General features: G+C 45.2%; 1 protein-coding gene across 1 annotated transcript; it reads right to left on the bottom strand.

Moving 5' to 3' along the window:
• Window positions 1-11,642: 11,642 nt before the first annotated feature.
• LOC139689335 (transcription cofactor vestigial-like protein 2) lies at window positions 11,643-241,389 on the bottom strand. The gene is made up of 5 exons (XM_071586418.1): window positions 241,147-241,389; window positions 171,381-171,759; window positions 61,217-61,639; window positions 54,289-54,624; window positions 11,643-11,764 (listed from the first exon to the last, which is right to left on the bottom strand). The coding sequence occupies exons 1-5, from the start codon at window positions 241,387-241,389 to the stop codon at window positions 11,715-11,717; spliced, it is 1,431 nt and encodes a 476-aa protein (XP_071442519.1). The 3' UTR covers window positions 11,643-11,714.
• Between the last annotated feature and the right edge of the window lie 46,969 nt (window positions 241,390-288,358).

Genomic DNA, 288,358 nt, shown 5'->3' on the forward strand with positions numbered 1-288,358 from the left:
GACTGTCCTTCTTAAATTACTCTGAATTTCTCGCTCCATTAATTCCCCCTTATCTTTCCATTTCATCTCGCTCAGGCCTTAGCATTCCATTTTCCCTCTTTCCATGGCACGCTTGACGCGGTATAACGTCTCCCATCATCGTCCTTACGTCCCAAGTCCCTGTCTAAATAGTCGGTCCTTTTCTCTGTTCGGGATCCACGCAGCCTGCTGTGTGGATATGCAAGGATTTCGTGTGATGACGACGGCGGAGGCTTCCGCTCTCGGCCGCTACGCCCACGCCAATGGGCTGGCTTCCCCTTGCCAGCGGTCATCATCATGTTTGGTTTCCATCATAATTGTAGAGAATAATTAGTGGAGGTGATTTCTCTCTTTTTTTTAATGTTGTCACTTAAATCACCAGTCGCTGCCACGTCGGAAGCTCTTAAGGGGTCAGACGCTGCGGGAACTACCCACCGTGGCTCCTGGCCTTCGACCAGCCCGAGTCCACATCTACTCCCGCCCTCGCGAGGGCGTATGACTGGATACCAGCCATTCGCGCAGAAATGTTAGTTCTTACACGCATTTGAATATATAGCAACATTATTTCTCTGTAGATCATTGTGTCGCTTGAAAATAATCTAAGATTATTTCTAACGTCGGATGTGAGGTCGTTAAAGTGTGAAGAAGAGTAGGGGCCCTATAAATCTTCCCTGTGGCACTCCTGAAGTTACTTCAGTCTCTGATCAACTCAACCCATCGACGATTGCTTTTGGTTCATTGATAGATAAAAAGTCCCTCATCCGTGTGGTTTCATTTCTCGTCGATACCATAACATCTTAGCTTGTGTATCAATTTCTCATGAAGGACCTCGTCGATGGATTTCTTACCTCTCTGTTGCGGGGTGACCCGAGCTGAGACAGTTATTACTGTCCCTGCTCGTGTGGAACTCGACGGGGCAGCGGAATGCACGATCCCTTTCGCCACGCTTGGGTCGCGGTCCATGGGAAGGAGGAAAAGTGAGTGTCGATCAGACCTCGATAAATGGAATTGATAAGTTAGGAGGGAAAGCATTCTCGTTGCGAATACGGGCTCCCCTGTGGAAAGAGCTTTACTCTTAGTTCAAGTAATCGTTTCGCCATCACGTTAGTACACCGTTAGTGTAATAAATCTCCGGTAAATAGTCAATAGTATCCAAAATCTGAAAGGAAAAAATATCCCCATTTGCTCCTCAGATTATAGGCCAGTGAATAAGATATAGAAAGGGATTATGATGCCGATAAGGACGGCTTATGATCAGGCGCGCTTAATTGCTCGGAAGAAAATGCATTAGATTAGATAAGGCCATAGAGATGGAGAAATTCCCGAGGGAGTACTTAAAGGTTTGGGAAAACCTGGAAGAAGAGTTTTTTGGGCTCACAATCATGAGGGAAGAATTTTGCTGGAAAACTTAGATAGATCGGTATTGGTACCCGTCCCAAAAAGATAAAAGAAGCAGTATGTAAAGAAAATAGAGCTGTAAGATTGAGGTCGCACGCGGCAAGAGTAGTACTTAGAACTATCAAGAAAAAAGTAAGGGAAAGCAAATGATTACTTAGGATATTATGATTTTGGGTTTAGAAACGAGATGGGTATGCGTGATGACGTAGTACATAATGGGGTTGGCAGTAGAAAGGAATATGGAGTAAAACCAGAAAGCATTTCTATGCTAAAAGACATTCCAGGGCTCAAATGGAGCAAGATTAAGAGAGGTTGGCAGAGGTTAAGAATTAGCTTCCGGTTAAAAAGTGTTCCGGAAAGAAAAGTTAAAATGTAAAATGGACCAAAAGGGAGACAAGTGAGGAAGTGATAAGTAGGGTGGGGGAGGGGAGGAGATTGCTGGGAGACATCATAAGGAGGGAGGAAGATTGGATGAAAGGCGTGTTGATTGGCAGTGGGATGTCGAAGACTTGAATTATGGAGGGGATAATGTTAGGCGACTGAGGAAAGGGCAGGAAAGGGATAGGGATGAAGGCATGAGGAGTCGAAGAAGTGTTTATTGACTTATGGGACCGTTTCTGTCTCGGGAAAGTCTGCAGGCGCGTCCTGCCATCTAGAGCCTGTCTTAAACAGTAGTCTCTTAAATACTAATAGTTTTATTTTTCATATTTGCCATAGTAAAAACGCAATGGCGGAGTCCCTGTTTTTTATACCATTAGAGTTTGAAATAAACTTGGCGAGTTCTCGTGTAAATACCGTGTTTTCGAATGACTCATCGCCATATCTCACGTCCTCGTTCTCCGATGGCCATTTTGAAGTGAGGGCACTTGATCGCACCGAGCGTCGCCACAGGACGTCGACAAATTGTTGTCCCGGAGGATAGATTTTTCAGAAGAAGGGCTGGTCACAAATAAGCCATGTTTCATTCGATAATTTGTTGGGTGTTGTTGTTTGCCAGATTTCACCGTCTCGCGAACAAGAATTCGATTTAAAAATGAGGGTAATTCAATGGATGTGTACGTATGTGCAGCGTAAGCGGCAGGCAGAGAGGGGGACGGCGGCATTCTTCAAGCCCGCCTCCGTCGCTTTATTTTCGGATACTCGTGAATTACACGGCACACTTAACTTCCCATTACGTGGATTTATGGGTCTCACCGCTCCCGCCACCACCCCCCTGCACCTTTGCTCCGCCACCCCTTCGAAATTAAGATGGAAAGCGAAAAGGGGTTCATCCGAAGAGGCGGGGATGAGGGAGCGGAAGACGAGGGAGGCGTGTGTACGCGAATGAGTGTGCGTGTTTATTTGTGGTCCGCGTGGCGCGGATGGAAATGAAAACACGAGGGAATGAGAGTGAGGGGGGAAAGGGGGGGGTAACGGAGGGAGGGGGGTTGCGTGTGGAAGCGATGGGCCGTGGGGACGATTATGACGTCTCGCTAATTTGAGCGCTTCTCGACCGAGGGCGCGGCGATGGTCGCTGCCTCCGCGTGTGGTCGCGAACCGCGGCCGACGCAGCTCCGGGGCAATGAATGGATGCGGATGGAGGTGGAGTGGATGGATGAATATAGCCCCTGTGGGGCGCTGCGTCGAAAGGGGGCGTGGGTTGGAAGCTGGATTTCATCTCGCGCCGCCAGGGGGGCCACGCGAACATTTCCCTTTGGTGGAGTGGAGCCTCGGTGGTTGGCCTTCTTCACTTCGTGCGACTGTCTTATTAAAAAGGACAAACCTCGAAAACAGTCGATAGCTTTATATTGAAGGTTTATGTTCAATACACCGTGGACGATCCCATCATTAATCTTTCTGATTCCCAGTAAATGCAAAGGCATCCAAGCTTTGATTCATTTTCGAGATTTCGATGCGAGATGATGTAGGGCGGGAGAGGAGGTGAAGGCTGCCGGGGTCGCTAGCATGATGTGCGACCCGAGTGGTGGTGAGGGGGTCACCGAGACATCCGTCGGCAGGACGTGCTCGATGTTCTTGTCCCCACACGACGTGGGTCCGCAGCAGGAAGTGACGCATGTCGTCAAACGCCTACGGGCATTTAGAAAATCATTGAGGACACTTTTAGCCGGCATTTATTCATTCGTCCTAGCAGCAATTGGGGCTCCTTGTGTACTCGCACAAGTGGGCTCGAGGAGATTCCCTGAGCTTTAAGATGCTCTCCGTCGATGATCTGCCAGCTGCCGCCTTTCTCACACCCCGCTATTCGGGCCTCCGGAGGCGGAACGCCCACGGAGGGCCCAATTTATGGGCCCATATTTGCACGAGTGGCATCCCGTGCCGTGTGATTCCAATCCCTCGGACCATCATCGTTTGAACTTTCCTCCGAGCCATTAGCTTGGGATAATGTCATGCATTTAATATTAATTATGTGCATCGATTTTCAGGAAATTCTTTCAAAATTATCAAGTTTACGAAAAATGACACCTATTTCGGAAATACTTCATGTCAGCATCGTTCCCAGTATTCACTGAGCGATAATAAGTGTTTTTTCATTCATTGTCTTGAGTTTTACAGTTAATTCTTGGACAATTAGTATTCCATCTCGGCATCAAAATACTAACTCATAAATGTCCTGCAATTGAATATCGGCGTATACTAGTACTGGTGCCATGAAAGGGGCGTTAGATGACTGGTTGACTGAGTATCTGTTGCCCGAGTTCTGGGGTGGCAAGTGGCATTCATTAGGATAGACTCGCTGGCACTCGCCATCCTTGCTTTCGTAATCGTAGTCCTTTGAAATGGAAGAGTTTTCCAAACTTTTTAAGGAATCATGCGTTTCCAATGTCACCTGCCACTTAATGGCTTCGCTATATTTCCTTTGCCCAACGCGCAGTCATCCGTTCTTTTGATTATCGGCGTTCAGAACACTCGAACGCCTTGCAAAATTATGTACGCTGAAGTACATAATATGCCGAGTCAAAGAGTTCACTAATTGAGCGAAATTTCACACTTAGGATGACGATGAAGGAGTTCAGCTTAAATAATCTGGAATATTTTACTCTGCCGGTGAGAAAGGCGGAAGATGGCTGCCAAATCATGGCATACAGGGTTCGTCCGGAAAATAAGTGTACTGAGCTCAGGAAAAAAAATTTATTACACTTTTACATATCTTAAGCTAATATTCCTCAAAATAGGACCCTTGTGAGTCGATACACTTGTTCCAGCGGCGTTCCCATTCCTGGAACGCTCCCGCGAAGGCATCATCGGGAACCTCTCGAAGACTCGTCGTCGACCTCTTCTCTGCCCTCCACGAACATCTTGTGCCACCGAAAGATCATGTTTCTGGACATGGCTGACTCCCCGTAAGCCAGGCTAATCATACCGACAGTTTCGGTAGACGATTTCCCAAGCTTTCCCGCAAATTTGATGGAATAACGCTGCTCCAAAAACTTCGGCATCGCGTTCCGTGACGTGGGTCGAAGCGTGGAGGTTCGCGTTAACAGAGCTCCTCACTACACCACAGCTCAGAGCCGACTGCCTTTTTCAGCGTCGCTTGCCAACATACCCCCCTCCAATCGCAGCCCGTCAGAGCGGTGCTGGGCGCGCCTGGAGCGGCGAGCCCAGCCCAGGAGTCAGTACACTTATTTTCCGGACGAACCCTGTATTCTCTTGTATATTTAAAGGCCTCCGCATGAATTATTGCGCGCCCATAAAATTCAATGAAGTTTATCGGTCGCTCCCACTCTTCACTGAGTGACTTCTACGAGTTGTTTAATTATTCTTTAGTTTCACAGTCAATTCTGAGACAATCTTACATGTCAGCGTAAAAAACTGCGTTCAGCATCCTCTCTTTATTCCAGACCTAGCCTTTTGTCACTCCATTACGATTATGAGATCAATGATTATATTACCACATATACATAAAAAACTAAGCTAACAAAATTAATTTTTTACTAAATGAATCATGTAAATTAAAACTTTATTATCTCTCACAATTGAATAAAGGACAACATATAACTCCATTATTTGGCGTCTTTAGAGCAATCAATTGAAATACCGCGGCTTCAGCCGCTTCTGTAGCAATTAAGGCAAGTAATTAATTTCACTGCATGAAAATGGTGTGATAAAAAAAGACAGGACTGATTTTATTACTTGTTTATTTCGACGGTTAAAGCTTAATCGAACTTGTCGCCCTCAAAGTACGATGCATGCTTTGGCTGACGACACACCTTGGCCGACGTTCCTTCCAGCTCTCGAGCCCTGCCTCGCAATCCTCTTCAGGTCCGCCGTACAATTAGTTTTTATGTCCGCAATAGAGTCGAATCGGCGTCCTTTCAAGGTTGATTTTAACTATGGAAACAAAAAAAGTCTGATGGAGCCACGTCTGGGAAGAAGGGTGGCTGCGGGATCACGGAAGTTCCGGTTCTGGAGAAAAACTCCGTCACGATCAGCGCCGTGTGAGCCGGCGCGCTATCGTGGTGGAAACACGCCATGCCTTGTTTCTTGTACTTATATAGATGCATACATACCATTCGTTTGATTTCCGTTCAAGTTTGACTTAGGAAGGTAAAATGGATGAATTTGGATTATTTTAGTATAATCAATCTTTTTTTATTTGTTCCATGCTGCCACCTACTAGGATACTTCTTTCTTCCCTGTCTCACGTAAACATTTTTTCATAAAGGTAATTATTTTCGTGAGATTTTTGATATTCCTGGGGATCAAGATGGTGCAGTGGCAATCGTACTGGCTTCCCACCCAGAGGGCCCGGGTTCAAATCCCAGCGGTGTTGAATATTTTCAGAGGTATCTCGATCCCTACTTGAGGTGCTTTGTGGAGGGCACTTTGAGTGAGTACGCCGTCCGTCGTATGGGATGTTAAGCTGCGGAGCCCTTGGCCCCTTTCGTTAAGAGTAGGCTAATGCCGACGCCGGGTTTCTCTCCACCCTTCATCCTTTCCTGTCCATCCCCTATGGCGCAAATGACCTCAGCTGCCGGTCGCCTCCCCTAAATACGACCACTACTTGATATTCCTTGTGTTGAGAGCATCTTTCTCTTCATTACCCCGTGACGACGTTCTCGGTCGAACCTTTCCTCTCCAAGCCCACACTCCCTCCTCTCGTATCTTTTCGGTCGTTCGACTATCATCCATTCTCTCCGGATGACAGCGAAGCACACTCACTTCCACCTCACACCCGTGCAGCGAGAGCAGTGCTCATCTTCACGCTTTCAAATCACTCTCAGTGAACTCCGCTAAAGTTTTGCCAGGATAAATGATAGGCTGGGCTACGAAACAGACGTAGATAGTGAAGAACAGTTTGAGCAGAAGAACTTTGCTAGTAGTGATGATACAAGGTAATCCCAGAAGTATCCGACCCAACAAAGGAAACACAAAAAATTCGGAAAAAATTGTAATTATTTTTCAGCATAATCTCCTTTCAGCTCTACACACTTTTCCCAGCGATGTTCAATGAGTTCGATACCCTTGTTATAGTATGAACTGTCTTGCTCCGCAAAAAAAGCCATTATCTGCCAACGTCACTTCTTCACGGTTGGAAAATATTTGACCATCGAGTCATTTTTTCAAGTTTGCGAACAGAAAATAATCCGCGGGGGCTAAATCTGGCGAAATGGGTACATGAGGTAGCAATTCAAACTTTAATCCATAAATTTTGGCCATTGCAATAACAGTTTTGTGAGCTGGTGCATTGTCTTGATGAAACGACACTTCCTTCTCAGCCAAATGCGGCGGCCGCTTTTGTTTGATTTCTTCGCTCAGACGTTGCAATAAGTTCGCATAACACTCGCCGCTGATAACTTTTCCTTTTTCATGATAGTCAGTGAAAAGTATCCCACGTGCATCCCAAAAAACCGACGCCATTACCTTGCCTGCAGATGAAACGGTCTTCGCCTTCTTTGGAGGCGGTTCTCCCTTTTGAATCCATTGTCTCGAGTGTGAAATAATTCATCCATGGTTATGAAATAGCGCAAAAATTCTTTGTTGCTGTTAAACTTTGCTAAACTATCAATTGAAACATCTTCAAGACACTGGCTTTGCTCGAGTGTGAGGAAACCCGGCACCCATTTTGCACAAAGCTTTCTTATGCCCAAATTTTCCGATAATATGCGATTTACCGCACTTTTTGAAATACCTTCTATGTCTGTTAGCTCGCGCTTTTTCAGTCGACGATCATCCAGTATCACTTAGTGGATTCTCTTCACCGTTTCTGGAGTCGTCACCTCATTTGGTCGACCAATGCGATGCTCGTCTTGACAGCTCGCCCGGCCTCGTTTAAAACTCTGCTACCCAATATTTTAGTGTTGTAAACGAAGAAGCAGACTCACCCAGAGTAGAATCCAGTTAAGATTTTCTATAATGTTGGGCTGAGGCCTTTCAAATAAAAGTATTGTATCATATAATGATGACCAATATTCTCCATTTTCACAAATTCAATGAAAACGTTCACTATTGATGGCTACCAAACAAATATGCCAAATAGATTGAATACTTTCTAATACAGTGATATTTTTCAAACAACTACCCCCATCTCTAGGTCAGGCCGGGTACTTATGGGCCCCCCATGTAAAAAGAAGTAGATAGAAAGAAAAGAATGTAGAAATTTTTCAAAACATAACACTCGGGCTGACATTAACTTTATTAAAAGGTTACATTATAACTTTATTAAATATTTTAACTCTTGATTTTCATTTTTCCCTGTTTGTTTGTTCAGTATGTTGAGATTGTATTAAGTACTCGTATATATGCCTAGACCTTATCCATTGACCCTCGGATTTCATGGATATCATGTGTCATATCTCCTTCAGATAATTATTTCATCAAAGCAGTGAAGTACTACTGCTAATACGCTTTCCTTTCACATATTTGCCCGGTGTCGGTTCACGTTATCCAAGTTAATTCTTTAAAAATATTTTCATCATATTGCTCATGGTACCGGAAAAAAATATTAGAAAGGTAGAAAGAGGCCGTGAATTTACTCAGCATAAGAGTCATTCGCCTGGACCGGGTTACGCCCACCGAAAGCTTCTTTTATAATATTATAGGACCTTACCACGTTGGTCGCTCTTGTGTCCTGCTTAATTTATTCCTCGATAGCATTTTTGATCCTTCTGATGCACGTGTAACGTCCTTGGTAGGATTAAGTTGGCATAGCAAAATCAAGCAACACAACATAACTCACTCAGAGGAGCGTCTTTTCTTAATTTATTCATTTTCAAGGTTTCCCAAACCGTTTATTTAAATGGAGAAATAATGCTAATCGCGAAGTCGAAATTTTAAATTGATATTCGTTTAGAACTTTGAGAAATTTCGTCGTCAGGAGGGTGTTGTGTTGTTCTATAAACGTTCTCACAACAGCAGTAACTTATTTGTGCCTGCGAATCGACTCTACACTTGTTTAACTTTTGAAATTGGGCCCCAAGCGGTCGCGTGTGCACCTGCGCATTGCGCGCCGTCGAGGGTGATGCTCTGAACGGGCGGGTTCGAACTTAGTGCGGAGAAAAGAATGGCCTCTCAATTCAGTGGTCACTCATGCCAAGGGCGAAATGTACCTCTGCATAAAATTTTAAGGTGGAAATTGGAGGTGGACGGAAACCATGTTTCATTTCTTGGTTAGATTTTTATTCATTTAAGAAAGTTAAAAAAATGGCAGTTGTTTTTTTATCGACGAAAAGATATGAAATATTTAAACGAAATCATTCCCCCATGAAAACTCAAAATCCGAAGATGAAGTTTTCCTTGTTTTCCCGCGAGAATTCCTTCTTCTCTTCTATTCTTTGACTTATATTACGAGTAAGTACTTTTGACGCGTGAGAAACTAGGCTCGATTTCCTGTGTTCTTCGCATTAATCTGCGTTCGGTGTCTTTAGAATCGAATCGACTCACTCTTCTCCGGTAGTTATCCGCTGCCCTAGCCACCGGTGATTACTTCGAAGAGGGCCTCCTTCCTTTTGACTCCGAGTTCCTTCATTATTTCTCCCTTTACTCCGCTCATCAACTCCTGGGGCATTGCAGTTCTTCGCGTCGTTCATGCCTCTGTCGAATTCGATTCTCAGCTTCTTTCAGGGCCCGGTTCATCTTCTTCTTCTATCAAGATTTCTCCCTTAATTCAGTCACCCCCGAGTAGTTTTGGCCCTTGGTGGGTTCCTTCCTTCCTTCCTTGAAGGCCTCTCATTTCTTCCAAATGTCTTCATCTTCTTTTAGTATACTTACATTGACATAACGGACGTGGTGGGATTTTGTTTACCTTCCTCCAAATCGTCTCTTTACAAGGTCATAAGTCGTTTCTCTGTTTCCCTTCTTCTATTTTGTGATTGATTTCCTTCCAGTGACACTTCCTTGTCCGTGTTGCACTCTCGAATGACTTGGTTCCGGAACTTCTTGTAAGGGTTTCCTCATTTTTATTTCTTAGATCCCTGCATTTTCTTATTGACACGATATGCTGTTGTCCATGGCCACTTGGATTTCGCCCTGCCTTAATTACGAGTTGCTCTGGTTATTATATTCTTCATTTCCTTCCATAGTCATTCTATGCCAGTCTCGATCATTCCTTCTGTTTTACTCTCGATGGCCGACGTGAACTTTTCTCTTGCTTGCTTCCCTGCAGTGTCTCCGTGTTCCCTCTGGCCTCCCGCGTCACTTTCTTCATCTTCTTCTATCGCCTGCGGCTGTACGTGACCACCGATGCGGTGATCGCGATATATATCCGCACCGCGGCAGCTCTTAAATTGTCACTCTCAATTTCTGTATTTCGTTCTTACTAGGGCGTAGTCAATTTGATATCTTCATCAAGATAATATTATGTATTACGAAAATGAATGCTCCTATCATAAAAAAATACTATTTAACCCATTATTTTATTGTTTTTTTTCTTCGTTTTATGAATAAATACGCGCCTTCCCACGATACTTCGGGAGATTTAAGCGCAAGATTGTCCCAACAGTTTCGAATTTCTCGCCGGGAAGGGAAGAAATATGGGGGCTCGGCTCGAATCCTTATGGAAATAGTTGAGTCGCAACCGAGGTTAATATTAAAACGACCTGTTGCTCACATTTCAATGACCCAAGAAGATTATGCGTTCTTCATAAATGAAGAAGGTGAAAGGGACAAGTTTGAGAGCAAACTTTCAATGTGTTCGAATTAGTGTAAGATAGAGTTGGCATCGAGCTGTACCAACGTTGAATATGCTTCCTTCATCCTTTTCGATAACGGCGAGTGAGTTTTCACAATAGGCATGGCAAATTGCCTGTGAGGGATATTGGTGATATTATTTGATCGGTGTCATTTGAACCACTCGTAGCGATGGCAAGTCAATTTTGATTTGACCCCGACGGGAAGAGTGTTGATATCCATCCGCAGAGCCTCGTGCTTTCGTTTCCCCGCGCCGCCCATTCCCTTTTGTGATGGGGTCGGCGAGAGAGGAGGCCTCGCCGCCGGAGTGGAACGTGCATACGCTGGAGGACGTGGGAGAGGGGTCGAGGGTAATTAATCGCGTAGCCTCAAACAATTGAATAGCAAAACCAACTTTTATTTATTATTTTAATTCACATATTTATTTACACAAACAAGAGTTTCGTGAACCGTCGCTTATCCTGTTGAACTCAGTCGTTGACTAGTTGAATATTACACTTATTCAGGACAAGCTCGTCAAATGAGTTTTTGGGATCCATCTGTTCATTTCTCGTAGACTGTTATATAATATATAATACAACGAACAACTTTCATATCCTTATGTAACATTAACTATTTTGAATTATATTAATGTATTATATATAGTACATGGGTATATCTTTCTTTCTACAAGCGCCGCTAGCATGCGAAATCAACATGTCTTTGACTAATCTATTGGTGAACACTTAATATATGTATGCCTTAATGAACAAACACTCTTTGTCTTTCGTATTTGCGCAGATCCGCAGGGCAGGTGTCGGAGGACGGGCGGGAGGTCCCTCTCCCGTCCGCCGCCTCACTCGGAGCGCTCTTTGCCGCACCACGTCTTTCATCACGTGCTCTTATATAATGTTCATATCGACTTAAATTCAATAACAATGTGCTGTAATGGTGGAACACACTATTCCTAAAAAGGGAACGGAACTTCTTAAGAGAAAGAGCGAATTCAGCTGGGAATCTTCAGTGGTTGGTAGGAGGGGTTCGGGAGGACAGAGTGTGTGTCTGGGGGGGGGGGGGAGCGGGGTTTGGTTCGCGGTGCGGGTGCTCTATCGCCTCCGGCAACTTCCTCCCCTCCCGCGCCCCTCCCCTCTGGGGTCCTCTTCGTCCTTCGAGGTGACCTCCTCCCAGCGGCCTCAGAACCAATAGAGTTCTTTCCCGGCCTCCTGCATGCTCGACTCGATGCCTGCGGGAGAGAAAGAGAGAGAGAGAGAGAGATATTAGCGGGTTCAAGGGGAGCCTCTCCGCCGCTTACTATGACTATTGATGTCTCATTCGTGACATTTTGGCCTCTGGGATTCAGCATGCTACATCATAATAAGCATTATAAACAATGATAACACGAACAAATAAAACCATTGCACTGCGACTGTAAAGACAGTTCAACTCTATGCATTTTTGTCACTCTCTATTTTCGGATTATTCAGGCTAGGGCAATCGTATGGACATTAAAATGAAAACTCAGTGGATCAATGAAAGTTGGCATTCGGTTTCGAATGTGATCCTCTCCTGACTATTTCGACCAGATTTCAATATTTGCTTAATATCGACCGAAATTATGATTACCTTAAATTAACAAAGTTTTACACTGTTGCATTTAGTGTACTATTGTCGTAATTTGGAATCTATCATTTTGTGCCTCTAATGAAAATTCTGTCTAGAAACTCTTCCTTTTGTTTTATGATTGATGCAGATAGGTTTAAAAGGACACGCATATAAATGGGACTCTAGATTCCCTCCCCAACTCCTGAGCGGGCACAGTTTCTTTGCTAGGGCAAGTAAAACGGATCCACCTGACTGTGATTCTGTTTGACCGATAACGCCACGACGGACACTTAGGTTATTGAAACTCTGGCTCAAATTCTTTGGCGTAACCCGAGATGTTTGGAACAATAAATATAGCGCTGCAAAGAGCCACCAGATTAATCAATATTGAACTATGTACGTGTATATACTAACTAACGACTATGTCCAGCTTCGCCGGACCAATCTATTCGCGCGGCTGTCCCTGGATATAATTCGTATTTTCGGCCTTTTATTAACCAGTGAGCAGTTTCTTCGCGACGGTGTGAGCACGCGATTTTACAGATGCTTTGGGAAAAATGCGATTCAACTTTGCCAGGCATGAAGGAAGTTCTAAGCTCTAAAAAATGAACTGATGCACTTGAAAAGTTAACTGTTCAGGAAATATTCCGAGATTATCGAATTATGCGGCAGGTGTTTAAAATGTCGGAAGGGCGTCTGCTTAGTTATCGCCGAAAATCATAATATACACTTGTCAATTATGATACATTAGCTGGATAAAAAAATACACGGATTCATTGTCGCTTCTCATTGAATGAATGAATTGAATTGCAAACTTCATCCCGAATGAAACAAATATTTTCATTTGTGTGCAAACAAAACTTTTTTCCAAATAATCAATTTTTTGAATCTAAATAATTTCCCGTGAAGTATATCCAATTTGGACCTAACCTATGTCGCCATCTTGCTCGTGACATTATCTTGAATTCTCTCCGCACAACGGTGATTCTTGCAAGAGCTTGTACACCCTTGCTGTACAAATTCTCGTGTCGGTGAGAGTGAAGGCGTAAAGAGCAGCAGCGGGTGTGCATTGAATTCTGTTTTAATCTCGGGAAAAGTGAAACTTGTGCAATGATTCAAGAGGTGTTCGGCATTGAATCTATGAGTCGGGAACGGTGTTTTCGTTGGCGCAACCGCTTCCAGTCTGGACAAACCTCGACCGATGAAGAACCGAGAAATGAACGACAAACGGCGCCCACGTCAACAATGAGAATAATTTAGAGCGCGCAGACCGTAGTTCAACTGTCAGGGAGATTGCCAATGAAGTCGACATTTTAGTTGGATCGTCTTTCACCTACTTGAAGAGCTGAAGGCTATTCCCAAAGAAGCGATCTAGGCGGAATTCAAAAGCTGAAAAACGTTGGGAGCGTGGTATTAGCAGCCAAGGGATGTATTTTGAAGGCGATAAGCATAATTAAAAGGACAATTAATTAAATCATGTATTTATTCAAACAGTCTCATCTTTTTTGAACAGACATTGTATCCGTCGACTTCGAACAAATTTCGACGTGGAAGACGCGGAAAGACGAAAACGGGTGTCCTCAGGAGAGCGGTGAACTGTGAATGTCGAAGGCGGTGCGGCATGGTGAGGTACGTCAATGCGGAATGAGAACAGGTGCGATCGATACTGCAGTCATAGTATCATTTTGTTACTTGTCATAGCAATCGTTTGGTAATTGTGGCAAAACCCGTAGCCATTGGGGAAATACTGATGCTTCTGGATTTAGTCTTCTTCGTATAATAAAGGCGAAATCGCTCGGGCGCAGTATTGCATTTTTGAGCTGAATATTCGTAACCGAAAGGCTATGAAACTTTATTTATAATTTTCAAAACGGTGGTTATCTAGAAAACTTATTGGTACGTGGATTAATAAACTGAAGTGATAAAATGGAGAAAAACGCGGCGCAACTCCTGAACATTCACAATTTCACAAGTCTGTTATTCTTGGAATCCTAGATGGTGGCGGCCATGAGTAGTCTCCGGTCTGAATGGCCGCTTGGGTAATTCCCGCTGGGGCGAATAAATAGTTTCGCGGAAAGAGCGAGCGAGGGCGCCGGGGCAACTCGGGAATGGGGCCGCACCGACAATGGCGTCGCACCCTGGCGGGGTCCTCGCGCATTGGTGCCCGCCACAATGGAGCACGGTGGGACTCATGCATTCATCCCCCCATTAATCTCCGCCCCCGCAACCTCCCCCTGCGCCCGCCCCCACAAAAGTGATAATGGAGAGAGAGGGGGATTACGTGGACGGGAACGGAATTCGGAGAATTCGGAGAGGAGGGCATCACGCATGGGGAGAGGGGGGCCGCGATGGGGTCCCTCCTCTTCCTTCCCCCGTCCGCCGCTACCCTTCGTTATCATATCCCCTTTCGTCATGCGAATTTATGATTCCCCACCCTCGATTCACTCGCCTCCCCCACCCGCCTCGCGGGGCCTTTGGGGAGTCTCCAGTCACGAATCACTCGGCGAGGAGATCGCATGTTGTCCTGGGGAGGAATGTTCCCGGGGCGAGGGCACGGGCGTCCTTCCGTGGGCGGGCGAGGAGAGTTTGACGGCGGCGAGTGCATCATCCCGGGCATGGGTGGATCGCCTCCATCGAGGGGGTGGGGGTAGAGGGGGCGGCTTCTCCTCGACATTTCATCAAGGTGGCTGGGACCAACGAATTTTCATTTTCATTAATCTTTTAAAAAAACAAGGTTTTGATCTATATGCGCGTACTTCGAACGTTATATATATAATCCATTATACCGTTTTATAATATTTATACATACATATATATTATGGTATATACCTATATGTATAAAAAAACCATAAAAAAAGTAATCGACCCGAAGGTCGGTTTGGTAGGTGATAGTAGAGTTCACCCAGTAATATATATATATATATATACAATGATGAGGACAGGGAACTCAGAGGTTTATGTATTATGTTTAAGGCATTGTGTAACTGCCATTATATTATCATTTTATTTTGTTATCATTGAATGTAAAAAAAAAAAAAAGTCTCTTTTGAAAAGAAAAGTAAAAAGGGAAAAAAAAGGATAAAAAGAAAAAAAAAATATAAATCCAATGGATAAAAGAAAACAATAAAAAAAAAAACAGAACAAAAGAGAAAAAAATATATATCCTGTATAACCAAAAATTAGACCAGAATCGTAAGTTAATTTTAAGTTTTTAGACTAGTAAATGTTTTTCCGTCCTGTTGACGAGTTTTTGGGCAAAATGTCTCGGCCCTTAGAATTAAGCTAATTTTAGTTCTTCCTTTAAGTTAAGGCCAATTGCCAACCCACTAGAGGTCTTTCTTTCAACTTCTCCTTCACTAACACTGGAAAGGTACACGTTCGCCATTTACACATTCGATCGCCATTGTTTCCCCTGTGCGAATTGCACAAACACTACCGCTGAAGGGGTGGACGTTGTCTCACCGAAGCAGCGATAAAAATGAGGGCAATAGCCCAGTCAATAGGGGGTCTGGTCTGGTCTCTGGTCAGGGAACTCAGAGATGAAAAGGGACCTGATGTAGAGTGGGACGTTGTGTTTTGCTGGGGGTCACAAATTGTTGAATTAGTAATTTTTTCCAACCAAAAACCTACTTTAACCGGTAGATTACCTAATAATAATAATGTTATATATACTGGGTCGCACCAAAAAGTGGTAGGACTGATTTTCTCTGGCGCGAGGGGGGAGATAAGGCGGACGCAGAAAAATAACGTAGAAAAGGAACATAACGTAGAGAAAGGTAGCTTAGGTCCAGGCATACTAGACGATGAGATAGAAAATCCACTAAGGGAGATGAGGTTAAATAAGGCCGTGGGGGTGGACAAACAGATATATTTATAAATTTATGTATTTATTCAATCATTTATTTTTATTTATTTATACAGGTATATGCACTAGATAATAGTTTGATAAAAAATGTCACTGTAAATATTTCAAATGCATTACCATTCGTAAAGTCGCGAATAAATGAGAGACTTAGAGACTAATACAAGTGTCATTAGACTAAGGAGTCCCCGTCATCTAAATTAGAGCACGTAAATATTAAATGTGCATTTCAATCATTGTTAGGGGTTGAAAACGTTTATCGAACAAGCTTGATTGGACTTTTTTGTTTTAGCGATCACTGTGGCTCGCTCTCCCAGGGGAAAACAAAGAATACTTTTTTAAAAATAGAGGCATTTGTGATGCAAAGTGAATTCAACAAAAAATTAATATGTATAGAACGATAGTGAGATAAGGTTTAATAGAATAATATAATAGAGATAGTGATAGAAGGGAAGACCATCTTGGAAAAAAGTAGGAGAAGGAGAGAAGCAAGTCGCGGAGAATCTGAATTCGAGGGGGGCCAGCCGGCTGAGGGGCCGCTCGCTCTAAGCAACCGAGGAGTTACAGTCCACCACGCGTGCGCCCTCTTCGACGGCGCTCTACGAAAGGAGGTAGTGTCTCGCCGCAGCGTGCAGCCGATAAATTTAACGATAAGCTGATTCGACAATCGACGGCACTTCCTTTAGACATTGAAATGGCACTGCAAATAACATGAAAACGACCAGTCCAAGCAAGAGCCTTGATCGCATCGCCCTCCAGTGCCCCCGCTTCAAGCGCGGGTTCCTCCTCCTATTGGTCCTCGAACGGAAAAAAAGACGACGGAAATCCCCTCTCCCGCCGCGGATACCGATGGGTTCCAGAAGAAGTGTTCGCGGGCATGGGGTGGTCGTAGAGTGGGGGGGCAGGTGGCCCCCTGGGGTGCGGAGAGAGCAATATTAATAAGGACAATAACAGGGCAAATAATAATGTCCCCCGGCGTCCCTACGACAATAATAGCATGGAATGCACGCACGTGGGTCCGGGAGGAAGGGGCAGGGAGGATATTCAGAGTGCCCCCCCCCCCCCCGAAACTCATCGGTGTTAAATCACATCACCCCTTCCCCCCCCCCCCCTACGCGTCCGTCCGTCCGATTGGATCCTCGGGCGGGCTCATTGTGGACTGGAATGGGCGTCAAATGGTCCCCTCCACTTCCGCTCGGGTGGGGCCGCGGATGGGGGACGAGATCACACAGTACAAGGGGTTAACCCCCCCCCTCCGCCCGCCCCACCATCCATCAAACGTGCTGGCAATTAAGCGGAGCGGGGGTGGAGGGCCCCCGCCGCCTCTCCTCTCTCTCTCCCGGCGAAAGGGGACGAAAGCGGCGTGCGGAACCCCCCCCCCCATGGCCTTCCCTCGAACCACTGCCGACTTCGGGACGCCCTCATCATTGGTCCCCGCCTCTCGCAACACCCTCCTCGTTCAAGGGAGTAGTGACATTAATGTCCCTCCCACCCACGACCCGTGTCCGCCAACGTTTTCATAAATCCCTCCAAGCTCCATTGCGGAAAGTTTAATGCGAACCGTAATGCTGTCCATTGCTACGAATGTTTCCATTACCTATACATCCCGGGCCCCAAAATTCATTTCGCACATGCGCAACAAAGCGCGGCACACCAGGCACGGAGAGATGCTTTTATTTCAATGAGTGGTTTATTGTAAAGAACATATATTCAGAAAAAAACCCAACATAGGATCCTACAATAATAATAATAATAACGACAACAACAATAGGGAAAGCGGCAGGCATGTCAAGTGCCCGTCAACATTACGGGCCTCGTCCTGTCACTCACTAGACGTAATCCATTAAACATCACCGAATTCAAGAAATGCAGCTATCTGAAAATAGAACTTCCACTTGTTGAGCCTGGTCTTTCTTATTTCACCAATAATGCTGAATTCGCGCGATTCGATTGAATTTAACAATTTAAACAAATAAGCAGCGTGTATTATGAGGGTGAACAGAAACTTTGCACTTCCACGATAAAGATTTAATATTTCACGACAGTGGTTTCGATGCTGCGAAGCATCATCACCTGATGATAATGAATCGATACCATGAAATGTCGTCTTATAAATAGTGGAAATGGTCATGAAATATTAAATCTTTTTTGTGGAAGTGTAGCGTTTCTTTTTAACCCTCATCAAGAAGGATTTCCACAAAGTCAATCCTGAAACTGTTATGATTAAGCAGCCTGTAGTCATATAATAAGATAACAAACTTTCAAAACCGTATGAACTTGGTTTTTTTGCAGGATGAATAGAGCGCATCATTTATCATAGGAAAAGATTGTTTGATGAGGTGGGGGACTACGGTTTAGGAACGAGGAATGACCGCGGGGAGAGAGCAATTGAGTTCTGCAGGAGACAGGGGTTAGTCATCACCAACATTTGGTTTAGACACCACAATAGACGCAGGTATACATGGAAAATGCCAGGTGACTCGGGAAGATATCAGCTAGATTATATCCTGATTATACACAGGTTTAGGTACAGTGTGATAAATTCGCACAGCTTCCCGGGAGCGGATGCGGACTCTGACCACAATTTAGTTGTTATGAAATGTAGCCTCCGTTTCAAAAAGATAAGGCAGGGGCGGCGAGTTAGAAATGGAATGTAGAAGCATTAAATTGTTTGAAAAGGAGGGAATACAAACAGGCGGTAGAGGAGGTCATGGAGGATGGGAAAGAGCTAAGTACTATCGAAGAAAAATGAAGAAGTATAAAGAAAGGGTTGTCTAAAGCCGCAAAAGACACTATTGGAACCGTTAACGCTAAAAGGACTAGAAAACCATGGATCACGGGTGACATGATTACAAAGATGGATGAGCGGCGATAATGGAAGAATGTAAATACAGAGTTAGGCAAAATGAAATACAAAGAATTGAAAAAAAAATTGAGGCGGGCAACAAATAAAACAAAAGAAGCATGGTGGAAGACGCAGTGCGAGGATATGGAAAGTTTGCAGAGGAAGGGTGAAATCGGTTCGCTGTACAGCAAAGTTAAGTTGTTATCGGGAAGTAAGAAAGGAAGATCTATGCTAACAGTTAGAGATAATGCGGGTAAGGTAATAGTTGACGCAGGAAAGATCCAAGGGAGATCGAAGTAATATATAGAAGAACTGTATAGTAATAACTTAGACCAACAAAGTTAGGCATAGAAAAGGAACATGACGTAGAGGAAGACAGCTTAGGTCGAGGCATACTAGACAATGAGATAGAAAGGGCATTAAGGGAGATGAAACTGAATAAGGCCGCAGGGGTGGATAACATTCCCGCGGAACTTTTGAAATATTTAGGAAAATGTGGGAGGAAGAGGCTATATGGGCTAATTCGTAGTACCTATGAGGAAGGAAACTGGCCGGAAGACTTCGTGAGATCAGTTTTAGTTCATATTCCGAAAAAGGTAAAGGCTACATCATGTGAGGACTAAAGGGCAATAAGTTTGATATTCCACGAAGGTAATGTTATTCTCAGGGTCATAAACAAAAAGATAAAGAATAGGGAAAATGATTACTCAGGGGATGATCAGTTTGGGTTTAGGAAGGGTAGAAATACGCGTGATGCCATTACAGTAATGAGATTATTAATCGAGAGGAATATAGAACTCAACCAGGAGGTACTTGCCTGTTTCGTAGATTTCGAAAAAGCGTTTGATGGAGTCAATTGGGAAAAACTAATGAGTATATTACAGAAAATAGGAATAGGTTGGAGGGAAAGGAGGCTAATCCACAACCTGTACATGTCTCAGACGGCACAGTTACGAGTGGGGAACGGGGAGTCCGGTTGGGCAGTGGTAGAAAGAGGTGTAAGGCAGAGTTGCCCATTATCACCGTTGCTGTTCAACCAGTATGTAGAGGAAATGATTAAAGAGGCATGGGAAAAACTGGAGGTAGGAATGAAAGCGGGCGGGGAATTCGTAAAATCATTTAGGTTCGCTGATGATCAAGCTTTAGTTTTTCAGTCAGCCAAGGGGTTGCAAGCATTGCTGAGTGAATTGGAAATTCAGTGCGACAGGTATGGGATGACAATCAATATTAATAAAACAAAGGTTATGCGATTTTCTTGAAAGAAAAAGGGTAAGCTAAACATTAAAATAGGAGGACAAAAACTAGAGCAAGTAGAACAGTTTACGTATCTCGGCAGTGTTTTGGACCGACGCCGTCAAAGTAGTAGGGATGTAAGGGGAAGAATTGCGCTAGGCAAAGAGGCTTTCACAAGGAGGGAGTTGATGACAGGGACGTTGAGTAAGGATGTTAAGAAAAGACTCGTAAAAACTGTAATTTGGAGCGTAGCTATGTACGGCGCGGAAACGTGGTCATTGAAGCAGGAGGATAGACGTAGACTGGAGGCTTTTGAAATGTGGGTGTGGAGAAGAATGGAGAAGGTGAAATGGACAGAGAAGAAAACAAACGAGGAAGTACTTGGTATGGTGGGTGAAGAGAGGGGTTTGTTGGGAGAAATCCTATGGAGGCAGACAAAGTGGATGAAGGGGGTATTGTCGGGCAGTGGAATGCTCAAATCATATTGATTGGCAATGGGAGGTTGAAGACTTTAATTGAGGGGAGAATGTTAGGCAAACGAGGAAAGGGAAGGAACAGGATAGGGATGTTGGACGGGATGAAGGGAGGAAGAAAGTACTCAGAGATGAAGAGGGACCTGATGTAGAGTAGGATGTTGTGTTTATCTAGGGGTCACAAATTATTTAATGAGTAATTATGTCCATCCAAAAACCTACCTTAACCGGTAGATCACCTAATAATAATAATAATATATATATACACGCACACATGTACACTCGAGGGCGATTCGAAATATAAGATCTCCTATTTTTTGTATAAAAAATCAAATTTATTCTTAACTTTGCCTCCATCTTTGGAAAGGTTGAGTATTTAGCTATAATTCTACATAGTCGCCTTGACGATCAATCACTTTATGCATCCTTTGCATGCTGCTGGAGGGGGAGGTATAATAGTAGCTCCACGCATTGGTTATGGGTAGAAGGTAGACGTATTATAACCCGAAAATAGTGATTTTTTTGTGTGAAAAACGTCGAGATTGTTAGTCATTTTTATCGTTTACTGGGGGGAAACTTTCTTTTTCTAAATGAAATGTGAATGGACATTGTAAATTTATTGTCAGGATTTCCGCCAAATATATTAAATCATAAAAATCTAATTGATAAAATTTCATTTTGAATAGACTAAATGATAAATGAAAAAGAAACACTTTGTTCCAATCCACCACTTTATTACAGGTACGACTAGTTTCGACGCTACGGCGTCATCCTCAGGTACCTCATTTTCATTTATTAAAATGAACTTCCACTAAGTTGAGGCTGAAACTATTGAACTAAGACTAAATGATTATGAATAGCCAAATTGATGCATCAGAGAGGTGACATTTTTATATGCACCGTGAACAATTAATTCTTTTATTTACTGTGATTTGGACTTTAATTCATTTTTCTATTTCTGAGCCAGAAGCGTGAAACTGTTTTATTTGCTCTGCGTTCTTTAGTTTTCATTTTACTGTAATAATTTACGGCAACCGCAGGCCATATCAAGGCAAAGGTTTCGCAAGTTACATTATAGCCTAATGCATAACAACCCATTTGGGCAGGGAAGCACTTTGACGATGCGGAGCGTCGGTTCGTTGCCTTTCGCAGTCGTATGGTGGATTTGGGGAACGGTGAATGCGTAAAGCCGGCCCAGATGCCCATCACTACCAAACTTATTTTAACCCGGAGGATCATACTTATATGAGATATTGAGGAATATTTCAGTACATGATATCGATGCAACAATTTCAGAGTGTAAAAATCATTCGCCTTGACCGGGACGAATGATTTCTACACTCTGAATTTGTTGCATTGAAATGTATATTAACGGATGAATCCGTTAAAAGTCAGTGTCGCGGCATCTCCCGCAGTTTCTTTGGAATTTTACGTGCTATTGATTAAGGAAGACCAAAAGTCGAAATAATAAATATTGGCCGAGGTGGTAGTTGGATGAAATGACCAACAAATGCCGGCAGAGAGCATTGTTTGTGGCTTCAAAAATCGTCTCCATGGCTGCGGAAGGAAACATGCGACCAGCATTTGTGTTCTCAAACCAATTGGCTACCCCATTCTTTCTGCCGACCCCCCCTCTTTCAACCTTTGAAAGCCCTGGAGAAGGGCGGTCGCTTGGAAGGGCCGGGGCTGAGTGTCATTCGATTTTGCCGCGCGGCGTCGCGAGAAGGAAGCCAAACGGGGCACAGGGGAGTGGCTCCGTGCTCCCGACCGCCGTGCCCCCAACGCTCGGGGGTGGGTGCATTCGTGGAGAGACACTAGGAATCGCCTCTCGGGTCTTTCTTTGTAATCCTCAGATCAATCGCATTCTCTTTTAAAAATCGCTAACACGGTGGTTAGGAAATGGAGTGTAGAAACGTTAAATGGATTGACAAGGAAGGAGTGCCTGCAGGCTGCAGAGGAAATCATGGAGGACGGTAAAGAGCTAAGTACTATCGAAGAAAAATGGGAAAGTATCAAGAAAGGGTTGTCTAAAGCAGCAAAAGACACTATTGGAACAGTTAACGTGAAAAGGACTAGGAAACCATGGATCACGGATAAGATGATTGCAAAGATGGATGAGAGGAGAAAATGGAGAATGTAAACACAGAGTTAGGCAAAATTAGGTACAAAGAGTTAAATAATAAATTGAGACGGGTAACAAATAAAGCAAAAGAAGCATGGCGGAAGACGCAGTGCGAGGACATGGAAAGTCTGCAGAGGAAGAAGGACATTGGTTTGCAGTACAGGAAAGTTAAATCTTTATCGGGAAGTAAGAAAGGAAGATCTATGCTAACATTTAGAGATAAGACGGGTAAGATAATAGTTGACACAGGAATGTTCAAAGAGAGATGGAAAGAATATATAGAAGAACCGTATGGTAAAGAACTTAGATCAAAAAAGTTAGACGTAGAAAAGGAACATGACGTAGAGAAAGATAGCTTAGGTTCAGGCATACTCGACGATAAGATAGAAAGGGCATTAAGGGAGATGAAACTAATCAAGGCCGTGGGGGTGGATTACATTCCCGCTGAACTATTAAAATTTTGGGAAAATGCTGGAGGAAGAGGCTATATGGGCTGATTCGTAGTATCTATTAGGAAGGAATCTGGCCGGAAGACTTTGTGAGGCCAGTGTTAGTTACTATTCCGGAAAAGGTGAAGGCTTCATCATGTGAGAACTACAGGACAATAAGTTTGATATCCCTAGCAGCTTAAGTTAATCTCAGGATCATCAACAAAAAGATAGAGTAGGGCTTGAGATCAGTTTGGGTTTAGAAAGGGGGGAGGAACACGTGATGCCAGTGCAGTAATGAGGTCCTTAATCGCGACGAATATAGAGTACAACCAAGAAGTATTTGCCTACTTCGTAGATTTCGAAAAAGCGTTTGATAGAGTGAATTGGGTAAAACTAATGAGTATACTGCAGAAAATAGGAATAGGTTGGAGGGAACGGAGGCTAATCCACAACCTGTACATGTCTCAGACTGCTCAGGTTCGGGTGGGGAACGGGGAGTCCGGATGGGCAGTGGTAGAAAGAGGTGTAAGGCAGAGTTGCCCATTATCACCGTTGCTGTTCATCCCGTATGTAGAGGAAATGATTAAAGAGGCATAGGAAGAACTGGAGGTAGGAATGAAAGTGGGCGGGGAATTCGTAAAATCAGTTAGGTTTGCTGATGATCAAGCTTTAGTTTGTCAGTCAGCCAAGGGGTTGCAAGCATTGCTGAGTGAATTGGAAATTCAGGGCGACAGGTATGGGATGAGAATCAATATTAATAAAACAAAGGTTATGCGATTTTCTAGAAAGAAAAAGGGTAAGCTAAACATTAAAATAGGAGGGCAAAAACTAGAGCAGTTAGAACAGTTTACGTATCTGGGAAGTTTTTTGGACCAACACGGTCAAAGTAGTAGGGATGTAAGGGGAAGAATTGCGCTAGGCAAAGAGGCTTTCACAAGGAGGAGGGAGTTAATGACAGGGACGTTGAGTAAGGATGTTAAGGAAAGACTCGTAATAACTTTAATATGGAGCGTAGCTATGTACGGCGCGGAAACGTGGTCAGTGAAGCAGGAGGATATATGTAGATTGGAGGCTTTTGAAATGTGGGTGTGGAGAAGAATGGAGAAGGTGAAATGGACAGAGAAGAAAACAAATCAGGAAGTACTTGATATGGTGGGCGAGGACGGGGCTTTGTTGGGAGAAATCCTATGGAGGCAGACAAAGTGGATGAAGGGGGTATTGTCGGGCAGTGGAATGCTCAAATCATATTGATTGGCAATGGGAGGTTGAAGACTTTAATTGAGGGGAGAATGTTAGGCAAACGAGGAAAGGGAAGGAACAGGATAGGGATGTTGGACGGGATGAAGTGAGGTAGAAAGTACTCAGAGATGAAGAGGGATCTGATGTAGAATAGTATTTATTTGGTAGTTGTGTCCATCCAAAAACCTACCTTAACCGGTAGATTACTTTATAATAATATTTTAATAGGTGAACCTGGCAGTATTTTTACCCAAACGGCAAAAATAACCCTTTCATCTAACTTCGACTCTGGTAAACTTCTCCTCTCCTGGAGTCAAATGGCGAATGGAATCTGCTCCCTCTCCTTGGGGCCGATCATTAGACGGGCCCTTGGCGGGGAAGGGAGGGAGAAGGCAGAGACAAAGCGGAATGAGGACGTGAGCTTCGAAATTTCATCGCTTACTTGAATGGAACGGTGGAGTTGGCAATGAAGTCCGACCGAATCTCGGCTTATTTAGGCGATTCAAAGCGTAATTCATGCCATTCGCGAGAGTTTCCCCCTATACTCTTAACCCCCCCCCCTCCCCCACTAAAACTCTCTAGCTCTCTTCGCACCCGACCTTCGCCGACCCCCACGCGACGCGTGGAGGAACTGTGGAGCTCATCGGAGCCGAGAGGGAACCCGCGAATTGGGATGGAGGTGAATGAATGTCTGTGGGAATGACTCGGTCGAGTGATTTGTAGGCGATCGGATTCGATCTTTAAATGGCCCAATAGATTTGTTTTGAACCGAATGTTTTAGTCATTTGCCTCCTCCCCTTCTCCCCGTCAATGGCGCAGGACGAGAGCAGACAATTGAAAGCGTGACTCGGTGGGCTCCTAGGGCGGAGTCGTCCTCCCGGTGGCGCCACCAATCGCCCCGGAAGAAAGCGAGACCGCATCTACTATCGGCGCGAAATACTCGCGGGGAATATTTTGCCTTTGTATTGACATGCCATTTCCGAGCGTCCCATCGTCAATTTCAAATTAAATTCATGTCTTCTGTTCAATGTCCTTGCTTATGTATTTCATAATGTCGGCGCTAAGTGACGGTCCTAGATCAAATTGTGCATTGAGTAGGATTTTCCGTAAAATGCCTTATGAGAAGGGCACCGCAAGTTTCCCTGCCAACCCTTCGCACGCCGTTCGATAAGCGCGCGAGGGAACATTGCATCGGAGCGTTGTCTGACACGGCAGTCTCCTTCTTTCTCCTCTTTTCCCAGCAATGTTTCGTTGACTGGATCACATCTCTGGAGCTCATCCAGGCTGTCAACTTTGGAACGCCGTTCGTTCCCGTGGATTAGCTTTCGGGGGGGCGAGTGTCCGTCCAAAGGAAGCTGAGCAGTTACTAGTAGTCGCCGAGAAGTAGCGGTGGAGAGTTTACTGATTTATTCTATAATGTATCTGTTTTCACAATTTTCTTCCCTAAAACTCATGGCTGCCTGGCCAGGTTATAAGATAAGCGCAGCCGAAAGTCTGATCTGAGAAAATAAGTGGTTTGGGCTAGGAAATACTTTAGTAACTCACCTGGAGTGCTACGGTTTCCAAGAACGTTAAATAAATTGTATCTAACTTTTATTAGATCCAATGAGATTTAAGAATCATATCCTTTAAGACGACAACTTTCTTCGGTGAAAGTTGAGGCACGCCAGAAATCTGAAGAACCAAAAACTCCTGAAATCTCCCGGCGCTCATGGGAGAGTTGGCAGCCCTGAGTCGCATTTTAACGCTAGGTGTCGCCGCAGGGGGTTAAATTCACGGTCGGTGTCGACCGGTCTCGTCAATGGGCAGTATTTCTCCATCGAGAATAAAGGAAAAGATGACCACGCCCAGTATTTTGAGTCTCCAGCCATAGAAGTGGCGGTTGTGGTGTGGGAACTTAAAAACTCTGAAAGCGACGTCTCTCGCCGTCCAATCGGCCGTCTGCCTCGACGCGCAACGGGGGACACTCTCTCGCGGGCGAGGCGAGGCGTCGTGCTTGGCGGTCGGCGGACGCCCTTCGCTCGGGTTTTGGTTTGTCGAGTGATATGCACGCGAAGAGCCCCGTCACGCGCACGTGGCATTTAATAGTGTAACTTACTCGTGTTCGGATCGTCATAATTTTAGAGCGAAGAAGATACACTCGAAAGGGCGCAATCACTTGGTCGTCGCCCTATCGCAATCGACATGGAGGGGCCGAGGTGCTGACTTAATTGCAGACGGGCGCACCTGTGCATGAGTCACGCCGGGAGGGAGGGCCGTTCCTTCGCACCCTTCAATCCGGTGCGCGATTCCGAAGCGCGGATTCCGACGCCCCCCCCCCCCACAATGGCGGTGCGCGCCCACCCCTCCCCACGGTTCCCTCCCTCTCAGGGGGACGATTCGCTGAATGCGCGGAGGGACGCAGAACGTGCTACGCTGCTTTCTTTCCGTTTCCTGCGTCACCCCTGACCCCGTGCCGTGTCTCTTGGGGATGTGATGCCTTCGCTGCTGGTCGCGGGAGGTTCTCAACCACGTCTTTTTCGGACACCAGCAGCAGGCAGATCGTGGGCCTCTATCTCTCTCTCCACCCCTTTGGGGCTTGGTGCTCAGGAGGTCAAAGAGCGTTGCCCTCTTGAGCACCACGAGGACGGAGGCCTCGAGTTCGATGTCGCGTGCCACCCCTGGGCACCCCTCATATTCAGAAAATTTGCGGTTTTTCGGATCAGCACCAGATCTTTCTGGGAAACTGCTGACCCCCCTCATTGATATCCTGCCATAATTTGTCAATTTCACGCGCAGTGTGGGAGTGGCACGGCACCTCTGACCTATGCACGCGGAGCCTCCGGGTCGAATGTCGTGACTGGCAGCACCGCAGCGCACAATTATTGGGATCGCGGGTCTTGCCGCGGTCCAGATCCCCTGGTTCGCGATGGCGACACCGGGAATTGCGTCCTTTAGAACCCACACCGCGAAGTTTAAATGACGGAGACGTGAGAGCGTCCACAGTCCGTCATGAGTCTCTAAACTTCTTGGGAGACGTGAAGTGGGAGGAACCGGCTCGGGCTCTCTGGCCGAGCGAATTTGGCACCGCTTGGCACGGGAAAGTTATGGACCGGTTCGAAGACTTTTGATTGCTTTACTGGCGAGATACGTGCACATGTGTCCGATTTAAACGACCTCCAACATACCCGATTAATGGAACGGCTAAGGTTTGCTACCTTTACTCTTTCATCGAACCAAAGTGTGCCCCGTCTCCTTTTGAAGAAGTGTGTGTGGTGTCATTTCGGGGTTTACGGCTGGACCTCGGTGCTTGGAGTCACGAAGATGAGCGCCGTTCGAACTGCTGCTGCGGTTCCGTAATGGAGCCTCACTGGATACTCGCTCTGAGGAGCTTCCGCGGGCGAACGATTGGAACACTACGCTCTGGCCCCAAGGAGTGTTCCATTTGCATTGCAATCGAATTCAGATATTTGGGATACGAAGACACTGGAATGAAATTGTCAACGAAAAACGTATTTGTGTATTGTCGCTATTAGTGCCGGCACATCGCATTTAACCAAAATGGCTTTCTATTCCCTCACTCCATCTTGCTTCACGTGCGTCATCGACAATGTTGCTGCCTACGTGGCGAAACATTCCCACTTGAAGCACAGCGACTCATGCTGGATGTGTTCCGTAATAACCTCCACCAAAATAGGAAAATTGTTGGCAGGAGGAATTCATCGGATCTAAAAGAAACTATTCCATCCATCCAATCCCGAAGGTATGGTCAAGGCCTACCTTGTTTCAAATGTAAATTAGTCATTTTTACTCTGATTTACTCGGATAACCGGTCTAAATCCATTTATCAGACGGCCTCACCGAAGACGTTGATAATCGTCTCTCATTCCTAATATAATTTTCAATTATGCTTTCATGAAGTTCATTCGAATATCATCTTTGTTCTTTCATCGGTCGTTTTAGTGTGAGCAATATATCGCCCATGTATCGCCGTGATGATGCGAAACGCCCCGCGGTGAGACCCCGCACCAGCCACGCGCCCTGGAGTCATGCTAGCTGTTGCGAGCCAACCGCACTTTTTGTCACGGGAAAATGGATTCCAGAATCATTTGAACGTAAATATAACAGGAGCAGACAATGAATCGGGATGAAAGGGATTGACTGGGTTATGGGACTGGATTATCCATCCCTCCCTCCGATAGATCGGGGGGAGAGATGGATAGAGAGGAATAGATATGCAGAGGAGGGAAACCTGGCGATGGTTGGCCGCACTCGATGTCGCAGCCGTGGGCAGGTATGGGGTTGAGCGGCGCATCGCAAAGTGAACCGTCCAGCAGTATCGTGAGTCCCGTATTTGCGTCTTTCGTGCATCTGTTTGTGAAAAGGTGTTTTGTTCATCGGTCATTTAAAAATTCATTTAAAAAATCAACTGTGCTTTAATTAACTTTGGGTGGACAAATTTGGACTCACTCGGTATAAAAGATGCCGCGGCGATGAATAACTATAATGCACGTGCCGATACCTACGTACATATTGGTACAATTCCCTACGTAAATATTTCATAATTCTTATTCGCAGAATGTCAAAGAAATCGGTATTGAGATTTAAGTCGCATTAACGTCGTGATTGGTTTAGGAATAGCCGAGGGGCCGCGTGACCCATTGGCTGGTCCCTGGTGGTGTTCACGTCGTCATCGCTTCAGGAATGATTTCCTGAAATGCTCTTCGCGCGTCGCGGGATTTGCTCACGGCCGTAAATTGAGCGTGGCGTCGCGTCGAGCGCCCCCAGGGGCCCAGGATCCGCTCAATGCAGACACACCACGCGTGTTTGTTTTTTGTCGATGAGGCCGAAGCGAGACGAAGCGAATGCTGGCTGGCAAAATGTTCGGATGGGATTTGTGGACCTCAGTCTACAGCCACTTCCGAGGCATACAAAACCACCCCCCCCCCCCGTTGTTTGGGTGACCACTCCGCTTAGCAACGGCCCTCCCCCGCACCCCTCTCGAGGGCCACCGACCCCCAGCCCCGCATCAAAGGAAAACACTCAAAAAGAGGAGGGCGCCGACCCCCCCGCCCCCCTTCCGCCACGCACCCCGACCCCTCGTCTCTCCGCCCCCCCAAACTGAGACCCCCCCGAACGCCTCCCTCAAACCCTTGCGCGCCCCTCCCAACCCGGAATGACACCACATAATAGCTTCTCTCAAGCGTTTGATGCGAAATATATTAGGTTCTCGCTCCCCATGCCGGCGGTCGGCGCAACGGGGGGGGGGCGGGGGCGGGACGTGAAAAGGAGGGGGAGGGAGGGAATGGGGGAGGGGATGATGGAAGGGCCGTCCCGCGCGACGGGAGTGGCCGCGGGAGCTTGGTGCGCGCGTTGGCATGGATTAGTGCGCCATACTGCGCATGCGACTCCTCCGGTGATGACCGCCGCGGAGGACATTTCCGAGTTCCTCCGCCTCTCCCGTCACCCTTCCAGGGGGTTCGATGCCTCCTCCGCCCTCAAGACTTTCGGCTCGGGGATATTTCGATATTGCTTGCTGTGCATGCGAGTGGAAATTTCTGTGAGTTTCGCTGCTGTGCATTCGTTCATTCGAACTGGTGTCGTGCGTCCCCTATTTCAGGGGTTTCTCTCGAACACTGGCCTCTCGGGAAAAACGGGGGTCACGGATGAAGTTGCCAATAAACGCAGCAATGTCCTTGGATATTGTAGTTACTAGTGTGTTCACGGTGTGGTTGGCCACGCTCTTTTTTTGAGCTCAATGTAACTCACAAACTATCAAGGCCCATGACTGTGAATGCTGTACATCGTATTAATGACGGCTTTCAATAAAGAGGGACATTAAATTGTCATTTGCATTATTTTACGCAATTTATTATGCGTAGAAATTTTGTCTGATGCGTTATTGTAAGCCTGTCATGTAATGCATAGGTTTCGTTGATATGACCCCGGTATTGTGACAGCGGTCTCCGTTGCCCTTTGAAACATCTTCAGATTGCCTACGACTGCATCTGGTGGGGAAAACGCTTTTGACGGAATTCCTTCACATTGAGGAACGGGCAAAAGTCTCGCAGGACAAGGGCTGCAATATGGAAATCATGAGGAACACACTTCTTCACTTATTCGGATCACTTTTATTCCTGCTTTACACTGACGACATGGACTCCGCAGTCACTTGTAATATACGTTTGTTTGCCGACGTTGCAGTGATTTACCGTGAAATCCGTAATCCTGAGAACGCAGCAGCATTTTCAGTTGGCCTTAATGTTGTAAAATGATGATGCAACTCTTGCCAATTAGAATTAAACTTTATAAAGTGCGTAGTGATGAATTTTTGGAAAAAGAGCAATTCTCTCCAGAACGCCTTCTGTATCGGGAACACCGAAATGGAATGCGTAGACTCAATTAAATACCTAGGCGTTACCCTCACTCACGACCTCTCCTGGGTGAAACTCAATATGTGCTCAATATGTGAACAAGCTAATCAAAAACTAGGATTTATTAGAAGAGTGCTGGGTAAATGTGACTAATTGATGAAAGAGAAATATTATCATTCGCTCGTTAGGCCTCATTTAGAATATGCTGCAAGTATCCTCACGAATTTGGATTGATTGTCGACTTGGATCGCGTGCAGCGTAGGGAAGCTAGATTTGTAAAACATTGTTATGCTAAACTTGGAAGCGTATCCAAAATATTAGAGAAGCTAGTTTGGGAATCACTCATGGACGCCAATTTTGGTGAAATTATTAATTGTATTTCTTGCATAAATTATCAGGATATCTCGTTAACATTAATGCTAAAAACGCATAATTACCACCATCGTACTACGGTAGGAGAGGTCATGTTAATAAAATTAGACGGATGAAGTGCAAAACAGATAGATTGAAGATGCCATTTTTTCCACGAACAATAAGGGATACGAATGACCGCTGTAGGTGGGAAAGTGCATCCGGTGAGAGTTAGTTTGGTGTGTATTCACCACCTGCCATACATTTTAGCTATGGCTTGAAGGGTATATAAAACAAACGAATAATAAATTAAGTAAAAATCTATCCTCGCGAGATAGTCAGCAGCAACAATGCGACATGTGGTCGTGTCATGGTTCAGCATCCAGCCTTTTTGATTTGAAATACCTCCTTTTGCGACTTTGATGACCTAGGAGAATTTCCGGCACATCCCTAGAGTATTCTTCATTTACAGTTGCGTTTGCTGGGAATAAATGCTAATCCTTTACTCCCTATATGCTATGAAGTAGGTAGCGGTAGTCCAGGGGGTAGAGTGTTGGACTACTGACCCGGGTTCGATTCCCAGGCAAGGCACTCTGGGCACCTGCAGCTCCACCCAAGCTAAAGTGATTTTTCGGATACTAGGTCTTCCTGGGAAAACCATAACCGGCACGGGGAAAGGAACTGGCCCCCCTTCCCTGATGTGGGAATTTCACACGCCGTATAGGGCTTAGTACTGGGTGAACTCTACCATCACCTACTAAACCGATCTTCGGGTTGATTAATGTGCTTATGGTTTATATATACATATATATATATATATATATATATATATATATATATATATATAACATTAAATGCCCTCCCCGGACTACAACATTGACGTGGTGGAAGGGCTTGTGCGTTCCGATGACCCCTAGAGCTGTGCTGGCGGGAGTAATAATATTTGCTCCTGGTTGGGTCACCCATGCCAGATAGGTCGAAGGTTAGGAGCCAGACGAAAGGTAATCCACGCAGCGTCTGTTCCTCAGTGAGGCGACTGCAATGGCGTCGGACCCCAGTGGGGCGGCCAGTAAGTGATGGTGTCACGTTAAAAACACTGTTGAAGAAGGCAACGGGAAACCACCTCAATTATCATTCCGAAGATAAAATTGATGATCACTAAAGAGATTTTGAGTCCTGGAAACTACGGGGGAGGCTCGGACCAATCGGCCGTGTGTCGTGCCCGGCAGCGGGGGAGGCAAGGCTTCTGCGGTTGTCATCCCACGAAACCCTTGTAAGAGAAAACCAGCTGCATCAGAACGTGGAATGTTAGGACAATGATGAGGACAGGGAAATTGGAGAATGTTAAGCGAGAGATAGAAAGGGGAAAAATTGATATTTTAGGTCTATGCGAGGGAGATGGAAAGATAGCGGGGATTACTGGACTGATAGAATAATATACAGCAGCGGGGACGAGAGCCCACGAGGGGTTGACATAGTATTAAATGAAGAGGTAGGAAAAAGCCTAGTCAACATAGAACTGGTAACGGATAGTTTATTACTTGTAGAGATAAAAGCAGAACCGACGAACTTGGTTAAATTTCAGGTATACATACCACCAAGCAACCATAAGGAAGAAGACGTCGATAGGATATACGATCAATTAGAGGACATAATCGCGTGTGTTCCCGCAAGGAAATATTTGATAGTGATGGGGGACTGGAATGGGACAGTAGGCGAAGGAAGAGATGGCGATGAGGAGGGGGACCACAGTTTAGGCACGAGGAATGACCGCGGGCAGAAAGCAGTTGAGTTCTGCAGGAGACAGGGGTTAGTCATCACCAACACTTGGTTTAGACATTAAAAAAGACGCAGGTATAAATGAAAAATTCCAGGTGACTCTGAAAGGTATCAGCTAGATTATATCCTGGTTAGACACAGGTTTAGAAACTGTGATAAATTCGCACAGCTTCCCGGGAGCGGATGGAGACTCTGACCACTATATAGTTGTCATGAAATGTAGCGTCCGTTCCATAAAGATTAGGCAGGGGCGGCGAGTTAGAAATGGAATGTAGAAGCATTAAATGGTTTGAAAAGGAAGGAGTACAAACAGGCGGTAGAGGAGGTCATGGAGGATGGGAAAGAGCTAAGTACTATCGAAGAAAAATGGGAAAGGATCAAGAGAGGGTTATCGAAAGCCGCAAGAGACACTATTGGAACTGTTACCGCTACAAGGACTAGGAAACCATGGATCACGGATGAGATGATTACAAAGATGGATGAGCGGAGAAAATGGAAGAATGTAAATACAGAGTTAGGCAAAATGAAATACAAAGAATTGAAAAAAAAATTGAGGCGGGCAACAAATAAAGCAAAAGGAGCATGGTGGAAGACGCAGTGCGAGGATATGTACAGCAAAGTTAAATCTTTATCAGGAAGTAAGAAAGGAAGATAAATGATAGCAGTTAGAGATAAGGCGGGTAAGATAATACTTGACGCAGGAAAGATCCAAGAAAGATGGAAGGAATGGACCAACATAGTTAGAATGGACCAACATAGATAAAATAAATAAATAGATAAAATTGACCAACATAGTTAGACATAGAAAAGGAACATGACGTAGAGGAAGATAGCTTGCGTCCAGCCATACTCGACGATGAGATAGAAAGGGCATTAAGGAAGATGAAAATGAATAAGGCCGTGGGGGTGGATATCATTCCCGCGGAAGTATTGAAATGTTCAGGAAAATGTGGGAGGGAAAGGCTATATGGGCTGATTCGTAGTATCTATGAGGAAGGAATCTAGCCGGAAGATTTTGTGAGATCAGTTCTAGTTCCTATTCCGAAAAAGCTAAAGGCTACATCATATGAGGACTACAGGACAATAAGTTTGATATCCCACGCAGCTTAATTTGTTCTCAGGATGGTAAACAAAAGGATAGAGAGTAGGGCAAATGATTACTTAGGGGGTGATTATTTAGCTTTAGGAAGGGAAGAGGTACGTGTGATGCCATTGCAGTAATGAGATTATTAATCGAGAGGAATATAGAATACAACCAGGAGGTATTTGCCTGTTTCGTGGGTTTCGAAAAAGCGTTCGATAGAGTGAACTGGGAAAAACTAGTGAGTATATTGACGAAAATAGGAATAGATTGGAGGGAGAGGACGTCAATCCGCAACCTGTACATGTCTCAGACAGCTCAGGTGCGGGTGGGAAACGGGAAGTCGGGATGGGCAGGTTTAGGAAGAAGTGCAAGGCCGGGTTGCCCATTATCACCGTTGCTGTCCAACCTGTATGCAGAGGAAATGATAAAAGAGGCATGGGAAGAACTCGAGGTAGGAATGAAAGTGGGCGGGGAATTCGTAAAATGAATTAGGTTTGCTGATGACCAAGCTCTAGTTTGTCAGTCAGCCAAGGGGTTGCAAGCATTGCTGTGTGAATTGTAAATTCAGTGCGACAGGTATGAGATGAGAATCAATATTAATAAAACAAAGGTTATGCGATTTTCTTGAAAGAAAAAGGGTAAGCTAAACATTAAAATAGGATGGCAAAAACTAGAGCAGGTAGAACAGTTTACGTATCTCGGCAGTGTTTTGGACCGACGCCGTCAAAGTAGTAGGGATGTAAGGAGGAGAATTGCGCTAGGCAAAGAGGCTTTCACAAGGAGGAGGGAGTTGATGACAGGGACGTTGAGTAAGGATGTTAAGAACGGACTCGTAAAAACTGTAATTTGGAGCGTAGCTATGTACGGTGCGGATACGTGGTCATTGAAGCAGGAGGATAGACGCAGATTGATGACTTTTGAAATTTGGATGTGGAGAAGGTGAAATGGACCGAAAGGAACGCAAATGAGGAAGTACTTGGTATGGTGGGTGAAGAGAGGGGTTTGTTGGGAGAAATCCTATGGAGGCAGGAAAATTGGATGAAGGGGTTGTTGACCGGCAGTGGGATGTTGAAGTCTGTAATAGAGGGGAGAATGTTAGGCAAACGAGGAAAGGGAGGGAACAGGATAGGGATGTTGGACGGGATGAAGGGAGGAAGGAAGTACGCGGAGATGAAGAGGGACCTGATGTAGAGTAGGATGATGGATATAGAGTTTTTTCAGGAGCTACTAAATATTTATTTAGTAGCTGTGTCCATCCAAAAACCGACCTTAACCGGTAGATAAGCTGATGATAATAATGGTATGTATATATATCGTCAGACATATGTACAGTTAGAAAATGAGATTATTGACAAGTAAACCCTGAGACACTGCGGTGCTCATATTTCACCGATCTCACGGCAAATCACGAAACTTCGTGGGAGGAACGCATGGTGTGTGTGGGCGACGTTTACCTCCACCCTCGCCTCTTACTTTACAGAGAATACGTAGAAATTAGTTTTTTTAATTCAGTTACCTGTGAGCCACCGTTACGGTGTGTGGCATCGGGGGAATACAGACCAGACTACCCTTGACCCAAAACACCTTTCCTTCCAATCGTGGTCGGAATACGTTATTCTCATACCTTATTGTTGGTAGAAAAAATGGTATCTTAAATCCATCTGCTCTAGGCTTCATCCCTCTAATTTCATTTGCATGGTCTCACCTACCGAAATACTAATGGGCTAATAACACCTTTTCAGCATCATTGCTAAAGAGACATCTTCCAATTTATGCAAGAAATGTAATCTTTGATTTCACCTTGATTTACCTCCGTCAGTGATTCCCAAAGGAGCTCCTCTAATATTTTTGGTACGTTTCCAAGTTTATCATAACAATGTTTCACAAATCTAGCTCCTCTACGCTGCACGCGATCCATTTTCGGCAATCTATCCAACTCATAATAAGCATATTATAAACGAGGCATAACCAGCAAAATATAACTTTACTCTTTGACGTTTTCATCACATTTACCTATTACTAATCTAATAAATCCTAATTTTTATTACCTTACCCACATATCTTCCGTATGCGTTTCACCCAGGAGAAATCGTGAGTGAGGGTAACGCCTAAGTATTTAATTGAGTCTACACATTCCGTTTCGGTGTTCCCAATGTAGTAGGCGTTCGGATGGGAATTACTCTTTTTCCAAAAATTCATCAATACGCATATTTTTAAGTTTAATTCTAATCGTCAAGTCTCGCACCAGAGTTGTGCAGCAAGAAGGTCATCCCCCAAATCTGCTTCATCCTCATAACTACACGTAACTCTGTAAACCACCGCTGATTAAACTTATCTTAGCATTGACCCAGGAGTTAATGTCGTGAAGCAAAAGAGGGAATAAAAGGGGTCCGATAACAGTTCCCTGGGGAACAGCTGATGTGACTTCTACTGCATTTGAGCTTACGCCATCTACGACTGCCCTCTGTATGCGACTTATCAAAAGGTCTTTAATCCTGTCCATGATATTTTCATCTATCCAATTATGGAAATTAAGCAGCTATAGGAACAATTATAAGGTTGTGGTGATGGCAGTAATTTACAGTATTTCGGTAAGGGAAAGGAATAAACGTTCGTTTTTGATGCATAAATAGCCAAATGGGAGTAAGAAGATGTAGAGAAGAATTGAATTTGAATCGAATTAATGTTAGCTGGCGCGCATTGCACTGTTGAAAGTACCACTGCAAACTGAATTCAGGTGATAGGGAGTAATGGGCCACGGAAACATAGAGAGAGGGCAGGAACAGGATGTGTTTGACCCGGGGCGGGTTTCCCACCCCGGGTGACCGCGATCACGCCCCGCCCTGCCCGCCCGCGCCCTTATCGCCTCCTTCCCTCACTCCATCGCGTTGTGTGCGCCTTCCTTCTCCAGTCCGCTTTCATTGCACACTAGATACGCTTATTTTCCGCTCGCGTGGCGATCGTGCCGTCGGGCGAGAAATTGCTCCCACTCGCCTGGAAAACGAGTCCCCGGATTGCTGCGGCCCGCGCCGACTGGCGGCGGTCGCTCCGCGGAGCGATGATGGCCGCCGCGCGCATTCGACGAAGACCTTAATCAGTGGGGAAGCGACTCTCTTGAAGGGACGCCGCCCCGAATGGAAGCGCCGACCAAATCCGCGACGAGGAAGATGGGGCAAGGAGGGAGGGTGGCAACAATAATAAGGGCAATGGGGGGAATGCAACTCGAGGGCGTGAAGAGCCCGAGAGAGGGAGGGTTTAGGGTCGAGAGGGAGCCGTTTCCCTGCGACCCCCCCCCTCCCCCGGAACCATTATCCCCCCTCTCACTCCGAGCTCTCGAGCGAGAGAGTCACACGAGGGGAGGGGCCCGGGGTGGAGGGGCCACGGGGGGAGAGGGCGAAATTGAAACGCCGGAAAGCACCATAATTCTTCCCCTCCCCCCCACAAGCAGATGCGCCCCGTCTCTCTCCAACCCCCAGCAACAGCCACGGAGAATCGCATTTCAGAAGGGAAGGGTGACCGAACGGAAGGGAGCGGCGGGTGGGGTCAGTCGGGACCAGCCGCACCGACGAGCATTCATCGCCGCTCCCGTGAAATCTTTGCGCATTATCGCAAGACCGAGATGGTTGCGAGAGTCAACGCCTGCGCACCCGCCATGACTCCCAAACAGCCCCCAACCCCGTCTTCCCCCACGGCCTAATACCTCGCTCCTCCTCCAGTATATCAATCACGGGGCTCGAATGGCACACAGCGATAAATACGGTTCTCAGGAACAATAACTTCGGCAAAAATGACGTCCTTGTTTTATATTTGATTTGTTCCTACCGGGCTGTGTCATGCAAAGCACTAGCAAATACAGAGATTATAAAAAAAAGGAGACCCCATCGATACTTTCACTTGGCTTTGCCCGCCAAGTGCAAAGGTGACAGTGGACATCTCTAAGGATGGAAAGCATGATTTCATTCTCTCTTTTGTGCACTGATTGCGATGATAATTAGGAATTAATGAAAGCTCTTGAGAAGAACTGTGGTAAAAAAGAATGCAATAAAAAAGCTATGAACTTAAAGACGTAGAACATATATGAAGGCTCTCCACGTATAGGGGCAATAACATAACACCCAGAAAGTCTCCACAATACAAGCAAGCAATGAGAGAACATTACCGTACCACTACGCGACGGAAAGTTGACACGGGGATTCAACAGCATATGACGGCTGTTTTTAAGTCCAGATACTTTTAGAACTAAAAAGAATTTGGAAAACCACAAGTGTAATGCATAGCCTTTATGGGATATTTTGTGCATACCGAGAGAGATGGAGGCTGCAGAAGGCCCGGGGGCAGGTATGAAGAAATGTCAGCCGTATGACTCAAACTTCCTCCTACTCTCCGCGCCACTGCACTGACGGAGGCACAAAGATTTTCAAAGAGCTACGAGAACGTTTCGTTCTCTAGACGGGTGACCACCTGGTCCACCTAGGACCCGCATCGGCAGAGACGCACGATTCGCTCTGGTTTTCAAGATCAACGCCATGTGCTCAATTCAGCTTAGCAACATAGTGGACGGACAGGTTGGAAGGAGATCTCTTTGGTAGTGATGTTGAAAATGTGTTATTACCTCCAACCTACCACGGCAGGAGAGACTATAACATTAAAATTAGCGACATTAAGTGTAGAACAGATAGATTTCAGATGCCATTTTTTCCACGAACGATAAGGGATCAGAATAACGCTGTCCGACCGCTGCTTGGGTCATCTTCGGGTTAGGATTAGTCTGGTGTGTCTTTTCTCCCCCTGCCACACACCCTAGCGGTGGCTTGCAGGGTACTGAAATAAATGAATAAATATTATTTATCCGCAACAAGAAATATCCAAAATGTATCCACCTCTTTATGGCCAGCCTTAATACCCGGTCATCCACAGAAGGAGTGGCGTTCGGATTACCTCTCCTATATGCACATGTAGTGCTCCGCTTCTCATTCACTGTTTCTCGGTGTGCGTGCCTTCGTGAAGGTATGTTTCTTGAGGCGAGTGGCGGGCAAAATGTGCCCGCATCGCCGGGTTCATGAGGGATGGATTAAGCTTCGATTTGACCTTCTTCGCCCACCCCCCGATACTCGGGAAGGGAAATCATCACACATCTGGTCACTAAACGCTACTCACCACGATCTTTTCAATGACACTCCACGTTCTGTCCGTACGAAAGCCGGCCGAACGAAGGGTTCGCGGAGAGGGATAACTCGGCTCAGGGCGGGTATCAAATCGAATTTCATATATATGTTTGCTTTCTCTACAGGATTAACTAAGTACGTGAGTTTTCAAGTGCATTGCACATTGGAAAGTGCATCAGAATTGGATCACACCCTTGGCATGCGACAAAAAAGAAACTAAATGAAAGGGAGTTATTGTGCCCACAAATCGTTGACTTCGTCGGCTGAGTGGAATCGACCCCTCTTCCCGACATCGCTTCCGCCCGACCAAGCGCGAGGAGCGGCCCTGTGCTCGAGCGTTTGGTCGAATGCGTGTCACGCTGAACCCACCCGAACAGAGGGTGAATTTGGTATGCCCGACCTGCCTGGCATTACGGCTCGCGTGGCACGGCGTTCAAACGCCCAAAGATCACGAGGACCATAACTAGAAATTGAAATCTCTGGCGTTACTAAGACCAATAAATATCAAAGTGGTGGCTTCTACTGGGGTCATTTAATGTTTTTTTAATTTATTAGGTAATCTGTCAGTAAAGGCAGTTTTTTGGATGGACATAATTACTAATTAAATAATTTGTGACCCCTAGCAAAACACAACATCCTACTCTACATCTGGTCCCTCTTCAGCTCTGAGTACTTTCTTCCCCCCTTCATCCCGTCCAACATCCCTATCCTGCTCCTTCCCTTTCCTCGTTTGCCTAACATTCTCCCCTCAATCACAGTCTTCAACCTCCCATCGCCAATCAATATGATTTGAACATTCCACTGCCCGTCAATACCCCCTTCATCCACTTTTCCTGCCTCCATAGGATTTCTCCCAACAAACCCCTCTCTTCGCCCAATATACCAAGAACTCCCTCATTTGTTTTCTTCTCTGTCCATTTCACCTTCTCCATTCTTCTCCACACCCACATTTCAAAAGCCTCCAGTCTACGTCTATCCTCTTGCTTCAATGACCACGTTTCCGCGCCGTACATAGCTACTACGCTCAATATCAAAGTTTTTACGAGTCTTTTCTTAATATCCTTACTCAACATCCCTGTCATCAACTCCCTCCTCCTTGTGAAAGCCTCTTAGCCTAGCGCAATTCTTCTCCTTACATCCCTAATACTTTGACGGCGTCGGTCCAAAACACTGCCGAGATACGTAAACTGTTCTACCTGCTCTAGTTTTTGCCCTCCTATTTTAATGTTTAGCTTACCCTTTTTCTTTCAAGAAAATCGCATAACCTTTGTTTTATTAATATTGATTCTCATCCCATACCTGTCGCACTGAATTTCCAATTCACTCAGCAATGCTTGCAACACCTTGGCTGACTGACAAACTACAGCTTGGTCAACAGCAAACCTAATTGATTTTACGAATTCCCCGCCTACTTTCATTCCTACCTCCAGTTCTTCCCATGCCTCTTTAATCATTTCCTCTACATACATGTTGAACAGCAACGGTGATATTGGGCAACCCTGCCTTACACCTCTTCCTAACACTGCCCATCCAGACTCCCCGTTCCCCACCCGCACCTGAGCAGTCTGAGACATGTACAGATTGCGGATTAGCCTCCTTTCCCTCCAATCTATTCCTATTTTCGTCAATATACTCATTAGTTTTTCCCAATTCATTCTATCAAACGCTTTTTCGAAATCTACGAAACAGGCAAATACCTCCTGGTTGTGTTCTTTATTCCTCTCGATTTATAATCTCATTACTGCAATGGCATCACGCGTACCTCTCCCCTTCCTAAACCCAAACTGATTATCCCCTAAGTAATCATTTGCCCTCCTCTCTATCCTTTTTTTTATGATCCTGAGAACAACTTTAGCTGCGTGGGATATCAAACTAATTGTCCTGTAGTCCTCACTACATGCAGCCTTTACCTTTTTCGGAATAGGAACTAAAACTAATCTCACGAAGTCTTCCGGCCAGATTCCTTCCTCATAGGTACTACGAATTAGCCCATATACCCTCTTCCTCCCACATTTTCCTAAACATTTCAATAGTTCCACGGGAATGTTGTCCACCCCCACGGCCTTTTTTAACCTCATCTCCCTTAATGCCCTTTCTATCTCATCGTCTAGTATGCCTGGGCCTAAGCTACCTTTCTCTACGTCAAGTTCCTTTTCTACGTCTAACTTTGTTGGCCTAAGTTATTTACTATACAGTTCTTCTATATATTTCTTCCACCTCTTTTGAAACCTTTCCTATTTCAACTATTACCTTGCCCGCCTTATCTCAAACTCTTAGCATAGATCTTTCTTTCCTACATCCCCATAGGGATTAACCTTTGCTGTACAGCGCACCAATTTCACCCTTCCTCTGCAAACTTTCCATATCGTCACACTGCGTCTTCCACCATGCTTCTTTTGCTTTATTTGTTGCCTGCCTCAATTTATTGTTTAATTCTTTGTACTTTATTTTGCCTAACTCTGTATTTACATTTTTCCATTTTCTCCGCTCATCCATCTTTGTAATCATCTCATCCGTGATCCATTGTTTCCTAGTCCTTTTAGCGTTAACGGTTCCAATAGTGTCTTTTGCGGCTTTAGACAACCCTTTCTTGATACTTTCCCATTTTTCTTCGATAGTACTTAGTTCTTTACCCTCCTCCATGATTTCCTCTACCGCCTTTTTGTACTCCTTCCTTTTCAAACCATTTAATGCTTCTACATTCCATTTTTTTAACCCGCCGCCCTTGCCTTTTCTTTTTGAAACGGACGCCACATTTCATAACAACTAAATTGTGGTCAGAGTCCGCATCCGCTCCCGGGAAGCTGTGCGAAATCATCACATTGGTCCAAAACCTGTGTCTAACCAGGATATAATCTAGCTGATACCTTTCTGAGTCACCTGGCATTTTCCATGTATGCCTGCGTGTTTTGTGGTGTCTAAACCAAGTGTTGGTGATGACTAACCCCTGTCTCCTGCAGAACTCAACTGCTTTCTCCCCGCGGTCATTCCTCGTGCCTAAACCGTAGTCCCCGACCTCGTCAACATCTCTTCCTTTGCCTACCGTCGTATTCCAATCCTCCATTACTATCAAATGTTTCCCTGCAGGAACACACGCGATTATGTCCTCTAACTTATCGTATATCCTATCGACCTCTTCTTCCTTATGGTTGCTGGGTGGCATGTATACCTGAATAATTGATTGAATATTTAATTTACCCAACGAAGTAGTCGAGTGTAAAATTTAGCCTTTACGTATTTATGCGTTCCTTTAATGCCATTTAATAGCTCCTTACTTTTTTAAAATTTTTGTCGTTTAAAATACCGAAGAGCTGTGCATGCAGTGGACTCCCAATGCGCCAGGAATGGGCCTCCTCCTCCTCCTCGAGTTGCACGGCTTCCAGTCACCGCTACGCTCCAGCAGAGTTCATTTCAAAACGAATGGATGTATTTTATAAATCTTCTCTGCGTTTGTGTGAAAACAATGGGTTATGTTTGTTGAAATATGTTATCCGTGTTGTATTTCACCGATCCCTCATGGAAAGGTTCAGACAGACTTTAAGAACCTTAAAATGCATTTCATCCCGAGGATTTCCAGTGGCAGTAAGCAAATTGGCAGATTGCTCTAATTGGCGCGGAGGCGGTGTCACGATCATAGTCCTGCGCGCTGCGCCGTGGTCCAGCACCACTCTCGAGTCAGCACGCCACGCCAAGAATTATCACTGCGTATAAAACGCATTTTTTCCCGATTTGCTGCGGAGCTGATGATCGGTGGTGAGATATAGATCTGGACGTTTTCTTTAAATGAATGATTTCTTAGGAGTTCGTGGTAGGTGGAGTGGTGTGTGGATGCCGAGGCATGATGGAGCATTTTGTGCTCAATCAATCAATCAGCATGTCAAATGACTATAATTCAGTGAGAAGGGGATTCCGAGTCATTTCTAATGAGTGAGCGAAGGAAGTAGCGAGTTTATTTGGTGGAGATTAAGATTAGGAACGTTTAAAGCTGATTGCTATATGAATTTCGGGCCAACCACGGTGCCTGGACAATTGTACGTGGAGCTATGTTTTGCAATGTAATGAGTTTCCGCGTGTGAGTGGCAGCTACGGATAGGAGAGGATTGGTCTGATCATGGCTTTCTACGGAAGAACTTTGATGATTAATCGCAGGGGACGTGCGGATTTAATTAGCGGATAAATTGAGTTGAGTGCGGCGTCAGCTTTGTTGCGCGTATGCTCGGGTTTGTCCGTTATATTTGCTATTCCGATATTTTATATGAATCTTGAAATTTCAATATCGGTTTACGTAGAAATTCTAGCGTAGCGCCCGATTGGTCCAAAATGCGCGTGCTAATCGTCCGTGTCTCCGAGCCGGGGCGCATCCCGGCCAGTCTCTCGTCGCCGGCGACGGGTCCACGCGACACCCGGCCGCACCCCGGGTGGCCCGCCCGGCAGGCGCCCGCCACCGCCTCCCCGCCGCGAAGCCCTTCGATGGCGGCCGTCTCTGGAGGGACTCCGCACCGGGAATGGGGGCATTCCAGTCGAGGACGTCCCGGGGGACAAGGGAAGGAGGATGTGTAAATGGGGAAGCGAGTGTGGATGAGAAATCCAATGGGAGAACCACTGGCGCAATGGGACAAGGGAAGGAGGGCGTCTCCAACTCCTATTCTTCCCAGATGCATGGAGGGTGCCGACTCTCTACCCCACGGAACTGGTCCCGAAATATTTTCTTCCAAGGCGCCTCGACATCGCAAGAAGTCAAGCGGAGGTGTCTTTGTGGGCGACGACGGGCGGACCAAGTCCCTGCCGAAGACACGTGCTGCGGTCATTCTCTCTCTGTAAATGGCCGATTGTGCCCGAGCTCTGGTACTGCGAAGGAAGACGGACCGCGAGATGAAAGCCGTAGGCGTGTCGTCCCACGCAGGAGACCCCGGTCAGAGGTGCCCCCGTTAAGTATACGATGCCATTTCGATCATTGCGTGTGCGAATTCAGTGGGAAGCACAAAATACTCTTAATTCTAAATGACTGCGTCAGGGTCTGCTTTGTGGAAGTTAAATGTATCCGAAAATAATGGGTATTATGATATTCAATAGTGATTCATTGCGTGCGAAGTGCTTCGGCGCCAAGGCATTCCCCATCATTCCCGAACCCGATGGTGATGCAATGGCGTGTTGCCCGCAATGAATGGCCGTGGAAAATGACACTCTTGGGCGAAATTGTCGTTTCAATGGCAGGGCACTACCCTCCTCCGCCCGGGGGGCACGGTTGAGGGGTCGGCTGTCCCCTTGCGACCCCCTCCCCTCCCCCGCACACCCCACTCCACTCAGGGGGAAGATTCAACTGACGAGGGTTCTCCGCTTTAATAGTACACCAATAATGCTTCGCCAGGGGAAGTAAGGTTAAATAATGGTGCGGGATTCCGCAAAAAAGTCGGGCTATCTTTCAAGAGCTACATACGGTACTAAAATAAAGTAAAAATGAAGCTTATTACTCAATTTTTGAAATAAAATACCTGTGTGTAGTTCACTTAGTTAGTTAAATTAACGGAACGGGGTTCCGGCATTTCGCGGATCATCGCCATGGTGTGGGTGGGTGGGGGGGGAGGGGGAGGGCTTTCTGTGTGTGGTAGGCGGGTGAAGTTTTTCCTTCAAACTGTGGCGAAGTGGGCGAAAGGGAGTGAAGGGGGAGGGAAGGGAAGGGAGAGGCGACACGGTAAATAATTGGGGGAGTGCCCTGAAAGGTGGCGGGGCTGTGCAATCCCAGAGAAAAGACGCGCAGGGTGAAGCCGTGCTGTGCCTGTGGGTTTACCGATAACTGCTCCCAAACGGTCATCTACTGCATGACACACGCGTGGCCCTCCTCCAAGAGTGAAGATAGAGACTCTGGCTGACCTCGTTCTACCCTTGGTCATCATGAGTTTCCTTAAGTTAGGAAGCGCTACTTAAAAAATTCCAATTTATAAATGTTGGATAATTAAGTGATGAAATAATTTAGAACGCTCAGTTTCACAGAAAATTTTTAATATTCCTACCCAAAAAAATGTTTGATGACATATGAAACTGTTTTATAAAATAATATCTCCTACTCGGAGCTGGAAGTGTGGCGACGGGAAGGCGGGCGAAGCTCATGTTCCCCGCCGGGGATTCCTTCCTTCGCCGCCCCTTCCCGCGAACGCTTTCTTGGCCCTGAACCCCAAAGCAGAGGCAGTCCGTCGAGGAATGGTGATGTATTCTCGGTGAGCCCAGTAGTACACGGAATGGCCAATCAACTTTGCACTCGCAGTCAAAGTAATGGCGACATAATGAGACGAAGAATTACGACAGGCAAAGAAGCTTCCACGAGGAGGAGGGAATTGATGACAGGGACGTTGAGTAAGGATGTAAAAAAGGGGTCGTTAAAACTTTGATATCGAGCGATGTTATGTACTGCGAGGAAATATTGTCACTAGAGCAGGATGATAGGAGGCGTAGTTTGGAGGCTTTTGAAATGTGGTTTTGAGGAGAAGGATGGAGGAGGCAAGGTGGACCGAATGGAAAACAAATGAGGAAGTGGTGGGTGAGGGAGAAATAGCAAAAAGGTGGGAAAGATGGACGCAAATCATATTGATTGGCGATGGGAGGTTGAAGACTATAATGGAGGGGAGAACGTTAGGCAAACGAGGAAGGGGCAGAAACAGGATAGGGATGTTGGACGGGATGAAGGGAGGAAGAAAGTACTCAGAGATGAAGAGGGACGTGCTATAGAGTAGGATGATGGATTTTGTGTTTTGTTAGGAGCAATAAAATATTTATTTGGTTGTTATTTCCATCCAAAAATTGTCCTTAATCGGTAAATTATCTAATAATAGTAATAACAACATACTAGGATCGTTTCACGTGACCTGTATTAGAATGCGAAAGCACCGAGGAATCAGACTCTTTGACTATCTGTATCGTGACAACCTAAACGTCTAGCCTTTCGCGAAACAGAGACTACCAACCTCAAAGGGGAAGAATTTTTAGACCCATTAATTAAAACGTGGTAAAATCCCGAGAGAGAGCCAACCCCTTATTAAATAAATTATGATTGAATGGATTATACGAATAAATGAAGATGTAGTCTCTTTCGGGAGGTACTTGATCAACAGTAACTTCCCGAGTAAGGGGGAGGAGGATATAATTTCTGTATTCTCAACTAAGAAGGAAATTACATGTCTAGCGAAGATGGTGAAAGGATGTTTATCGTAGGAATGGGAATACTAGAGAAAAAAGAAGGAAATAGAGTATTTCCTTCTTTTTTCAATGAAACAAATTTAGGAAATATGTCTGGATGCAGGAAAGAGACATTTCCAAAGTTATATAGGGATTTAAATAAAATTGTGAAACTTTTGTATAGCAATAAACCGAGATAATCAACCCGAAGGCCGGTTTGGTGCGTGATGATAGAGTTCACGCAATACCAAGTCCAGCGGCGTGTGCCATTCGTCCATCGTGGTATGATGGGGCGCCAATTTCCCTCCCTGTTGCTTCACAGGAAATTCTGGTACCCGAAAATTCACACAGATTGGGTGAAACTGAGGGGGCCCAGAAGTGTCCCCAAGGAATCGAACCCAGGTCCTGCGATCAATCGCTCAGGATTCTACCCGTTTTATACCGTTCATTTATTTGGCAATAGTACTATTTCGTGACTCCCTTAACCAATAGAATTTCAGAGAGTGAAACACATCACCCTATTAAGCAACTTTTTTAAAATCCCCAGGGAGTCAATTACCACTGTTATGCTATTTACTAGGTCAAAACGACTAAGGATGAGTAAAAAATGAGTTTTATTTATACATTGTCAATGCAATAAGTTTGAGATAAAACAATGGTGCATGCGTGCGTGTGTGTATATACATATGTATGTATACTACCTTGAACAAAAAGTTCCCGGAATAACCACCGTGTGGCGCTCCCATCGTTCCGATTTGAGTTCTGTTGTTTTTGTTAAATTGGTACATCTGTTGTTGATATTCCCTTTAAATCTTAGTGTCATAACTTGACATTTGCAAAAGTTACGTAGCCAAGAGTACATCTATCTCTGTGTGTGTTGGCGATTTTTTACAATTTCAGAAATGGATTTAAATTTGCAACAACGAACTTGTATTAAATTTTGCGTAAAAAACGGATTTAGTGGCGCACGGACGTTGGAAATGTTGGAAAAGTGTTTCGGCAACGATTCTCTAAAAAAAACGGTCGTTTACCAGTGGCACGAGCGGTTCAGAAGTGGTCGTGAGTCAATCGAAGATGATGAACGCAGTGGCAGACCATCGACATCGAAAGTCGGTGAAAAAATTGATAAAGTAAAAGAAATGTTGGTCAATAACCGCAAATTAACCATCAGAGAAATAGCGGAGGACTTGAACATTGCCTATGGATCCGCCCAAGACATTGTGGTTAATGATTTGGGTTTCCGTCGTGTAGCATGCCAAAAGACCTCAATTTCATGCAAAAAAGAGACCGTGTTGACGTCGCAAAAGACATGATTTGCGAGGCTGAATCCGATCCCACATTCATCAAAAGGATCATTACTGGAGACGAGACGTGGGTTTATGAGTACGACACGCAATCCAGACATCAGGCAAGTGAATGGCGTTCACCGAATGAGCCGAGACCAAAAAAACCACGTCGTTTTCAGTCAAAAAAGAAGGCAATGCTGACGGTTTTCATGGATTACAACGGTGTAGTGCATCATGAATTTTTGCCAGAAGGCCAGACAGTAAACAAAGAGTATTATTTGGGCGTTATGAGACGTTTGCGTGAAGCAATTCGCCGAAAGAGACCAGAAATGTGGGCAGAAAACTCGTGGATTTTGCACCATGATAACGCACCGTCGCACAGTGCTATCATTATTCGTAATTTTTTGACGAAAAATGCAACAAATACCATCCAACAGCCACCGAATTCACCTGATTTGGCTCCCTGTGACTTCTTTCTGTTCAATCGAGTTAAAAATCCATTACGGGGAAAGCGTTTTAGCAGCCGAGAGGAAGTAATGGAAAAATCGCAGGAAGCACTGATGGACATACCGAAAACCGACCGTAACTTTTGCAAATGTCAAGTTATGACACTAAGATTTAAAGGGAATATCAACAACAGATGTACCAATTTAACAAAAAAAACAGAACTCAAATCGGAACGATGGGAGCGCCCCACGGTGGTTATTCCGGGAACTTTTTGATCAAGGTAGTATATATATATATATATATATATATATATATATATATATATATATATATATATATATATATATATATATATATATAAGTATATATATCCCTCCCCGGACTACAACCGTGACGTAGCGGAAGGGCTTGTGCGTTCCGATGACCCCTAGAGCTGTGCTGGCTGCAGTAATAACAATTGCTCCTGACAGGGTCACCCATGCCAGATAGGTCAAAGGTTAGGAGCCAGACTAAAGGTAGTCCACGCAGCGTCTGTTCCTAAGTGACGCGGCTGTAAAAGCGTCTGACCCCAGTGTGGCGACCAGTAAGTGATGGTGTCACGTTAAAAACACTATAGAGGAAGGCGACGGGAAACCACCTCAATTATCATTCCCCAGATAAAAATGATGGTCACTAAAGAGATTTTGAGTCCTGGAAACTACGGGGCTCGGCCTAATCGGCCGTGTGTCGTGCCCGGCAGCGGGGGAGATAAGGCTTCCGCGGTCGTCATCCGACGAAACCCTTGCGAGGGAAAACCGGCAGCAGCAGGAAAAAAGACGCAAGAGAAGAAGACCAAGTTAGTTAGCATAGGAACGTGGAATGTTAGGACAATGATGAGGACAAGGAAATTGGAGAATGTTAAGCGAGAGATAGAAAGGGGAAAATTTGATATTTTAGGTCTATGCGAGGTGAGATGGAAGGATAGCGGGGATTAATGGAGTGATAAGTATAGAATAATATACAGTAGCGGGGACGGGAGCCCACGAGCGGTTGCCATAGTATTAAATGAAGAGATAGGAAGAAGCGTAGGCAACATAAAGCAGGCAATGGACGGATTATTACTAATAGAGATAACAGCAGAACCGACGAACTTGGTTAATATTCAGGTATACATGCCACCGAGCAACACATCGGTGGAATAGGTCGACAGGATATACGATTAGTTAGAGGAAATGTGCGTGTGTTCCTGCAGGGAAAAATTAGATAGTGATGGGGGATTGGAATGCGACGGTAGGCGAAGGAAGAGATGGTGACGATGTGGGGGACTACGGTTTAGGTACGAGGAATGACCGCGGGGAGAAAACAGTTGAGTTCTGCAGGAGACACCGGTTGGTCATCTCCTACACTTGGTTAAGACACCATAAAAGACGCAGGTATTAGCGGAAAATGCCAGGGGACTCAGAAATGTATCAGCTAGATTATATTTTGTTAGACAAGGGTTTGGGAACAGCGTGATAAATTCGCACAGCTTCCCGGTAGCGGATGGAGACTCTGACCACAATTTAGTTGTTATGAAATGGAGCGTCCGTTTCAAAAAGATAAGTCAGGGGCGGCGGGTTACAAATGGAATGTAGAAGCATTAAATGGATTGCAGAGAAAGGAGTACCAACCGGCTGTAGAGGAAATCATGGAGGATGGTAAAGGGCTAAGCACTATCGAAGAAGAATGGGAAAGGATCAAGAAAGGGTTGTCTAAAGCCGCAAAATACACTATTGGAACTGTTAAAGGACTACAAAACCATGGCTCACGGATGAGATGATTACAAAAATGGATGAGAGGAGAAAATCGAAGATTGTAAACACACAGTTAGGCAAATTAAGTACAAAGAGTTAAACAATAAATTGAGGCGGGCAACAAATAAAGCAAAAGAAGCATGGTGGAAAACGCAGTGTGAGAATATGGAACGTTTGCAGCGGAAGGGTGAAATGTTTGCGCTGTACAGCAAAGTTATATCTTTATCGGGAAGTTAGAAAGGAAGATCTATGCTAACAGTTAGAAATGATGCGGGCAAGGTAATAGTAGACACAGGAAATATCGAAGACAGATGGAAGGAATATAATGAAGAACTATGTAGTTCAGATCTTAGACCAACAAAGTTAGACATAGAAAAGGAACATGACGTGGAGGAAGATAGCTTAGGTCCAGGCATACTGGACGATGATATAGAAAGGGCATTAAGGGAAATGATGCTAAATAAGGCTTTGCCTCCATACCCTTTATTTTATTTATTTATTTTATTTATTCAGCATTAGTCCGAAAACAGCACACATTTTGGCCTTTACATCGAACTATTAACAACGATAACAATGGTCACATTTACAAACACCTAAGCCCTAGGTGAAGGAAAACTCACCCAAGCGGGAATCGAACCCACGACCCTTGGAATGGCAGACGAGGACGTTACCCTGCCGCCACCGGGGTCGGCAGGATACCCTCTGTCCATTTCACCTTCTCAATTCTTCTCCACACCCACATTTCAAAAGTCTCCAGTCTACGTCTATTCCCGTGCTTCAATGACCACGTTTCCGCGCCGTACATAGCTACGCTCAATATCAAAGTTTTTACGAGTCTTTTCTTAATATCCTTACTCAACGTCCCTGTCATCAGCTCCCTCCTCCTTGTGAAAGCCTCTTTGCCTAGCGCAATTCTTCTCCTTACGTCCCTACTACTTTGACCGTGTTGGTCCAAAACACTTCCGAGATGCGTAAGCTGTTCTACCTGCTCTAGTTTGCCCCCCTTTTTTTAATGTTTAGCTTAGGCTTTTTCTTTTTTTCCTGTTCTTATTTCTGAGTGAATTGGAAATTCAGTGCGACTGGTATGGGATGAGAATCAATATTAATAAAACAAATGTTATGCGATTTTCTCGAAAGCAAGAGAAGTAAGGATATTAAGAAAAGACTCGTAAAAACTTTGATATTGAGCGTAGTAGCTATATACGGCGCGGAAACGTGGTCATTGAAGCAGAGGGACAGACTTAGACTGGAGTCTTTTGAAATGTTGGTGAGGAGAAGAATGGAGAAGGTGAAATGGACAGAGAAAAAAACAAATGAGGAAGTTCTGGGTATTGTGGGCGAAGAGTGGGGTTTGTTGAGAGAAATCCTATGGAGGCAGGAAAAGTGGATGAAGGGGGTATTGATCGGCAGAGGGATATTGAAGACGGTAATAGAGGGGAGAATGTATGGCAAACGAGGAAAGGGAAGGAACAGAATAGGGATGTTGGAGGTGATGAAGGGGGGAAGAAGGTACTCAGAGATGAAGAGGGAGCTGGTGTAGAGTAGGATTTTGTGTTTTACTAGGAGTCACAAATTATTGAATTTGTAGCTATGTCCATCCAAAAACCTACCTTAACCGGTGGACTATCTAATTATCTATATATATATATACATATATATATATATATATATATATATATATATATATATATATATATATATATATATATATATATATATGAACACGGTCATCAACACGAAGGTCGGTTTGGTAGTTGGTGGTATAATGCACTTAGTACTAAGCCCTACGGCGTGTGAAATTCACACATCAGGGTAGGGGTCCAGTTCCTTTCCCTGTGCCGGTTATGGTTTCTCGGGTAAATTTGGTACCCGAAAAATATCATAGCTTGGCTGGAGCTGCAGATGCCCAGAGTGTCTTTCCCGGGAATTGAACCCGGGCACCCCACGGTCAGTAGTCCAATGCTCTACCCCCTGGACTACCGCTACCCGCATATGTGTACATATATATATATATATATATATATATATATATATATATATATATATATATATATGTATATATATATATACATGCACTCAAAACGGTTTGGGCCTTGTTGTTAAACATGAAGTAGTACTGGTAGCAAGTTTGAAGGGCAGATAGCATGGCATTCTTCAGTGGACCTTCGACTGGACGTGCATCAGGAATATCTCCGTCTGTGTTTCACATGCCCGGAACTCATTGAATTCAACCCCCTTGGGAATGGTTCCTCGCTTTCACCCCCTCGCCCGCCTTCTCTCAGAATGGGGCGACGCTCGAACTGACGTGGCTCGGCGGACGGATTGTGATGAATTTGAAAAGCAAAAGTAGTCGTTAAGTAGTCGGGGCCGAGGGAGGGAGAGTTTTGATTTGATTTCCGCTCTACGTTTCGTCGCACCATTAGGGAGGAAACTTCAGAATTAGAGACATTTTGAAACTGCTTTTGAAGTCGATGAGGGTTTTCGATTCTTAGACTTGGGATTTAATTCTTTCATTTGCAACTCTCACCCTCGGATATGCGGTAAAAGGCGAGCAACCCTTGAGCGGCCCTCCCCCCAACGGTGCCCTCCCCCGGCCGATTGAGGGGGGGGAGGGCGGCGGGCGCTTTCATTATTATTTGACCCTCGAGAGGGGGGTTGAGGGATCGGAATGAAGGGATGCTGTGTGGAGCGCGGCAAAGGGTTCTCTCCGCCCCTGCACCCCGCCGAGCAGCGCTCTTCTCGCCCCCTCTTTCACGTCTACGCCCCCATCATCTCTTTCCTTCACCCTTTCTCATCTTTTTCATCAAAAGATTAAGAACCGTCGAGTCTAATTATTTTATTTGTCCGAACATTGAGATTGCAAAACAGGTAGGATCGATGGGGAGAGGCTGTTGACGAGCATCCATGGTAGCGATTCTGTTCAAGGTGGGAGAAGTGCTTCGGAGTCCACGCTCACGGCCAGCCAAGCCATTTGACGAGACTTTCTTGTTGAGGATCATTTATCCTCACGATATTGAATTGAAATATACAGCTTTTCCGAAAAGTATTAAAGGAGAACGCTTTTAAAGCAGGTTCAATGCGACGATTAGTTATACTTTTCTCGTGAACCAAGAATACCAACCGACACTGATTCGAGTGGTATTCCTGGCATCACCAAATGTCATCCTCTGTTAATGAGGAAAGGGGGACGGGGGAGTACAAGGGGGTACAAGGGGGAAGGGGGGGTGTGGCAGGGGTACAAACCACACACACCCGTGCATGCACTGCAATGTTTGTTTACTTTCGACGGTTCAATTTTTTGAAACTCTTCCCGTACTACCGACAACTTCGTGTTAAATTTCTCCCACCATTTTATCCCTTTGCCAGTTCTGCAATCTTTCACAATTAGTATTCCCCCAGGGCTGCTTGAAATCATTCAAAGGTTAATTCCAAATTTAAAAACCTAAAAGATAAATAAAAGGAGTCTTAGCGTAGGGAGATTTAGGGTAGTGTAAATGCGCCGGACTGTAGTTGTGGTGGTCCAGCAATTTCGCCTAACTTCGATCGTTATTTGAAATCGGTAATACCAATAACAACACAGCACTGTAATGCAGAGCAAAGTGATGAATGGGATGCGCAGTTTTACTTTTGTTTCTGAATTCACTATTGAACAATTTTTACACACATTTTTCCTCCTAATTTGTACCCTTCATATGAAATTCCCTAATGTGAACTTTATAACTTTCCAAGTATGGAGAAGTGATTTTAAAGCAATTTGCGACGAAAATTAGTTCGCATGACCTTTCCGCCGCGACGCTTTTAAGGTACGATATATCTTGCTATTTATTCATTTTTATTTATTCAACCACTTTATTTGGATGAGATGAATATTGCTTGTCCATAGTCCCCTCTTTTACCCAAACCCCTAAACATAAAATTGAAGGCAATTACGAACCCCCATGCCCTAGATGAAACACAACCCACCCAGGCGGGAATCGAACCTGCGGCTTTTGAGTCGACAGCGCTACCCCGCCACCGCCGGGGCCGACCATTCAATAACAGAATGGCAGAACTTCGGGTCTCCTTTGAATCCGACTCCCTGGAAGTGTGCGCCAAGTGTCGAACATTCTCCTTCGAAAAGCAGATGGCATCGTCTCCCAATCACGAGGGAGAGGGATCTTCCATTGATTGGAATGTACCGTAAAGGCGTCATTGGATGTGAAGGCTCCCCTGCGGCCGTGCTCTGCCGGCTGTTCTGTAACAGGTCATTACTTGCCGCGAATCTCCGAAATAATAGGCATTTCAAAGCGCAGCACTAAAAAATGAGCAAATTTTATGATGAACGAGCCTTCACAATGGAGATTTTTAGGAGAAAAGAGTAATGAATAAAGTAGTCGACGAATACGAATAACACGAAAGAATAACGCGTGGGAAGAATGGAAGGAATCGTGAAGTAAAGGAGACGGCAAGGGATATTAGCCTCTCCCCGTCTCGATACTTGGGGGCGTACCCTTCCGGCGGCGCCCGCCACCGGGGGGGTTGGAGTTGGGGCTGGGGGGGGCCTGGAAACTCACCGCTCATATTCCCGTAGGCAAAATTGCCGTCCGCCGAGAGTTCCGGGTGGTGGGCGGGCGGGTTGGCACTCCCGCCGGCGGCCGCCTGCGCCGCCGCCGCCTGCGCCGCCTGCAGCAGGAAGGAGCCGTACTGGTGGTGGGGGGCGAAACGGCCCCCGCTTGCCGCCCCGCCCGTGCCCCCGCCTCCCATTACCGACCCCGGGGGTGAGGCCCCGCCGTGGGCCGCCGAGGGACCGCCGTGGGCCGCCGCGGGGGAGGACCCCGCCGCGGCCCCCCCGTGGGCCGCCTGTGGGTGCAGGTGCGGGTGGTGATAGCCGGCGGTCGCCATCCCTAGCCCTGGATAGGGCGGGTGAAGAAAAGAGAGATTGGTGCATTTTGTGTATATTATATGTGCTTGTTTGATGACGACGGCCGTGCCGTCGAAACGTCAAAACTGCATATAGTATGTGAGTGTCCTTCCTTTGTGTTTCTATGGTTTAGAAATCTACATCTGTGTTAATATATATATATATACACGCTCATAGACATTTATGAAAATCCACCTAGCAATGACAATGTATCCCGAAAGAGTGAAAAAGAATTTTTTAGAAATAACAACAGGCAAAATATATGTACATATGTATCTATGTATGTGTATATATATATATGTATATATATGTATGTATATATATATTAATATATATATATATATATATATATATATATATATATATATATATATATATATATATAATGAATACCACTTAGCACTAGTGGACACAGACAAAAACACAGAAGCACACAAAAAAGAGACTCACTATTTTTCGAATTTTCGGTGGTCGTTGCCACCTTTATCAAGGAAGAGAGGGACAGAACTGAAGGGAATACGATGGCTGGAGCGATGGATGGAAGGGGTAGGTGGGGAGAGAATTCCGAAGGGACGGGTTTGGAGGGGCAGCGTTAGAAGGGTGGGGAAAATGTAGAAGGTGATGGGGGTGGAAGGGGGATGAAAATATAATTGGAGCAGGGCAATTAGTGCCTGATATTGATTCCTGGCCAGTTCCAGGACTCCAAGAGCCAGATGAAGGATTGCTCTAATGTCTTGAGTTTCAGTGGAGGATCAGAGGGTGGGAGGGATGCTATGATGGATACACTATAGCATTTATCAAAGGGAGTGTTGTGTTCGGAGGCGTGTTTGGGGATAGGGAGCATGTCAATTAAGGAAGAGTTTTTGCATGAGGTTCGGTGGTTGTTGATTCTGATATTGAGGGGTGTGGTGCACTGCCCAATAAAATAGGCAGGGCAAAGTTTGCACTTCAAGAAGGTACACTACATTGCTAGATGTGCAAGTAGAGGAGGGAATTGGTGGGAGAGAGTTAAAAAGCGGGTGCGAGAGGGATGGGATTTTGGTTTTGAAAATAGGGCATGTTTTGCATCTGGGTTTATTGCATGGCGTTGGAGTGGTTTTGGGACGGGTTGGGGATTTAAGGAGTGGATTGGTAGATTTGAGGAGATCGGATAGTTTGGCGGGGCGTTTAAAAGTAACTGAGGGACATTTGGGAAAAAGGTTGGTGGTGGCATGATTTTTTAGGATAAATTTTTTTTCCGACCTCAATGCTTCGTCCTCTGTCTCCTTCAGTTCTACAGTTTCCTCCTCCCAAATCACCTTCCTTGATGTAAATGTAACATTGAGAAACCAAACATTTCACACCTCTATACATATTAAACCCACAAACAAACAGCAATACTTACACTACAATAGTTGCCACCCATATCACACAAAATGCTCCATTCCTTACTCTCTGTCCATAAGAGGACACAGAATTTGCAATGACCCTGATTCCCTTGATAATTTCCTTTCACGTCTACACTGTTCCCTCCTCAAACGAGGTTATCCCCAATCCTTCCTCAACAAAAGAATCCGAAAACATGCGTACACTCCCAAACCTTCCTCCACCGCGGAACCCCACCCTCTTTCAATTTGCACCACATACTTCCCAGGCTTAGAATCTCTACGATCAATCCTAGAAGACCTCTACCCTATCCTAATTAAACAATAAATTGAGGCGGGCAACAAATAAAGCAAAAGAAGCATGGTGGAGGACGAAGTGCGAGGATATGGAAAGTCTGCAGAGGAAGGGTGAAATCGGTGCGCTGTACAGCAAAGTTAAATCTTTATCGGGAAGTATGAAAGGGAGATCAACGATAGCAGTTAAAGATAAGGCGGGTAAGGTAATAGTTGACGCAGGGAAGATCCAAGAGAGATGGAAGAAATATATAGAAGAGCTGAATAGTAAAGAGCTTAGGCCAACAAAGTTAGGCATAGAAAAGGAACATGACGTAGAGGAAGATAGCTTAGGTCCAGGCGTACTAGACGATGAGTTGGAAAGGGCTTTAAGGGAGATGAAACTAAATAAGGCCGTGGGGTGGATAAGGAATCTGGCCTGAAGACTTTGTGAGATCAGTTTTAGTTCCTATTCCGAAAAAGGTAAAGGCTACATTATGTGAGGACTACAGGCCGATAAGTTTGATATCCAACGCAGCTAAAGTTGTTCTCAAGATCATAAACTAAAGGATAAAGAGCAGAGCAAATGATTACTTAGGGGATGATCAGTTTGGGTTTAGGAAGGGAGAGGTACGCGTGATGCCATTGCAGTAATGAGATTATTAATCGAGAGGAATAAAGAACACAACCAGGAGGTATTTGCCTGTTTCGTAGATTTCGAAAAAGCGTTTGATAGAATGAATTGGGAAAACTAATGAGTATATTGACGAAAATAGGAATAGATTGGAGGGAAAGGAGGCTAATCCGCAATCTGTACATGTCTCAGACTGCTCAGGTGCGGGTGGGGAACGGGGAGTCTGGATGGGCAGTGTTAGGAAGAGGTGTAAGGCAGGGTTGCCCATTATCACCGTTGCTGTTCAACCTGTATGCAGAGGAAATGATTTAAGAGGCATGGGAAGAACTCGAGGTAGGAATGAAGGTGGGCGGGGAATTCGTAAAATCAGTTAGGTTTGCTGATGACCAAGCATTAGTTTGTCAGTCAGCTAAGGGGTTGCAAGCATTGATGGGTGCATTGGAAAATCAGTGCGACAGGTATGGGATGAGAATCAATATTAATAAAACAAAGGTTATGCGATTTTCTCGAAAGCAAGAGAAGTAAGGATATTAAGATAAGACTCGTAAAAACTTGGATATGGAGCGTAGTTATGTGCGGCGCGGAAACGTGGTCATTGAAGCAGGAGGATAGACGTAGATTGGAGGCTTTTGAAATGTGGGTTTGGAGAAGAATGGAGAAGGTGAAATGGACAGAGAAGAAAACTAATGAGGAAGTACTTGGTATGGTGGGCAAAGAGAGGGGTTATTTGGGAGCAATCCTATGGAGGCAGGAAAAGTGGCTGAAGGGGGTAGTGACCGTCAGCGGGATGTTGAAGTCTGTAATTGAGGGGAGAATGTTAGGAAAACGAGGAAAGGGTAGGAACAGGATAGGGATGTTGGATAGGATGAAGGGAGGAAGAAAGTACTCACAGCTGAAGAGGGACCTGATGTAGAGGAGGATGTTGTGTTTTGCTAGGGGCCACAAATTATTTAATTAGTAATTACGTCCATGCAAAAAACTAACTTAACCGGTTGATTACCTAATAAAAATAATATTCACACACACACACACACACACACACACACATATATATATATATATATATATATATATATATATATATATATATATATATATATTGTTTAAAAAATATCACTTTATTAGAAAGTATGCAATCTATAAGGTATATTTTTTAAATTTGAAGACGCCATGTTGTTTAGTATTTGTTTGGCAAGCATCAATAATGAACATTTTCAGTGAATTTGTGAAATTGGAGAAAATTGGTCATTGTACTTTTATTTGAAAAACGTCACCACAACCAATATAAAAGCTGAACTGGACTTTTTAGTCCACTTAGTCCATTAATTCACACCCGAGACAAAAGAACAATAAAATCAATGGATTCAAAAGGGAGAACCGCTTCCAAAGAAGGCGAAGACCGTTTCATCTGCAGGCAAAGTAATGGCGTCGGTTTTTTGGGATGCACGTGGGATAATTTTCATTGACTATCATGAAAAAGAAAAAATATCAGCGGTGAGTATTATGTGAACTTATTGCTATGTTCCAGCGAAGAAATAAAGCAAAAGCGGCCGAATTTGGCTGAGAAGGAAGTGTTGTTTCATCAAGACAATGCACCAGCTCACAAAACTGTTATTGCAATGGCCAAAATTTATGGATTAAAGTTTGAATTGCTACCTCATGCACTCTATTTGCCAGATTTAGCCCCTCGGGTTATTTTCTGTTCGCAAACTTGAAAAAATAGCTCGGTGGTCAAAGATTTTCCAACCTTGAAGAAGTGATGTCGGCAGTTAATGGCTACGTATTTTGGGGAGCAAGACAGTTCTTATTATAATAAAAAATGGTATCGAACTCATTGTACATCGCCGGGAAAAGTGTAGAGAGCTGAAAGGAGATTATGTTGAAAAATGAATACATTTTTTCCCCATTTTTTGTTTTCTTTGTTGGATCGGGTACTTCTGGGACCACCCTCGTACCTCACCCGCCGAAAGAGAGCGGGGAAGTGAAGGAAAGAGCGCCCCCTGCCCTGAGACGAATTATGACTATCATATCGTTGGCATGTTACAGAATTGCAGTGTAATAACACAACTACCGTTCGTGTCTCATCAGAAGTCCTTAAATATGAAAACCATAGCAAATAAGGGCTTTGAATATTAATGCCGTACATCATGCGCAGCATATCAGCACAAACCAATGATTAAAGTGAGGATACTCTCCCTCGAGAAGACGAGTGTGAAACGCGCGTGTGTGCGCTCGTGAAGATCGTTTACTATGTTTGATTATGGGATGTACGCGTCAGCATTATGCGTCAGTATGATTGTGATGCTCTAGCGTCATAATTGTTATCGGCAGGGCATTCGCGGAGTCCCGCGCGCCGCCCCGCCTGCAGGTCCCCGGGAGTAGCGGTCGCCTGCACCGTGCGAGGATTGCCGGCCCACTCGGCCTCGGGCGACCGCTTCAACCGAGCGGGACGAGCTCTCCGAGGAGCCTCGTCGATTTCGTCGAAAAGATGATTGGCGAAACTGCTAGATGGATGAATTCATCACCCATGATGGTACTAGGGAATGAATCCAAATGACGAAACGTTTTAGAAGTTTTCCCTCTGCGGAATTGAGACTAAACGTGTGAGTGTTGAGTGTGAGTAAACGTGTGATATATGTTATGATATGAGAGTATCCACATAGGACGCCCGAGACCGACCAAGGGCGAGTGGAATGGGAATCTGATATCTATTTTATGTTTGGGTTCAATAGTGCAAGAGGGAAAAGCGGTTCTTTCGGTCAATATGTTGGGCATTATTTCTCTCTGAATTATTCTCTTGTTTTCCCACCTACAGATGCAGTGAAGGGACTCAGATAACATTGCCTATAAGTAGCAGGGTAAAAATGGATACGATCCCGTCCTCTGAAATGATTATTAATCTTGCCACATTAAGCCTCGGAGTCAATCCAAGACCTCCCCAAACGAGAGATGTTGCGTTTGTTTATGTCGAGTCGTTACGCAGCAGCAGCGGTACGTGTCTTAACCTGTCCGTCGCCGCGTGCAACGGCAGCAGCAATGAAGGAGCTAGGGGAACAGCGTGTGTGCGTGAAATTTGTTTCCAACTTGGCAAAAGTGCTACGGAGACATTTGGAATGATTCAGCAAGCCTTTGTTAATGAAGTTGTGAGTCGAAGCTAGTGTTTTGAGTGGCACAGTCGTTTTAAATCGGGCAGAACGTTGATAGATGAAGATTCGCAAACGGGGCGGCCTTCAACTTCGTCAGACCCCAACCATGTCAAATTGGTGAACGATTTGGTGCAGGCAAATCGCCGTTTAACTGTTAGGGAGATAGCCGAGGAAGTGAACATTAGTTTTGGAACCTGCCAGACGGTTTTGACAGACATTTTGGGCATGACGCATCAAAATTCGTCCCGTGAGTGCTGACTGATGAACAGAGACAAAAAGGTGTGGACATTCGTCAGGAACTCCTGGATCGAGCCAATGCCGACCCAGAGTTTCTTAAAACCATCGTAACCGGTGACGAAACCTGGGGTTGCGGTTATGATGTTGAGACAAAGGCCCAGTCTTCTCAGTGGAAAGGTCCTCATTATCCGCGGACAAAGAAAGCTCGCATGTCCGGGTCCAATGTAAATAAGACAGAAGAATAAATTTACCGAAACTCAACAGTGATGAACGACCTTTAAGGATTCATACCCAGCTCTGAACATTTAACGAGGCTGATCCCATAACCTTCGTCTTTTATGGCTGGAGACAATATAAAGATTAGAGAAAACAAAATTTTTCACTTCCATTTGTGCATGGTACCCTGCAAGCCACTTCTGGGGCGTATGGCAGTAAGCGTTTCAAAGGCAGACACACTGCATTGGAAATCAAGTTCTTCTGTTTTTAGCGACAATTTACGTGAAAAATTCTTGCATTGAATCAGTATTCCGAGTCGCCGATTATAGCATGTTTTGTTTACCCTTATGCACATATTTATTTCAATGTTTGCTGCTCTTGCAATCATCGATTGCTATAATTTCCTCATGTGGCGTATCTTAAATTTGTTCCCACCTGATTTTTTGTATCCCTAGTGGATTTTTAACATGCTTTGAATTTCATTCCGTCTCTGCAATCCGCCACATTGAAATTTCGTAATCACTTGAGGCACTCTAAGGGCCACGGACGCTATCGCAAATATTACAGTTAAGTGTCTCGAGGGTAACTTCGCCGCACTCTCCGAGTCTGAAAGGAAGACGACCGCCCAGGGGCGCCCGCCCTTGCATGGGCGGTCCCTCAGGGGTCGAGAGGGCGTCTGCCTGCCAGGGGCGGTCAGAGATGGTGACTCACCTGCGTGGTGGTGGGCGTGGTGGTAGTATGAGGCGGCGGCGTAGTGGTGCCAGGGGTCGGGAGGCGGCGGTGGCGGGTGGTGGTGGTGGTGGTGGTGCGGAGGGGGCGGACCGGCCGACGTGGATGGTTGAGCCTGGAGGCAGGCCAGGTAGGCCGGGTCCATGAGGGCCGAGGGCGAGGAGGCGGCGGGCGCGGATGAGGAGGCCGCGGCGGCGGCGTGGTGGTGGTGGTGGTGGTGGGGGTGGTGGTAGAGGTCGAGGGAGGGGGGCGCAGAGGGCGTGGCGGAGCCGCCGCCCGCCGGGGAGTACCTGGAGTGGGGCGGCGGGGGAAGGAGGGGGTGGTGGGGGTGGGCGGGCGGCGGCTGGTAGTGACTGTTCCAGAACGAGGGCGGGAAGCTCCGGGCCGACATGGGCGACGCCGCTCCTGCAACGGGGAGAAGTTCAGATTAATTTTATTATTATTAATAGCGGCGGCGAAGGGGCCGAGGAAGCCAGCCGGGCTCTACCGTCTGCCAAGCATCCACAAAAACGCAAATTCATCTTTTATGCACTATCACGGGTTTTGGGGTAAACATTAGTGCAAACCTTGTTCTTCTCCACAGGGGTGTATTTACTGGATGACATCAACAAACTGTATTCAACCAATTCGAAACTTTGGGATTGTCTGTTTCGAGGTTGATATTTCCAAGATACCTTATGTTTGGCTTATAACTTGTTCCTTCCATAAGAGGATAATGGCAAAAAAATGACGCTTTCAAGTAATGGTAACTTTTCTTATTAAGCAAACATGGGGGTTGCCGTGGTTAATACCGGTTATCTATAAATACTAAAAAAACATAAATACAGTAATCAACCTGAAGGTCGATTTAGTAGCTAATGGGAGAGTTACTAGCCCGACGGCGTGTGAAATTCACACATCAGGGTGGGGATGAGGGCAGTTCCTTTCCCTATTATGGTTTCCCAGGAATATCTGGTACCCGAAAAATCACATAGCTTGGGTGGAGCTGCAGGTGCCCAGAGTGCCTTGCCCGGCTATCGAACCCGGGATCCTCCAACGCTCAATCCCCTAGACTACCGCGACCCATACACGTGTGTGTGTGTATATATATATATATATATATATATACATATATTTATATATATATATATATATATATATATATATATATATATATATATACATAAGTGTGTGTGTGCGTGTGTGTATGTATGTTTAGCGAAAGTCCCCGGAATACAACCTTGACGTGGTGGAAGGCCTTGTGCGTTCCGATGACCCCTAGAGCTGTGCTGGCGGGAGTAATAACAATTACTCATGTTAGGGTCACCCATGCCAGATTGGTCAAAGGTTAGGAGCCAGACGAAAAGTAGTCCACGCAGCATCTGTTCCTCAGTGAGGCGGCTGCAATGGCGTCTGACCCCAGTGGGGCGGCCAGGAAGTCATGGTGTCACGTTAAAAACACTATTGAGGAAGGCAACGGGAAACCACCTAAATTATCATTCCCAAGATAAATGTGATAGTCACTACAAAGATTTTGGGACCTGGCAACTACGGCCCTCGGCCCAATCGACCATGTGTCGTACCCGGCAGCGGGGGAGGCAAGGCTTCCGCGGTCGTCATCCCACGAAATCCTTGCAAGGGAAACCCGGCAGCAGCAGGACAGAAGACGCAGGAGAAGAAGACCAAATTAGTTAGAATAGGAACGTGGAATGTTTGGACAATTATGAAGACAGGGAAACTGGAGAATGTTAAGCGAGAGATGGAAAAGGGGAAATAGATATATTAAGTCTACGCGAGGTGAGGTGGAAGGATAGCGGGGATTACTGGAGTGATAATTATATAATCATATACAGCGGTGGGGACGATAGTCAACGAGGGGTTGCCATAGTATTAAATAAAGAGGTAGGAAGAAGCGTAGTCAACATAGAGCAGGTAACGGATAGAATACTACTAGTAGAGATAAAAGCAGAACCGACGAACTTGGTTATTATTCAGGTATACATGCCACCGAGCAACCATAAGGAAGAAGAGGTCGATAGGATATACGATCAGTTAGAGGACATAATCGCGTGTGTTCCTACAGGGAAACATTTGATAGTGATGGGGGATTGGAATGCGACGGTAGGCGAAGGAAGAGATGGTGATGGGGTGGGAGACTACGGTTTAGGCACCAGGAATGACCATGGGGAGAAAACAGTTGGGTTCCACAGGAGACAGGGGTTACTCATCTCCAATACTTGGTTTAGACACCACAAAAGACGCAAGTATATATGGAAAATGCCAGGTGACTCAGAAAGGTATCAGCTAGATTATATCCTGGTTAGACACAGGTTTAGGAACAGTGTGATAAATACGCACAGCTTCCCGGGAGCGGATGCGGACTCTGACCACAACTTAGTTGTTATGAAATGTAGAGTCCGTTTCAAAAAGATAAGGCAGGGGCGGCGGGTTAGAAATTGGATTTTAGAAGAATTAAATGGATTGAAAAGGAAGGAGTACCAACAGGCTGTAGAGGAAATCATGGGGGATGGTAAAGAGCTAAGTTCTATCGGAGAAAAATAGGAAAGTATCAAGAAAGGGTTGTCTAAAGCCGCAAAAGACACTATTGGAACCGTTAATCCGAAAAGGACTAGGAAACCATGGATCACGGATGAGATGATTAAAAAGACGAATGAGAGGAAAAAATGGAGAATGTAAATACAGAGTTAGGTAAAATGAAGTACAAAGAATTGAAAAAAAAATTCAGGCGGGCAACAAATAAAGCGAAAGAAGTCCTACCTAATATGGACAACACCACTGCTACTCGAATGGGTAAAAATGATAGATTCATATAATAATTTTAACATGTCCGAAGGGAAAACATTTTTATGAAACGAAATTTACACTATGCACAGCAGCGGTCTTAAACCAAGGTTTCAGAATCGAAGAATATAAGCGGGAGTGTGGTTTCTCCTCATTTTCCGCCGATTTTCTTTGGAGATGGATCTCTCTTATCCTGAGAGTATATATACGTGTATTGGTGAAGTATGCTGATATTTATCTTGGTTTTTCTCTCTCTCGGCCCTTAAATGTAGTGACATTTGTTCACGCGTGACTCAACGTCAATACATTTAAGTCAGGGTCCCACACTCTCGATTAGAGAGGCTTTTTTATCGTAGACCACGCAATGCCAAGGCCAATCTGTGCCGGTCCATCCCTCAATCCGATCACAGAGGGGTTCATGTGCAGTCACGGGCGCATCGCGAAATCTCACGAAATTGGTGATGAATATTGTATCGTTAAGACTTTACATTTTTTCGTGTTTTACTAGTTTTTTGGGAGATTAATGATTTCTTCTCTTATGTTAAGTGCCATTCGATAAAGAAGCGTTCCGGGCGTCCTTCTCCCTCTTCCCTAATTGACGAAATGGCGGCAATTCTCAAATGGTGCATTCCCCCTTCTCTGAGCGCCCATTTTTGGCCTTGAACGGTCTTCAGAATCACCTCGCAATTTTCAGTGAAGTAGCTTGCATTCTTTTCCGCAATTTTGAAAAAAAAAATCATAATGGAAGTTAAAATTTTAAAGACATTTGTACTACATTAACTTCTTCTAAATGCACAAAACTAGGAAAACTTCAGTCAAATTTTTCATTTAACTTTTTAAAGGTAATAATTAATGTTTCGGCAACGGGTACTTATCACCAACGTATAACAAAGGAACACAAATCTCAATTCAAATTCGTCTACTTTTTTATGGGCCATTCATACGGATAATAATTTAAATGCTGCTGACACTGTTCGATGAGCTTCTGTTATATGTAAATGCTAATTTAATATTTTCCTTTGATCGAGTGCGCAAAATATGGGACTGCCGCGTAGGGTGATGTGGTCATACTGGAGAAAATGCATTTCCCAACAGATGTAAGATTATGGTGTGTATCTACTAGCGCAAGCTCTTAGCTAATGGATTTTTGCCACTTCGTAATTTAACCACTTGATCGAATTTCCATTGAAAACGTAGGCGAACACTTTTAAACCGCGCAATCGTGAAGGAATGGGTGGTGATGTCACGCAAAACAAAGGATTGGAGATAGCACGCTAAGTGCCATTAATTCTGATTATGTGCTCACTGCGCGGCCACATTTCGTTTAAGACGGGGAGCTCTTAAATCTTAAAATGGTGGTTGAAGGCATCCGATTAATGCCACCTCCAAAATGATCCAAGATTTACAGCAGGCATAAAGGCTAATCAAATATTTGCCAAGTGGAACTCGGAATCGACTTCAAATGAGACCACCAGTTTGAAATTCCATCAATGAAGTCGAATTGCCAAATAGGTCTAAAAGCGGAGGGCTTCACCCTTGATTGTGAGTCGATGATAAAAAGATTCGAGCGTTGCCCCTTAATGTGGCGAGACATTAATGAGGGCGGCTCTAATCAAATAAGTCTAACGTATGGACGTAATGCGAGTGGTTCCCGTGAGGTAAGCCTCATCTTCATTTTTTCGAATTTCCTCTAGCGATGCGCTTTTGTTCGACTTGGTTGCAATGGCGGCGGATGCGCCCGTCGCCGTTGGTCAGTCGGGGGAGAGGGGAATGCATCGAATGGCGCATTAAACAGAAGACACTCGCTACCGAAGGTGCCCCCTTGTCTGCATCAGATATGCCAAGGGCGGCACCCTAGGGGCGCCGGGCACGCGATGACCCCACCCCACCGCAGTGGGAAAGGACGTCGGCACGGATGGGGGGGCCTCCCCCTCTCCCGCCGCCCCCCTCCTTCCGCCCCAACCGAGACGCTCCATCGATTTTCGGAGCGACGAATGGGGCGGCCACCGCGGAGGCGGCTCATTTCGTTCGAGGCGGGGCTGCTCCGAGGGAATTAAAAAAAAATATTCGGGGGCTCATGAATATTTTGGTTCCTTTTGACGTCGGAGTGCGTTTTCGCAAAGCATTATTTACTTCGCTACATTTGACGAAAAAGGTGTCAAAGTTCAAATTTTAGCTAAAATTATGGTCTCGTCAAACTGCAATGATCAGCATGGAGTAGTTTCTTTAATAATACTTCTTATATCGTATAATTTTTGGACGTTCTTAAGTCTCCGAAAACTCACATATTGGTATTGATATGTCCTATATGACCCGGAAAAGTGAGCATTTCTAATAATATTGATGGTGGGCATCGACCATTTTTGGGTGTTAGAACGTCTCTTTTGGTTTGATGGGAGATGATAGGAATTCACTGCAATAATCCTTACGTCTTCGTTTTGACAAATAATTATATGGGCATATATCATTGTAAGTTATCTCTAGCCCGTAGAAATAATGAATTAATAAAGAGGGCGTGGAAATAGTAATTCTTTTTGGCTCCTTAATTAATTTAATAATTTTAGGAATTCTTATGTTTTTTGAGCGGGAGAAAACTATTAATGTAGGTCTCGGATTTTGGTAGACCCATTAAAAGAAAATGTCAGAATTGACTTAATGAATCGTTTTTTGTAATATAAGTAATGTTTCGTTCATTAAAAGTCATTTTCCTGTTCAGGATTGCAGCAATATTTAAAGGAACAAGTTATGAAAATATAAATATTAATCAAATTGCCTTCTACATCTACACTTTGCCAATACCAATGAAGAATCTGTGAACAATGGAGACTGGTCAACTGCATGACTAGCTGAATGCTTGAAGACCTTTTACTAATGGATATCAATTTTTAATTGAATCTTTGTTCGCATTAATTTATACTGTTCAATTTATAGTCAGGACGTACTCCCTGCATTTGGCGAGTTTCCACTGTCCCTTTTCATTGAGTCGCTAATTTTACGATCGCAATATTCCCTCGACAATTATTTTAGAACAATCCAAAATGATTAAATGGCACGTCGTTCGGTCGCCTATTCATGCATGTGTCGCTTTTGAGAACACTTCTGGATGTACGAACTACGGGATAAAACAAAGAAAGCCGTCTTCTTCGCGACGGCCATTTTGTCGAAATAAGGTGTCAGCGCACCAAAGGAAGTGGACGGGGACCCTCTCCATTTTAAATTGGCCCTGCATTGAAGTGGCATCACACTGGACGTGCCTTTTTCAATTTCAAGGTTTATTCGAAGGTACTATTTGCTGGTTATTATAGACAAGACAAACAATTGGCCATGGATGAAATATCGTTGTCTGTTTTCTGAAAATAACTGATTATATTTCAAAGATTTAGCTAAAACTAATTCGGTAAAGAAAACAAAGTAAAACATCGCTCAAATTTGCTTCTATGTCGATCCTTATTCCCATAAGATTCGCGTCCATTATTGATGTAGATAATATTGACTTTTAATTTCACTCATTAATGCTAGAGGCTATGCCCCATACTATTTTGGCGCGAGATGGGATAATAGACTAGGTATTTCGGATGGCCCGGAAGTGCTGGAAACATGAAGGGTGCACGTGCACCGGTTGTTAAGTGAAGAAGATGAATTTTCTGAAAGGATTCATTTCCACGAGCAGACGAGTGTGCTCGTCCCAGGAAGGAAAAGCGTGGAGGAAGTGCGAGTGGCAATCAAAGAGGCGGCAAGAAGGGAAGGGGAGACGGCGCGAGGACTGTATCACGAAAGACTGGAGGCAAGGAAGTAGGCTCACGAATACGCAAGCTAATTCCACAAGTCTGGAAAAAAGGATAACAGCCGAACAGGACCCGAATAAACATCGAGGAATTGCTCTGTTGAATTCGACGCGTTAAATTCTCCCAAAAATAGCACAAAAAAGGCCAGAAGCCTGTGCGGAGGTAATTGAGTTCGAGCTGACGATTAGCTTTGGTCATAAGATCACGTGGTGACGGTGACCTCAGTTCGCCAGAATCTGAAATGCAGAAAGGTAACGAACGCCTCGAACGGAAAAAATGAGCTATTGCTTCAGTTACCTCTTTTGCGAGTAATAGCGTTCGACGAAATGGAGTTGCATGAGTTGGGAGCAATTGGGAGAGGTTTATCTTGCAAGTAAGTTAGCGATCGATCACGTTGGAAATCGCCCCTTTGTGGATCTCAGCTGGCTGCCTAATTGTTCTCTAATTAATACATAATTCCCCAAGAGTTCTTTTAAACTGGCTGGCAGTAAACATCTCACTTGATAAGATACTACTAGATTACTAATCTCATCTTGCTTAATTCTAAAATAAATTGTTATTAAAAGCTTTATAATGTTTAAGTTTTCTTATCACCGAATATTAGCGAAGAAGTAGCACAATGATATTCTCCGCTATCAGTTTTATCTTAATGGACAAATGCGAAACTTGTTATTACCATTACGGGTTATCTACCGATTAATGTTTGGTGTTGGATGAAAACAGATTACGCAACGGCAAACCGATAATTTCCCCTCCCCAAAGACACAACCCAAAGCCACGACCCTCTTCAACTCTGCGACTCCGTCCCTTCCCTCGCACCACCCTCCATCTCCCCTTTCCTCCCCCAGCCAGAGTTCCGCGGTCCAAGATAATGCATTTTCCACGCTGAAAAGTCAGGAGAAAAATATGCCATTCGAAAAACTTAATTGGCGTTAAACGCGCCATTGCCCAAGGCCGTAGGAAATCCGAAATTCAAGAGAAAGAAAACCTTGGAAGCGCGCTCCTGGAGGAAAGAAATCTTTTCTAGTCATGTCATGAACAACGGCGGGAGCAGCGAAGGAAGGGAAGGGCATCAAAAAAAAAAGAGAAAAGCCGAAAGAGAGGCACAAAAAGAGGAGGGAGAGAGAGTCATTTGGTTGCGGCGCTTAGGCAAAGGGGAGAGAGGATGAAGACGCTCTCATTTGCCACGACACGAGTCGCGCAATCCAATCCACTCTCGGCCTCTGTTTAACGATGGACGTCTTCCTCATTATCGAGGCATCGACTCGCCATTCGAGGGATTCCGAGGAGGGACTCTCCCTTTCCGACATTCCCGACGGGAGGGGGCGCAGTTATCCGGGGGTGCTATCTCCACCCCTGTCCGCCCACCCTGGAGGCGCGTGGGGGTGGTCCGCCCCCGGAGCGAGAGAGCCCCCTCCAGGGGCGCGGGCACGTGCTGTGGACGCGCGCCGAATGGCTAACGAGGCCAGGGGCGACAGTCGGAAGTTTAAGGAAGACATTTGCATGCGTCGCTTAAGAGGCGTGCGGTCGGGGTCGTAGCGGCAGGAGGCTCTCGTGTCGGCGGGCGGTCGTGTCTCTCCCTCTCGCCTGTCGCCCACTCCTCAGTCACTCGTGGGCGGCCGACGCCCTTCCCCGGGAGGCGTCTTCCCCCCCCCCCCCGACTCGCTCCGTATCGAGGACGCCCGGAGTGTAATGGCAAAACGCCCTGGCGCATTCGACGGAAGTCTACGGACATTCTGAGGACTTGGACCACTGAGCCAGCCACTCGGGCCGTGCAAACCTAAGCCTGGAATGCGAATTTTATGCCTGCGGTCAAGTTAGCGCACCTTCGGCACTCCGAATTCAGATAAAATCAGTTGCATAGAAATTTTCCGCATGGCTCCCGCGACATGTCCGAGGACTACCGATGCGACAATTAACTTCGTGAAGAGCAGAAAGGAAAACAGATGAGGAGATGCTGAGTATGGTGGACGAGGAGAGGGGACTGTTGGAAGAAATCATAATGAGGTCGTGGAAATGGATGAGGGGCTTATTGACTGGCATTGGGATGTTGAAGACTGTAATAGAGGATTTGATGTTATGCACACGGGAGGGGCAGGAATAGGAGATAGGGATGTTGGAAGGAAGGAAGTATTTGGAATTGAAGAGGGGCTTGTTGTGGAGCTGGAAGTTAGGTTGTGTTTTGTAAGGATTTGTCGTTGTACCATATAGTCTTGTGTCCATCCAAAAACTACATGCATTGTGCGGTAGAATACCAATAGTAAAAATAATTCCGCGGATCAAGATGTAAACCTAAGCCATAATGATTTCACCAAATAGCGCACCCTCCCTGGTCCTTTTCTTCCCCTCCTCCTTGTCACTGAGTGCCCTGCGTGTCACGTGGTCTCTCCTTTCTGAATCCGTGGTGGATATACGGTTGAAAGTGTGGTGGAAAGCCATTGCAATGCCATTGCAAAGATATGTTCTAGGATTTAACCGGAGAGGGAGGTTTGAGAAAATGGTCGGTAATTACTGGGGTCTTATTCATTTCCACTTTTAAAGATGGGCATGGCGTTAGCCGTTTTCCAATCCAGATGACTGTTAATAGACGGGCCTCCGAAAATAGTGTGTTAAATGCGTGTTTCTATTCTAAGAACATTTCCAGTAGTTCCAGCGTGGCATATCCTGGAATTATTCCGGATTATCTTCCTTTCTTCGACTGCAGACCAATTCCTTGGTGCTATTATTTTTCATCCTCCGTTTGCGCTTTCTGATTCCCTTCTCCATGCGTGCATTCCTCGTGTTTCTTTCATACAAGCATAGATATGTTTCCCGAACTTCCCAACGGGCTGTATCCATGCATTCCTACCCCACGTTTCTTTCATATTCTGATATATTTAGTATAAATCTTTCCGATTTCATTTGGATGTAGAATCTTATGACATTCCAAGTTATGAAATGCTCTCTTCAGGCCCACGAATACAATAAAGGTCGGTTTATACTCCCCTCTTATTTGGGATGAGTCTGAAAGAAGAAAGGCCTCTCCTTTTTCCAGCATTCAAATGGGTTTTCGCTTGTCATTCCTTCACTTTATACCCTTTCGCTTCACTTCCCTTAAAGGCCTGCAATAATCCCTCTCTCGCCATCTTTCTTGTAGTGATCCTGTTTTGCAACTTTTTTAAAACTCCTCCTCTTCACCATTGGAATGCCATCAATGACTCAGTTTTTTTTCTTTCCACGTTCCTTTGATGTTTCAATGTTTTCCTTAGCTTCTTGAATTTGAGAAGGAACTTCATCGATGCATCCTTGATTGTGGTCTCTGTGTTTCCGCTCCCGATAGCTTTTTGTTTCTTTATTTTATTTCCGATTTCCTCCTTTGCAAAGATGCAGTTGATTCGTTTCCTTCGGATCGCAGGTCCCTAGGCGCCTTTCACGCATTTCTCCCACGTGGTTGCTTTTGAAATGGAGAGTTTGCATCATTTGATTGCACTCTTCACAGAAATCCAAAGTTCTTAATAGTGCCTTATTTTCCCACTTATCCTGCATTATTGGCCTTATCTGGTAACTGCATTGCAGTCTCCTAGGGTAACTAGGTTGAATCCCCCCCCCTCGTTAATCGATTCAGTGTCATCAATGTGCACTCTCTCCACTCCACCATTATCACCCAAGTCCGTCGTCGGCGCATTAAACTTGCTCATCTATCGCATGCTTGTAATTTGTTGATGACTTCACCAGAGCACTTCTTGCATAAATTTGGAAATTATTCACCGTCATTGCACTACTCATGCCAGACGGCATCATCCCCATATCCGCATTTGCGGAGCATGAATGAATTATCCTGTAATCACTGCTCAAAAATTCCTCTTCTTCGGATATTTTCCCTTCCATTCACGATGTCTAATTCCGTGTCCTGGGGTGCGCGGATGGGTGCGGGTTGAGGGTGACCTCACGCCCCCCGCTGCACACCTTTGCGGTGTGTTGTGTATGCGTATTCTACTATTTTCCAGTTCTCTAGCCTCCAGCACGCCCGGAAATGACGTTTAAAGGCCCAGGACTGAGTGACTGCTGATCGAGTGTGAGGTCAACAGCATTCAGCCTCCGCCAGGAGATCCGAATGACCGACGCGTGTGCCTCTGTGCGTGTTCCCCTTGCTCCGTCGCGAATGCTCTTCGGCGTTAGGTGCCGAGTCCCTGGACTGGTGCTCCTCGGGTTAGCGGAGCGATGGTTTCACTTTGCTGTCCCACTTGCAAGTGATGCAGCCATTTAAGCAGTGATGTCTGTGTCTCTGTGCAGACGGCGGTCGTCTCCGCCTTCGCCCTCACGAAGGCCCCTGCTCCTTCCTCTGGGTGATATGTGGACGGCAGCCTAACGGCCAATCACGGCAGGTGCCGTTTATATACTCACTTCAAGTGTCTAGTCTTCTCCCAAGGAGACATATATTGGAAGCAGGTCTCTATGGAGGGTTCATTTTGTAAATTAGCCCCATCGTACTTGGGTAAGTTTTCTTATTCTCATCTAACCTTACTTATTGTCCTTTATTATCGTTAACGGCTCCTTTCGTGTGCTTAGATAAGCAGATTTAAATTCGATACTTTAGTGCATGTCCCCAAAAATTCATCACTACGCATTTTTTAAAGTTAAATTCTTATTGACAAGTGCCACGCCAACGTTGAATAGCATTTAAGTCATCTGATAAAGCTACTTTATTCTCAGGACTACGCAAACAGCTGATTTGTCAGAAAATAAACGTGTCTTACTAATTAATACAGAGTTAATGTCGTTAAGTACGGAATGAGAAAGGTTCGATAGCACTTCACTGGGCAACACCTGAAGGGACTGCTTTGATTTAACTCCATCTATACTCATTGTACCCACCCATTCAAAAATTGTTTTACTTGGTCTGGGATACTTTTTATGCTATATGCTACAAGCTTTGTTTGTAGAATACTATGACGTACTTTGTCGAAGGGTTTTTTAAAATCTAGAAGAGTCGCGTCTACTGGAACATTATTTCTCTTGAACCAAGGATACGATGGACAAAATGCGCCAGTTGTATCTCACTGGTAGATGTAATCCGACTTTACATCAGGTCCCTCTTCATCTCTGAGTACTTCCCCCCCTCCCTTCATTCCATCCAATATCCCAATGCTGTTCCTTCCCTTTCCTCGTTTGCCTAACATTCTACCCTCTATTGCAGTCTTCAACTTCCCACTGCCGGTCAATACCCCCTTCATCCACTTTTCCTGCCTCCATATGATTTCTCTCAACAAACCCCTCTCTTCGCCCACCATACCAAGTACTTCCTCGTTTGTTTTCTCCTCTGTCCATTTCACCTTCTCCATTCTTCTCCACACCCACATTTCAAAAGCCTCCAGTCTACGTCTATCCTCCTGCTTCAATGACCACGTTTCCGCACCGTTCATAGCTACGCTCCGTATCAAAGTTTTTACAAGTCTTTTCTTAATATCCTTACTCAACGTCCCTGTCATCAACTCCCTCCTCCTTGTGAAAGCCTCATTGCCTAGCGCAATTCTTCTCCTTACGTCCCTACTGATTTGACCGTGTTGGCCCAAAACACTACCGAGATACGTAAACTGTTCTTGCCCTCCTATTTTAATGTTTAGCTTAGCCTTTTTCTCTCTGGAAAATCGCATAACCTTTGTTTTATCAATATTGATTCTCATCCCATACCTGAAGCACTGAAATTTCAATTCACTCAGCAATCCTTGCAACCCCTTGACTGACTGACAAAGTAAAGTTTTATTAAATGTTTAAATATTAACTAAAGCTTCGTCATCAGCAATCCTAACTGAATTTAAGAATTCCCCGCCCACTTTCAATCCTACCTCCAGTTCTTCCCGTGCCTCTTTAATCATTTCCTCTGCATACAGGTTGAACAGCAATGGTGATAGTGAGCAACCCTGCCTTACACCTCTTCCTAACACTGCCCAACCGGACCCCCGTTCTCCACCCGCACCTGAGTAGTCTGAGACATATACAGGTCGCGGATTAGCCTCCTATCCCTCCAATCTATTCCTATATTATGCAATATACTCATTAGTTTTCCCCCGATCACTCAAGCAAACGCCTTCTCGAAATCTACGAAGTAGGCAAATACTTCTTGGTTGTACTCTATATTCGTCGCGATTAAGGACCTCATTACTGCACTGGCATCACGTGTTCCTCCCCCCTTTCTAAACCCAAACTGATCTCAAGCCCTACTCTATCTTTTTGTTGATGATCCTGAGATTAACTTAAGCTGCTAGGGATATCAAACTTATTGTCCTGTAGTTCTCACATGATGAAGCCTTTACCTTTTCCGGAATAGTAACTAACACTGACCTCACAAAGTCTTCCGGCCAGATTCCTTCCAAATAGATACTACGACTCAGCCCATATAGCCTCTTCCTCCAGCATTTTCCCAAAATATTAATAGTTCAGCGGGAATGTAATCCACCCCCACGGCCTTGTTTAGTTTCATCTCCCTTAATGCCCTTTCTATCTTCTCGTCGAGTATGCCTGAACCTAAGCTATCTTTCTCTACGTCATGTTCCTTTTCTATGTCTAACTTTTTTGATCTAAGTTCTTTACCATACGGTTCTTCTATATATTCTTTCCATCTCTCTTTGAACATTCCTGTGTCAACTATTATCTTACCCGTCTTATCTCTAAATGCTAGCATAGATCTTCCTTTCTTACTTCCCGATAAATATTTCACATTGCTGTACAGCGCACCAATTTCACCCTTTCTCTGCAAACTTTCCATATCCTCACACTGCGTCTTCCACCATGCTTCCTTTGCTTTATTTGTTGCTCGCCTCAATTTATTGTTTAAGCTGTGCGAACTTATCACGCTGTTTCCAAACCCTTGTCTAACAAAAATATAATCTAGCTGATACATTTCTGAGTACCCTGGCATTTTCCATTAATACCTGCGTCTTTTATGGTGTCTTAACCAAGTGTAGGATTAGACCAACCGCTGTCTCCTGCGGAACTCAACTGTTTTCTCCCCGCGGTCATTCCTCGTGCCTAAACCGTAGTCCCCCACCTCGTCACCATCTCTTCCTTCGCCTACTGTCGCATTCCAATCACCCATCACTATCAAATGTTTCCCTGCAGGAACACATGCGATTATTTCCTCTAACTGATCGTATATCCTGTCGACCTATTCCACCGATTGGTTGTTCGGTTGCATGTCTACCTGAATAATAACCTTGTTCCTCCGTTCCTGTATTATTTCTACTAGTAATATTCCATCCGTTGCCTGTTCTATGTTGACTACGCTTCTTCCTACCTCTTCATTTAATACTATGGCAACCCCTCGTTGGCTCTCGTCCCCGCCGCTGTATATTTTTCTATACTTATCACTCCATTAATCCCCGCTATCCTTCCATCTCACCTCGCATAGACCTAAAATATTTATTATTCCCCTTTCTATCTCTCGCTTAATATTTTTCACTTTCCCTGTCCTCATCATTGTCCTAACATGCCACGTTCCAATTCTAAATAATGTGGTCTGCTTCTCCGGCGTCTGCTGTCCTGTTTCTTCCGGTTTTCACTTTTAAGGGTTTCTTGGGATGACAACCGCGGAAGCCTTGCTTCCCCCGCAGCCGGGCACGACACACGGCCGATTGGGCTGAGCCCCGTAGTTGCCAGGACTCAAATATCTGTAGTGACCATCATATTTTTAGGTGGTTTCCCGTTCCCTTCCTCAATAGTGTTTTTAACGTGACACCATGACTTCCTGGCCGCCCCACTGGGGTCAGGCGCTGTTGCAGCCGCCTTACTGACGAACAGACGCTACGTGGACTACATTTCGTCTGGCTCCTAACCTTCGACCTATCTGGCATGGGTGACCCTACCAGGAGCAATTATAATTACTCCCGCCAGCACAGCTCTAGTGTCATCGGAACGCACATGCCCTTTCACCACGTCAAGGTTGTATTCCGGGGACTTTCGCTAAACATACATACACACACGCACACACACACTTATGTATATATATATATATATATGTATATATATATATATACATATATACATTCAATCACGAAATCCCGCCAAACGGCGAACAAATACTCATTTAAATAGAAACAGATATAAGGAAAAGAGATAGGAACACACACAAAGGACGAACACAGGAGAGGTGGTTTGTGTTTCTATGGTTTAAAAATCTACATCTGTGCTTATTTATATGTATATATATATATATATATATATATATATATATATACACGCACATAGGCATTCATGAAAATACTCCTAGCAATGACAATGTATCCCGAAAGAGTGAAAAGAATTTTTTAGAAATAACAACAGGCAAAATATATGTACATATGTTTGTATGTATGTATATATGTGTATACATATATATATATATATATATATATATATATATATATATATATATATATATATATATATATATATATGTGTATACATATATATATATATACTTGATGCCATCATCGGGAAAAAATTGGTTTATTTGGAGGTCAATTTACCGGCGGTGTATCAACACCCTGAACTGCATTACAGAAGTGCACATATCTGATGGTTTACTCATTGGCGTTTAGACGTGCATTGTAAATATTTTAATGACGTAGTGAACCGTGCGAATCGTGATAATAAATTGGCAGGCTGCGGCATTCCAACTTGTGTTATCTGCATAATAGTCGTTCGAATGCCCTTCAATAAATGTCGACCTGCTCCTCCCGTCGGACTTAAGTCGACCTTCAGGATGTTTGTGTGTGCAGAATTGAACTTGGCTCTCGGCAGCCTGTAGGCCTCAGGTGTCCTCGGCGATCGGTCGGTTCCTCCTTCGGCAATTGGTTCTCGAAGCGTGGCTTCCGAGTGTCGGGGCTGAGGAGAGAGGGGATTCTGAAACTACCGTCAAGGGGGCGCGTCTTTGTGGTGGGGAGGGGTTCCCGCCCCTCCGTCAGCTGCCTCCTCGCGCAGGTGGGGGCGGGAGGTAACGTCTGGATTTCGCGCTGGCCGCCTCCACGCCGCAACCCCCCCTTTCGCCGCCGAGGGACGGGAGGCGCGGGAAATGAATTCGCCCCGCGGACGGACGTCTCTCTCTCTCCGCCGACGAGATGGCCGCTCCGATAAGTTGACTTACGAGCGAATGCTTTTGGGGAAGTTTACATTTCTTTAACTGGCGGAGGAAGAGCTTCCCTCACTCGCAAAAAAATTTATGCAAAAAGATTTCGAGAAAGGGAAATGTTCGTTGGGCCTGCCCCAATTTCGTGACGTTTCCCCGGGCCCGTATTGTCGCAACAATTAATGGGGATGGATTAAGTCCGTCTTGGGGTTAACATATGCCGAAAATTCGGAACACTCTGATGCGTGAGTTTCTCGGGATTGAGCGAGGAGAGGTGTGGGCAGCGGGGACGCAATAGGCGGCCCTTGTCCAGAGGGCGAGGGTCGCGTGAGGATTTGCCTCCGAATTGATCACTCTTTGGGATCGAGTCGGGTACATCCGGAGATGAGCCATTTATTGAATCATAGTTAGCAGATTCATTAATACTTATAATATCACTATCGTATATTTGACGACTTTTCCGCGCCCTTTCTCCCGTTCATATTTCAGGCCAGGCCTCCTCCCACTGTTCTCCTCTACGAGGGCGCCCTCGCCTTCCACGGGCACGTGTTACGAGAAAGCTTAACTGCATTCGCGGAAGTACGCATGAGTCGGGAGGAGGCATGTCGCCGTCGGGTACTGGGAGGAGGGAGAATGAAATACGTAATTTCGACGGCATTGAATAATTCCAGCAGAGGAGATGGAGCGGAAGCGGCGCTTACTATAGCGGAACTCGTTCGACGGGGCTTCGTTGGGCGTCCGGGAACAGAATTCAAAGTGAACGTGCCCAAGGAATTACATGTTCTCCCCGCGAATGTGATTCGTGCAAAACCGTAAGGGCAGGTCGCAAGCCAAAGTGCTCGTTGGAGGGCGCGTCGCCGCAGCGGATGGGTGGATGCCCACCACGGCGGAGGGCGCGAAAACAAGTGCGCCGCCATGGGCGAAGGGGAGCAAAGGGATCCCAGCTGGAATCATCGCCCCGCCGGCTGCATTTGCCACCATCGCTCGCTCATTCGCCATGGACTCGGCGAACGACTAGGATCATTCAACCGCGGACGAAAACGTTGGCAATTGGGGGGAGGCAAATGTCGATGCTGGCATTCAAAATTAGTTAAATTCGTCCTTCTAAATTGTTTGCTTCCTTGGCACTTGTTAAAATGCATAAAAAATGTACCCCAATCAGGCGCAGTGAGGGCGGGTCCAAGTAGGCTTCCCTTTTCTGCCCTCCTCCCCCCTTCATCCCTCTCCCCTCCTCCTTCCCTTCCCCCTCCATTATTCTCTCCTTCCTTTTCAATTACGGCTATCATCGCTGCTTGCTCTTGAAGACGGCAGGGGGTGCACCTGCTTCGTTGCCCCAATATCGCCTCGATTCAATAAGAGCAATGGAAGCGGTCGATAGACGCGCGTCTCCTCGACCCTCCGCCCCCACGGACATCGATCGCGCATCCAATCATCAAAAAGCCTGCCGGGAACAAAATGCTTGGGGGAGATATTTAGGGACGCCCCACCGTTACTTTCACTCACGAACCTTGAGATAAGTTGAGGGCTCCATCGCTTCGCAAGAAAACTCGAGTGCCTCTCTCAAAGTCTTGCCAGTTCTCTTCGTCTCCCGTCACGCTCTTTCACTCGTCGTAGCAATCGGAAGCAAATTTGGCGGATTTTTTCTGACCCTCATCCGTCGCCATGGATTAATATTTTCCGCCATTGATTACAAATCTCACATATTTCAAATTTGACCTAACTAAAATTTCTCTCTTGACTAATACGTGGACAACCTAATAGAAAAATAGAATTTAGTAGAAGGGTACTTGGTAAATGTGATGTAAAGGCTAAAGAGAAATATTATCTTTCGCCGGTTAGGCTTCATTTCGAATATGCTGCTAGTATATTGGATCCTCACGGAGTTCGATTGATTGCCGAATTGGATCGCGTGCATTGTAGAGGAGCTAGATATGTTAAACATCGATATTATAATCTGAGTATCGTAGAAAAAAGTCACAAGAGGCGCTAGGCTGGGAATCGCTCAGTGGAGCAGAGTAACAGCAACGAGCCGTCTCGACTTTCCGCCCGTTTCGGCTCCCTTGTCCGCCTCCTTTCACTCTGGGGGTGGGGGGGGCAGACTCCCTTCGAGTCCCGCTGACCCCTTTCCTCCTCCCCCCTCGGAAATCCCTCCGGCGAGAACCTGCCCCTTGTTTCCCCCGCCCCATCCCTCCCTCTTGTCGACCGGGGGCGACACCAATGGCGGAATAAATATATATGCATTCACGTTTATATAATGAATTGGTGGTAGAACAAGTGACGAGAAAGGAAAGATTGAACAGGAGAAACGGTGGTCGAAAGCAGATTTGTACGAGGGCGTGTCTGCGTGTGTGCACATTAGGACGTCCATCGTTTGACATAAGGTTACGGTGGACCAAGATTGAAAACCGATGCGAAGGAAACACATCCTGGCGCCAGGCACTACAGAAAACCTTTCATCAATTCCACGTCCCGTTGCGCTCCCTTCATCCCACCCATCCTGCTTCTTCCCCTTCGTTTACGCCCAGTGTTATCCCCCCTTTCACAGCCCTCAACTTCCTCTTGCCAGCATAATGCCTTGCATCCACTTTTTGCCTCCTTTAGATTGAGCCCCACTATTCTCTCTTATTCCCCACCATTTCTAGTACTCCTTTGTTGCTTTTACTTTCCGTCCATTCGACATTTTCATCCATCTCCACACACATACACATACATTCCAGTATTAGTGTGTGGAGATCTTTGCTGCGCTTCACGCTCCATACTAAAACTTTCTCTCTTCTTTTCTTAATATCCTTTCTTTACCACCCCGGAGTCAATTCTCTCCTCCTTTGTGAAACCTCATGCAATCATTCTTCTTACGTCTCTACTACTTGGACCATCTTGGACCAAAACACTGCCTAGACCGGTCAACTGCTCCACTTGCCCTAATATGTTAACTCGCAACAAATGTTAATGCTTAACTTGGGTAATACTGGACACCCCTGCCTTACACCTCTTCCTAACACTGCCCATGCGGACTCCCCGCTCCTCACTCTCACTGAACAGTCTGAGACATGTACAGGTTGCGGATTAGCCTCCTCTCCCTCCAATCTATTCCTGTTTTCTGGAATAGATTCCTCAATTCCAGTCAATTCATTCCATCGAATGCATTTATGCAATTCACAATAGAGGAAAATACATCCTGATTGTACTCTATGTTCCTCTATATCAGTGGTCTCATTACTGCAATGGCATCGCGGGTGCCCCTCCTCTTCCTGAACCCAAACTAATCATCCTATAACTAATCATTTGCCCTGCACTCCAGCCAAAATCCTATTTTCCGGTAATTTAATCGTATTCTTATTATATATTTAACATGACTTCATTAATATATCATATTCGTTTCAGTCTGTACGAAGTCTACATCCTTGATACGCATTTTAACCGTTTTTATATGTTTCATTAAAATATGATTACATTAACTTTAACATTGTTTTATTCCAAAATAATATCCTTGGGATCCATGCGACTCTCTTTTAAATCCATAAAATGTCTTCACATGGGATATGTATTACCAGTACAAGTAAGTGGGTGACAGTGGAGTAAAATACAGACATACATTCGTCTTAAGGAATGGTACACTGAGAAAACTTCGTCTTGAAGCCAGGATTCCGACGTGGACCGTGATCTTAGCTCTTCCCCTTTAAGGAAAGACGCAGATCTCTATTATGCATCGTAATTATTCATTAAATTAAAATTATCTTTCAGCCAAATCTCTTTGCACCGTATGCTTGAGTTTGCAATTTTGAATGTGCAATTTATATTTTCTCTATGCCGATTGGTTACCATTTAATCCGGCCTCTCATCAGTTCATCCTCCATTCGTATTCTCTCGCCATTACTGTCCCTCACGATGACAGAAATCGACGCGAATCTATCGGGTAGTGAGAAGGAATTAAAAGCATATTTGTGGAAAAGTTTGTGCGTTAGACGGCTGTGCTTGACCATGTGAACATTTTATTTTGTTACGCAAACGATATTTCTAATGCAGGACATTCCTGCCTAGCATTTTTATTTCGTTTTATTTAATTCTGCTTGCAAACGGTAAGTTTATATTCTCGTCTGTGTGTGTGTGTGTGTGTGTGTGTTTATATATATATGGAAAAAATGAAATGGACTGAATCGAAGGCAAGAGAAGCTTGTTAGGAGAATGCGGCTGAGATCAATTCGGAGGCGGCACAGTGGTGCGGGGCACATTGAGTGGCGGTGAAATGCAGCATATTGTGATTGGGGGGTGGGGGCGGAAGCTGGCAAAGATGAAGACGCATGTTGGGCGGTGGGGGAGATGGGGTTTATTAGACGTGTGTGCGTCGGGCGTGGTTCCGGCTCCATGCACAAGCCTAGCACTGGACTACTAGAGCAGCAATAATGGATGTTCAATGCGCAGTCACCCGTGAATCGGGGGAAAACCGGGTTTTCAATCCTTCTTCGGGGAGGATCATTGTGCATGTATACACACTCATACGCTCCTATTCATACGCACACACGCACATATACGAGATTAGCAATGAACCATCATGACAAAGAGTGTGCGCGATGATTGACACATACCTTAGTGTGCTTCGTGTCGTTTTTTCTGTTCGTCCGATACGTATTCGGTCCTCAAGTCATAATTTATGTATGTATGTTTGAATATAAAAACACAAGCACATACATACATATATACACACATGCATACCACACACACACACACACTTACGCAAGCGTTATGTGTGTGTGTGTGGTATGCGTGTATCGAATAAAAAAGCAAGCCGCCAGCTCACTTCTCCTCGAGAGCGACAGGTTTTTTCCCTCCCACCCCCTCCCCCTTCTCGCATCTGCTCTCCCCTCCCCCTTCCCCCTCCCCCCCACCTCCCGCAAATATTATTTCCCCGGCCGAATACGTTTTTTGTCCCTCGCTCCGAATGAGGAGGGAAATCGAAAGGCAAGTTCGAGACGGACTTCTGGCACGAGGTGAAGCACGCGAGAGTAGAATGAATTTATAATCTTCATTTACGCATCCGTTCAAAGCTTTGCCAGCGTCGCGGAAGGAGAATCATAAGTGTACTTGTATGTATTGAAAGAGGAGATATGCGCTTTGCAATGTAGTCCAGGCATCTGGAGAGCTTGTGCCCGGGAGGCGAGTGTCGCCATCTCCTCGCGTGGATGCCGCCTCTCGGCGTTGTGGTTCGAGTTCTAACTCTTCGGCAGTCTCCGGCAGTCTGATCGGAAGCGACAGGCCGTGCTGATTGCGAGTGTCATCCTCCGTCTCCCGATGTTCTCCCTTAGGCGGATCCTTCCCTCCCCTTCCCTTCTCTCTCTCTCTCGGCGCACGCCCTCTTTCGTCCCCGGTGTTCCTTCGCGAACTGGTATTGGCGGGCGCGAGGATGACGTCATCAAGGGTAGCGATTCCCTCCGACGAGGGCAACCCTCATCCTGCGAGGTCACCCCCAGGGGTAGGCCTCGCCTCCACAACTTAAACGTTGAAATGGTTTCATTATTTTCAAGTCCACTCTTCATATTAAGTCTACACTAATGTTTATTGTCGTTAGTATTAATATTATTTCACCCGTAAATGTCGGTTTTTACTACCTCTGAGACTAATCGGAGCAACATTTCTCTTAGGCCCACCTTAGTCGACACTAAATCCACAAATAAACCCCTTAAAACTATTTTCGTGGTTTCAAGTGCCGTGGGAGGCGAACGTGATCGATGCGCAGTCAATAATAACGTAGTACTCCACTGTTATTAAAATATATTTGACCGGAAGAGACATCGGAAGAGACATCGAAACCCTGGTCAAACAATTCAATCAATATAAAATGGTCTCCTTCCCCGAAGTGCTCGGAGCTTCCATTTTTCCCTCCTTCTCCACTCGACTGTGAGGTATCTAAACTATCTGCCTGGACCTATCCTCGTGTCTCAACTACCTAGCTTCGGATGCATACGAGTACTGCGTTCCATATCAAAATTTAATGTATTTTGTCTCTACATTTTTATATACGAGTGCATATTATTAACTCTGGACAGATAAAGTAACGAACGATGAAGTTTATAGAAGAGCAGAAGAAGATAGGAGAATATGGAGAGCTCTACGGGAAAGAGCAAATAGATGGATAAGGCACAGATTGAGGCAAAATGGATTGACTAGGAAGATAATAGAAGGAAAATTAGAAGGGAAGATTCCACGAAGAAAGAACAGGAGACATGTGCATAGGACAAATTAAGAAGGACGTAAAACAGAGAAGTAATCAAGGATTAAAGTGATTTACGTTAGATAGAGTAGAATGGAGGGCTGCAGTAAACCAATCCTAGGATTGGAACACTGTAGATGATGATTAACTCCTCTTGTTCATTCTTTTAAAACGATATTATTTTTCTCTTAATGCCTTATGTCGCCTATAACACTTTCCAATGAAGTGAGCTCTGCTACCTTCCCTATGCTTTTTGACTTTGGTGATGGCCTTCGAATTAATTTTCATGGAAGATTCAATGTCTTAATTTTATTATGCTTGATCAAGTTACGATGCCAAATATCAAAATGAATTGCCCTCCAGTATATCTGAGACATGTAAAGGGACATTTCATCGTGCCAAGTGGTCCTGCCACACGTCGCGATGTCTTTGAGGTCATGTGGGTGTGCGTCATCATTCATTGTGGGCGAGATTTTCACGACAGTAAGACATTAGTGAAAGGCACATTCTTGTATAATTTTAAATTTAATAGAGTTATACGTATTTTCCATTTTAATCCGCAGTTTTTTTACTGCTAGCCATTTCCAGTGTTCACCATGGTACTTTCAATTTTTCCTTATTGTAGTTGGTTTGAAAAGTCCAGAAGATCTCCGGAGACGGCAGATATTTTTCAGTGGCATCCCGATCCCTACTCGAGGTTCTTTGTGGAGAGAACTTTGAGCGAGTACGCCGTCCGTCGGATGGGACGTTAAACTGTGTGACCCCTTGGCGTCTTTCGTTAAGAGTAGGCTGATTCCGACGCCGGGTTTCTCTCCACCCTTCATCCTTTCCTGTCAATCCCCTATGGCGCAAATGAACTCAGCTGTCGGTCGCCTCCCCTAAATACTATTACTTCTCCAGAAGTTCGTACGTATTAAGAATGGTGACTATTATTTCAGAAGATTATGAATATTTAATTCTACGCGCACGTTCGTCGGCGTGAATACTATCGGCAGTTGGATATTTTTTCTTGCATGAGAACACTCCGTCGATTAACTTATTATTATTAATAATTTTATAGGTAATGTACCCATTAAGGTAAGTTTCGGAGGGACACAATCACCAACTGAATATATCTTGCATCTCCTAACAAAATACAACCCAGCACCCTACTCTAAGACGAATTCCCTCTTCATATCTGTGTACTTCCTTCCTCCTTTCATTCCGTCCAGCATCCCTATCCGCGCCGTACATAGCTAAGACCTTGTGGGTCAAAAACACTTCCGAGATAGGTGAACTGTTCTACCTGCTCTAGTTTTTGCCCTCCTATTTTAATGTTTAGCTTAGCCTTTTTCTTTCTAGAAAATCGCATAACCTTTGTTTTATTAATATTGATTTTCATCCCATACCTGTCGCACTGAATTTCCAATTACCTAAGCAATGCTTACAACCCCTTGGCTGACTGACAAACTAAAGCTTGGTCATCAGCAAACCTAACTGATTTGACGTATTCCCCGCCCACTTTCATTCCTACCTCCAGTTCTTCCCACGCCTCTTTAATCATATCCTCTGCATACAGGTTGAACAGCAACGGTGATAATGGGCAACCCTGCCTTACACCTCTTCCTAATACTGCCCAGCCGGACTCCTCACCCGCACCTAAGCACTCTGAGACATGTATAGATTGCGGATTAGCCTCCTATCCCTCCAATCTATTCCTATTTTCTGCAATATACTCATTAGTTTTTCCCAGTTCACTCTATCAAAAGCTTTTTCAAAATCTACGAAACAGGCAAATACCTCCTGGTTGTGTTCTATATTCCTCTCGATTAATAACCTCATTACTGCAATGGCATCACGAATACCTTTCCCCTTCCTAAACCCAAACTGATCATCCCCTAAGTAATCATTTGCCCTACTCTCTATCATTTTGTTTATGATCCTGAGGATCCCTTTAGCAGATTGAAGTTTATGTAATTCCTGAAATTAACTCGTCTTGAAATTCATTTCTTAAATGCATCGGACGTCTTGCTGCTGCTGAGCCAAACTGAAACACCGTTGAATGGCACGCAGATTTTCAATTGAAGCCGCTGCTCTCACTTCTCTCCTCCCAGTTTCCCAATTCTGCTCCATTAAATGCAATGTCCGTGATGTTCACTATGCTCCGAGGCGTTTAGGTCCGTGGCCATTTTTTTCCTCTCAAGTCCGGACAAGCATTCATTGAGAAGCCATCGCTTCGTATTGCGGCATTGAATCAAGGAACTGCATGGAATTCTCGCTGGAATTCCAGTGCCCTGGTCCATGCTTGGACCCCCGATTAGTGGGAATCCCATGCAAGGCCCTCCTCCCCCCGCGGTGTCTTTACTCCCAAGCGCACCGTGGGGCGAAATAAACGCTGCACCGATGCGAAGTCGCCATATGTTCTTTAAATCCGGGGAAGGCCGTGAAATCGAGGAGGCACAAAGGGGTTTATTTTTCCTTTCTGCGTTCTCCTTCGTCGGACCTCTTGTTCTCGGCCCCGGCACTTCTTTGGCGAAGGTCTATCGAGATAGTTCCCAGTAGCCCTCGATGTTGCCGTAGATACCACCGGCTCCCTTTGGGGGAATTTTATTGGCCTCGACCATCGGCCGACGGGACCAGGGAGGGTGTGGGAAGGGCCAGGCAAAACAACTCCCCTTGTTTTTTATGCGGACGAGTAAGAAAAAGACGCCACACAGATAAAATAAAAAACAAAGAAAATTTTAATACTCCCTCCGCAAAATTTACGTCGGAATGAATACTTTTGACCCCACCGAGGCGGGATAAGGTTGGGGGAGGGGGTTTGCGGTGGAAGTGGAGACCCGAGGGGGGGGGGGATGCAACTCTTATAATCTGCTCTCGGGCCCACAAAGGGATCGCGGAGGGGGGGGGAGGATGGACTGCCGTGCCGGTTCCACTCCCTCCCCACCCCTCTCTCTTTGTTCCCATGGCAACTCTCCTTTTCGGAAAGGGTAGATCGTGTTTGTGTGTGCCTGACGTCAAACGGACCGCCATTGTTAGGCCTCCCCCCTGCGCCCCCTCCAATTCCGGTCCTCGCCCACCCCCCACTCCCCTTACCCCCCCTTTCCCTGCCATGACGGTCGCCCAAAGGATTTCGCTCCGTGTCCCCGAGGGGGGCGCGCGCAGGGGAGGGGATTCCTCCGCCCAGGAGTCGTCGCCGCGAAGGCCTCAACGAAGTCCTCGGTCTACAGCAACATTCTTGCTTTTCAGCTCACCGCACGATGGCAGGACATTCGCCTGAATTGCACTAGTGTACGATAAGTTTATTGTGCTTGTCGGAAGAGAATTCAGCCTCATTATAGGGTGTCGAAATGGCCAAAGTGGTAGGGACTTAAGGCGAATAATTACATTAGGAAGCATTCACACGGCGGTGAGAATTAATGAAAGGGATATTGAGTGAGGATGTTAAGAAGCGACTCGTTACAACTCTGATATGAGGCGTAGTTATGTACGGCGAGGAAACGTGGCCATTGAAGCAGGATGATAGGCGTAGATTGGAGGCTAGTTTAGATATGTGGGTGTGAGGAAGAATGGAGAAGGTGAACTGGGCGGGAAGGGAAACAAATGAGAAAGTGCTGGGTATGGTGAAAGGGGAGGAGAGGGGATAGTTGGGAGAAATCCTAAGGAGAGAGGAAGGATGGATGAAGGGCGTATCGATCGGCAGTGGGATGTTGAAGACGTGTGTTCTGGAGGGGAGAATGTTGGGGAAACGTGGAAGGGGCAGGGCCACAGGATAGGGATGTTGGACGGGAGGAAGGGAGGAAGTGTGGGGACAATGAGGGGGGATCACTTAAGTACTCGATATCAGGTTATGTTTTTGGTTTGGAGAAATGGTGTAGGCTCTGCCCATGCCAGACCGACCTTGACCAATAGGATGCTAGAGAGAAATAGTTTGTTACGAGGAGTGAACCATGTCTCCATTTCCTCGTATGGTTTCTAGCTTCCGTACCTCAGGTTGTATTTTAAGCCGGCCGTGGTATGTTATGGAGGCCACGAGGGTTGGTCAAGGCTTTTCAGCCGCGAGGGATAAATAATTGCCGCATTAATTGGTTATCCCTCATTTGCTTCGATCTGGATCCATGAATTATTTGCGATTGGAGCATGGCTACCGGGTGATCGCTCTGACAGAACTGTTCCCGACCTCGAAGCAGCACCCTCGGCGAACACCTCTTGGATCCCGCCGCTCCCTCACGAAAGTTTTCTCACTGTTTCTGTGTACCTGATCCTAGTGTGACATTGACACTGTAATTTTAACAAATTTACGTTCGGGACACTCATTTAGATTGTTGAATGCAATTCCTTTTAGAGGGTTGTTCTGGGTAGGAGAACTGTGTAGGTAATAATATTAGTGGTTTTGACGGTTATAGATCCTAGTCTGAGTGCATTCCTGTTGGTGTAATTGCCCTTCTTAATTCACCCCTCAAGCAACCAGTTGCGTCCTTCCCTTTTCCGAATCGACATGTCCCTTCTGTAATGCCATCGGCTCTTCCCTTTGATCCAATCCAGCCGCGTTCCTATGAGGCCGCCGTCTGTGGTCTCGCATATCTTATTTATGAGGCGACGGAAGGGGCGCTCTCGGGGAAGGGAGCCCGCACCACACCCACCCACCGCCTTCGACGATCGATGGTTCCCTCGGGTGCTGCCCGCACCCGGGTGAAGGGTCCTCACCACCAACGGGAATATTTGGAATCTGGGCCCGCCACTGGGTTGGTTCGCTGCTGGGCCCCGTTTCGTCTTTCACGTCTATTATTTGGCCGAATCTTTCAGAGATGGCCTTGCTGCTATTATATATATATATATATATATATATATATATATATATATATATATATAGAAATATATATAGAAATATATATAGAAATATATATATATATATATATATATATATATATATATATATATATATATAATTTATTAATTTATAATTTTACCTTCCCTATCTTTTGAAAATCCTGGGCTCAACTACCACCACCCCCTAGATCCCTTCCCAGCACGCCCTGCGCCTCCCCCCACCCCTCGCATTGCCTACCACCCGAAACCCACCTTCCTCTCTCGCCTGAAGTGTTGGCCTCAAGCCGAAAGCTTGCAATTTCTGAAAATAGAGTGTCCTTTTCCGTGTCAAGGAAATATTTTTTTACTTGAAATCTGCTGGATTCCGCCTTCCCCACCTCTCCTGTGTTTGTCCTTTGTATGTGTCCCTATCCAATTTCCTTACATCTATATCCGTGTGAATGTAATTACACATATATAGCTAGGTTGTGAATCACTCACGGAATGGAAATTAAATTACCGATTAAATCTTTTGCATTAATTGGACGTCTCTTTAGGAATAATGTTTAAATTGTATTATTACACCGATCGTACTATGGTTCGCGAGATCATTAAATGAAAAAGATTAAGTGTAGAAAAGAGAGATTTAAGATGTCATTTTTCCACCGAACGATAAGGGATCGGAATATCGTTGTACGACCGCGCAGGAAGGGGATGTGATTTTGGCCAAAAGTAGTTTGGTGTGTAATCACCCCCTGCCACACACCCTCGCGGTGGCCTGCGGGGTACTATGCAATGCAATGTAAAATGATCACGCGTCCGTCGTCACCTTAGTCCGGGTAATACTCGGCGCTGCTCGCGAGGTGGCGGGGCGCCATTGCGAGGGTGAGGAGAGGGGGGGATTGCGGGTGCGGCCCCCCTCTCGCCCTACTTCGGCCTTGGCCACGGTGCACCGTGTGTCCCTCGGCGGCCGCGAGGGCTTGAGGGTGGGCAGTAGAACAGCGGGGGATTCGCCACTGCTGTCCCCCCCCGGTCGTTCAGCCCCCGTGGCGGAGTTGAAGTACGCAGTGTGGCAACTTCGTCGCGGGGAATGCGTGGCCCATGCCCGCTGTGCGTGGCCCCCTTCTCTCGCACTCCTCCCTTGGCACCCACCGCTATTTCTATTTTGACCTCATCCTAGAGACCGATGATGAGAAGAGACTCTCAAAATATTATAATGACCCTGAATTGACAGATCAAGAAATAATCGGTTTTTCTTGGTTCTCGCTGTATCTTTCCTTCCTTGATCAATGCATTTTTAACGATATATTCTGACCATGGAATCGCGCAATGACTATCGTGTGTTCTATGCCTTAAAAGCAATGGATACTAGAGTAAAATTAGCGTGTTGCCGCTGTTTTCTTCCGCTCTGATTTGCTTCATAGGTCGCACTCGGAGTATGATATGTGGCAGTATTCACTGGCAATGAGGAAGGAACAATGCCAGCAAAAGGTTTACCAAATTTACACCTGTAATGTTGAACTGGAGAAACAGTTATGGCCGAAGATCATTGTCCGTTGGCATTGGTAATACACGGGTCAGAACGTGTTTATTTGAGTTAATTGCAATTAATTAGCTCATAAAGACACTATATTTGCGATAAGAGTTATTTGTTTGTAAATACAGAAATTTCGAGGCATAAAAATTATTCGCCTTGACCGGGATTGATTGGATGCACGTTGAGCGGATTGCTCCTTCAAATGCTCGTCTCTCGCAGTTCTTTGAATTTATATGTCGGTCAAACTCTCCCTTGGTGTGCCGGCATTTGTAAAACGAGGCACCAAGTGGCACTCAGATGTAGCCAATGCAGTGCATATGTAAATTCACGTCGCCAGTTAGAAGTATTTGTACCTGAAATTATATTAGAACTCTCATGCAATAGTTTGGTAAAAGCATTATTTAATGAGTTCTAATCCAATGCCATCCTCTTCAATAGTTTTGTTGCACAATGCTATAATTTTCGCATCTTGAGGATCGTTGGAAAACATTGGAGCAGGTAGATTAGAAGAGTTCCTAATTAAATTTCACGTTTTTGGTTTGTTCAATTGCCTATTTCACGTGTCAAATCCGTGTGAAAATGTCTTATCTTTCGTGTTTCTATACAAATGTGAAGTCTTGTCGCCCGCTGCCATTCGGCAGGCAGTCGCACTGATCTGTTATCTTTCAAGGCAGACTCTTTCGAAGTCACCTGACAAAAGGCCGATTTTTGATTTTGAGTGGTGTTCCACCCGCGATTGGTGTCTCCGATACGGCGGGTGCGTGGTGTTTGGGGTCCGGCGGGGGTGGGGGGCAAGGAATTACGCCGACGGCGGCTACGTGACTCGCGAAGCATCGCACACCACAAATCTTGTTATCAGGGTTCCAAGTCCTGTTTTCGCCGATATGATTACGGCGCATCAACGCTGAAGACCGGGTCGCTCCGATGAAACGTGCTACAACGCACACTTAATTGTGGGACTTGCCCACCGGAACGCATGTCTGGGATTCACAATATTCCATGGTTTAATCCATGGTGTTTTCCGTTTTTTGATTTTTCTCAACTTTTGGATTACGTTTGTGTCCAAATGGTGTACACGAACTTTCATTCGATTATGGCAAGATAAGGTTTAATCAGAGTGCCGCTATTGTTTCTCTTTTCGAATCAAAGCAGGTGAAAATGAAGTTAACTTACCCGCACTGAAATTATATTGAAAAAAATTGCATACAGGAAGACGAGTACGATTATGTGGTCGTAAGTTAGATAAAGATTTAAAAAATATGGTTACTTGGTTTGTGTCCTGATTTTAACATCGCAAGGGCTTGAAATAACGTTAATTTAAAAACATGGAAAGAGTTGGAGCTTAGGGGATGTGGGTTTGGGGAAGGGGGTCTGCTGAGCGTAGCATAGTGAATAATTACGCGATTTCTTCGGGTCGGAGGGCGAAGGCGGGCACAAGGATGACCTCAAAGGGGGAGGGCAGAAGTGGGAGGGGGGAGAGTGGGTGGGGGGAGTGGGAAAAATGGAGGAGGGGGCGACTTCGATGGCGCGAAATGGAAATGGGCGTGCACCGAGGCCACTGCTTGGAGGACGATGCTGGGCGGCGATCGCCAATCGCCGGACGGGGTGCACCACGGGGCGCTTCTTGTTGGTTTGCGGCGGTGAGAGTGCGCTATTTATTTCCAACGAACCATGGTGAATAAGCAATGAAGCCCCCTCCCTGATCTGCCTTGAAAGCCGAAAGACAAATTTCGAAAAACACGTGATGCCATGGCATTAATGAGGTCACTAATAAAGAGGAACATTGAGTACGTGCTAGTTAGGAGTCCATTAACTAGAGAAGAGTAAGAGCAGTTTACCTATTGTGTGTGGAGAGGCTCCAAAAGGCAACTTCAGCTATGTCTTACGCATTTAAATTCTTTGAACGAAAACCTAAAATTTACCTGTGAAGTAGAAGAAAATAATACACTGAATTTCCTTGATTTAAAAATTTCAAAATTAAACAACCGGCTTGATTTCTCTATCTTTCGGAAAAACTCATACACAGATCAAGTTATCCATTTCAAGTCAAGCAATTGCTTCTCGCAAAAACTCTCCGCCTTCCATTCAATGATACACCGCTTGGTGAACGTCCCAATGTCGCAAAACAACGTCAAAAAAGAACTTACCACGATTAAATTGATTGCAAGAAACAACGGCTACGATGAGGAGCTAGTAGAGAAACTATACCGCAAAAAACTGAATAAAATGGCATTGAAAGATATTTACAGAACCGAACCGCCACAGGACCCCACAGCCAAGTGGCGCAGAATCCTTTATTTAGACGATTTTTCACAAAAAGTATGTAAGAAACTTCCAAAATGTAGAATAAAGATAGCCCATTATAACAAATCAAGCCTCAGGGGCCTGCTCTCCCACACAAAGGACAGAATCCCATATAAGGAAAAGAGTGGAGTATATAAGCTAAAGTGCGATTGCGGAGCAATATACTTCGGACAGACAGGGAGGAAATTCCAAGAACGAGTGAAGGAGCATCAAGCATGTGCAAGAAATAAAAAGATGAACTCTCAATTCGCAAAGCATTTGATTGATAATAACCATAAAAGTGATTTTGATTTCGAGATTTTACATGTTGAAAGCAAAGGCTATAGATTAGACGCCTTAGAACAGTTAGAAATTTTAAATAGTGTTTGTTTAAATGAAAATATTGTTAACGAATTTTTGTATGCCTCCCACTCTCCCCTCCTTAAAGTCCCAATCCTCACGGTGGCCGATGACACACCCCCCTCCCCTTCATCTAACCCTCTCTAATCCCCTGACTCACGAGAGCTCTACAATGTAGACTTCTCCCTCCCGCTCCACATTCCTTCAACATCGCGGAGGTGACGCCAAACTGCCCTCCCCTCCGGCACGCAAACCCTTCCTGACTTTACCCCTCCCAAACCTTCCTGATTTTCTCCACCCCACCCCCGCCCTGGCTGTATATATAAGAAGGGCTGATAACGTAGAGAGCTCACCTGATGATGGAGTTTTACTTCGAAACCCGGGTCGTGTGAATAAATCGTTCGTGTGGAACTACAAAGTTAGTCTTTTCATTTATTTATAATATCTATTTGGTGTTTTGGACAAAAATGATCAGAGTAACAGGGGCATTAGAAGGATAATTTAAGTTAGGGAATGGAACTGTCGCAAAGCGAAAGGGTTTGACGACGGGGACCTTGAGTTTGGATGCTAAGGAAGAGCTCGTGAAAACTTCGATATGGGCGATGGTTTTATACTGTCATGGTGATTGAGGCAAGACTCGATGGAGTTGGATTGGAGGTTTATATAAGATGGGCGTGAGGAAGGGTGAGAAAGTTGAAATGGAGAGAAAGGAAAACAGACGAGGAAGGCCGTTGGTGGGTGCATGGTGGGAGAAACGTCGGGCGAAATCCATAGGAGGAGGCAGGGAGGAGAGACGTAGAGCGTTTTGAAGGGATTTAAGGACTGTGATAGAAGGGAGAATGTTGGGCGAACGGGGAAGGGGTAGGACGGAGTGAAGGGTGGAAAGAAGTAATCGAAGGGGGGTTTATTGTGATTCTATATATCGGTTGGTGCTTGGCTAAGAGAGGCGAGGGAGTTAGCTCTGTATTGCTGTGTCGCCGGTGGTCAACCCACCTTCACCGGTAGAACACCATATGATAATAATAATAATAATACAGAATTATTTCGACGAACTCTGATAATCAGCATAACGGTACATGGGCGGGGTTAATTATATCGATAATTCCCGAAATTTCATGTAAAAATGGTGACATTACAAAAGTACGCAGCCGTGTATTCCCGGGGCAGGATGCGTGATTCCAGTTTCCTTGAACGGTTGACTCCAGACATTGCCCTGCCATTCATCGCGAGAGTGATTTCTCTCGGGCGACGCCGAGAGAAACGACATTTTGACATTTCCACACCATCCGATGGCATTTCGAAACGATTTTGCAGTGCGCTCCCTCTCTCTCTCTCTCATTCGGCTGTCGATAAGACTGTGACGTTCTCATTTCGCAATGAAATTCCACCTACGCGACTGACTTACTTATCACCCCATAATAGAAAAAGTGATGTGCGATTTGATTCCTCCGGTTTCGTCACAGGAACGGAAACGGAACGGAAGGCGTCGATTTCTGATTTTTTTCTCATTTTCCCGAAGTTCTCATTCGATCATTCCTATAATGCATTGGACTGAGGGTCACTTTCTTCGGTGGCCTTCCGGCATGTGCCTCGTATTCTCGAAGCCACGACGCCCGTGTCTTTCACCCGAGATGAATTGCTTGAAGAGAGGCGACTATCAATGAATCGAACGCCTGTCGTATTCGGATCTCATGCAGGGGCTTCTTTTGTCGTCCAAGTGGGCGTGGGTAGCAGCCTGGTCCTTCCTACCTTCCCATTGCCAGGACCCTGGCGAGAGTCTGATTCTCCAATTTTTTGAAAAAATGAGGGAAAATTGGTGTAGAGGTTGCGACCTTTTTCGAAACAATTGATGATCATTCCTATCAGTGGTCATTAGTCCTTAGAATGGTTTGACAGAACACTCCAGCGAATTGTTCTCTCTCAGCGATTGTCTGACCCCTTCATCATGTTTACTAATGTCATGACTTTCACTCTGAAGCTCCTCCCTCTTATTTCTCCCTTTCGGCGACAGTTTTCAACCTTGTCCCTCCGAAGGGTTCCATTAAGTTACCCTTTCTTCTTTTCAGTTATCACTGAACGTTTTTTATTGCCTCCTTAGAACGTTAGGGCCTTCTTATCGCAATCGAAAACATTCTTGTTTTCGATTGCGATAAACCCTTTTATACCATTTTTTGTACAAAATAAAGACCCCTAAATTCTTCATTAAGATGTTTAAAAGAAAACCTATTCGCAGTGAAATGAGTTACTGCTTTGGCCATATGTTTTTGTATTTCCTGAATCATCGATCATTTATATTGAAATATTCATTCTTCGCGACGGAAAATCAAGTTTGGATTTCCTTTCCTTTTGGCTTAAAATATTCTCCGATGGAAACATTTAAAAAATAACCCCTATGTTACTTAAAGAATTATCTTCTTTACGAGTGACTGTCCTGCTTCAGCAAATGTCTTTTCTTTCACCTGAACGATCTCGATTGACTACTTCATTTAATTAAGGTCAATTAATTAAGTTGCTGTTCCCCCATAATCTTCTACATACCATTATGTTGAGTCTACTTTGATGAATTTTGGTATTTTGCTGATATAATACTGAATCATATTATTTCACGAATAACTCTTTCTCTTCGTTTCATTGATTGTGTCGTTTTCTGCGCATGTAATTTCAATTGCTTTCAGTTAGAAAATTGTTTTCTGTATATTTCGTTTAAATCCCTCCAAGCGTGAATTTTTTCCTTCTTTTAATTCTTGCCGTTTGGCACATAATTCGTTATTACATCGCTTTACTTTCTATACTGTACGTAATTGTCTCGGAATGTGCTCCCTGCCAGAGATCTATTCCTATCTTATCTTTGTCCTTACCAGGCTTTGCTCCTGGACAGTGACATGGTGATCAAATCATTCACATGGTTACATAATTGAAGAATATTTTTCTTCTTCACCCACCAAATGTGAGGACAGGTCAACGCCGTGGTTTCGCATACTCCCAGGACCGCGCGAGTGAACTTCGTTCTATTGGCGAACGGATCCATCGCCTCTCCGCGAAGCTCTCGACCCGCCGGGTTTTCCCCCGGCTGGAAGGGCACGGGGCGGGTCGGCAGAGGGCGGCATTCCGATCTATATTTTTACTCGCCATCATCGGAAGGAGCTCAACTCGGCAGTCGGTGGGAAAGGGACCGATGTCTTTCCTGAGGGAAGTCTACGCTTGGGATACGAGTCGATGCCTTGATGTCCTTTGATGTCACATCTACCGACGTCATGGAGCAATTCGCACGCGATTCTTATCGTCCATACATAGTATATATTTGGTGTCTACCGTTAAAGGCACGTTTGGGATGACCACGAACTTCAACGACCCTGCACATCTTAGCCCCGCCCAAACGCAACGCACAGCAACGAGATAAGACCCTCTTCAATTCCGAAAGCTTCCTCCTTCCCTTCATTCCGTCCCACAAGGCTATCCAATTCCTTCCCCCATCTCCCTTCTCTAGCATTCTCCCCTCTATCATTGCCCTCAACGTTCCATTGCTAATAAGTGACGCGCGGTGGCCTCACGGCTCTGCGTCCATCTTTCCTGCCTCCTTTGGATTTCTCCCAACTTCTTGGTCCAATGCACTTCCAAGATGGGTGAACCGTCCAACCTGCTCTCGTATTTGGCCTCCAATTTTGGTGTTTCATGTAGCCATCGTCCTCGGATATCTCATAACCACTGTTTTCTTTGTCGTGCATAAATTCTCATTCCATACCTATGTACTGATTCTCAAATGCTGACTGCAATGTGAGACTTACTTGATGGCTGAGACTTTATTTTCTGCTGGGCTAACTGATTTTATTAATTGAGCGCCGACTTTCATTGCTGCCTCCAGTATTTCCCATTCCCTCTTTACAATTTCCTCCACATTTGATTGGAAATTGATGGCGGGCATCTTGGCTATCTCCGTCCCGATGCACACAGCTGTCCAATTCGACTCTCCGTTCGCCCCACGTGCCCTAGCAGCATGAGAAATGTACACGACGCGGATGAGTTCCCAATCCCTGAAATCTACTCCTATGTTCGGTAATAAGTTCCATTATTCTACCAAATTTACTCTATCACACGCCTTCTCGAAGTCCACGGAACAAACAAATTCATCCTCATTGTACTCTTTCTGTTCCTTTCAATCTCCACAGCCTCGCACTTCTTTTGCCCTTTTACTTTTCGCCTCGGTTTATTATTCAACTCTTTGCACTTCCTTCCTCCTTTCATTTCCTTTTCTCGCATCTTCTGCAATACAAAGTCCCCATGCCCTTTCCCCATTATCCGTCCCTGTAGTTTCGTTTGCGACTTTCGATATCACTTTTTGAGACAAATACTCGTATAATTTCTCGCTGTTCTCACTGAAATATTTTTTTTGCTTTACAGTTTCTACTTTCTTGCGAATTTAAAATAATAATCCTCGGTCAAAATAAAGACATTCCATTCCCGGTTAATGCTTTTTCATTCCATTTTGTCATTCTTCGTCCCCGTATTAATCTCTTCAATCAGACGTTTCACTTCACTAGCTCTAAATTTCAGTCTGAACCCTCATCATCTCCCGGCAAACTGCGAATTAATTGCGCTATTTCTAGATCTACTGTGCATAACCATAATGTAGTCTTACTGATTGATATATCTCCCCGTTCGTGTTTCACGTATGCATACGTCGTCTATCGTGATGCTTAAACCGTCCGTTATGTGTAAACCATGTTGCTCGCTGAATGTGTTTGATGAGAAATTCTAAAAATTTAAAAGACTTCCATCTCGTTAACAGTTGACATTTGGGAAATTTACCCGGCAAAATTATTTCTGTCATTGAGACGACCATTATTAGTACCTTTTCGTCAGTACTTCCTACTTCTAATTCTGCTGGTACTTCTGAAAAGCTGAAGAATTTATCCCAGAGTCTACGATCGCTGGATTTTCTTAACTAAATTTCCTCGTGATCGTAAAAAATTCAAGCACTCGCACCGTTACCGTCCAATCCATTGCATTGGAATTTTGAAAATGATATTAATAGAGAAATGACTACACAAAACACCGTACAAGGTTTGTGTAAAAAGTATCGGTAACAATTCTTTCCCTCACGTGTACGTGAAGTGCTGAATACAGACCGTGTCGGTTAATTGTGCGCATGATGGCAGATCGTATATTGGTATTGATATGATGGCAGTGTACGCCATTATCACCGAAACTTTGTGGGCGCGAAAGATCTGCGTTAAATTCACCACGAAGGTCTTGACGGAAAGCCAAAAGCGGAATCGAGTGTCTACTTGCGAAGACCTTCTGCGACGACATCGCGACGATTCCTTAATCCCCTTGGCACTATCAGAGTGTTTCCCAGTCCCAAATTGTTATCCTCCCTCAGAGGACAACACCATGTGACCCTAAGTGCCGTCAAAGAAGCTTACCCTAATGACCTTCCGGAATCCACCTGCGAGGGACCCGTGGAAAATGTGCCGGCGGCAAAAGTGTGTGTCGACGCTCAAGGGATGTTCCGATTGAATAATTTTCATAGGCATTTTAGAAATATCATAAATAAATATATTTTTTCGAAAATTTTCCCTTTACCTTTTATGCAAACCAAGTTTTGTAACATGTAACACGTTGGGGGGCGAATTCCTCGCATGTATGGCAAGACCATCATCGTAACAGCCGCACGCACTTACTCGGGTCCCGACTCACTCACCTGGGGGCCCCGTGTGTGCTGCATTCGGGACATTTACCACTCTCAGGGTCAGAGGTCATCCATCGGCGGCGTTGGGTACGTCCGGTTGCCCTCCGCGCTCTGCGAGTGCAGCCACCCGGGAGCGCGCGAGTTTCACTTACCTGTCGAACGAAGAGGAAATATACTATCAGTTTTGGTGCATCTGAGAAGCAGGAAATTCGATGCAGCGCGTTAATCAAAGTACGCGAATTATCAACTGATTAAATAGGCTCCAAACCTGAGAGCGTACTGTCAGCATATTTAGTGTAATCGCGTAAGTGAACGGTAGTAGGTTCGAAGACTGTTCCCTGAGTAGAGGGTCCGCCACTTATCTTCCATTCACAGCAATGAGCGTATTTCAGGCGAATACTCGGACGCTTTCGACGCCCTTGCTCTCTGTCAAATGAGACAGGGTGGCCTGTCGCCTCTTGCTATGTGGTCACAGGGATCCCGACTTTCTTCGGAGGACAGTGGGGGGCTATGCATAGCATATGAACGAACAAGCAAGACACTGTTTTACTCCAAGTATCAGCTATTGCACTTGTACTAACCAAATATAATTGATTTATGGCCGCCATTCTTTAGGATTTCTCTTGTGACTGCAGCGTAGTTTTCTCCGATTGGTTAAATTACACAATAATATCTACAATAATGGAGTAAAAATTGGACTTATTTCTTACAAATAACTCATGTCGATCCAGCGCATCCAGTATTTGATACATTTCTTCTTGCACTATCCACCGCTCCATTGGAATAGAGGAGAGGTATAAATATAAGGAATAGAGGAGGAAGGGATGGGAGAAACCAAATGCTGTGAGGGTCCTCAGAAACCAAAGGGAAAGAGAGAAATCACTGCGCATTTCCGCGAAGGCATGAATCTACGAAGGGGAAGAACCTGCCTTATCAATATGAACCGTCGTAAAAATTGTAGAATTCCGAAAATGATTTTAAAAGAAAAAGTTTTCAGAACAATATAGCCATCCATCGCGTTCTCAGATTTTTGCACAATGCGTTTACAAATAAATGATACCATAATCAATGATATGATGTAATCGTGCATGATAAAGACTGGGATAAAGAGTTTGGCATTAAATATCTTTGCAGCTATCAGAGGACAAGGACTTATAGATTGGCTGGCGGCCTTCGGATTCGGTCCCAGAAAATACTTGACTTATTGGAATCAAACAAACCCCACTTTCTGATTCGCACGAGTAATAAATCGTAGGCTATTTGTCGGAATCGGTCAATGAGTGATCACGTACGGCGACGAAGTATGAAAGTTTGCTATGGTTTACTATACGTTGAAATTTTTATTGTTCACGCGATCAAATTCAAGCCCGGGGGCAGAATGCGAATATCACTTTGAAAACTGATCCCTGGAATTTTTTATTCCTTTCACCGGGAAATATATTTAAAAAAAGACAATTATATTAAGTAACCTCTTTTCATCATTGAAAATATCCTGGCGCCTGGAAAATACGCTAACTCTCCAGGTTGACATACTATATTCCTTGATCCACTAGAAAGAGTTATAAAATAAGTTATGTATAAAAATTGTTTCAATTAATATTTCTTCCTTAATCCTCAATTCCATGGCAGCATGCGATGTTAGTTTGAAAAACTGTGACTCGTTTGTGCCGGAACAAATTTATTGCCGGAGCCGTAAATCCCTCAGCGGTCCATTGTCTGCGATGATTCAGAGTCATTATTTCATCATAGCTGCTGATACACCAGGTGTAGAGCACAAATAAAATTCCTGGCGACCGTTTATCTGGAGCAATTTAAATAGAGGGATATAAATTAAACGTGTCTGAATGTGCTCGGCTGAAAAACATGCATCGAGGGTTTTCGGCGGGGACAGGGGTGAGCATCGCCAAGGCGCGTCCTCTGGCGTCTTAATTTATACGGCGGGGGGGGGGGATTCCCGACGCGACCGCAAATCATCCTTCAATAAGGCAGCGAACGAAAGGCCGTTTATCGCGCTGAAAGTACGTCGGATGCCACTTGCACTGGCGATGTAAACACAAATGGGGATTATAAATACGCAGATAATTTGGATAATGAAAGCATAAAAGACGCGGGATAGACACTCGTTTATTTCGCGGCGCGTGTGCAACCGTGGGATGTCCGAGGTATATATATTATTAGGTAATCAACCGGTTAGGCGGGATTTTTGGATGGACATAATTACTAATTAAATAATTTGTGACTCCTAGCAAAACACAACTTACTACTCTACAACAGATATATATATATATATATATATATATATATATATATATATATATATATATATATATATATATAACGATTGTACGGAAAAACTCATACGAGCGGCACAATAATTGGCTGACACAACATAACACAAATAGAAAAGAATAGACACATATAAAAGAACACTTACACGGTAAATTGTTCGAGCTTTCGGCCCTCTCAGGGGCCTTCTTCAAGAGAGACTCTCTCTTGAAGAAGGCCCCTGAGAGGGCCGAAAGCTCGAACAATTTACCGTGTAAGTGTTCTTTTATATGTGTCTATTCTTTTCTATTTGTGTTATGTTGTGTCAGCCAATTATATATATATATATATATATATATATATATATATATATATATATATATATATATATATATATATATATATATATATATATATCTACACAAACACAAACACACACACACACATATATATATACACATTGAGGTAATCTACCGGTTAAGGTAGGTTTTTGGATGGACATAGTTACTAATTAAATGATTTGTGACCCCTAGCAAAACACTACATCCTTCTCTACATCAGGTCCCTCTTCAGCTCTTGAGTACTTTCTTCCTCCCATCATCCCGTCCAACATCCCTATCCTGTACTTTCCCTTTCCTCGTTTGCCTAACATTCTCCCCTCAATTACAGTCTTCAACCTCCCATCGCCAATCAATATGTTTTGAACATCCCACTGCCCGTCAACACACCCCTAATCCACACCTTCGCCTCCATAGGACCTCCCCCAACAAACCCCTCTCCTCGCCCACCACACCAAGCAGCTTCCCACTCGTTCCCCTCTCCGTCCACCTCACCCCCCTCATTCCCCTCCACACCCACACTTCAAAAGCCTCCAGTCTACGTCCATCCTCAAGCCTCAATGACCACGCCTCCGCGCCGTACCTAGCCACGCTCCACATCAAAGTCTCCGCGAGTCCCACCATAACATTCCCACTCAACGTCCCCACCACCACCTCCCCGCTTCCCTGCGAAAGCCTCCCTGCCTAGACACATATACAAAAACATATACATATATATATATATATATATATATATATATATATATATATATATAGAGAGAGAGAGAGAGAGAGAGAGAGAGAGAGAGAGAGAGAGAGAGACGTAGACGTAGTAGACGTAACACGGAAGTGCCGAATAGTACAATACACAGTAACACACAATATAGAAACACAAAAAAAGAAGAACACACACGTATTTTCTTGATATTTCGACGGAAACAATCCGTCTTCATCTGAAGATATAGAAGTAATGCTTCTATATCTTCAGATGAAGACGGATTGTTTCCGTCGAAATATCAAGAAAATACGTGTGAGTGTTCTTCTTCTTTTGTGTTTCTATATTGTGTGTTACTGAATATTATATATATATATATATATATATATATATATATAAACGCGGCCACCGAAGCGGGAGGATAGACGCAGACTGGAGGCCCCCGATATGTGGGTGTGGAGAAGAATGGAGAAGGTGAAATGGACAGAGAAGAAAACAAAGGAACGAGGAAGCACCCGGCATGGTGGGCGAAGAGAGGGGCTCCTAGGGAGAAATTGTATGGAGGCAGGAAAAGTGGATGAAGGGGGCACCGACCGGCAGCGGGATGCTGAAGACTGTAATTGAGGGGAGAATGCCAGGCAAACGAGGAAAGGGAAAGAACAGGACAGGGATGTTGGACGGGATGGGAGGCATTTGTCCGCCTCGCAGATTTCGAAAAAGCGTCCGATAGAGTGAATTGGGAAAAACCAATGGGTATATAGTATTGCAGGAAACATGAATAGATTGGAGGAAAGGAAGCTAATCCACAACCTGCACATGTCTCAGACTGATCAGGTGCGGGCGGGGAACGGGGAGCCCGGATGGGCAGTGTTAGGAAGAGGTGTAAGGCACGGCCGCCCACTATCACCGCCGCTGGCCAACTTGCATGCAGAGGAAATGATTAAAGAGGCATGGGAAGAACTGGAGGTAGGAATGAAAGTGGGCGGGGAATTCGTAAAATCAGTTAGGCTTGCTGATGACCAAGCTTCAGTTTGTCAGTCAGCCAAGGCGTTGCAAGCATTGCTGAAAGAATTGGAAATGCAGTGCGACAAGTATGGGAGGAGAATCAATACTAACAAAACAAAGGCCATGCGACTCTCTAGGAAGAAAAAGGCCAAGCCAAACATCAAAATAGGAGGGCAAAAACCAGAGCAGGTAGAACAGCCCACGCATCTCGGTAGTATCTTGGACCAACAGGGTCAAAGTAGCAGGGACGCAAGGAGAAGAATTGCGCCAGGCAAAGAGGCCTCCACAAGGAGGAGGGAGCTGATGACAGGGACGCTGAGCACGGACGTTAAAAAAAGACTCGCAACAACTCTGATACGGAGCGCAACCATGCACGGCGCGGAAACGTGGTTACCGAAGCGGGAGGACAGGCGTAGACTGGAGGCCCCTGAAAGTTGGGTGTGGAGAAGTATGGAGAATGCGGAATGGACAGAGAAGAAAACAAATGAGGAAGCACCTGGTATGGTGGGCGAAACACTCACACATATATAACTATATATATGTATACATACACACACACATATACTATATATATATATCCCTCCCCGGACTACAGCCTTGACGTGGTGGAAGGGCTTGTGCGTTCCGATAACCCCTAGAGCTGTGCTGGCGGGAGGAATACCTGTAATAATTGCTTCTGGTAGGGTCACTCATGCCAAATAGGTCGAAGGTTAGGAGCCAGACGAAAGGTAGTGCACGCAGCGTCTGTTCCTCAGTGAGGCGGCTGCAATGGCGTCTGACTCCAGTGGGGCGGCCTCTCTATCTCACTTCACCCTGAAGACGATGGCAGAGTCACCCATCGAAACGTCGGTGTACTGCAACCTGACCCGGTGGGAAACCCGAGTGAACTTTTTGAATACCTTATGCCGGGAAAACCTGAGATCCTTCATTCGAAAAATAGATACTTGACGTCTATCTTCTCTCTCCGTGGCTCTCCTCAGGGGGTGGTACTAGTGATGGATTCACGGGCACTCCTCGGAAGGGAGCAAACATACATACATATTATAAGTAATAGCAACGCGTGTTGGTGGTTGACGGCGCCGCGGTTGCCGAGCGAGTCGCAGAACGTGTGGCTAGGAGGGTCACCCAGGCGTTGTAAGGTGACATCTCCAGGGAAACAAATCCAAGTAATATTCTAATCACTAGAGCCTCGCGGGAAATCCAATAGCAACTCAAGAATGGTACCTGCTGTCCTTCACCTGTGCGCTGGATATCCTTGAATTTCACCCGTCCGAGGTTTAGCTCGTCAATCTGAGGATTGATGACTGAGATGTTGCCATTGCTTCCGCGAGGCGGATTTCCGGCGGCCGAGAAACCGGTACGGGCGATCCTTTCATGGAGTTTCGTGTTATCAACCACGGCTCGCATCCGAGAGGAAAACCTGCGTTTCTCTCCCGCGCAACATCCCCGATCGCCAGCATAAAAAGTTAATTAGCATTCTTTCATGCCATTCTTTACTTTTCAAATGTTCATTGAATAATGCTTTGCATTCCAATGACTGCACATTATTTCAATATATTGCCAGTGTCAGAGTGACATCACCACCTACTTTAAAGTACTCGCACTCATTTCTCCGCAAGCCCATTTCCGCGCACCAAACCCTCACTTTCCTTTCTCCGCCCATCTCGTTTTCAATTTCGAGCAGCACCGATCCGTTTTCGTTATTAATTTAATGCATTCACCAGCCACGATATCTCTTCCAAACTAATTGGCGCCCTCTTTCGTGCATCTCTTTCAACGCTGACGATCTGTTGTTAAACCTTTCCTCATTTTTAATGCACGTACGGGTGGGTCTCTTTATTTTATTTTGTCTTCACTGTGTCTGTTGAAGTAGTAGAAGTAGAGGATGCGACTGACAGCTGAGGTCATTTGCTCCTCCGGGGATGAATGCCGTTGATTCGGTAGAGTTGCGATGCTTCAGGGAGTGGAGAAGAACCGACGCCGGCATTGGCCCACTCGCGACGAAAGGCGCCAAGGGATCACCCAATATAACGTCCCATCCGGCGGACAACGTACCCCAGCGAGCGCTCCCCGTAAAGCACCCCATGCAGGTATCGTGATCCCACCGAAGAATCCTGCCACTGCAGGACTTTGAACCCGGGACTTCGGGATGAGAAGGCAGAGCATGATAAGTCGCTTCACCATCCCGATCCCCAATGTACCACTTGTATATAAACTGCAAACAACACCCAAGTGAGTCAGTTTCCAAATACACAAATAAATGGGAGGAAATAATGGATGGAATATCGGACATTGGGGTCTCTGATTTCGCTCAGAAGGGGCATTTGCCCCCCCCCCCCCGCCCTCTGAATTCGCCACATTTCCAAGGAGACGAAGGAGGGGAGCGCCCCCGAGCCCCCAAAGCCCTGGGGGACCTCCCATCCCCCCGCGCTCAAATCCCCCGCGGCCTTTGTGCATTCGCGGCACGCCTGCTCTCGCGTGGCCGATCCTCCGGGGGAAGACAAATGGGGCAGCCGCGGCCCCTCCTCAGCCAACGGGGAGGCCGAGGCAACCCCCTCCCCCCCCCCACATGCACGCGGCGCGGATATAGAGGCATCTCATGAAAATAACATCGGCGAGGGCAGCCAGGGGGGCGGTAGGGGCGGCGGACACAGACCGCGCGTCGCCGCCTCTCACCCCCTCCTCCACGTGTGAATCCCAAATGAGTGCATGCATGAATGAATGGATATCGCATTACTAACTCCAGACGATTATGCTTTTTTAAGATAGCAATATTAATTGTCGCTTACGTTATTGCACTTTTCAGACTCAGTTTCGTTTTGTCTCTGCAATGGAGGAACGTCCTCGAATTGAAACACCACAAGAATCAGCATTTGAACGACACCCGTGTGCATTTTTCCTGCGCGATACAACAAATAGTGACCGAATTATGATCCCAACATGTATTTACACGTATTATGGTTCAATTCCTACGATAATAATTCTATTCTTGGCATTTAAATGAGAATAATGAAAGGACGTATCGCGGAAATATGTATCCGTTGTAATAAAACTGGTTCAAGGAATGAATCGAGAATTTCACGAGTACTCCGGAGGTGAGGGGTTGACCCCACTTCTTCCACTCCCCATCCCCCTTCGCCACTTCCGCTCATCAGCGTGACCATCCAGTCGGGCTGCCGATACCGCGCCGCCGACCGCAGCGCGACGCGGCGGCCGACGACGGAAGCTTCGAATGCGAGGGAAGCGGGGGGTCCCTCGCCCCCCTTTCGCCTGTCTCCCCGCCGCCCCCCTCGCCAGGAGCGAGCTCCGGGAGTGGGCGGGGGACGGCGGCGAGAGAGAGGGGAGCGGACGGAGCGAGCGAGACCTCCTGCCGCCTCATGCGGCCCTCAGCGCGAGGCATTCCCGAGCGGACAGGAGGCGCTCCCGCGGCGGACGACCCTCCGCCTCCCGCCCGGCTCGCCGCGCTGAGGCCGTCGGAGGGCTCTGCTCGACATGCACGCGAACGTGATACCCTGCCAGCCACCACTGTGGCAGGGGCAGCAGGACTCAAGCAAATCACCTTTCCGTCCTAGAGCGGTTGGGCTGCGTTGCTCTGATCTCTCATCGTTCGAACGGAAATATGACATCTTCAATCTGTCTGTTCTGCACTTAATCTCTCTAATTCTATTCACATGATATCTCCCAACATAGTACGATGGGGCTAATGCTACATTTTAAACATCACTGCTAAAGGGATATCCATCCAATATATGCAAGAAGAACTGTCATTTAACCTTTGCTCCATTGAGTGATTCCCAACCCACCTCCGCAAATATTTAGGATTATTATCAGGTAATCTACCGGTTAAGGTAGGTTTTTGGATGGACACAGCTAATAAATAAAACATTCTGTGACTGCTAAGAAAACACAAAATCCAGAATCCTAATCTAAATCAGGTCCCTCTCCAGCTCTGAGTACTTTCTTCCTCCCTTCATCCCGTCCAACATCCCTATCCTGCTCCTTCCCTTTCCTCGTTTGCCTAACATTCTCCCCTCAATTACAGTCTTCAACATCCCACTGCCGGTCAATACCCCCTTCATCCACTTTTCCTGCCTCCATAGGATTGCTCCCAGCAAACCCCTCTCTTCGCCCACCATACCAAGTACTTCCTCGTTTGTTTTCTTCTCTGTCCATTTCACTTTCTCCATTCTTCTCCACACCCACATTTCAAAAGCCTCCAATCTACGTCTATCGTCCTGCTTCAATGACCACGTTTCCGCGCCGTACATAGCTACGCTCCATATCATTTTTACGAGTCCTTTCTTAACATCCTTACTCAACGTCCCTGTCATCAACTCCCTCCTCCTTGTGAAAACCTCTTTGCCTAGCGCAATTCTTCTCCTTACGTCCCTACTACTTTGACCGTGTTGGTCCAAAACACTTCCGAGATAAGTAAACTCTTCTACCTACTCTAGTTTTTGCCCTCCGTAGGCTCGCCAGAGGTGCACTGAATCGAACCGCCTCGCACTCCTCGCATTTCCTGAAGCGAGTGCGCGCGGGGGGGGGGAGGCTTCTCCCCTGCCTCCCTTCAATTCCTTCGTCCCCCCCCTTTCCCCATGCTGTGCCGTCGACATGTCTGAGAGACGCTGCCTTATCTTCGTGGAGAAGAAACCGCCTTTGATTTTGACGAAAGGGTTTCCCTATGGTGATCAGTCCAGACAAGCAGCATCATTGTATCCTACGTGCTCTGCTTTGAAAGGCGTCTTGTTTTCATTCACTCTTGTTGTGAGTGAGGCATCTTCAAAAGGAGTCGGCGAAATCTTCAAATTTGCCAAAGTCTGAAGGAATATGATCTCATCATTCTCCCGAATGACTGGTTTGAATACTGTTCTTTCCGCTTTGAATCGACCAGGCAATTGTCTTTGAACGTAGGTATATCATGCATCGTAAATCAATAATTTTGACTTGTCCATCAATTATGTATTCTGCAGCAGAGAGACCTTTTGTGTATACTCTGCACTTAAACTGAAGTGTCCGAATTAAAGTTAGATAAAGAAGAGTAAAATTATTTTCTGATGTATCCGTCCGAACTAGTTGCACTCAATATGAAATACGTTTGACTCGTTATTGTCACAAAGCATTATCACCGGGATTGCTCAGGATGGCTCTTCCTCCGTCCGCCCCAGCAACTAGCCAGTGCCCGGAGTCACGGTTTCTGAAGTCTTCGTGTAACATATCTTAAGCGTGCAGGAAAATATTAATTGATTTGATTCCGTGACCATCTCTATGGGCATCTGCGGCTCCACCCAAGCTATGTGATTTTTCGGGTACCAGATCTTTCTGGGAAACCATAAACGGCACAGGGAAAGGAAATGGCCCCCCTACCCTGATGTGTGAATTTCACACGCCGTATAGGGCTTAGTACTGAGTTAACTCTACCATCGCCAACCAAACCGACCTTCGGGTTGATTACTGTGTTTATGGCTTGCTTAATACTTCAACCTCCTGATGCTGGTCATTTCTAGAACAGTAATATTGACCAGGAAGATACCGGTGCAAGTGATGTATTTAATAGCAAGACGCAGTCACTGATGCGCTTTGCCTTTCGTGGATGAATATCAAATGTGACTCGTATACTTGCACGAAATTTAAAATCCCTAAGTCCGTTTGTGTTTTTAAATTTGGGTGAAAACTATTTAGGACTCTTGAAGCCTATTGTCAAAAATAATGGTTCATATATTTGCAGCAATTAAACAGTCACACATTTGGGGAAATTCCAAAGATATAGTGGAGAAGCCTGCCATGCACGAGAATCGTGCTTCGAGTTTTTCCAACGAACACTTCTCACCATTCAAGTGTAGACTTTTCCGCATTATTCATAAATAATGCACAAATGGACTTATGTTCTCAAATATCGCCACCATGGTTTTGGAATGGTAAACAGGAAATACTATCATGGTCGTTCTGCTAATGTTAATCTATTAATTTTGTATTGTTTTCATTTCTTCATTCCTCTGTCGACGCCCTCTCGAATACTCTCAAGTTTCAGTACTGCTATAATCCCCTGCCACACGCTGTGTTACAGGCGCCGGCGCTCGCCCATTTCAGAAAGCTTTGGAGCCGTCACAGAGTATAGTATGTGCTAATATGGAATAGACATACTGTTATGGCGGCCTGAAACACCTTTTTAAGAACTTTGTAATGTCAGGGTCAATCCAGGAATGTTTATAATGAATAGTGAGAGAGACAGAGAATATAAGAGAAACCCGGTGCCTTCGGGGATGAAGAGGGAATGGAATTCATATAATTTCGAGTATTTGGGGTAGGAGAGCAAATGCGCATCCGCCCACGCGGATGACGTCATTTCCGAAAACTCACTCTCGTTTCTTCCCCTAGGAGCGGCCTGGCCACCTCCTCTCCACCAATAAGAACGGGGGAATCAATAGGAAGGCAAATGGTCTCGTAGGAAGTAGTATTCCTAGGAGAGACAACCACTGAGGCAAATGTAATTCGTAGAAATTGCACATTTAAAAGCACTGGGGAAGTGGCGTTTGCTCTCCCCTGAGGACACAACGATTCCGGATCCGCCGCTACGTGGCGCTCATCTCGTCGGCTTCATCGTGTCTGCAGGTGCATCGATTCCTTGGTGCACGAGTGGTGCAGGAGCACAGGGAACACGTCGATGGACACGCGCCCGTTTGCCCCCTCCTTTGGTGCGGTGCGCCCCGCGCCATCTTCCCTCCTCCCCACTGCTCGCCGGCGGTGGGCGTCTCGGGCGGGGCCGAGAGGCCCCCGACGGCTACGCCTGCGCGCGCGCTCCCCAGCCCCCCAAACCCTCCTGACCCCACCCCCCGCACTCAATTGGGCAGTTGGTTCTATTCGCCAAGTGTTCTCTGAATATGCACACTCTCTCACTCGAGGTGCACGCTAACTTGGCAGGGAACGTGATCGTGGGATGATAGTTTACCCATCGTAATCGGCAAAGGGGCCCATTACGATTCCCCCCCCCCTACCTCTTGCCTCCCCAACAGCAATATATGAACTCTTCATATCCGCCGAGGCCTCTCTCTCCTCTCTCATTTAATTAGGGCTGCCCTCGTCCGACAGCATCCTGCACACTTCATCCTCCAACCTGTCAATCAGGCGACCAAAATCAATAATTATAATTTTTAATAAAAGCCCAAACCTACTTCAATTCCACAGTCTTCGCTGGAAACGCACACTACCAGACATGAAGTCGGTTCCTCAGTAAGCATCACATCACCACCCTCTTGAAATAACCTTCCCATACGTGTTATGGGGAAATTAAAAATATACCCGAATATCGTAAACATATATGTATAAATATAAATAAATAAATATATATATATATACATTATATATATATATATATATACACACATATATATATACATACATACATATATATATATATATATATATATGTATATGTATATGTACCGGTTTTCCCTTGCAAGGGTTTCGTTGGATGACGACCGAGGAAGCCTTGCCTCCCCCGCTGCCAGGCACGACACACGGCGGATTGGGCCGAGCCCCGTAGTTGCCAGGACTAAAAATCTCTGTATTGCCCATCATTTAAATCTTGGGAATAATAATTGAGGTGGTTTCCCGTTGCCTTCCTCAATAGTGTTTTTAACGTGACACCATCACTTACTGGCCGCCCCCCTGGGATCAGACGCCATTGCAGCCGCCTCACTGAGGAACAGACGCTGCGTGGACTACCTTTCGTCTGGCTCCTAACCTTCTACCTATCTGGCATGGGTGACCCTACCAGGACCAGTTATTATTACTCACCCCAGCACAGCTCTAGGGGTCATCGGAACGCGCAAGCCCTTCATATCCAATTCCTGCCCTTCCTTCGTTTGCCTAAAATTCTCTCCCCTTGCTTGGTCATCAGGAAACCTAACTGATTTTACGAATTCCCTTACAACTTTCATTCCTACATCCAGTTCTTCCCATTCCTTTTTAATCATTTCCTCCATATTAACGTTGAACAGCACGGGTGATAATGGAGAACCGTGCCTGAGACCTCTGTCTAACACTGCCCATCCGGACTCTGTTTCCCACTCGCACCAGAGTAGTCTGAGACATGTAGAGTTTGCGGTATAGCCTCATTTCCCTCCAATCTATCCCTTTTTTCTGCAGAATACTCATTAGTTTTTCCCAATTCACTCTATCAAACACTTTTTCGAAATCTACGGAACAGGCAAATACTTGCTCATTGTATTCTATATTCCTCTCGATTAGGGATCTCATTATTTCAATGGCATCACGCGTGCCTCTCCCCTTCCTGTACCCAAACTGATTTTATCCTAAGTAGTCATTTTCCCTACTCTCTATCCTTTTGTTTATGATCCTGAGAACAACTTTAGCTGCTTGGGATATTAAGCTTATTTTTCTGTCGCCATCACATGGAGTAGCCTGTCCCTTTTTTGGCGTAGGAACCAAAACTGAGCTCACACAGTCTTCCGGCCAGTGTTCTTCATCATAGATGCTACAAATCAGTCCACATGGCCTCTTCCTCCCACATTTTCCTAAAAATTTCAGTAGTTTCGCAGGAATGTTTCATACCCCACGGCCTTATTCGGTTCCATCTCCCTTTATGCCCTTTTTATCTCATGGTTGAGTATGCCTGGACTTAGGCTGTCCTCATCTACGTCATATGCTATTTCTATGTCTAATACCTTACGGCCCAAGTTCTTTACCATTTAATTATTTCATTGATTTCTTCATCTCTTTTGTATATTTTTTGTTTTAACTATATTCATGGTTTCTTCCTCCTTTTCCTATTAATAGTTCCTATAGTTACTTTAGTGGTTTTCGCCGTCTATTTCTTGGTATATTACCATTATTCTTGGGTAGTACTCGGCTCCCTCTAATAATACGCCTCCTCTCCCTCGCTCATGATTTTCTCCACAGCCTGCATCCCGCACCCTTCCTCCCTCCACCACCCCCTTTCATCCCTTTGTTTTCCCCTCTTTCTATCTCACCAAGATTGGTATTTCTTGATCTTCACAATCTTATCCAAATATGTTCTAATGGACGAGAACGAATCCTTTAACACGGGCTGCATCGAATGCCTTTCACATGCCCCTCACGTCTGCCTCTTTCGGTCTCGCCAGAGTGAAGTGGAATATGATTTTCACTTATTTCTGGGACTGATTCTTCCTTATAATTTCCTCCAGACTGCCCGAGCAGTCTATCCTTCGCCATTCGTGCGCTTTCTTCTGATTCTGAGACTTCTTTTCGAGGGCCCATTCAGCGGGAGCATTCGGTTTGAGCCCCTATTCCCCTATTCAACCCCTACTCCCACGGAGGCATCAGTTGGCTCACTCGACGCTCTCAGCCTGCCCCTCACTCCTCCGTGGCTTTCCGGCACATCCACGACCTATCCTCTCTCCCCAACCCCCTCACGCCATACCTCTACTCTGCCCCAGGATACTACATGAAAAACGTTCCCAAAACCTACAGCGCTAAAGTTATTCCACACAAATTTCGCACCCGTGCAAAAATCTCGAGTCGATTGAACTTTAATAAACAGCTTAGTTTGTTTCCTTAGTTTAGTCTTAATTTATTGGTAAACTCGACGCACTACCAACAAATCTCCCATAGGCAATTAGCACGCTTTTTGATCACGTCATGTTTCCATGCCAATTGACGCAAACATAGTGTCAAATTATACAGTTCAAATGCAAGTGTCATAATTAACGTTCACTGCGAAATCTTTCTTTCAATTCTCGTTGTCGACCACTGTTGCCTCCTTCCTTGTGGACGCGGTCCAGCCGCGCGAGTGAGTGTTTCTCCTCGCAGACCCTCGGCGTATCGTATAGAAATATAGAAAAACCAGCAGCGGCCGTCTTCGCACGAGAAGCGGATGGCTTTATTTCCTTCCTCACCCCGACCGGAGGGCGGCTCGCATCCCCCGCCGCCATGCACCACCGAAGCGAAGGCCGCACGTAAACGCCGGTGGCATTGACGTGCATACCTACGCCTTCGAAGACTATCACCAATGGTGCGTGCGTTGGTGCATTATCGCCGAGGTCGTGGCGCGCGCAGTATATTTAATTTCGGCTTACCTCCATTGGGGCCCGGAGTATATTGCTTGTTTGTCCTTCTTTACCGGGGGATTGGCGGGGGTTTGCCTTTAAGCTCGGGAAAACCAGTTCCTGGCCATGAGGAATAATCGCTCTCCCCTCCAATCGGAGGCACTTAATTTGCCCCGCACTCTACAAAGCCTTCCGTAACATTCCTCCCTCGAATTCATTGTCTCCCGCGTCACTCCTTGGAATCGATTCATTTTCAATGTACAAACTAATATTCGGCTAATTCAAATGTTGCATTTTATTATTCAAGACGTAAATTGCGACACATAGCACGCCATCAAGCGGAAACATAGTTTTTCTCAAACGCAAGCGAGTCGGCGATTTCATGAGGGCAATTATGTAAATGGGTCGGTGACCAATGCTAATATGAAACGGACAGATCAGCCGCATTCAGGGCGTTCGGGAAATTTTACCGTTTACTACAAATCGGGAAACGATCCGGGAAAGGGTAATATTATCCGACAAATTATGTTTTAGCGAGGTCAATGCGTGCAGTGAGGTCATGTCCGCGTTCAGTTCCTAGGAGAAAGCAAACCTATGAAAGCGGTCCCATGCACACCGCTGGCGTCAGGAATGAGCCACGGGAGGTATCCCGACGAGGTTACAAGAGCAGGGGAGAGACATCCGGAGAGATGGGAGAGAGGGGCGGGAACGAGACTCTGGCTAATGGGCGGTTCTGGCCCTGAGTGAGGGCGCAGGTGTTGCGGGAGAAGAGCGCACGTCGAGATGCGTTTGCGGCGATCGGAGGGAGCAATTCCGGTAACTTACACCATTGGCCGCGGCAGTGAATTCGTAACTGGCGCGCGCACTATTCAACACCAACTTGATGCTTTCCCATTCTGGAAAAAGTAGTTTCCAGACCTTATATGTATCGAAATGTAGGAATATCTATCGAGTATTCATTTCAAATGAAGAAAACTTTTACCTTTTTCCAAATGTATGCTAGAGATATGCTTGGAACACGATCTAGCACAGCTAAAGCTCTGCTAGACCCTGCTTTAAGTGGACCCCTCTCGAGTGAATCGGCGCAAGCGCAAAATGCAGCGAACGATTGAACGTTGGCACGCCATCGAAATTTGTGTTGATATTTTTCTGAAATGAGATTCTGAATTGCTCATTATCTAGTCCAGAGGGAGTTGCGTTGGAATGCACAAGTTGACGCCGAGGGCCTTGCCATAGCGACGAGCAATTCCATTGCATCCTGAAGCCATAGACACCCCCCCCCCAAGCGATGCACTCGTGACGCGGGAGATGCCGTGGCTGGTATATTGAATGGTTCATTAAACGAGGCTGCGTTTAATGAACCTCCGCCCCTTGCGTTCCGAATGCCGGGCGGACGCATGAGCGATCATGATGGCGCGCGTATGCATTCACGCCTACACGCTGCCATGGCCTATTCTTACTCGTGGGAATGGAAATACGTCGGAAGTCAGTATGGGTCACCGAGCTTCGAACACAGGACTTCCGATCGACGTTGACCGACGTTGATCGACGTACCTTCTTTCCAATTGGTTTGCCCGGTTCCATTCGTGGAGAATTCGTGTTTCGTAATTGTTTGACTTGCAGGTTGACGTACCTTTGGTGTTCTTGCATTTCAAATCTCGTTGCATTCGGGCGAAATTTTCATGAAGTTTCCATGCACATGATTCATTAACGCATTTTATCTAATTTCATTGTCAATCGAGAAAGCAAACGTCTGCGATGGTATCCTTGATATTGCATTTGGAATATCAAGGGGAGCATCAATCATCTTTCCGAATGACCTCATTTGTGTTTTGTTCATCTGTTTGTAAGTCTCCCTATCAATCCCTCGTCCCTCTCCGCGGGGGGAAATTCCTGCCACCTGCAACGTTGGGTCGCATTCCCTGCCTTTTAAGGTATCCTCAGGGGTAGAGTGTTTTGTGGTGCATGTTCATGTGGTAGTGATGTTTCACATTCTTGTTTGTTGTGTCCTGGCTTGCGTGTTGTAGAATGGCTTTCGTGCTGCATCCTGGGGTGCAGTTTTTAGTTGTTTTGCGGTATATGTGTTTGCATGAGTGTTGGATGAAGGGATTTTTGCATGAGTGTGTGCGCTGCTGTGGGTGTAATTTTCCACGTTGTTGTTTTGCATGTGGTATTGTTCCTTTTTACGGTTGATGACCTAACACCCCCCGCCACACGCCCTTGCGGCGGCTTGCGGGGTATTATGTAGATGTAAATGGAGTATTGCGTGGAGATACCATACAATTCATTTAAAAAAATTAGAGGCTGATGACCGTTCGCATTGGCTACCTATCGGCAGGCCGTAAGCTGCTTCATAAACGGGGAGACAATTTTAATGAATGGATATTCGTGGATTCACATGAAGTGCATATGCCTCACTCGTTGTAAGAAACCTACGCTGAATTGGCGCAACAGAAGCGAATAGTGAAAATAGAAGAATGCAGTGTTACGTGTGACAATATTTTTAAACTCGGGCTTTTGATTAGAATGGTCTCAAATGTGCTCGTCGATCGCAATGGTAAAATCATCTCTTGCTGTCGGAGTGAACACTAGGCGCCAGTGGCGCTCTTCTCCAAGCTGCGAGCCTATTGTAAGTGTCTAAATTATACTCGCCGATAACCGTCTTATGATTATAAATCTTTGAGAACGTTTATCTCACATATATGCTGCAAAAGATTCAATTGATAACGCCCCCTCTCAAACTTTTACGAATTAAGGACTTCCTTCTATGTATATCGTTTGAGGCGGACGTGTGGTGAGGCTATAGTGCGCAGTCCCTCGCTATCTTGCCGATGTCTCGCCATCGACTCCGTCGGCGAGGACCTCAGTCCAAAGACCTCCGGAGTGACGCCTGGCTCTTAATGTTAGTTCCTAGAGCTAATTGACTAAACACTGCTTGGGTTCTTGCCATGGTGCTTCGATCGCAGATTGGGAAACTAATTTCTTAGTCCGTTTTACGCCTGTAAAATTTAATACGAAAGAAATTAAACGGGAAAAGGTATTTTACTAATTAAAATTAATAGTCATTTTCATGATTTATTTCCTGCAGGTTGTCGTCCATCAATGAAAGGTCGATTTCGAGTTGACCGCGGTCTTTACAGTATGACGTGCTCTAATGAAAATTTCAGCACTTCTGTAGGACTGTAAAAAATGAGTTCCCAGTGCATTATATTAAATGAATCTCGAACTCTTCAATTTTCCTCTCCTCTTCACTCAGTTCCTTTCTCCCTTTGGTTTAATATTTATTTTCCTATCCAATTATCACTCCCAACTCCGCGCTTCCATTCTTCCAGTTCCTGGCATTTCTCTCATCATCGCATCTCAACAGGGCTCCTTTATTATTTACATTTGTCGATATATCCCGAGAGCCTCCCGTGCGCCTTCGCTCGCTCTCGAAGGCACCCCTCCCGCGGCGGGGGCGGATCGGCCTCCCAGACCCAGGAGAGTGCGTCGCCAGAGAGAGCTCCCGTCTCTTCCGCATTCATCCCCCCCCCCGCAAACATCGCCGCCCCTTTGCCATCGAGCGAATTTGCTGGCTCGGGTGGCGGCTTGCCTCGTCACATTCCCAATCATTCCCTCGCTCAATTTACCATTTACTCTTATATCTAATTATACCAAACTCAGTGGCGAAGGTGTGCGTTTGGGACACCGAAGATAAGCGGTGAGAAACAGGGTCTCCATTAAAATGCGCGGGACAGGTACGTGAAGATCCTGACAAGGAGTGTTTGCTCTCGGAAATTGAGGGCAGAGCCTGGGTGTGTTCCTTTCAGGTTAATTTAGTACCGAGGAGGCCACCGCCAGGGTATGTGGCAGGGGGTGTGATGGCACACTTTGGCCCAGGGTGTGCCATCGGAGGCGAAACAGGGTGGGCAGGGGCAGCAAGTGCTGCATGCGGGGAAAGAGGAGGGGCGTGCGATTGTATCGGGCAGGCGTGGGTCTGGCTCTTGAGGGGACACGGGGGTGGCCGGTGGTTCATTTCCGGCTCTGAGAGGAATGGCATCGGCCTTCACTCCCGAGCAGAGCCTCAAATGATGCCCTCGGGTGTGGGCTCCCCCGACAGTTGGTGCCCTACTCGACAGAGGCGGAGTGGGTCCTGTCAGTCGTGTCAGTCACAGGGGATGCCAGTCCCGGGTGTGGCGTACCAGTGCTGCGGCTAATGCGCCGTGTTTTCCTCAAATCGTGTCATGGGCCGCAAGAGGGGGAGGAGAGCAAGCCTCTTGAGCCCCAACCGCTGATGGAACCGATTCCGTTGCCGCACCCGAGGCGCCGCGCGTCAACGCACGGCGTGGTGCGGCAGTGCCGACCGCTATCTCGCCCCGCCTCCCCGATCGGTGGAGTGAATCGGGTGTCTCCAAGGGGATCGATCGATCGAGGGCCACTGGGGGGGTGTGGCCCAGAAGAGGGCGTGGCTCCCTCCGAGCGGGGACCAAGAGAGCGCCCTGCTCCCCCCGCGGAGAGAGAGAGAGAGATGGCGCGCGGGTGGGTGGGTGCGGCATCACGAAACGCAGGCAAGTCCGACGCTGCGGTTGGTCCAAGTGGTCTTCTGACGACCCTCGTCAAATGGGGCAGTGCGTAGGCAAAGTGAGGAATGGGGGGACTGGATGTAGCAGAGCCGTCGCAGGGAATACTGAAATGGAGAGGGATAAAGGGCGGCAGTAAATAAATCTTGGGTTTGAAATCATGAGGATGAGGAAATCAAATCATTGAAACAGTTCTCAGGAAGTAGAAAAGGTAAGTGAAAAATTTAAACAGGTGGGAATAAAATAGAGCAGGTGGAGCAATCCACGGGTTTGAGGAGTGCCTTGAAGGATGATGGGACATTCGAAGAATTCATTTGGTGAATCGAGCAGTTAAAAGAAGAGAATTCGAGACAGATATGTTAATTTAGAAGAATAAAGGAAAAAAATATTAAAAGTATGTCTATGTGGAGAGTAGCGCTCTCTGGTCTTTGAGGCACGAGAAAAGCTGCTGATTGGAGACGTTGAGGGCGTGATGAAGAAATGAGGAGATGATTGGGAAGGAAAGGAGTAAGGGCGAAAGTGTGTGTGTCGAGTGGAGAGGGAGTAGTTGGCGGGAGGCGAACGAGGCCCGTACCTCACGGTGAAGAAGGGAGAATGGCGGATGAGCGTCGAAGAGGGGGGGAGAGGAGAATAGGCTCTTTTGACGCATGAAGAACAGGGGGAGGAAAACGAGAGGAATTCCTCGCGGAACCTGACGCAAAATGGTATAACCAAAACCTCCTAAATAGGTATTTTGCTATGGGTGGGGTAGAATTAATAAAATTGGCAGAATATATAGCAATCTAATTGGCTTTAAAGCATTGCGAATTGTTGCGTGCGTGATTGAGGCATCAGGCCTCCGAATATTCCTTTGTTTAGTTATGTTTTCCCAGGAAGATCTGGTACCCGAAAAATCACATAGCTAGGGTGGAGCTGCAGGTGCCCAGAGTGCCTTCCCCGAGACACGAACCCGGGCCTATCCGGTCAGTAGTCCATCGCTCTACCCCCTGGACTACCGCGACCCACAAACACACACATTATATATATATATATATATATATATATATATATATATATATATATATATACCCACCCTAGCTATATGATTTTTCGGGTACCAGATCTTCCTGGGAAACCATAACCGGCACAGGGAAAGGAACTGGCCCCCCTACCCTGATGTGTGAATTTCACACGCCGTCAAGCTTAGTAGTGGGTGAACTCTACCATCATCTACCAAACCGACCTTCGGGTTGGTTACTGTGTTTATGGTTTATATATATATATATATATATATATATATATATATATAATATATATATATAATATATATATATATATATAATATATATATATAAACATAATATATATATAAATATTATATATATATAAACATAATATATATATAAATATTATATATATATATATATATATAATATATATATATAAACATAATATATATATAAATATTATATATATATAAACATAATATATATATAAATATTATATATATATATATATATATATATATATATATATATATAATATATATATAAACATTATATATATATATATATATAAATATTATATATATATAATATATAAAATATTAGGGCAATGATGAAGACAAGGAAATTGGAGAAAATTAAGCGAGAGATTGAAAGGGGAAAAATAGTTATTTTAGGTCGCTGCGAGGTGAGATGGAAGATTAGCAGGGATTACTGGAGTGATAATTATAAAATAATATACAGCGGCGGGGACGAGAGCCAACGAGGGGTTGCCATAGTATTAAATGAAGAGGTAGGAAGAAGCGAAGACAACATAGATCAGTTAACGGATAGATTATTACTAGTAGAGATAAAAGCAGAGGGAGAGACCCATAAGGAAGAAGAGGTCGACAGGATATACGATCAGTTAGAGGACATAATCGCGTGTGTTCCTGCAGGGAAACATTTGATAGTGATGGGGGATTGGAATACGACGGTAGGCGAAGGAAGAGATGGTGACGAGTTCGGGGACTACGGTTTAGGCACGAGGAATGACCGCGGGGAGAAAGCAGTTGAGTTCTGCAGGAGACAGGGGTTAGTCATCACCAACACTTGGTTTAGACACCACAAAAGACGCAGGTATACATGGAAAATGCCAGGTGACTCAGAAAGGTATCAGCTTGATTATATTCTGGTTAGACAAGAGGTTGAGGAACAGTGTGCTTTACTGCGTTCTCTTCACCCTGGAATGTACATATCCTCTTCTCTCTCCTCAACTCTCCGTCCACCCCACAATTAAAAAACGGCACGAAATTTTAATGGTGACCGACAATTTGCGTTATTTCAAGGCCAAGTGGAAATTGCCGCGACACACTAGTTAAAGTAAATACCCGATAGCTGTTGCTTTTTCAAGACAATTTGGCATGTTCTTTAAGACCAATGACATTAAAACCGACATCATTCGCGACTTGGGGATTTGCGTTGTATGCAGAATTCGCGCTTTCCTTAAGACCCTCTCGCCTCCCCTTCCCCCGGGGAACCCGAAGACATCCACTGGTGCTGCTGCGGTGGTGGGCGGCGCGGATGTCCTATGTCTCGCGAGGAGGAACACTTGTCTCTCTTCGAGGCATTGATGAATGTGCGAGTGAAGCTGGGATTCGCGTGGGGTCAAAGAACCCCAATCTACGGCGGAGAAGTGTTCCACTCCGTGATTGGGCAGCATCTTGCGAGGCGTGCGGACCTCTGAATTCGATCTCAGTCAATGGACCGAAAGGAATTCAAACCGCGAAGCTGCACACCCAACCGCCATTCCATGCTGGGGAAATGTGAACTTGAACTTTACACGATACGCCCCGTTGTGCCCATTGTACTCTCCGTGTTTGAAATTGCGGGTGGGACAACGAATTCAACGAAGAGGATACTTGAAAAACGAAGTTTCTCGCAGTGTAGTTCTGTGGTCATGAAAAGAGAGTTTTCATCGCTTAAATCGTCTTCGTTCCCCTTCCCAGTTGAGCGTGAAGAGCACCGAAAGAAAGTGTCTCCTCTCGTGGCTCGAGTCGCAATCGGAGGAGTGGCAATGATTTGATGCATTCCTTCTCTCGAGGAGGAAGATTTCCTATCTGAGGACACCACCACCCCTCTGAGCCGCGCTCCATCTAAGGCACAAGGAATGAGCTCCGACTTCTCGGCGTTGCCCCCCAAGGACGAGCGTGACCCTAATGGAGAGCTGCGTGGGGAATGCTTCGGACACGAGGTGCCACCCGCGGGGGCGGCAAGGCGGGACTCCGGCTGCACAAATTTGTCCTCCGGTCGAATAGGGCCGCAAGTAGGCGTTCCTTTTTCACTACGGTGTATGGCACGCACGCCCCTTCCTCCCGAATCGAATGGTCGCTCGCCCTCTCCTACAATTCTTGTGGGGGAGGGGGTTGGAAGGGGAGAGGGTGGGGGTTGTGAGGAGGAGGGTTGGGAAGAGGTGGAGGGGGCGGTCGGGGTTTCAAGGAAAGACTGTGGCTCGCCCCTTCCCCTCTCCTCCTCCTCGTGGCTGCGGGGGGGTCAGAGAGGGGGAGAGTTGATGGCGCCGATGAATCCGAAAGGGAAAAGGCATTTCCGAAGACATTCGGGACAAAGCATAAAAATCCGTGCATTTAATGGTAAAATGAACCAACGCTCCAAACAAGTGGTTATTGTATAGATAATCCGTTGGATCAGCGTTTGTGGTCCGTCTCGTTGGAGTCGGCCAATCGTTTCGCCTCCTCCTTCGCTCCGTCACTCTTTGGAATAGACTAAAGAGCTATACAAACGCTGCCTCTTAATCGTTGCGCCCGCCTACCTTACATACCTTTTCATATGCTGTGAAAGTGAAGGAAAAAATTGCATAAATATTTAGAGCAAATAAGGGGACCCGTGTTTTAAATAAATGCTGAACGAGGTTTGAGTGTAGTAAGCGGAGGCCCTTGGGGGCGCGTCTCCGTGGCCCTTCCGCCCTCGTCGTCCCCTGGACGGGGAAATGGCGTTGAGTTGCGGTGATAACGAGGAGGTAAGGGGGGGACCACCCTGGGCGAGAGGCATCCCGAAAGGGAAGGTACTTTATGCCTCCCTCCGCTCCTTTTATTGCTTGTAGCCCCCCGGCTCTCTGCCCCGGCGCGCGCTTATCTGGAAAGGGACGTTTTCGGGCGGCCCTTCGGAGGCGGACATACCACTGGCGCGTCAACCTAAACAACGGCCCTCCCTGCCATGTCTCCCCCCCCCACCCGCCCCTGTGTTTCCGAACGATTTCTCCTGGGACTGGCAGGCATCCGGGTAGTCGCGGGAGTTCGAATTCCCGGCGCGGGGGAAACCCACGTGGTCCATTGAAATTTCGTTGGAGACCATCAGGAAGGTGGGAATCGATGGCGGAGAGGTTACCAGGAAGACGCGACCAGTCGGAAGAGTGCAAATGGCACGATTTTGCAACTCTCGTCAAACGACTGCGTGTCCACGACACCTGAATCGACGGGCGAAACCACGAGTGGAGGTTGGCGAGAGGCCCTCGAAGAACGTGAAGGAGAGGGGAAGTGCCGATGAGTAGAGAGAGAGAGGGGCTTCATTTCACTTTGGCGGGACCTCGGCCCAAAGATAGGCGTTGGTGACCCAGGGGGCGAGGGGGGCTCCATTTCGGATTTAAACGGGATGAAGAGGAAAATCTGTCCGTTTCTTGGATGGACGAATGGAGCGAATCACAATCGGTTGTTGGATTGGGAGAGGATGAAAGTGCGAGGATTAAATGCACGAATGAAATGCATAAAAGATAGCAATGCGAGTGAATTTAATTCTTTTGCCTCTGTTATCCACGAATTGTCTCCAAACAGTTTTGTTAGCGTACATAAAACCGAAAAACAAAAAGTAATTGACCAAATTAAAATTATAACATTAAACTGCCGTAGCATTAGAAACAATATATCGGATATTGAACATATTTCTGTCAGCACAAACGCAGACATAGTAGTTGGAATGGAAAGTTGGCTCACGGGAGATATAGCAAACAATGAGGTTTTTCCAAAAGGTTTCACAATTTACAGAGGGGACAGACCAAATAGATTGGGTGGGGGAGTATTCATTGCAGTAAAGTCACATATTAGTAGCCAACGATATGAATGCGACGTAGATGACATAGAAAGCGTTTGGTGCAACATTAAGGACTACAACGGCAGAAGCCTATTCGTGTGTTCATTTTATAGACCCCCAAATTCTAACACAGATGTCCTACAAAAGCTCGACGAACAAATATCCACTCTCAGCAGCAGAGATAGCAACAGTATTATTATAATCGCTGGTGACACAAATCTACCGTCAATTGACTGGGACACGTACTGCGTAGGAAAATCTGCCAAAAACGGAAATTCATGCCAAGAACTCCTTCATATATTCACAAAATATTCTTAGAACAAATTGTTAAATAACCAACACGGGGCCAAAGCATTCTAGATATCTTTGCGACTTCTATGCCCGAAATCATTACTAACATTGAACTAATAGACGGAATCAGTGACCATAAGGCTATTCTTGGAGAGCTAAAAACTAAGTTCGTCAAAATAAACAAAGAAGAGCGTAAAATATACCTATACAACTATTAACTGTTACAATTAACGGACTACGAGAATATTTAAAAATAAAATCACCAGAATACACGACAAAAACACTGACAACCGATACAGAGAACACTTGGAAATATTTCTTAAATATTTTACGCGAAGGAATGAAGACGTACAACCCGTCCAAACTCAAATGCGACAGTAAGGAACCTAGATGGTACAACGGGGAAGTCAGATCGGCATTAAGGAGGCAAAGAAAGCTACAGTCAAATTTCAGAAGGAGTTTAAAAAGTGACGATATAGTTTATATGAATACATCCAAAGAGCAACTAAAAGAATGTCGTAGAAAGAGGAAAAATATTATGCGCACAGCACTACACTCTTTTAAATCTAAAATGCTAAGCGAACATCTTGAGGAAAATCCAAAGTCATTCTGGTCCTACGTTAGGGAAATACAGGGTAAACGTCCAACTGTTCATTCTTTGAAGACGGAAAATGGATAAATCATTACAGATAGCGTGAAAAAGGCAAATATTTTAAACCATTTTTTCCAGAGCGTCTACAATAAAAACACAAACGCACCAAACGATCCTCGACACCCACCCGGGGAACACATGAGCGATCTTACACTAACCAAGCAGGGAATAGTACATCTGCTCCGTAGTATCAAAGCACACAAGGCACCTGGTCGGGAAGAAATACCTGCTAGAATATTAAAGGAATTAGCTGAAGACATTGCCCCGCTTTTACATAATGTTTTTCTAAAATCGATAGAAGAAGGCTCAGTGCCTCGCGACTGGAAGCTAGCCCATATAACTCCCATCTATAAAGGCGGCGATAGGGATAAACCAACCAATTACCGACCAATTTCTTTAACATCAATCTCTTGTAAAATATTGGAACACATTATTGCCACTAACATTATGAGATTTCTTGATAGTAGGAAAATACTAATCCACAACCAGCACGGATTTAGGAAAAACAGATCTTGCGAAACACAACTCGGTCTCTTCATTCACGATATACTTAGATCGGGAGAAAACAACACACAAGTCGATGCAGTATTCCTGGATTTCAAAAAAGCCTTCGACAAAGTCCCACACAATAAACTGTTATATAAACTTAAAAAATACTACGGAATCAATGAGAAAATTATCAATTGGATTAGAGACTTCTTGTCAAATCGCAAACAAATAGTAGTCATAGATGGGTTGTGCTCAACGGATAGAGATGTAAATTCGGGCGTCCTCCAGAAAAGTGTAATAGGGCCTCTTCTGTTCTTAATATACATTAATGACTTAAGCACACACATTGGTAGCAATCTGAGGTTATTTGCTGACGACACGGTGGTATACAGGGAAATAAGGAGCCAACTAGATCGCGAGCTACTCTCTAGAGACTTAGACAATATCTCGGAATGGTGCAATAAATGGGGATTAACACTTAATATAGATAAATGCGCAGTTTTGAAATTTTGGAACAAAGGAATCGACGAACAGGTTATAAACTAAGAAATAGAGGGTTCAGTATTGACTACGGCAAATCAAGTTAAATATTTGGGGGTTGTTCTAACACCACGCCTTTCATGGGGAGCACATATCAGGACAATATGCGGAACCCCTTTAAAGGAACTTGGCTTCATAAAACGGGTGGTGGGGAAATGTAATGAAAAAGTTAAAGAGGTGTTATTTTGCTCTAGTCAGACCTCATTTGGAATATGCCGCAAGTATTTGGGATCCTTGGGAGAAATTTTGGCAAAAAGAATTAGATAAAGTCCAGAGAAAATCCGCTAGATTCATTAAAACTTGTTATGATAAGAACACAAGTGTGACAGGTCTCTTAGGGGATTTAGGCTGGGAACCACTTGAAGTGCGGAGAGAACAAGCGAGACTTAGACTTTTAGAAAGGCTCAGAACGAACGAGTTTAACTATGACACTAAAGGAATTATAATGGGCCCCACACTAGTTAGATAGATCAGACCACAAAGATAAAATAAGGGAGATAGATTCCAGGACAGATAGATACAAATACTCATTCTCTCCCCGAACAATCAGAAATCATAATAGTAAGAAACCGAGGTCAGTTTGGAAATATTAAAAACATTGAATTTACAAGTCGGAATAAAATTAAACATTGAAAAGATGTTAGTTATACTTTCAGGTGCATGTGTATATTAGTTGGTAGTTTGTGTGTTTGCATGTGTGTGGGGTGTAAGTGTTCATGCATGAATGTATGGCATGTTTTTTTGTGGATGTATGAATTTTTGGTTTTTGAATGCGGTTTTTTTTCTTTTCTAAATTACGGGTGGTGTCCTAACACCCCCCGCCACACGCCCCTGCGGCGGCTTGCGGGGTATTAAGTAGATGTAGATGAATGAAGCCGTCGCGTCACTAGTAATGGCTCACTCGAGGGAGAGGGGAGGATTTCGGCGGTAAGAGGGAGAATTTACAGCCGATCGATAGGAACAGGGCCGCCACCTACCGGGCACATTTACAAATGTTAGGGGAGCTCTCAATAGTTAAAGTTAGTTATAAAATTGCTTGAAAAGTTGTTTTGGTTCCTCTTCGCTTTTAGCCTCTTCCGCCTAACATAGGCGCCAAAGCTGTCTAGCGATTTATAAATCAATGCTCAATCGATAATATTTTGCCAGATTTTCCAGTTCATCTCACGAAATACGTCGAAATGAATGATAAAGTTTGGTCATTGCCTGCTGTTTTCCTGCCATCATCATGCTATGCTCTCTCTCTCTTCCTACGTGGCTGAACTCCGATTTGGTTCGTGGATTTGGCCAGGCCATGAGTCCAGTCCCCGGGCCTTCCACGGACACTTATCGCGAAGTGTTCATTTGTTTGTGTGCGAGTGCATCAGGAATCAGACCGGAGGAATGCGATTATTGATCAGCCTGGTTCAAAATGTTTCACACAAGGAATGAGCTATGTGGCTGTGTGGCCGAGGTATGAATGGCTGAGGCATGAATGAGGCTGAGTTTTCCATTGGGATGCTGCGGATGAACTCTTTTTGCCCAGACCTTGAAGACGGACAGGTATAGTGTCGGAGGTGCGCTGACTGCTTAGAGTTTTACTTGGTCCGCTTACCTCTGGAATGGAGTTTATTTTTGTTCAATTATTTCGGCGAACAGAATGATCACAGTGTAAAAGTGCCAAAGTTGTTAATGCATCTAATGCAACATTAATAATAACAATTATTGTTTGCCGTTTCATTTTTGAAAAAAACGTACTTTAATATTTCCCTGAATCTGGTACTTGAACAAATGTATAATAACCAATATTGTTTTACTCAGTCAAATTAACCTCCTTGTTTTCACACAATACAGGGTTCGTCCGGAAAATAAGTGTACTGACTACTGATTTTTTCCCGCCGCTCCAGGCGCGCCCAGCACCGCTCTGACGGGCTGCGATTGGAGGGGGGTATGTTGGCAAGCGACGCTGAAAAAGGCAGTCGGCTCTGAGCTGTGGTGTAGTGAGGAGCTCTGTTAACGCGAACCTCCACGCTCGACCCACGTCACGGAACGCGATGCCGAAGTTTTTGGAGCAGCGTTATTCCATCAAATTTGCGGTAAAGCTTGGGAAATCGTCGATGATTAACCAGGCTTACGGGGAGTCAGCCATGTCCAGAAACATGATCTTTCGGTGGCACAAGATGTTCGTGGGGGGCAGAGAAGAGGTCGACGACGAGTCTTCGAGAGGTTCCCGATGATGCCTTCGCGGGAGCGTTCCAGGAATGGGAACGCCGCTGGAACAAGTGCATCGACTCACAAGGGTCCTATTTTGAGGAATATTAGCTTAAGATATGTAAAAGTGTAATAAATTTTTTTTCCTGAGCTCAGTACACTTATTTTCCGGACGAACCCTGTATGCAGAAAAATGACGTCACATGTATGTAGTGATTATTTATGGCTACAAATACTTGCAATTGGTTGTTTCATGATGGTTCTATTTAGATTTAACCGTAGCGTATGAAATAGATGATCTTTCGCCAGGCAAATCTGGAAAAGAGTGGGAATTTTGAAGTTAGAAGCAAGTGGCAATCATGATTCGGAATCATTTCCTCATTGCAAAAATACATGTTCTGGACAACAAATGGGGAAAAAGAGCTACGTGAGTTGCAACTTCCCGAACGCTTTGCGAGAATTGCTTTTATGGCGGGCCTCCTTCCCCGTCACCCTCGTGGGGGCTTGCAGGGGTAGATGTGGGCGAAAGGATCGCCCTTGCTCGCCTAAAGATTATATATAGAGATGAAATAATACCAGCCAGTCATAGCTAAGGTGATCCTTAATCACCCCGAATCGAAAGATCAAATCACAGTCCTCAAGGCCAAGAGCAGAGCGCACCTTGAAGACCACAAAAAGTCCCTTTGCGCAGGCGCGTGGGGCACTCGGGCCCACAGCCTGCCGACGGCGTCCTTTCTCGGCATACCCTCGATGGGCCAAAGATGGAGCCCTCATGACCTCTCCGCCCTCGATTATTTGTCCCTATGAATCCCTTGACTTCGTTTCGTTTCATCTTTCGATCGACGGTCGCGATTTTTGCGGTCGCATGAGGCTTCCAAGAAGACCATATGTTTTCTTAATGAGTTCGCAAGTTTCATTTCTTTACCGAATATCACCGTGAGCAATTAAATATCCTTCTCTGCCAATTTTTGGTAACAAGAAGCTTAATGATATGAGAGTAGTCAGTGTTTTAGTGCCCTCGTATTTCAAGCCAAATAAAAAATAATCGTTTTATATTTCGCGTCAATAAAAATGTTATATTACAACGTCATAATTTTGGTGAGCGCCAATTTTCTCGTTATAGGAATTTCGTTTCGTAATATTTACTTGTAGGAAGCAATCTGCCGGAAGAATACAAGCCAAGCACAATTTGCGGCCGAAACCGATGCGACAATGGCATCCGCGTGGTTGGGGGTCTGCATGCCCGGGGCCTGCAGTGGCGGGCGACCTCTCCCGGTGCCGTCTTGCGGCCCTCCGCGGTTCCCCGTCGTCCGAGGGGAGGTCCTCTTCCCACGGCATATCAAGGGCGCCACGGTGAGCAAGCAAGGACTCGGAGACCCTTCCCCCGCCCTTGCCTTATCTCCTCCCTCCATCTGCCGCCTCCCCCACCCCCGCCCGTGCGACGCTGACCATCATTCACGACCCTCCCCCACCCCCGCCCGCCCTTTCGGGGAAGGGGGAGGGGCGTTTTTTCCGTCCGTGTCGTTCAAGAGGGGGGAGGGGGTGTGCTCCCCTTATTGTAATTACCTCGACGGATGATGACGCGGGTGGAATGGACGACGCGAAAGGGACGACTCTCCTACCCTGTACTTTTTACCGTCTTTTTTTGTGTTTCCCCGAGTCATCTGGGCCGATGGAAGCATGTCTCTTTGACATCTGTTTTATATTGGGCATCGCATGCCTCCAACCCTCGCGGCGAGGGAAGTGGTGGAGGCTGTCCTCGGAGCGGAGATGCTATCGGAAGGCGGAATTTTCATTTTTGATTAGAATTTATGTTCAAAGCGCGCAGGTTTCTCTGAAACACAGATAGTGCATCGTCTCTGCACTGCGAGTGCGCCTGGCGTATGAGATTACTCGGCAAGACCGAGGGTGTAAATGTTGAACGAATGGTCGGTTCACCTCAGTTCGCTTTGTTTCAGAGTATTTGACAGCGATGAAGATTTGGAATGGCCTTAGTTTGGGAGTCGTCGGAGGGGGCTGGGGGGGGATGAGGGTGGAGGTGTGACGTAAAGTTTAAGAGGGCCCCCCCCCCTTAGGGGATGCGCCTCTGAATCAAATCATCGATGCATTTCCATTAGTATGTCGGTTTATACGATGATTAGACATGAATATTCCAGTTTTTCTTGTCATCAATAGAGTGCCTTATCAAATCAAGAACCAATGTGAAGCACTCCGAACTCATGTCTCAATTTTCCGTTGCATTTATACTTCACGAAAAGGATTGCTTTTAAAAGCAATAAATTTACCCTCTCGTAACTCATGGGGTTGTTAACTAATATGTAGGTTTCATTATTAAACTATGCAGCGCTCACGAGTGATTAATGTCATTGGAATCATTAATGCAATGTTGTTATGAATCAAGTGGTGTAGCCTTAATGTATATCTTTGAAAGAGTATCTTACATTTTATTTCAGCAGGAGAGCATTTATTTTATATTCCTAATGCCATTTCGGATCACACCGGCACAGTTTAAAGCGCAACACGCGCTCCTTATTTTTGAAGCAATCCGCATGCATTCATTTGAGGGAAATTCATGTTTTTCTTTCCTGCCTTTCACTTTCCTACCGTCCAATTCTGCGCTGAAGCTATCCCTTCCGTGGTAGGATTCTCCATGACACCGAGGCACCAAGCCTCTCTCTCTCTCCAGAGAGAACCTTGGTGCCACGGAGTGAGCGTCTGTTGATTTCCATTCAACGGTGCATTCTACGCTGAGACTCATTACTCGTTTCGCTTGTCGCTCTCTCCTTCTCCCTCTTTCTCTCTCCTTCTTTTCTCCTTCCCCCCATCTCTCCTTTCTCTCTCTCTCCCTCATTGAATATTTGCAATTTACAGTAGGGCGTCGAACGTTTCTGTTTGCGAACGTACTTTTTATTTCTCGCAATAGAAGCAGCATTGATATTTAGATTTAATATAAGCCTGCAAGCCGCAGCTACGATGTGTGGCAGGGGGTGCATACACACCAAACTAATTTTGACCCCAGAATATAACCCTACCGCGGCCGTAAAATCTTATTCTGATCCCTTATCGTCCGTAGGAAATATGAAATTTAAATATATCTATTTTACATTTAATCTCTCCAATTTTATTTATATGATCTCTCCTACCGTAGTACGATGGGAGACATAATACATTTTCAACATTGCTGCTGAATAGATGTCCTTCCAATATACTCGAGAGGAGATTAAATCTGTAATTTACCATTCGCTCCATTGAGTGATTCCCAAACTAGCCGCTCTTTTATTTCGCATACGCTACCAAGTTCATCAGGACGGCGTTTCAAAATAAAAAAAATAAAAAAACAACTTTTTGTAACTCCTCTCCGCTGCACGCAATCCAATTCGGTAATCAATCCAACTTCCCAAGAATCCCATTCATACCCGCAGCATATTCTAAATTAGGTCTGACCAGCGAAAGATAACATCTCTCTTTGACCTTAACATCACACTTACCCAGTACTCTTCCAGTAAATCCAAGCATTTCAGTAGAGCATGAATAAAAAATATTCATGGATGTGACCAGGGCAAAATAATATGCAATGATAGCGCAGCGGAGAAGAAACATTAGAAGAGAGAAAGCTTCCTTTCTCAATGAAATCTTCGTGTGTTTTCTTGGCAATTGCAACTAGAAAATGGTCCGAATGGAAAGGTATGTTAAGTATCCTCCTATGTAGTAAGCGTGCTCGCATTTGTTGCTGTTGATACATTATTTTTCCGATTCGAATCCTCTCCTCGGCCCACGGCCAAACACGCGGACGTGCTGGCGGAAAGTAAGAGCATTCACTTTCGCCTCGTGCTCTGAATACATATGTTTTATATTTTACGGTTTCAAGACGAGTGTTTTAAGGAGGGCGAGAAGATATTCGAGGGTTCCGTTCCGTGGGCATTTGAGGAAATAAGATGGACAAATAAATGTTTGGAATGGGGGAGGTCGTCGTGGGAATGCGGGAAGAGGCAAAGAGGGGATGGATGGGGGAGATCGAATCGAGGGATTTAGATGTCGGGGGCGATTTGGGCCGCGTGACTGTGGATGTATCAATGTATTCGGAGGGAGCAGTGAAAAGGGGGGGGGCGCTCACCCCCCGCACCCCCTCAACGCGCACTCGCCCGCTCCTCCGTGGGCAACTTTCGATTGAATACGTAATTGTTTTAATCATTACCGACCACCACTCACCGCCCCTGAAGATTGGGGGGCAGGGGAGGAATGCGAAGCGAGCGGAGGATGGCCCCAACCTCCGTCCCGAGGGGCGGCTGTTTGCTATCGCGCGGCATCTACCCCCTCCCTCCCGCCCACCTCAAAAGCCGCTGTCCCCTCGACTGGGACCGGCACTTAATCTTGGGCATCTTTCGAGTGTGGTGGGGGCGAGGCAGGGCCTCCGGCCAGTGATGGAGGGGAGGGGGCGCAGCCCTCCCTCATTCCTCACCCGGGGTCGCCGCCTTGGGGATTATCCGGGGTGCCACGGCGGCATGTGCCGACCGGCGGGCACGCTCCCTTCGGCGCATCGCGGCGACGACCCTCCACTTGTAAATAAGGAGGCCAGCGAGTTGTGTCGTCGGGTCAACAGGGGGTAGCGGAAAGGAGGAGTCAGTCTCCCGATTCAATCTGAATTGCCCTCGGAGCAGTGCGCACCTCGGTAACCTCTCGCTCGCTCTCCATTCCTTTTTCTTCAGATGCTTGGGAAAGCGAATGCGGCAATTGTGGGTGCCAATGACTTCGATCGTCGGCGCACCAGGCCTTGAACTACTTACTGCTACCAACTCATGGGAATATCTTTTGTAGAACGATGAAATGTGTTCATTTGGAACAGTTTAAATAACAAGTATGAAAAGGTTCCCCATGTTTACGACTTTTTGGCCACCTGTTCTTCAGGATTGAGCGCGCCAGTCGAGCAGTTAACATTAACCGTAAAACATAACTATCATAAGTATAAAAAACATAGCCATAACAGGAATTAGTGACCACAGGGCAGTAAATGCTTAGTTTTCGCGACATGGGGTCCGAAATTAGAAGTCTAACAGGAAAATTTACTTGTTTAAAGAAGGGGACTACAATGACCTAAAGTGCGAGCTACAGGGTCAATTTGCTAGTTTTGAGAAGGATAGTAATCACCAAAACATGCCTGGAATCACTTCCTTCAGATCACGCGGTCAACAGCCAACAAATTCATTCCCAGTAAATTTATTAAGGATAACGTGAAACCTAGATTGTACAACGCTGATGTTAGAAAGGCATTACGCCGTCAAATGCTAAGATGAAGAATATAATTATAGTGACAAAGGGCAAGAGATCGCTTATGACTACAAGATATTTAGGGTGAATGCTATGACAGAATATCGGAAAGCGTTAAGCGAATACAAAAGGAAAACATTGGCGGAATATTTGACAGAGATATGTTGCAAGTATGTGGGATCCTCACGAAGTCGGATCGATTGTCGAATTGGATCGCGTGCAGCATGGAGGAGCTGGATTTGTAAAACGTTGTTATGACTAACTTAATGGCGCATCCAAAATATGAGAAGAGCTAGTATGGGAATCACTCACGGAGCGAAGGTTAAATCACAGATTGAATCTCTTCTCGCATTAATTGGAAGGACGTATCTTTAGCAGTGATGTTGAAAATGTATTATTCCTTTTCGTACTACGGTATGAGGGATCATGCTAGTAAAATTAGATAGATCAAGTGCAAAACATATAGATTTACGATGCCATTTTTCCACGAGCGATAAGTGATCAGAATAACATTGTTCGATCGTGGTAAAGGTGAAAATATTCGGGTCAAAAAAAGGCTGGTGTGTTTTCACCCCCTGCCATACACCCTTGCGGTGGCTTTCAGTGTAGTCAAATAAATAAATTAAAATAAATAAAATTTGTAAAAAGAGAAGCACGGGTGTAGTAGGGCAGCTGGCTTTAAGGCGTGCGCTCGTCGGGATTGGAGAGTGCGGTGTGTGTGCGATTGATGACCAAGTGATTAACATTTATGCTAATATTAATATATATTCGCATTGAATAAATTATGCCAATCAGATCCACATTCCGCACAATCAGATAGCCCTCGAAAATCCTCCTCAAAAGTGTAATCTGATGAAACCTTTCCCCACAGTCGAAACCTGGCGCTCGGATGTAGTTGAGCTGGTGCTCTTTCGCTGGTGAGCTGCGCCCAATGTCGCCGGTCATCCGCTGCGTGGCGCTGCGGCAGGCATGCACCATTTCACCAGCTGATTTTGCTCACGATGGCGCGGGGCACGCATGATTTCAGTCTCGTAATCATCTCACGGCGGTATCGCAGCGGTTGCGCAAATTGTTGCAGTAGATTTTGGCGGATCGATTAAATCCATGGCAACGTGCAAGTTAACCATCTGCTTCAATTACCATGGTTCATTATCGTAACCATTTTTTCTACTTTTTGGCAAATATTAGAATAAAAGAGGTCTACCAAATTATTGGTGAAAGAGATCAAGAATAATTGTAGTGTACGTAGAGTGTTAGGGTGTTTGGTGGGCAGTGGAAGCGTCCCCCAAAAACCTGAACCGCTAGACTTCATACTCCAAAATCATGAAAGCTTTGAAGCGCAACGAAGAGGGATTTGGCGTACTTCGCCATAGTTATCTGCCAAATACCAGTTTTCACGGAGTAGTTAATTAACGATTTTGGTTTTTAATTTGATTTATTCAAAATATAATTTTTAATGCATTCCTGCTCATATTGTAATGGAACATTCTTTTTTAGCTTTCCCGCAGATTTGAGAGTTCACGATAGTTGCTTGATCGTTCGGACGTCATCGTGAAGAGTCCACTTAATCAGCACTGTATTCCCAGTGTCGTATCACGGGCATGGCGAATGGTTTCTGGGATGTGAACTTTATGTCTGCGCACGGGCGGGTGAGTACGATTCCATTGCCCTTGCGTCGTAGGCGTGAGAATTTTTTAATAGTATTTCAAAGGCAAATGTCACGATTTTGTGTTGAAACTCAGTGTCGACGCTGGTTTAACACGCCCGCAGTGCTCCCGCCCTCCATCGCCTCCTCGACATCGTATGCACGGCAATTCGCAGGAACCGAAGTCGTCCAAATCGGGGCAGTGTTCGAGTCCGGATCCCGGTGAAGTGCGTGTGATTTCGCGTGCGTAGTGTCGACGTGAGGAGGGCCTATTGAAGGGGGAGAGTTCAACTGGGATCACCTCGCTCACATTCGGCCGAATGCGACCTCAGGACGACGATGGCGACTGAAATGATTCCATGCGAAATGTTTTACTTTTAAGCTAGTAGGAACTCGTATGCTATTATGAATTTGCATGGTATTTACTAATCAAAGTTCTAAATAATAATCGGTGGAGATTTCAGTGTCGAATCTAGTGATTGGAGCACATTTAGTTTTAAAACGGGAGTAAGGACGAATATACTCACAGAGCCGCTTATTACATTCCTACACGTTGAACTCCACGTATCCACTCGTCACTTCACCGACTAGGGGTGATAATATCTTTGATTTGTTAGCAACGAACACACCCGAAAGTTTCGACCACAGAAACGGTGAAAGGAATTAGGGAACTCAGGGCAGTAAACCAGCACTAAGTTTTCTCTGAAAGGGGTCGGAAATAAGAAACCCAAAAGTGAAAAATACTTGTTCAAAGAAGGGGGCTACTCTAATGGCCCAGCGAGCGTGTGAAATGCGTGCTGGCAAGTCAAATTGCAGACCCTCGTTTGCGAGGAGAGGGGCTGCTGGTCGCGATTATTTATCTCCTCCCCCGCGTCGCGGGTAGGGGTTGTGGGAGTAGGAGGAGGGGGCAAGTGGGTGGGAGTGGGATGAGGGGGTGGGTGGGAGGAGGGGGTAAGTGGGAGTGGGAGGAAGTGGGGGTAGGTGGGTGGGAGTTACAGCGAGAGAGCCCTGTGGAAGTGGAGTGGCACCGCCCTCCTCTTCCCTCCCTCTCGTTTCAAAAACTCATATCTGCCTCCCGCGTGGTTGCCCGACTAATTGATTCGACTGGCCCAAGTTAACTGCGAACATTTGTTACCTGCCGCCGCGGTTATTATCCTCCTCGGAAATTTACGAGACTGAAGCTCTCTTTCTCTCTCCCTCCCTCTCCCCCTCCCGCTCCCGCCCCTTGGCGACCATTCTCGATGATTGGTGCGTTTTTAAGCGGAGGCCCTCGAAACACATCGCACCCAAGGACTGAATTTGCACACCGGGGACGGCGCGTCGCCATGGATCCGTAGGCTGCGTCACGCTCACCCATGAAACTTCAAAATCACTATCACGGGATAATTATTGTCATCATGAACCTTTTAACATTTATATACAATGTAACGATATTTTACCTAGTACTCACACAATGTAATGCTGTAGTATTATTGGTAGTTTTGACGTTTCAGGCATCGTCCGCTTTTGAATGTGCTTTATTATTGAACCTTCGTCGAAGGTAGTATAACATCTGGCATACTAGGATCACGGCGGGAGCACAGTGTTACCGAAAGGACACTTGCTATCTCCGCACATCGCGGCACAGGAGACCCTGTATCAGACGTCACAATTGATTATTTTTGAACTCGGGGTGCTTTTTACTTCCTTCCTTCCGTCAAACCTGCCTAAACTATGTATTACTCCCTACTTACTTATCATTCTCTCGAGAATTCCTTCACGCTATGTACACTTTTCTTGGTCCCCATTTTTACCATACATATATATATATATATAAATATATATATATATATATATATATATATATATATATATATATATATATATATATATATATATATATATACCCATATATATATAACATATATATATATATATGTATATATATATTTTTATTATTATTATTAGGTAATCTACCGGTTAAGGTAGGTTTTTGGATGGCCAGAGCTTCTAAACAAATATTTTGTGACTCCTAGGAAAACAAACCATTATATATATATATATATATATATATATATATATATATATATATATATATATATATATATATATATATATATATATATATATATATATTTATATATTTATAATATACACATAAATCATAAACACAGTAATCAACCCGAAGGTCGGTTTAGTAGGTGATGGTAGAGATCACCCAGTACTAAGCCCTATACGGCGTGTGAAAATTCACACATCAGGGTAGGGGGGCCAGTTCCTTTCCCTGTGCCGGTTATGGTTTCCCAGGAATAATAATAATTGCTCCTGGTAGAGTCACCCATGCCAGATAGGTCGAAGGTTAGGTGCCAGACGAAAGGTAGTCCACGCAGCGTCTGTTCCTCAGTGAGGCGGCTGCAATGGCGTCTGACCCCAGTGGGGCGGCCAGTAAGGGATGGTGTCACGTTAAAAACACTATTGAGGAAGGCAACGGGAAACCACCTCAATTATCATTCCCAAGATATAAAATGATGGACAATATAGAGATTTTGAGTCCTGGAAACTATGGGACTCTGCCCAATCGGCCGTGTGTCGTGCCTGGCAGCGGGGGATGCAAGGCTTCCGCGGTCGTCATCCTACGAAACCCTTGCAAGAGAAAACCGGCAGCAGCAGGACGGAAGACGGAGGAGGAGAGGGCCAAGTTAGTTAGAATAGGAACGTGGAATGTTAGGACAATGATGAGGACAGGGAAATTGGAGAATATTAAGCGAGAGATGGAAATGAGAAATAAAGATATTTCAGGTCTATGTGAGGTGAGATGGAAAGATAGCGGGGATTACTGGAGTGATAATTATAAAATAATATACAGCGGCGGGGACGAGACCAACGAGGGGTTGCCGTAGTATTAAATGAAGAGGTAGGAAGAATCGTAGTCAACATAGAGCAGGTAACGGATAGATTATTACTAATAAAGATAAAAGCAGAACCGACGAACTTGGTTATTCTTCAGGTATACATGCCACCCAGCAACCATAAGGAAGAAGAGGTCGATAGGATATCCGATCAGTTAGAGGACATAATCGCGTGTGTTCTCGCAGGGAAAATTTCATAGTGATGCGGGAATTGAATGTGACTGTAGGCGAAGGAAGAGATGGTGATGAGGTGGGGAACTACGGTTTAGGCACTAGGAATGGCCGCGGGAAGAAAGCAGTTGAGTTCCGCAGGCGACAGGGGTTAGTAATCACCAACACTTGGTTTAGACACCACAAAAGACGCAGGTATACATGAAAATGCCAGGTGACTCAGAAAGATATCAGCTAGATTATATCCTGGTTAGACAAAGGTTTAGGAACAGTGTGATAAAGTCGCACAGCTTCCCGGGAGTGGATGCGGACTCTGAATAAAATTTAGTTGTTATGAAATGTAGCATCCGTTTCAAAAATAAAAGGCAGGGGCGGCGAGTTAGAAAATGGAATGTAGCAGCATTAAATGGATTGAAAAGGATGGAGTACTAGTAAACATCCAAGAGAGATGGAAGGAGTATAGAGAAGAACTGTATAGCAAAGAACTTCGACCAACAAAGGTAGACGTTGAAAAAGAATATGACGTAGAGAAAGATAGCTTAGGTCCAGGCTTACTAGACAATGATATAAAAAGGGCAGTAAGGGAGATGAAACTAAACAAGGCCGTGGGGGTGGATAACATTCCCGCAGAACTTTTGAAATGTTTGGGAAAATGTGGGCGGAAGAGGCTGTATGGGCTGATTCGGAGTATCTATGAGGAAGGAATCTGGCCGGAAGACTGTGAGATCCGTTTTAGTTCCCTTTCCGAAAAAGATAAAGGCTACATCACGTGAGGACTACAGGACGATAAGTTTGATATCCCACGCAGCTAAAGTTGTTCTCAGGATCATAAACAAAAGGATAGAGAGTAGGGCAAATCATTATGTAGGGGATGATCAGTTTGGGTTTAGGAAGGGGAGAGGTACGCATGATGCCATCGCAGTAATGAGACTATTAATCGAGAGAAATATGGAATACAACCATGAGGTATTTGCCTGTTTCGTAGATTTCGAAGAAGCGTTTGATAAAGTGAATTGGGAAAACCGAATGAGTATTCTGCAGAAAATAGGAATAGATTGGAGGGAAAGGAGGCTAATCCGCAACCTGTACATGTCTCAGACTGCTCAGGTGCGGGTGGGAAACGGGGGTTCCGCATGGGCAGGGTTAGGAAGAGGTTTAAGGCAGGGTTGCCCATTATCACCGTTGCTGTTCAACCTGTATGCAGAGGAAATGATTAAAGAGGCATGGGAAGAATTTGAGGTATGAAGAATGAAAGTGGGCGGGGAATTCGTAAAATCAGTTATGTTTGCTGATGATCAAGCTTTAGTTTGTCAGTCAGCCAAGGGGCTGCAAGCATTGCTGAGTGATTTGGAAATTCAGTGCGACAGGTATGGGATGAGAATCAATATTAATAAAACAAAGGTAATGCGATTTTCTAAAAAGAAAAAGGCTAAGCTAAGCATTAAAATATGAGGGCAAAAACTAGAGCATAATATATTTATGTATATATATATATATATATATATATATATATACATATATGTATATACACCATTCGTCGCGTTTGGCTGCGGGGGGGGGGGGGTGGCCTCTTCGCAAAATCTTATTTTTCCATTCAACGGACAGGCGATGGGGGCCGGGGGCGTTGGAGCGCCCTGGGGCCGTGTTATGGCGGCGCCCCCACCGCATAAATCTCCCCGAGAGACATCCGCGGAGTCGGCCCTCTCGGCGCCTGCGCCGCCGCTCGGTGGGGCGAGGTATGGTCCCCATAAAGTAGGCCGGGGTTTCGGGTGGGGGGGGGAGGAGGCAAAGACGAAGAAGACGGATGGCGTCGCCCCTTCTTATTGCCCGACGACTAAATCCGCGCCCCCCCCTGCCTTCCCTTCTCTTCAAAGGAGCAATCGGGAGGGGAGCAATTACGCCGTCGGCTGACTCGTGTCCATTAATCAAACACCACGGATGGGGGACCCCCTTCCCTGCCGGCAAACGGCCCTCGGGAGCAACACTCGTAGACGGAGTTTACGTTTGTGCGCGGCAAATAATAAAGAGGAGGTGTGAATAAGTGTCGGGGCGATGATGAGCGAATGGTTCAGCGGGAGCACTGGGGCGAGCGTGGCGTCTCGGGAAGGAGTTATGGCGCCGGGCACCATTGTCTCCACCATCTCCCTAGGCAACATTTATGGAGGCCCCCTGAGCCCATTGGAGGAGAGGGTTTTCGAAGAACCAGAGAGAGAGAGAGAGCCCGGATGAATTCGACTGCGATGAGCGATGGAGGGCCACGGAATACAAAGACACGTCGTCGGCGCAGGCTTTGTACGAGAGTCGGTAGCATGAGCTCTTCTCTCCCTCCTGGCTGCCAATCTTTGAATTGAGATAATTACGATATTGAATCACATCCGATGCCTGGGCTCTCGGGTGCGGAATTATGTTTAGAACTCCGGCAGCTCTACTTTAGGTATGATATTAGAATTTATGTCCCTTCAAAACATTACTGCCGTTAAATATCTTTTCTGCGTGCAGTTCTATTTGCAGGGGGGATAAGGCTTTCGGTCGGAAGAGGCGACTACTATTTGCAGGTGGTCTGGGCAGGAGCATGAGGAAGTCATTTGATGTATAACTTATGCATCGAGAAAACTTTACTGCGGATGAGAGGCGTTGATGACGGTGACACTCGAGGAAAAAGGTAGGAGATTGTTGACGTGTAGAGGAACGTTGAAAATTAAGTGGGCACGCGGAGTAGCAAGGGAATAAGTACTTCGAGGGGTGGATGAAGTGAGAAACGCGTGGAGGACACTTGGAAGAAGGAGATGGACACGGATTGGGAATATCCTGAGGCACTATGCGTAGCTTATTTAAGACGATCAAAAGAGGAAAGATGGAAGGGAAGAATAATATAGGAAGACTAGGCTAGGATAAACTACGAGAAGCAGGTAATGAAAATGCTGGCGTGTAGAGCTATCGAATGAGTGAATGAAGCGTCTGACAGGACAAGCAAGAGATTTAGGAGAGCCGCTGATGATGCCTAATCCTCGAATTGATGATAACTCGTGACGATGATGACTCCTGTTTCCAAGGGAACCGTGAACTACATGGTATGCACAACAAATATGAGACTGGCTTTTCTACGCGCCAAGCGAGACGGATCACAATCAATGAGTTGTGGCCCTCTAGCGGCGTCTGTGAGAAGTAAAACACGGCTCTGCTCGTAGCCCTATCTCGACTTGTCTACACACGAAAGCAATTCTTGCATGAGCTTGGACACCCTTGCTGTACAAATTCTCGTGTCGGTGAGAGTGACGGTGTGAAGAGCAGCGGCGGGTGTGCATTGAATTTTGTTTTAACCTCGGGAAAAGTGAAACTTGTGCAATGATTCAAGAGGTGTTCGGCATTGAATCTATGAGTCGGGAACAGTGTTTTCGTTGGCGCAACCGCTTCCAGTCTGGACAAACCTCGACCGATGAAGAACCGAGAAATGAACGACGAACGGCGCTCACGTCAACAATGAGAATAATTTAGAGCGTGCAGACCGTAGTTCAACTCTCAGGGAGATTGCCAATGAAGTCGACATTTAAGTTGGATCGTCTTTCACAATTTTGAGAGAAATGTGGGGTATGCAGCGCCGCACGTCCAAATTCGTGCCGCGAGTGTGAACGGATGAAGAGAGGCAAGAACGTCTTGACACTAACCAGGAGCTGCTGGATTGTCCAAACAATGGCCGAAACGTCTTAAAACAATCTTCACCGGTAATGAAACCTGGGTTCATGGTTATGATACAGAAGCCCCGTATTCACATTGGAAGGGGCCACTCTTCCCAATGAACCAAAGGAGCTCGGATGTTGTTCGTTTTCTTCGATTGGCAAGGTATTATTCATTAGAAATATGTGCCCAAAGGGCAAAGAGTGAATGGGCAGCACTATTATATATGCAGAAGTTCTGAGAAGGTTAAGTCGCGCCATATTGCGGGGGAGACGACAAGTGTGGAAAAGCAAAGAGTCTCGGTGCTTCCATCACGACAATGCACACATATCGTTGATTGTTACCGAGGTTTTGGCCAAAAACAGCACACCGGTGATATGTCCCCCAGCCACCCTACTCTATAGGCCTTGCTCCAGCGAACTTTTTCTTATTTCCTAAGTCAAAATTCACCTTGAAGGGACGCCGATTTGAAACTATTGAAGACATCCAATGAAAATGTACCACAGATTTAAAGGCAATCCCGGAAGAAGCGTTCCAGGCAGCATTTGAAAGGTGGAAAAAACGTTGGGAGCGTAAAATTGGCAGCCAAGGTCTGTATTTTGAAGGCAAAAAGTATGATTAAAGGGTACTTTATCAATCATCTATTTATTCACGCAGTCTCATCTTTTTTCGAGCAGACCTTGTGCAGTACAAAATTGCATATTGGAGAAATAGGTGGTGAATTAAAAAGAAAAGTCTCGAATTTTTCAATATCCACGCGAATGATATCCGTAACTTGGCCGTCGAATGCTGATGCGAAGAATGCCACCAACACGATGTCTTTATTTATTTTCAAACTCGGCGGAATGAGAGCAGAGATGTTCGAACTAGAGGAAACATTGAAAGCAATTGACGGATTTAGCTTCGACTATTTTCCATTTAAAGTGCGTTCATGCGCACTGCAATTAAATATAGTACTAGTCGGTGACTAAAGCACCGAGAGAAGATTCATGTAGATTCTCATTGGAAACCCTGCGCGGAGGAATGTACATGTACGTATACACCATTTCATAGCCGGCAAATTGGACTCGTGGCCTTCTTTCAATTCCTCCATTTTTTTATTCTTCACCATACATATGACACTCGATGAAATGATACTCTTATTTCCCGTAATTTTTCAATCCATTTCTCTTTATCACCTAATTCGCATTTCCATTTGATTCCTTTGCCTTCGTTTCCAGAGAGAGAAACTATTGTCATAATTGTCTAGAAAAACTCGTCGAGCGCACGCTTTCATTTTACTCCATCTCGCGGCCAACATCGAATTTAGTCTGTGCTTACAGTTGGCGACGTTTAAAATTTTTATTTTCACAGCTGCAATAGCTTTCTCTTTCTAGGAACATCCCCGTAACAACTTCGCCACACTTGCAGAAGATATTATCTCAATTAGACTTGCAAGTGAGGGAATCATGTGCGCATCATAATGAAAAATAGCCGATCAATTCTATTCAGCCTTTCACTTGTCTGTCGACTCGCTCGCTCCTTTTCCCGCCGCCCCCTGCATATCTCTCCGTGTTCAAACACGAAAACATTTCGCACGGGCGCATAAATCCGCACGCACGGCGGCCGCGAAACGTACTCGCATGATCCGCCCTAAAGACCTCCCTCCGCCCGCCCGTGCGCCCCACCGACATTCGTGCTGATGTCGGATGAGTCCTTTGGACCGAGGCGATGAGTAGTCGCACGGCATCGCGTAATCGGTACTAGAGTCCGTACGCGGACCCTCCCCCTTAGGGGGAGGGTGGAGGGGTGGGGTGGGGATGTTCGCGCGGTCGTAACTCTCTCTCCCCCTTCGAGGCACCCCACGGACGTAGTAAGGGAAGGGGGAGGTGTTTAAAGGATTAATTCGCGTCTCGAAGATGGGGAAAGTAGCGGTCTCTTGAAGTTGTGGGGAACGGGAATCGCCCCTGGCACGTCCTCCGCCGGTGCCTTGTTTCACCCCCCCCCTCTTATACTACCCGTCCACTTCCAGGGCGTGTGCGGGAGAGGGTAAGGGGGGGAGGGGGCAGATCAGAGAAAGGGAATATTAAGATTACATCATGGATCTCGAGTCGTAAATTGGGTTCAGTTTACTCTCATTTGGCCAAAGATTGGTTGTGTCTGCTCATATAGTTATTTGCTCGTCGGAGGTGTGATCGCGGATTGTGCGTCCGATAATGTACTACTTATCCACAGTACTTTCCCCTTTGTAAAATCTTAATTTGGTGGTCCCAACGTAACACCATCGGCCTCATTGCTGCTTCGACGTGAGCGAGAAAAATGGCAATTGTCCCGTAGGGTGTCCTGCGTCGAGTGCGGTGTTTCTGGCGTCTCAAGTCAGCCGTCGATCGTCTGAGGTCATCGCTGAAATCTTTGGAACCAGTTCAGGCGTATTATGCTCGAACTTATCTGATTTTTTCCATGCTTTGAAGTAATGTCATTTTGACATTTCTTAGAACTAATGTTAACCGAAAATGAAAAAATTAATATTTTAGCAAATATTGCTAAATTTTAAATATTTTTACAAATCATTGCAAATATTAGTCCTGATTTTATTTAAAGAGCGAATAGCAAAATTATAATTTGCAGTAAAACTTAAGTAACTCAATGGATTACGCCGTATCCTTTTCTCAAACTTTTACAAGGCATTACATAGTACCCTGCAAGCCACGGCTAGGGTGCGTAGCATGGGGTGAATGAATACATGCTAAAATACTTTTAAACTAAGATAATTGATCCCCTGACGCGATCGGACAATGTTATTCCGATCCCTTATCGTTCTTGGGGAAACTACATCTTAAATCTATTTGTTCTTCACTCGACCTCTCTAATTTTACTGACATGAACTCCTACCGTAATACGATGGGAGGTATAATAAATTTTCAACACCACTGCTTAAGGGACGCCCTTGCAATTTATGCGAGAAGAGATTTAATCTGTAGTAATTTAACCTTCGCTCCATTAAGTGATTCCCAGCCCAGCTGCTCAAATATTTTGGATACACTACCAAGTTTATCATAACAACGTTTTACAAATCTGGCTCCTCTACGCTGCACGCGATCCAATTCAGCAATCAATCCAACTTTTTGAGGGCCTCATTCATACTAGCAGCATATAGTATTCTCTCTCACGAGGCCTCACCAGCGACATATAACATTTCTCTTTAGCCTTTCCATCATATTTACCCAGTACTCTTCTAGTAAATCCCAATCTTTTGTTACCTTGCCCACATATTTCCCGTGACACTCCATCTTTTTACTGGTCATTTGTACGACACATGCTGCATTCGCAACTTCGAATCCACGACGATTGCCCAAACTGCAAACTTTCTGTGTCGATCGGTATATTCAGAATATTATCGATGTTGCTGACTTCTTTTGACGTCATTCTACAGAGGTGGCATCGTTGACGAAGTTGCAGTGATAGCATTGATCGTCCGTCAATCTACCATCGTCAATGCAGGCTTACTTATTACATTTGCCTTGGCTTTTACTTGGCCTACTTCACATTGAAAGCAACAAGTTCCTAAATTAGCCTCTCGGTGTCTTCTTTTTCTCTTTCAATTTTTTCTTCAATACTTTGGGTTTCTATCGGTTGGTATTATCATGGGCGTAAGGTTTTCACGTCTTTCCAATAGATTTTTCTTTCTTCATTTTTTCGTCGGCAGATGCTAACTCGCGGTGCGGCGTCACGGCATAAGCCACGCGGAAAAAACACGCGTCGAGTCCGAGGGAATAGGAGAAATATCATCGATGATGGGCGAAGCCAAATGAATAGGAAAGTAAAATAAACATCACGTACTTAGCTCGCCCATTACTCGAATGCTATTGTTTGGTGTCCCGTTGGTAAGCCCACGAAGACTGCTCTCTCGGTGCCATCGCCGCCGCGTGGTTCTGTGCTTGTTTGAGTTGAGCGTGTCTTCGTGGAAGTCAGGGGTGTCCAGAGAAACATCTTTGCAGAGGCAATTTAATGAATGTGACAAGGGTCCATTGTTGCTCGCGATGGGTGAGCTGAGATTACGCGCCCTCCGACTCCCGCACCCCCCCTCCACCCACTCACTCACCCCGTGGCCACGGCACGAATGCCAAGTCCGCAAAATACACTTCAATTGGGATCATGCTGCGCTTTGACGGGACGCATTGTGATCTCCCTTCTTGGTCCAGCTTGTGGAATCTAGGAATTTGCTCCTTGAATGAGGCGACGCCTTCGATTGCAGTGTGAGGCGTTAGCCTTTGCTCTAGGGGCGGCGTCCGCGAACCAAGGACTCGGTCGTCCCTTCGATAAGCGAACTCACCTCCCAGAAGGAACGAATGGCCCGCCGCCAGCGCCTATGATTCCCACGCGGTCTCACCCAGCGACTTTTCGAGCCCAGAACTGCAAAGCGCATCATTTATATACCAACGTTTGACAGTTTTAATATCTAAGTGCAATTTTCTCGTGCCGTTAGATTTAGCCCGCCTGATATTTGCGTGACGTGTCACGTTTTATCGAGATCATTTGATTGTACGGATCGGGTAAGTAATAGGTCAATATTTTTTTTAATTTACTACTATTGGAAATTATCAGTTAAACTCGGGTGAAGTACGATAGTTCAAAATGCCGGACTGTCGAAAAGGACGAGATTTTCTGGGTTGAGAAGTAAGAAAGGGGTGTCCGTTATCACTGGATTCTATCCAAAGTATATGCGGAGTAAATGGTTAAAGAGGCATGGGAAGAACTGAATATGGGAATAAAAGGCGACGGGGAATTCGTAAAATCAATTAGGTTCGCGGATGTCCAAGCTTTAGTTTGTCAGTCAGCCAAGGGGCTGCAAGCATTGCTTAGTTAATTGGAAATTCAGTGCGACAGGTATGGGATGAGAATAAATATATATAAAACAAACGATGTGCAATTTTCCAGAAAAAGGCTAAGATAAACATTAAAATAAAGAGGGCAAAAACTAGAGCAGGTGGAATAGTTCACGTATCTCGGCAGTGTTTTGGACCAACGCGGTCAAAGTAGTAGGGACGTAAGGAGAAGAATTGCGCTAGGCAAAGAGGCTTTAACAAGGAGGAGGGAGTTGATGACAGGGACGTTGAGTAAGGATATTAAGATAAGGCTCGTAAAGACTTTAATGTGTAATATGGTTTTGTATGGCGTGGAAACGTGGTCATTGAAGCCGGAGGATAGACGTAGACTGGAGGCTTTTGAAATGTGGGTGTGGAGAAGAATGAAGAATGTGAAATAGACCGAAAGGAAGTACTTGGTATGTGGTGTACGAAGAGAGGGGTTTGTTGGGAGATATCCTAAGGAGGCAGGAAAAGTGGTTGAAGGGGGTATTGGCTAGCAGTGGGATGTTGAAGACTGTAATGGAGGGGAGAATGTTAGGCAAACGAGGAAAGGGAAGGAAAGGGAACAGGATAGGGATGTTGCACGGGATGAAGGGAGGAAGAGTGTACTCAGATCTGAAGAGGGAGCTGATGTAGAGTAGGATGTTGTGTTTTGCTAGGGGTCACAAATTATTTAATTACAGGGGGGACGTGCAGTGATTGGGTGTGATTTTATTTGACATTCCACACCCCCGCTGAGGGGTGGGGGTGTTTATTTTCGAGGGAGAAGGGGCGGTTGCTTCCAGTCTGGCCTCCCCAGTCCTCTGTCCCTGCGCACCCTGATCCCTATTTAGAAGCAGGGGGTACGAGCCCATAAATATGTAGAGCGATCTTTCTTCCGTAAATTGTAATTACTTATTTTTACAGCGGAAATTGGTCGGAGGAGGTAATTAGCAATACACTTTAATGACTTATTAACTACGTGCTTATGTTTAAATTGTGTGCTTAAATATAGTCCTGAAGATATAGAATGATGCCCATTATTTAGCTTCGCAGAGGTGCAAAATGAGATGTGTTTTCTAATAGAATAAATGATATAGCCATAAGTAATTACGGCTGGAAATTAAAAGTAAATGCGAAATTGGAAATATGGTAAACGATGTTAAGGATAACAAGTTTCAAGTTCTGGCTTTGAGTTGGTGTCGAAGTAAACTCATCTTATCTGAAAACCTCAAAATATAACCCTCTTCCCTGGACTTCCCTAGTAATCAAATTGCGGCCGAATCAACATCGTCCATCGAGCTTAGAGCTTGTCTGCACCTTCGAATTTCACTCGTCCGCTGCTTGGGAGGTGCTGTCTTGGGATATCGTAGGCCAACCGATGCTGCCGAAACATTTACGTGCGACGGTGATTGGCCGAAAGAGACAGGGAGGCGTCAAGCCATGTGTTGACTTGCTTATGTTTCGTTAATATCTTCTGATAGACATATAAACAGTGTACACGTATCCTAAGTGAAACTTAATTTTTTGCTCAGTGCTGAGCTGTTCAAATAATTAAATGTTTAATGAACACTGAATGGCCTGTAAATTAAATGCAGACACATTTAAATATTGGTGCATGGAGCGTAATTAAGTTTGTAGTATTGGTTAGTGCATCGCAATGATGTCCTGGCGCAGTTTTTTGCTCTGAACAGTGCGGTTATTTTAATGCCTCATTACGTTTTGATTCGTACCTTTATTAGATTACCTATGATGACTTCAGGTTGTGAAATCTTGTTAATAGGATTTATTCTTTCTCTCGTAAAGCCCTAATCCTAATAAACCACTACGAGGCATGGTGATTGGGGTCTTGCATTCCTTTTATCGACGACTTGAACTTATTCCTCAGCAGACTGAACTCATTCCCGAGCAGATTGAACCTATTTCTCAGCTATAGGGTCTCATATGAATTTTTCATGCAACCCTGAAGCTCTTACAATATGCTGATGTAGTCCTGTTTTTTTCGCTGACAGCTACTTCATACTCATATTCTAAGGTTGTAAATACCAATTTGTAATAAATTATCAGCCTAGTTTATTTGCGTATATCCTATTATAAATTTCTTTGGATTGAATCTTTAATTTATTTAAACTTTGTATTCATGTTATGTATGTCTATGCTGTGATATAATATCGCATCCTAAGAAGTTGAATGCCACACTCATCCTAGTTTACACGTGGTCTTACTCTTTGCCTTCTCTCTTTTCTCAGCCCCCTAAGAGAGCGTCACTATCGTTGGAGATCCGGGTTCGAATCCCCATCGAGGGCTTTTCCTTTTCTCGACAATCTCGAAGGCGTGCAACGAAGAATGCGAGGCCACGCGGAGTAAGCACGGAGCGAACGGCCATAAATACGAAAGTGCATCTCGAGGAGCGCTCTCGTCCCAGCCCCAGCGTCGGAGTCGCCCGAGGGATTTGCGATTCCTCGGAAAGCGCGCCCCTCTCCCTCCCGCGTTCATGCACTCCAATGACTCCGAGGCGGACTTTGAGGAATGGAGGAGAATTCCCTGCGACGGCCCTCTAATTCCTCCATCTCCCCCACCCCCTCTTGCCGCCGCAGTCGTCTTCGCGATGAGTGGCGGAGTCGAGTCGCGCTCTCCGCTGTTTTTTTGTTTTCTATTCCAATTACACGCACGTTGTGCAGCGACCTCCATTATTCTGCGGAAGGCGCCTTTCTTTTTTCCTCCCGTCCCCCACCCCCCCCTCCACTCTATTCTTTTCTCGAGTCCTGCCCTCGCCTCCTGTGAATATTTGCCGCCAGAGGGGCGTGCGCACCACGGAAGATGACGACGATCCGTTTGCGATCAGCAGACGCTTGAGCGAGGTGGGCGTGGCCGTCAAGGGACGACCTCGCTGCCCTGGAGACGGAGGAAAAAACTAATCATCGCCGAGCGTGCTTAGAAATTTGCCCGTCTTCGGTATTCTTAGGGCGAATTGACCCCCCACCCCCCTCACCGGGATCAGATCTGGACTGTTGACAGGGTCGCATCTCACCTCCCCATCTAGCACTCCGCATATCCTTTTCCAATCGGTGGCGGTTACTCGGTTGACCGAATAATAGAATATGACCATAGATTGCTAAAAATTGAAAAGAGGGAAGTGTTCCTTTTCCCTCGACATAAGGTGCTCTCTTACGCTCACATTACGGCAAAGTTCGAGTTAAGAATTAATCAATTTTGGAGGAAAGGAGTAAGACCCAAAGAGGAAAAATAAGCCTTTAAATGAGATTTGTATTACCATTTATAAAGTACCTGATGTGTATTTTTCGCATTCGGAGGGAGACATTTTTGGCATCGAAGTAAAAGAGCAGACGCAAGGTCTTCAATAGATCGTGTCGTCTCCAATTATAACAATCGTACGAAACGCCAACTTATTCGTAATCGATATACTCGTATGTAAACCCTAAATGCTATTTGATTAAAATTAGCCCATATTACCAGAGCAATTAAATATTAAACACAGTAATCAACCCGAAGGTCGGTTTGGTAGGTGATGGTAGAGTTCACACGCTACTAAGGCCAATATTATTATTAATATTAGGTAATCTACCGGTAAAGGTAGGTTTTCAGTCGGGCACAGCTAATAAATAAATATTTTGGGACTCCTAACAATACACAAAATTCAGTCTCCTACTCTAAATCAGGTCCCTATTCATCTCCAAGTACTATCTTCCTCCCTTCATCCCGTCCAACATCCTTATCCTGTTCCTTCCCTTTCCTCGTTTGCCTAATATTCTCCCCTCTATTACGGTCTTCAACATCCCACTGCCGGTCAATACCCCCTTCACGCACTTTTCCTGCTTCCATAGGATTTCTCCCAACAAACCCCTCTCTTCGTCCACCATTCAAAGTACTTCCTCATTTGTTTTCTTCTCTGTCCATTTCACCTTCTCAATTCTTCTCCACACCCACATTTCAAAATCCTCCAGTCTACGTCTATCCTCCTGCTTCAATGACCACGTTTCCGCGCCGTACATAGCTACGCTCCATATCAAAGATTTTACGAGTCTTTTTTTAACATCCCTACTCAACGTCCCTGTCATCAACTCCTTCCTCCTTGTAAAAGCCTCTTTGACTGGCGCAATTCTTCTCCTTACGTCCATACTACTTTGACCGTGTTGGCCCAAAACACTTCCGAGATGCGTAAACTGTTCTACCTACTATAGTTTTTGCCTTCCTATTTTAATGTTAAGCTTAGCCTTTTCCTTTATAGAAAATCGCATTACCTTTGTTTTATTAATATTGATTCTCATCCCATACCTGTCGCACTAAATTTCCAAATCACTCAGCAATGCTTGCAACCCCTTGGCTGACTGACAAACTAAAGCTTGGTCATCCGCGATCCTAACTGATTTTAGCAATTCCCCGCCCAATTTCATTCCTACCTCCAGTTCTTCCCATGCCTCATTAATCATTTCCTCTGCATACAGGTTGAACAGCAACGGTGATAACGGGCAACCCTGCCTTACACCTCTTCCTAACCCTGCCCATGCGGAACCCCCGTTTATCACCCGCACCTGAGCAGTCTGAGACATGTACAGGTTGCGGATTAGCCTCCTTTCCCTCAAATCTATTCCTATTTTCTGCAATATACTCATTAGTTTTTCCCAATTCACTCTATCAAACGCTACCTCCTGGTTGTATTCTATATTCCTCTTGATTCATAATCTCATTACTGCAATGGCATCACGCGTACCTCTCCCCTTCCTAAACCCAAACTGATCATCCCCTAAGTAATCATTTGCCTTACTCTCTATCCTTTTGTTTATGATCCTGAGAACAACTTTAGCTACGTGGGATATCAAACTTATTGTCCTATAGTCCTCACATGATGTAGCCTTTATCCTGATCGGAATAGGAATTAAACCTGATCACACAGTCTTTCGGCCAGATTCCTTCCTCATAGATACTACGAATCAGCCCATATAGCCTCTTCCTCCCACATTTTCCATTACATTTCAATAGTTCCGCGGGAATGTTATCCACCCCCACGGCCTTGTTTAGTTTCATCTCCCTTAATGCTCTTTCTATCTCATCGTCGAGTATACCTGGACGCAAGCTATCTTCCTCTACGTCATATTCTTTTTCTATGTCTAACTTTTTTGGTCTAAGTTCTTTATCATACAGTTCTTCTATATATCTCTCTTGGATCTTTCCTGCGTCAACTATTATCTTACCCGCCTTATCTCTAACTGTTGGCATATATCTCCCTTTCTTACTTCGCGATATAGATTTAACTTTGCTGTACAGCGCACCAATTCCACCATTCAGCTGCAAACGTTCCATATCCTCACACTGCGTCTTCCACCATGCTTATTTTACTTTATTTGTTGCCCACCTCAATTTATTGTTTAATTCTTTGTACTTCATTTTGCCTAGTTCTCTATTTGCATTCTTCCATTTTCTCCTTTCATCCATCTTTGTAATCATCTCATGCATGATGATCCATGGTTTCCTAGTCCTTTTAGCGTTTACGGTTCCAAGAGTGCCTTTTGCGGCTCTCGATAACCCTTTCTTGATACTTTCCCATTTTTCTTCAATAGTACTTTGCTCTTTACCATCCTCCATGATTTCCTCTATAACCTGTTGGTACTCCTTCCTTTTCAAACCATTTAATGCTTCTACAATCCATTTTTTAACCAGCCGCCCCTGCCTTAGCTTTTTGAAACGGACGCTACATTCATAACAACTAAATTGTGGTCTGAGTCCGCATCCGCTCCCGGGAAGCTTATCGAATTTATCACACAGTTCCTTAACCTGTGTCTAACCAGAACAAAATCTAGCTGATACCTTCCTTGGTCACCTGGCATTTTCCATGTATACCTGTGTCTTTTGTGGTGTCTAAACCATGTGTTGATGATGACTAACCCCTGTCCCCTGTACAACTCAACTGCTTTCTCCCCGAGGTCATTCCTCGTGCCTAAACCGTAATCCCCAACCTCATCACCATCTCTTCCCCCGCCTACCGTCCCATTTCAATCCCCCATCACTATTAAATGTTTCCTTGCGGGAACACACGCGATTATGTCCTCTAACCGATCGTATATCCTATCGACCTATTCCTCCGTATGGTTTTTGGGTGGCATGTATACCTGAACAATAACCAAGTTCGTCTGTTCTTCTTATATCTCTACTAGTAATAATATATCTGTTACTTGTTCTATGTTGACTACGCTTGTTCCTACCTGTTTATTTAATACTATGGCAACCCCTCGTTGGCTCTCGTCCCCGCCGCTTTATATTATTCCATACTGATCACTCCAGTAATCCCCGCTATCTTTCCATGTCACCTCGAATAGACCTAAAATATCTATATTTCCCCTTTCCATTTCTTGCTTAATATTCTCCAATTTCCCTGTCCTCATCATTGCCCTAACATTCCACATTCCTATTCTAACTATTGTGGTCTTCTTTTTCTGCGTCTTCTGTCCTGCTGCTGCCGGTTTTCTCTTGCAAGGGTTGCGTGGGATGACGACCGCGGAAGCCTTGCCTCCCCCGCTGCCGGGCACGGCACACGGCCGATTGGGCCGAGCTCCGTAGTTGCCAGGACTCAAAATCTCTTTATTGTCTATCATTTAAATCTTGGGAATGATAATTGAGGTGGTTTCCCGTTGCCTTCCTCAATAGTGTTTTTAACGTGACACCATCACTCACTGGCCGCCCATCTGGGGTCAGACGCCATTGGAGCCCCCTCACTGAGGAACAGACCCTTCGTGGACTACCTTTCGTCTAGCTCCTAACCTTCGACCTATCTGGCATGGGCGACCCTACTAGGAGCAATTATTATTACTCCCGCCAGCATACAGGGTTCGTCCGGAAAATAAGTGTACTGAGCTCAGGAAAAAAAATTTATTACACTTTTACATATCTTAAGCTAATATTCCTCAAAATAGGACCCTTGTGAGTCGATACACTTGTTCCAGCGGCGTTCCCATTCCTGGAAGGCTCCCGCGAAGGCATCATCGGGAACCTCTCGAAGACTCGTCGTCGACCTCTTCTCTGCCCTCCACGAACATCTTGTGCCACCGAAAGATCATGTTTCTGGACATGGCTGACTCCCCGTAAGCCTGGTTAATCATACCGACAGTTTCGGTAGACGATTTCCCAAGCTTTACCGCAAATTTGATGGAATAACGCTGCTCCAAAAACTTCGGCATCGCGTTCCGTGACGTGGGTCGAAGCGTGGAGGTTCGCGTTAACAGAGCTCCTCACTACACCACAGCTCAGAGCCGACTGCCTTTTTCAGCGTCGCTTGCCAACATACCCCCCTCCAATCGCAGCCCGTCAGAGCGGTGCTGGGCGCGCCGCTCTAGGCGCGCCCTGCCCAGGAGTCAGTACACTTATTTTCCGGACGAACCCTGTAGCTCTATGGGTCGTCGGAATGCGCAAGCCCTTCCAACAGGTCAAGGTTGTAATCCAGGGGAGGAATATATATATATATATATATATATATATATATATATATATATATATATATATATATATATATATATATAGCGTTGGACTGCTGACCGGAGGGTCCCGGGTTCAATTCCCGGGCAAGGCACTCTGTATACAGGTATACTATATCTTCGAAATGGAACGCTCTTCGGCGACGCACAAATATATAAAAACACAGATGTAGATTTTTAGAATATAGAGACACAAAGAAAGGACACTCACAATTTGCTATTTGACGTTTCGACAGCTAGGCTGTCGTCTTCAGATTCTGAGGACGACATCCGAGCTGTCGAAACGTCAAATATCAAATTGAGAGTGTCCTTTCTTTGTGTATCTATATTCTAAAAGTCTACATCTGCGTGTGTCTCTATACCTGTATACATATAAGAAACCATAAATTCAGTAATCAAGCCGAAGGTCGGTTTAGTAGGTGATGGTAGAGTTCACCCAGTACTAAGCCCTATACGGCGTGTGAAATGCACACATCAGGGTAGGGGGGTCAGTTCCTTTCCCTGTGCCGGTTATGGTTTCCCAGGAAGATCTGGTACCCGAAGAATCACTTTAGCTTGGGTGGAGCTGCAGGTGCTGAGAGTGCCTTGCCCGGGAATCGAACCCGGGCCCCTCCGGTCAGTTGTCCAACGCTCTACCCCCTGGACTACCGCGACCCACGTATATATATATATATATATATATATATATAAATATATATATATATATATATATATATATAAATATATATATATGAAATATATATATATATATATATAATATATATATATATATATAAATATATATATATATATATAAATATATATATAAATATATATATATGAAATATATATATATATATATATATAAATATATATATATATAAATATATATATATATAAATATATATATAAATATATATATATGAAATATATATATATATATATATTTCATATATATATATATATTCACACATGGGTCGCGGTAGTCCAGTGGGTAGAGCGTTGGACTGCTGACCGGTGGGTCCCGGGTTCGATTCCCGGGCAAGGCACTCTCAGCACCTGCAGCTCCACCCAAGCTAAAGTGATTTTTCGGGTACCAGATCTTCCTGGGAAACCATAACCGGCACAGGGAAAGGAACTGACCCCCCTACCCTGATGTGTGCATTTCCCACTCCGTCGGGCTTAGTTCTGGGTGAACTCTACCATCACCTACTATACCGACCTTCGGGTTGATTACTGAATTTATGGTTTCTTATATGTATACACATTCTGACACGAAATCCTGCTAAACGGCGAACAAATACTCATTCACATAGAAATGGATATAAGGAAAAGGAATAGGAACGTTTATGAAGGACGAGTACAGTAGAGGTGGGGATGGTGGAATCAGGCAAATCACGAGTGTAAGAAAAGAATGGGCGAGCCACAATTTGGTTGCATAAAGCATCGCAGATCTCAATGGAAATTACGTGTCCTGGATAGCTCGTTTGGTTGGGAGGTCAGCTGTCTAATGGTCTTCCCCCTGGACTACCGCTGGCCATCCCTATTGGCATTAGAAGTATTTAATTATCATTATATTCCTATTAAGTATCGTTGAAATAAGTGCGAAGACATAGGTCGAAGTCTCGTTAAACCTTTCAGCATCAAGTGATTTCCTTAGCGCACGCAATGAGGATTTATTTGATAACGGTCTTTCCGTCAGTTGTAAATAACAATTTCTTACGCTCCATCGACCTATCACTTTTTAAATCAGAGCAAATTCACCTAAACAGCAATTTGACTGCATTAATGGATCGAAATGGCGCGATAGTCGAGTTGGTAGAGCACTACGCTCCTGACCGGGTTCGATTCCGGGTGACGCTTCCGGCACCTTCAGCTGCGCATATATTTTGTTATATTTCCGGCATCAAGTCGTCCTGTGGAGCACGAACGGAGTGAGGACCTTCAGTCCTAAAATGCGTGAGTATCACACCCCGTGCGGGGCTCAACCCTCGCCTAGGGGAGCCAATCTTCAGGTCTATTGTTCATTTTGTTAACAGTTGTTCTGGGAAGCCTAAGGAATCCATTCCGTGCTTTTTTCTCAGCCGAATTGCGTCCTTTTTCCCTCACCTTCGCCGTGAGAGCATGAAACTTCTACCCGAGTAGCTGAGAGAAGCGCGAAATAGACGGCTTTATAGCCCGTAATGCCCGGTTCGAGGAGTTTCTTAAATGACGACTACGTTGGATTTGCTCGATTTCCAGGGGGGTGGGGGCCTTGTTTATGCCCAGGCATAATGCCTTCCGGTGCGAAGGCCTTATGCCCAGGCATAAGGCCGTCGCAGCGATCCCGCCCTCGGCCCCTTAATGAAGAAGATAGTTGAGTACGGGCTACTTTCCTCCCTTGGTTCCCTCCCTTCGCGACGGTTCGAGGTTTGGCCCTCGACTCCCCCCTTAAAGGCTCTCCACGCGACGCGACGTGGTGCTTGGGAGTCGAGGAAAAAATAGCACCGCAGGTTATCAATTCGCGGTGCTGCTGCTGCTGTGCTCGTGTTGGCGGCCGGAGGAACTACCTCCTGTCCCGCGTCGCAGGAGTTTGAGAGTGGCGGGGGGAGGAGGAGAGATAGGATCTCCGGCGCCGTAATTTCCAAAAAAACGCTAGTCGTAAATCCTTCCGTGAGATGAATGATATTCAAAATAATCTACAAGCAAAGGTCCGAGAGCGTGCTATTTATCACAACGTCACCACTCGGAAAGAAAAAAATATGCAGAACTGTTGCTTTCCAGAATTACATGCGTATATTACCGGGACTATGCGCCATTTATTCCTCTTTAGTAAAATGCCCGCAATATAAGGAGTCACGACAGGCTGAGCGAGACGGTTTAAACAATTAACGGCCCTCAGGTTCGACGGTGTTTGAATAATTTGAATTATTATTAGTCAGTTAAACCGGAAATTTCTACTTTGTAGTAATTTTATGCATATGATGTAAACTATCTGCATGATATAAAAATAGAACTATTGTATGTTGTAAAGTAGGTATTAGGTAGTCAGTCAAATAAATTATGGTAAGTCAAGCTAGTTCTCGTTCAATAACAATAATTCTCAAAAGTGACGGCGAGAAGTGTACCTCTGCTACCGCGCTAAATCATAATTAATACCAATGAGTGAGTTTTCCGGTCCAACTCGCTTTTCTACGGCATGCATTATTCTAATTATATACTCCGGGTGGGTTTAAATTCGGATGTTCTTGAAGTAATTACAGGATGACTTGGATATTATCCCAGTAAACCAAGGGCCATAAAATACAGACATTATTTGTGTGGGATATAAAATAAACGATGAGCCTTCTCTCAGTATTCTGCTGACCCCCAGGACTCTGATGGCGGAAGATTACGGTGGATGGCAATGATAATTGCTCCTGGTAGGGTCACCCATGCCAGATAGGTCGAAGGTTAGGAGCCAGACGAAAGGTAGTCCACGCAGCGTCCGTTCCTCAGTGAGGCGGCTGCAATGGCGTCTGACCCCAGTGGGGCGGCCAGTAAGTGATGGTGTCACGTTAAAAACACTATTGAGGAAGGCAACGGGAAACCACCTCAATTATCATTCACAAGAACATAATGATGGACGGTAGAGAGAATATGAGCCATTTCACAGTGATAGTGTCACGTTCACGTCAATGAACCTTACGAGGAGGGCAACCGCCTCAAAGTTTTCCAAAGAGTAACCAGATCTTCCCTCTGGGAAACCACGGGGAAACTGGCTTCCTTTAAGAATTAATATAATGCGTGAATCCCACTCACCACGTAGGGATTAGTACTAGGTGAGTTCATCAAATCAAAATTAGGTTTAATGGATGGTTTTTTTCGGGGGTCTCTCATGATATTCACAGAATCTGCAGCTTGTTTTGAGTCATAGTGCGAAGGTATTCGGTCCACATTCGTAAATTTTGTTATTGAATATTTTAAACCTAAGTTTCAACAAATTTATTCAGGGTCCAGGAATTCGTGGTTCCCGACCTCTTAAAGCGCCGCGGCGAGGTAGTCCGCCGAAAGTGCTCACTCCACTACGGGGGCCTCCGAACGACTTCCCCACGCCGAGTTAAGCGCATGTCGTGCCATTACTCAGGCCGTCTCTCCCCCGCCCCCTTGCTCCCCTCACCAACCCCTTGCCCCCCTCACCGCCCCCTTGCCACACCGCTATCGGCACCAGCCTCCCCCCGGCCTCCACCTCCCTCGGCAAAATGCCTCCGAAACCTGTGCCCGCAATTCTCGCCCCCAGTTATAATGGTATTTAGCAAAATACGGCGATTGCTGTCTCCAGTCGCCCTGTTGCGCTCTTGAAAGAAGAATTCTTAAGAAGGGAGTTCGAATGGCAGGCACGCGAAGCAAAGACGCCGCGATGTAACACTTGGTGAAGATGCTTCGATGGAGCGTGGTGGTCGGGAAGGGTGAGTGCGCGAGGGGAAAGATTGAGAGGCGTGCCATACCTCGTGACACGCGTGAAGGAGAAAGTTGCGCGGGCGGAAATGGGAGAATTGAGCCACCAAGATCGAATGGAGTTCGGGGAAGTACGGGGGGCCGAGCAAAGGAAAACGAGAGAGGCCACGCGCATGCGTAAGTGTGTGTGACAGCATCCGATATCAAAAACACACCTCCGCTTGGTCGGTTTCCAACGGCGATCTGTCTCGATTGGGTCACCCCTCTCTTCGGGGAGGAAAATGGATCTTCGAAACGAATGGCTTTAATTATCTATTCTTTGGTCGAGTGCCCCAATGTATTTATGCTGTGGACAAATATTTACAAAATAACTCCATTTGAAATCGATACGTTGGTAGGACGAGAAAAAACCACGTTCGTGTGGTGATTGTCTTAAAAAATGGGACTATTTATTTCTACAAATATAAATACGTATAAATATTACTTATCACTTGCGAAGGGGAGGGTAAACAGATTATTTAGGAAATACGTTCTGTTTTGGGGAAAGGCGGTCAATTTAATAGAGGAAGATTTCGCCCTAAAAATATTTCATTCGATTCACAGACTAAGGAAAATATAATGAAGACCATTGCAGCAAGACGAGTAAGGGCGAACGCAAACGCCCGAGGATATGGAGGAGGCCAGGACATGAAGTCAGGCTACGCGAAAATCGAATTCAGTGAGGAAAATGATGGAAGGAAAAAAAACAAAGTTGATGTTTTGGAAGAAGCTAAGGCAGACAGAACGGAAATAAAAGGGATGAAGGGAAGAATAATTATATTTTTAGGGCGCTATGAAACATAACAGAATAGAACGGGAGTCATTAGGTGGAGATGTGTTCGGAAGAAGTGAAATTGATGCGAGATTTGGATGACATTGATGGAGCGAACATTGCAAGCTGAAGAGAACGCCAGGAGGTCCAGGTTGCGGCGACGACACAGTATTTGGATAGTGAATGAGTGAAATGCATAACCCTTTAGCCTGTTGTCGTCTATTCACGAGGTCTTGTTGCAGCGACCTTCTTCAACGCAGCTCCAGGTCTCGACGGGATGATCGCTTCCGATCGATAGTCGCATGCAACTTCAGAGAGGAAAACATACCTCTTTCGTAAGGATGATGTGTGCAAAAATTGTTATTGTATACATTTTGAACATTTAAACGCGTATATATATATATATATATATATATATATATATATATATATATATATATATATATACACACACACGAGTATATATAACTTATCCTCGCGAAGGGGATTGTAATTCTACGCTGAATGCGGTTTCAGGGCACACGCGACCCACTCCGTGATTGAACTGGACGTTTTCCCACGTGCGCATGTCGTCGCATCTCGAGGCCCTAAGTGCCCCGAGGAAATCGATTGAAATGACCTCTTGAATTAGGCGCGAGAATCTGCAAGCAATCTGCAAAGCTGCCTTTCGGCCGAGAGCCAATCAGCGGGGCGCCATTGGGATGACTTCGATTTCACTTTCATTTATGGAGGTAACCTTCGTGCAATTGAGTGGTCATTTGTACTTTAATATGAACCGCGAGGTTGCAAATGACCTCGACCGTCGACGTACTTAAAAATTGAAATACTGAGTCAAAATGAGCCGCGAGGCTGCCGGGTGTCGCTTCCAGAGTGGTCGTCTACGTACGTGCGAGGGTTTATAAGCGACGGAGTGTCGAATGACGGCGGAGAAACCATTGGGAAGGGATAGGGGACCCTGTTCGAGGAGAGAGAAAAGCAACCCTCGTCTGCTCGGTGACTGGAAGGAGCTCTGGTGTCTTCCCACTATGACACCCGCCATAGAATCCCAAATCACGTGGGCCATGCGCTGAGTCAATGCAATGTTTTACTTCGCAACGACGAATGCAAATTTTACAAACGGCTCGCTCCTCAAACTTTTCTTATTTTGCCGCGTCGTATTTTCGCGTATATTATATGCATCACATGTTATGTAATCTCTAAATAAAAGAGATGTTGTATATACACATATAACAATTAGCGATCGTTTTGCTTGTTTCATTAACTTTAAGCACATCACAAATCATTTCAAAGGACATTTAAATGAATGCACGAATAATATCCAATAACTGCGGGCGCAACCTGCCTCTCGCAAATTCCTATTCAATAGTATTTTCTTACCTTCGCAATTCCTTCAAGACGTTTCACTTCAAATTCGCATAAAGGTACGCACGGTGTTTTTTGTGTTCTTAAGTCTGCCAACTGGAGGCCAAGGCACGGGCGAGGGAGCCTCGGAAGTCCGAGGGAAGAAACGGCAGTGGCGTTCAGGGGTAGTCGAGCGGCGAGAGGCCCACACGCCGCTCGGCTACGACGGCGAGTGGGCCTCTCGATACGAGTCGGAACGAAATTCCCGTGGAAGAAGGGCCCTCGAAGTGCGTTGGAACACTCTTTCGAAGCATGCGTCTCGAGTTTTAAGGCCGCCCATCGTTGCGTGTCGAGGTTCGATTGAGAAGCGGGCCAGCAATCACGGAGAAATGTGACCGTGATCGACCATTTCCCTCGATATGAATCGATTGATGTGGTAACCGTAGTGATTGGAGGCGCAGTGACAGGCTGGGCCGCTGGTGCGTCCTCGGGAGGCAGTGGTGCTGGGGGCACGAAGTCACCTCCCCCGCGTCGAGGTCTCGTAAAGTGGGAAACGGTAATCGAGTGCCGTTTTGGAGTTTTTCGTCGAGGAGGGTGAGTGTCGGGGGAGGAGGGGCGGGGGGGGCAGGGGTGGCAGGAGGGGCAAGAGGGGCAGGAGGGGCAAGAGTGACGCATGAGTGTTACCCTCGGCGGATGCGCGAATGGGGGTTGGTGGTTTCAATGTCTCGGGAATGGGGTTTCGAATGGCGGTTTAAGAGGAAGGGAGGGGGCGTTAGTCAGCCGAGGGTTCCCCCGCAGGACGAAGGAAGAAAAAATATGGAGAGCAGATGCGGGATTTAGGGTAGGGGGTGGTTTCTGAGGGAGGAGGAGTGGGGGGTGTAAAAATAAACGAGGGGGTAGTCGGCGGGGTTGTCTCGCTCTTCCGGTGGCGCGACGGAGGAGGAGAGAACAATGGAGCAGCGGCGCCCGCGCACCCCTGGAGGGCGGAATGGCGACTCTCGCGAGATACGCCCCCTCGACTCGCCGAGCGGTGACGCCGAGCAGCAGAGAGGCACCAAAGCCCCTTTGACTGGTGCGCGGGACATGATCGAGGTACTCGGAAGCGAGGATGGAGTGACCCTCGATTCCAGGCCGCCTCCCGATTCGCATAACCAGGGGTCATGCAGGGCACGCAGGGCCGGCAAATACACACATGCGCCAGAAGAAGTTCTCCGAGGCAAGGTATTCGTCGGATCCGCAGCGTTTTGGTCTGGGTTGACGCAGCGGAATGGTTTGGATTGCATCGCACTGCCATGTGAATGGAATCGCCAACACGTAAAACCAACCTCGCAGCGCATAGCTACGGCGGTCGGTATCCATTCAACAAACGACCATAATATTTATTCAAACTCTATTTCTCTTCGCCTGATTAGGCTTTAATCGACCTAAGAATACGAGAAGGAAATGTGACATTATGTTGAGAGGGGTTGTGGTCCCTCGAGTTGGGTCTCGTCCCAGAAACTTGTCGAGTGGATGGCATTTTCGTTCGGAATGGAAGAAGGAGGCGTCGTGTGGACAGCTTGTCGAAATCGAGGGAAACCCGGCAGCGTACGGCGCAAAGCAAATGTGAGGGCACGATGCACAGCTGCACCACTTATTGGAACAACCTTGACCTCTGCTGAATTCGCAGGAAAACATTTCTTTAAGTTGCTGGCAACCGAGAAAAAGGCCGTGGTGGCTGGGGATGGAGGGGTGAGAGCAAATGGTACCGATATCGAGTAAATAGTTAATGGTGGAGGTCTTCCGAGGTACAGCGAGTGATGAAAGCTCCCTTGCGGCTAGCGCGTCGTTAGCATAAGCAATGTCTTCGAGAGCGCTATGTACTTTTTAAGTTAGAAATGTTCACTGCAAGGAGAGAAATTGATATAATTTTCAGTTACATCGAGAAATTATCTTAGCAAAGCTACAGCAGTTGAAGAACCTGGTGCGATGGCTCTCAATCCTCAATGTATTTCTTTGACTTGCAATATTTATTTGGTGATGGAAAGACGCAGCAAAGCAATACCAATCTGGCACGCTCGCAACCGACGCGCGCCGGCCGCTATGCCCTTGGCTTCGGGTCTCCGGCGAAGCACAAGGCGCTGCTAAACGGAGACGTCTAAAAATGGCACAGCATAAATGTATACCCAATGTATGAAATAACTTTGTCCACGAATAATCATCATGTTTCAATAGGAAAAGGTTATAAAAGACAAAAACAGAGCATGGTATTTTTTAACTGTTTCGTATATTTTATTTCTGCAGTACATTTGCGTGTCACAATAAACGGGCGATATAAATTCCTTCGATGTTATTTAGTGCCAATGTACGATTGTGTGGATGGGAAATATTAAAACATCAATGGAACAATAGGAATAATTCCTTTGAAAATAGTTGTGATTAACAAATGAGATTAAATTATAATCGCAATTATTCACAAGCTACATTCAAGGTGACGCGAATGCTTCTATTTTATATTTAATGCTATTTCTACACCCTATCGGGAACACACGTTAGATTCTCCGAAATATATTCGAAGATAAGTTCCCTTAAGTGTGTCTACCGTCCAATGCGAACGGTCCACTTTTTATCTACACATGCTTTATTTACTCCTATTAAGGAGTTTCCCGTGTCCCGTGGGATTTGTCTGAATATTCTTTCACCCCAGTGAAAATGCAATACCCTGGTTTGATCTTTTGAAAACAGCAACACATTTTGAAATTTAATTCACGAAGTGCACGTCCATGCGTATAATGCATAACGCAATAATCTTCATTCCGTTTCGTATTCCAACGAGTGAACGGCGAACAGAGATGAGGGAAGAGAAATTTCGAATTTTGCGTAGTTCAAGGTTGATACGATGAGTGGCGCGGCTGAGCTGAACACATTCACTTTGCGATTTTAATCCACCGGGACAATATTTGATCGCTCAATATTGCATGTGGCATATCAAAAGCGTTCCTCATATTACCAGGCAAGGCAAAATAGGAAACAGTTTGGAGGCAAGCGAGAAAATGAAATAAAATTGAAAAATCCGCCAATGATTTTCATGGCTGCGACCCGTGTTTCATCGAGTCGCTGCGCCTTCGGTTCCTTCGTTCGTCCCTCCGCGAGAGAAACGGCTGGCAATCGGGAGAGTGGCGTTCTTGCCCGAAGTCTTGGTAATAGGCGAAATATGTTGTTGTTTGGGAGGACCTTGTCAAAGAGTGTTTTCAAGTGCTACTTGGAAATATTAGACATGGCGCATCTTAAATAGAAATAGTGTTGATATCTGTGCTGACTTGCCCCTCCCCTTCTGCCCTCTTCCCCCCCTCTGCGGGGCAAGCTCGCCCCTTCTGCCCTTCCCCTTTGGTAGGAGCGTAACCACGCGCGCCGTTCCTTTCGGGTGTCACTCACGTAACTTGAGAAGCGTCGCTCGCATCCCGCGATCCGAGGAGGTGATTGCATTTACAGAGCCATCTAGCGATCGAGGGCGTAATCGGGATCCATGGGGATGTTCTGAAAGGGAAGACATCTGTAGACCGCTCATCAGAAATTCAATGCGTCTTCGGTCATCGGTTTGATAGTCCCACGCATTGGGATTGGATCTTTTGTGAGCTCTCCGTGGCCGGAGGAGGGCTCTCTCTCGATGACGAGCGGTCGTCTACTCCTCGCCGAGTGATTATCATCCGCCGCCCCGGCGTCTCCATTATGATACGGCAGGGGTCGCCAAATTATTAGAAGTAAGAAGTGTGGCGGTTGCTGGCGGAATACGAAAACAGGCCGATTAGACAACAGACGAGGCAGCAGAGATGAACCTTATGACACTGACAAATATTGGTAGACATTTTTCAAAGAAGTGCGACCGGAATATTACCGGGGCAGCACCCAGTGTCCTGGCCCTATATCTGGCTTCATCTTGGTTTTTGGATGTTTTTCCGAATCCACGTGCGATCAGAGTATTCACACGCATCAGGTGTTGGTGGTCATGATGATACACTTTTTAAGTTCCGTGAGTTTTTCAAGTGAGACGTGATTTCGTTTGCAGTCAGTATGTCTAGTTGAGTGCAATTAGCTGCACCACTCCAGGAACTCGCTTACGACGTGTCCTATCACTCACTCACTCACTCGTGGAAATGGGAGGCGTGCGTTCCTTCTGGTCGTGTCTTCTGGTGCGTCCCCCACCCTCCCTCCGCTCATCTTCGGCGGCGAGGTGGTCGTGGGCCGGCCCAGACGGAATGGGGCCCACTCCCCCCTCCACCCCCCCCCCCCCGATGGCGGGGAGAGATTTATGGGGTCTCTCCTCTTCCAGCGACGGAAGGGGGAGGGGATGGGACCCGGAGGGAAACGTCCTGCCCTCCAACCAGGGGTGGCTCCAGCGCCCTGTATCTTCGGCGGCAAAGCAATCGACTTCCTCGGCACCGGTGTGACCAGAGCCTCGGGAATGGGCCCATGCGGCATCGGCGTGCGGCGTCGAAGTGCGGTCCATCACATCTCGCCTGCCGAGGCATCACCTCGAACCAGTACACTCGACTGATCATGCCGATACCAATAGAGGACCACCGTGCAGGACGGAAGAATCCGCGAATATAAGGTCACAGGAACGATCATGCGATTGAAGCTGTCGTATATCTTGGTCTGCCCGACCCATAAAACCGCTGGAGCAAAGCCAAATCTCAAGAGGAGAGCCGCTGGAAGAACGGAGAAGCATGCACCACTTATAAATACGTATAAGATAAATGCTAACCATTGAATTTCAACGCTGACATAGTTGGAATACGTTACTTATAGCTTGAAGTTGGATGTCCAGGTTGGTACATTGTTAGTCGATGCCAAAGACGCGCTAATAGACGTCGACCGCCCGGAGACATCGGTGCTTCTTCCTTTGCACAATTCGTGACGATCAATCACTTCATGCGGATACACGCAAAATTGCTGTAATGGCTAGCCATGTAATATCCCTGGAGACACGCCATCGCGGTGGCTTTCAGGATGCATATCGTGTGCTCTTATCAAATAAACTCTTCATTCGGCTCCCGACGCCAAATGCGGTCCATGCGGATTCTGTTCAGTCCACCTTCGCGCCACGATTCACCGTAGATCGGCCTTAATCGAAAGCGACTCACTTCTTTCCCCCACCTCCAAGTCAACCTCTCGTAATTTATTCTCCAAACAATCTCTTCTCTTTATTTCTCGTGTCTCCTAATGCTCATGTCCTAGACAAGGAAACTGAATAGACTAAAACGAAAAATACAAGTAAAGAGAAGGATGTCATAGAATGCTGATGCCAACCAACCCTTGAATCGGTGACAACGATTAGTAGGTATATTCCTTTGTCATTTAATGCTATTCATGTTCATGGGAACTTAGTGACGGTCGTTAGTTTTTTTATGGTCGAGTGAGTGGCATCACGCACCTTTTATTGCGGTGGAGGGAGCTTTAAATCTTCCACTTGCAGCTTCACTGCGACTCGGGCATTCGACGAATGGGGAAGAGGCCTTCCCTCGAGTTGCGCTCCGGGGACGCATGGACCCTTTGACCTCCGGGGCGCTTGAGGCACGGAGGGGGTGGGCTGACCACGGGGCTAAGTGGGAATGCAGATTCGATAAAAAAGGAACCGAAAGGAAATACATCCATCTCTCTTCCTCCCTCTGCCTCGCAAGAGTGAGACGAGCGACGGAATCGTAAAAGTTTCGGCGCGGACGGCGTCCGTGTGAGTGAGTCGTCAGAGACCCTCCCCCCTCCTTCTAAAGGAAGAGGGGTGGTTGGGGGGGGGTTTGATGTGGCGCCGTCGACGCGTTTATGCTCCGATTGGGTCGCCTCCTGCCCCCCCCCCCGGGGTGCGGCTCTCCGTTGGACGAGAGATGAATGGTGCGACTGGGTGCCGCCCTCTCCTCATGGACCCCCGCTTCCTCTTTCGCGTCTCAGCGACCCCGGGAGACGAAGACTTCTCTCGCTCCGGGGCACCCGAAGATAGAGAAATCGAGGAATAAGAAAAAAGGAAGATCCGAAGTGAAATTCATCTGCCTCGGCCTGCTGGGATCTCCGTCGCAACGCCTCCCCGCAACTCTCCCCGACTTGGAAGTGAGGCGCGGGCGTGGAATGAAGATTCGAGCATGCGCCGCACCGCACGTCAACGTTTCTGCAAACGGCTACTCTCACGTAGAATCAAAGACCGAATTGTGGTTTCAGTGTTCACGTGTTCCTTTTTGAGCGCGCGAACAGAGAGTGGCAATTGATGGATGGATTGAGCTCCAACTTGCGAATACACTCCCTGCCCTCCTGGAGGGCAGGCCCCAAAGTCCTCTCTGTCTCTCGTCTATCCATCAGTGGCGTCGATCCAACGGCAAAGTGAGATTATTCACCATGGTGATGTACCGAGATAATATTAAAAAATCGGACTCTTTTTGATTAACACAACATAAGTTATTCATTCTTTGTAATTAAATCCGATATAATACTCATCAATGAATTTTAGGAAAATCAATCCAAACCCGATTAAACCTATAGACTCGAAGGGCAATAGAGCAACTAGGCGAGTGAAATTACTAGGGAGTCGTAGTCTCGTCGTACGCGCGTGAAGCTTGCCGGTAGCATCTTCGGAGTAGCATTGAAGGAACCGCCAAAGGAATAAGGGCGGGGGAAAATAGCCACGTGAACAAGTTTAAGGAGAAGTATTATTTCGCGCTGCTTAGTGCTCATCTTGAACGGGATTCGATCATCTGGGAACCCGCTCCGAAGGACCTTCCTCCAAAATAAGAAGTTAATCTCAATTTGTTTGAAGGTAACGAGAGTGATTTCAGAGTAGGATGTAACCCTGTTGATTGCCCTCGTGACTGAAATTACTTCGTGGCAATAGATGCGCGAAACGTAGCCAGAGGATGTTCTCTCTTGAAAGCCTTTCGGAGCCGAGCAGTGTGCCGAGGAAAGCTGTTCGTTTGATGAGGATTTGATTATTGACAAACGGAAAGAGTCCCGTTGTCGTTAGATAGTCTTGATTGGGAGTCATTGGAAGCATGACTTTAAAATGCACGATTTGAAGATAAATCATTTAATAAACGGAATAATTCGACTGTCGACAAATACACGGAATAATTATAGCGTCGCATTACAAGTGTAGGTGAGACCAGTAAAAGAGGTTCCGGGAGATTACCTTTGAGCTGACGGCAATCCATTATCTCTCACGATTTGCGACAACAGCATTAGCAAACATCAGATACGACAGTGCGAGAGGTTTAATATTACGCCGGTGTTTCCTAAAAAAATGTACCGAATGCCAGTAACTCTGTGGTTGATAGTCAGACACGTTTGTTTGCTGACGATGCATCGGTTTACGGAGATATCCGTAATCCCGAGGATAAAGCTGCTTTAACAGACGTCCTTAATGCTATACGACGCTGGTGTGAGACATGGGCATTAGAATTAAACTTAAAAAAGTGCGTAGCGATGGAATTTTGGAAGAAGAGCAATTCCCACACGAATACCATCTGGATCAGGAACACCGAGGTAGAATGTATGGACTCCATTAAATACTGGGACGTTGCCCTCGCTCATGACCTCTCCAGAACGCTGGGTAAAGGTGAGCGAAAGGTTTAAGAGAAATATTATCTTTTACTGGTTAGGCCTCATGTAGAAAAATGGGTTCATATCTTGCTAGTGTCTGGGATCCTCACGAAATTGGACCGATTGCCGAATTCAGCGATGAGGAGATAGCTTTGTAAAACGCTGTTATGATAAACTGAGTAGCGTATCTAATAGATATTAAAGGAGCTAGGCTGGGAATCACTCCACAGAGGGAAGGTTAAATTACAGACAAAATCTATTTCATTAATTGGAAGGACGTCTCTTCAGCCGTGTTGTTGAAAATATTTATGAAGTGTTAAAAAGTGTAAATGGAATGGGAAAGCAATGCTATAATGTAATTAGAATAATATTGATAGCAAAGTGAACCGTGCCATTAACACCCGAAAATCTGGTGGTATGGAAGAATTCAGGATTTAAACTGTCCTGTTACTTGAAATTTACAAGTAACGTGAGGGACAATCCGACAAAATGTTTGGCAAAATCATGTGATAAGAAGTGATCTTTATTTTAACCGCAAGGCGGAAGGGATAGGGCAAAAGAGGAAAGGACGAACGAGGGTGCGGGGCATTAGATGACGTTGAGAGATGGGAGAGTGTACGTGCCGTGAATGCCTGGATTCGGTGCCTAATGGCGTGCCGAGGGCGGTTGATCAAACGGCATGGATCGGCCGTGGGCGAGGCCGTATTCCGTGGGTGGTAATTGGGTTGGAGAGCGTACGCATGAGAGATATCACTTGTTGTGGAGAATATGGTTAAGGATGCAATGAGATAAATGCAATATCGTAACGGCCAGGACGTCACTCCTTAGCGGGAGGGAGGGGAGAAGGGGAGAGAGAGGAAGGGCGCCCTTCTCGCGGCAATCGCTGTCATTATTTTTTCCTCGGCCCTCGGGACTCAGTGGGAAACGTCGGCGTTCCCCCATTCCGCTCACGCGCGCCCCCGCCTTCCTAGAACCGGACCCCCGCCGCGCATTCTCTCCCACCCTCGGAATTCACCGCGACCCTCGCCTGCCGCCGCCGAATTATGAGACGAAGTCATCGAATCATGGCGATCGATTAGTCCTGGAAGACGGGCGCCCTTTGTGCATCGATGGCATTTCGCTTTCCCGCCTTCCCTTCCGTTCGGCGCCGCAAAATCTTCCCGAGACGCGTTTGTATTCGATGCACGTTTCTCCTTGAAAGGTACTTTATTTCTTGGTGGTGGCCAAGGTTTATCTTTCTCCTTCATTCGGGAAGGTAATTTAATTATAAATCCTCATATGACCGACTATCCACCGATGGTAACATGATTTGTCATTAATCTGGTAGGTTTCTAAATCAGGAGCCGCAAATATTTTCTGATCGACTCGCGCAATTATAACCATTTCATCTATTAAAAAATATGGAAGAAATCCCCCAAGAAAATATTTTAGTACCAAATTCAACAAATACAATGCGCTTGAAATACAAATAATTCGTTTTTATCCTAATGTCCCGATTCAAAGCATTGATATTCAAGTGCTTTATTGAATGTTTATTTTGGGAGACTTGCTGAATTTAAAGTATATACCCCGAAATATTTAAGTGACAAGTACTTGACTTTTAGAGAGCCATCCTTTGGCCAAAGAATCGGGGAACTTGGTTATATATAACACCAAAAGATCTCAACGTAAATGATGTTTCCTCGATAGCACAGGTGGTTAAGAGCATCCGCCCGGGAAGTGAAAAGATCCGGTGTTCGAGTCCCGGTCAAGGACATATTTTTACGCTCGTGATCTGTTCAATTCTGCCTTCCCCACCTCTCCTGCGTTCGTCCTTTCTATGTACTCCCATACCTATTCATTAAATATATTTCTATGTGCATGAATATATATTATATATATAATATATAATATATATATATATATATATCCCTACCCGGACTACAACCATGACGTGGTGGAAGGGCTTGTGCGTTCCGATGACCCCTAGGGCTGTGCTGGCGGGAGTAATAATTATTGTTCCTGGTAGGGTCACCCATGCCAGATTGGTCGAAGGTTAGGAGCCAGACTAACGGTAGTCCACGCAGCGTATGTTCCTCAGTGAAGCGGCTGGAAGACTTAGTGAGATCAGTTTTAGTTCCAATTCCGTAAAAGGTAAAGGCTACATCATGTGAGGACTATAGGACAATAAGTTTGATATCCCACGCAGCTAAAGTTGTTCTAAGGATCATAAACAAAAGGATAGAGAGTAAGGCAAATGATTACTTAGGGGATGATCAGTTTGGGTTTAGGAAGGGGAGAGGTACGCGTGATGCCATTGCAGTAATGAGATTATTAATCGAGAGGAATATAGAATACAACCAGGAGGTATTTGCCTGCTTTGTAGATTTCGAAAAAGCGTTTGATAGCGTGGGTTGGGAAAAACTAATGAGTATACTGCCGAAAATAGGAATAGATTGGAGGGAACGGAGGCTAATCCACTACCTGTACATGTCTCAGACTGCTCAGGTGCGGGTGGGGAACGGGGAGTCCGGATGGGCAGTGGTAGAAAGAGGTGTAAGGCAGGGTTGCCCATTATCACCGTTGCTTTTCAACCTGTATGCAGAGGAAATGATGAAAGGGGCATGGGAATAACTAGAGGTAGGAATGAAAGTGGGCGGGGAATTCGTAAAATCAGTTAGGTTCGCGGATGACCAAGCTTTAATTTTTCAGTCAGCCAATGGGTTGGAAGCATTGCTGAGTGAATTGGAAATTCGGTGCGACAGGTGTGGGATGAGAATCAATATTAATGAAACAAAGGTTATGCGATTTTGTAGAAAGAAAAAGAATAAGCTAAACATTAAAATAGGAGGGCAAAAACCAGATCAGGTAGAACAGTTTACGTATCTTGGTAGTGTTTTGGACCAACGCGGTCAAAGTAGTAGGGACGTAAGGAGAAGAATTGCGCTAGGCAAAGGGGCTTTTACAAGGAGGAGGGAGTTAATGACGGGGACGTTGAGTAAGGATGTTAAGAAAAGGCACGTAAAAACTTTGATATGGAGCGTAGCTATGCACGACGCGGAAACGTGGTCATTGAAGCAAGAGGATAGACGTAGACTGGAGGCTTTTGAAATGTGGGTTTGGAGAAGAATGGAGAAGGTGAAATGGACCGAGCAGAAAACAAATTAGGAATTTCTTGGTATGGTGGGCGAAGAGGGGAGTTTGTTGGGATAAATCCTATGGAGGTAGGAAAAGTGGATGAAGGGGGTTACTGGCAGTGGGATGTTGAAGACTGTAATGGAGGGGAGAATATTAGTTATACGAGGAGAGGGAAGGAACAGGACGGATGTTGGACGGGATGAAGGGAGGAAGAAAGTACTCAGAGATTAAGAGGGAGCAGATATAGAGTAGGATGCTGGATTTTGTGTTTTGTTAGGAGTTAGGAATTAAAATGTTTTATTTAGTAGCTGTGTCCAACCAAAAACCTACGCTAACTGGTAGATTACCTAATAATATATATATATATAATATATATATATATATGTATATATATATGTATATATATATGTATATATATATGTATATATATATATACATATATATATACATATATATATATATACATATATATATATATATATGTATATATATATGTATATGTATATCTAGATAGCACTATCGAACGAAAACACAAAAAAGAAAAACTCACCCGTTGCTGAATTTTCGGCGGTCCAGCCACTTTTCTCAAAGAAGGGGAGGAAGGAGCTCCTTCCTTCTCTCTTTTTAAAATATTTTCATTTCCAAAATGCTATTAAAATATTGGAGTATATTATCTATGGCACATAGCTTAGCCCGTGAGCATGGCGCTACCTTTTCCTACGGGTATTAATTTTTCCTAGCTCCTAATCACGCACGAGCACTTGGAGCACCGCAGATTGGTGCCTGAAAGTGAATTTCAATCGTCGATAGCCCGGCTAAGTAAAGATAAAAAAGCAACATGATAACGTTGGTTCCTGCGGCATTACTAAAAGGTTTAGGAAAATTTGGGAGGAAGATATGGACTGACTGGTAGTATCTATGAGGAATGAATGTGGTCGGAAGACTTTGTGAGATCAGTTTTAGTTGCATTTCCGAAAAAGGTAAGGGCTACATCATGTGAGGCCTACAGGACAATAAGTTTGATATGCCATGCAGCTTTAGTGGTTCTCAGGATCATAAACAAAAGGATATAGAGCAGGGCTATTTATTACTTAGAGGTTATCAGTTTGGGTTTGGGAAGGGGAGAGGCACGCGTGATGTCACTTCAGTAATGGGATCCCTAATCGAGAGGAATATAGAATACTATCAGGAAGTAATTGCCTGATCCGCTGATTTCGAGAAGGCGGTTAATTGAGTTAATTGGGAAAAACTAATGAATATATTGTAAAAAATAGGGGTAGATTGGAGGGATAGGATGATAATCCACATCCGTTACATGTCTCAGACTGCTCAGATGCCAGCGGGGATCGGGGAGTCCGGATGGGCAGTGTTAGGAAGAGGTGTATGGCAGGGTTGTCTTTTATCATGTTCAAAGAATGCACGAGAATGAAATGGACGAAAATGAAACAAATGGATTAAGTTCTAAGAATAATAGAATATATGGGAGACGCTTGTCGGGAGAAATTGGAAGAATTGACATTTGTGACAATTGAATGAAGTAGATTCGGATTGGGAGGCTGAAGGAAGCTGGGAGCGACAATGGAGGGGAGGAATGAGGAGGAATGGTGGATAGTGTGATTATATGGGAGGTATAAAGTTTGCACAGCTATAGATTGAGTGGCGTTAATGTGTAGTATGGGATTTGAGGATATTTTGTGTCATTTTACGTAATTAGGGCCTACGGGTACTGAAGTCTGCAGTCCAAGGGTCCATTGGAATCCCACTGAAGTCGGTGTACTGCTGCAGCGATATACGTAAAATCGTATTCAAGCGGTCATTAAAGAATTGAATGGAAATGTCGAGCTGACAAAGCTACATCATTATTTCCTTAACTAAAATCGCACGCAGAGAAAGAAGCTGGTTACGTACGTACGGCCACATCGGCGGTAACACTCATGACCTACATAGGATATTTCCCGTAATATTTCCTCGCAAACTATTCGCACGCTTATTGCGAGACGTCAAGGACTTAGCTAGACGACATGCGACGTGCAAACGCGATTGCCCGCAGCAGTGAAATGCTGCTTCGTGTGGAGCAGATTGGAGAGATGTGAGTGATGGCGTGTTAGCTCTCGAATTGAGAGACATCGCCTCTCATCATGTCCTTCCTTCGCTAAGCCTCACTCCTTCTGAGAGTCTTGACCACCGTACTTGGGTACCTAGCATTGGCAAAGGGCACATTCTAAGCATTATTACTGAAGTGAGAGGAGAATGGCGCCTGTCACCCACTTGAATTGGGGGCCCCGGCGCCATCGGCCCCACAACGGACGATAACACTCACCCTTGTCCGACATGGAGGCTGAAGAGGGCCCGGCGGGGGCGTGGTGATCGGAGGCGGGGGGGCTGGCGCCCTGGGCGGCCTGCGGGGAGGCGGGAGAGGCGGCGGGCGAGGCGGCGGAGGCGAGGCTGAGGGCGCGGCTGAAGTGCTCGTCCACCACGGAGGACACGTCCCCCGAGTAGTGCGTGAACACCACGCAGTTGGCCGACACGTACTGGGCGCCGCCCCCCCCGCCGCACTTAGCCCTGCCGCCGCCGCCGCCCCTGGCCGTCTCCTCCTCGTCCTCCTCCTCCTCCTCGTCCTCATCCAGCAGCTCGTCCTCTTCCTTGGGCGGCGGGAGCCGCGGTGAGGCCGAGTAGGGCGTCGCGCGGCCGTACTTCATCTGGAAAGGAACGAAAAGGACCGGTTAAACTGTGTGACGGACTCCTTACTCACTTATTGCGTGGCTGCACATACACACACGTGATAACATCAATACAGTAGTCAACCCACCAAATATACGGTTAGGAGGGTTGTGGTAGAGTTCACCCAGTACTAAGCCCTATACGGCGTGTGAAATTCACACATAAGCAGGGTAATAAGGAGGGCAAGTTCCTTTCCCTGTGGGGGTTATGGTTTCCTAGGAAGATCTGTTACCCGAAAAATCACATAAGTTGGGTGGAGCTATAGGTGCCCAGAGTGCCTTGCCCGGGAATCGAACCCGGGACCCTCCGGTCAGCAGTCCAACGCTCTACCCGCTGGACTACCGTGACCCACATATATGTATATAAATATACATACTACCTTGATGAAAAATTTCCCGGAATTTATTCAGAAAATTAAAAATACAAGTTTATTCATCTAAATCTATATTGTCCCCTTCAAAGTAATCCCCATCGACTGCAACACACTTATGCCAGCGCTTGATCCAATCCTCGAAACATTTTTTATATTCGGTTTTCGGTATGTCCATCAGTGCTTCCTGCGATTTTTCCATTACTTCCTCTCGGCTGCTAAAACGCGTTCCCCGTAATGGTTTTTTAACTCGATTGAACAGAAAGAAGTCACAGGGAGCCAAATCAGGTGAATTCGGTGGCTGTTGGATGGTATTTGTTGCATTTTTCGTCAAAAAATTACGAATAATGATAGCACTGTGCGACGGTGCGTTATCATGGTGCAAAATCCACGAGTTTTCTGCCCACATTTCTGGTCTCTTTCGGCGAATTGCTTCACGCAAACGTCTCATAACGCCCAAATAATACTCTTTGTTTACTGTCTGGCCTTCTGGCAAAAATTCATGATGCACTACACCGTTGTAATCCATGAAAACCGTCAGCATTGCCTTCTTTTTTGACTGAAAACGACGTGGTTTTTTTGGTCTCGGCTCATTTGGTGAACGCCATTCACTTGCCTGATGTCTGGATTGCGTGTCGTACTCATAAACCCACGTCTCGTCTCCAGTAATGATCCTTTTGATGAATATGGGATCGGATTCAGCCTCGCAAATCATGTCTTTTGCGACGTCAACACGGTCTCTTTTTTGCATGAAATTGAGGTCTTTTTGCTGCTACACGACGGAAACCCAAATCATTAACCACAATGTCTTGGGCGGATCCATAGGCAATGTTCAAGTCCTCCGCTATTTCTCTGATGGTTAATTTGCGGTTATTGACCAACATTTCTTTTACTTTATCAATTTTTTCACCGACTTTCGATGTCGATGGTCTGCCACTGCGTTCATCATCTTCGATTGACTCACGACCACTTCTGAACCGCTCGTGCCACTGGTAAACGACCGTTTTTTTTAGAGAATCGTTGCCGAAACACTTTTCCAACATTTCCAACGTCCGTGCGCCACTAAATCCGTTTTTTACGCAAAATTTAATACAAGTTCGTTGTTGCAAATTTAAATCCATTTCTGCAATTGTAAAAAATCGCCAACACACACAGAGATAGATGTACTCTTGGCTACGTAACTTTTGCAAATGTCAAGTTATGACACTAAGATTTAAAGGGAATATCAACAACAGATGTACCAATTTAACAAAAAAAACAGAACTCAAATCGGAACGATGGGAGCGCCACACGGTGGTTATTCCGGGAACTTTTTGATCAAGGTAGTATATACTATATAATTATATATATATATATACATATACATATATATAATTATATATATTATATATTAATATATATATATATTAATAATATATATACATATATATATATATATATATTAATACCAACTTTTGAAAGTATCACGGACGAGAATAATAATGTGTAACACTTAACTTGTACGTTAAGTGAGGATGTTAAGAAAAGACATGTAAAAACTTTGATATGGAGCGTAGCTATGTACGGCGCGGAAACGTGGTCATTGAAGCAGGAGGATAGACGTAGATTGGAGGCTTTTGAAATGTGGGTGTGGAGAAGAATGGAGAAGGTGAAATGGACAGAGAAAGAAACAAATGAGGAGGTACTTGGTATGGTGGGCGAAGAGAGGGGTTTGTTAGGAGAAATCCTATGGAGGCAGGAAAAGTGGATGAAGGGGGTATTGACCGGCAGTGGGAAATTGAAGACGGTAATTGAGGGGAGAATGTTAGGCAAACGAGGAAAGAAAAGGAACAGGATAGGGATTTTGGACGGGATGAAGGGAGGAAGAAAGTACTCAGAGCAGAAGAGGTACCTGATGTAAAGTAGGATGTTGTGTGTCCATCTAAAAACCTACCTTAACCGGTAGATTACCTAATAAGAATAATTATATGTACATATATATATATATATAATGCGTGTTATTGTTCTCTAATGCTTGAGATGACGGCTGCTACGTGCGCTTATCCGCGGCAACACATAATGCTGCCGCGGATAGGTGCGTAGGTTGTTTCCTGGGTGATTAAAGGTCGGACATCGCCCGCCCATTCCCGCACATAATTCCTCAGAGCTGCAAAAATTGGAAGTAGACGGTCTCGAATCGCGGAGGTTCCCCGAATACCCAAGTGGCTCACATTCGCTGTGGGCATCGCAAGTGAGGAAAACTCATTGAATCCCGCAGAAAAAAGTCTGGGTTTCGTCTCATTTTATTATCCACTCCATGAAAATGACCTGGTGACCTACCGGCTCATGTCGATTGAATCGGTACTGGCGTATCGATGGGCCATTCAGCGTCTCCTGAAGAGAGCCATGGACGAAATGACCTTTGGCGGTGGAAGACGTGACCCTTGGGCAGAGCCTGGTTGACAGCCTTATTCGGTTACGTTAGCAATTGCCGTTCAGGGGTATAGGGAAGGGTCGAAAGGGGGGTCCTGCGCTGCAGAGGGAAGCCTCGTCCTCCTTGGAGCTGGTCGTTGCTTCCGTCCAAGTTACCTTCGCAACCTCCCCCCATCTGTCTCTTTTTCTTCCTCCCGCGCCCCGTTTCCGGGTTTCGTCGTCGTCGCCTCTCCTGGCTCCTCCGCCTTACCCCCCCTCCTCAGGATCGCCCCCACCCCACGGTTGAGAAGATCGTCTCCTCTCCTCTTCAAGGCCATTCAATTTTGGAGGGCTACGTAAGAGTGGCCATCTCAAATTCCTCCTCCATTCCCCCCCTTCCTCACCCCCCGCGGACTCTTTTCAGTTTTCCCTGCATGCGTTCTCCCTACGGATCCGTTGTTTGTGTTGTTTCGATGTTATTTTTTATAAACGAATGTATAGTTCATTCTCTCTGGGTTTCTCAGCCTTTGCAAGAATTTTTCGAGCCCAGGAATCTCGTCCAGAGTATTTTCACGATAGGCAGCTACACTCCGGCACTTTTGTTTACCTAGAGATTCGAGGCTTCGTGAATATCGCTTCGCCTCACTGAGCAACCGACATCCAACTCGTACCGAGTCGAGATTTCCGGCGCTAATCCTCCGTCACCGCATTCCCGCGCGAGACTTGTCGTTTCGGAGCGTGGTTAACGGGAGATGGGCGGGGCATTGGTGGGGGAACGCCAAGCGAGAGGGATCCTCCGGCGAAAACTTGGGAGACGTCCCACTATACGTTCACTGAGGAGGTGACTAATATCTTAAAGAAAGGTTTGAAGTTTGCGCCCTCCAGGAAAATTTCCGAAGCCGATATAATGAATCTAGCAGCAGATTGCAAGGTTGACCTTAGAAACCAGTCTCTAGCTACCAAACATCACGCTGAAATCATCATGTCCTCATTAAAGGAAGCAGTACCCACAACGACCCACTCTTCCAGCTGTGGCGGTTACCACATTTCATCTGTCAACTACGGAGTCTCTCTAGTCTTCCCACCAGAGGACAGCACTGGAGAACAAAGACGAAGACGCGCCCTCCAATTAGCCGGCAGTCCGCAGCAAGAGCTATCGCGACAACCAACAGCTTGCTCCGTCCGGACCTACTCACATTTTGTAACTGAGCAGTGTGATAATAAACGTTCCGCAGTGTTCTTTCATTAGCTGTTTCCTCTTATTTATGTAGTCGCTTCAACTTCCCCCTTCGGACGCGACAAGTGGTGACCCCGACGTGATCGTCCCTGCTCAGTTTTCCTTTTTTGTTCTCGTGGGGCAACGTGGTCCGGTGACGCTGCGTTGATGTTTGTGTGATCGCGGTACATTATGGCCAGCGAACCGGCAAATCCGGACCTTAATCGCGTGTCTGTCCGTGTGCCACCCTTTTGGGTGGAAAAACCCGGTTTATGGTTTTCTCAGTTAGAGAGTCAGTTCGTGCTAAACGGTATAACGCAAGACTCGACAAAGTTTTACCATGTCGTCAGCGTATTAGAGACTCGCTACGCCCAGGAGGTAGAAGACATCTAACGGACCCCCCTAGCGAAGGAAAATACGAGTGGCTAAAATCCAAGTTAATCCGACGCCTCTCCACATCCACCGAACACAAACTTAGGCGGCTGCTGGGGCATGAAGAAATCGGCGATCGGAAGTCAAGCCAATTTCTACGTCACCTCCGAAGTTTGGCCGGTTCATCCGTAAACGAGGAATTCCTGCGTTCGCTATGGCTAAATCGCCTGCCAATGAATATGCAGGCCATCTTGACGGCTCACGATGGCATCGATTTGGACGGATTGTCGGTGCTCACCGATGAAATCGGCGAGGTATGGCTCCGGTCACAGGTAGCCAACATGGCGGTAGGCGTTTCTAACATGGCGGCAAGCGCATCCAACATAACGGCAGCCGTATCCAACATGGCGACCAGCGCATCTGACGACAGGATAGACACCCTGATGAAGCGCGTCGACGATTTGACGCGCCTGATGGGCTGCCCTGTCCATCAATCGCGACACTAGGTGGAGTCGCCCACGCCGGTGATGGCGGCCTCCGACGGTAGTCCCGAACCATGCCGCTTGTACGTGACAGACCGAAACCCAAAAGGTGCGGTTTTTGATCGATACTGGGTCCGATTTGTGTGTTATTCCTAGAGCCAAAGTGGAAAGGCCCCGCTCCAAGACTGATTACGAGCTGTTCGCTACGAACAGCAGTGTTATTTGCACGTATGGTTGGATGACCTTTAGCCTTAACCTCGGCCTCCGTCGCGATTTTTCGTGGCGTTTCGTTGTCGCGGGCGTGTCACAACCAATCATTGGGGCGGACTTCCTAAAATTCTACGGGTTATTGGTGGACATGCGTAACCAGGGATTGGTTGACTCACTACCATTTCAGTCCCCGTGAGTTTCGCCCAGCCTTCTCCCGATCAAGTGAAATTTGTGAGCGGTCATTCTCGTTACCACGAATTGCTTGCTAACTTCCCAGAAATCACGGGACCCGCAGGCGTCCCTCATAGCGTTGACCATGCTACAATGCATGATATTCGCACCACGCCAGGGCAGCCCGTTTCGTGTAAGTCACGTCGTTTGGCACCAGACAGGCTTGCCCTCGCGAAACGCGAATTCGAGGCAATGCTCAAATTAGGGATTGTGCGTCGGTCCGAAAGCAGTTGATCGTCCGCTCTCCATCTGGTCCCAAAGAAAACCGGCGAGTGGCGGCCCTGCGGGGACTACAGAGCCCTTAATGCTCGCACCTTACCTGACAAATGTCCGGTGCCCCACATACAGGATTTTGCGCACGCCTTATTCGGCAAATCGGTGTTTTCCAGGCTAGATCTTGTGCGTGCCTACCACCAAATTCCGATATTTCCTGAAGATATCCCCAAGACTGCCCTCATAACGCCCTTCGGGTTATTCGAGTTTCCGTTCATGTCTTTCGGACTCCGCAACGTGGCACAGACATTTCAAACTTCATGGACGAAGTACTCAGGGGGTTGAACTTTTGTTATTGTTACATCGATGACATATTGGTGGCTTCCTCGTCAGCTGAGGAGCACGTGCAACACCTGAGGGAGATATTTGGCAGGTTTTCTCGGTACGGCCTATTGATTAACTCAGCGAAATGCGTGTTCGGTGCACCTAAAGTGGATTTTTTAGGATACTCTGTCACGGCGGACGGTATCCGGCCTCTCGAAGAGAAAGTGAGTGCCGTAAACAATTTTCCTGAACCCAAAAACTGTGAAGGATCTGCGCCAGTTTTTAGGCATGCTGAATTTTTTACCGGCGATTCATCCCCAACGCTGCCACTCTTCAGGCTCCACTCCACAGTGCCCTCACGGGGCAGATAAAGAGCAACCAACCTGTCAAGTGGTCGGCGGAGAGGCGACAGGCATTCAACAACTGTAAAGACAGCCTCGCGAAAGCTGCCCTTCTAGCCCATCCCAACCCCGACGCTCCTTTCGCCCTCGTCGTAGACGCGTCAGATATTTCACTCGGTGCAGACTTACAGCAGAAATGCGGGCAAGAGTGGCAGCCGCTTGCCTTTTACACAACTACATTTACACCAACTGAACAAAATTACAGCGCGTACGACCGTGAACTCCTTGCCGTGTACAAAGCCATTAAGTATTTCCGCCACATGGTGGAGGGGAGATCATTCACGGTCTATACCAATCACAAGCCTTTAACGTTTGCCCTGAAAAAGAAGGCTGATCAGTGCTCCCCTCGACAATTTCGTCATTTAGACTTTATCTCCCCATTCACCACGGACATTCATCATGTGTCCGGAGTGGAAAATGAGGTCGCCGACGCTCTCAGCAGAGTTACAGCAATTAGTGCCTCCATTAACTATGAGGCACTGGCAGCCTCCCAAACTTGTGATGAAGAAATGCAGCAGTTCTTCACACCTGACTCCCCTTTGTGTCTTAAAAAGTTAAAGGTCCCCGGTGGGAACGTGGAAGTATATTGTGACACTTCATCCACCACGGTACGACCATACCTAACAGCCCCATTCCACAAAAGTGCGTTTAACATGCTATATTCCCTTGCCCACCCTGGCATCCGAACCTCTGTCAAGCGGTTGCCGAGCATTTCGTGTGGCCCTCCCTACGTAAAGATTGCTGCAATTGGGCCCGATCCTGCTTGGAATGCCAAAACTGCAAAATTCATCGCCACTTCCATTCACCTGTCGGGAGTTTCCCTCTTCCGACAGGACGGTTTCATCATAAACATGGAGACATCATTGGTCCCCTGCCCCAGTCCAACGGTTTCCGCTATTGTTTAACGATCGTAGACCGATTCACACGATGGCCGGAGGTATTTCCAATCACAGATATTTCAGCGGAGGTCGTGGTAAGGACGCTGGTTTCTGGATGGTTTGCACGATTCGGAGTTCCGCCGAGAATAACCGCTCATCGTGGTTCGCAGTTCACCTCCTCTCTATTTCAGGACTTAGCAAAGACTTCCGGTGCAGAACACCTACGAACAACAGCCTACCATCCTGCTGCTAATGGTTTGGTGGAACGTTTTCACCGCCATTTAAAGGCAGCCATTATGTGCCATACCGATCAAAGCTTGTCAGATGCCCTCCCATGGGTACTACTCGGCATTCGATCAGCATGGAGAGAGGACCTGAAGGCCACCCCAGCCATGATGGTGCATGGAGAACCATTACGCCTGCCTGGAGAGTTCTTCTCACCCCGAACGAACCCTCCTATTGCTGAGACCCACTTCGCCGCACAGCTGAGAGGTCATGTGCAGCAGCTGCACCCTCTTCCCATCACCCGTCACGGAGAGAAGGTTGTTTTTCAGCACCGTGATTTGGCCTCCTCATCCCAAGTGTTTGTGCGCCACGAGGCGACAAAGTGTGCACTCCAGCCAACATATGATGGACCTTTCGAAGTGCTAAATAGGACGGAGAAATATTTCACCCTTCGAGTCAATGGGAAGGAGTCAACAGTGTCTATTGATAGACTTAAGCCAGTCTTCTTTTTGAAAGATGACATCCCATGAGATAAGATGCTTACTACGTCCAGTCCCTCCGAATCCCAAGAGGCTGAAGAGCAGCCCAGAACAACTATGCCCCCAGCAGTGAGCACCTGAAGTGGCCGCCGGGTCCAGTTCCCACGGAATCTGAGGGATTTTGCTTTGTAAATTGTTTTTTATTTGTTTTTCCCTTCTTTCCATCTCATTTTGGCAAGGCTTAACCACTGCAAGGGGGGTGATGTGGTGGTTACCACATTTCATCTGTCAACTACGGAGCCTTCCTAGTCTTCCCACCAGAGGACAGCACTGGAGAACAAAGACGAAGACGCGTCCACCAATTAGCCGGCAGTCCGCAGCAAGAGCTATCGCGACAAGCAACAGCTTGCTCCGTCCGCACCTACTCACATTTTGTAACTGAGCAGTGTGATAATAAACGTTCCGCAGTGTTCTTTCATTAGCTGTTTCCTCTTATTTATGTAGTCGCTTCCACTTCCCCCTTCGGACGCGACACAGCCTCCAGCAGCGGACGTCCACCCTCCGACATCTGAGAAACACAATTGTCAAGGAAGACCTCATCATCCTGATAAGGGAAGTAATGTCGTATATTGTTGATAAACCAGTGTATGTGGAGAAGTACCTTGATTTCATCAACAACCATCAAATAACTCCGTCATCAAAAGACCCAACCGCGAGTTTTCAAAGTGAAGTGAAACGGGCAGTGTCTAAGTCTAAGATTCTCAATGCCAGGGAAAAATTTCGTTTAATCCAAATGAACCCTTCCGCCCCCAGGTTATATGAACTCCCTAAACTATACAAACAAGCAATGCCCATTCGACCTGTAGTCTCAGCTGTGTCCGCCCCTTCACACCTTCTATCACGTAAATTAAACAATATGCTCCGAGATTTCACAGGTTTAAAACCTAAATACGGAGTCAAAAACTCAATTGAGCTTGCCAAAAAATTAAATGAAATCAATGTACCGGATAAGGCGAGACTGCCCTCATTTGACATTGAGAATTTATTTACTTGAGTGCCCATATCTGACGCCTTGCTTAGGGCGAGAGAACTCCTCCATTCCACCATTTCCCAAAATATGTCCCACGAATTGATCCACCGCCTCCTACACATCCCCCTTTCCCCCAAAAACTTCAACATTGAACTCGTTACAATCACAAATATAGCTACCAACAATGGCTACGACCCTAAGCAAGTTGATAAATACTTCGGAAAAAAATAAAAATCCATGGCCATAAGTAGTATTTCCTCCGCACAGTCCGCAGTATCTAAAGAATTCAGCTGGTGCTCGATCCCATTTCTGGAAATCTTTCATATAGGATTTCCAACCGCCTACCCACCTCACTCAAAGCAGCCTTTTACATATCCATAACCCTCTCAAAACTTCTAGTCGATGGTAAAGACACACAGGATAGCCTTTCTAAAATGAGTTATTTATAAACTGAATTGCGAGATTTGCAACAGGGTTTATGTTGGTCAGACAGGGAGGAATGACAAGCTACGACCCAAGGAACACTCAAAAGGAGTCACAAAAATAGGAATACCAACCCTCTCTTTGCTAAGCACCCACTAGAATTCGACCACGGCAGTGAATTTGTCCCAGAAGTATTACATATTATCCCAAAAGAATTAAAAATGGACGATCTCGAGCAAATGGAGATACGGAGGCACCCCCAAATTGACACTTCTTTGTGACGAGCAGCTGTTCCCGTCCCCCTCCCCATTCCTTTCTGAGATACTAGCCTGGAATCGCTCAAACTAACCCCTCAACGCACCCGATCGCCCCCCCCTCCCCTCTCAGGCCCTATTTCCCTCCCCTCCCCGCCCCCCCACTCTCTCCTGAGCGTATACATTCTCGCACTGGTGTTAAGTGTATTTGCATCTGATGATGCCGCAAGTCGGTGAAACGCCTTGTACCTTATGACAAAAATCTGTGGAAAAGTACCAAGTTCTTTTAATATGGACCTTTAGAGTTAGCCGAAGCTTCTGGGCCCTTTATTTTCTTCTAAAGGGTCCTGTATCTCTTCTTAAACCTTAGGAGGAGGGCAATCATACGTGGAATATGTATAAAAGATATTAACAGTAGAATGAAACAAACATGGATATGTTTCCTTGCCAAAAACTAGCTCGGAACGGCGATATCATCGGTGGGAAGGCGAAGAAAGACTTTGAGGTATATCTGTAGAGCGTTGGCCTTAATGGCCGTGCGTCATCGACAACGTCATCTTCATCCACGCAAACACCGCAATCCACCGCAAGGGCGTGTGGCGGGGGATGTTGGTGCACCGGAAATATAAGGTCATGCACGCATTGGGATGTATATTATGTCATACTGTATACCAAAACACTAGTAAGCATACACACATGTATGTTCCAATATGTATACATATACATGTTTGAATGTATATATATTATTATTAGGTAATCTACCGGTTAAGGTAGGTTTTTGGATGGATAAAATTACTAATTCAACAATTTGTGACCCCAAGCAAAACAAAACATCCCACTCTACATCAGGTCCCTCTTCATCTCTGAGTACTTTCTTCCTCCCTTCATCCCGTCCAACATCCTTATCCTGTTCCTTCCCTTTCCTCGTTTGCCTAATATTCTCCCCTCTATTACGGTCTTCAACATCCCACTGCCGGTCAATACCCCCTTCACGCACTTTTCCTGCTTCCATAGGATTTCTCCCAACAAACCCCTCTCTTCGCCCACCATTCAAAGTACTTCCTCATTTGTTTTCTTCTCTGTCCATTTCACCTTCTCAATTCTTCTCCACACCCACATTTCAAAATCCTCCAGTCTACGTCTATCCTCCTGCTTCAATGACCACGTTTCCGCGCCGTACATAGCTACGCTCCATATCAAAGTTTTTACAAGTCTTTTTTTAACATCCCTACTCAACGTCCCTGTCATCAACTCCTTCCTCCTTGTAAAAGCCTCTTTGACTGGCGCAATTCTTCTCCTTACGTCCATACTACTTTGACCGTGTTGATCCTACACACTTCCGATATACTTAAACTGTTCCACCTGCTCTAGTTTTTGCCCTCCTATATTAATGTTTAGCTTAGCCTTTTTCTTTCTAGAAAATCGCATAACCTTTGTTTTATTAATATTGATTCTCATCCCATACCTGTCGCACTGAATTTCCAATTCACTAAGCAATGCTTGCAGCCCTTTAGCTGACTGACAAACTAAAGATTGGTCATCAGCGAACATAACTGATTTTACGAATTCCCCGCCCACTTTCATTCCTACCTCCAGTTCTTCCTATGCATCATTGATCATTTCCTTTGCATACAGATTGAACAGCAACGGTGATAATGGGTAACCCTGCCTTACACCTCTTCCTAACACTGCCCAACCGGACTCCCCGTTCTCCACCCGCACCTGAGCAGTCTGAGACATGTACAGGCTGCGGATTAGCCCCCTTTGTAATGTTCTTTTCAACTTCCGGATTATTTAGTTGTATTTCGGTTGTTCTATTCAAGGAATAATTTTTAATAAGCTCTACAATTGGTCCCGGGATTTTATAACTTTTGAGCTGGTTTATGCAATGGGCCACCACAATGAATCGAATGCTACTTCGTAATCTATGAATAAGGCCACCTTATACTTATATTTACGATTTTTGATTTATAGCAGCAGTTTCATTGCCGCGGCTGCGGTGGATCCGCCTCTACGGAATCCAAATTGGCTTATGTGGAGTAGATCCTCCTCACCAACTGCCTCTTCAATTTTCATTTTGATGATTCTTTCGAGATTTTTCCCCATTTCGGGTAGTATTATTATGGGTCTGTATGTCTTTGGATAAGAAGGGTCTTGGTCCTTATATTTCAAGATGGTGCATAGGACACCCTTTTCCCATGCCGCAGGGAAGTATTTGTTTCTGCAACAGTCCTGTAGCAATCGAGTTCAATAGTTGAGGATAAACGGCTCGGCTGCTTTGATCAATTTAGCGTTTATGCCACCAATGCCTGGGGACCTTTTCCATTTTCATCTCTTTAATCGCGGTTCTCACTTCCTCATCTGTGATATCTCCGTACTTTGCAGGCAAGGGAGGTTAGCCTCACTCCTAATTACTTTTTGTTCTTCAGTTTAATTTTCTGCTGTGTCATCCGGTACTAGTGTGTTGATGATGTTGGAAATGATTTCGTCCACGAATAGAAGCTTCCCTCCGGCGTTGGTCTTGACCTTGAGTATGTTAGCAGGGTTTTAAATTTTTCTCTGACGGTTTTATATATTAACCCCCAGGGGTTTTCCTCAATACTTGACCTCGAGAATTTCTCCCAGCTTTTTTCCTTGCATTTTTGCACTTGATGTTCATAGTTCTCCTTTGCCTCAAATTATCTTCTTTTGTTGATGTACATCCTTTGTGGCTAATACTTTTCTGGTAGGTTCTCCGTAGGTTTCTACAATTTATCTTAAGCCTATGAAATTTCTCATTCCTTCACACTGTTTCGTTTCGTCGTGTTCTGGTCAGAGGGGTCGAGGCCAGAGCGGAACCTTGCAGCGCCTCCGTAAGTGATCTCACTCGAGCATCGATGTTGTTATTGCTTGGATCCCATGGCAACAATTCACATTTGTACCAAGTGCTCTGCAATAATATCTCCATACATTTGTTCCAGTTTGCTGCACCGATATTAAATCTTCTTTGATGACAGCGTTCATTATCTGTAGTCGTTCCAATCTGGTATGTGACTAATCTATGATCGCTGATGGATAGTTCGGCATTTACCTCCCATCTGTACACATCTCGTATTAATGCCGAGTTACTGATGGTTAGGTCTATATTTGAGCAGCCTATTGTCGAACTAAACGTGTACGGTTGCCCCGGTTCGTTTATTATATACAGGTCCTCGGAAGCTATTAAGTCCTCCAATGCCCTGCCTTGGTCATTGGTTTCCTTACTAAACCATACCTTACTAAACCATTGCGACTAGTATCCTTTTATTTTTGAATTTATGTATCAGGCTCTTTAATTCTGTGATGTATTCTTGGATGTCCTCCGATGGTGGCATACAGGATGGTGGCCTGTATATCCGGAAATCAGTATCAATGGTTTCCTATCAGCCCGAATTTCTGCAGCTGTGAAGTGATTCGTTGTGCAGTGCTCAAAACTCAAGAAATCATAATTTTTGTTTAAGACCATGATGCTTGCAAAGAATTTTTCTTTGGAATTTGCTGGTGTAATGCGCGTTTGCACTCCGAATCCCGGGATTTTCCATTCGCTTTAATGACTGTTGCTGTACACATATGGTTCCTGCGTCAATATAATATCTAGCCCAAGACCCGTTGCTATTTTTCTTAAGTCATTAGTATTAACCTTTGCCCGTTGAAGGTTGATTTGCCCTATTTTTATAATGTGGTTTTTAGTCCCCATAATCGATCAGCTCTACGATGCGTTCTAGTGCCTTCTTTAGACAAGGGCATTTCTTGTCACTGGCTTTGTGGCTACAATCTTTTATGTCTGCTTTCTTGCAATTCATACAGCAGGGCGGTTTTTCTACACAGTCGCATTTCTTGGAATCTAGTTTTCGGAGCAATGGTCACAAACATCCTGGTCTGCATAGCACTTTTTGGCAGCATGCCCGAACTTTTGGCACTTGAAGCACCTCGTTGCTACAATAAAGTCCTTCACTCTATATGAGCGAAACTCAATGAAAGCCCTTTCTCCATTTAACAACTTCTTTCTCCTAATGGGGTCTACCTCGATTACTCAGTTTGCTGTTTGTTCATCTCTTTTCCCAAATTTAAACAATATTTTCACGTGGCTACCTGGAGATAGGTCATTTTCGTTCCTCAAAGCTTCCTCAAGATCCTCTGGTGTTACGCTTGATTTAACCGCATATAATGCCACTCTAGGGAGAACCTTAACTGGTTTCCTTATCAGTAGGTTATTATCGGCAAATCCGTTGCAGTTTTTCGGTTTCTCTTCGATATCTTCGTTTTCGGACTCAATTTTTATAGCTTTGTTCTTCGTCCTAGTGATTCCTTTGATTTTAATACCATGTTTTTTGGGGTTTAATATTTTTTGTACCTTCATCTTCGTGTCGTCACTTGTTTCTTCCTCCGCTCCTTCCCCTGGGGTTATTACTAGTGTACGTTTTGTTTGCCTTCTTGCTCCCTATTGGAGACATCTCGCTCATGCACTCATTCCTTTGAATGGAAGCGATTTCAGCGAAAGAAGGGCCCACTGCAGGTTTCGAACAGGAGAGCTTCAACTCTTCTCTAACTATATGTCTTATTATTTTTACATTTACATAATTGCTTTTGGACTTGGCCTCTAGTTTTCCCAGAGCCCTATTATGACTATTTATTAGTGTCATGAACAAGTCCTCCAATTTCTTGATTTCGACTGTGATTTCGCCTTTTTTTAACGCCGAGATTTTTTCACTGCCCACAAGACGACGCACGGCTTCACTTGCTACACTTAACTGGCTTGCTAAAGAACTGAGGTCTGCCTCTCCATCAATGTTATCACTCCCTGCCATTGCTGCGTTTGATTAGCACTGCACTATGGGATACTAAATCCCTTTTATTCCATACCCAATGTTTAAAGATTCAAACGCTCATGATTGGTTAAATGGTTTATTAAGTATCTAAAATTTGATATGACATACAAGCAATAATGAGAATCGTTCGGCCGACTGTGTGTGTCGTCGCGATTAATCGTGTTCCATATCTAGCTAGGGTTCTTTGGGAGACGCATGTGACCACGGGGGGGGGTCACGTCCCTTCAGGGGCAGCGTCGCCAAAGTTGAGTGCATTCGCCCAATGGGCAACGTGACGACGGAGGAATGACGTCAAGCTATACTAGCGCCCGGCAGATAGTGAATTACTACTTACAAACAAAGCCAGCTGATTCGACGGGAACGTTGTGAGGTGTAGAGAATATCAGCGCTTTCTCTTTCATGAACCTCCTGTTATCCATCGTCGGTTTGCTTTTCCTAAATGCCAGTGAACATTCTCAATCATCTTCAGCCCTGGAATCCGTCTGTAATAGAGGCTCCATCGGTCGTCATCGCACGAACACCTTACGAAGCGAAATTAAAGGCAGCAGCAGAGAAGAAAATTCAGAAAGGTACGAAAACAGTGAGAATAAGGACTTGTAATATTAGGGCCATGTCGAAGAGGAAAGGGAAATTAAACAATCGTCGAGCGGGAGGTAGATAGAGGCAATGTGGGTGTCTTACGGCAGTAGATGTTGAGGTGGCGGGAACTATTGGGGCGATTGCTGTCAAGTAAAATGCAGCGGAGTACAATAGAGTAGAAATACCATGGAGTCAACGTATGAGTCCGCAGACTAAGCAAACAGGTAGGAGGGAGCTTAGTAAACACGGGGAAGGCGAGTGATAGTAGATACTAGCACGAGTAGGAGCAGGGCCAACGGATTTGGTAATCGTACAGGTCTCCCCCGAGGTCAAACTCCACGGAACAATCATAGAGAGGAAGAAGTCGATAGGGATCAGTGAAGAGGACATGGCCGCGGGTAACAGAGTCTAATGGAGCTGCACAGCAGTTAAATCTGGGTCGCATGGGAGTTTATTTGACAGGTGGAATTACACGTATCGTATGTTGACACAATTCATCGTGTGCTCGAGGAGGGCAACATTCGATAGTGAAAGGGGATGCGGCGGCAGGCGAAGCGAGAGATGGTAGCGAGGACTACGGGACAGTTAATGGGGGCAGGGGCAGGAAGGCGTGGACTGCTGATGAGGAAGGCAGGCGAGAGGAGGAAATGGGTGGAGTGTGGGCGCAGAATTGGGTAGAAGGAAGTAAAAAGGGGTGAATAATAAACTAATGAAGGCAGGAAACTGACCGAGCGAAAGAAGTGTGGTGGGCCATGCAGTGCGAGGATATGGAGAGAGTTTACAAAGGGCGGTTGGAATGGGTGTCCTCTAAGGAAAGGCAAAAGCACCAATAGGGTGTGAGGAGGAGAAATGCGTGAAGACTATGACAGGTACGAGAGGACTATGAATATCGATTGATCCAAGAAGGCGGTTCACGAGAGGTGGAATGCACACGGGATGTATTTGGCGATTATCAAATGCCATCTACCTTAGACGGTAATGGGGTAGAGCGACAGAGAAGGTAATGGGGTAGATGGCGAGAGCTTAAAAGCAGATATACTTAATGGCGATAAAAATAAAGTATTAAACATTTTGAAATCCAATTAGGGAGTGAAGATTGATAAAAATCAGCGCAGCTACTTCAGGGTTAAAGAAAATGTCACAGAAAGAAATTTTATGGGCAAATTCGTAGCACGTTTAAGGAGATGTAATTTGATCGGAAGATTTCGTCAGATCAGTGTTATAGTATGTTATTCTGAAAAGGATAGGCAGCCGTATGTAAGGGCTCGGCAACAGTAAGATGATTTCGCACCCAGCCGAAGTGCTTCTCAGAAGTATCAATAACTGGATGAAGAGCAGGGTATTTGGTTACTTAGGGAATGATCAGTTTGCTTTCAGGAAGGGAGAGGCATCAATGACATCTATTGCAGTATTGCAGTGACTAATAGAGAGAAACATATGCTACAATCAGTGTGTATTTTTTGTTTCGTAGATTTCAAGGAGGAGCTTGATGGAGTGAATTGGGTGGAACTAGAGAAGGTATTTCCTAAGATATTATTAAGTTGAAGGTACAGGGGATAGCGATATTTAGGTCACTAGTAGAAGGGAACATGGAATACAATGAGAATGTATATATCTCTTTCGTAGATTTCGAAAAGGAGTTTGATGAAGTTAATTGGGTAGAAATAATGGCTGTATTGTAGAAATAAGAGTTGATTGGCGGTATCGAAGACAACCACAATTTTTACATGTTTCAAAATGTTCAGATACGAGTGGTGGATCAAATATTGGGTCCGTTAATACCTGGCATAAAACTGGAGATAGGAATGAAATTCGGTGGTGTATTCCATAAAATCAATTGGTTTTGCTGATGACCGAGCTTTATTTTGCTAGTCAGCCAAGGGTTTAAAAATATTGGAAAATCAGTGTGCTGGGGATGATATATGCTAGTAAAGCAAAGGTTTTGCGGTTTTCTAGTTAGCTTAAAGCAGGCGGAACCTGATATCTAGTGTTTTGTGCTAAAATGGCGAAAAAGATAGGTACGCAAGAAGAAGACACGCTGAGCGAAGATGCCTTCATAATGAGGAGGGAATTGTGAGGGTCATTGAGGAAGGGTGTTAAGAGAAGAATGTTTATTTACGGCGCGGAAACATGGTGATTGAGACAAGACGATAGGAGTAGGTTGGAGGATTGTGAAATGTGGGAGTGGAGAAGGGGAAGTGGACCGAAAGGACAACAAATGAGGAAAATCTGGGTATAGTGGGTTAGAAGAAGGGATTTATGGGAGAAATCCTAAGGAGACGGTGAAAGGTGATACAAAGCATACTATATTGATCTGAAGTTGAATGCTGAAGACTGTAAAATGGGGTTGGAGAATGTTAGGCAAACGAGGGAAGGGCAGGAGTAGAACAGGGATGTCTCACGGGATGAAGGAAGTACACAGAGATGAAGAGGGGCTTTGTTTTTTAGAGTATGGGACGAGGCTATTGGTAGCTTAGGAGAGGCTAAGAAATATATCGTCGCTCGGTCTTTGCACCACTAAAATATATCTTCAAAAATAGGGTACTTGATTGGAAATCGGCTACGAGCAAAATTCATTTAAACATTTTCAAAGTTTTACGTATTTATTTCGAGATTAAATTCAAGCGTAATCCCTTTTCTCCTATATGAGAGTTAAAGTTATGCTGCCTGTACGTATACCCAAGTATAATTGCTTTTTCAAGGTATGATGTTGTACTTTCTTTCATTTGATAATTAACGTCCTTAGGAATATGGTGTAGATTTCTTTGGAGGTGGAGGTGCAACGGACATCTGGTAGCCATTAAATTAATTGAAATTAACTCCGTGAAGCCCTCAATCACTCGACTCCGTTTCAGACACCTATAGATAGTTTCAAGTCCAAAGCTTGACGCAGGAATGAAGAGGCGGCTCTGAAATACCTAATTCGCCTCGAAGGGATTTTGAGTGCCTCTCGACGTTCTTTGCCACAATTTGAGCTCTCTCTTCCCTAAGTATGAAGTGTCAGGGCTCATTGCGCTTTCTTCTACTCTCGTGTCACGTTTGTAATTCACGAGGCCCGACTTTTGACCGTCCTTGTTGGCCGTGACTTTTACGTGCTTCGGTCCATGCGTGAGGCCCAGTTTAAAGCCCGCTGCCTACTCGGAATCGAAAGATGCTTCGTGATCGATCCGGTCGAATGCAAGGCCGATCGATAGACGCCTCGAGGCTCAATCACGCGAGTGTCGACCGCGCCGCGCCGGGCGGACCGCCTCGCGGTGACGACCCCGGTCCGCTGCCGCAGTCCCCTCGGCCGGGCGACCGCCGCCGCGTCTACTCTGCGGGACCGGAGCGGGGGGCGCGGCCCCCTTACGCCGCGACCTCGTGTTAGCTTGGGCTATTTAGGAAGGAAATCTTGGGCGAGTGCGTGGGAGTTTTGATCTCAAAAAGTATTTGCACGCGGGAATAGTTTGAAAGGCTTGTCTTCAGCCTTGGAAAATGTCCATTGTCGCCTTTCGTTGACCTTCCGAAAGCCACCTCTAGTGGGTGATCCGCCACTCGGGGTGAGTACACGTCACCGAGGTCACGAGTCCTCGCACCCCTTATTCCATCCCCAGTTAGGTCACACGTGCATCGGCCCAGGAAGAGACATCGTCCAACGGGGAGGCTTTTCTATTTTACACGTCCGGCGTGCTAAGTATGTTGTAATAAATATGTAATTGTGGATTATCTGCCATGGAGTTGTGAAAATTAACATTGTTTTGCAGTTCTAGGTGTTTTTCGTGCGGGAAATGCATTAATAAAGTTATCGTTGAGGTTTATTAACTAGATTCAGAGGGATGAGTGATTGTGCTAGAGCAGGATTTAGATTGCATTACTAAATGGTGTTCTAACTGGGGATTGACTCTAAATTATAATAAATGTTCAGTGGTAAATTTCTTTAAAAGATCAACGGGATTTGCTTACAAATTAGCTGGAGGTGACCTAGCAGTAGTTGATACGGTAAAATACCTAGGTGTCACATTCACAAAAGACTTAACTTGGGGGACTCACATACGTAAAGTCTGCGGTCAAGCATATAAAAAATTGGGATTCATTAGACGCATTGTCGGCAAAAGTGACTCGAAGGTCAAGGAACGTTGTTACCACGCTCTTGTAAGGCCTCATTTAGAATACGCATGCAGCGTGTGGGATCCGAGTGAAAAAGGTCTCATTCGGGAAATTGAGAAGGTTCAACGCCGGGCAGCCCGTTTTGTAAAAAATTCCTACGATAAAACGCAAAGCGTCACCGAAATGCTCATGGATTTGGGGTGGGAATCATTGGCTGAGAGACGATTCAATGCAAGATTGAAATTATTAAATAAATTTAGATCCGTATGTTTCAGCACCGAGGTCTCGCAAATTATTCGTACTCCTACATACATTGGTCGCTTGGATCATGCATATAAAATTCGGGAAATAGATGCCAGAACTAGCCGACTCAAGGACTCCTTCTTCCCACGGACAATACGGGATAGCAACTGCAGGGTTATAGATAGCAAAAATTCCACTTGCCACCCTCAGCGTCTAAAAAATAATTAATTGTATTTAAATGCATGCTCTTCCACTAACCTTATGTGTTTTGCTATAATAACCCATTCTTTCCGAATGACCTCATTCATGTTCTGTTCATCTGTTTTTAAGTTTCCCTTTCAATCCCTCGTCCCTCTCCGCGGGGGCAAATTCCTGCTACCTGCAACATTGGGTCGCATTCCCGGCCTTTTAGAGACTCTTTGGGGGTAGAGTGTTTCGTGGTGCATTTTCATGTGGTAGTGATGTTTCAATTTCTTGCTTGTTGTGTCCTGGCTTCCGTGTTGTAGGATGGCTTTCGTGCTGCTTCATGGGATGCAGTTTTTTAGTTGTTTTGCGGTATATGTGTTTGCATGAGTATTGGATGAAGGGATTTTTGCATGAGCGTGTGCGCTGCTGTGGGTGTCATTTTCCGTGTTGTTTTTTTGCATGTGGTATTTTTCCTTTTTACGGTTGGTGACCTAACACCCCCCGCCACACGCCCTTGCGGCGGCTTGCGGGGTATTATGTAGATGTAGATAGATGTAGATGTGCTTTGAGTGTAAATGATCCCCGCGAAGAGGTTCGCTTGTGCGCACTACGATGCTGGCTGCAGATTAATACTCGCGGAAGTGTTGGCAAGCCCGTGGTGCGGATGCCCGAACGGTCGATACTTCGGCGTCGCGTGGAAGAGTTATGGAATCTCAATGATTGATCGAATTGCTTGACAGTTTTTCCCATTTTTTATTACGCAATGTAATTTTACGAAATACATTTGTAATACTTTCGTTTTTTCTCAAACTTCCTAGTGCAGTTTTTTTTTAGTTTTGGTGATTTTGAAGAAGCTACATCCGTAATAATAGTCGTGATCTTCTGAGTGGGCCTTTGTAAAAATCTTCCAAATGATATTCTATCGCTTGCAGTGGCTGAGGATTTTCGTGCGTCAAAAAATCACGCAGGAAATGTTTTCGTAGGAGATCCCTTTGAGATTCCCTGAGGAGACTAATTAATTGATGAACGCGGACCCTAATTCTTGGGACTGAAGAACCGTTTTTAAATGGAAAATCGAGCAATGCGTTGAATGAATAATGTGATTGCTGGAGTACGCTGTGGTAATATGCCAGAACGAAGAGGACTTAAATCAATTCGGCAAGAGTTTCCCTCTCCAACTAAACAGCCAAAAGCGATTCCCTCTTCGAAGGAAACTGAAACTTGCATAATTTAAGTAAATCCCATGAGAAGTAAGTCAGGGGCAGAATGGAACACAAGAGAACGAGTAATCTGAAGGAAATATCTTGATAAAAAATCGCAGAGGCACAGGTCCCTGGGAAATCAGGTTTTGCGAGCATATCATAAAAGCAAATAGGGTCCCAGAATTTCTAAATTACACAAAGTGGAGGCTACAGCGGAAATATATGAAACAGGTTGAGCGTGAAATTCGCAGCAGAGACCAACCCGGATGCAAGAGCTAGCAGCATTGGTAGCTGGACTGACATGAAAGTATATGATGTATATGGTTTCCACATTAACATAGTGGAAGTGATCTCAAACGAATACACTTTGTTTTTCCACTTGAAATTCTACTTTAGTTTATAAATTTCTAAGTAAAACAATAGCCTACAAATATACATTTTATGTGGAAATCCAAGTGCATTCTTTTAAATGAGAAATGAAAGTAGTTGGGTTCATGGATACCAAGTGGAAACTTTAGAAATAGGGTAATGAGACTCGTGTGTAATTGATGTATTGCCGTGGCTGAACAAGAGGGAAGTGAAATGCAACTGAACGAGACATGTATTGTCAAAGCAGGCGGAGTGGAAATCGCCGGACGACATCGACCAAAGGCGTTGCCTCAGAATCGGCAAGAAACGGCGCATTGGCCTGCGGAGGGAGGAATAATCGGCCCGCGTATTCTGGGCCATCCGATGGAATTATACTAGTTAATTGAAGTCACAAGTTGCACGGATCACGGCGGACGCGTGGGTGCCGAACGTGTAAATGAGAACTTATATGCGAATTAAATGTCAAGAAAACAATATACTTTCGTGACTGTCAAGCTCGGATCATTTGAGACAGTTGAGAACAGATGCAGTGCTTTGCAGGACACCTTCGTTGCGTCTCCTTTGAGAAATTGGAAAAAATATCCCGTCCCCGCGCGACCACAGACCAGGTGGCTAACGACATGTCCAGGCACCCGCTCCCACCCTGGCGACCCCCTACTAACCGCTTCGCTAGGGGTCCTTGTGGCATGCCCCCGGGAATTGACGGCTTTATGCTATATGCGATCGGTATCCAGCCAGGGTAATCACCCCGAAGGTTGGCCTCGTGGGCGAGTGAGGAGCTTGCCTCATAGCACGAGGCCCAAAGGTAAAATCAAGCCACTCCAGGGCCTCCTTACGGTGTCCCCATCGGGAATCGGGAATACCCAGGCCTTAACTTCAGCAGACAAGCACTCTAACCACCGCCACTTCCAACATGACAGAGGAAAATATTTGCGCGCATGACGTCCCACGGCTTGCAATTTCTTGGAATTGGCATGCTACTAGAATAATCCAATTACAGCAGTGACAGTGCCCAAGGTACTGACTCAGGATTCCGTATTCCTGGGAGTCCATTCGCTCTCCGTCCGCGAGGTTCTCTTGTTCGGGACGGGACGGGTGATATTTGGAATGAAGCCGCTCTAGTGCCATTCGCCGATGTCACAAGGCTGCTCCGCACTCACGCGAAGGCGACGGCCAGCCTGGCCTTTCCCGGCCTTCGGTCGGCTGCCGGGAGCAAAGCAATGCGCGCCCTCCCGGGGAGGGACGGACCACCTGAAGCAACCGACGCGACTAATGCTCTCGCAATGACCAATGCGGAAGCTGCGGCGGGGGAGCACCACCACCTGCGGGCCCCTTGGCGAGCATCTCAGAGGCCCGTCAAGGCTGTCCCCTGACCTCGTCGGTGCGCCACACACCCGCGGCACCGCAGGTGGGCGGCATTACGCCCAAGGATGGACGAGACAACTAGGAAAGCGAAAATGTGGAAACTATAATTGATTTTATGGTCAGTGTCCAACACCTAAAGCAGACTGGCAATTTCGTTAGGTGTCTTTACTGAGCTAATAATGTTGTTGACCCTTAACAACTATTAATGGTTGAAGTTCAATTGGTAATGGGCGGCGACGAAAAGACTCATCCACCCGCCGCGGACGGAGGCCATTCGACCTTCGTGTTGCCGGTGACATGACACAAGAGGATTTTGCATTTGAATCGATTGCGATTCGCGTATCAAGCAACGAAACGTTTTTAGGAGCATTGTGCATATTCGCGCTCAATGGGTTTTACTTTTATAACGTAAGGACATTTGTGTTTCGAAAAAAATGAGCAGACTTCTCCCTTGGACTCTTTGAGGACTGAATTTCGCAGAGTGCGATGTTTTCCCGTGGCCACGTCTAGCTGAGCAATGCATTCCCCGAATGCCTCGACGGCTTTTAAAAACAGGTATCTTGGCGCGCAATTGCATTGCTTATATTAGGCAAAATATTACTATATTATATTAATCCTAAATCTCCAGAAATTATAAAACATAATAAAAATTTGTCACCTATTACAAGTAGAGGGCTAATCTAAAATTTGCTATGGGCCCGGAAACAGAAGTGACGACATAATGAAGAGCGATTTCACCTCCTGCTCTAAATTAAACTGTATCACCAGTGTTATTAATTACTCCTAATCTTGGCTCCCCTAATCTAGGGTTTCTGTTGCGGTAACATCAATGCGCGACCCCATGGGGGATCGAACTTGAAAGCTTCACTTTTGGTCGCCAAAAACTATTCTCCAGAATTTTCTTTAAGGTTAAGGTGTTCAGTTTGTTGTCTCCGGCGTAACTTTATGGAATTTACGTAACACATTCAAATGAAATGAAAGTATTGACTTTGGAATTCCATACACTTAATGAGTGAATGAGTGTGGAATTACACAGTCAATACATTCATTTCAATTTGCTTTGGTGTATGATTAGAAAAACCAGAGTTCTTTGCCATCGATTTCAATGTTTGCCACATCCAAGAGGCCACCATTATGGTTTGTTTTGGGAATGGAATGCTTCTGCGGACGATTGTGAGGTGAAAGCTTTCTCATTCCGTGAATTCCCTCGACGGCGTAATGAAGCAATGGCGAGGAATGTGATTTCGATTGGGGACGCGATCGCTAAATCCCCGAGTCAGTATCTGTCCTTCTAATCCTTAGGTCCGTCTAATCTTCTATGAAACTATTTGATTTCCAATCGTTCACCCGATTACCGCCGCGCCTACCAGCCCCTCGAGGCTTGATAGGTGAGCTCGCCTAGCACTCAGCCCCGAGGCGGGCAAAGCTCACACCGCAGGGTGGAGAAAGATTCAACTCAACCTTCGTCAGTTCATGATTTTAGCCGTGGTTTGTACTGACATCGGCTTTAAGGACTCTTATTCCAACTTTTTCACCAAGTCAATAGATCACTTTGGTATTTCTGGTGGTCTATTAAGAAAAGGTGAAAGTGTGAATTTAAAAAAGATGGATCAAGCAGTAAGAGTACACATAATCTATTGCATAATCTAAAAGTTGAATGATTCATAATTAGTTTCATAAGTGGTAGTCTGTAGTTTGAGGTGGACCTCGGATGGGCATTGACTGAACACAACTGCGTTTCTAAGCCTCGCATAACACGACACATATAACTGCCGCCCTACGATAATATGTGTCACCTGCTCTTTGCTTCCTTCATCCCGTCCAACATCCCTACTCTATATGCCTTACCCTACGAGTATTTCCTCGTTTGCCTGACATTCTGCCCTCTATCACAGCCTTCGACATCCCATCGCCAATCAATGTGCTTTTCGACCATTTTATGGTCTTCTTGCACTCCATCTAGAAGTTTTCAAATATCTTTTCTTAGCATACTCACCCAACGGCCCTAATATCAAACTCCCTCCTAGATGAAAAGATCTTTTTACCAAACGCTTATTTTTTCTATTTCCCTCTTAGCTTGACCATCTCGGTCCAAGACTCTTCTAAGATAGGTAAACTGTTTCGCCTGCTCTTGTTTATGAATTTCTATTTAAATATTTGACTTATCTTTTCTCTTCCTTGAAAACCGAATAATGTTTGTTTTGCATACATTGATATTCACGCCATACCAATCGCAATTACCTTCCAAATACACTCAGTCATGTTTGCAATCCCTAGACCGTCTGGCAAACCAAAGCTTGATCATCCACAAACCTAATTAATTTTATGAATTACTTGCCGAATTTCAGTATTTCCCCTGATGATTCATCGTTCACGAAACGAGAAATTCGGACGGAATGTTATCTGCTCGTGGAGTGGTAGTTGTTCAGTTAAAGTGCATATTTTTCAAGTAAAACAGGAATGATAATCTCTCGATGAGTTTTGGCGGTCGTGGCGCTGCTGTCGCTTTGAGTAGGAATCCGCTTCGAGGGAGGGGGGGCAGGCGAAGAAGGACTGCTGCTGCCGGCGTGTGCAATTTGGCGCTTTGCATTCGCCGGGGGGCATTCAACCCCCCCTCCCCCTCTGAATTCCGCCACTGTCCGCTGTGTCAATCGAAAGCGGCGAGCCGCGATCGGCACGCGGGCGAAATTCCTCCCGTTCCATTTGCGAGTCTCGGACGAGAGATGACGCGGAGGAATCCGCCATGACAAACGATTCGCCACAAATTCATTCCCGCAATCTCGCGGCATCCATTGAGGGCAATTAAAAAAATGATGGCGAAAGGGCTTCGCTAATGCCCCCGTGGCCCAGAGACCACGGGGCCGCGGCGTTTCATCACGTGCATCTGCTCTGCTGCGTGAACCCGAGAGCGACCGCCGTGGATTCCGCGTGGAAACATTTTTTATTTTTGGCAGAAATGCGTATTTACTGGGTCTGTATGCGAACTGGAACATGATCGATTGGATCGAAAGCAAATGGCTCCGCATTGGAGCAAAATTCTGTCGGTGCAGGAAGTCCCTTTGTTTCGGGACTAAGGCTCCAAATTATATCGTTGCTGCATGGCAAGGGATGATGATGATACATGCCTTCGGGCCTTTCCTTTGCTGCGCTCCCCATTTGCTCTTTCACTTGTCTCAAGGTGCGCATTTAACGGCGAGGGCGTGTAAGCAAATGTCACAGTGCCACTCATGTAAGTACTTCACCTTCAAATTTCCAGCGATGTCGCTGCCCTACCACTGATAGGTAGAAGAGAGTAATTGAAGATTTCTTCTCCCGAAAGCGGATCACTCTAGATCACGTTCGTTAATATGTGTACGTGTGCAATAGTATCTACATATAAATATGATGCTTGTGAGTCAAGAAAAGTTTTTGATTGGAAAATATTTTATGTAGATGTTAGTGAAATGGTAGGAGTTGACATATCGTAGAGATCGGATATGCTCCGACGAGAAATTTTGAAGCACAGTTTGAAAAAGATAAAACAATTCATGAGAAGGTTGAATTCTCATGAAAGCTGTTTGCCGTTGGGTGACGACGCGATTATTTTCTGGGAGAGGATCTCCCCGATTCGTATGCGGAGGAGCATCATCCCACGAAGGAGTGAGTGGTGGCATTTGACGAGCTGTCGCCCGTCATATGCCACCACTCACTCGCTGTTAGAAGAAATTACCTCGGCCCCGATACAATTTTCAATCAAATGTACCATAGCTACATTTGCCGCGGCAGCTGTCTTGAAAATGACGAAATCATTACCTCCAAAAATAGTGCGCTGGAAATAAATAATCATGGAAGCCAATTAGATCCTGAACGGTGGCATTCGGCTGAAATTTCCTCCTGGATGAATGAGAATTGATGATCCATTGAGAAGAGAGGAGATTTGGAGAGAAGTTCACACAAAATCATACATCATAATTCTAAATTAACATTATCATTACAAGTAATCTACCGATTAAGGAAGGTTTTTGGATGAACGCAGCAGCCAAATAATTCTCTTGTCTCTCCCAACAAAACACAACCCAACATTCTGCCCTACAACAAATTTCCTTGTCATTTTCGTAGGTATATCATACTTCCTCCCTTCATCCCATCTAACATCCCTATCCCCTACTACTGCCCTTTCCTCGTTTGCCTAACATTCTCCCCTTTATTATAGTTTTAAACCTCCCACTCCAGATTAATGTGCTCTCTGCATCTATTTTTCCTGCCTCCTTAAGATAATTCTCCCAGCCGTTTGTGTGAATACCCTCCGTTTCCACGATCTCATCTGGTTTAATTTATATTTTTCCTTCTGCATCTCTGATTGTGAGCCAGGATTTTCATTTGTTACTTTGTAAGAGTTCTATCGTGTTACTGTAAAACCCTAGAGTTTCACCCTGTCCCCACTAAGTCTCCATGGTCCAGCATTGCTCCCTCTTTCTCTCTCTCGTCCTGATTCACTTGAATTTGACGTGACGCCAGCACCGATTTGTGACCCACACCATCTCTCAGGAGACTGCGAATCGCCTCTACTGCCCTTTCAACAAGCCGAGCACTTCCTCCTTTGTTTTCCTTTTTGTCCATTCATAAAAGGAATAATGTCTCTTTTAAACAGTTCGTAAAGACTGCAAATGAATCGGGAAAGATAATAGAGTGTTAATCTGCTAAACTTCCAACCGCGTTTTTGCGAGTAAATAAGAGATAGATTCGCCATCTACGTATGTAAGGCATGCAGCGTTAATTAATTTATTCTTCCCTTCAAAATAATTTTGGTAATGATGTGTTTTATATTATGATTAATGCACAAAGACAAGAAAAGGCTGGCTTAAATTAATTCAATAAAATAATGAATTAATTTCTTTGTAACATAATCTATCGAGGAAAAAATTAGGATGATTATTTAAGGTTTGATTGTGAGCAGCATAAGGAAAACTAGAAAATGCCTTGGCAAATTCTCATTACTATTATGAGTAACTGTCAGCCTGCTATGTAAAAAGAAATCCATCGAAACATTCGTATTTTCGTCTTCATCGAATAGTTGCGATAGGATTGCTATATCTCAGAAAATCAGAAGATGGCTCATAAGTTGTATCGATAAGCTACAATATGTATCTTATCAAGAACACGCGAGGTGGAGTAGTTCTCTGCTGGGTGCAAAGCACCATGAAAGATTGATCGAAAGGCTGGAAATTATGATAGTACGTTCACACTGCACTCCCTTTCGTTGAAGACAGGGAAGAGGTTCGTGGACAAAAGGAGGCTTATTTATTAATATGATGTGCATTTCATTTCTATTCCTGTCCTAATTGAGGGGTTTATATATATATATATTATTTATATATATATATTATATATATATATATATATATATATATATATATATATATATATATATATATAGGCCCGGACTACAACCTTGACGTAGTGGAAGGGCTTGCGCGTTCCGATGACCCCTAGAGCTGTGCTGGCGGGAGTAATAATTATTGCTCCTGGTAGGGTCACCCATGCCAGATAGGTCGAAGGTTAGGAGCCAGACGAAAGGTAGTCCACGCAGCGCCCGTTCCTCAGTGAGGCGGCTGCAATGGCGTCTGACCCCAGTGGGGCGGCCAGTAAGTGATGGTGTCACGTAAAAAACACTATTGAGGAAGGCAACGGGAAACCACCTCAATTATCATTCCCCAGATTTGAATGATGGAAAAAACAGAGATTTTGAGTCCTCGCAACTACGGGGCTCGGCCCAATCGGCCGTGTGTCGTGCCCGGCAGCGGGGGAAGCAAAGCTTCCGCGGTCGTCAGCCCACGAAACCCTTGCTAGGGAAAACTAGCCGCAGCAGGACAAAAGACGCAGGAGAAGAAGACCAAATTAGTTAGAATAGGAACGTGGAATGTTAGGACAATGATGAGGACAGGGATATTGGAGAATGTTAAGCGAGAGATGGAAAGGGTAAAAAAAGATCAGTTAGAGGACATAATCGCGTGTTCCCGCAGGGAAACATTTGATAGCAATGGGGGATTGGAATGCGACGGTAGGAAAAGGAAGAGATGGTGATCCTCCTGCTTTAATGACCACGTTTCCGCACTACCTCCAGTTCTTCCCATGCCTCTTTGATCATTTCCTCTGCATACAGGTTGAACAGCAACGGTGATAATGGGCAACATTGCCTTACACCTCTTCCTAACACTGCCCATCCGGACTCCCCGTTTCCCACCTATGATCAAGCAGGCTTATGGGGACACTGTTTTAAGCCGTTCCACAGTATTTGAGTGGCACAACTTGTTTAAAGAGGGTAGGGAGCTCGTTGAAGACGACCATCGCTCCGGACGGCCGTCGACGGCAAGAACCGACACGAATGTGGACAGAGTGAGGACACTCCTGAACACATACCGACGCTTAACCAGTAGAGAAATTGCAGACCAGTTGGGTCTGTCTGCATCCAACGTCCAACGCATTATTTTACAGGATTTGGCCATGCGCAAGGTGTGCGCCAAGATGGTGCGGAAAATTCTGCCATGGCGCGCTCGTCGTCAGACAGCTCCTGGCTAACTGCGGCGTTGCCACGTTGCCGCACCCACCCTATTCTCCCGATCTGGCACCACCGGACTTCTTCTTCTTCCCCCTGATGAAAAGACAGCTCAAGGGACGACGTTTTGACTCGATAAAAGCCGTTCAAGAGGCTTCGACGAGGGTCATCAACGGCATCCCAAAAGAAAATTTCCAGCGGGCGTACGGGGAATGGGAGCAACGTTATACTAAGTGTGTAGCAGCTCAAGGAGCATACTTTGAAGATTATTAAGTCGATGTAAGTATATCGTCAATAAAATTTTTGTAAAAAAATCAGTCCTACCACTTTTGGGTGCGACCCTCGTATATATATACACACATTTAAACACAAAATCCCGCCAAACGGCGAATAAATACTCATTTATATAGAAACAATAATAAGGAAAAGGGATGGGAACACACATAAAGAACGAACATAATAGAGGTGGGGAAGGCGGAATCGAACGGATCACAACAGTAAAAATATTTTCTTGACCGGGACTTGAACACCGCATCTTTCCACTTGTCGGGCGGATGCTCTTAACCACTTGAGCTATCGAGGGAATTTTATTTACCCTGAGATCCGTGGGTCTAATATGTCGCCAAGCGCCGCGATTCTTTCGCCAAGAGATGGCGTCAGGGGCTGTTTCAGCCACCAAAGGAGAAATAGACAACACACAAGAGGAAAGGCATTTGGTTAGAATTCATACAACACCATACAGGAAAGGAACTGTGCGTTTCATTGCACGCGTTTCATATATATATATATATATATATATATAAAGTAGAGTGTTTGTTTGTATGCATGTAATTTGTTTACTTTTTTGCTGTCATAGAAACAGCATTTTTCCAACTATGCCAGCAGGATACTTTTGCAAGAACACTATTGTATTCAGAATTTCCGAGATATTATACGTGGAATACATCAAGGAAAGTCTTTTGTAGAAGAAAAATGGGCAACTTTGATCCTGAGAATAATATTTATTCATGTGACGCATTGGGCCGAGTCTACACAGTCCATCCAAACAACGCCGAATGTTATTTTTTAAGAATGCTTCTACATACCATTAGAGGACCTCGCTCATTTGCAGAATTAAGAACGGTAAACGGAGAAATATGTGAGACATTCAGAGAAGCTTGCCAGAATTTAGGGTTGCGAGAAGGAGATCAACACTGGGATGACTCATTGCGAGAGGCCAGTTTGATTTCTCTTCCCGGACAAATCCGAATTTTGTTTGCCATCATAATAACCTCCTGTAATCCATCTAACCCAAAAACAATATGGGAAAAATATAAAGAATCAATGAGTGAGGATATACTGGCTAAAGTTCGAAGTGAAAATCCTACATTGGATATTACGTTTAACTCCGACATTTTTAATAAAACTTTGATTATTTTGGAAGAAAAGTGTATCACCATTGTTAACAAGACTTTAGTGGAACTCGGTCTTTTTGCACCTGTACAAGATCAACAGGGTGTATTTTATCCAGATTATATACGTGAAACTAGCTACAATGTCTTAGACTTAGAAGCATACATCGCGGATAAAAAGCCACTTCTTAATGAAGATCAGAAATTCGCGTACGAAACAATAATGGATCAAGTAGATAAACAAGAAGGAGGTATCATTTTTCTTGATACTGCTGGTGGCACGGGAAAAACATTTTTAATTAATTTAGTTCTCGCTGAAATCAGGGTTCATGGATTAATTGCTCTAGCCGTTGCATCTTCAGGTATTGCAGCGACATTAATGGAAGGAGGAAGAACAGCCCACTCTGCCCTTAAGTTGCCACTTAATATTTCCCGTCAAGAAAATCCCACATGTCATATAAACAAAACAAGCGGCCAGGCACAAGTTCTTATAGAATGTAAATTGATAGTATGGGATGAGTGTAGGATGGCTCATAAAAAATCTCTTGAGGCCCTCAACGCAACACTTCAAGATCTTAGAGGAAACTGCAGTTTAATGGGAGGAGCTCTGGTACTCCTGTGTGGAGACTTCTGTCAAACTCTGCCTGTCATTCCAAAATCGACTCCAGCCGATGAAATTTATGCCTGTTTAAAACATTCTGTTCTATGGAATCATGTCCAAGAAATTAGCCTTAAACAAAACATGCGAATCCTCTTAAGAGATGGGAATGCTCAAAATTTTGCAAATAAACTTTTGGAGATTGGAGAAGATAGATTAGTTATTGAGGCATCTGGTATGATAAAATTGTCATCAGATTTATGTGTATCGGTGAAAACTGTCCGCGATATGATACGAGCAGTCTATCCTAACGTTAATCAAAATTATAAAAATTTAGAATGGTTGCGAGAAAGAGCCATTCTTGCTCCTAAGAACGATGATGATAATGAAATTAACAAGGAGATACTAGCCATGCTGCCAGGAGACGTGATTGAATATAAATCGGTTGATACCGTAGTGGATGCTGACGAAGCCGTCAATTATCCAACGGAATTCCTAAATTCATTTGATCCAGCTGGATTGCCACAACATCGCCTTATACTTAAAGTAGGATCTCCAATCATTTTATTGCGAAATTTAGATCCACCAAAACTCTGCAATGGGACACGATTGTGTGTGACAAAATTAATGAAAAATATAATCCAGGCAGTCATTTTAACTGGAAAAGGTGAAATAATTTTTATTCCAATCCCAACTGATCTTCCCTTCAACTTTAAAAGATTACAGTTTCCAGTCCGGCTAGCTTTTTCAATTACCATTAATAAATCACAGGGACAGTCTTTAAAGTTTTGTGGTGTTGATCTAAGATCGCCATGTTTTAGCCACGGGCAACTTTATGTTGCTTGCTCCAAAGTAGGTTCGCCTAAAAATTTATATTCGAAGACAAGCCGAAACACGTCCTAGCAAAACAGCTGTCAAGAATTAACTGAACACTCAAAATTGCCGAACAGTTCGTCATAAGTGAGAGACATAAGTACCAAAATAACGCAGTAAAAATCGAAAATCGAGTATACATAACCCATGAAAATTCAAAATTCGCGATTCTTTTTGAACATACCTCGTATTTCGAATTTTCGGCGGCGCTGCCGCCTTTCTCAAGGGTGAGAAGGAACCTTTTTCGAACTTCATACTCTATTTCACTTGGGCTGTCTTTGTATATATTATTATTCACATCCGTCAGAATTTTACATGAGTAATATTTATTTTATATACATAGTCTTATTGACACTTAGTGCTTTAGGTGCCATATGACGTTTCCATCCGAAAGTTTTACCCTCTTATCGCTAACTTTCTTTTGAAAATTTTGTCTTTTCATCATAACTTGTGCTGTTTACAGTGACTCAATGAAAATGGAGTCAACTCGTGAACTCTTTCGTGCGATGATATTTTTACGACTTTCGAGGTGGATTATCAAGACAGGAGTGCATCGATCAACTTACTTCCACTTTCGCCGATGAAGGCTCGTTCTTTGCCACCGTGGAATGCTGGTAATATGAATTCTATCATGGCCGCCGTCCTCTCGGCGACGAAAGTCGTGAAGGCTGTCCAAATTCAGTTGTTTATGCTGTGCAACGACTAGCACAGGAACATCGTCATGTGACTTATCTCGAGATTGAGGCATCGTTGGGGATTAGTATGACGAGCATAAATCAGTTATTGCGTCAACATTTCGCTGTGAAAAAAATTTGCTCGCGTTAAATAATATGGCAAAAGCTCAAAAAGAGTTTCGTGTCAATTGGTACAAAAAAATACTCAACAAATGCATCAAAAGTTGTGTGTAACATCTAACGAATGTGTGACGAATCTTGGATATAGGCGTATGAGCCCTAAAAAAATAGCAACCCACTGAATAGGTCTTCCAAGACGAGACGAATCCGACAAAAGTGATTCGTGCACGAAGCACATCGAAGCAAATGATCGCTTGTTGTCTTCGGAATAACTGGTGTAACATGTGGCAACCGCACTGTTAGAGCAACGTAGAATCATGAATTCTAAATGGTATACGATCATTGCTTGCCACTAGTGCTTGGTAAATTACGGAAAAAGAAGCGGCAACGAAGGATCATTCTTCATCAATGCAATTGCAAGATTTCTCAGATCGACTGAAACAACTACCTTTTTGACTGGCTAACACGTCGAATTGATGGGTCATCCACCTTAAAGCCCTGATTGAGCACCAAATGACTTATTTTTTTATTCCCGATAATCACGAAAAAATTGCCTGTCCAACGTTTTTCGGCGCCCGGAGAAACCGTTGGTGCATTCAAAAACCATGTTTTGGAGGTACGTACCTCAATCGGAGTGTAAAACGTGTTAGGAAAATTGGTTCGAGCGCATGGAAAAGTGTATTGATTATCATGGAGAATACTTCGAAAAACAATAAAGCCAATTAGGGTAGGGGGCCAGTTCCTTTCCCTGTGCCGGTTATGGTTTCCCAGGAAGATCTGGCACCCGAAAAATCACATAGGTCGGGTGGAGCTGCAGTTGCCCAGAGAGGCTTGCCTGGGAATCGAACCCGGACCCTCACAAAAGTCTTAAAAACACCATAGCTGCTGTGTAGCATATAGTAGCTCTTGTGTGGCCGTAGGAGATGCTCAGGGTACGGCCCCCGTAAACCCGAACGGCTCAACGCGAAGGGAAGGCTAGCGGGCGATGTCGACGATGGGGCCAAATCCGCCGCTGCGGGCGCCGCGAGGCGAGTAACGCCGGGTCCGGAGGGGGCGGACGACCCCCTCTCGCCCCCAGCCACCGCCCTTGCCTCTTCCGCGTCAGATCCACCAAGTCGCCGCACCGGGCATCCGCCCTGCCTCCCACTCCGCCCCGCTCGACATCAACTGCCAAGCACCCCGGAGCGGAACACAGGGGGGGGGGGAGCTTTTTAATCGGACGCCGCTAAACTCGAGAATTCTCTGCCGTCTTTCCTTTTTTTGCATTCGCCATCCTCCAATTACATTTTTTTGCAACACTCAACCGCGTTGGAATGGAAAAGTGGTAAACGAAACTGGAGTTGGTACGTGCGTGTGGGGGGTCGAAGTATGTGCAGAGTGGCATAAAATAATTCAAGAATGGATCCTGTGCGTAGGGGGGGGGGCAGAGAGGGAGGGGGGTCATCTCTCTTTCCCCCCTCCTTACTTTACCGCTTGCGCAAGGGGAAGGCGACAATTCCTCCGGACCCCCCCCCCCGCGTTCCCGTCGAGGGGCCGGAGGGTGAGGGTGTAGATGTGCGAGGGGTGGATTCAAATGCAATCTGGCGGGGCGGGAATTCGCCCCCCCCCTCCCCCCGAGGAGAAAGGGAAGGGAGGCGGATTCCGACAAGTGACAACGGAAACGATATTATAAAAATACATGCCGCCGAGGTGGCAAGCGCTCGCATGCGATTGATCCGACGGACGGGGGGTCGCGATCCCCCGCCTCTCCCTCAAAGGCGGACAGACTGCAGTCGCATTCTCCCCTCCCCCGGGCCGCGTCATCACTCCGCGAGACATTCTTTGCCCGATCCGACGGAGAGTCGACTCCGTGCCGCTGCCACCCTTTGTTGACGAGGGGGCGAGACCGGGGGGACGTCGGATGACTCCCCGTACCTCCTCCTCCTCTGCAATGCGATTCTCAAACAAAAATGTGACATCGAGATTCCATCCAGCCGTGATCGTGAATAGAAATTGGTGATATTCTTCAATTATCTATACAAGACTCGTATCCAATCTATTTGCTTCGGTAACATTATCGCTTTCTACTCAAATACAAACAAAAATGATCGGCTATGAATTTATCTCCACTAATGACACATTTACCGTACACATGGTGCCGAAACACGGAAACTCAGGAAGTAACACAAATTCAGACACAGGAGGTGGAATGGGATTATTGAAGGCAAAGTTGATGGATATATCGGCTAGGTCGGGTAAGAAGGTTGGAGGTACTTAAGAAGGAGAATGAGGGGGAAGAAACAGAGAAGAGGCGTCGGGCAGGCGAGGGGAGAGAGAGAGATAGAGGGAGAGATAGGGGGAGGGAGAGAGAGAGAGAGAGAGAGAGAGAGAGAGAGAGAGAGGGGCGAGGAAGGTCCCTTGGAAACTGGAGCGCTGATGCAGGGGATGCGGTGCCGTCGAGGGGAGCGGCGGCTGGGAAAGGCGAGGCGTCGTGGATTCGCGAGACGACCAAGTTATAAAATGTCGCTTGGAAAATAACTACTAAAAGGAGTTATTATTTTATTATGCGAATTTTCCCGTCGGTCACCGTCGACGGACACACAGGAGTCGGTAGAAGCATTGTAACGAGCTATTGAATGTTAAGATTGCGGATGGTAGCCTGTTTGGGACAATGTAGAGGTCGATTGGGAAAGGTAATTGAAGGTTGCCGGCGGTTTCTGGATTCCGATGTTAAATGAGTCAGTGGCCAGGGTAGGAAGTCGGTCACCCGAGTACCTTGATCAAAAATTTCCCGGAATTTATTCAGAAAATTAAAAATACAAGTTTATTCATCTAAATCTATATTGTCCCCTTCAAAGTAATCCCCATCGACTGCAACACACTTATGCCAGCGCTTGATCCAATCCTCGAAACATTTTTTAAATTCGGTTTTCGGTATGTCCATCAGTGCTTCCTGCGATTTTTCCATTACTTCCTCTCGGCTGCTAAAACGCGTTCCCCGTAATGGTTTTTTAACTCGATTGAACAGAAAGAAGTCACAGGGAGCCAAATCAGGTGAATTCGGTGGCTGTTGGATGGTATTTGTTGCATTTTTCGTCAAAAAATTACGAATAATGATAGCACTGTGCGACGGTGCGTTATCATGGTGCAAAATCCACGAGTTTTCTGCCCACATTTCTGGTCTCTTTCGGCGAATTGCTTCACGCAAACGTCTCATAACGCCCAAATAATACTCTTTGTTTACTGTCTGGCCTTCTGGCAAAAATTCATGATGCACTACACCGTTGTAATCCATGAAAACCGTCAGCATTGCCTTCTTTTTTGACTGAAAACGACGTGGTTTTTTTGGTCTCGGCTCATTTGGTGAACGCCATTCACTTGCCTGATGTCTGGATTGCGTGTCGTACTCATAAACCCACGTCTCGTCTCCAGTAATGATCCTTTTGATGAATGTGGGATCGGATTCAGCCTCGCAAATCATGTCTTTTGCGACGTCAACACGGTCTCTTTTTTGCATGAAATTGAGGTCTTTTTGCTGCTACACGACGGAAACCCAAATCATTAACCACAATGTCTTGGGCGGATCCATAGGCAATGTTCAAGTCCTCCGCTATTTCTCTGATGGTTAATTTGCGGTTATTGACCAACATTTCTTTTACTTTATCAATTTTTTCACCGACTTTCGATGTCGATGGTCTGCCACTGCGTTCATCATCTTCGATTGACTCACGACCACTTCTGAACCGCTCGTGCCACTGGTAAACGACCGTTTTTTTTAGAGAATCGTTGCCGAAACACTTTTCCAACATTTCCAACGTCCGTGCGCCACTAAATCCGTTTTTTACGCAAAATTTAATACAAGTTCGTTGTTGCAAATTTAAATCCATTTCTGAAATTGTAAAAAATCGCCAACACACACAGAGATAGATGTACTCTTGGCTACGTAACTTTTGCAAATGTCAAGTTATGACACTAAGATTTAAAGGGAATATCAACAACAGATGTACCAATTTAACAAAAAAAACAGAACTCAAATCGGAACGATGGGAGCGCCACACGGTGGTTATTCCGGGAACTTTTTGATCAAGGAGTATGAGACATGTTTTCCTAACCAGAGCAATAAGCCCGAAGATTCGTCTGATGGGTCGAGATAGAGCTCACCCAACACTGAGCCCAGGGGGCGCTGGTGAAATTCACGCACCAGGAGGGCAAGGGTCGGCGGGTCCGTGTGCCGTCTGGCGATTCCCGGGAAGAGCCAAAAAATGCAGAGCTTGGTTGAAACAGAGATTTTTAAGATACGTGTGCACTCGTCACCGTCAGTGCGATCTTTGCCGTAATTTTAATTACGTCGGTACGTAATCAAAGGTATCGTCTAAATTATTTTTAAGCGGCTCAACTCGATGCAGTCGCGCATGTTGTGAAAATCATCTGGAAGTGATGTCCTAATTGCCTATCCCACGTCCCAGCCTAGACCTTGAGGGCCTGAAACTTCCAGTTGAACCACGTAATTGAAGTTTTTCACAATTGCGATCAAAGTGAAACCTATTGATTATATTGTGTGATCTTTTATTTTAATTGCTTTTTTGCCCCTCTTCGCTCAGATTTTAGCTACGTTAGAATAACATTGAACCCGGTGGAAGGCGTTAGTTGATTGCCACCTGTGGGTGGACGCAAGCTAAAGAAGGTTGCTTGCCTGCATTAGTCAATTCCGCGTCGTATGCCATTCATGCCTTCTTACAGAACTTGGACTTAGATTTTATCGATTCCTAATCGAAAAGGAACGTGATGAAATTACTCCCTCTATCTCCCTATCCGCTGCTCGCAGTTCCTCTTTTAAATTAAAACGAAAGAGATTTGTTTTTCTATATCTATCTTGCAATCATTTCATAGACAACATTGATAATATCAGCATGATATAATCCCGTTAAATTTTAAAGGTTGTTCGAACTAGGGCACAACTTAAGCGCGATAATTCTGTCTCTATTCCTTTCCGAATTTCTTTCAAAGGAGGAGCGCTGGATCTATCTCCACCGCCGTTGATGTTCACGTCACCAACCCCCGCGGGCGACACCAAAGGGGCTGCCCTCCCCCCTCGCCACCTCTTCCCTCTGCTCCCGACGGGGAGCGGGGCCTTCCCCCCTTCGCCATTGTTACCCTGATGAACCCGACCCTTCCGCCTGCCTCTCTATGCCCGACTCGAGGGAGACCACCGCAGGAGGGGATGATGGGGGCGCCCACTACATATTTTGGGCGGTTCCTCCCTCTGGAGTGAATATCTGCAGACGGGGAGGGTGCATCTTTAAGAAGTCAGAGAGGGGGTAGGGGCGGGAGCGGTCCTTGTGGCGGGGAGGGAGGACGAGACCAAAAAGCCGCTGGGGAAGGGGGCGGGGGATTGTTCTTCATCAAATGAATACTGCGTTCTCGCTTCCCTCTCCGCTGCTCTGAGGGCGAGCCCTCGGCTGCTGCCTGGCGAAGGGCCCCCTCAAGTGCAAGTGTGCTCTGCATCAAGAAAATATAGCTAAAGGGTTAAGAGCTATATAATATTATATATATATATATATATATAAATATAATTATATATATATATATGTATATATATATATATATATATATATATATATATATATATATATATATATATATATATATATATATATATATATATATATATATATATAAACACATTTCATTGGCACTTTTCGTTAGCTACAAACCTACTTCACTTCTCTACATATCGCCGTTCACTTATAAGCATTTTTCATACCGCTGCACCAGCTTCTTTAACCCCTCTGCATAGAAGCTCGCCGCCTGATAGTTCAACCAATTGACAACGCCGCTCTTGAGTTCCTCTTCGGTTTCGAAACGTCGTCCACCGAGCCACCGTTTCCAGTGCAAGAAGAGGAAGTAGTCGCTAGGTGCGAGGTCAGGACTGTAGTAGTGGGTGGTCAAAGAGTTCTCAATGAAAATCTTGAATTTTTTTATTGTTTTGGCAGCAGTGTGAGGACGCGCGTTATCGTGGAGGAGAATTACGCCAGATGGCAGTTTCCCGCGTCGTTTGTTTTGGATCGCACGTCTCAGTTTGTTGAGCGTTTCGGAGTACACATCAGCTGTAATTGTTTCCCCACGTTCCATTAGAACCACTAAAAGAACGCCGTTTATGTCCCAAAAAACCGTAGTATTCAATTTTCGACTCGTGTACGGAGTTTGCTTAAACTTTTTCGGTTTTAGTGAATATGGTTGTCGCCACTGCATCCATTGACGTTTTGTTTCTGGATTGATGTAGGATATCCACGTCTTGTCCCCAGTAACAATGTGAGAAAACAAGTCGCCTCCGCGTCGTTTGCTCTTTGTGGTGGGCGGTGAGCATTTTCGGTACCCACCTTGCACACAATTTGTAGTATTCGAGGTTTTCCGTGACAATATTGTAGACAGTAGTGCGTCCAAGTTGAGGAAATTGTTCAGCCAGGCCATTATTAATCTTCAATCGACGATCACATCGCAGTTTTTGTTCCACTTGCGAAACAATTTCATCGGTCAGAATACTGGGCCTGCCACTTCGATCTTCGTCATGGACATTTGTTCGTCCATTTTTAAAATCCCGGCACCATTGTATAACCTTTCCTTCAATCATAACTGTAGGTCCATAAACTAGCCATAACCCCCGATGAATTTCATTTGCAGCCGACAATCCTTTTGCATACAAGAATCGTATGACAGAACAACTGGCACTTAACAGCTGGCGGGATGAACGATTGTCGCGGACATAGTTGTTTGCATGCACGGACAAGAAAACGACTTCTGAAACAAAACAAATGCTGCTATAGCTTCTCAATGAATCAGTAGATGGCGCTGCAGGAGTAAAACTATGATCGGAAGCGCCAATAATTAAAAATAAGCAAACGGCTTTTATTTTATAAATATACCTCGTATAATTTAAACGGAGAAGTGAGATAGCGCTAGCGAAAAAAAATGCAGACAAACTCATAAAAATGAAACCCGATTATTCCGAATAGCTGAAACGCCTTCCTCTGGGGAGAGAAGAGAATGAGGAGGAAGGTTTCAAGTGGAAAGGAGGATGCTGGATAGAAGGGGAAGGCGGGGAGAGGTTTGGGAGGGGAAGGTTTGGAAGTGTGGGATTGATATGGAAGGTTTCGGGGGCGGAGGGAGGATGGAAATATCTGGAGATGGAGGTGATTAGTGTCTGATATTAAACCCTGAATCAATCAAGGAATCGAAGAGCCAGATGTATGCCTGTACTATTGTTTTGAGTTTCATTGGAGGGTTGGAGGTTGGGAGGGTGGGATGCTATTGAAGATGAAATCTTTCACAAATATTCTGCTAACACACTACATGCATGCATATCAGCCGCTTTTCAAGGGTGTCATCATTTTCGCTCTCGGTGGAATCACTATACTTTTGTTTTCGACGCATCCACCTTTGTATCTAATGTTACATATAAATACCAATATCTATATACCTATGTATATGTATATTTACATATATATATATATATATATATATATATATACATATACAGTCCCTCCCCGGACTACAACCTTGACGTGGTGGAAGGGCTTGTGCGTTCCGATGACCCCTAGAGCTGTGCTGGCGGGAGTAATAATTATTGCTCCTGGTAGGGTCACCCATATAGGTCGAAGGTTAGAAGCCAGACGAAAGGTAGTCCACGCAGCGTCTGTTCCTCAGTGAGGTGGCTGCAGTGGCGTCTGACCCCAGTGGGGCGGCCAGTAAGTGATGGTGTCACGTTAAAAACACTATTGAGGAAGGCCACGGGAAACCCCCTCAATTATCATTCCCAAGATTTAAATGATGGACTATACAGAGATTTTGAGTCCTGGCAACTACAGGGCTCAACCCAATCGGCCGTGTGTCGTGCCCGGCAGCGGGGGAGGCAAGGATTCCGCGGTCGTCATCCCACGAAACCCTTGCAAGGGAAAACCAGCAGCAGCAGGACGGAAGACGGAGGAGGAGAGGGCCAAGTTAGTTAGAATAGGAACGTGGAATGTTAGGACGATGATGAGGACAGAGAAATTGGAGAATGTTAAGCGAGAGATGGAAAGGGGAAAGATAGATATTTCAGGTCAATGCGAGGTGAGATGGAAGGATAGCGGGGATTACTGGAGTGATAATTATAGAATAATATACAGCGGCGGGGACGAGAGCCAACGAGGGGTTGCCATAGTATTAAATGAAGAGGTAGGAAAAAGCGTAGTCGACATAGAGCAGGTAACGGATAGATTATTACTAATAGAGATAAAAGCAGAGCCGACGAACTTGGTTATTATTCAGGTATACATGCCACCGAGCAACCATAAGGAAGAAGAGGTCGATAAGATATACGATCAGTTAGAGGACATAATCGCGTGTGTTCCTGCAGGGAAACGTTTGATAGCAACTACTACTACGGAGGACTACGGTTTAGGCACAAGGAATGACCGCCGGGAGAAAGTATTTGAGTTCTGCAGGAGACAGGGGTTAGTAATCACCAATGCTTGGTTAAGACAATACAAAAGACGCAGGTATACATGGAAAATGCCAGGTGACTCAGAAAGGTATCAGCTAGATTATATCCTTGTTAGACACAGGTTTAGGAACAGTGTGATAAATTCGCACAGCTTCCCAGGAGCGGATGCGGACTCTGACCACAATTTAGTTGTTATGATATGCAGCGTACGTTTCAAAAAGATAAGGCAGGGGCGGCGAGTCAGAAAATTGAATGTAGAAGCATTAAATGGTTTGAAATGGAAGGAATACAAACAGTCGGTAGAGGAAATCATGGAAAATGGTCAAGAGCAAAGTACTATCGAAGAAAAATGGGGAAGTATCAGCTTAGGTCCAGGCATACTAGACAATGAGATATAAAGGGCATTAAGGGAGATAAAACTAAGCCAGGCCGTGGGGGTGGATAACACTCCCGGGGAACTGTTGAGATGTTTAGGAAAATGTGAGAGTAAGAGGCTATATGGACTGATTCGTAGTATTTATGAGGAAGGTATCTAGCCGGAAGACTTTGTGAGATCAGTTTTAGTTCCTATTCCGAAAAAGGTAAAGGCTACATCATGTGAGGACTACAGGACAAAAAGTCTGATATCCCACGCAGCTAAATTTGTTCTCAGGATCATAAACAAAAGGATAGAGAGTAGGGCAAATGATTACTTAGGGGATGATCAGTTTGGGTTTAGGAAGGAGAGAGGTACTCGTGATGCTATTGCAGCAATGAGATTATTAATCGAGAGGAATATAGAATACAACCAGGAGGTATTTGCCTGCTTTGTAGATTTCGAAAAAGCGTTCGATAGCGTGAATTGGGAAAAACTAATGAGTATACTGCCGAAATTAGGAATAGATTGGAGGGAACGGAGGCTAATCCACTACCTGTACATGTCTCAGATTGCTCAGATGCGGGTGGGGAACGGAGAGTCCGGATGGGCAGTGGTAGAAAGAGGTATAAGGAAAGGTTGCCCATTATCACCGTTGCTGTTAAACCTGTATGCAGAGGAAATGGTTATAGGGGCATGGGAAGAGCTGAAGGAGGAATGAAAGTGGGCGGGGAATTCGTAGAATCAGTTAGGTTTGCTGATGACCAAGCTTTAGTTTGTCAGTCAGCCATGGGGTTGCAAGCATTGCTGAGTGAATTGGAAATTCAATGCGACAGGTATGGGATGAAAATCTGTATTAATAAAACAAAGGTTATGCGATTTTCTAGAAAGAAAAATGCTAAGCTAAACATTAAAATAGGAGGGCAAAAACTAGAGTAGGTAGAACAGTTTAAGTATCTCGGTAGTGTTTAGGACCAACACGGTCAAAGTAGTAGGGACGTAAGGAGAAGAATTGCACTAGGCAAAGAGGCCGTCCCCAGGAGGAGGGAGTTGATGAAAGGGACGTTGAGTAAGGATCGTAGCTATGAATGGCGTGGAAACGTGGCCATTGAAGCAGGAGGATAGACGTAGACTGGAGGCTTTGGAGACTGGAGAAAACAAATGAGGAAGTATTTGGTAGTGTGGGCGAAGAGAGGGGCTTTTTGGGAGAAATCCTAAGGAGGCAGGAAAAGTGGATGAAGGGGGTATTGGCAGGCAGAGGGATGTTCAAGACAGTAATTGAGGGTAGAATGTTAGGCAAACGAGGAAAGGGAAAGTACAGGATAGGGATGTTGGACGGGATGATGGGAGGAAGAAAGTACTCAGAGCTGAAGAGGGACCTGATGTAGAGTAGGATGTTGTGTTTTGATAGGGGTCACAAATTGTTTAATTTGTAATTATGCCCATCCAAAAACCTACCATAACCGGTAGCTTGCCAAATAATAATAAAATAATAATAATAATATATATTTATAAGAATCGGGGCACTTGGTTGCATAAAGCATCGCAGATCTCAGTGTGAAATGCGTTTCCTGGATAGCTCAAGTGGTTAAGAGCCTCCGCCCGGCAAGTGGAAAGATCCGGAGTTCAAATCCCGGTCTAGGAAATATTTTTACATTTGTGATCTGCTGGATTCCGCCTTCCCCACCTCTCCTGTGTTCGTCCTTCATGTGTGTGCCTATTTCCTTTTCCTTATATCTGTTTCTATATAGATGATTATTTGCTCGCCGTTTGATGGGATTTCGTGTTTGAATCTCTATATATATGTATGTGTGTGTGTATATATATATATATATATATATATATATATATATATATATATATATATATATATATATATATACCACCTGTGTATGTGGTATCCGCAAACTAGCATGATTAACTTGAGGAAAGGAAAGCACGCAAAAGCATTCTTAGGTTCAAAGAAAAACATGCAAATTTTCTGATTTGGTTTGAAGAGGAAAAAGGTTTACTTGAATTTGGAATAGATTTGAGAAAGAAGGGAGATGGAGGAGGAAGGGCAGACAGACTGCCACCTCGCGCAGCTTCCGTGCGGCATTGAAGGCCAGTCGAGAATAGAAATGCTTTCCTTTCGGCTTCGATTTGAAAATGAGTGACACATACCCTCTTGCCGCGGGTGCGTCCTTAATGGCCTCGAGGAGACTTTAATTAAGAGCCACCGTTCCAATCACGTGCTTAGCATTCCCTAGCGAGGCATTTGCCTTGCAGATTCTCGGGACAGCTGAGTAACCTTGGAGGCTATCTAAAGGTGAGACGGATGCGACGAAATGGTCAGCCATAATTTATTGTTTTCCTTTCTTGTTGATCGCAGTCGGGATCTCGCGTTCGGCCCCCTTGATCGCGGTTGCCGAAGGGAGGATTGCCAGGGGCTGGAGGGCTGTCTCCAATGGCGCCCTCGGCTAAATCTGCACCGGCGGGAAATAAATGACGGGCGGGCGTTCTGTGCGAGCGCTTAAAGTATGTAGAACGTATTCATTGAAATGCATTCGGGAGTTAAAATTTGCACTTAGTTAGAAACAGGATGATAGGATATTTGGGGCACTCCGAGAGAACAGACTGGTAAGGTATTGATTGTATGGAACGTGCCGAAGGAATCGCAGATTCTCGGGTGGAATGAGAAAGCGTTTCAATTTCGAAGAGTAAACCGAGTCGATGGTTGATGAATCGGGATCGACGCGTTTTCCCCGTGGTCCTCTGCGCTGCCCGCAACGGAAGTACCGGTTGCGGAGAGGAGGGAGGACTATTGTCCGCGTTTTCCCTCTTGAGAATCGATAGTTCTTCAATCGGCCTCAAATAATTAGCCGATGTTCTATAAAACCTTTTATTGACAGTCATTGTCATTGGCGTCACTTGCCAATGAGTCTTTTCAAAAATATCATTTCCCTGTGTATTCATTTTCATCTTCGTGCTCGCCATTGGGCTCTCTTTTGATGTTACCCTCCTCAGCATTCCTCACGTGTGGATTCCGAAGGGTGGTAGTTTATCTGGGGGCTAATTTTGATTCTTGGGGTTTATCGGGCATAAAATCGGTGCGTGTGCATATTAATTGGTGTGCTTACAGTGTACGTGGGTACGTGCATGTGTGCGAAGTGCGTTAGATTATGATTTCTCTTTGGGAGTCGTTTATCGTCGCTGGAATTTTCGATAAACATCACTGTCGGCATCTTCGTCCGATGCGAGTCACGTCGTAAAGGTCCGCATGCGTTCAACCGGCGCCCCGAGATTTGGGCGGAAGGATGCGGAGGCTCTCGTCTCGTACCTACTTGGTGTTTAAGTCGTGTGAAATCAAGGGAGGAAAGAATTTCGAGAAGGAATATTGCAGTCTCCCGTGTCCTATTCTTATCGTTCGAATTAGGTGCAATCTCACGCGTGCCATCTGGCGGATACTTGAAGTAACCTCCCTAGCAAATCCAACGCAGGGATCGACAAACGTACCGCGGAAATCTTTCAAAATGCGTGGGAATCGAATAGTTGGTGTGCTGAGCGAGTAAACAGTTCACCGCTCTATTTGAGGTCACTGCAACTTGTTTGTTGAGTGGAAAACGTCTCCGTCACGCCGCTTGGCGGCGCCGCAGTGACGTCATACAGGAATCAACATATTTCAGAAATGAGGGAATAGTCGCGACGACCCCATTTCTTATCGAATGCCTTATGGCTCCACGGAGGAACAATCAGAGTAGGAAGAATATAGATTGACAGAACTCTCTATGGGAATGTTCAATTACAAAAGTTCCTGCGTTGTCCTGCCAAAAGTTTCTACAAGGAGTCTTTATGCCTATATCGATTGTTTAAGATGACTAACGTTAATATGAGTCATTTCGTGGCATTCTATTTATTGACAATTTGCTTTCCACTCGTATATTTTTTGTTCACGACCCTGGTTTCGTCGCGATTCCTTAATGCGATTCCCACGTAAGTGACGTGGCGATACATTGATCTCCACCCAACTGAATAATTTCGAAGTCTAGAGGTCTAGTCTCGAAGATACTGGTACATTTTCGTTTAATGAGGGAAACCATTCCCTAACATGACAATTAGCCATGAAATTTTCTCGCAAAGGCCTACAGTGCCTAAGGTGCTGATCAATAATCAGTCTAAATATATTTGTTTTCCACTGATATTTTATTGTTCGCCCTTCTGCAGATCCATCTTGAGGATTCCATCCGTGGGAAATACAGGGTTCACATTTTACCGAGCAGTCATTTCACACCTTGCCGCGTCTTTCACCGCTAATACCGCAGTACTCGTTAACTATTCCAAGAGTGAATTGTAACAGGAGCATGAATTTTATAGGCTAGAATATTTTACAATGTTGTAATTGCTAGTTTCTTTTTCGCATTATAAAATAAATATCGTTTGTTTGCATGGCGATCCTTGTGGCAGTAAACGTGAAAATAATGTCTCCGATTAATGCTAAAAAGTATACAATTTGAAAAAAATAATAACTTGCTGCAATACATTACCGAGCGCAGGCATCAATTATATATTTTTAAACAACTAGTTGAGCCAGTATTTCATGAATCCCAAGACTGCAGCCGCGGCCTTTTCTAGTAATGTCCTATCCCTTGGACTGCTTTTGCCTGCAACACCCCTTTTGCCTCCTGGTCTCCCTTCCGGTGCCTTTGCCCATTGACATGTCTCCAGGCGTGCCCCCGATCCATCTGGATCTCCTTTACCCACACACATCTCCTTCCTCACACTCATTTACGTGCACTTCCTCCTCGTCTCTTATCTTGTCTGCCCTCCGATTGGCAGCATTCGCCTCCCTCTGCCAGTGGCACCCTATTTTTCAATTCTTAAAAAAGCCAACTCTTGAACAATTATTGAAACAATTCATCTCGTTCGCTCATATTTTCAATCGATATTCCCAATACCGAGGCCGTTTTTAATATTTTTTAATTTTAAAAACATAATTGTGATAAGTATTTCTGCTCGAAAAATATTTAAATATTTTGTAATTATTCCAGAGTCGCAATTTCAGCCATTATTTCAAATCCTCTGGTCGTAAATAGCCTCGTTATTCGTGATGCCGTCAGCGGCATAAATCGCACTCGTCATCATATGCAATTGGAAGAATGTGAACCCCTCCGTGGCGTTATGAAAAAGAGGACGGGGGATGCGAGGGGTTGGGGGGGGAGAGAGAGTGGATTAGGAGGCTGGCGGGTGAGGAGGGCGCTTCGGGGCCGGGGGTGGAATCCGGCGAATCGTGAGGAGGGAGGGGCTGGCTCACCCTCTCTATCGAGGAGAGGCGGCGTCGGGAATAGTTCCTCTGGGGGCATTCATTCCTCGCCGCTGCTGATTGGCCGGAGAGGGAGCGGAGGGGGGGGGAAGAGGGGGCGGCTATTAATTCTGTCCCCCGGACGATCGAAGCGAGCGAGGGAAGGGGGGAGAGCGTGGGCCAGCCTCCCCTCCCCTTCACCCCTACCCCCTCGTCACTTCCGTGCTCGTGACTCCACCAACCCTCTGCCCATTACCCCGCTCTCCCTGCATCCATTGGTATATGCACTCACTTTTCTTCACTCAACTCCGGTGGGTCAGAGGTCATTTGTTGCGCTGCCTTGAATTTAAGATCCACAGCGACCAACGCAAGGGTTTGTCCAGGAGGCGACGGTGACGGGGGATGGGGGTCAATGAACAGGGGGGTCTCGGATTATGCTTATTTGGTGATTTTGGCCAGTCCTCGGCAAATAATTCTTGAATCCTCGAAATTTAGGAAATGCACGACCAGTAGTTTATAAAAAAGAGCTTTTAACCTTAACACGGAAAATAGTGACCTCTGTCGGCCGCCTGCCCTCCAACGGCGGGTGACTGAATCTGCCCTTTTAGCGCCTTTGCTCCTTAACTTATCGATGGGTGTGGGAACTGTTGCGATGCCCATAAGCCAAATTTCTCCTCTTTCGTTTCTTATCAACTCCCACGATATCTAATTAATATTAATTTTATTGATGCATTAAATGTTTTCATGAACGTTATATTTTTTTCTCTTCTGAGGTTAATCCGCTTTTTTCCGCGCCGAGAGGTCCTTCCGAAACTTTTGCTTTCTTTGCCTTGAATAGTATAAGCGTCCCCTATTATTCGCATCAGGGGATCGACATTTACGCGGTAATAGGAATGATCTCCATTTGTCGACGGTTCCAGCAATATTCACCGACAGTGAAGGAAATCGCCCCCCCACCCCTCGGCCGGCGGGGCGCTCTCGCGGTTTTCCCACAAACCCCCGCAACGAAATTACTCCGTTCCGATTGTCACAATGCGTGGGAAAGTCGAGATGGGAGGGGCTGCTCAGTTGCCCATCGCAATTCCCATTAAACTCCACCACTCCGCTCTTTGTTTCGCAGATATATCCGGTGCCTTAAAGTCTCTCGGCTTGCTTTAAGCTGAGGCGTGAACTTCTCTTTTTTGATCAATTGGTGTACCCCTTCCATTTCATTGATAGTGCTATTATGTTTCTATTGTTTTCAAGGTTATTTTCTGTGCTGTCACCTCGGCTCTCGCGTTGATAAGGGTTTCGCACGCATACACGCGAGCACTAAGTCGCCTTGAACAATTATTCTATACTTTTGAGCCTTGTGTTTTCATCATAGTAGTTCCCTTCTCTAATTAACTACTGTTTTTACTATATCGTAGTTTCATCTTGTCATGATTGGCGACGCCTTCGGATTTTCGGAGCATTCAATTCTTTCGCCTATATCCTCCTAGCCAATTCCATCACTGTAATCCTGCATTCCAATTCGGTCTAGTTCCACTTTCTTGGCTTTGGATTTCCTCTTTGCTCCCCACCAAAATGTTTTTATGCAGCCGTGAAATTGATTGCGCCACGCACGAGACTAGAAGTTATCCAATTAACATTTCAAATTAGAATGAACCTCGTGAGAATTATGAATTATTAATACACTTATTAGGGATGCCAAGTTATGGAAGGAATGGTCACGGTCGGTCGGGGGTCAGCCAGGCTAATGGCAGCCTCTGGAAAATCGATGGGAATAGGATCCAACTCTGAAAAAGTTTCAACTCACCGGATGAGAACTAAAAGCTCTCCATTTTCACTGGCACGATTCAATTACATTCGATTAACTCGATTCGATCGATTTCTCCACCGGGAACTTCAAAGGCTTTTAATCTGCGGGGATCCGTCCGTCTTTTGCTTCCGACTGCCACGCACTGACTCGCTGATGCTAATCATGTTTATTATGCCTCGCTAGTTGATATTTTACGCTTTCACCACGCTTTCTTCTAGTTGTAATAAGCACGCACCAGTGAAAATAGATGAGTGAACTAAAAATTCGCAATCACCTCGGTGTTCCGGGCCGCGCATCTTGCTTCCTCAGACACGGCGGGTGCAATACTAGAGGCTGCCGCGTGCGGATGGCATGGCGACAGTAGTTCGGGAGATTAGTTAGGCGAGAAGGGGGAGGGGACGGGGATGCGCGACACCCCGAAGAAGTGGAAATCGGAGAAGACTGGAAGGGCTGCGATTGGCGGTTGCTTGTGCCCGTCAAAGCGAGACACCCGGATTCCGAAAAAATACGGCCTAAAAGCGATTTCCAGGAAATTAGCATACTAAGGAAACTTGAGTAATACCGCGTAGGAGGAAAGGGTTATCTGTAATTTTGAAAAGTGATCTCAATGATAAAGATGTCGTGGAATTCTGGGAAGAAATTTTGTAAATAGTTGCTGCGATTGATTTTGGATGTACATTTTCTTAGATGTTTTGGACAATGTCCCTGAGAATGGAAACTTCATGGCAGCAATTCTTCTCTGGACTCAGTAAACCTTATCCATGACACATTAGATAACGCACACGCTCAATATGACTACGTGTTGTATCTATTCGAAAGGTATTTTAGATAAGGGTTGCGTTTATTACTATTTTTGACGGCAACACGTCTGGAATGAAACGTGATATATTATTCCATTGAACGCGGTGCTCACAAGTAAAAGTCCTTGGATGAGGCAAAAGCAATTGGCTTCGGATATCCGCAATGCCGTTAATGGACGATTCTCAAATAAACACCGCATGGGACGGCATCGGGTGCCGTTTTAAATGCTTCCGACTTTACCGTTTCTAGTGCTTAACGCGTTACATACCCAGTTATACACAATCATATGCATCGTATGAATAGTGAATCCAGAATCCTTCAAATAAGAAGTAATTATGTGAATCATGACGTAAGCAATGGAGGAATAAGTATATTAAACAATACGTACAACGGCTAATTTTAAGTATAGAAAAGGCCCTTTTGAAAAATATTACATCGCAGATTTTAAATTTATTACCTTGTTATCTTAAAATTGTTAATGTCTCTTGAGTATGAAAATGCGAGGAAGATTTACCCGTTTCCCAGAATTCCTTCTTGAATAAATTCGCCTCTTCGGAAAATCTGACATCTTTATAAAAATATAAAATAAGAAAAATCCGATAGCATATCTCACAAAAGGCAACTATGCATCGAGCTGCTGGATAGCCGGAAATGACGTGATAGAATCTAATGCGCTCAACAAAGCAAGAAAGGCATTTAGTGGTGGAGTTCCAGCGTTCACTTAAGACTTCGTGTGATTGTTGCACCGGAGCAGTAGACTTGGAAGGATGGCGTGGCCGATCACTCTAATTCGCTGGCCGGGGGTGCCCCAGTCGACGCCGGGGGGGAGGCGCTTCGGCAGGGGCTCAATAATCACCCGACCGATGGGCGAGCAGTTTCCTTGCGATGCCATCCCCCCGCGTCCCAGTCGGTCCCCAACTCACCCTCCATTGATGAGTGCTGATGGCTTTGGGAAAAGGATTCGCAGGCGATTTCATTCCGCGCGAGCTTTAAATGTCGAGGAACTTAGGGCAAGTGTGCTTCCGGGATCGAGCAGGAGTGGACTGGGCACAGATCACGTGGGGAGACGCGACGCTGGTAATTCCTTGGAGGATCCTCCAGGATTGATTCCTTCACTCTGCCTTACTTAAAGAGGTCGGTATTTATTATTTACCCTTATTCGCATCCCTAAACGTTTCGGGCATCCTTTGCACAACACTAATTCTTTCAATTGCTTTTTGACGCTTCTATCTGGACAGCCAGGGAGGAAGTTGGAAGGGACATGGACTCGTGGAGTAATTTGTAATTGGGGAGGCGATAAGTGAACGGTGACTTTATTTGTAATCCACGCGCCAATTGTCGCGAAAAGCAAATTTCAGAGGGAGAGCCTCGTGCGACATTGAAACATTAATCGTTGGCTCATCGCCATTTCATCTCACTTTCTGCTGCCTTGTTTGCAATGGACATCTTACTTTAATTTACACGCTCCATTTCTCCTCGATAACACGTACCAAAAGTAAATTTATATCCGGCAACGGGGAATGTGTCAACTGATGTGCCATTTTTTAGTTCGCACTTATAGCGGCCAGCCACAGTCAACTGGTCGACGAACGCGCCGCGAGGAAGTCGACGCCTCCGCAAGCGCTCGGCTCTGGCGCTAGGACGCATGCGCGGAAGCGACGCGGCCCTCGAGCACTCCCGGCCCCAACCCTCTTATCGCACGCGGCGCCGTATTGTGGGCGCCTCCACCCGCTGGGCGCCCGCCCCATCAGCCGCTTCCTTCGGTTTCATTCCCTCCCCCCATCACATTCCGAGCGTTCTTCTCCCTCACCCCCCGATCCGATCCCTTGACACCCAGAGCGACGGGCGGGGAGGACCCGCAACCGACAGTCAGCACCGCCCCCGCCGGGCCCGCGAGCCACCCGAAGCGCCCCTCGACGCCGTGCCCCCTCCGCCCCCGCGAAGATGACGGGGCGTCACTCCAAGCCATCGGAAATTAAGCAATCGTCAGAAATATTTCCATGCATGTTTCACCTCTTGTGAGTTGATGCCTGAAATCCGATGGAGGGCGCTGAAATGGCGGAAATGAATGCGCACCTTGTCCTGTTATCCCATTAATATTGAGCACGAAATGGTGATTAAAGTTTTATGATGTGAAATGGTGTCGAAGGCACGTATTCTGGAAAATTCGTTCACTGAATCGCAAATAACCTTCCATGCTCTCTAAGGACATTTTGTGAAGACTTGGTATGAAATCGTACACGTTCATTATTGGTTTAATTACGCTGCTTTTTAGAATGTTTTTCCTTATATCGTTAGTGGAGATTTATATTCCGTTTTGTGTGTTGCATTGAAAGGCGAGGCGAAGAGCGGGTCTGAGGGCTCAATTTCGCCCGCCGGAAACATCGCCACCTCACTCCAACCACTCGATGGAAAATGCTCCGGCTTGTCTTCTCGACCTGCATTCACATCCTCCATTGAAATAAACGGCGCGAGTCCTATTGCCTTATTCCTCGCAGCAGTGACTCAGTACCTTAGTGCCGTTCATTCCCTACTCTCCCGGGTATCTGTAATTAATTTTTTTCGTTGTCTTTGTCTCTTTTATTTTTATGGTGATCCAAGTTCGATTCGTGACGGAGGTCCTGTTTTTGGGGAGATTTGAGTGTAGAATGGTATCGATTCATTGGCAGGAACCCGATTACACCTTGCATTGGAATATATTTGCTGTATGTAGAAGTCCTGTAACGAACGGAGAAAGTGCACATTTGAGATTATATCTTAAAATTGAACACTATAATATTCCCTGCGTCATAAGATGAGAAAAATGTAATCAGCTTGGATTGATTGTCATTTGGAGGGAAATTGGACGAAGGAGCGTGACACGAATGTTGGAGGACTCTAGGGATTAGCCCTTGGACTCTTCGAAGCAATTTAAAGTAATTTAGTACCCGTCTAGGGGCACGCGAGTCCAAATTTGTTTCCTCGGCGACGTTCGTCCACCCTCCCGACGATAGCTCCGTCGGCAAGTGGACGGGCAGAAGACATGACCTCGGGCGGTCCATCCCCCTCTCGATCGCTTCCCCCTTCGTCATCGCCTTTCAACCCCCGCGGCGCGCGCCCACGGGGGGGGGGCGCCAGAAAGACCCCTCCCGTTGCACTGATCTTTGCTTCCCACTCTTCACCCCCCCCCCTCAGCCCCTCCGACCCCTCCCTCCCCCAATGCCTTGTCGCCAACGATCAGATGAATTGATATTCTCTGGTGGTCGATCATTCTCGCTGGCGTCGCGTGATCGATGGAACTCTTTGTTAAGGATCAGGAATTAATCGAAAAATATTTTTGATTCAAATCCGGATAGCATGGAATTTGAATATGCGTGATTTTCTCTCAATTACCGGCAATAAGCGCCCCGAATTTCTGTTTGCGCCTCTAATTCCGCAGCATTTTTCATTCTTGTCGGAAAATATATAAGGGCTGTTTTTGTGTTTGCTTTGGCTGTGGAATTTCACGAAAATGTGGTAAGGGTTTATGGAATACCGATTTAGAGTGCGATTTAGAGTACCGATTGTGCGCTGCTGTGGGTGTAATTTTCCGTGTTGTTTTTTTTGCATGTGGTATTTTTCCTTTTTACGGTTGGTGACCTAACACCCCCCGCCACACGCCCTTGCGGCGGCTTGCGGGGTATTATGTAGATGTAGATGTAGAGTCGATGAATGAGAAGACGAGGTGATTGCATATTGGCCCTTGTTTGATTCGCTGTGCCTTTTCTCAGTCTTGATCACGTCTCGTTTTTTTTCCAATCGCCTCGTCCAACACATGCGTTCATTTAGTTAACACTTCCGCTCTGCCACAGGCGATTTTGTTGGCTGAGGGAGGCCGCCGCCCTTATCATGCCAAATGCACGGAAGGCCTCTCTCGGAGTGATGCCTCCTCCAGCGCTATTACATTTAATTCTCTCGGAGAGAGCCGCGAACACTATCGCCCAAATAATTTATTGCACATTCAGTACAATCTGTGTTTAACGGAAGAATGATTTGGCGTGATATTAAATCGTCAACATGCATTTTATATTTGTGATAAAATACAATGGCAGTTATGAAAATCCAGAAAAGCTCAGTCAATCAAATGTAAGCATGCTCTTTACGCTTTCTGGCAAAAAATCCGTCCTTTTTTTGTTTTCCCCTTATTTCATGTACATAAAATTCAACGCTTCCGTATTTCATCATGCATCGAATCAAATTTCCATTGTAGCTGTTGAGTTCCTCTCAGAATATTTGCCGAATATGTGACAAATATGTCAACAGGGTTTTAAAACTTCGTGTTGTTGTGACGTAAAGGAATCCATATTGTAGAATATAGCACCTTGATTTCATGTCAAATAATGTCCTCACATTTCACGTAAATGCGGATTATTCCCAGTTTTTCATAGTTTTTTATTTTATCGCAACATTTTAACTGCTCCGCGGAATACACTTCATATACATATGAGATACGGCGTGCCATCTTCGCCGGAAAAGCATTCCGCGGAAGAGCGCGGCTCTTTCTTTCCACATCAATCGTGCCGCCGTTTCACATCATGTCGCGCTACATCCTATCACATTTATTATTCTATTTCCCATGAGAAAATGAATTAAGGCTATTTCTAGTAATTTGTGATCCAAACTAGGACCTTGGGCATCATCAATATGACAATGAACGCTATACTTCCTATCTCAAATGCGCCAATTAACCCTTATTGTAACTTATATAAAACCAAAAGTTAACATTTAGATACATGGACATGGATATCCTTCACGTCATCGCCTTTCGAGGTAACAGAGAAAATTCTTCATTTTTCGATAGTTTTAGGGGACGTGTTCCACTTTCATTCTCAGCTTCGCCTTCGGCATTTGCTGCCCATGATTTTGTGCTCCCGAGGTTCCTAATACTATGATCCGTCTTTGAAGTCTTACACTCGCGCATGACTTTCTCTCTCTTTCTCCTCCGGTCTCGGACCATTCACTCGACTCGCATATGAAGCATATGGCAGTCATCGAGAGTGCCTCAGTTAGATGATCGATCAATTGCTGATCGTGGGGCTGATTGATTGGAAGCAGCTACCGCAGCGATTTCCGCCAGTCATTAAAGATTGCGAATGAAAATGCTCGTCTCAAGTTTATATTTTTAGTTCAAATCGACTCCAAATAAAATACATTGGCATGATTCCAAAATGCGCCGCCAAAAGAAGCGCCGATTAAAAAGTTATTAATTAATTGAAATATTGTTTTCTCAACTCGGCGTGCTTCTAAGGCAGAAAGACATTTTTTCCAATAAAATTATCTAAAAAAAAATGCTTTTTTTCTGTCTTTTCCATCTATCATAGTTCTTGGCAATTTGCTAAGTGGTGCAAAATTAGTGGAAATCAGCTGCCTGAAACTTTACGCCGAATATGAGTTGTATTGAAGTAAAAGGAACTGCTGTAATGGGATATAGAGTGTTTGCATGCTGGAAGCTCAACGCGCAGAATTCAATTAACAAATGTATTGTTAATAGCGTAAAAGTGCACGCCTATTTAATGCTTCAAAAAGAAGCTTAAAGGAAAAACTTGCACTTGCGAACTGTATTGACTAATTTTACAGTGTAGATTTTATGATTAATTTAAAACATTCAGTTTATTGCTTTGGAACAGTTCACTACGCAACTTAAAAAATTATTGCTATGCATCTTCAAACAATGAGAATGACTTTTCGGGTTTTAAGATTTTGGAAATCTGTAAAATTCAGAGGGAAGTATCTTGGTTCAAGTGTTCTTTTACGCCCCATTGCGTTTTTCTGCAGACGAAATATGGCCAGAAGCTTTACTTCATGTGGCATTCATTTTATTTAAATTTATTAAATTGCAAAAGGTATCGCATACACATTGTGGTTGAACGCCTCATTCAAACATTTTCGCTGCGCCGCAAACGCTCGCGCTCTGCTCATTTCTGCATCCGCGCCTTCAAGATGAACTAACTCATGGCACTCTTCGGCACGGATCGTAATCCTGCTTCAAAAATCGTGATGCCAAATAAAGCTGCATCCAAGTTTGCCCTCGAGTGTTGGAAATAATCATTGGGAACGGTGTTGTTAATGCGTATTTAATCTACCGTATGAACACATTGGATGCAAAGTGGTTTCAAATTGCTAAATCGGATTTTATACCAACTTCCATATACTTGATGTTCTTATGAATGGCTAAAGCTTTCGCATCAATTTTTACGCTGTGGAACTTAACATGCGGATCAGTCATTGTTCAACATTTAATTGTTCATTTATAATATCTCTTAGAGTAAAAGCACTTCGTGCCCTTCTTTATGCTACTAGAGAAGGTTTTTCCCTTTAGTGAGACTCATGTCGACCAATATAACATTTAAAATCTGCAGAAAAATTAAATAATTGGCTAATTTTGCCCTTTTCCAATCCCAAAGAAGCTATGATTCATGAATAGAAAAATCGTTAAAAACGCATTTGAAGTCATTTTGATTAAAACCAGGCTACGATTTAAATATTATTATGCATATACAAAACACTTCCAAGCTTCACTCCGTGGAATTATGTGATTTCTATATCAAAACATTTTGTACTTTTCCTCAGACTTAAATTTTGGATGCAACACGTTTCACCAACTTGCGACATCGTCACGCACGAATTTCGTTCACATGCAACAGTTACACAAATATACAAATGCATGCAACAAATATATATATATATATATATATATATATATGGGTCCCATATAGACCCATATATATATATATCGGTCGCGGTAGTCCAGGGGGTAGAGCGTTGGACTGCTGACCGGAGGGTCCCGGGTTCGATTCCCGGGAAAGGCACTCTGGGCACCTGCAGCTCCACCCAAGCTGAAGTGATTTTTCGGGTACCAGGTCTTCTGGGGAACCATAACCGGCACAGGGAAAGGAACTGGCCCCCCTACCCTGATGTGTGAATTTTCACACGCCGTCGGGCTTAGTACTGGGTGGTCTCTACCATCACCTACTAAACCGACCTTCGGGTTGATTACTGTGTTTATGGTTTATATATATATATATATATATATATATATATATATATATATATATATATATAATATATATATAAATATATATATAAATATATAAAAACACAGATGTAGATTTTTTAGAATATAGAGACACAAAGAAAGGACACTCACAATTTGTTATTTTACGTTTCGACAGCACGGCTGTCGTCTTCAGAATCTGAAGACGACAGCCGTGCTGTCGAAACGTAAAATAACAAATTGTGAGTGTCCTTTCTTTGTGTCTCTATATTCTAAAAAATCTACATCTGTGTTTTTATATATTTGTTTGTCGCCGAAGAGCGTTCCATTTCGAAGATATTTTATATATATATATATATATATATATATATATATATATATATATATATATATATATATATATATATATATATATATCTCGCCCCAGACTACAACCTTGACGTGGTGGAAGGGCTTGTGCGTTCCGATGACCCCTAGAGCTGTGCTGGCGGGAGTAATAATAAGTGCTCCTGGTAGGGTCACCCAAGCCAGATAGGTCGAAGGTTAGGAGCCAGACGAAAGGTAGTCCACGCATCGTCTGTTCCTCAGTGAGGCGCTTGCAATGGCGTCTGACCCCAGTGGGGCGGCCAGTAAGTGATGGTGTCACGTTAAAAAAACTGGTAAAAAATGGTAAAGCAGTTGTTGCCCTGTTTGGCGAAGTAGACGGATGGGCGTTCCAAGGGACGCAATTCGAGACTCCCGGATGAGCCCCGGACGCGCACAAATCGGCCCCGAATCACATCATGCATCTGGACCCACTCCGTGCCGTGCGAGGAGCCTCGTGAGCACGTGGAGTGCGTATGTAAATATCAATAATAATAAGTTACAGTTACAGTTACGGAAGTTACAAAGTATATTCATTTAATCGAATATGAACCTCCACAAAGTTGAGCCCGAGACCATAGAATTCATCAATAATAATTGTGGGTTATTAATTTATTTAGCATCAGTCCGGAAACAGCACATTTTGGCCTTTAAATCAGGCTATGGACAATGTCCACAATTAGAAACACCCGAGCCCTGGGTGGAGGAAAACCCACCCACGCGGGAATCGAACCCGCGAATCTTTGGAATGGCAGACGAGGATGTTAACCCCTCCACCACAGGGGTTACCGTGATGATGCCAAGGTGGACGAAAAGTGAGATGGAAAAAATCTTTTCAGAGAGCGTTCCAGGCTTACCCTGGCTTTATTTTCGTCGTGAATTGTGCAAGAGGCATGAGTAGCCATTAAGATCTCTCGCCGCGGAAGTAAGTCGCTCTTAGTCCAGGTCGGTGGCGTTTATCTGTCGACACGACATGAGGTCTCGCTAATTCATTCTGTACCGATGGCGAACACGAAGGCTCTGTGCATTTGAAATCCGATATGAAGGAAGAAAACTGAGCGCGAAAAGAAGTTTCATTTGGAAACCGATAAGCGTAGATCGGAGGATTTTGAGAGATGTACTTGAAGAAAAAGTGAATTGGACGGAAAGGGAGAAAAGTTGTTTTCGAGCAAAGGGAGGGGAGGGGAGGAGTTTTCGCGAGAAATTGGAAGGAGGCAGGACAAGTGGGTTCAGGGCATGTTGAGAGGGAGTGGAGTGCCGAAATCTGAGAGAGGGGAGAGAGGGTTGGTGAAGAGAGGGGGAGACGGGGAAGGTGCAGGCATTCGGAATGGGACGAACGGGGCACGGGGAGCCGCCACTGAATGACTGATTGGAATTGGTGATTTTAGGGAATTTGCTGTCGTGTCAGGCAGGGCTTGGAAGAATAACCGTTCTGGGTTCTTAGCTATATCGAATAATTACGTATGCTTGGCCTTTATGTAACCACGAGTGTTCTTATCTTCGGCCGAGCAGTGTTTGCAAGCGGGCACACATTTCCCAGAAGCACACGAGAAGCATCCAGATCCTGGCGGAATGAGAAGTGGTTGCCCGAATACTCAGGATGTCAGCAAAGGGAATAAAATGACAAAGGGAATAAAATCTACAGGCAAGAAGGGAAAACCACCCGTATCACCTGTATTGATGAAATCGCCTCTTTCCCATGGTTCTGCCGCTTTTTCCATTCTCGCGTAAGAAGGTTAGCAGGAAGTCCACACGGTCGCAGGGAATTGAAAACAACTTTTAATGGCAGATCCTATTAAATAAGCGTAATAAGCCAATCTTTTAGAGGAAAAAAATGTCAACGCTGCTTCTTGAGCACTTGTTTTTTTCCGCTTCCCAGATGATTTATCGAGATACAAGGTTTCCTAGTTGCTAACCTACTTCTGCATCTCTCCGAGCCTCTCGGTGACATTTGTTCGCTGATCTTGAGTAATGAAGGAGGGGGGAATTGGCTTCCGCGTCCCCCGCGACTCAGCCGGCGCTCAATGCCGTCTTTCCGTGTCCGCGGCCCTCGCCGGGGAAGGGGGGGGGGGCGTGGAAGTAGCCTCGCGGGCCGCTTGGGCCTCAAACAGCCTGTGCGAAGTGCACCTTTTCAGGAGAAAACTTCTTTGGTGTTCACTGCCGCAAAAGAATACTGCCACGCTTACTTCACAGTAAATCAGAACTAATTAGATGCTCCTTTAGTATGGTAAATTTGGAGTTTCCGTTAATTTCATAGGATGTACCCTGCGAGCCGTCGCTAGGGCTCGTAGCAGGGGGTGATAAAACACCAGACTCCTTTCTACGTAAAATAAAACTCCCAACGCGGTCGGGCGAAAATATCTTACACCTATCTGTTCTTCTTCAGAGGCATTATCTCTCATACCGTAGTACTATGGGGATAAGGATACATTTACAAACATTATCACTAAAGAGACAACCGATTCGGCAATCGATCAAAATTCACGAGGATCGCATAAACTAGGATCATATTCCAAATGAGGCTTAACGAGCGGGATAAATTCTACTTCAATGTTTCCAAGAGGACGGAAACGGTATTTAGATAAGACGATAACTGTTTTACTAAAACAATCTTTCATTAGTGCAAAATAATAATCACTTACGTATTTATAATAAGGTGATCGAAATGAGTCCATTAATAACAGCACTATCCGAAAGATCACCGAGAGTTTCGGGTGAAATTGTAATCAGTTTATTTTTTAGGTTATATTTAGCGAATGCTAGTTACTCTTTTCACATCAGCAGTCATCGGTCTCTCCCAACAAATTTTGTTCTTTGAATGTCGCGGAAAAATGTGATGTAAAAGTGCCCAAGGAGAAATGGATAATATGAATAAATATCGATAAAGGTCGATTTACGTAAACCTTCCAATTGCTATTCCATGATTGTGTGACTTTCACACAAGTTTTATGTTTATATGTATACATATAAAAACATGCATGTATATATATATACATATATATATATATATATATATATATATATATATATATATATATATATCCCCTCCCCGGACTACAACCTTGACGCGGTGGTAGGGCTTGTAGGTTCCGATGACCCCTAGAGCTATGCTGGCGGAAGCAATAATAATTGCTCCTGGTAGGGTCACCCATGCCAGATAGGTCGAAGGTTAGGAGCCAGACTAAAGGTAGTCCACGCAGCGTCTGTTCCTCAGTAAGGCGGCTGCAATGGCGTCTGACCCCGGTGGGGCGGCCGGTAAGTGATGGTGTCACGTTAAAAAAAACTATTGAGGAAGTCAACGGAAAACCACCTAAATTATCATTCCCAAGGTTAAAATGATGGGCAATACAGATATTTTGAGTCCTGACAACTACGGGGCTCGGCCCAATCGGCCGTGTGTCATGCCCGGCAGCGGGGGAAGCAAAGCTTCCGCGGTCGTCATCCCACAAAAACCCTTGCAAGGGAAAACTAGCCGCAGCAGGACAAAAGACGGAGGAGAAGAAGACCAAATTAGTTAGAATAGGAACGTGGAATGTTAGGACGATGATGAGGACAGAGAAATTGGAGAATGTTAAGCGAGAGATGGAAAGGGGAATGATAGATATTTTAGGTCAATGCGAGGTGAGATGGAAGGATAGCGGGGATTACTGGAGTGATCAGTAATAGGATCAGAATAGAATAATATACAGCAGCGGGGACGAGAGCCAAAAAGGGGTTGCCATAGTATTCAATGAAGAGGTAGGAAGAAGCGTAGTCAACATAGAGCAGGTAACGGATAGCTTATTACTAGTAGAGATAAGAGCAGACCCAACGAACTTGGTTATTATTCAGGTATACATGCCACCGAGCAACCACAAGGAAGAAGAGGTCGATAGGATATACGATCAGTTAAAGGACATAATCGCGTGTGTTCCTGCAGGGAAATATTTGATAGTGATGGGGGATTGGAATGCTACGGTAGGCGAAGGAAGAGATGGTGGTGAGGTGGGGGACTACGGTTTAGGCACGTGGAATGACCGCGGGGAGAAAGCAGTGGAGTTCTGCAGGGGACAGGGGTTAGACATGACCAAAACTTGGTTAAGACACCACAAAAGACACAGGCATACATGGAAAATACGAGGTGACTCAGAAAGGTATCAGCTAGATTAGTGGACTCTGACCACTATTTAGTTGTCATGAAATGTAGCGTCCATAAATATTAGGCAGGGGCGGCGAGTTAGAAATGGAATGTAGAAGCATTAAATGGTTTGAAAAGGAAGGAGTACAAAAAGGCGGTAGAGGAAATTATGCAGGATGGTAAAGAGTTTAGTACTATCGAAGAAAAATGAGAAAGTTTCAAGAAAGGGTTGTCTAAAGCCGCAGAAGACACTATTGGAACCGTTAACGCTAAAAGGACTAGGAAACCATGGATCATGGATGAGATGATTACGACGATGGATGAGAAGAGAAAATGGAAAAACGTATATACAGAGATAGGATAAATGAAGTAGAAAGAGTTAAACAATAAATTGAGGCGGGCAACAAAGAGGGCAAATGAATAATGATGGAAGACGCAGTGCGAGGATATGGAACGTTTGCAGCGGAAGGGTGAAATCGGTGCGCTCTACAGCAAAGTGAAATCTTTATCGGGAAGTAAGAAAGGGAGATCGTTGCTAAAAGTTAGAGATAAGGCGGGTAAGATAATAGTTAACATAAAAAAGATACAAGGGAGATGGAAGGAGTATATAGAAGAACTGTATAGTAAAGAACTTAGACCAACAAAGTTAGACGTAGAAAAGGAACTTGACGTAGAGAAAGGTAGCTTAGGTCCAGGCATACTAGACGATGAGATAGAAAGGGCATTGAGGGAGATGAGGTTAAATAAGGCCGTGGGGGTGGATAACATTCCCGCGGAACTATTTAAATGCTTAGGAAAATGTTGGAGGAAGAGGCTATATGGGCTGATCCGTAGTATTTATTAGGAAGGAATCTGGCCGGAAGAGTTTGTGAGATCAGAATTTAGCTCCTATTCCGAAAAAGGTAAAAGCTACATAATGTGAGGACTACAGGACATTAAGTTTGATATCCCACGCAGCTAAAGTTGTTCTAAGGATCATAAACAAAAGGATAGAGAGTAGGGCAAATGATTACTTAGGGGATGATCAGTTTGGGTTTAGGAAGGGGATAGGTACTCGTGATGCCATTGCAGTAATGAGATTATTAATCGAGAGGAATATAGAACACAACCGGGAGGTATTTGCCTGTTTCGTAGATTTCGAAAAAGCGTTTGATAGGGTGAATTGGAAAAAACTAATGAGTATATTGCAGAAAATAGGAATAGATTGGAGGGAAAGGAGGCTAATCCGCAACCTGTACATGTCGCAGACTGCACAGTTGCGAGTGGGGAACGGGGAGTCTGGTTGGGCAGTGTTAGGAAGAGGTGTAAGGCAGGGTTGCCCATTATCAACGTTGCTGTTCATCCTGTTTGCAGAGGAAATGATTGAAGAGGCATGGGAAGAAATGGAGGTAGGATTGAAAGTAGACGGGGAATTCTTAAAATCAGTTAGGTTCGCGGATGACCAAGCTTTAATTTGTCAGTCAGCCAAGGTGTTCCAAGCATTGCTGAGTGATTTGGAAATTCAGTGCGACAGGTATGGGATGAGAATCAATATTAATAAAACAAAGGTTATGCTATATTCTAGAAAGAAAAAGGCTAAGCTAAACATTGAAATAGGAGGGCAAAAACTAGAGCATGTAGAGCAGTTTACGTATCTCGGAAGTGTTTCGGGCCAACACGGTCAAAGTAGTAGGGACGTAAGGAGAAGAATTGCGCTAGGCAAAGAGGCTTTCACAAGGAGGAGGGAGTTGATGACAGGGACTTTGAGTAAGGATGTTAAGAAAAGACTGGTAAAATTTTTGATATGGAGCGTGGCTATGTACGGCGGGGAAACTTGGTCATTGAAGCAGGAGGATATACGTAGACTGGAGGCTTAATTGATATAATATGGGTTTTGGGAAGGATATAAAAGATGAAATATACCGAAACAAGGGAAACAAATGAGAAGTACTTGGTTTGGAGGGTGAAGAGAGGGGCATGCAAAATAATGCTTAAAGCTAGTATCACTAGGTTGATGCCATTTTGAAAAATGAAAATTCTACTAATTAAAGCTTTGGGATAAAGGTAATCTACTATAGCAAGTGGCTCCTCTGTTTAGGTATTGCCAAGGAGCAGAGAAAAGTTTTGTACAGATGGTGGAAAAACCCACGCGCGGGGGAAACATCCTCGACGTCATACTTGTGAGACCGAAAAAGTGGGATGGGGAAGTCGATGTCCTTCCGGGAATAAGTGACCATTCAGCTGTGCGTATGCATCTAAACTGGGAGAGGGCTCAGTATAAGGGGCTAGTAAACAAAAAGATAGTTTGGCAATATAAACGTGGTGATAGGGAAGGGTTCCAGACCTTTTTAAGGGAAAAGTATTCGCAATGGGTAAGTGGTGGGCAGAATGTAGAAGAAATCTGGAAAACATTTAAGGGGATAATGGAGGAGGGATTAAATAAATTTGTCCCGAAAAAAATTCTTAAAGAAAATACTGATCCAGAGTTCTACAACCGCAAAATTAGATCCTTGAAGAAAAAACTGAGAGTGATTCACAAAAAACGGAACGAGAGCTCGGAATGGCTCATAATTTACAAAAAATTAGTTCATGAATTGAATAGAGAAAAGAAAATAGCCAAAGATAGTTTTCTACAGAAAATAATCGGGATAGATAATGGAAATAAATTTTACAAGTACCTCCGGAGGAGGAAAGACAACAGGGAAAACATAACAGCTTTAAAAAAAGAGGATGGGACACTAATCGTTGATGATAAGGAAAAGGCTAATACGTTTAATAATTGGTATGCAAGTGTATTTAAGGCTATGGTAAATAAAAAGGATCCTGTAGATTCATCTCTGAGTCAACAAGGAGGCGAAAAAATATTAAATACCAAAAGTATTAAAACGACGAGCGCAGAAATTTATAAAAAAATTATGAAAATGAGGGCAAATAAATCAAAAGGGCCAGATGGTATCTCAATTGACTTGCTTAAATTGGGCGGTAGTGTGGTTTCAAATTATATAAATCATTTATTCAATGTTACCTTAAACAATAATGCCCTGCCAAATGATTGGAAGGAGGCATATGTTACGCCAATTTTCAAAGGAGGAGATAAGGCACTAGTTGATAATTATAGACCGGTAAGCTTGACATCAGTTGTATGCAAGCTATTAGAAAAGATAATGGCTGATTATCTCTGGGATTTGTGGGAGAGTGAGAATTGGTTGTATAGTCGCCAATACGGTTTTAGAAAAAGGCACTCTTGTGAAACTCAGCTATTAGGGTTCTGCCAAGAAATGTTCGACTCTATGGATGCGGGAATAGAGGTGGATGCTATAATAGTCGACCTGTCAAAAGCCTTTGACAAAGTTGACCACGATCGCTTAGTGCTTAAGATGGGCCAATTGCCACTACACACAGATGGAAGAGTAATCTCTTGGGTCAGAAATTTCATGGAAGGTCGAACACAAAGGGTCAAATTAGGAGAAGTGTATTCTGAAAAAGCAAGGGTAACATCGGGAGTCCCACAAGGAAGCGTACTTGGCCCGCTATTGTTTTTAATATATATATATAAATGATCTCCCAATAAATATTAATTCTCAGATAAGACTTTTTGCAGACGACTGTATTATCTACAGGAAAGTCGAAAATGACAGAGACCGTGACAAACTTCAGAGGGACATTAATAAAATGGCAGATTGGGTGACAAAAAATGGGATGGATATTAATGTTAACAAATGCAAATCCATTACTTTTAGCAATAAGGTAAATGGAAACAATAGGGAATATTAATTCTCAGCAAATGTCATTCCTAGAAGTGATACTGTCAAATACTTAGGTGTATATTTAACTAAGGACTTAGGGTGGGGGCTAAATGTGGAGTACATCTATAAGAAAGCTTTCAAAACTCTTCATTGGGTAATGAGAAACCTGAAAGGGAGCGTTAGAGCAACCAAGGAGAAGGCTTATCAGACCCTAGTAAGACCAATTTTAGAGTACGCTTCTCTTGTATGGGACCCTCATGAAGAAGGTCATATTAAAAAACTGGAAAAGGTGCAAAGAAAGGCTTCCCGATATGTACTGGGGAAGCATAGGAGGATGGAGAGTGAGTCTGACATGCTAGAAACTCTGGGCTGGGAACCTCTAGAATCTAGAAGAAAAGTAAGCAGACTTTGTGGAATGTTCCGAATTTTGAAGGGGGAGAAAGCTTGGGCAGATCTTAGGAAAGAGGCGGGGAACCCAAATTTTATAGGGAAAAATGATCACAAATTTAAGATAAAATGCCGGGCACAGAGAACAAATAAAAAAAATTTTCTTTTCTAAATAGAACAATTGTTGAGTGGAACACGTTACCTGCAAAAATATTCGAGCCCTTTCCTAACAGAGTGTATACTTTTAAGAATAGATGTAAGGCATATATGTAATAATTTGATTTATGTGTGGTGTATGGTATTATATGTTATAGCTTAATTTTTTTTATGTATCTTTTTCTTCTTGCTGATTAATGGTTGTAAATGGGATGAGGATTCACTTGTTTTGTTAAAGAGATTTGTGTTTGTCTGGTTTTATGTATTATCTTTTGCAATTATTTGGGACTTGTGTGCCACCTGACAATGTCTATTAGCACATGTGTATTTATAATAATAATAATAATCTGTGAATCATGAAAAAGCGTGTGGGTTAGATTTTGGCGGGGTATCGGGGCGGTGTAGCGGACGACGGATGTTCGCCATGGGAGCAGAGTTCCACCGGGTGGAAGGGAATGAATGCGAGGTTGTGTCTCATACTCTCCGAGGGGCGGTTTTTCCGATCCTCAGTCAAGAACCCCTCCTGGAAACAGTTAGGTAGTGAATGGGAAGGGCCGAAGAGGAAGAAGGCCAGGCATCATCCATCGACGTTTACATCCAAAGACTTTCATCCCTGCAGCAAATTCGACCTAGAGCACACTCCCATCTAGTCAAAGCCGTCGACGGCACATTCACGCGGCACGTAAAGCCGTCCAGGGGATCGTCGTCTCGCCCAGGGCAGGTCCCGCCCGTGGTCGCTGATGCAGAGGACAAATTTTCTTTTCTGTGGCGAGATTCGAGGCTGAAACGGCACCCCCTCCCTCCCCGGCGCCAAGCAAGGTGGAGGAGGCGCGCTGGCTGCTGCAGGCGGGGAAAAGTTGGCGGTGGCAGTGGTCGGTGCAGGACGAACCGCGGATCCATCGTGTGGTGGGCAGATTAGCACATCAATACTCTGTCGAGAATTTTCTCTTTAGGCAACTCATCACTCCTTCTGCCCGCATTGGATATTGCATTGGCTACCGGGATTTGACTGGGCGACCAGCATCTCTCTCCTCTTGAGCCTCTCCTCTGGGTCGGTTTCCCCTCCTTCCTCTCCTTAGACAGTCAGGAGTGAGTGCTCTGGCCAAAGGTTGACCGCCGCACTCATTTTTCGTGCGCAGAGGTTGGAAAACGTCGTTATGACAAACGGAGTAGAGTATCTAGATTATTAAAGGAGATATGCTGGGAATCACTCAATGGAGCGAAGGTTACATTACAGATTAAATCTCTTGCATGAATTGGAAGAACGTCTCTTTAGCAGTGATGTTGTAAATGTGTTTACCCCCATCGTACTGGGGTAGGAGATATCATGTACATAGAATTGGAGAGATGAAGTGTAGAACAGATAGATTTAAGATGTAATTTTTTCCACATACGATAAGGGATCAGAATAACTATGTGATCACGCTATGAGGAAATGTTATTTGTATCAAAAGTAGTCTGGTGTGCAATAACCCTTGCCACACACCCCAGAGGGTATAATGTAATAATGTAGCTATGCAAAAGGCGGTGGTCGATGCCGCGCCGGCCGGCCCGCGGAGGCACCGGCCCGAAGGAGGACGCCGAGGTGGCGATCGCGCGCACCGAAATCGGATTGTCCTAAATGACTCGAGGGCTGGCTAAAAAATGTCCGTTGAAAACTTACCCCGTACTTCTGTGGCCTTTTGTAAGTGATTACGTTCGTCACTTATTTTCTTGCATATTGAATGCAGATAAACAGAGTTGTGGTGGTACATTTAAAATACATACTCTTAGCATTAAGCATGTAGATGTTGGCAGTAACATAGGCTTATGTGGCAGATTGCGGCGACATGGGAACGCCCGCTGACTTATCCACATTAAATCGACTGTCGTGTGGGTGATTTGGATGTCAACGATACTGCGAAAGGCTTCCGTGGTCTCCCACTCGCACTGACCTGCCTCCTTGAATCCATTCACACCCGGACAAAAGCGTTTTTAGAGGTCGGCCTCGCTAGTAAATTGCCCTCATCGGAGAGGAAATTATTTATTTTGGTTCAATAAATTTGTCTCGGGAAGGTAGTTTGACTCAATAATATGATGGAAATAACGTTATAGGCTCTGTTGGAAGATGCAATGCACTTTGCATCATGGAAGTCTTATGAGCCCCGATGGAGGAGATTTGCTCAGTTGCATTACGAATGAGAACAATTGTTTTGGTCTTAAATTTCAGCGATGAAGGTGAGTTAATAACACTGACATGTGCATGGGCGATTGAGATAGGACTTCTATCTTAAGGTTTTTAGAATTTGAGACAAACCAAAGATTTTATAATTCTCTAATTTTATAAATAAAGTAAATATAGAAATGCATTGCGCAAAAGTGAGCAAATAATGCATGAACTTGGTTTGGCGTATAAAAATTGAGTTCATTTGGCACTTGAAGGCGTTAAAGTTTAAAAGATATATTTTCTATTTTGCGATATGCCTCACATTGTTCCGTTTATCGTGCTCTACGTTTGAGGTAGCATATTTGCCGTTAATAATAATCATAAGTGGTCCACCTATAAAAAATAAATTTTGGGTGGTCCCTTACAACTAATAGGCTAAGTAGGGAGTTAATAGCTCCCTAATTGCTAGGTTAACCAACGGTCATCCCTTGGAAAAAATTGATCATGGTCAACTTAAAAATATGCGTCAACCGATTGGGCGGTAAACATGGCTAGTGAATACCGGGGGTAACTCCAGGTACTGACATATACGTACTGAATTAATCTATGATATTCTCTTGATACTACCAAGTGAAAGAGCTTCTACCTAAGTAATTGGAAACGTAATTTGGAGACAAATCTTGCCGGATTATACTTCTTGCATGATTTATTTTTCTTTTGGATCAAAGTCTACCAGAACAGTTTAGCAGGCGTGGAGGCAGTCAATATTTGGACCCATAACATCTTGTGTCATGATGATCGAATTATAATTAAAACTTTTTAAAATTATTCATCCCATATTAATTCATTTTTACAAAACTTCGAGCCTCTAATACTAATTCTCTAATACTGCTTAGTGTTTTATGTCAAAGTATATTTATGTGTGCTCCGATATCCGAGGTCAGCGGAGTACTTATGCGTCACAGCTGCAATGCGTGGTTCGCTTTGTGCCCTTCAGTCAGACAAGACAGGCTTAATTAGGTACATAGCCATCGGATATGGCGATAGTAACTTCTGAGTTTTGCTCTACGTGGAAGACGCATCGTAACCATTCTGATATTATATCTCAATATTGTGCTTCCTTATCTTGAGAAAGGCATGTTGTTTTTGCACTAAAAGGACATGACTTAAATTGGTATTCTTACCTGAGAGTTACAGAATATTTTAATCTATTGGTGCGACCGGTTTCGCCTGTCGCACTTGTCGTTTTATTACACCTGGTGCTTCCCCCTAGCTGGCGAAACCGGTTGTCACAGGAGAAGGTCTCTGTTGACTCTTACAAAGTGTACTTTCCTAGTTACGTAGAGGTTTCAGAAAGCATCGCGGGAGGCTGCTTTTATCAGTCTTAAAAGTTCCTCGTTGACCAAATTGCTATCGAACAGGAGTGAAAATATATGGATGCAGGAGTAGTTGCTGAACTATGAATGCATTGTAATTACAACATTACATACAGCAACCCAGATGCAGGGAATAATATTTTTAGATTATTAAATTTTCTACAGCTACGGCTAATTATCTGTTAAGTAACTATAGGTGAATTCATTGTCGTCATTTTCCGTACCACGGTCATCAGTCCAAAACTTTGCCCGACAGAAGGCTTTTAAAAACCTATTATCTACGAGCTTTATTGTAATTTCACACTCGCATTTCCAACCTATCTCATTCATTAGAAATGATAAACGATGGACGCAGTAGGCATGATTTGAATCCCCCAGTTTCACACATCCTCGTAGATACGGAAGTGTTCACCCAGAGCAGATACTTGGGATGTGAATAGGATAAATTGCAAGGTTCATTCTGGATCGCTCGCTCCCTTCCCCGGCCGTTTTCCCGACCTATCTTCCAGATGCCCAGGGACATACACAGTTTAGGGTTGGTTTCGGAGATATCATCATGGAAAATACGCAAGATCCTTCCGTAGCGTTCCTAGAGTTCGGGACCGAGTCCCGAACGCTTGGAGTGGCTGTCACGAGTATATCCTTCAAAGGCGCGCGAAAGGCATTTGACTAACTTGCAATTGGAAAATATCAGCACTTAAAAAATAAAGCAATAAAAATGCACACCATTTAAAACAAGGATAATACGGACGACCATGCCCGCGGCCATCCTTAGAGGGGAGATGATAGAAACCCTGCGAAATGAATGCGCCCACGTTACCTTGGAGTCGACGTCCTCGTCTGGGACGAGGGGGCCGGGAGCGGCGGCGGCTGCGGCAGCGGCGGCGGCCGCCGCGACGGCCGACGGTGACGGCGCCGAGGACGATGAGGACGAGGAGGAGGAGGTGGAGGCGGTGGAGGAAGCGCACGACGAGGAGGAAGCGGCGGCGGCGGCCGCCAGTCGGTCGTACGGCAAGTAGGGGGCGTACGGCTGGTACATCATCACTTGAGCGCAGCTCATCATGTTTGCCGTCGCCGGGAGCCCTGACCAACGCCGCTCCGCCCCGCGAGAGACACGCCGCCGATCGGCGCCGGGTGCACGACCCGGCCGGAGGAGAGGCACCTGCGGGGTGCTATCACGCGGCGGAGCGGGCGTCGAAGTCACCGAAGGCTGATGACGCGAGCGTCGAAGTCACCGGTGAGAGTCCTCTGGCCGGGGGGGCCGCACCCGTCTTCCCTCGAGTGCCGTCGACCACAAACAAACGCAATCACACCACCACACTCCAATTTCCTTCGGAAACCGACTGGACTATGGAGGCACCGTGGAGTCGGTCCTCTCCGGAGCGGCCGAGTTGTCGCTTCTCGTCGTTGTCGCCTCGTGGCTCAACCGGAGACTGTGGATACGATAGGCTGGGCACTCACTCCCTCGGTACGACCACGTGCACTCACTCTGCGAAGAAGTCCACTTGGTGCACGCCCGCTCGCCTCTTGCCAAGGCAGCAGTCAGCCCGTCGAGGTGCGGAGAGCGCTCGCCTCGGTCCGTCTTCTCACTCGGTGCGTCGCGTCGGTGTGTGCGTGTGCGGGAGGGAGGGCCCCCCTCCCAAAAGGACTCGCTCCCCTCCCCTGCGTGCTGGGCGAGGGGGGGCGGGCAGGGCCGGCCGTGCCTTTGCTCTTCCGCGCCGACTCCTTCGGGCGGGCCACCCTCCCCTCCCTCCCCCCCCCAGCACAACACCCCCTTTCTATTTCCGGCGTTGCTCCCGCCCGTAGCCATGGCAACGCAGTCCGTCCAATCGGGATCCTCGTAAGGGCCATTGTTAGTTGGCGGTCGCCGACCAATCGAAGCCCTCTTGGCCTCCTCTCTCCCCACCCCACCCTTCCCGCCTCTTTTCCATCACCTCTTCCCCTCCGCCGAGACGGCGTAATAAAGCTCCGCCGACCCCTCCACCGCCCCTCGGTGCCCTCGCCGCTATCCCCTTTGCACTCCCACACGCAGCCCCGCCGCCCCCACTCTTCATCCCCCCTTCCGCACGCACGCACGTACCCTCTCCTCTTGCTACGAGAGAGAGCCCTCGTCTCCCGAAACACAATTGCACAGGAGCAAGGGGGGATATTATTCACATACACGCTGAATTGGTCTCACTGGTCGACGTAAGGTGCAAATTTAAATTGAAAAAATCTATTTTGAATATTCTTGAATTAAATGTAAAACAAATCCGCGTAGTACCATAGTCAAATTACCACTGACATAAGGGGAAGTGGAAATAGTGCCTCGGCTCGAACAGAGCCACGACCCTGGGGTGTGACTGCCACCCTTTTTCATAATCCGACCTAAATTTCATTGTGTGGGGGCGGCTGCGCTTGAGAAATCGCCCGCGTCTGCAGCCGTTAAAAAGATTTACGGGAATAATCTGTTCGTTTATGCATCCTCTAAGGACCAGTCACAGCCATAGAATTAATGACAACGTACTTTCTTATTTAGGAAACAACCATAATTTCACTCTCTCTCTCTCTCTCTATGTATATATATATGTATATATATATGTATATATATATGTATATATATATGTATATATATATATATATGTATATATATGTATATATATATATATATATACATATATATATATATATATATATATATACATATTTATGTATATTCCTCCCCGGACTGCAACCTTGACGTAGTGGAAGGGCTTGCGCGTTCCGATAACCCCTAGAGCTGTACTGGTGGGAGTAATAATTATTGCTCCTGGTAGGGTCACCCTTGCCAGATAGGTCGAAGGTTAGGAGCCAGACGAAAGGTAGTCAACGCAGCGTCTGTTACTCAGTGAGGCGGCTGCAATGGCGTAGTGACCCCAGTGGGGCGGCCGGTAAGTGATGGTGTCACGTTAAAAACACTCTTCAGGAAGGCAACGGGAAACCACATCAATTACCATTCCCAAGATTTAAATGATGGAAAATAAAGAGATTTTGAGTCATGGAAACTATGGGGCTCAGCCCAATCGGCCGTGTGTCGTGCCCGGCTGCGGGGGAGGCAAGGCTTCCGCGGTCTTCATCCCACGAAACCCGTGCAAGGGAAAACCAGCAGCAGCAGGACAGAAGACGTAGGAGAAGAAGACAAAATTAGTGAGAATAGGAACGTGGAATGTTAGGACAATGATGAGGACAAGGAAATTGGAGAATTATAAGCGAAAGATGGAAAGGGGAAAAATAGATATTTTAGGTCTATAACGAGGTGAGATGGTAGGATAGCCGGGACCAGTGGAGTAATAATTATAGAATAATATACAGCGGCGGGGACGAGAGCCAACGAAGGGTTGCCATAGTATTAAATGAAGAGGTAGGAAGAAGCGTAGTCAACATAGAGCAGGTAACAGATAGAATACTACTAGTAGAAATAAAAGGAGAACCGACGAACTTGGTTATTATTCATGTATACATGCCACCGCGTAACCATAAGGAAGAAGAGGTCGATAGGATATACGGTCGGCTAGAGGACATAATCGCGTGTGTTCCTGCAGGGAAACATTTGATAGTGATGGGGGATTGGAACGCGACGGTAGGCGAAGGACGAGATGGTGACGAGGTCGGGGACTATGGTTAAGGAACGAGGAATGACCGCGGGAAGAAAGCAGTTCAGTTCTGCAGGAGACAGGGGTTAGTCATCAGCAACACTGGGTTAAGATAATACAAAAGACACAGTTATACATGGAAAATGCCAGGTGACTCAGAAAGGTATCAGCTAGATTATATCCTTATTAACACAGGTTTAGGAACAGTGTGATAAATTCGCACAGCTTCCCGGGAGCGGATGCGGAATCTGACCACAATTTAATTGTTATGAAATGTAGCGTCCGTTTCAAAATGATAAGGCAGGGGTGGCGAGTTAGAAAATGGAATGTAGAAGCATTAAATGGTTTGAAAAGGAAGAAGTACCAACAGGTGGTAGAGGAAGTCATGCAGGATTGTTAATAGCTTAGTGCTATCGAAGAAAAATGGGAAAGTATCAAGAAAGGGTTGTCTGAAGCCGAAAAAGACACTATTGGAACGGCTAACCCGAAAAGGACTAGCGGACCATGGATCACGGATGAGATGATTACGAAGATGTATAAGAGAAAAAATGGAAGAATGTCAACACAGAGTTAGATAAAATGAATAATATAGAGTTAAATGGTAAATTGAGACGGGCAACAAATAAAGCTAAAGAAGCACTGTGGAAGACGCAATGGGAGAGAATAAAACGTTTGTAGAGGAAGGGTGAAATCGGTGCGCTGAACAGCAAAGCTAAATCTTTATCGGGAAGTAATAAGGGAAGATTTATGCTAAAAGTTAGAGATAAGGCTGGTAAGATAATAATTGACACAGGAAAGATCCAAGAGAGATGAGGGATAATATAGAAGATTTGTGTGGCAAAGAACTTGGAACAACAAGGCTAGTCATTGAAAAGGGACATGACGTAGAGGAAGATAGCTTAGGCCCAGGAATACTAGACGATGAGATAGAAAGGGCATTAGGGGAGATGAAACTAAATAAGGCCGTGGGGGTGGATAACATTCCTGCGGAACTATTGAAATGTTTAGGAAAATGTGGGGGGATGAGGCTATATGGGCTGATTCGTAGTATTAATGAGGAAGGAATCTGGCCGGAAGACTTTGTGAGATCAGAATTTAGCTCCTATTCCGAAAAAGGTAAATGCTGCAAAATGTGAGGACTACAGGACAATAAGTTTGATATCCCACGCGGCTAAAGTTGTTCTAAGGATCATAAACAAAAGGATAGAGAGTAGGGCAAATGATTACTTTAGGGATTCCAAAGAAACTGCTGGAGATGCCGCAATGGTAACTTTTAACGGAGCCATCGGCTAATGCGCATTTCAATGCAAAAATTTCAGAGTGCAAAAAGCATTCGTCTTGCTTGGGATACGAACCCAGGTCCCTCAATATCTGGTCGAGTGCTTTAGCCACTTAAGCTATCGAGGCGTCCTCTTAAAGTCTGAAATTTTTGTAATCCCAGTCAAGGCGAATGATTTTTACACACTGAAATTGTTGCATTGAAATACTTAGGGGATGATCAGTTTGGGTTTAGGAAGGGGATAGGTACTCGTGATGCCATTGCAGTAATGAGATTATTAATCGAGAGGAATATAGAACACAACCGGGAGGTATTTGCCTGTTTCGTAGATTTCGAAAAAGCGTTTGATAGGGTGAATTGGAAAAAACTAATGAGTATATTGCAGAAAATAGGAATAGATTGGAGGGAAAGGAGGCTAATCCGCAACCTGTACATGTCGCAGACTGCACAGTTGCGAGTGGGGAACGGGGAGTCTGGTTGGGCAGTGTTAGGAAGAGGTGTAAGGCAGGGTTGCCCATTATCAACGTTGCTGTTCATCCTGTTTGCAGAGGAAATGATTGAAGAGGCATGGGAAGAAATGGAGGTAGGATTGAAAGTAGACGGGGAATTCTTAAAATCAGTTAGGTTCGCGGATGACCAAGCTTTAATTTGTCAGTCAGCCAAGGTGTTCCAAGCATTGCTGAGTGATTTGGAAATTCAGTGCGACAGGTATGGGATGAGAATCAATATTAATAAAACAAAGGTTATGCTATATTCTAGAAAGAAAAAGGCTAAGCTAAACATTGAAATAGGAGGGCAAAAACTAGAGCATGTAGAGCAGTTTACGTATCTCGGAAGTGTTTCGGGCCAACACGGTCAAAGTAGTAGGGACGTAAGGAGAAGAATTGCGCTAGGCAAAGAGGCTTTCACAAGGAGGAGGGAGTTGATGAGTGGGACGTTGAGTAAGGATATTAAGGAAAGACTCTAAGTAAATACTTTGATAAATAGCGTTGCTATGAACGGCGCGGAAACGTTGTCGTTGAAGCAGGAGGATAGACGTTGCCTAGAGGCTTTTGAAATGTGGGTTTGGAGAAGGTGAATTGGACAGAGAAGAAAACAAATTTATTGGAAGTATTTGGTGGTGTGGGCGATGAGAGGGGTTTGTTGGGAGAAATCCTGTGGAGGCAGGTAAAGTGGATTAAGGGGGTATTGACCGGCAGTGGGATGTTGAAGACTGTGATTGAGTGGAGAATGTTAGCTAAACGAGGAAAGGGAGCGAGCAGGGTAGGGAAGTTGGACGGGTTGAAGGGAGGAAGGAAGTACTCAGAGCTGAAGAGGGACCTGATTTAGAGGAGGAGATATATATATGGGTCGCGATAGTCGCGATAGGAGTAGGGCGTTGGAATGCTGACCGTAGGGGCCCGAGTTCGATTCTCGGGCAAGGCACTCTGGGCACCTGCAGCTCCACCCAAGCTTTGTGATATTTCGGGTACCAGGTCTTCCTGGGAAACTATAACTGGCGCAGGGAAAGGAACTGCCCCCCCCCCTACCCTTATTTTTGAAGTCCACACGCCGTCGGGCTTAGTACTGGGCGAACTCTGCCATTACCTACCAAACCGACATTCGGGTTGTATACTGTGTTTATGGTTATGTATATATAGAGTCTTACTTGAAGAAGGCCTCGGAGAAGGCCGAAAGCTGGAACAATTTACCGTGTGAGTGTCCTTTTGAAATGTTAATATTCTATTTGTTTTCTATTGTGCCTTCCCAGTATATGCACACAGTTGGTTACATAAAGTACGCAGACCTCAGGGTAAATTACGTTTCCTGGATAGCTCGAGTGATTAAGAGCCTCCGCCCGGCAAGTGGAAAGATTCGGAGTTAAATCCCGGTCTAGGAAATGTTTTTACTCTTGTGATCTGCTTGATTCCGCCTTCCCCACCTCTTCTGTGTTCGTCTTTTATGTGTGTTCCTATCCCTTTCCCCTATATCTGTTTCTATATTCAGGAGTATATATATATGTATAATATGCACATTCAAACACAAAATCCCGCCATTTTCTTCCTCCATTGCTGGCTGGAAATGTACGTGAGCCATATGTATAAAGAATTGTCCCTCTGATGTGTTAGGATCTGGATAGTCGAAGGCATTTGTGGCAATGGATCTGGAAAACGTTGGCAGAGATGAGTTTGTTTAGTTTTTCGTTGAGCTGGTATGTCTCTGGATTGTTGACGTTCGCCTCCGCTGTAAGGAGTATCAGATACGCTCTCGGAGCAATGGAGATCTCCTTCCCGTAGCTCGTTGTGATGTTCTCCCAGTTGGATTTGTCCTCATATATATATATATATATATATATATATATATATATATATATATATATATATATATATATATATATATACAGGTATATATATATATATATCTACTGCCTTCATAATTCGAGTGCAGCGTTCGCGTTTCCGCACTAACCAATACGTTAGGAGTACCTTCCTTTGACTCCAATTTACAGATTCTGGTCATACAACCTCAGCAGATAATTAATTCGAGCGTTTGCCGATAGGTGGGGACACAGATAGTTCACTTCTTGCATTGAACCTGTGTGCCTATGTCGTGTGAATATCACACAAATATCGGATGACACATCCTTCCTAGGTGGATGTACCACCGGGAAAATTTCGTGGTAAAGCAGTCCACGGCACGGACGCGTTCGGTAAGGGAGTCGTCGTCTCGCCCTAGTTCTGGGCACCCTTGGTCCAACCATTGGTGCCTGGAGGCGTCACCCGGAGTGGAACCCGTACCCCCCAGCGGGTAGACTAGCGCTTCTAAGTAACCCACTTGGCTGCCATGCACCTCTTCAGCTCAATTGATTGAGCTGAAGATGTGCATTGTTTGTTTCCTTTCCATTAATTGATTGAGTTATAGTAGAATGTAGCATTGCAAATTTGCATAGTTTGTTTCCTTTCCATCAATTGATTGAGTTATAGTAGAATGTAGCATTTCATTATTCAATCAGTTCATTCATTCTTTATTGACTTTTACTGACTTTGCGGATTTCCGTAGTTGCTTTCACCCTGCAAAGTCTGTGAATTCGAATAATATATAGATACAAGAACTTTCGTCAAAAGGTTTGATCGCGTCGTTACGATTCTCGATAGCCGGTGTTCGGATCGGCATCCTTCGGAGGAACAGTTTTCGAAGAGGGGTCGGACGAGGCCTCTTTGCGGGTGTGCTTCGGGAGATGGACTTGAATGAAGGTCTTTCTTTTTGGGATAGTCGACCGAAGGGAAATTTTCTTTCCCTTCTGTCGACTCGAGCGTAAATTGCGGAGGTGGACTGCGAGGTGTGCGGGGTCGTTTGGCGCCGCGGGGCGTGTGGGGGCGATTGGCACTGCGGGGCGCGCGGGAGGAGGGGAGATACGCGGGCGGGTGCGGCACCCGATGTCGCCGCCGACCGCGACTCCACGAAATCTGCCGTCGGTGGGTGGACACGCTAATCTGTCGACGCGGCGCTTCGGCGAGTGCGCACCGTGGTGCTCGGCCTGGTGCCTTCGGCGGAGGATGGCGTGGCGAATGCGATGTCGCCGCCTTCGAAATCGGTTTCAGTGAGTGTCGAGAGTTAATCTCCACTGCAGTGGGTCGCATTTCGTACGCCGGGAACCGAAAGGGCAGGTTCTTCGGCGGGCCGGGACGGGGTGAGCGTGCCCACTCGCCACCGGCTACATTGAAGCCGCGAAGGATTGACCCCTCCCCCTTCTTTCGCTCTCGCTCGCCGATGAGCCGCTCCTGTCTTTGAGGATGCCGCCAGCGTCAATTTTAATTCGGTGGTCAAGGGTTCTCCCGTGTCAATGCATCATACAAGTATACGACTTGCATAGCTACCCTGGTGCGTAACATAATCGCATATCATCAATCATAAAGGCAGGTTCACGACGGTCACTGCAAGCTATTGCGCATGGAGAACTTCGGAGGAGCCCATCCAGCCCTTCGCACCCCCTCCAGCCATTTTTGGCCTGCGTGCCACTTCTGTTCCTTGACCTTCTCCCCATCGCCACCAGTCCACTGCATCACAGTATCACTTTATATTATTTTTTGGTATTTCAAAAATGGGTCTCGGTGACTTCTTTTTCCACCAAATTAATGAGAACTCTTTTGTTGAGCGATCCTCTCAAAATGTCTTCCTCACTCTAAGCCATGCACACATCAGTGAAATCCGTAATCTACGTTGATCCTATGGCCTCAATCAACAATTCGGTGTCTAATGCCAGGATTCCTTAGGTTTATTAACCATATAGGTAGTGTTACACATGATATTACAGTATTGATCTTTTTACTACCTTTACTGTGTAAATATTGTCATCGATTCCCTCCTCTATTTAAGTCAACGGAATTTTTCCCACAGTGCCCTTTCTGCTGCTCACATTTTATTAAAATATATTCCTCCAGCCCGTCAACCATTTCCTGCTATTCTGATTTGTTCTCGCCTGATTCAATATTCTGTTTATTCTTCCCGATGCTCGAGTCTCATTTGGGTTTTACTTATTTTTTAAAACTAGTCTACCGTTTGTTAGGCTTCGGAAGGACACATTGGCTACAGTTGACTTTCTAAGTCCACTCTAACCTGAACCACACCCGAACTCCCGGCGCCGTAGTATGCCAACTTCGGTACGGCATTCAGGCAGTGTTCCCCTCTCGCTCAGTCCTCCCCCGCCCCCTCTGCTCTCCCTCCTTCGCAGTGCTCTACATTTCATCTCCAATCTAATCGCTGAGCATCTATTTTTCTTGCTTCCCTAGGATTTAAAACATTAACGCATTGCCCATGCAATGGGTTTAACGATGACTGGAACACATTGGCTGACCGGCTACCCGAATGTTCAAGTTCCGTATATGTGACTTAATCAGATCCCCTCTTGCACGCATGTGGACCACCATTCCATCTGGAGCCCTCTTCAACAGTTTCCTTGGCGCACATTGTGCGGGTGCTCGGGCGACAGCGGAGAACGCACAACGTTTCCACGGGTATGCAGTTGGCCCGGATACTTTTCCATCGACCTTTGGATGGCAGGCTCTCGTGTTGCCTGGAATCCATGGCGACGATTCATCCTGAAGCACTTACGATTCCGTTTTCTTGCTCCGTGACTCCGTGTAATTTTAATAATGGTCTCAGCGGACGGACGAAAATATATTATTCTCTCCATATTTAAAATACGGGATTTCGTGTTTGGAGGGAAAAATAAATACGCCTACAAGTTACTTTTATAATGATTATAGAGATAAACTATAACTTTATTAAATGTTGTTATAATTATATATAATAAATATGAACACAAACAGCGTTTGATTTACACCATTAGGATATGTTCGAAATGGAATGGAAACTCCTCCCAAAGATGCATACCTACTGTATATTCAGCGTTGTGTGCAAGTTTATCGTAGTCTATTTATAGAGTTGCATGTTGATCAAATGGCTGGACCAGACGCGAGCCCGGCCTCCGGGCGGTCTGTTTGAGTGATGCCATTGAGCGCACGCTCCCACGGGCCAAACTTAAACTGAGTGATTGAATGTCGGCCGAGCGGGAAATCGATCGTACTGCTCGACATCGGAACTCGTCTCGAGAGCCGACGACGCCTCTCCGCGATTCACCGCATCACCATTCCTATGATTATGGTGCAACTGAGCGCCCTCTTTTAGCCTTGGTGGGCACCGGGAAAGTCTATTACCGCCGACATTATTTCTCGAAATTCCCTCCATGCTTACATGATCGCCAAATTCGGACTTCTTCGAGGGATGCTTGGCAGCTTTTCTCTTGTGCCGGAAAATTACGCAAGTCAATCCCTCTGCATTACTTCCTTCGCCTCTTTCATGCCGTCGCACGAAATCTTATTGGATAGAATCTTGACAAATTCCACTATGGCGCAAGAAGGGACTCGTTTCGAATGCCTCTCGTCCTTTCGGTCGTCCCATCCGGTGCACGACTCGTCTCCTGGAGGGAGCGCGCGCCGCAAGCGCCGGGCATTTCTTTCGCGATTTTCGTTTGATGTCGGCAGGATGAAGCGTCTCGTCATCCATCGAATCGAAATAGACTTATTTTTTTCTGACTCATTATTTGTGAGACCTTGTTAGGTCATTGTCCTTAAAGGGCATTTGTCCTTTCTGTTTACTTAATCCATTCCCGATGCTAGTAATTGTTAGTTTGGACATTTGTATTTCATCATCAGCTTATCATCAACTTCTCTCTTTGAGTTCCGAGTTTAAGAGGTTTACTAAATTCCAGGGAATGTTGCGGGAAACGGTGTCGAGCGAAGGGCGCCAGTGAAGCATTCGATTACCGCCGACCAGCGACCGACGGCTTCTCTCGGCCGACGCATTCGAGCTTGACATTCGCTCCATGACCTAGAAACGCAGTGTAGGTTGGGGTCGATGCAAGCAACTACGGCAGGCATTGCTTGTTTCACCTATTTTGTCAAATAGAGAGATATCGCTGATGTAAGACGTTTTGCGGACGTGGGAACTTTTGCTATTTCTCCAATTTAGTCGTGTGTTGTAAACGGAAGCACGGAACATCCTCTCCGGTCCAAAGAGTAAATTTGAAAAGTCGTCCCTCCCCCTGTTTTGAAACTTTGACGGTTTTAAACCTCACTAGACTTAAGCATTTAAGCCAAGAATATTGTTTTATTTTGTCGTGATAAATGTTTGGTGAGTGAAAAACAAATTAAAGGTTAATATTTACCATGTAAATGGTTCTTATCGCATGGAGTACCGATTGGCGATTGCAGTTCACCAAACTTGGCTTTGGTCTTCACTTGGGTTTGTATCGTTATTTGTTTATGTTTTATTCATAAACTATAGCCTCCGTTTTTATTTTATGTTGCACTTTGATTGACGCCGTATTTTAGTTTAATTCAACTTTTGCAGAATTTTAAACACTCATATTATTTACACTAGAAAAACACATGCCTAAAAGATATAAAGGTTGATGCGAGGTTTCTAAGGGGTGGCCCCTTAACGTTGCGAAGAAATGTTTGGGTGTGCACTCAATAACTCTGGGTGGAAATGATTCCAGCCTTCTCCCCGAGACGGGAACGATGACCGCGGAGCCTGTCGAGGCGCCGACGCAGCGTCGACTGCTCTTCCGAACTTGGGATCGTGCGGTCTCGCTGATTTTCTCGCTTCGAGTTAGACGGCGACATCGGTGACGGAGACGGAAAAGCCCTCGCAATTGGTTGATGAGCCGCATTTTGAATTTGTTGGCGTTCGCGCGGGGAAGGCCTCCAACACCGGACGGCACGGCGATCCCTAGGGTGCGAGGACACCAGCTATGAAATGTAAAGGGGCAGTGAGGAGGGTGCTCTGGTTGCTGTGCTCGCGTCCCCTCCCCCCTTGTGTAGTTGCGAGAGGAAGAGCAATTACTCACTAACTTTCTTCGATTGCTACGAGGGTGATTCGAAAAGTAAGTCTCCTATTTTATTCATAAAAAATAAATTTATTATCAATTTTACGTACATCGTTGGAAAGGTTGAGCATTTAGCTATTTTTCTACAAAGTCGCCTTGACGATCAATCACTTTATGCATCCTTGTAAGCAGCTTTTTTAATACCGTTGTCGTGCCTTTCTCCCGCCGCATCACGAAGCCAACTGACGACTGCTTCTCCGATATAAATTCATCGCCGTTTAGTGGAAATGTACGGTGAGAAGTGTACGGACATCAAAAAAGTGCGCCATAGTTGTTGTAGGCGAAAGGGACATTTTTCAGCATGCAACCTTCCTCGGAATTCCGATCTCAATACCCCTACGACATACAGTGGCTTAATGCGCAAGAGGGCCCAGGGTACAGGGTATGGGAGAGCGATAGGGCGTGGGTGACTCCTCGCTCGGAGGGGAGGGGGGTATGGGCGCGAACGCGGAAATCCGAGAAAGGAAAGGGGAGCATTCCGTCCCCTTTACGCATACCAGTCCGAGTAAGCGAGGCTCTCTCTTTCTCCGCGTCCAAATTCACGCTCCCCTCGTCTTGGGCACCTTTGGAATCTCCCAGGAATACTCACTATACGCGACGTTTCGCCCAACTCCCGCCTTTCTTTCACCCCTCGCGCGTCGTTCTCGGTAAGATTATTGTCGCAAACGAGCCATACACGATGACCCCTTATCATATGTGGCGCAGAAAATTCAGTCATTCTTCCCCTCTACCTCCAAATATTAGCGAATGCGGGAATGAAAGAGATGATAGGAAAAGGGAACTCCTTTGGTTTAAATTCATCTTTTTGTTTCCGAAGTGCATTCCGGGATTATCGAGGCGCATTCTGTTCCGCTTTCGAAAGCATTCTTCGCGTCGTTGCGGCGTCCATCTTTCCCTCGTCTGTTTGGACGAGGCTCGCGAAGTGCGGTCGTCTCATCCATTATGGTTTCCTTGGACTGTTGATTCCACGCTAACTTCCGCGCAATCAACCGGACCGCCGCACAGTAGTCAATGTCCCCAAAAAGTTGGTCATATTAAAAAATAATGTCACGATTTTCATAAAAATTTGTATAGTGTTGTTTTTGAGGTTGCCAAACATGAATCTGTAGTAAAAATTGCAGTAAAATAATGACTAATAAGCACCTTGATTACTCTTTTGGGAATATGGTACGTATCATACCAGCCGTATGATTCCGTATATTTGCGGGCGGTTACTATCGCAAATTTATGGAACTTCTCGTAGTCTACATGTAATCCACAACACAAGGCTTCTAGCACTACGCGGAATCTTCGTGTTAGATCCTCATCGACCCCAGTGGCAAAGGATGTTTTGGCAGGGTCCTCGAAAAACCCGCCTAGCAGTGTCCCCATCATTGCTGATTCCGGGACTGGCGGGTTTCGGTTTGTCGACTTTCAAACCCATTTCCAGCCGGGAGCGATCTTGGATCGACCGCTCGTTAGCGATAACTGCCTCATAATCAGCTACTGTCCGTCCGACCTCCTACTTCTTCACTGGTAATTTGTATTATCAATGTAACGAACATACACGAATTGTAATTAGTGCACGCCAAGGGGATATAGTACGACGATGTAAGTTTTCAATTTTAATGGGACGACTCGTAACTATCCATCATATCCAACCTGGACATGCCAAAAACGCCAATATCATCACAGGTGAGAGTAACTGCAACAAATAATAAAAATATAATGGTTTCTAAGGGTCTATATTAGCAGCTAATAGGCCTAGAATAGTACGATGGAATTATCGATAGGGCCAAGAGAAATAAGAAGTTGAGAGGCCGCTTTCAGCTGCGCACTCTGTTCTGGGCACATCACTCAACTAATTAAGTGCTATAACCAACTAAATAGAAAAAATATCGGTTTTAGTTTTGACCATATTGAAACTAATTAAATTGCAAACAATGTGATACAATGCATGTATCGGAATTATTCGGGATTTTTGGTTGCGTTCGAGGTCAAACGTCTTCTTCAGCTCAAAATAAACATACTATTTGTTGTTATTTTAATTTTAAAATTAAAGTTATTACCTGAGAAAAAAAAACCTTACTATCCTATGGCAATTCCATTTTTCAAAATAAATTTCCGCCTTTCGGGAAGGAAGTGGTGGGGATTTTCAGTGAACGTTTCACTTCTGCATCTACGCTTGCTATCCGCGCGGAGGTCACCTACGATTGGAATAGGAGGGCAGGAGGGCCAGTTTATACCTATTTGCGGTGGTTCCATGTTCAAGAACCTTGGCACTTATCAATTATATCGTCGAGACATCCCATATGGGCAAATTGAGCAGCTTCAGGCGTGATGTGGTGGAAGTCGAACGAAATGAACAAAACATCCACCTGATGATGAATCGAAACCCGGTCGTAAAATAAAAAAAATTATCAAGTGGAAAAGTGCTTCGATCAGTTATCCATTATCCTCTATGGGGATTTTATTTTCCTCACTTTAGCCAGGTATTGGGGACTTTGGACCAATGTGCGCCGCCCCCGCATCTGAACTATTTCCGTTATGCTTCGGCGCACCGGAGGCTTCATTCGTCGAAATGCGTGGTGGGAGCAAGGGGCTCCCTCTCGGGCGTTGCTCCCGACACGCCGGGTTTCACTCTGCGCCTTCAAACGGGAGGGAGGGCGAGAGAGACGAAGCGCAATGCTCCAGGGCAACCCGAAGCAGCGACGTGGGAGCCCCCCGTTCGGAACATCAGGCCACCCGGGCGACGAAGTAACGAAAGACGCACCGCTCGCTCGGGTGCGACCGCTCTCATCTGCCGCGCACCAAACGCGCTCGCGATCAAAGCAAACTGGGGTGTATGAACGATGATCCCTGCTGTGGCGCGTGCACTATACTAAATGATCGATCGGAAGCGGGTTTCGCGGATGGGAGCGGGTGCGGGCTGAAGATGCGAAAAGACACCAACGTGAGTACTCGACAGGAAAAAATTACTCAACGAAAATAGCAAATGGAATTGGTATACGCCCTTGATGAGAGAGTTTCGTTCAATTAGAATAGTTTTCACTGTATGAGCCTATCGCCGATTATGCTCTTCCGTCAGTCAGTCAGCCTTTTTCTTCTTTTGCTTGTGCTTGGAAATGAATCGCGCAAATTCCAGTTGTTGGCACGGAAACTAAGCAATCATGGGTGGTGTGAATGCAAATTCACGTCCAAAGTTAAAATAACCCGTTGCAGTTGCACCATATTTCTGTGAACAGTATGATAGTGAGGCAATAAAATGAGTTCGCTTCTCGTGGTAGTACCGATTCCTTTAGCGTAAGTGTTTCAAGTTGAAGTGTACGGGATTGGAAATAATCACGAAAGAGGGGATATTTCAACGAGGGCGCCGAGGAGGGGTAGTTGTACTCTATATTTATTTGCGAACTTCTCTTCCTATCGCTGGAGGACACTTTTGGCGTCTTGGCGTATTCACATTTTCATATTAATATCACGTCTTTTAGAGAGTAACGCGTGTATTATTTGAATTTTGGGGAAGTACTCCGACGGCTTCTCATCAATTAGATCAATGATTAACGATTAATCATCAGTGGGTATTAATATTAATGATACATCCCGTTCCAGAACCTTCCCTCTGTTATTGGATTGTGGAACTACAATTTCCGAATGGCTTTGCAAGTAAACCATTGCAATGATTGGCCAGTTACTCGTAACACCCAGGTAAAAACTCTAAAATTTTTTTAATATTTCCATCATTTTGAATGCTACCGTCTATCGGAATGATTAACCGTTCGTATTTCGGAAGGTCCTGAAATAGTCTTTGTCCGTGGTGTTGGTGGTGATCTGTAGCCGCGTGTTTGAAAGAAAGGCGACCATTTTTCTCGCGAATGAACGGAGAGCACCGAAGTCAGACTGGTGCATGTATGCGGAATCTAAGTAGCAAGTAGCGTAGGGTCACGGCGCCTTTCCCGGTGCCTTGTCCCACGACCCATTCTGGTTGTTCTTCCGCGTGATGCTCGGGCCCCTTAATTTCGCCCCGCCGCGAGTCGCATTCGTCGAATGCGGTCGCAACTTCACCAGTGGGAAAGGCGGCGGTGATGGAATGATCCGGAAATTCATTTTCTTTCATGAAGGAAATGAAATTCGTCTTATTTTCGAACGTCCTTCTTGAACGCTTTTCAAAAAACGGTACATTAATTGATAACTTACCGTTACAACTCCCTTCCAATTAAGATTGTGCAATGGAGGAAAGCCTAAATTATGTTGGCGTTTTCATGCGATAATTACTTGAGCCACGTTCGTGGCTTGTCTGCCATGATTTTTACTGCAGTCATGCGATTTCATTTCATCAAAGTGTACATATATATATATATATATATATATATATATATATATATATATATATATATATACATATATATATATATATATATATATATATGTATATATATATATATATATATATATATATATATATATATATATATATATATATATATATATATATATTATCTTTGGCAGCGCAAAACATTCTCGTGACTTCTCGTGGAATGGATCGCCTCGATTAAAAGCTAAATAAAGATGAGGTTGGCGCGCGCCTCAACCCCGGCTGCCGATGAAGAAATACAAGTGCCCATGAATGACGATACGACAAAAAAATGCGAAAACCTTTTTTTTTGTATTACGAGAGGATAGCGAGGGAAATTGCGACGATAAACTGATCTTTCTTCATAGAACCGAGGAATGGTGCAAGTAGAATACGTTTCCGCCGGGAATGACCTTTGCTGCGGAAGTCCTCGCGGCGCGCATTTTTCTGCTGACCTCACCTCTTATCATTCTTCTCCCCCACTCGTCAATTCTTTGTGCCCCTTGAGTAGTTCCGCATTGTGCGCGCCAGATATGTCGAGCACGCGGAAACCTCTCGATATGACCCCGCCGGCTGCCTCTTGCCCTTCCCCATGGGTTGTCCGCGCGGCCCTCTTCGCTCTCCTCGCCATGAGACCCTCACCCCTGTCGACCCACACTCGCCTTCGTTTCAATTCAACCCCCCGAACGACACCCCAAACAGCGACGGGCGGACTCTTCTCGCGACCGCGCAGAAGGTACCGCATTGTCCCATCGATTACTACGCGAGCATTATCCTTGCAAAAATGCTCAGATGATCGAAAAAATGTCGATACGCATCATGCAATAAAAATTGTAACAATCCAAACATTTACCGACCTATGTACACAATAATTTAACGAAGAGTCACGTGAAAATAAAATAGGCTGGAAGCATGCCATTCTAATTGCATTCTATTTTATACAGATCTGCTACTGTTACAGTTGTTCCATCTCATAAATCCATGAGAAATAGAATAAACGTATGATTTCTATGCTTCATTCATTCTAATATGAAATACTCCGTAATTCTAATGCAGAGTACTTCATGTATGCATAGAGTATGTCGTATTATATACACGTACATGTAAATATTTGATAGGACAGGTAGATCACTCGAATCCAAGAAATTCGTCGCCTGGCCCTCGGCTAAATGAATTAAGTGCGTTTATTATCTCTTCAGGTATATCACCAAGTTCACTCTTTGAAGTTAACTCTTCCTCACATTCTGGCGGTAGCGTTGAAATATTGCCTTGAGCTTTTTCAAATCCATTTTTTACACAAGTTATTCCGACACCTTGCAAACTTTCCAGGATCCACCGGCTTATTTCCTCATAAGACACTCTTAATCCTTCCCGATTCTGATTTCATAAGATTTATTAATCGATAAATCCCGGCAGCCTCGCGATTTTCTTTCGCGAAATTAATTACCTCTAGCTTAAACATAGCTGTATACGATTTTCTTCTCCCTGGGTAATTTTCTTGATAAAATTCTAAATAACAAAAGCTTAAGTTAATTCAGGTTTGAAACAATCACCTAGTAGGAGGCACTTTCATCGAACTTGGAGGGTGTTTAGAACAGCTGAGCGCCGGAACTAACAAAGCGAAGTAAAGCAAACAAAAACAGGAAAATTCTAGTTCATTTATTCTCTCATTTGTTTATATTTGATATGCTAAAAATTAATTTATATAGCAAATTAAAGGGCATACAAACTTGTGTCTCGTTTCGACGGACGAATCATAGCGAAAAACCAATAAGAAGCACATTGTGTGGGCTTGTAATTATTGTTTAATTTTTGATCCTTACGTTGTTTGGAATTAATTGCAATCACCTGGCTCTAATCTTCTGTATATTTACGGTAGATATAGCCACAGGCAATTATGATTTCATGTATTCATTGGTTATTACCGTCTATAAGTATACGGATTTAGACGAATATTAACTCACTATATACACTCACTCACTCAAGCACAGATCCGCGGTATCTATTTTATAAGAACAAATCCTTTTCTAAATTCATCAAGGCAAGCAATAATGAAAAATTGTCCAAACTCCTGGTGTGATGACACTAATAGGTGAGCTTGGTACGGCGTATGGAGGGCACTGTTGGTGCGTTGATGCCGTCAACTACAACGGATGCATGGAAGCCGGGATCGAATGGGCTATCCTGCAGCACGGGGTTCGATCTCGGTCCCGCGACTCGTCACTACCCCTCTCGTGACTCGCCTCTTTGGGGAGCGTGCGCACCTTTGCACCGAAGGCTCGATAGAGATGCACGGTGCACATCAGTGAGCGGTATGATGAAAATATTCATTCCCGAGGGATGCCCTTCGGGGGCTCCGATGGACGCTGCGGCAGGGGAGGGGAGGTGGGGTCCACTCCCGCCCTCCGCCTCCGGGCTGACGGACTGCGTGAGGGCCGAGCAGTCGACATAATCCACCACCCCCTCCCCCTGTGGGCCGTTCCCAGGGGGGCAGCGCTCTTTTCGGCCATCGGAGCGACCCCTATCGAAGGGAGCCCAATCCTTTCACCACTCGATTTTTTCTTTTTCCTCCCTCCCCTTCCGCGGTACTTCTTTCCGGGTCCCAGCACCCGGCCGGGGGGGGGGGGGGGGGGCGAGGCGCCGGGATTATTAATGGAGGCCGGAATCTCTCCGGAAAATCTTGCGAGCCCTAAAATCTTCAAACTTCCCATTGTCTCCGTTTGTCCTTGAGTTTTTTCACAAGCTCCAAAATATTCGGTCCACGTCTCCAAATTCACCCTCGTTAGACGTTCCTGGCGTTTCTCCTTTTCCCTGTACTCTGCCGACGATTCGGGCTCGGAAATTTTGTTTCATAACCTTCTGTCTTTGGGGCAGGAGGGGCAGCGTAGATTGGAGACGTATTAAAGAGACGAGGGATGTGGAGGAGAAGTGAGGGAGGGAATTGGCCGAGAGGACGGAGTGCGGGGGGGGGTGCGGGTGAAGAGAGGCATTTGCAAATGAGGAGGAGGAGACGAATGAATTGAGTGGAGGGGATGGCAGCGTGGGATTCCGAAGAGAGTGGTTGGTGGATGGGAACAGGAGGCAGCATGAAGGCAGGTGCGAAGTGAGGATTGAAGAATTTAACAATGCAGAGCGACCAAGAGAAAGTTTACGTTTTCCTTAATCGCCAATAGAGGGTGAAATGCGGGTGCATTGTCGCGGTTGAAATCATTGAGGGTGGGATATGGAAGCAGGCGATCGAGAAATTCCAGGGCATTCATCTCCGTGGAAAGAGATCGGTCCATGCGCGAACGACCATTAAGTATTGCGGGAAACGACGGCCCTCCTCTCCACCTTCGACCTCGCCTCGCTTCTCGTCGCGACTTCTCGGGAACTCGCCTCGGGGCGTGGTGCGGGGACGGCGCGCATTTTTCGGCATTTCGCGAGGCGGGTGTGGAGCGGCCTTCCCCCCGACGGGACGATCCCACGGCCTCACATTGACCGGGGGTGCCGCGACCGCCGCCTCCCGGGGGAGGGGACGGCGGAGCGGTGGTGTCGCATCCCTTCTCATAGGAATTGGACACCACCTCTCGGTTGGGATCCCTCCTCGGGACGCGGCGGTCCTCATTTCGCCCGTCGAAGGGCGGCGATTCATCGCGATGGCCGCCTGTTTCTGTCACGTGAGAACATTCGAGCGGGCGGCGGCTTCAGGAGCAAGTCATGGAATTTGCAAACTTCATTCCCTTGCACGCAAAAGCAAATAGTATTTGAAAGTAGGATTTGAAAGAGGAAACCTACGGGTCCGAGTCCACGGGGAGAGTTTGCAGACGAACGAGCAGTCATTTCAGGAAATCAAGAGAGACTGTAGACGATGTTGGGTAGTCATGGAGAGAGTATTTGTGGCACATAACATGAATATGAATAAAGAATAAATTAAGGTTATGGTGATCAGAAGAGGCACTGAAGCAGGAGGATTCACGTAGATTGGAGGTATTTGAAATGTGGGTGTGGAGAAGAATGGAGAAGGTGAAATGGGCAGAGAAGAAAACAAATGAGGAAGTACTTGGTGTGGTGGGCGAAGAGAGGGGTTTGTCCGGAGAAATCCTAAGGAGGCAGGAAAAATGGATGAAGGGCGTATTGATCGGTAGTGGGATGTTGAAGACTGTGATAGAGGGTAGAATGTTGGGCAAAAGAGGAAAGGGAAGGAACAGGATAGGGATGTTGGACGGGATGAAGGGAGGAAGAAAGTACTCAGAGCTAAAGAGGGACCTGATGTAGAGTAGGATGTTGTGTTTTGTGATCGGTAGTTTGATGTTGGGGAAAATGTTAGCCAAACGAGGAAAGGGCAAATAGAAGATATGTTGAACGGAATGAAAGGAGGAAATAAGTACTCAGAGATTAAAAGGGACTTGTGGTAAATTAGGATGTTGGGTTGTGTTTTGTTGGGAGAAACGAAATATTTATTTGGTAGTTTTGTGCACACAAAACATACCTTAACCGGTAGATAACTTACTTAACTTGGATTTGGAATTGTCGGAGCGATAATAAAAGGTGCAATGTATTGAAAGTACAGTAAGGAAAGATCGTAAATACATCACATAGGATAAATATTGGGGGATGCCGGATGCACCGGAGAACTACATGGGAAGGCCCAGGAGTACCCGGCCTGACCTAGAGATGGCAATAGTTGTTTGAAAAACATCAATGTATTAGGAAGTACACAATCTATAAGCATAATGTTTCAAGTTTGAAGACGCCTCGCGGTTTAGTATTTGTCAGGCAGGCATCAATAGTGAAGGTTTTCAGTGAATTTTTGAAAATGGAGAAAATTGGTCAGAATTATGTGATATATAGTATTACTTTTATTTGAGAGGCCTCAGCCCTACCTTTATAAAAGCTGAACTGGATTCTATTCTGGGTGTGTCTGTTCCTTCGTTTACAACAGTAAAATATTGGGGAGCACAGTTTAAACGAGGCCATGCGAGCCGTCAATACAAGACATAGGTCGACCAAATTTCATTTGCAGGCAAGGTCATGGCGTCGGTTTTTTGGAATGCGCACGGGATAATTTTCATTTACTATATTGAAAAGGGAAAAACTATAAACGGCAACTTATTGCAAGGTTTTAGTGAGAGAAATCAAGCAAAAGAAAGGTCGCATTTGGCTTAGAAGAAAGTGTTGTTTCATCAATACAATGCACCTGCTCACAAATCCATTATTGCAATGGCTAATATTCACGAATTAAAGTTTTAATTGCTACCCTATTCGCCAGATAGAGAGGCCCCTCGGACGACTCTCTGTTCGAAAACTTGAAAAATTGGCTCGGTGGTCAAAGATTTTCCAACCGTGAAGAAGTGATGTCGGCAGTTAATGGGTATTTTGAGGATCAATGCAGTTCTTATTAAAAAAAAGGGTATCGAACTTATTGAGCATCACTGGGAAAAGTGTACATAGCTGAAAGGAGACTATGTTGAAAACTAAATACGTTTTTTCCAAAATGTTTGTGTCTTCTTGTTGGGTCGGTTACTTCTGGGATTACCCTCATCAATGAAGGAGAGTGAGGAACCTTGAGGAAAGGAGTGCTGTGGACACCGGGTCTCTAAGCTTCCAGAGAATTCTTATATCATTTAATTTGCACGTACGAGATTTTACGGAGCCCCGTGACGGGACTAATGGTGCAGCAATTGTTCCTTGCCAACATTGCGCAGAATAAGAATTTAAAAGATTAATATTGCATTTGAGACAGTAGTCGAAGGGCATATTAATTGACTAGTTACTTTGAGAAACGCACCCCTGGTGACGGAGACCTTTCAAAGGCTTAATTAGGGCCGCGCATGGTCCGCAGCCCCTGGTCTTCGGCGTGGCGGGTGGGGGCCCTCGCCTTGTAAGTATCCTCGGTGGCTCCCATGTAGATTCGTGTCTCTGCTGAGGATTTATAGAAGTTAATGCGTTGAAAATGGGAATACCAATTCATTTCTCTCAAAACTAAAAGATAGTAGTTTTAGATTGGTGAGCGGGCAAACATGTAGGATAACATTTTCGGTCTGCCGATGCAAAGGACCAGAGAGAGTGTCATGAAAGTTGCCCTGGAGTTTATCCATTTTTGTAACCGAGCCTCATTAAATTGTAATTAATATTATAATCACGCATTCTGTGCAGCGTTCAAACAAAATACTGTTTCTCACACACTTCTGTTTTATATTCTGAGATCTGTTATAAATTCTGGTAACTTTTTACGCAATTGCTCTACATGTTCCTGATCTTCAGTGGTGATTTTCGAACGAGCAGTTCGCACGTTCCGAAGAGTGGTTTCCTCCTTCCGGTAGTTCGTCTTGCTGCTGGCGCATACTTGGGACGGAATGACCCACGCGCACCCGAGCAGTGCCCTCCCGGCGGTGACATGCGAACGAACGCACGCCTGGATTGGGCAGGGAGGGGTGCGCGGCCCTCCCCTCCCCCCCTTCCACACCCCACCGCCGCATTCTTGCCCATATCCCTGTCATGTCCTCTCCTCCTCCCTCGACCCCCCCCCCACTCGAGCGGAAGGCGAAATCAATGCCTTGCAGCACATGCTCGGGTTAATGCTACGCGACTGCTGGTGGGGCGGATCATGAAATACGTCCAGGCTCACTTCCATCGGCACTTCAATCAAAACAACACACCCGAGAGTCAAAGACAATCGCAATTCGTCACATCTTGCGACGCGATAATAAGCGAGGCATAAAGTGGAAGTGAGGAGCCTTCGAGGGAAACCAGGGGACAATGAAGACTACTAAATATAGAATGAAATGAGAGGAATAGCTATCGAGAGACGCCCAAGGGACTCATCGATGTATCGGGAAGGACGGAGGTCCGCCGTCAACTAGTCTTCGTCCTGAAGGGCAACTGATGGATACACTAGTATGTACGCTGGTGAAAATCATTTGGAATAAACATACATCTGAAGTAATATATTTTCAGGAGAAATTGATACTGCTTATTTATTAGGAAGCATTCTATGAAGCAAGTTTGTAATGTAGAGGTTATTTATTGGTTATTTTTAAACCAGAACCAAGGAAATACTTTTAAATCCCTACACTAATAATCAAATCACATTGACCACAATTCCGCTCTCTTGACAGCTCTACCAGATACCTAGATTGCTGAGGAAGTAATTACGTGCAGAGTTGGATCGTTCAAACGGGAGATTGGTTGACTGAAGCCATCCGTGCCTCCCTTGTTTCGTTTGCTCTCTCTTCTTCGCCCCCGGCCATGCGGAGACCTCTCATGACTCCTCCCATTCTCGCCGCGTGCGGGCGTCTCCTCCATTGAACCTCAAGGCGTGCCCAATCTACCTGGCTCTTTTTATTTTACAGTGTTTCAGTGCTCGACACTGATTTTCCCTCATCTCCTCCTCCCTGCGTCATCTAATTCCTCGTTTACGCCTCCACATCCGCCGTGGCCCTCCACCGCTTCCCATCTCCGGTCCGCGTTTCCTATCGTCCGTCTCCAGTCGTGCCTCAAATTCCACAGCGTGCCATTCTGGTTGCGAAGCAAGAGATGGGTTTCGCAAGCTCTTTCTGCTCTCTGGAACGGCTCCACTCTTATCCTCCGAATGACACCACTTTAGGTCTCTCTCTCGCTCCCATTTTACTATTTGTCAATATTGTTCCATACAATGCTACAATTTCAGAGTGTAAAAATCATTCGCCTTGACTGGGATCCCAGTCAAGGCGAATGATTTTTACACTCTGAAATTGTTGCATGGAAATGCACATTAGCGGATGACTCCGTTAAAAGTTACTGTTGCGGCATCTCCCGCAGTTTCTTTGGAAATTGTTCCATACCCTTGTAGCTCTTGATCTCTTTGAGGCAAAGGATGCCTGCAAGTCTTCCCTATTATCTGCCGTAGCTATCAATTGTCAATGTCAACACTGAATGCCAATTTCTTTCTCATTTGCAACAATTTCTTTCATTACTATTGCTGCTCGTGCTACGAATTGACGCCTCAAAGTTGTAAAGTGAAAGTGAGAGGTCAAACTTGACTCGTACCGTTATTTACTTTCACCTTTATTTCATTTATCGCTCGGTTGATGGCGACTTGGGTTTTGTAGAGTTCATAGATTACCCTTTTCTATTCGTTATTCATTTGAGGTTCGTTTGCGTCAATCTGTTTCCTAGTTATTTGCTCAGGAATCCACTTTGTTTATTGGAGATTTCCAGGCAGTAAATCCGGGAGTGAGCTTGCAAACTGGTGACGCGAGTACGGTCATGAATATTCAGGAGGGGATAATTTCACCGAGGAGCACCGAATCCCAACCAGCCCACGATTGAGCCCAAATTCAGGGCTTTCGATGGGTGACCACTTCCTCAACCGTGATCAAACTTAGTTTTACATATTAGTTTTACATATTAGTTTTACATATTAGCGTTAATATTACTTCGCAATAAGCAACTATTAGAGACCCAATCTAATTTTCTCAGGTGAAATACGATCAACCGTATAATTGCGGGAATTCGGAAAGAAATAGAACATTAATTGTGTAAATATGTCGGAAATAAATGAGATATGACGGAAATAATATTCGAGATATGACGGAAGTGTACTGATCGCAATTTCAAAAAAGTTAACTTGGGCAATCCGTACCATCAACACTCAATGCCATCTCTGCATTTACGCCAAGACGAAATTTGACTGAAAATTGAGTTTGTTAGACTAGTGAACTCTCTAGACTAAATTTGAGTTTTTCACTTTTGCAGTGGCTACTAGTACAGGTTTGCCACATGGAAGACCTGCAGTTCAAATACGGTCAGTGGCAGTCAATATCATCCGTATGAGCGGACGTAGCAGTTTATTACCCCTTGGCGCCGTTTGTTATCAAGGGTAGACTGATGACGCCGGTTTTCCCTCTCCATTCCCGTTTCCTGAAAATCCTAGCTCCACCACGTTACCCACATCTCTTCCCTATGGCGTCTAGAGCTTCAGCAGTGGGTCGCATCTTCTTCTATGACTACCATTGCGTGTCACTGACCTAATCACATGAAGGACGTTTGAATCCTTTTTATGAAATCAGAGGCAATGGAATCGAATTTATTCTGCAAACGGTAACGACATGGTGACGTGATCGCATGTCGTCTCGAAGCGAGTTTGTTATCGTCATTGGGGAGACCGCTCGTGTCGCTTCCGCTCTTCAAAATTTACTTTTCGCTACGGAAAATAATGCAAAAGAACCGGAAAATTATTGAACCAAAACCGGCAGTGATCAATCCATTATTCCGCTATGCAAGCATTCAGTGGGCGTTGTTGAGACGAGATTTAGTTAGCCTCTCCCGTCTTTGCAGAACGAATGTCCCTTGTCCGCTGGCCTCTAACGTAATTGCGGCTCCCTGATTAGTTCAACATGGAATTAAATGTTCGTGAATGCAGATTCCAAATATTGCATGCCGAAAAATCTCAAAGTTGGCAGCGCTGCGACGCGAAGTGGCCCGCCTGGGAGGAGGGGACAACGGGGGAGGGGGTGTGTTCCCGGTAGGAATGCGAGGGGTGGGGGCAGGGGTGAGATGAAGGGACGCCGACGGACGGTTCCTTTCGGGACCGCAACATGACTTTCATTTGTTTTTCCCGTCCTCCGTCTCTCTTTCATTCGGATTCCTTCCGCCCGTTCCCATGCCTCACCCCACTCCCCGGCCTCCGATAAGCGAGGGGAGGAGGGGGGGGGTGCCGCTCGACGACCCGCTCCACCGGGTGCCGCACCCTTCCCCCGGGACCACTCGATCGGCTCAGCGATAGGGACGACGGCATCAGAGATGCGGAATTGCCGGAGAAAATTGAGGCACGTGTGAACCGGGGGATGTGTGGTGCTCTTCACGGAGAAAGCGCATAAATAGGGGTGACAGGAGTCCACCATTTAGGGTACGACACCAGTCACTGCGATACTTCCACTGATGTGGTTACTATTTTCTCCACCATCAGTACAACTTCGAAATGTTCTCTCTAAACTTTTTATGTACCAAGTGTCTGCGGCAATTCGAAGCCCCAAGTAATGCGTCAGTAGGTATTCTCAAACCCTCATTACAACAAATCACATTTCAGCTCATCGCATTTCTGATTCGCTTTCATTCTGTTCAAACATTTATTTTCTTCCCACCTTCACCTCGCTCACCCGCTCACCCTCCCCCCCCCCCCAACTACTCTCCACAGCAACGTCATGCGCGACAGTTTAATACCCAATTGGAACCTTCGACTTAGATCAATCTGAATTGGATCTCTTGGAGGGGAAATGTAAATGCGCTGGTTGAATGATCGTGTTACATCTCCCTTCACATCGCTACTTTCAAAAAGTGTCAAGGAACCGATCTGCTCGGCTCCGGAGGAAGATGTTAATGGCGATTTCGGGCTTCAGATCGGAAGTCGTGAGAATTTTAACATTATTGTAGAATTATGGCGTCTCCAGGCTCCAGGCGTCCCCGCGACCGCCAGTGATGACGGGGCACTTGACTGATAAAGTATATGCAAAATAAAAACTAAGCACGGGAGATTCCTCCGCGGCCTGCATCTGTCGTCCGCGTGAAACTTCTCTTTTCGTATTTTGGGCGACTCGATTCTCTCGACTGAGCAAGTGCCGCGCTCACCAAAGGATCGTCCTCAAATTTCGTCATCATCGGAATGAGGGGTGTCAGGGAACACGGTGGGAGGGGGGGGGAGGAGCGGGGTGTATGACGTCACGGGGTCACGTCACGACGTCTGAGTGTTGCTGTTGTCCTGCTATCTTCCGTGGGCCCTCTCGGAATAATGGTAATAATTTCTTCCCAAATGAGTTCAGAAGAGTATTATAGAAATAGGGTAGGAGATTTAATCTGGGGCGAAGGGAAAGCAGAAGGTGGGTCGTCGACCGGGGGAGGGAATGGAGCAGAGGGAGGGAAAGGCATCGACGGCTGGGGAAGGTGACTTGTGGTGAGGCTGGGGGTGACGCGGTCTTGGGCAATCGGGCGAGGTACCGAGCACCCAGGTGCGGAAGGGTGGTTTGAAGGGAGGAAGGGGCGGCGGGACGAATGACCTAATCCAAAGACGCGAAGGAGAGGGAAGAGGAGGAAGGCCCTGTGGCTAGGCCAGGGGAGGCTGAGGGGAAGAGTTGGTGAAGGGGAGGGTGGACGGTGGTCGGAGGAATCTGTAAAATATGTAGATTTAATAATGCATCTAGAATTGCATGTGATGGGCGATAATATCCGCGAAAAGGAACGAATCAATCCTGGATAGCGGGTGAGAATGGTAGTGGCGTCATTGAACGGGAATGAACGGGAAGCTAGCCCGAAGTAAAATGGTGTTTGGGCGAAGGCCAGGAGAAGAAAATACGGCGGATGGAAGAGAGATTGCGGGCGAGGAAGAGTGACGGGGCAGCGGCGGCCTCCTCGGCTCGCCCAGGATCTGCCAGTTGATCTGGAGGCAGTCCGGAGGGCGGCTGTTCGGTGGATTGTGCCCATGGCGTGCGCGGGCCCCGGCGGGGACTTCGGTGAGGAGTGGAGCCTCTCGGGCGTGGCGTCTTCTCGGCCACCTTTGCTTTGGCCTCGGGCGGCTTGTACATGTCCGGATCTTTTTCAACGGATCAGAATGACAGAAAAGACGTCATTTGGTGCGGGGTACGTTAGAAATTGATTGTTACGAGGCAGGAGAGGTGACAGAAATTCCAAGAATATTTAATTAATGCCTGCACACGCCTCGATGAAAAATTACACCGCTCGTTCGCTTTAAAAAACACACATCCGCCCGCTGTATTCTCTCGAAGGAAATCTTGTTTTTCCTGTATTTCGACTCTCAGTTTTTTCGAATATACTCGCCGATGTTACAACAGCAGTTAGGGCAACGATCAACATTTAACAGCAAGTGCAGTGCGTAAAGAACTCATTACGAATAATAAATAATTTATAAAGATTGCTCAAAATCTTACCTTTTTAAAAATCTCTTTCAAAAGCCATTTCATTTACATAGCTTTATTTACGTCTTACAGCCAAGTCTTAAACTTGTACAATGTTCAGCCATTCCAAATTAAAATCGGGTTTAGTGATTTCGTTCCGCACAACTTGACCGGCTGCCATATTGTTCATCTCCATACCAGCACATGACTGATATTGTGAATGTTTTCGGAAAGAATTATTGTTCCTTCGGTTGGGATTTTCGGTGGAGATTATTGTACCCAGAGTAATCCTAATGCTTTCGATTAGAGTAGTGAGGTTGGCCGTTATGAGATCAGGAATGAGCAGGTCCCAATCACACGCTCTCGACGGCACCGAATTCATTTGGACAAGCTTCGAGTCTCCACGTGTCTTTCAGAGACCAACGGGGAAGGAAGATGACGACGCGCATGCGTCTCATCTGTGGTGTTTGAAATTTGCTTTTAACTGTCGACAAAAACATTTGCTTTTATTCCATTCCCAAATAATATTGTCCTTCAGTCTGGGCCTATTGGTGAGCCAATTCTCGCTATTCTAAACGTTTTCTGTCCGTGTCTTTGTTGATTTTTGTCCTGGGGTGTCGAGGGGGATTCTCTGGGACCTTCTCTGCCACGAGATTAGTTTCAGAGCCTCAGTTATTTCTCTCCCTCGACGCCATAAATATGAGCGCGGCAACAAGCGGTGCTCCGTCCGTTCTCAATTATCCGGCATGCCTCCAAACCGCGAGTTTAAGTCATTCAATGCGCAGTGAAAAGAATAATTGGATCGTAAGTTACCGAACAGCCCACGTAATATGACCTGGGCATACTTTTTTATGTCACTTGGGTTCTGGTTCAAATATTGTGACCCCCATATTTTTACATTTGGACTGGGATATACGCGAGCGCTCTTCTTTATTACGTAGATCGCGCAGGTTTGCCCCAAAAACAAATTATTTCTCTCCAAATTAAAAGTCATCGCTGTTTCCCTCTCTCTCTCATTCCAGACCCGCCCTCATCATCCGGGAGCTGTTCTTCCTCCCTCTCTCTCTCTTGCGGGGAGGGGGGGGGGCGAGCGCCGCGCTCGCGGGGACGCGTGCCTCGGTAGCTCGTTGAATCATTGGATCCTCACCCTCACGACCGGAGAAACGGTTTTGCGAGGCGAGGGCCGGCGGGGAAGGGCCCGGGGCTAAGCGACGCCGGTGCACGTAGCATTGTGAACGGGTGACTTTTCATTTTAAAATGTCCCTGTATCAATTACATTCCCTCGAGGGAAATAAGGAGCCAACTAGATCGCGAGCTACTCTCTAGAGACTTAGACAATATCTCGGAATGGTGCAATAAATGGGGATTAACACTTAATATAGATAAATGCGCAGTTTTGAAATTTTGGAACAAAGGAATCGACGAACAGGTTATAAACTACAAAATAGAGGGTTCAGTATTGACTACGGCAAATCAAGTTATATATTTGGGGGTTGTTCTAACACCACGCCTTTCATGGGGAGCACATATCAGGACAATATGCGGATCAGCTTTGAAGAAACTTGGCTTCATAAAACGGGTGGTGGGGAAATGTAACGAAAAAGTTAAAGAGAGGTGTTATTTTGCTCTAGTTAGACCTCATTTGGAATATGCCGCAAGTATTTGGGATCCGTGGGAGAAAATTTGGCAAAAAGAATTAGATAAAGTCCAGAGAAAATCCGCTAGATTCGTTAAAAATTGTTATGATAAGAACACAAGTTTGACAGGTCTCTTAGGGGATTTAGGCTGGGAACCACTTGAAGTACGGAGAGAACAAGCGAGGCTTAGACTTTTAGAAAGGCTCAGAACAAACGAGTTTAACTATGACACTGAAGGAATTATAATGGCCCCACACTACTTAGGTAGATCAGACCACAAAGATAAACTAAGGGAGATAGATTCCAGTACAGATAGGTACAAATACGCATTCTTTCCCCGAACAATCAGAAATCATAATAGTAAGGAACCGAAGTCACTCCAGGAATATTGAAAACATTGAATATACAAGTCGGAGCAAAGTTAAACACTGCAAAGCTGTTAGGTATACTTTCAGGTGCATGTGTATGTTAGTTGGTAGTTTGTGTGTTTGCATGTGCGTGGGGTGTAAGTGTTCTTGCATGAATGCATGGCATGTTTTTTTGTGGATGTATGAATTTTTGGTTTTTGAATGCGGTTTTTTTTCTTTTCTAAATTACGGGTGGTGTCCTAACACCCCCCGCCACACGCCCCTGCGGCGGCTTGCGGGGTATTAAGTAGATGGAGAGGGTTTCCATTGAGCCTTCTTCCGTCGCAGTTCCTCCGCTTTCGACGCAATTGCGTTGCCCTGGTGCTGCGCGGTCGGAAGAAAGCAACTTCTGGAAGGCGATCTCGGCCATTCGGCCGTGGAAGCTTAGGCCGCCTTAATGTCACGCACCAATGGCTAAATGTGACGCGGCGCGGTATTTGCATCTCCGGCTGCGTTCCTCTCCTCGGGTCGGCGCGTTCCGGAACTGGCGGCGGGGGGGGGGGGAAATGAGGGCGCGGGGAAAGGAAATGGTGTGCAGTTTCCCTCGAATTGACCCGCGAAGATAGAAGAGCCCCCGGTCGCTCCCGAGGACGCCCCCTCCACCTGCAGGGAGGCCAATGCAGCCTCCGGAGGCGTGGGGTCGCCCAAAAAAGACAATCGGCTGACGCGGCATTGGAAGACAGTTCATAAAATACCACTATCATGTCTCGAAACTTTTCCCGGGAATCTTAAAGCTTTTGTGAAAGAAGCAACATTCATTACTGATACAAATAAATGCCGAATTAAATAATAAATCCAAAAGTTAACCCTGAACAGTATTTCTTCAATATTGTTTATTATTAAAAGTTCATATTACCTTTTTCAGATAGACATCAACAAATCGCTTTAACCATAAACTGAGAGACGCATCAATTTCTGGATGTAAGGCAAGATGACTTTTACTCCTTCATGACGCAAAATTTAAAATTATTGGGGTTAAAAATTTATGTAACGACGTTGTCACCTGAGAAGTTATCATTTCGGGGGATCTCTGCGCGGGAAAGTCCGTGAGATTCAGGGAGTTTTTCTTTCGATTGACAAAATGTATAATGCAAGAAATGTTATTACTGAGAAAACTGTTTGTGTTCCAAGTAATTTATTTGGAGGGAGTACTGCATTCAACGCTCTGCTGACTTTTAATGACAGTGTTAAAGCTGGAACTCTGGAAAAGGATTACACCAACAATTTGTATTTACATTGCACTCATGTTTTTTAATAAAGAGCTGTCATACTCGTTCTAGTTTCCCAGATAAGTAAAACATCTCTCGAGCAGTTCACATTTAACTGCTATTTATCAACTTCGGTTAATGTGCTAAATGCACGAAATATTTTTGCCCATAAAATGTTCACTTTTCTCATCGATAATTTTTTCGCTAATATCTACCAAATCCGTGCAAGTAATACTACTAAAATCCAAAATTGTTGCTTGATGCTAAAAAAATATTAAAATATTTTTCACAATTGTAAATATCAAACCTGGAGGACTTTCCCTCTCAAATGATTTCTTAGCTATTTTGAAACCCTCATTTTCACCTCCCTCCGAGAATTATAGCCTTTAAGCCACCCTGCTTGAGAGAGAGCATCCTTTCGATAGCTCGTGCAGAGATGAACCTCTCGCTGATACGTCCATCATACCATAATGATTTGCTTCTACTCAACAATAACAAACGGGGAGAAGGATTTGAGTTATTCAGTGTGCTTAGAAAAAGCAGAAAATTCACCGTAAACTTTTAAAACCAACAGCTGTGCATTATAAAAATGCTGTAGTGTATATTGAGCACAGTTGTATAAATTATAACATTTGCCATTAGTATTTCAAATTTTTCCCTTATCTGAAAGCTACCAAATCACGCAAGTCCGTGATCTGCAGCCAGTAAATATTTCAAGATAATTACTCTGCAGGACTTCACTCAGTCATAGCAGCACTCGTTTCATTGAAGAGTTGATAGAAGTCTAGAGGACCTTGTCTAATAAATGTAAACCTTCGTTATTGACTGCAAAGAGACAAGACATTAAGTATTCCCCGTTTTGTCACTAAGCACTATTAGAAAGGATCAAGTGAAACAAAAAAGGTTAATGATTCAATATGCGTTAGTATTAACGCACACTATTTCCATATGTTAACTATCAAATCAATTGAGAAAAACATGAGTATGCAACAATTTCAGAGTGTAAAAATCATTCGCCTTGACTGGGACTCGAACCCAGATCCCTCAATATCCGGTCGAGTGCTTTAGCCACTTAAGCTACCGAGGCGTCCTCTTAAACTCTGAAATTTTGGGGCTTTTAAAGGAACATTACATCTAGTTCCTTTAAAAGCCCCAAAAATTCAGAGTTTAAGAGGACGCCTCGGTAGCTTAAGTGGCTAAAGCACTCGACCGGATATTGAGGGATCTGGGTTCGAGTCCCAGTCAAGGCGAATGATTTTTACACTCTGAAATTGTTGCATTGAAATGCACATTAGCGGATGACTCCGTTAAAAGTTACTGTTGCGGCATCTCCCGCAGTTTCTTTGGAATTAAAAACATGAGTGTTACTGAGACTTCAATACGAACTATAAAATGAGATAAAATCACATTGGATATAATATATCGGACTTATTATTTTTGAAAGTTTCAATACATCATCCAATATCTAAATTCCGGGAGATTTTTATCCCTCACCGGTAAGGACAAAATGCTAAGTAAGCCAATTTCCGGGAAAGTCACGGAATAACATTAGGGGTTGCAACTCGTCTCCCAAACTAGCGGTAATTTGGGAAAAGACGTATGTATAATTATACTCATAAAAGTGAGGGAAGTATCAAAACTTCCAAAGGGCTTGAAGGACCACACTCTTCTTCTACCCTTCGAAGAAGTCAACTGACACGCTTTTTAAGGGCTTCCTTGAGAAAAGAAACACTTTTTTTAAACAATGTAAAGACGAGGTTTCAATCAATCAACTCAGGCCTCGGAAGTCTGCTCTGCTGTGTAAGCTGCCAAAAAATGATCGCGGTTACTAAACATTCATCTACCGTCATCATGCTAAGCGGTTCTTTTCTTGTTTCAGCCGTCGAAATTCCACAAAGTAACGCCTATAAGTATTAATGCCGATATGCTCACGCGGCCATCGAACTCTCTGTCTATAAATCAGGGCAGCAACGAATATAAGGGGACATTTTTTATAGTTGTCACGCACGAGCCGTTTTTATTTATCAACGTTATGGAGCTTGTGGTGTTCCAGTATCTGGAGAATTCATTGCATTTGAAGCATTTCACTCTTCTTACAGCTTTCCCAATTCCCAGTCCGTCCCAAAAAATATATTCAGGGTGTTCGTGAGGTATTTGCAGAGTGATAACGATATTAATAAGCGTTGCCAACACACCGACATCGCTCTACTCCCCGGAATGAGACCCTCAGGAAATCGGAAGGCCGAACGCCGGATGAAACCCATGACGATAGACAGACAGATAGAGGTCTTTATTTGGGCGAAATTGAGACCAAATGGTCCCTTCTTCCATTTAACCCATCGTCGTATACATATTATAGTAGGCATTAAACTTATAGTTACATTCATATGTACACATAAATACATATAGACAGACATAAATTCATTTAGCACAGATTTGCACATCGAAAAGAAAAAAGTGTATATACATATATATATATATATATATATATATATATATATATATATATACACACACACATACATACACACACAGATACATACCTATATGCATACACATACCTACACATATACATACATATCCACACACACGTACATATACACATACACACATAAACATACATACATGCATGCATACACATACATAAATACATACATAATTACGCACACATACACCATTAAATATATACATATATAAATTAAGAATACACCTACACATACACACATACTCAAAATGACAGTGAAGATAGAGAAGAATAAAATAAGGAAAGTCTAAGCAAAGAATGAGGTTTGTGGGAAAAGCTAGGGAGAGCGTGACATTGCTCAACTAGTAAAAACCCCCGCAGGAAAAAACACCCACGAAGAGAAGGGGGGTGTGAAAAGCCTGCGAAAACCCTATTAATTAGAAGAAAGATACATGATATTGTAAGAATCATTTTTACATAGTATACATATTATTAAGTTACTGAAATTGAATTGGAGAAATTAAATACATTGACAACACATGCGGAGTAATGAGAATCGTAATATTACTAAAAATAATGATTCCAACTCCTACTGATTGAGATGACAAAAACAACAAAATAGAAAAAAAAAGTAGACACAGTGATCTGTATAACAGCTGAGTGGAATGACGGAGTGTATACTGGTTAAGTTAAGTACCTGAGGAAAATGAACTTGTAAAGTGCTCTTCTAAATGTTGTTGTTGATTAGGAGTTTTTTATGTCATCTGGGAGAGAGTTCCACAGACGGCATGCTGTAACATGAAAGGGTTTGTGATAGATTTCCGTGCGATGGTGTGGGACAAGAAGTTGATTATTACCCCTAGTATTTATGTTGTGGATTGAGCTGATGAAGAGGACATTTTTTTATAGATATTCAGGTGTGTGGTTTGAAAGTATTCCGTAGAAAAGTGAAAGAATATGTAAATGCCTGCGGCCTTTTAGCTTTAACCAGGATATTCTATTAAATGAGTCGGAAATATGATCGTATTTCCTAAGATCACATATGAACCGCACACAGAAATTATTGGTCCTCTGGAGTTTGGTTTTCAGTTCTCCTGAAAGGTCTTGGTATACTACATCACAGTAATCAAAGTGGGGTATGAGAAGAGAGGACACAAGAAGCATCTTTAAGGACGGGGGAGCAATGTGCTTTAACCTTTTCAGTGAATGCAGGGATGAGTTAATTTTTCTGCAAATAGCAATTGCATGATCAGTCCAAGATAATGTTTCATTTATGGTTAAGCCTAAATTATTTACTGTCCTTAGGTATGGTATGATAGATCCTTGCAATTTTAGTGGTGGTAGTTTATCAATACTTATTTTAGAATGTAGTTTATGGTATCCGATTATAATGGACTGACTTTTGATTGGGTTTATTTTCAATAAATTTTTTATTCCCCATAGTGACAAAGCAGCTAGATCTGAATTAATTTCGTTTATAATTGTAGGTAGGTCTTGAAGGCGGGAATGGTGATATATTTGTAAATCGGCATAAAGGTGATGATTGCAATTTAAAATGCATTTACTAATATCGTTTATATACAGGGAAAAAAGCAAGGGTCCAAGAATGGATCCTTGTGGAACATCCCTGTTTATTTGAAGCCAGTTAAAGAATGAATTAGGTGTGATGACTCTTTGGAATCGGTTACTTAGGGAATGAGGGAATCCATATGAGACCATATGAGGGAATCCATAGTAAAGACGAGGAAGAAAAATTCATGTTTTGAAGTTTTGTTAAGAGAATATCTTTGTCAATAGAGTTGAAGGCTTTGGTAAAGTCTAGGAGAGTCATTATTGTCACCTCTTTGCGATCCATGGATAGTCGGATGTCATCTGTTATTTTAATGAGAGCGGTAGCTGTGCTTTGAGAGGACCGAAAGCCTAATTTTAGAGGACCAAGTAAGTTATTTTCATTGAGAAACTTTGAAATTTGTTCGTGAATGAGTCTCTCGAATGCTTTTGATAGAGGAGGCAAAATGCTAATTGGACTGTATTCAACAATGTTAGTGGGTGTGGATTTTTTGGGGATGGGACGTTTCCAGAGTAAGGGATATGTTCCAGTTAGAATAGACCAATTAAAGATATGAGTTAAAACAGAAAGCACAATGGGAAGTAACTTTTGTATGAGAATAGCTGAAATTCCGTCAGCTCCATCTGAGAAGGACTTGATTTTTTTGAGGGCCTGGAGGACTTCCATTTGTGTGACGGGAGAAATTTTGAATGAGCTTCCAGCAGAAACTGGAGTTGGTTCAGAATTATGCAAACTGTATAAGTATTAATTTTTTGCATTAAAGTCGATATCCGTCGGTGGGGTTGTGAATAAACGGTTTAGGTCGTCTGGAGAAATGTCAGCAGGTAGGGAGTGTTGATTTTTAGTTTTTCCGACACCAAGGTACTTCAAGCTTTTCCAAATATGTGACGGGAGCTCTTTAGATATTTGGAAGGCATATCTGATTTTGGAATTTCTAATGACTTGTTTAGTTTTGTTACGCAGTTTTTTGTATATATTGAATACATTTTCGTTTTTATGTTTTTTAAACAGGCTATATACTGCGTCACGCCTACGCATCAAGTATTTTATTTCATCTGTTATCCAAGGGGAGCGTGGTTTGGACAGTAGGATATTTCTAAACGGTGCATGTTTGTCTCCTAGATCATTTAAGAACATATTAAAAAGTTCTACTTTTTTATCTATGTCGTCGATGAACTCTATAGACCGCCATGGAATAGTAGCCGCATCGGATACTAGGTCTTTGTCATCTATGGACTTGAAATCGCGAGTAAGAATGAATTTCTGCTTAAATTTAGGGCATCTAACTGAGTATGTTAAAAATAATACATCATGCACAGATATTCCTGGGGCAGAAAGTTGCCCATATGTTATGATTTTGTCAGGATTGGCTGTAATTATTGCATCAAGCCAAGGGGCTGATGAAGATGTATGATGGGTAGGTTCTAGGGGAAGTATGCACGACGATGGAGCAAATGATGCAGCTGCGATTATACACCGCAGAGGAGACGATGGGTGCCGGAGGAGGTGAGCGTGTCGGAGCGAGCGCCGCAGCTAATAGGGAGAGCGGGAGGGATTTTGACAAATCTTCGAGTTTTTCTATATTTCCATTGATTCCTGAGTTTTCCAAGCTCGATTAAGTTCTCGGCCGATGCTGGATTAAATGCTCGATGCTGAATCCGTTGTAGCGCTCCTAATGCTCCGTTACGGCCGTTGCTTCTTTACCTTGTTCGGAATAATATCGGATTTCCCATCGAGCTTCCTATCTTAATTACAAAAATTGCCGCTCTCTGTGTGTATTGTTATAAGAATCCCGAATATGAGTAAAACCCAATGAGTCAAGCTATTGCGATGGGGAAGCACCACTAGCCGAAGCTAGATCGAGACGAAGAGTGATTCCTTTTGGTGACCTCAAGAGGTTATCGAGCGATGTTCAATCAGATGTCGGACCGAAAAATGTAAGCGGAAGGATTTAGTGACGTTGTTTACACTCTTATGAATTTGGGGAAATGCATGAGATTTTTACAGAGCTTTTACAATTTCTCTTTCATTTATCAAAATTAATTTGAACGCTGATAATATTATCTATTGAGAGAAGGATCTCGGCGTTATTATTTAAAACACATTTTCTTGCCACACTTCATTTTTTACTTAACGTTTCGGTAACATTATAGCGTCATAGATTCTTCTTTATTAGTGATATCTGACAGCAAAGGAAATAATTGGGGATCGGGATGGTGCGACGGCTAACGCACTGGCTTCCCACCCAAAGGGCCCGGGTTCAAATCTCGGCGGTGTTGAATATTTTTCAGAGGTATCTCGATCCCTATTTGAGGTGCTTCGTGGAGGGCACTTTGAGTGAGTAGGCCGTCCGTCAGATGGGACGTTAAACTGTTTGACCCCTTGGCGCCTTTCGTTATGAAGAGTAGTATGAAGAGTAGGCTAATGCCGACGTGGCGCGCTCGCCTTGCACTTTGTTTGCACAACATCCCAGTTGGGATTTCGAATGTGCACCAACTGAGTGGTGTTCTTCGTGCTCCCAGTCCATTCATCATTTTACCAGAGGATGATTTCGGGAATTTCGATGCTTTTGACTCAAAAGCTCCGTCTATTCCACTCGATTAATGACGTGTTGTGTAATTTAATATTTTGCATGTCCTAAAATAGCCAAAGGATAAGTACTTACTCAACTTGTCCACTTTCATGGACGTGCTTTGAAATCAGGTGTCTTGAAGTTTGCTGTCTTTGTAACTTTATGGAATTTACCCAACATTTATAAGTGACGGAAGTAACTGAGTAATGCCACGCACATTTTATTTGGGAGTGCGACCTAGGTTTCGTCGTGTTTTAAATGAAGCGTGCGTGGAATTACTATGTTACTTCCCTCATTGCAATAAGGTATATCGAAGGATAGCTTTTAAAAGTTTAATTCCTGGCCATGCATCATACAAGTTCTCTCTCTCCCTTTGGAGAGCTCTTCCCCGTAAGTATGTGGGCCGCAATCCAGATTTTACGCGTCGGTGCCTCCGCTGGTAGGTGCTTCTGCCAATGCCAGGCAGATTAACTCAATGGTAGAAATATCTCCCACTTTCCAGTTTTTTGTCGGTACTGGTTCTTGCGGCTATTATGTGAGACCTCTTTGCGACGATTGAGACTTGTATGTATGCTGGAATGGAATTGGTAATTTGAAATACGATCTAATTTAAATCTCGAATAATGGAACTTTTCCACTGGGTGAAAACTTATTCCCGACCAGATTTCGATGAACCGCATCGTCTGAAGATGATGCAGGACATCGAGACAAGTTCGGAAGTTGTCGATGTTCAAATCGAGGGAGAGTGAGTTCTATTGTGTGGTGCTCCAAATGGAACATATTACGCCTCTAAATACGCGATTCTCTTTTCTTTCATTCAACATCTGCCGCATGTTCGCGGCCTTCTAGTTTTTTAATTGATCCTTGCCTGAATCAGCCCTCGCCGTGAGTGAAGGGTGAGTGGCAGGTGGTGTAGAGCCCGAATGGTAGGGAGAGATATGGAACGTGGAGTGGCATTTGCGAAGGGATTAGAGTTTGATTCGCGTTTGGTTGCCACGGATAGGAAGATAATTTGAGGATTCAATGTTTAGTTTGCAGAGCTTGACAACTGAAGATAATATTTCTTCTTATTTATCTTGTAATGGTCAGATGAATGAAATTGGTAGCTGAGGAGGATATCTAGGAAAAGAATTCGGACGTCAAGGAAAGGTATTTGAGCGGAAGAACGGGGGGGGGGGGGCGAATGCAGCTGAGGGTGTAGTAATGGTCTGTGAGAGTTGTTTTCTTGTGGGTTTAATATGGATTGCGGTGTGGGGTTTGTTGTTTCGGAGGGGCGATTGGGTAATTAGGAAAGTTATTTGAGTGGATGGAATAATGGAGGTAATTGATGAAAGCTTTAAGGGAGTCCATTCCGTATGCCAGACGCGTTTCAGGTTGTGGTAGGAGAGAATATTTTGTTCGAGGTCAAAATAGGGATTGGGATAAGAGGGGCTGAACCCTCTTCCAACGGCAAAACCTTTCATTAAAAAGTATTATCTATTGTCAAATGCAAATGAAATACTTGCTGGATTGGGATTTTTGTTGACTGATTGACGTTTTAGAAGAAAATATGTTCTGCGGCTTTGTTATGTGAGGCGTTTGGAAAGGAAATAATGTGGTTAAGGGATCACTTCTTCCCGGATGACTGATGTACCGGGGTGAGTTTACACAAACATGCATGAACACTTTTCATTTTTGGCACATTGAAAACATGAGTAAATATAAATGGACGCTCAAGAGAAATAGTTTTTGTTTCGAACAAATAAATACATTCGGCGCCACGGCAGTCGACGACCTTAGAATTATTTCGTATCGCAATATTTTACGGTGAAGAATAATACACTTATTACTGCTGAAATTTTTTAATTCAGCAAATTTTATGCCATTTCCAGTTTTTATCCGAGCATTTGCTTTTTATCTCCTTTAATATTTCCTCGGGGCCTTGGTTAATCAAGAGGATAATCTCAGACATTCGACTTTATCCGACATTCGACGGATCCCATTCTACGCATTCGTTCTGGATTCCACGTGCTCGTTCCGAATGGGAGAAAAATAAAGGTGTGGCAATTGGCAGGGGCTGCACACCTCCACGGCCCTTAGCTCACAGTCAGAGGGACTCGAAGGCGAAAGGGGACGACGGTTGGTGCGTCGCCTTCTCCAGGGCGAATACGCGGTATGTGCGCCCAGCGGCGGCGATAAGGCCTCGCTCGTTCCGGCAAATGCATTGCTCGGATCCTGGAAAAGTCGCAGAGGACTCTTCTATTCAATGTATTACTATGTCATTCTTACCTTTTTCGGACACTCAATAAGGGCTTATCAGTCGTATCAGTGGACATACCGCCGCACGTGCCACGCCAACTGCCAGACAATGGCACTGTCACAGTCGTTACATATCCTAAAAGAGTGTCCACCCCTCAATCCTTCTCAAAAGTGAGCAAATTATCACCCTCAGCGTCACGTACCCGAGAACAGGTAGCCCGTGAGGAATAGAATTACAATAGTTTGTGTTATCGTAGGAGAGATCATGTGAATAAAGTTAGATGGATTAAATTGAGTAGCTTCAGGTGTGATGTGGTGTAAATCGAACATAATGAATAGCTGATCGTAGCCCTTTTCCACTAGACAAAATTTATTTTTTCGATCGGGTTTCGATGTATTCCATCATCATCACGTGACAAAATAAAGTGGAAACGAGAGGGGGAGGGAGAGAGAGAGAGAGGGGGGGGGGGAAGGGCGGGGGAGAGGAGGGAGACGTTTACAAGAAATAGCGGAATCAGCGTTTTGACCTAGTTAAAAAACGGTACACAAGTCTTGGGGTGCGTAGTGGTTCACTTGGTTGAATGGCGGTGTCACCAATAACCTAGCGACAGCCGTGACGATGCCAGTAGGAGGCCAAGGGGATTATGAGGCCCTTCTGGAAGGGTGGGGGTGGCATACCCCCACTTAACTCAGACACTGGGGGCGCACTCAAGGACGGGGGCGGTGGTGTGCCACGCGTGGCCAATGTTTACCGATGGAAAGGAAGGGGGGAGGAGGAGGAAGTGAACTGCATGTCATTGGGGAGGGGGGTGTTCCTCTTCGCTCGTTGGACTATTTCCAATTGTTCCAACGCGTCTTATTTTTTGCATTTATTCGACACTTTTAATTTGAAATCACGGGTGTGGTTGGCCTCGAGTAGGTGTTTGGCGATCATTGATCACGTGTCGCCTAAGATCGTGCACTTCTCGTGTTCTTTGACTCAGGTGTAGAAATTCCTACCCGTTTGGCCCATGTATATGGTGGCATTACACTCGCACTGTATGGCATACACACCACTCTTCCTTGTATTGTCGATGGCATCCTTGTATTTGCAGAGGAATTAAGGGGGTGTAAAAAGATACTCTACATTTGTCCTTCGGGAGTGCATTGGCGAAATGGTACGATGAGTTGTTGATAAAGGGGATTTTGCACCATTTTCGGGTTTCCGTGGCCTGTTCCATTGGTAGGGAGGTTGTTATGTTAGTGGCAAGCTTGGTCCTTTTTTTCCGGAGTAAGGAGTTGATCAAAACCTCCTTGTAACCATTGTTGACGGCGATGCGTTTAATTATATTTAGTTCGCGGTCAAAATGTGCTTCAGGCCTGGGGATTTTGATCAACCTATTTATCATGGAGTGGAAGCTGGCTGCTTTATGGGAAATGGGATGGCACGAATCTACGGGAATCACCAAGTCAGTATAAGAGGGTTTTCTGTGGATCCCAAACACGTGTTTACTCTCTCGAAAATCGATGGGCAGGTCAATGAAATTTATTCTCCCGTCGAATCCCGGCTCTATGGTGAACTTTGAAGAATTATGCACCGTGTTTAGATATTGAAAGGATTTTTCCAATTGTCTATTGCTCCCTGTCCAGCAGCATAAGATGCCATATACATATCTAAACCAACATCGAATGTTATCCAAAAGTTTTTCTATTGGATCTAAAACTTTTTCTTCTAACCTGCTCATGAAAATGTCGGCCAAAAGTGAGGGGAGCCCATGGTTAATCCTTCCTTTTGCTTGTAATACTCACCATTGAACAAAAAATAGTTTTGGTCAACACAAAGTTGGACCAACTTACATATCTCGGTGTTTATCGAGCCGTCTACATTAGCGTTGGAAAGGATGTGTTGGGCGTAGGACAAGGGCGCCTCTTGTTGAGGGATTGAGGGGAAACGATTTTGGACACAAAATGGAACAAACTTGGCGTTCGGGGGTAGGGTAAAGTTTTGGAGCTGTTCCACTAAAGAGAGCGACTTTTTTATCCTGAATTTTGGTTTGAAATCAGAGAGTTGGTGAAAGACTGAATTTAGAGTAAAGGATAATTTATGCGCCGGTGCACTCATACTGGCTACCACAGGTCTGATTGGTACGTCTTGTTTGTGTAGTTTGGGTAAACCGTATAATCTTGGGTGTAGTGAGTTCATGTTAGCCAGGTGGAATTTTTCCTTTTCACTCAAACATAGACGGATGAAGAAGATATGGCATTTTTGTACCAGCTTTTGGTATGCTGCAGTGGGGTCTTCAGAATTTCGAAATTTTTGGAAGTAATGAAGGCTTGGCACTTGAAGCTGACGAGGGAAACATCATCGTTATCCTTGATAAAGAAAATTACATAAATAAGTAATAAATGATTATTATGGAGATTTAACATTTATACTTTTATATATTTTTAGCACGTATAGCCAGTGAATGAATTGGTGTATCATTGGGATTTATATTTGAACTCAATGCGGGGATTGTGAAGTTGAATATTTATTAAATTTAAACCGTTGATTTCAATTCCGATCTGTTTTAAGCAACAGATATTCCTTGATCTGAATGAAAGCAAGAAAGAAATAGCTACTATTCGTTTGATGTGCTCGGAACCAAATTGATGCGATGAGGCATTAGGTCTAATGAAGCGACCCGCCTACTCTCTCAACTTTCGATTAATCTCTTAAAGAATGTCTCTAACAAACAATCCAGGATATTTTACAGTTTATTACGTGCCATTGTACATTATTTTCAGCCTGAATAGTTAAATTTGTTTTCGTAATCATTTTCTATGGTCGTGGTGGTCCAGTGGGTAGAGCACTTGGCTCTTGGGCTGCAGGCTCCATTTCCGGTGGCAACTGCTTGGGGTTCAGCTGAACCCAAGCTGTTTGATTTTCGGGGAATGATAGGAGAGACAGGGAGAGAACCTACCGCCCCCTTAAAACCCTGATGAGTGAATTCACATGCCGAATAGGGATTAGTATCCGGTGAGGTCTACTACCATCAACTATCAAGGCGATCTTCGCGTTGATTGCTGTGGTCTAATTATCAGCTGTGCATTCTTATTTTAGCTTGAAATTATTTAAATTTATAACTTGCTGGAAGGCAATTCTAGTTGAGTGATTATGGCACTGACCTGAAGACCAGAAGGATCGAGTTCGAACCTCGGTTTGTTCTCTGAGTTCCCACAGATATATACCAGCCACCAGGGAAACCAGAAGTGACACAGGGAAAGCGATTGTTCATATTGTTGATTTATATATTATTTATTGACTTATATATTTATATTGGTCATTGCTGTGAATTTCATGATAAAGTACTCACGGGAGCAATATAACATTTGGACGGCACATTAGAACACAAAATAAAATAGATAGCACGTAAAAGGGCACTCACATTTTAGATTGTTTGAGCTTTTGGCCTTCTCTGAGGCCTTCTTCAAGTAAGACTGAAATATCTCGAACGGGGACCATGGATTCTGGGGGGGGGTAGGTGCTGGGTATGCTGGGAAGGGAATTGAAGATGGCGGTTAAGGTTGGGAATTTTAAAAGATCGAAAGATTAGTATATATGAGGATTCGCGAGTTCTCGCCTCTACATTGGTGGCTGAATCGGGTAGGGATTCTAGGATGTTTAGGGAGAAACACTGGTCGAAGGAAAGGTTGTGGGAATTTGCGTGTGAAGGGACAGGAAGAGAATGAGGCAGAATTGCAGGAGTAGCGGTGATTGTTCATTCGAATGGATGAGGGGGTCCTGCATTCGCCTATGTAAAATGAAGTGCATTGTTTGCATGACAAAAGATAAATAAAGTTTTTCTACAGGCAACGAACGTGGGAGCGAGGTGAGGGGCAATACGGGAATGTGGGGATAGGAGAGCAGATCTGATAAGTAGACATTTTTTACATCGGGGGAGGTTGCGAGTAGGGGAAATATTAGGAAATTTGTCGCGGAGGGACACCAAAGGGCTAGTGGATCTCAGAAGGTTTTTGAGATTGGCGGGTCGTCTGTATGCGATAGATGGGCATTGGGGTAGTAAGGATGAGGTCGCGTCATTGTCATGTAAAATTGGAAACAGTTCTTTAAGGAGGGTTTTCAGTCTGTGTGATCCGGGGTAATAGGTGGTGCAAAGGTTGAGTCCTGCGTCAGATGTGGGCCTGTTTTCATTTGTGTGTGTGATCGGGTGGAGCGGGGGATTTTATTTGTAGAAGGTTTTATGGATAACCGCGCTTGTGGAGTGCATTGGGCAGATTGTGGAGGTATTTGTTGAGGGTGGCTTTGGTGTTGCAAATCTGGTGTCCGCGGATAGAGAGAGAGAGTTGGGAATCGAGCGTTTGGTGTGAGAAGGGTGACAGCTTGTGTGGTGTAGGTATTGCTGATTGTTACTGGCTTTGATGTGTACTGAAGTGGTGAATTTGTTGTTTTGAAGTGAGATGTCTGTGTCAAGAAAGGTGATGGTGGAGTCTGAAATGGAAGACGTGAATTTTACTCTGAAAGAATAATTTAAGGCCGATGAGAAGTTATTGAGGGACTCAGACTCGTTTTTTCTAGAGAATAAAAATGTCGTCTATGTAGCAGACCCAGAAAAGAGGTTGGAAGGGTTGCTGTGAAAGGAAAGTCTCTTCGAGATGGCCCATGAGGAGATTGGCGACATCCTCGTTCCCACCGCTGTGCCTTTGGTCTGCAAATAGAAACAATTTGGGAACGAAAATGAGTTTTTAGTCAGGACGAAAGTGGAAAGATTGAGGAGAAATTCAGTCGAGGGTCGCTGGGGTGGGGGGCGTAGAGAAAGATAATGCCGGAGGGAGGAAAACCTTTCCGCATGGTGAATAGACGTATAAAGAGAAGTAACGTAACGTAAATGCACTAACCTAACATCCCCTACCGTCCTATAGTTGCCAGTTTCGACTTTCCCACCGAAAGAATCTCCGCATTCCTTGACCACCACCCACAGCCCCTTGTACTCTCCTTGCCCTCCTTCACGAAAGACACATATCACTTCCTCCACCGTTTAAATTCAGTCTCCATTCCCTCCACCTCCAACCTAGTTGTGGCCACCATCGACGTTACTTCCCTCTATGCCTCTATTCCCTGTCCCCATCGGTCGGGGTCGCAACCCACACCCATCGCCATCGCTATTGGCGATAAGAAGAAATGACTGCGCGTGCGTGTGGAGCGCCAGCTGCAACTAAGCCCTCGAATTATGATTACGCTCCCCGATTCGAGCCTCGTTGGTAGTCCATGGATGAATGCCCCCTCGGCATGTATTGTCCGCGTGACAATAGACCATTGTTTTTGCGATGCTCCGCAGTGGACGCGAGGAGAGCGTCGAAGCTGACATACCTCCGTACGATTCAGCTTCTCAACTCTACATTGTATTTGTTCCCACGGAGGGTCTCGTCCGGCGATTGAATGAATGCGCGTCTTGCCTGCCGTCAGTCGCTCCCATTCACGTTGGCGATATTGTTTCCCCATGAACACGAGCACGGTGCAATTGAATATTGCAGTTGTGATGCACGCGAACTCACGGGCGTGGACTTTGGACCTCTTCCACAATCCTACCGACATCCTAATACGACAGAAACACGCGCGCGAGATTTCCCCGCACACCCGCCACTTGAAGCTGTTCGACACACCAACCAGCTGAGAAAGAGACGCATCTCCTCAATTACTCTATGAGGACTGCCCTTTCCAAAAGCTCAATATCCATTTTCTGTCTTGTATAACTTAATTTTCCTCCCAACATAGCTCCTTGTTACCTTCACTTTCTTGTCTCAACGCCATATATGGACTTTGCCAAAGTAGAATTATTTGTTATGCTTAGGAAGGCCAGCGGTTAAAGTATTCCGTTGCTGACCCTAAGATCTCGGGGTTAAATCCGAGTAATGTTTCTGCTCATTCCTGAGTCTCGCTCAGCTCTGTATGTCTCTCGGAGCTCTCTGTAGATTCCGGGTTGTCACGTAGCGGCTCCGTGACCAATGCAGCATCGCCCGTGCGGCATTCGCGCAGAGGAAACGCCCCGCAAGACTAGCACCACGGTGCATCATTAGAGCCTTCGGGTTGATGATGCACCCCATTAATTACGGTTTCTGCCCTCACGAAGGATTCCGCCACGAATATGGCAACCTTCGGGTGGAATGTGTTCAAACTAGTATTAAAATCATTTGAGCGATACTTTCAATTCATCTTTTTACCCTGATATCCACTGCCCGGGTGAGCAGCTAGGGGCGAGTCACACATGCAACATCGAAAATTACGTTCATCTCAATTGTTTATTAAATTCCAAGAAACTGCCTCGGAGGTAACTTTTGACGGAGTCATCCGCTAATATGCATTTCAATGCAACATTTTCAGAGCGATAAATCATTTACGATGACCTGGATTCAAACCCGAATCCCTCGATGTCCTAGTGCTTCAGCTAGTTAAGCTAACGGGGCTTCCTCTTAAAATCTGAAATTTTGGGGGATTTAAAGGAACAAGTGCCCCCATAGACTTCCTTTAAGGCCCCAAAATTTCAAAGTGTAAGCTAAAGTGGCTAAACTGAAGCACTCGGCCGGACATCGAGGTATCCGGGTTCGAATACCAGTCAAGGCGAATGACTTATACTCTGAAATTGTGGCATTAATTGTTATATATATATATATATATATATTATTAGGTAATCTACCGGTTAAGGTAGGTTTTTGGATGGACAAAGGTACTAACTAAAACATTTTGTGACTCCTAACAACACACGAAATCTAGCGTCCTTCTCTATATCAGGTCCCTCTTCATCTCAGAGTACTTTCTTCCTCCCTTCATCCCATCCAACATCCCTATCCTGTTCCTTCCCTTTCCTCGTTTGCCCAACATTCTCCCCTCCATTACAGTCTTCAACATCCCACTGCCGGTCAATACCCCCTTTATCCATTTTTCATGCCTTCATTGGATTTCTCCCAACAAACCCCTCTCTTCGCCCACCATACCAAGTACTTCCTCGTTTGTTTTCTTCTCTGTCCATTTCACCTTCTCCATTCTTCTCCACACCCACGTTTGCGTACGTTTCCGCGCCGTACATACTCCATATGAAAGTTTTTAAGAGTCTTTTCTTAACATCCTTACTCAACGTCCCTGTCATAAACTCCCTCCTCCTTGTGAAAGCCTCTTTGCCTAGCGCAATTCTTCTCCTTACGTCCCTACTACTTTGACCGTGTTGGTCCGAAACACTTCCAAAATACGTAAACTGCTCTACCTGCTCTAGTTTTTGCCCTCCTATTTTAATGTTTAGCTTAGCCTTTTTCTTTCTAGAAAATCGCTAATCTTTCTTCTATTAATATTGATTCTCATCCCATACCTGTCGCACTGGATTTCCAATCCACTCAGCAATACTTGCAACCCATTGGCTGACTGACAAATTAAAGCTTGGTCATA

The sequence above is a fragment of the Hetaerina americana genome, unplaced genomic scaffold, assembly GCF_022747635.1.
Source record: "Hetaerina americana unplaced genomic scaffold, ioHetAmer1.1.p SCAF_22, whole genome shotgun sequence".
Lineage (NCBI taxonomy): Eukaryota > Metazoa > Arthropoda > Insecta > Odonata > Calopterygidae > Hetaerina > Hetaerina americana.

What these genes read in the sequence shown, in the direction of transcription:
- LOC139689335 (XM_071586418.1), bottom strand. Translation starts at nt 241,389, where the DNA reads ATGATGAGCTGCGCTCAAGTGATGATGTACCAGCCGTACGCCCCCTAC. An exon ending in AGCCTCCATGTCGGACAAGG is followed by an intron (nt 61,640 to 171,380) that starts GTGAGTGTTATC and finishes TCCCCGTTGCAG; the next exon opens with GAGCGGCGTCGCCCATGTCG. An exon ending in CCACGCCCACCACCACGCAG is followed by an intron (nt 54,625 to 61,216) that starts GTGAGTCACCAT and finishes CGCCCTATCCAG; the next exon opens with GGCTAGGGATGGCGACCGCC.